Genomic DNA, 288,358 nt, shown 5'->3' with positions numbered 1-288,358 from the left:
CTCCTTGGCGCAATTGGCTAGCGCGATCGGCTGTTAACCGAAAGGTTGGAGGTTCGAGCCCTCCTGGGAGTGGTGTGTTGCTTTTTTCTTTGCGCTGATAGCTTTGAAGATATGTTGTGATGGTGGTGAGAGTGGAGAACGACTGTCTCCGTGGCGCAATTGGCTAGCGCGATGGGCTGTTAATTGAAAGGTTTGAGGTTCGAGCTCTCCCGGGAGTGGTGTGTTGCTTTTTTCTTTGCGCTGATAGCTTTGAAGATATGTTCTGAAGGTGGTGTTAGTGGAGCACGACTGTCTCCGTGGCGCAATTGGCTAGCGCGATCGGCTGTTAACCGAAAGGTTGGAGGTTCGAGCCCTCCCGGGAGTGGTGTGTTGCTTTTTTTCTTTGAGCTTATAGCTTTGAAGATATGTTCTGATGGTGGTGAGAGTGGAGCACGACTGTCTCCGTGGCGCAATTGGCTAGCGCGATCGGCTGTTAACCAAAAGGTTGGAGGTTCGAGCACACCCGGGAGTGGTGTGTTGCTTTTTTTTCTTTGCGCTTATAGCTTTGAAGATATGTTCTGATGGTGGTGAGAGTGGAGCACGACTGTCTCCGTGGCGCAATTGGCTAGCGCGATCGGCTGGTAACCGAGAGGTTGGAAGTTCGAGCCCACGCGGTGGGGGTGCGGTGCTTATTTTTCTTTGGGCTGATAGCTTTGAAGATATGTTGTGATGGTGGTGTGATTGGAGCACGACTCTCTCCGTGGCGCAATTGGCTAGCGCGATCGGCTGTTAACTGAAAGGTTGGAGGTTCGAGCCCACCCGGTGGTGGTGCGGCGCTTTTTTTTCTTTGGGCTGATAGCTCTGAAAAAATGTTCTGACGGTGGTGAGAGTGGAGCACGACTGTCTCCGTGGCACAATTGGCTAGCGCGATTGGCTGTTAACCGAAAGGTTGGAGGTTCGAGCCCACCCGATGGTGGTGCAGCGCTTTTTTTCTTTTGGCTGATATCTCTGGAGAAATGTTCTGACGGTGGTGAGAGTGGAGCATGACTGTCTCCTTGGCGCAATCGGCTAGCACGTTCCGCTGTTAACCGAAAGGTTGGAAGTTCGAGCCCACGCGGTGGTGGTGTGGTGCTTTTTTTCCTTTGGGCTGATAGCTTTGAAGATATGTTGTGTTGGTGGTGAGAGTGGAGCACGACTGTCTCCGTGGCGCAATTGGCTAGCGCGATGGGCTGTTAACTGAAAGGTTGGAGGTTCGAGCTCTCCCGGGAGTGGTGTGTTGCTTTTTTCTTTGCGCTGATAGCTTTGAAGATATGTTCCGATGGTGGTGAGAGTGGAGCACGACTGTCTCCGTGGCGCAATTGGCTAGCGCGATGGGCTTTTAACCGAAAGGTTGGAGGTTCGAGCCCTCCCGGGAGTGGTGTGTTGCTTTTTTTCTTTGCGCTTATAGCTTTGAAGATATGTTCTGATGGTGGTGGGAGTGGAGCACGACTGTCTCCGTGGCGCAATAGGCTAGCGCGATCGGCTGTTAACCAAAAGGTTGGAGGTTCGAGCACTCCCGGGAGTGGTGTGTTGCTTTTTTTTCTTTGCGCTTATAGCTTTGAAGATATGTTCTGATGGTGGTGAGAGTGGAGCACGACTATCTCCGTGGCGTGATTGGCTAGCGCGATGGGGTATTAACCGAAAGGTTGGAGGTTTGAGCCCACCCGGTGGTGGTGCGGTGCTTTTTTTTCTTTGGGCTGATAGCTCTGAAGAAATGTTCTGACGGTGGTGAGAGTGGAGCATGACTGTCTCCTTGGCGCAATTGGCTAGCGCATTCGGCTGTTAACCGAAAGGTTGGAGGTTCGAGCCCTCCCGGGAGTGGTGTGTTGCTTTTTTCTTTGCGCTGATAGCTTTGAAGATATGTTCTGATGGTGGTGAGAGTGGAGCAGGACTGTCTCCGTGGCGCAATTGGCTAGCGCGATCAGGTGGTAACCGAAAGGTTGGACGCTCGAGCCCACCCGGTGGTGGTGCGGCGCTTTTTTCTTTTGGGCTGATAGCTCTGAAGAAATGTTCTGACGGTGGTGGGAGTGGAGCACGACTGTCTCCGTGGCGCAATTGGCTAGCGCGATCGGCTGTTAACTGAAAGGTTGGAGGTTCGAGCCCTCCCGGGAGTGGTGTGTTGCTTTTTTTTCTTTGGGCTGATAGCTTTGAAGATATGTTCTGATGGTGGTGAGAGTGGAGCAGGACTGTCTCCGTGGCGCAATTGGCTAGCGCGATCGGGTGGTAACCGAGAGGTTGGAAGTTCGAGCCCACGCGGTGGGGGTGCGGTGCTTTTTTTTCTTTGGGCTGATAGCTTTGAAGATATGTAGTGATGGTGGTGTGATTGGAGCCCGACTCTCTCCGTGGCGCAATTGGCTAGCGCGATGGGCTGTTAACCGAAAGGTTCGAGGTTCGAGCCCACCCGATGATGGTGCAGCGCTTTTTTTCTTTTGGCTGATATCTCTGAAGAAATGTTCTGACGGTTGTGAGAGTGGAGCATGAGTGTCTCCTTGGCGCAATCGGCTAGCACGTTCCGCTGTTAACCGAAAAATTGGAAGTTCGAGCCCTCCCGGGAGTGGTGTGTTGCTTTTTCTCTTTGCGCTTATAGCTTTGAAGATATGTTCTGATGGTGGTGAGAGTTGAGCATGACTGTCTCCGTGGCGTAATTGGCTAGCGCGATGGGTTATTAACCGAAAGGTTGGACGCTCGAGCCCACCCGGTGGTGGTGCGGCGCTTTTTTCCTTTGGGCTGATAGCTCTGAAGAAATGTTCTGATGGTGGTGAGAGTGGAGCGGGACTGTCTTCTTGGCGCAATGGGCTAGCGAGATCGGCTGTTAACCGAAAGGTTGGAGGTTCGACCTCTCGCGGGAGTGGTGTGTTGCTTTTTTCTTTGCGCTGATAGCTTTGAAGATATGTTTTGATGGTGGTGGGAGAGGAGCACGACTGTCTCCGTGGCGCAATTGGCTAGCGCGATCGGCTGTTAACCGAAAGGTTGGAGGTTCGAGCCCTCCCGGGAGTGGTGTGTTATTTTTTTCTTTGCGCTTATAGCTTTGAAGATATGTTCTGATGGTGGTGGGAGTGGAGCACTACTGTCTCCGCGGCGCAATAGGCTAGCGCGATCGGCTGTTAACCAAAAGGTTGGAGGTTCGAGCACTCCCGGGAGTGGTGTGTTGCTTTTTTTTCTTTGCGCTTATAGCTTTGAAGATATGTTCTGATGGTGGTGAGAGTGGAGCACGACTGTCTCCGTGGGGTAATTGGCTAGCGCGATGGGGTATTAACCGAAAGGTTGGAGGTTCGAGCCCACTAGGTGGTGGTGCGGTGCTTTTTTTCCTTTGGGCTGATAGCTTTGAAGATATGTTGTGTTGGTGGTAAGAGTGGAGCACGACTGTCTCCGTGGCGCAATTGGCTAGCGCGATGGGCTGGTAACTGAAAGGTTGGAGGTTAGAGCTCTCCCGGGAGTGGTGTGTTGCTTTTTTCTTTGCGCTGATAGCTTTGAAGATATGTTCTGATGGTGGTGGGAGTGGAGCACGACTGTCTCCGTGGCGCAATTGGCTAGCGCGATGGGCTGTTAACCGAAAGGTTGGATGTTCGAGCCCACCCGATGGTGGTGCAGCGCTTTTTTTTCTTTGGGCTGATAGCTCTGAAGAAATGTTCTGACGGTGGTGAGAGTGGAGCATGACTGTCTCCTTGGCGCAATTGGCTAGCGCGATCGGCTGTTAACCGAAAGGTTGGAGGTTCGAGCCCACGCGGTGGGGGTGCGGTGCTTTTTTTTCTTTGGGCTGATAGCTTTGAAGATATGTAGTGATGGTGGTGTGATTGGAGCCCGACTCTCTCCGTGGCGCAATTGGCTAGCGCGATGGGCTGTTAACTGAAAGGTTGGAGGTTCGAGCCCACCCAGGAATGGTGTGTTGCTTTTTTTTCTTTGGGCTTATAGCTTTGAAGATATGTTCTGATGGTGGTGAGAGTGGAGCAGGACTGTCTCCATGGCGCTATTGGCTAGCACGATCGGCTGTTATCCGAAAGGTTGGAGGTTCGAGCCCACCTGGTGGTGGTTCGGTGCTTTTTTTTTCTTTGGGCTGATAGCTCTGAAGAAATGTTCTGACGGTGGTGAGAGTGGAGCACGACTGTCTCCGTGGCACAATTGGCTAGCGCGATTGGCTGTTAACCGAAAGGTTCGAGGTTCGAGCCCACCCGATGATGGTGCAGCGCTTTTTTTCTTTTGGCTGATATCTCTGAAGAAATGTTCTGACGGTGGTGAGAGTGGAGCATGAGTGTCTCCTTGGCGCAATCGGCTAGCACGTTCCGCTGTTAACCGAAAGGTTGGAAGTTCGAGCCCACGCGGTGGTGGTGCGGTGCTTTTTTCCTTTGGGCTGATAGCTTTGAAGATATGTTGTGTTAGTGGTGAGAGTGGAGCACGACTGTCTCCGTGGCGCAATTGGCTAGCGCGACGGGCTTTTAACCGAAAGGTTGGAGGTTCGAGCTCTCCCGGGAGTGGTGTGTTGCTTTTTTCTTTGCGCTGATAGCTTTGAAGATATGTTCTGATGGTGGTGGGAGTGGCGCACGACTGTCTCCGTGGCGCAATTGGCTAGCGCGATCGGCTGTTAACCAAATGGTTGGAGGTTCGAGCACTCCCGGGAGTGGTGTGTTGCTTTTTTTTCTTTGCGCTTATAGCTTTGAAGATATGTTCTGATGGTGGTGAGAGTGGAGCACGACTGTCTTCGTGGCGTAATTGGCTAGCGCGATGGGGTATTAACCGAAAGTTTGGACGCTCGAGCCCACCCGGTGGTGGTGCGGCGCTTTTTTCCTTTGGGCTGATAGCTCTGAAGAAATGTTCTGATGGTGGTGAGAGTGGAGCAGGACTGTCTTCTTGGCGCAATGGGCTAGCGAGATCGGCTGTTAACCGAAAGGTTGGAGGTTCGACCTCTCGCGGGAGTGGTGTGTTGCTTTTTTCTTTGCGCTGATAGCTTTGAAGATATGTTTTGATGGTGGTGGGAGAGGAGCACGACTGTCTCCGTGGCGCAATTGGCTAGCGCGATCGGCTGTTAACCGAAAGGTTGGAGGTTCGAGCCCTCCCGAGAGTGGTGTGTTGCTTTTTTTCTTTGCGCTTATAGCTTTGAAGATATGTTCTGATGGTGGTGGGAGTGGAGCACTACTGTCTCCGCGGCGCAATAGGCTAGCGTGATCGGCTGTTAACCAAAAGGTTGGAGGTTCGAGCACTCCCGGAAGTGGTGTGTTGCTTTTTTTTCTTTGCGCTTATAGCTTTGAAGATATGTTCTGATGGTGGTGAGAGTGGAGCACGACTGTCTCCGTGGCGTAATTGGCTAGCGCGATGGGGTATTAACCGAAAGGTTGGAGGTTCGAGCCCACTAGGTGGTGGTGCGGTGCTTTTTTTCCTTTGGGCTGATAGCTCTGAAGATATGTTGTGTTGGTGGTAAGAGGGGAGCACGACTGTCTCCGTGGCGCAATCGGCTAGCGCGATGGGCTGGTAACTGAAAGGTTGGAGGTTCGAGCTCTCCCGGGAGTGGTGTGTTGCTTTTTTCTTTGCGCTGATAGCTTTGAAGATATGTTCTGATGGTGGTGGAAGTGGAGCACGACTGTCTCCGTGGCGCAATTGGCTAGCGCGATGGGCTGTTAACCGAAAGGTTGGAGGTTCGAGCCCTCCCGGGAGTGGTGTGTTGCTTTTTTTCTTTGCGCCTATAGCTTTGAAGATATGTTCTGATGGTGGTGGGAGTGGAGCATGACTGTCTCCGTGGCGCAATTGGCTAGCGCGATCGGCTGTTAACCAAAAGGTTGGAGGTTCGAGCCCTCCCGGGAGTGGTGTGTTGCTTTTTTCTTTGCACTGATAGCTTTGAAGATATGTCCTGATGGTGGTGGGAGTGGAGCACGATTGTCTCCGTGGCGCAATTGGCTAGCGCGATCGGCTGTTAACTGAAAAGTTGAAGGTTAGAGCCCTTCCGGGAGTGGTGTGTTGTTTTTTCTTTCTTTGGGCTGATAGCTTTGAAGATATGTTCTGATGGTGGTGAGAAAGGAGCAGGACTGTATCCGTGGCGCAATTGGCTAGCGCGATCGGCTGGTAATCGAGAGGTTGGAGGTTCGAGCCCACGCGGTGGCGGTGCGGTGCTTTTTTTTCTTTGGGCTGATAGCTTTGAAGATATGTTGTGATGGTGGTGTGACTGGAGCACGACTCTCTCCGTTGCGCAATTGGCTAGCGCGATGGGCTGTTAACTGAAAGGTTGGAGGTTCGAGCCCACCCAGGAATGGTGTGTTGCTTTTTTTTCTTTGGGCTGATAGCTTTGAAGATATGTTCTGATGGTGGTGAGAGTGGAGCAGGACTGTCTCCATGGCGCTATTGGCTAGCGCGATCGAACTAGAGAATTCGCAACTAGAAACTCCAAAACTAAAGACTCTGCAACTAGAAACTCCGCAGCTAGAAATTCCACAACTACAAACTCCACAATTAGAAACTCTACAACTAGAAACTCCACAAGTACAAACTCCACAAATACAGACTCGGCAACTAGAAATTCCATAACTTGAAACTCCACAACTAAAAACTGCAAAACTAGAGACTTCTCAACTAGAAACTCCACAACTAAAAACTCCACAACTGAAAACTCCACAACTTGAGACTCCGCAACTTGAAACTTCACATCTAGAAACTCCGCCAATAAAAACTCCGCAACTAGAAACTCCGCAACTAGAAACTCCACAACTTAAAACTCCACAACTAGATACTCCACAACTGGAAACTTTACAACTAGATACTTCACAACTGGAAACTCCACCACTAGATACTCCACAACTGGAAACTCCACAACTCGAATCTCAACAACTAGAGACTCCACAACTCGAATCTCAACAACTAGAAACTCCAGTACTAGAAACTCCGCAACCAGAGACTCCACAACTCCACAACTAGAAACTCCACAACATGAAACTCCAACTAGATACTCCACAACTAGAAACTCCACAACTGGAGACTCCACAAGTGGAAACTCCAAAACTAGAGACTCTGCAAATAGAAACTCCGCAGCTAGAAACTTCACAGCTACAAACTCCACATTTAGAATTTCCACAACTAGAAACTCCACAACTAGAGATTCCGCAACTAGAGACTCCACCACTAGAAACTCCACAACTAGAAACTCCACAACTAGAAACTCCACAACTTGAAACCTCACAACCTTAAGTTACGCAACTAGAAAATCCACAGCTAGAGATTCCGCAACTAGAAACTCCACAACTAGAAACTCCACAACTCAAAACTCCACAACTAGAAACTCCAAAACTCGAAACTCCACAACTCGAAACTCCACAACTGGAAACTCCACAACTAGACACTCCACAACTAAAAACTCTTCAACTAGAAACTCCAAAACTAGAGACTCCACAAGTAGAGAGTCTACAACTAGAGACTTCAAACTAGAAACTTCAAAATTCGATACTCTACTAGAAACTACACATCTGGAAACTCCACAACTAGACACTCCACAACTAGAAACTCCACAACTAGAGACTCTGCAACTATGGAACTCCGCAACTAGAAACTCCGCAACAAGAAATTCCAGAGCTAGAAACATCACAACTAGACACTCCGCAACTAGAAACTCCACAACTTGAGACGCCGCAACTAGAAACTCCACAACTTGAAACTTCACAACGAGAAACTCCACAACTAGAAACTCTACAACTAGAGACTCCTCAACTAGAGAATTCGCAACTAGAAACTCCAAAACTAGAGACTCTGCAACTAGAAACTCAGCAGCTAGAGACTCCACAACTACAAACTCCACAATTAGAAACTCTACAACTAGAAACTCCACAACTACAAACTCCACAAATACACACTCGGCAACTAGAAATTCCATATCTAGAAACTCCACAACTAAAAACTGCAAAACTAGAGACTTCTCAACTAGAAACTCCACAACTAAAAACTCCACAACTGAAAACTCTACAACTTGAGACTCCGCAACTTGAAACTTCACATCTAGAAACTCCGCTATTAAAAACTCCGCAACTAGAAACTCCACAACTTAAAACTCCACAACTAGATACTCCACAACTGGAAACTTTAGAACTAGATACTTCACAACTGGAAACTCCACAACTAGATACTCCACAACTGGAAACTCCAATACTCGAATCTCAACAACTAGAGACTCCACAACTCGAATCTCAACAACTAGAAACTCCAGTACTAGAAACTCCGCAACCAGAGACTCCCCAACTCCACAACTAGAAACTCCACAACAGGAAACTCCAACTAGATACTCCACAACTAAAAACTCCACAACTGGAGACTCCACAAGTGGAAACTCCACAACTAGAGACTCTGCAACTAGAAACTTCACAACTAGAGACTCCGCAAATCCACAACTAGAAACTACACAACTGAAAAATCCACAACTAGATACTCCACAACTAGAAAATCCACAACTAGAAACTCCACAACTATAGACTCCACAGTTTGAAACTCCACACGTTTAAACTCCACAATTTAAGACTTTACAACTAGAAACTCCACAACTAGAAACTTCCCAACTAGAAACTCCGCAACTAGAAACTCCGCAACAGGAGACTCTACAACTAGAAACTCCACAACTAGAAACTCCAAAACTAGAAACTCCACAACTAGAAACTTCACAACTAGAAACTCCGCAACTAGAGACTCCACAACTGGAAACTCCACAACTTCAAACTCCAAAACTAGAAACTCCACAACCAGAAACTTCACAACTAGAAACTCCACAACTCGAAACTCCGCCACTAGAGACTCCACAACTAGAAACTCCACAACTACAAACTCCACAACTACAAACTCCACAAATACAGACTCGGCAACTAGAAATTCCATATCAAGAAACTCCACAACTAGAAACTGCAAAACTAGAGACTTCACAACTAGAAACTCAACAACTAGAAACTCAACAACTAAAAACTCCACAACTGGAAACTCCACAACTTGAGACTCCGCAACTTGAAACTTCACAACTGGAAACTCTACAACTGGAAACTCCACAACTTGATACTCCACAACTAGACTCCACAATTTGAAACTCCACAACTAGAGACTCCGCAACTGGAAACTTCACAACTAGATACTCCGCAACTAGAAACTCCACAACTAGAGACTCCACAACTTGAAACTCCACAACTTTAAACTCCACAACTTGAGACTCCACAACTAGAAACTCCACAACTCAAAACTCCACAACTGGAAACTTCACAATTAGAAACTCCACAACCAGAAACTCCACAGCTAGAAACTCCACAACTAAAAACTCCACAACTGGAAACTCCACAACTAGAAACTTCACAACTAGAAACTCCACAACTAGAGACTCCACAACTAGAAACTCCACAACCAGAGACTCTGCAACTAGAAACTCCGCAACTAGAAACTCCGCAGCTAGAAACTACACAACTAGAGACTCCACAACTAGAAACTCCACAACTAGAAACTCCACAACTAGAAACACCACAACTTGAAACCTCACAACCTTAAGTTACGCAACTAGAAAATCCACAGCTAGAGATTCCGCAACTAGAAACTCCACAACTAGAAACTCCACAACTCAAAACTCCACAACTAGAAACTCCAAAACTCGAAACTCCACAACTCGAAACTCCACAACTGGAAACTCCACAACTAGACACTCCACAACTAAAAACTCTTCAACTAGAAACTCCAAAACTAGAGACTCCACAACTAGAGAATCTACAACTAGAGACTTCAAACTAGAAACTCAACAACTAGAAACTTCAAAATTCAAAACTCTACTAGAAACTACACAACTGGAAACTCCACAACTAGACACTCCACAACTAGAAACTCCACAACTAGAGACTCTGCAACTATGGAACTCCGCACCTAGAAACTCCGCAACAAGAAATTCCAGAGCTAGAAACACCACAACTAGACACTCCGCAACTAGAAACTCCACAACTTGAGACGCCACAACTAGAAACTCCACAACTTGAAACTTCACAACGAGAAACTTCACAACTAGAAACTCTACAACTAGAGACTCCTCAACTAGAGAATTCGCAACTAGAAACTCCAAAACTAGAGACTCTGCAACTAGAAACTCCACAGCTAGAAACTCCACAACTAGAAACTCCACAATTAGAAACTCCACAACTAGAACCTCCACAACTAGAGATTCCGCAACTAGAGACTCCACCACTAGAAACTCCACAACTAGAAATTCTACAACCAGAAACTCCACAACTAGAAACTCCGCAACTGGAAACTCCGCAACTAGAGACTCACCAACTAGAAACTCCACAACTAGAAACTCCACAACTACAAACTCCACAAATACAGACTCGGCAACTAGAAATTCCATATCTAGAAACTCCACAACTAAAAACTGCAAAACTAGAGACTTCTCAACTAGAAACTCAACAACTAGAAACTCCACAACTAAAAACTCCACAACTGAAAACTCCACAACTTGAGACTCCGCAACTTGAAACTTCACAACTAGAAACTCCGCTATTAAAAACTCCGCAACTAGAAACTCCGCAACTAGAAACTCCACACCTTAAAACTCCACAACTAGATACTCCACAACTGGAAACTTTACAGCTAGATACTTCACAACTGGAAACTCCACAACTAGATACTCCACAGCTGGAAACTCCACAACTAGAAACTCCACAACTAGAGACTCCACAACTCGAATCTCCACAACTAGAAACTCCAGTACTAGAAACTCCACAACCAGAGACTCCCCAACTCCACAACTAGAAACTTCACAACATGAAACTCCAACTAGATACTCCACAACAAGAAACTCCACAAATAGAGACACCACTACTGTAAACTCCACAACTAGAGACTCTGCAACTAGAAACTTCACAACTAGAGACTCCGCAACTCCACAACTAGAAACTCCACAACTGAAAAATCCACAACTAGATACTCCACAACTAGAAAATCCACAACTAGAAACTCCACAACTATAGACTCAACAACTTGAAACTCCACAAGTTTAAACTCCACAACTTAAGACTCCACAACTAGAAACTCCACAACTGGAAACTCCACAACTAGAAACTCCGCAACTAGAAACTCCGCAACAGGAGACTCTACAACTAGAAACTCCACAACTAGAAACTCCAAAACTAGAAACTCTACAACTAGAAACTTCACAACTAGAAACTCCGCCACTAGAGACTCCACCACTAGAAACTCCACAACTAGAAACTCCACAACCAGAAACTCCACAACTAGAAACTCCACAACTAGAAACTCCGCAACTAGAGACTCACCAACTAGAAACTCCACAACTACAAACTCCACAAATACAGACTCGGCCACTAGAAATTCCATATCTAGAAACTCCACAACTAAAACTGCAAAACTAGAGACTTCTCAACTAGAAACTCAACAACTAGAAACTCCACAACTAGATACTCCACAACTTTAAACTCCACAACTTGAGACTTCACAACTAGAAACTCCACAACTAGAAACTCTGCAACTAGAGACTCCACAACTAGAAACTCCACAACTAGAAACTCCACAACTACAAACTCCACAAATAGAGACTCGGCTACAAGAAATTTCATGTCTAGAAAGTCCACAACTAAAAACTTCACAACTGGAAACACCAAAACTAGAAACTCCACAACTAGAAACTCCACAACTAGAAACTCCACAACTATAAACTCCACAACTAGAGACTCAGCAACTAGAAACTCCACAACTAGAAACTCCACAACTGGAAACTCCACAACTAGATACTCCGCAACTAGAAACTCCACAACTAGAGACTCCACAACTTGAAACTCCACAACTTTAAACTCCACAACTTGAGACTCCACAACTCAAAACTCCACAACTGGAAACTCCACAATTAGAAACTCCAAAACCAAACACTCCACAACTAGAAACTCCACAACTAAAAACTCCACAACTGGAAACTCCACAACTAGAAACTCCACAACTAGAGACTCCGCAACTAGAAACTCCACAACCAGAGACTCTGCAACTAGAAACTCCGCAACTAGAAACTCCGCAGCTAGAAACTACACAACTAGAGACTCCACAACTAGAAACTCCACAACTAGAAACTCCACAACTAGAAACTCCACAACTAAAAACTCCACAACTGGAAACTCCACAACTAGAAACTCCACAACTAGAGACTCCACAACTAGAAACTCCGCAACTAGAAACTCCACAAGTAGAAACTCCACAACTCAAAACTCCACAACTAGAAACTCCAAAACTCGAAACTCCACAACTCGAAACTCCATAACTGGAAACTCCACAACTAGACACTCCACAACTAAAAACTCTTCAACTAGAAACTCCAAAACTAGAGACTCCACAACTAGACAATCTACAACTAGAGACTTCAAACTAGAAATTCAACAACTAGAAACTTCAAAATTCAAAACTCTACTAGAAACTACACAACTGGAAACTCCACAACTAGACACTCCACAACTAGAAACTCCACAACTAGAGACTCTGCAACTATGGAACTCCGCACCTAGAAACTCCGCAACAAGAAATTCCAGAGCTAGAAACACCACAACTAGACACTCCGCAACTAGAAACTCCACAACTTGAGACGCCACAACTAGAAACTCCACAACTTGTAACTTCACAACGAGAAACTTCACAACTAGAAACTCTACAACTAGAGACTCCTCAACTAGAGAATTCGCAACATGAAACTCCAAAACTAGAGACTCTGCAACTAGAAACTCCACAGCTAGAAACTCCACAACTAGAAACTCCACAATTAGAAACTCCACAACTAGAACCTCCACAACTAGAGATTCCGCAACTAGAGACTCCACCACTAGAAACTCCACAACTAGAAATTCTACAACCAGAAACTCCACAACTAGAAACTCCGCAACTAGAAACTCCGCAACTAGAGACTCACCAACTAGAAACTCCACAACTAGAAACTCCACAACTACAAACTCCACAAATACAGACTCGGCAACTAGAAATTCCATATCTAGAAACTCCACAACTAAAAACTGCAAAACTAGAGACTTCTCAACTAGAAACTCAACAACTAGAAACTCCACAACTAAAAACTCCACAACTGAAAACTCCACAACTTGAGACTCCGCAACTTGAAACTTCACAACTAGAAACTCCGCTATTAAAAACTCCGCAACTAGAAACTCCGCAACTAGAAACTCCACAACCTAAAACTCCACAACTAGATACTCCACAACTGGAAACTTTACAACTAGATACTTCACAACTGGAAACTCCACAACTAGATACTCCACAGCTGGAAACTCCACAACTAGAAACTCCACAACTACAGACTCCACAACTCGAATCTCCACAACTAGAAACTCCAGTACTAGAAACTCCACAACCAGAGACTCCCCAACTCTACAACTAGAAACTTCACAACATGAAACTCCAACTAGATACTCCACAACTAGAAACTCCACAAATAGAGACTCCACTACTGGAAACTCCACAACTAGAGACTCTGCAACTAGAAACTCCACAACTTAAGACTCCACAACTAGAAACTCCACAACTGGAAACTCCACAACTAGAAACTCCGCAACTAGAAACTCCGCAACAGGAGACTCTACAACTAGGAACTCCACAACTAGAAACTTCACAACTAGAAACTCCGCCACTAGAGACTCCACCACTAGAAACTCCACAACTAGAAACTCCACAACCAGAAACTCCACAACTAGAAACTCCACAACTAGAAACTCCGAAACTAGAGACTCACCAACTAGAAACTCCACAACTACAAACTCCACAACTACAAACTCCACAAATACAGACTCGGCAACTAGAAACTCCATATCTAGAAACTCCACAACTAAAACTGCAAAACTAGAGACTTCTCAACTAGAAACTCAACAACTAGAAACTCCACAACTAAAAACTCGACAACTGAAAACTCCACAACTTGAGACTCCGCAACTTGAAACTTCACAACTAGAAACTCCGCTATTAAAAACTCCGCAACTAGAAACTCCACAACTAGAAACTCCACAACTTAAAACTCCACAACTAGATACTCCACAACTTTAAACTCCACAACTTGAGACTCCACAACTAGAAACTCCACAAATAGAAACTCTGCAACTAGAGACTCCACAACTAGAAATTCCACAACTAGAAACTCCACAACTACAAACTCCACAAATAGAGACTCGGCTACAAGAAATTTCATGTCTAGAAAGTCCACAACTAAAAACTTCACAACTGGAAACTCCAAAACTAGAAACTCCACAACTAGAGACTCCGCAACTAGACTCCACAACTTGAAACTCCACAACTAGAGACTCCGCAACTAGAAACTCCACAACTAGAAACTCCACAACTGGAAACTCCACAACTAGATACTCCGCAACTAGAAACTCCACAACTAGAGACTCCACAACTTGAAACTCCACAACTTTAAACTCCACAACTTGAGACTCCACAACTAGAAACTTCACAACTCAAAACTCCACAACTGGAAACTCCACAATTAGAAACTCCAAAACCAGAAACTCCACAACTAGAAACTCCACAACTAAAAACTCCACAACTGGAAACTCCACAACTCGAAACTCCACATTTAGAGACTCCGCAACTAGAAACTCCACAACTAGAAACTCCACAACTAGAAACTCCACAACTAAAAACTCCACAACTGGAAACTCCACAACTAGAAACTCCACAACAAGAAACTCCACAACTAGAGACTCCGCAACTAGAAACTCCACAACCAGAGACTGCAACTAGAAACTCCGCAACTAGAAACTCCGCAACTAGAAACTACACAACTAGAGACTCCACAACTAGAAACTCCGCAACTAGAAACTCCACAACTAGAAACTCCACAACTCAAAACTCCACAACTAGAAACTCCAAAACTCGAAACTCCACAACTGGAAACTCCACAACTAGACACTCCACAACTAAAAACTCTTCAACTAGAAACTCCAAAACTAGAGACTCCACAACTAGAGAATCTACAACTAGAGACTTCAAACTAAAAACTCAACAACTACAATCTTCAAAATTCGAAACTCTACTAGAAACTACACAACTGGAAACTCCACAACTAGACACTACACAACTAGAAACTCCACAACTAGAGACTCTGCAACTATGGAACTCCGCAACTAGAAGCTCCGCAACAAGAGATTCCAGAGCTAGAAACATCACAACTAGACACTCCGCTACTACAAACTCCACAACTTGAGACGCCGCAACTAGAAACTCCACAACTTGAAACTTCACAACGAGAAACTCCACAACTAGAAACTCTACAACTAGAGACTCCTCAACTAGAGAATTCGCAACTAGAAACTCCAAAACTAGAGACTCTGCAACTAGAAACTCCGCAGCTAGAAACTCCACAACTAGAAACTCCACAATTAGAAACTCCACAACTAGAACCTCCACAACTAGAGATTCCGCAACTAGAGACTCCACCACTAGAAACTCCACAACTAGAAATTCCACAACCAGAAACTCCACAACTAGAAACTCCGCAACTAGAAACTCCGCAACAGGAGACTCTACAACTAGGAACTCCACAACTAGAAACTTCACAACTAGAAACTCCGCCACTAGAGACTCCACCACTAGAAACTCCACAACTAGAAACTCCACAACCAGAAACTCCACAACTAGAAACTCCACAACTAGAAACTCCGAAACTAGAGACTCACCAACTAGAAACTCCACAACTACAAACTCCACAACTACAAACTCCACAAATACAGACTCGGCAACTAGAAACTCCATATCTAGAAACTCCACAACTAAAACTGCAAAACTAGAGACTTCTCAACTAGAAACTCAACAACTAGAAACTCCACAACTAAAAACTCGACAACTGAAAACTCCACAACTTGAGACTCCGCAACTTGAAACTTCACAACTAGAAACTCCGCTATTAAAAACTCCGCAACTAGAAACTCCACAACTAGAAACTCCACAACTTAAAACTCCACAACTAGATACTCCACAACTTTAAACTCCACAACTTGAGACTCCACAACTAGAAACTCCACAAATAGAAACTCTGCAACTAGAGACTCCACAACTAGAAATTCCACAACTAGAAACTCCACAACTACAAACTCCACAAATAGAGACTCGGCTACAAGAAATTTCATGTCTAGAAAGTCCACAACTAAAAACTTCACAACTGGAAACTCCAAAACTAGAAACTCCACAACTAGAGACTCCGCAACTAGACTCCACAACTTGAAACTCCACAACTAGAGACTCCGCAACTAGAAACTCCACAACTAGAAACTCCACAACTGGAAACTCCACAACTAGATACTCCGCAACTAGAAACTCCACAACTAGAGACTCCACAACTTGAAACTCCACAACTTTAAACTCCACAACTTGAGACTCCACAACTAGAAACTTCACAACTCAAAACTCCACAACTGGAAACTCCACAATTAGAAACTCCAAAACCAGAAACTCCACAACTAGAAACTCCACAACTAAAAACTCCACAACTGGAAACTCCACAACTCGAAACTCCACATTTAGAGACTCCGCAACTAGAAACTCCACAACTAGAAACTCCACAACTAGAAACTCCACAACTAAAAACTCCACAACTGGAAACTCCACAACTAGAAACTCCACAACAAGAAACTCCACAACTAGAGACTCCGCAACTAGAAACTCCACAACCAGAGACTGCAACTAGAAACTCCGCAACTAGAAACTCCGCAACTAGAAACTACACAACTAGAGACTCCACAACTAGAAACTCCGCAACTAGAAACTCCACAACTAGAAACTCCACAACTCAAAACTCCACAACTAGAAACTCCAAAACTCGAAACTCCACAACTGGAAACTCCACAACTAGACACTCCACAACTAAAAACTCTTCAACTAGAAACTCCAAAACTAGAGACTCCACAACTAGAGAATCTACAACTAGAGACTTCAAACTAAAAACTCAACAACTACAATCTTCAAAATTCGAAACTCTACTAGAAACTACACAACTGGAAACTCCACAACTAGACACTACACAACTAGAAACTCCACAACTAGAGACTCTGCAACTATGGAACTCCGCAACTAGAAGCTCCGCAACAAGAGATTCCAGAGCTAGAAACATCACAACTAGACACTCCGCTACTACAAACTCCACAACTTGAGACGCCGCAACTAGAAACTCCACAACTTGAAACTTCACAACGAGAAACTCCACAACTAGAAACTCTACAACTAGAGACTCCTCAACTAGAGAATTCGCAACTAGAAACTCCAAAACTAGAGACTCTGCAACTAGAAACTCCGCAGCTAGAAACTCCACAACTAGAAACTCCACAATTAGAAACTCCACAACTAGAACCTCCACAACTAGAGATTCCGCAACTAGAGACTCCACCACTAGAAACTCCACAACTAGAAATTCCACAACCAGAAACTCCACAACTAGAAACTCCGCAACTAGAAACTCCGCAACTAGAGACTCACCAACTAGAAACTCCACAACTAGAAACTCCACAACTACAAACTCCACAAATACAGACTCGGCAACTAGAAATTCCATATCTAGAAACTCCACAACTAAAAACTGCAAAACTAGAGACTTCTCAACTAGAAACTCAACAACTAGAAACTCCACAACTAAAAACTCCACAACTATAGACTCAACAACTTAAAACTCCACAAGTTTAAACTCCACAACTTAAGACTCCACAACTGGAAACTCCAAAACTAGAAACTCCACAACCAGAGACTCCGCAACTAGAAACTCCGCAACAGAAGACTATACAACTAGAAACTCCACAACTAGAAACTCCAAAAATAGAAACTCCACAACTAGAAACTCCACAACTAGAAACTTCACAACTAGAGACTTCGCAACAAGAGACTCCACAACTATAAACTCAACAACTAGAAACTCCACAACCAGAGACTCTGCAATTCCACAACTAGAAACTCCACAACTGCAAACTCCACAACTAGATACTCCGCAACTAGAAACTCCGCAACTATAAACTCCACAACCAGAGACTCTGCAACTAGAAACTCCGCAACTAGAAACTCCGCAGCTAGAAACTACACAACTAGAGACTCCACAACTAGAAACTCCGCAACTAAAAATTCCACAACTAGAAACTCCACAACTCAAAACTCCACAACTACAAACTCCACAAAAACAGACTCGGCAACTAGAAATTCCATATCTAGAAACTCCACAACTAAAAACTGCAAAACTAGAGACTTATCATTTAGAAACTCAACAACTAGAAACTCCACAACTAAAAACTCCACAGCTGAAAACTCCACAACTTGAGACTCCGCAACTTGAAACTTCACAACTAGAAACTCTGCTATTAAAAACTCCGCAACTAGAAACTCCGCAACTAGAAACTCCACAACTAGATACTCCACAACTGGAAACTTTACAACTAGATACTTCACAACTGGAAACTCCACAACTAGATACTCCACAACTGGAAACTCCACAACTAGAAACTCCACAACTAGAGACTCCACAACTCAAATCTCCACAACTAGAAACTCAAGTACTAGAAACTCCACAACTAGAAACTCGGCAGCTAGAAACTACACAACTAGAGACTCCACAACTAGAAACTCCACAACTAGAAACTCCACAACTAGAAACTCCACAACTGAAAACTCCACAACTAGAAACTCCACAACTGAAAACTCCACAACTGGAAACTCCACAACTAGAGACTCCGCAACTAGAAACTCCACAACCAGAAACTCCACAACTAGAGACTCCGTAACTAGAAACTCCACAACTAGAAATTCCACAACTAGAAACTCCACAACTAGAAACTCTGCAACTAGAGACTCCACAACTAGAACCTCCACAACTACAAACTCCACAAATAGAGACTCGGCTACAAGACATTTCATGTCTAGAAAGTCCACAACTAAAAACTTCACAACTGGAAACTCCAAAACTAGAAACTCCACAACTAGAGTCTCCGCAACTAGACTCCACAACTTGAAGCTCCACAACTAGAGACTCCGCAAGTAGAAACTCCACAACTAGAAACTCCACAACTGGAAACTCCACAACTAGATACTCCGCAACTAGAAACTCCACAACTAGAGACTCCACAACTTGAAACTCCACAACTTTAAACTCCACAACTCAAAACTCCACAACTGGAAACTCCACAACTGGAAACTCCACAACTAGAAACTCCGCAACTAGAAACTCCGCAACAGGAGACTCTACAACTAGAAACTCCACAACTAGAAACTCCAAAACTAGAAACTCCACAACTAGAAACTTCACAACTAGAAACTCCGCCACTAGAGACTCCACCACTAGAAACTCCACAACTAGAAACTCCACAACCAGAAACTCCACAACTAGAAACTCCACAACTAGAAACTCCACAACTAGAGACTCACCAACTAGAAACTCCACAACTAGAAACTCCACAATTACAAACTCCACAAATACAGACTCGGCAACCAGAAATTTCATATCTAGAAACTCCACAACTAAAACTGCTAAACTAGAGACTTCTCAACTAGAAACTCAACAACTAGAATCTCCACAGCTAAAAACTCGACAACTGAAAACTCCACAACTTGAGACTCCGCAACTTGAAACTTCACAACTAGAAACTCCGCTATTAAAAACTCCGCAACTAGAAACTCCACAACTAGAAACTCCACAAGTTAAAACTCCACAACTAGATACTCCACAACTTTAAACTCCACAACTTGAGACTCCACAACTAGAAACTCCACAACTAGAAACTCTGCAACTAGAGACTCCACAACTAGAAACTCCACAACTACAAACTCCACAAATAGAGACTCGGCTACAAGACATTTCATGTCTTGAAAGTCCACAACTAAAAACTTCACAACTGGAAACTCCAAAACTAGAAACTCCACAACTAGAGTCTCCGCAACTAGACTCCACAACTTGAAGCTCCACAACTAGAGACTCCGCAAGTAGAAACTCCACAACTAGAAACTCCACAACTGGAAACTCCACAACTAGATACTCCGCAACTAGAAACTCCACAACTAGAGACTCCACAACTTGAAACTCCACAACTTTAAACTCCACAACTCAAAACTCCACAACTGGAAACTCCACAACTAGAAACTCCACAACTAGAGACTCCACAACTAGAAACTCCGCAACTAGAAACTCCACAACTAGAAACTCCACAACTCAAAACTCCACAACTAGAAACTCCAAAACTCGAAACTCCACAACTCGAAACTCCATAACTGGAAACTCCACAACTAGACACTCCACAACTAAAAACTCTTCAACTAGAAACTCCAAAACTCGAAACTCCACAACTGGAAACTCCATAACTAGACACTCCACAACTAAAGAATCTACAACTAGAGACTTCAAACTAAAACCTCAACAACTAGAAACTTCAAAATTCGAAAATCTACTAGAAACTACACAACTGGAAACTCCACAACTAGACACTCCACAACTAGAAACTCCACAACTAGAGACTCTGCAACTATGGAACTCCGCAACTAGAAGCTCCGCAACAAGAAATTCCAGAGCTAGAAACATCACAACTAGACACTCCGCTACTAGAAACTCCACAACTTGAGACGCCGCAACTAGAAACTCCACAACTTGAAACTTCACAACGAGAAACTCCACAACTAGAAACTCTACAACTAGAGACTCCTCAACTAGAGAATTCGCAACTAGAAACTCCAAAACTAGAGACTCTGCAACTAGAAACTCCGCAGCTAGAAACTCCACAACTAGAAACTCCACAACTAGAAACTCCACAACTAGAACCTCCACAACTAGAGATTCCGCAACTAGAGACTCCACCACTAGAAACTCCACAACTAGAAATTCCACAACCAGAAACTCCACAACTAGAAACTCCGCAACTAGAAACTCCGCAACTAGAGACTCACCAACAAGAAACTCCACAACTAGAAACTCCACAACTACAAACTCCACAAATACAGACTCGGCAACTAGAAATTCCATATCTAGAAACTCCACAACTAAAAACTGCAAAGCTAGAGACTTCTCAACTAGAAACTCAACAACTAGAAACTCCACAACTAAAAACTCCACAACTGAAAACTCCACAACTTGAGACTCCGCAACTTGAAACTTCACAACTAGAAACTCCGCTATTAAAAACTCCGCAACTAGAAACTCCGCAACTAGAAATTCCACAACTTAAAACTCCACAACTAGATACTCCACAACTGGAAACTTTACAACTAGATACTTCACAACTGGAAACTCCACAACTAGATACTCCACAACTGGAAACTCCACAACTAGAAACTCCACAACTAGAAACTCCAGTGCTAGAAACTCCACAACCAGAGACTCCCCAACTCCACAACTAGAAACTTCAAAACATGAAACTCAACTAGATACTCCACAACTACAAACTCCACAAATAGAGACTCCACAACTGGAAACTCCACAACTAGAGACTCTGCAACTAGAAACTTCACAACTAGAGACTCCGCAACTCCACAACTAGAAACTCCACAACTGAAAAATCCACAACTAGATACTCCACAACTATAAAATCCACAACTAGAAACTCCACAACTATAGACTCAACAACTTGAAACTCCACAAGTTTAAACTCCACAACTTAAGACTCCACAACTAGAAACTCCACAACTGGAAACTCCACAACTAGAAACTCCGCAACTAGAAACTCCGCAACAGGAGACTCTACAACTAGAAACTCCACAACTAGAAACTCCAAAACTAGAAACTCCACAACTAGAAACTTCACAACTAGAAACTCCGCCACTAGAGACTCCACCACTAGAAACTCCACAACTAGAAACTCCACAACCAGAAACTCCACAACTAGAAACTCCGCAACTAGAGACTCACCAACTAGAAACTCCACAACTACAAACTCCACAACTACAAACTCCACAAATACAGACTCGGCAACTGGAAATTCCATATCTAGAAACTCCACAACTAAAACTGCAAAACTAGAGACTTCTCAACTAGAAACTCAACAACTAGAAACTCCACAACTAAAAACTCGACAACTGAAAACTCCACAACTTGAGACTCCGCAACTTGAAACTTCACAACTAGAAACTCCGCTATTAAAAACTCCGCAACTAGAAACTCCGCAACTAGAAACTCCACAACTTAAAACTCCACAACTAGATACTCCACAACTGGAAACTTTACAACTAGATACTTCACAACTGGAAACTGCACAACTAGATACTCCACAACTGGAAACTCCACAACTAGAAACTCCACAACTAGAAACTCCACAACTAGAGACTCCACAACTCGAATCTCCACAACTAGAAACTCCAGTACTAGAAACTCCACAACCAGAGACTCCCCAACTCCACAACTAGAAACTTCAAAACATGAAACTCCAACTAGATACTCCACAACTAGAAACTCCACAAATTGAGACTCCACAACTGGAAACTCCACAACTAGAGACTCTGCAACTAGAAACTTCACAACTAGAGACTCCGCAACTCCACAACTAGAAACTCCACAACTGAAAAATCCACAACTAGATACTCCACAACTAGAAACTCCACAACTATAGACTCAACAACTTGAAACTCCACAAGTTTAAATTCCACAACTTAAGACTCCACAACTAGAAACTCCACAACTGGAAACTCCACAACTAGAAACTCCGCAACTAGAAACTCCGCAACAGGAGACTCTACAACTAGAAACTCCACAACTAGAAACTCCAAAACTAGAAACTCCACAACTAGAAACTCCGCAACTAGAAACTCCACCACTAGAGACTCCACCACTAGAAACTCCATAACTAGAAACTCCACAACCAGAAACTCCACAACTAGAAACTCCACAACTAGAAACTCCGCAACTAGAGACTCACCAACTAGAAACTCCACAACTAGAAACTCCACAACTACAAACTCCACAAATACAGACTCGGCAACTAGAAATTCCATATCTAGAAACTCCACAACTAAAACTGCAAAACTAGAGACTTCTCAACTAGAAACTCAACAACTAGAAACTCCACAACTAAAAACTCTACAACTGAAAACTCCACAACTTGAGACTCCGCAACTTGAAACTTCACAACTAGAAACTCCGCTATTAAAAACTCCGCAACTAGAAACTCCACAACTAGAAACTCCACAACTTAAAACTCCACAACTAGATACTCCACAACTGTAAACTCCACAACTTAAGACTCCACAACTAGAATCTCCACAACTAGAAACTCTGCAACTAGACACTCCACAACTAGAAACTCCACAACTAGAAACTCCACAACTACAAACTCCACAAATAGAGACTCGGCTACAAGAAATTTCATGTCTAGAAAGTCCACAACTAAAAACTTCACAACTGGAAACTCCAAAACTAGAAACTCCACAACTAGAGACTCCGCAACTAGAATCCACAACTTGAAGCTCCACAACTAGAGACTCCGCAAGTAGAAACTCCACAACTAGAAACTCCACAACTGGAAACTCCACAACTAGATACTCTGCAACTAGAAACTCCACAACTCGAATCTCCACAACTAGAAACTCCAGTACTAGAAACTCCACAACCAGAGACTCCACAACTAGAAACTCCACAACTAAAAACTCCACAACTGGAAACTCGACAATTAGAAACTCCACAACCAGAAACTCCACAACTAGAAACTCCACAACTAAAAACTCCCCAACTGGAAACTCCACAACTAGAAACTCCACAACTAGAAACTCCACAACTAGAGACTCCGCAACTAGAAACTCCACAACCAGAGACTCTGCAACTAGAAACTCCGCAACTAGAAACTCGGCAGCTAGAAACTACACAACTAGAGACTCCACAACTAGAAACTCCACAACTAGAAACTCCACAACTAAAAACTCCACAACTGGAAACTCCACAACTAGACACTCCGCAACTTGAGACGCCACAACTACAAACTCCACAAATACAGACTCGGCAACTAGAAATTCCATATCTAGAAACTCCACAACTAAAAACTGCAAAACTAGAGACTTCTCAACTAGAAACTCAACAACTAGAAACTCCACAACTAAAAACTCCACAACTGAAAACTCCACAACTTGAGACTCCGCAACTTGAAACTTCACAACTAGAAACTCTGCTATTAAAAAATCCGCAACTAGAAACTCCGCAACTAGAAACTCCACAACTTAAAACTCCACAACTAGATACTCCACAACTGGAAACTTTACAATTAGATACTTCACAACTAGAAACTCCACAACTAGATACTTCACAACTGGAAACTCCACAACTAGAAACTCCACAACTAGAGACTCCACAACTCGAATCTCAACAACTAGAAACTCCAGTACTAGAAACTCCACAACCACAGACGCCCCAACTCCACAACTAGAAACTCCACAACATTAAACTCCAACAAGATAGTCCACAACTAGAAACTCCACAACTGGAGACTCCACAAGTGGAAACTCCACAACTAGAGACTCTGCAACTAGAAACTTCACAACTAGAGACTCCGCAACTCCACAACTAGAAACTCCACAACTAAAAAATCCAAAACTAGATACTCCACAACTTAAAAATCCACAACTAGAAACTCCACAACTCTAGGCTCAACAACTTGAAACTCCACAAGTTTAAAGTCCACATTTTAAGGCTCCACAACTAGAAACTCCACAACTGGAAACTCCACAACTAGAAACTCCGCAACTAGAAACTCCGCAACAGAAGACTATACAACTAGAAACGCCACAACTAGAAAATCCGCAACTAGAAACTCCGCAGCTAGAAACTACACAACTAGAGACTCCACAACTAGAAACTCCGCTACTAGAAACTCCACAACTAGAAACTCCACAACTCAAAACTCCACAACTAGAAACTCCAAAACTCGAAACTCCACAACTGGAAACTCCACAACTAGACACTCCACAACTAAAAACTCTTCAAGTAGAAACTCCAAAACTAGAGACTCCACAACTAGAGAATCTACAACTAGAGACTTCAAACTAGAAACTCAACAACTAGAAACTTAAAAATTCGAAACTCTACTAGAAACTACACAACTGGAAACTCCACAACTAGACACTCCACAACGAGAAACTCCACAACTAGAGACTCTGCAACTATGGAACTCCGCAACTAGAAACTCCGCAACAAGAAATTCCAGAGCTAGAAACACCACAACTAGACACTCCGCAACTAGAAACTCCACAACTTGAGACGCCACAACTAGAAACTCCACAACTTGAAACTCCGCAACTAGAAACTCCGCAACTAGAGACTCACCAACTAGAAACTCCACAACTAGAAACTCCACAACTACAAACTCCACAAATACAGACTCGGCAACTAGAAATTCCATATCTAGAAACTCCACAACTAAAAACCACAAAACTAGAGACTTCTCAACTAGAAACTCAACAACTAGAAACTCCACAACTAAAAACTCCACAACTGAAAACTCCACAACTTGAGACTCCGCAACTTGAAACTTCACAACTAGAAACTCCGCTATTAAAAACTCCGCAACTAGAAACTCCGCAACTAGAAACTCCACAACTTAAAACTCCACAACTAGATACTCCACAACTGGAAACTTTACAACTAGATACTTCACAACTGGAAACTCCACAACTAGATACTCCACAGCTGGAAACTCCACAACTAGAAACTCCACAACTAGAGACTCCACAACTCGAATCTCCACAACTAGAAACTCCAGTACTAGAAACTCCACAACCAGAGACTCCCCAACTCCACAACTAGAAACTTCACAACATGAAACTCCAACTAGATACTCCACAACTAGAAACTCCACAAATAGAGACTCCACAACTGGAAACTCCACAACTAGAGACTCTGCAACTAGAAACTTCACAACTAGAGACTCCGCAACTCCACAACTAGAAACTCCACAACTGAAAAATCCACAACTAGATACTCCACAACTATAAAATCCACAACTAGAAACTCCACAACTATAGACTCAACAACTTGAAACTCCACAAGTTTAAACTCCACAACTTAAGACTCCACAACTAGAAACTCCCCAACTGGAAACTCCACAACTAGAAACTCCGCAACTAGAAACTCCGCAACAGGAGACTATACAACTAGAAACGCCACAACTAGAAAATCCGCAACTAGAAACTCCGCAGCTAGAAACTACACAACTAGAGACTCCACAACTAGAAACTCCGCCACTAGAAACTCCACAACTAGAAACTCCACAACTCAAAACTCCACAACTAGAAACTCCACAACTAGAAACTCCACAACTAGAGACTCACCAACTAGAAACTCCACAACTAGAAACTCCACAACTACAAACTCCACAAATACAGACTCGGCAACTGGAAATTCCATATCTAGAAACTCCACAACTAAAACTGGAAAACTAGAGACTTCTCAACTAGAAACTCAACAACTAGAAACTCCACAACTAAAAACTCGAGAACTGAAAAATCCACAACTTGAGACTCCGCAACTTGAAACTTCACAACTAGAAACTCCGCTATTAAAAACTCCGCAACTAGAAACTCCGCAACTAGAAACTCCACAACTTAAAACTCCACAACTAGATACTCCACAACTGGAAACTTTACAACTAGATACTTCACAACTGGAAACTCCACAACTAGATACTCCACAACTGGAAACTCCACAACTAGAAACTCCACAACTAGAAACTCCACAACTAGAGACTCCACAACTCGAATCTCCACAACTAGAAACTCCAGTACTAGAAACTCCACAACCAGAGACTCCCCAACTCCACAACTAGAAACTTCAAAACATGAAACTCCAACTAGATACTCCACAACTAGAAACTCCACAAATAGAGACTCCACAACTGGAAACTCCACAACTAGAGACTCTGCAACTAGAAACTTCACAACTAGAGACTCCGCAACTCCACAGCTAGAAACTCCACAACTGAAAAATCCACAACTAGATACTCCACAACTAGAAACTCCACAACTATAGACTCAACAACTTGAAACTCCACAAGTTTAAATTCCACAACTTAAGACTCCACAACTAGAAACTCCACAACTGGAAACTCCACAACTAGAAACTAGGCAACTAGAAACTCCGCAACAGGAGACTCTACAACTAGAAACTCCACAACTAGAAACTCCAAAACTAGAAACTCCACAACTAGAAACTCCGCAACTAGAAACTCCACCACTAGAGACTCCACCACTAGAAACTCCATAACTAGAAACTCCACAACCAGAAACTCCACAACAAGAAACTCCACAACTAGAAACTCCGCAACTAGAGACTCACCAACTAGAAACTCCACAACTAGAAACTCCACAACTACAAACTCCACAAATACAGACTCGGCAACTAGAAATTCCATATTTAGAAACTCCACAACTAAAACTGCAAAACTAGAGACTTCTCAACTAGAAACTCAACAACTAGAAACTCCACAACTAAAAACTCTACAACTGAAAACTCCACAACTTGAGACTCCGCAACTTGAAACTTCACAACTAGAAACTCTGCTATTAAAAACTCCGCAACTAGAAACTCCACAACTAGAAACTCCACAACTTAAAACTCCACAACTAGATACTCCACAACTGTAAACTCCACAACTTAAGACTCCACAACTAGAATCTCCACAACTAGAAACTCTGCAACTAGAGACTCCACAACTAGAAACTCCACAACTAGAGACTCCACAACTTCAAACTCCACAAATAGAGACTCGGCTACAAGAAATTTCATGTCTAGAAAGTCCACAACTAAAAACTTCACAACTGGAAACTCCAAAACTAGATACTCTGCAACTAGAAACTCCACAACTCGAATCTCCACAACTAGAAACTCCAGTACTAGAAACTCCACAACCAGAGACTCCACAACTTGAAACTCCACAACTAAAAACTCCACAACTGGAAACTCGACAATTAGAAACTCCACAACCAGAAACTCCACAACTAGAAACTCCACAACTAAAAACTCCCCAACTGGAAACTCCACAACTAGAAACTCCACAACTAGAAACTCCACAACTAGAGACTCCGCAACTAGAAACTCCACAACCAGAGACTCTGCAACTAGAAACTCCGCAACTAGAAACTCGGCAGCTAGAAACTACACAACTAGAGACTCCACAACTAGAAACTCCACAACTAGAAACTCCACAACTAGAAACTCCACAACTAGAAACTCCACAACTGGAAACTCCACAACTAGACACTCCGCAACTAGAAACTCCGCAACTTGAGACGCCACAACTACAAACTCCACAAATACAGACTCGCCAACTAGAAATTCCATATCTAGAAACTCCACAACTAAAAACTGCAAAACTAGAGACTTCTCAACTAGAAACTCAACAACTAGAAACTCCACAACTGAAAACTCCACAACTTGAGACTCCGCAACTTGAAACTTCACAACTAGAAACTCTGCTATTAAAAAATCCGCAACTAGAAACTCCGCAACTAGAAACTCCACAACTTAAAACTCCACAACTAGATACTCCACAACTGGAAACTTTACAATTAGATACTTCACAACTAGAAACTCCACAACTAGATACTTCACAACTGGAAACTCCACAACTAGAAACTCCACAACTAGAGACTCCACAACTCGAATCTCAACAACTAGAAACTCCAGTACTAGAAACTCCACAACCACAGACGCCCCAACTCCACAACTAGAAACTCCACAACATTAAACTCCAACAAGATAGTCCACAACTAGAAACTCCACAACTGGAGACTCCACAAGTGGAAACTCCACAACTAGAGACTCTGCAACTAGACACTTCACAACTAGAGACTCCGCAACTCCACAACTAGAAACTCCACAACTAAAAAATCCAACACTAGATACTCCACAACTTAAAAATCCACAACTAGAAACTCCGCAACTAGAAACTCCGCAACAGAAGACTATACAACTAGAAACGCCACAACCAGAAACTCCACAACTAGAAACTCCACAACTAGAAACTCCACAACTAGAAACTTCACAACTAGAGACTCCGCAACTAGAGACTCCACAACTATACACTCCACAACTAGAAACTCCACAACTGCAAACTCCACAACTAGATACTCCGCAACTAGAAACTCCGCAACTAGAAACTCCACAACCAGAGTTTCTGCAACTAGAAAATCCGCAACTAGAAACTCCGCAGCTAGAAACTACACAACTAGAGACTCCACAACTAGAAACTCCGCAACTAGAAACTCCACAACTAGAAACTCCACAACTCAAAACTCCACAACTAGAAACTCCAAAACTCGAAACTCCACAACTGGAAACTCCACAACTAGACACTCCACAACTAAAAACTCTTCAAGTAGAAACTCCAAAACTAGAGACTCCACAACTAGAGAATCTACAACTAGAGACTTCAAACTAGAAACTCAACAACTAGAAACTTAAAAATTCGAAACTCTACTAGAAACTACACAACTGGAAACTCCACAACTAGACACTCCACAACGAGAAACTCCACAACTAGAGACTCTGCAACTATGGAACTCCGCAACTAGAAACTCCGCAACAAGAAATTCCAGAGCTAGAAACACCACAACTAGACACTCCGCAACTAGAAACTCCACAACTTGAGACGCCACAACTAGAAACTCCACAACTTGAAACTCCGCAACTAGAAACTCCGCAACTAGAGACTCACCAACTAGAAACTCCACAACTAGAAACTCCACAACTACAAACTCCACAAATACAGACTCGGCAACTAGAAATTCCATATCTAGAAACTCCACAACTAAAAACCACAAAACTAGAGACTTCTCAACTAGAAACTCAACAACTAGAAACTCCACAACTAAAAACTCCACAACTGAAAACTCCACAACTTGAGACTCCGCAACTTGAAACTTCACAACTAGAAACTCCGCTATTAAAAACTCCGCAACTAGAAACTCCGCAACTAGAAACTCCACAACTTAAAACTCCACAACTAGATACTCCACAACTGGAAACTTTACAACTAGATACTTCACAACTGGAAACTCCACAACTAGATACTCCACAGCTGGAAACTCCACAACTAGAAACTCCACAACTAGAGACTCCACAACTCGAATCTCCACAACTAGAAACTCCAGTACTAGAAACTCCACAACCAGAGACTCCCCAACTCCACAACTAGAAACTTCACAACATGAAACTCCAACTAGATACTCCACAACTAGAAACTCCACAAATAGAGACTCCACAACTGGAAACTCCACAACTAGAGACTCTGCAACTAGAAACTTCACAACTAGAGACTCCGCAACTCCACAACTAGAAACTCCACAACTGAAAAATCCACAACTAGATACTCCACAACTATAAAATCCACAACTAGAAACTCCACAACTATAGACTCAACAACTTGAAACTCCACAAGTTTAAACTCCACAACTTAAGACTCCACAACTAGAAACTCCCCAACTGGAAACTCCACAACTAGAAACTCCGCAACTAGAAACTCCGCAACAGGAGACTATACAACTAGAAACGCCACAACTAGAAAATCCGCAACTAGAAACTCCGCAGCTAGAAACTACACAACTAGAGACTCCACAACTAGAAACTCCGCTACTAGAAACTCCACAACTAGAAACTCCACAACTCAAAACTCCACAACTAGAAACTCCAAAACTCGAAACTCCACAACTGGAAACTCCACAACTAGACACTCCACAACTAAAAACTCTTCAAGTAGAAACTCCAAAACTAGAGACTCCACAACTAGAGAATCTACAACTAGAGACTTCAAACTAGAAACTCAACAACTAGAAACTTAAAAATTCGAAACTCTACTAGAAACTACACAACTGGAAACTCCACAACTAGACACTCCACAACGAGAAACTCCACAACTAGAGACTCTGCAACTATGGAACTCCGCAACTAGAAACTCCGCAACAAGAAATTCCAGAGCTAGAAACACCACAACTAGACACTCCGCAACTAGAAACTCCACAACTTGAGACGCCACAACTAGAAACTCCACAACTTGAAACTCCGCAACTAGAAACTCCGCAACTAGAGACTCACCAACTAGAAACTCCACAACTAGAAACTCCACAACTACAAACTCCACAAATACAGACTCGGCAACTAGAAATTCCATATCTAGAAACTCCACAACTAAAAACCACAAAACTAGAGACTTCTCAACTAGAAACTCAACAACTAGAAACTCCACAACTAAAAACTCCACAACTGAAAACTCCACAACTTGAGACTCCGCAACTTGAAACTTCACAACTAGAAACTCCGCTATTAAAAACTCCGCAACTAGAAACTCCGCAACTAGAAACTCCACAACTTAAAACTCCACAACTAGATACTCCACAACTGGAAACTTTACAACTAGATACTTCACAACTGGAAACTCCACAACTAGATACTCCACAGCTGGAAACTCCACAACTAGAAACTCCACAACTAGAGACTCCACAACTCGAATCTCCACAACTAGAAACTCCAGTACTAGAAACTCCACAACCAGAGACTCCCCAACTCCACAACTAGAAACTTCACAACATGAAACTCCAACTAGATACTCCACAACTAGAAACTCCACAAATAGAGACTCCACAACTGGAAACTCCACAACTAGAGACTCTGCAACTAGAAACTTCACAACTAGAGACTCCGCAACTCCACAACTAGAAACTCCACAACTGAAAAATCCACAACTAGATACTCCACAACTATAAAATCCACAACTAGAAACTCCACAACTATAGACTCAACAACTTGAAACTCCACAAGTTTAAACTCCACAACTTAAGACTCCACAACTAGAAACTCCCCAACTGGAAACTCCACAACTAGAAACTCCGCAACTAGAAACTCCGCAACAGGAGACTATACAACTAGAAACGCCACAACTAGAAAATCCGCAACTAGAAACTCCGCAGCTAGAAACTACACAACTAGAGACTCCACAACTAGAAACTCCGCCACTAGAAACTCCACAACTAGAAACTCCACAACTCAAAACTCCACAACTAGAAACTCCACAACTAGAAACTCCACAACTAGAGACTCACCAACTAGAAACTCCACAACTAGAAACTCCACAACTACAAACTCCACAAATACAGACTCGGCAACTGGAAATTCCATATCTAGAAACTCCACAACTAAAACTGGAAAACTAGAGACTTCTCAACTAGAAACTCAACAACTAGAAACTCCAGAACTAAAAACTCGAGAACTGAAAAATCCACAACTTGAGACTCCGCAACTTGAAACTTCACAACTAGAAACTCCGCTATTAAAAACTCCGCAACTAGAAACTCCGCAACTAGAAACTCCACAACTTAAAACTCCACAACTAGATACTCCACAACTGGAAACTTTACAACTAGATACTTCACAACTGGAAACTCCACAACTAGATACTCCACAACTGGAAACTCCACAACTAGAAACTCCACAACTAGAAACTCCACAACTAGAGACTCCACAACTCGAATCTCCACAACTAGAAACTCCAGTACTAGAAACTCCACAACCAGAGACTCCCCAACTCCACAACTAGAAACTTCAAAACATGAAACTCCAACTAGATACTCCACAACTAGAAACTCCACAAATAGAGACTCCACAACTGGAAACTCCACAACTAGAGACTCTGCAACTAGAAACTTCACAACTAGAGACTCCGCAACTCCACAGCTAGAAACTCCACAACTGAAAAATCCACAACTAGATACTCCACAACTAGAAACTCCACAACTATAGACTCAACAACTTGAAACTCCACAAGTTTAAATTCCACAACTTAAGACTCCACAACTAGAAACTCCACAACTGGAAACTCCACAACTAGAAACTCCGCAACTAGAAACTCCGCAACAGGAGACTCTACAACTAGAAACTCCACAACTAGAAACTCCAAAACTAGAAACTCCACAACTAGAAACTCCGCAACTAGAAACTCCACCACTAGAGACTCCACCACTAGAAACTCCATAACTAGAAACTCCACAACCAGAAACTCCACAACAAGAAACTCCACAACTAGAAACTCCGCAACTAGAGACTCACCAACTAGAAACTCCACAACTAGAAACTCCACAACTACAAACTCCACAAATACAGACTCGGCAACTAGAAATTCCATATTTAGAAACTCCACAACTAAAACTGCAAAACTAGAGACTTCTCAACTAGAAACTCAACAACTAGAAACTCCACAACTAAAAACTCTACAACTGAAAACTCCACAACTTGAGACTCCGCAACTTGAAACTTCACAACTAGAAACTCTGCTATTAAAAACTCCGCAACTAGAAACTCCACAACTAGAAACTCCACAACTTAAAACTCCACAACTAGATACTCCACAACTGTAAACTCCACAACTTAAGACTCCACAACTAGAATCTCCACAACTAGAAACTCTGCAACTAGAGACTCCACAACTAGAAACTCCACAACTAGAAACTCCACAACTTCAAACTCCACAAATAGAGACTCGGCTACAAGAAATTTCATGTCTAGAAAGTCCACAACTAAAAACTTCACAACTGGAAACTCCAAAACTAGATACTCTGCAACTAGAAACTCCACAACTCGAATCTCCACAACTAGAAACTCCAGTACTAGAAACTCCACAACCAGAGACTCCACAACTTGAAACTCCACAACTAAAAACTCCACAACTGGAAACTCGACAATTAGAAACTCCACAACCAGAAACTCCACAACTAGAAACTCCACAACTAAAAACTCCCCAACTGGAAACTCCACAACTAGAAACTCCACAACTAGAAACTCCACAACTAGAGACTCCGCAACTAGAAACTCCACAACCAGAGACTCTGCAACTAGAAACTCCGCAACTAGAAACTCGGCAGCTAGAAACTACACAACTAGAGACTCCACAACTAGAAACTCCACAACTAGAAACTCCACAACTAGAAACTCCACAACTAGAAACTCCACAACTAGAAACTCCACAACTGGAAACTCCACAACTAGACACTCCGCAACTAGAAACTCCGCAACTTGAGACGCCACAACTACAAACTCCACAAATACAGACTCGCCAACTAGAAATTCCATATCTAGAAACTCCACAACTAAAAACTGCAAAACTAGAGACTTCTCAACTAGAAACTCAACAACTAGAAACTCCACAACTGAAAACTCCACAACTTGAGACTCCGCAACTTGAAACTTCACAACTAGAAACTCTGCTATTAAAAAATCCGCAACTAGAAACTCCGCAACTAGAAACTCCACAACTTAAAACTCCACAACTAGATACTCCACAACTGGAAACTTTACAATTAGATACTTCACAACTAGAAACTCCACAACTAGATACTTCACAACTGGAAACTCCACAACTAGAAACTCCACAACTAGAGACTCCACAACTCGAATCTCAACAACTAGAAACTCCAGTACTAGAAACTCCACAACCACAGACGCCCCAACTCCACAACTAGAAACTCCACAACATTAAACTCCAACAAGATAGTCCACAACTAGAAACTCCACAACTGGAGACTCCACAAGTGGAAACTCCAACACTAGAGACTCTGCAACTAGACACTTCACAACTAGAGACTCCGCAACTCCACAACTAGAAACTCCACAACTAAAAAATCCAACACTAGATACTCCACAACTTAAAAATCCACAACTAGAAACTCCGCAACTAGAAACTCCGCAACAGAAGACTATACAACTAGAAACGCCACAACCAGAAACTCCACAACTAGAAACTCCACAACTAGAAACTCCACAACTAGAAACTTCACAACTAGAGACTCCGCAACTAGAGACTCCACAACTATACACTCCACAACTAGAAACTCCACAACTGCAAACTCCACAACTAGATACTCCGCAACTAGAAACTCCGCAACTAGAAACTCCACAACCAGAGTTTCTGCAACTAGAAAATCCGCAACTAGAAACTCCGCAGCTAGAAACTACACAACTAGAGACTCCACAACTAGAAACTCCGCAACTAGAAACTCCACAACTAGAAACTCCACAACTCAAAACTCCACAACTAGAAACTCCAAAACTCGAAACTCCACAACTGGAAACTCCACAACTAGACACTCCACAACTAGACACTCCACAACTAAAAACTCTTCAAGTAGAAACTCCAAAACTAGAGACTCCACAACTAGAGAATCTACAACTAGAGACTTCAAACTAGAAACTCAACAACTAGAAACTTAAAAATTCGAAACTCTACTAGAAACTACACAACTGGAAACTCCACAACTAGACACTCCACAACTAGAAACTCCACAACTAGAGACTCTGCAACTATGGAACTCCGCAACTAGAAACTCCGCAACAAGAAATTCCAGAGCTAGACACACCACAACTAGACACTCCGCAACTAGAAACTCCACAACTTGAGACGCCACAACTAGAAACTCCACAACTTGAAACTTCACAACGAGAAACTCCACAACTAGAAACTCTACAACTAGAGACTCCTCAACTAGAGAATTCGCAACTAGAAACTCCAAAACTAGAGACTCTGCAACTAAAAACTCCGCAGCTAGAAACTCCACAACTAGAAACTCCACAATTAGAAACTCCACAACTAGAACCTCCACAACTAGAGATTCCGCAACTAGAGACTCCACCACTAGAAACTCCACAACTAGAAATTCTACAACCAGAAACTCCACAACTAGAAACTCCGCAACTAGAAACTCCGCAACTAGAGACTCACCAACTAGAAACTCCACAACTAGAAATTCCACAACTACAAACTCCACAAATACAGACTCGGCAACTAGAAATTCCATATCTAGAAACTCCACAACTAAAAACCACAAAACTAGAGACTTCTCAACTAGAAACTCAACAACTAGAAACTCCACAACTAAAAACTCCACAACTGAAAACTCCACAACTTGAGACTCCGCAACTTGAAACTTCACAACTAGAAACTCCGCTATTAAAAACTCCGCAACTAGAAACTCTGCAACTAGAAACTCCACAACTTAAAACTCCACAACTAGATACTCCACAACTGGAAACTTTACAACTAGATACTTCACAACTGGAAACTCCACAACTAGATACTCCACAGCTGGAAACTCCACAACTAGAAACTCCACAACTAGAGACTCCACAACTCGAATCTCCACAACTAGAAATTCCAGTACTAGAAACTCCACAACCAGAGACTCCCCAACTCCACAACTAGAAACTTCACAACATGAAACTCCAACTAGATACTCCACAACTAGAGACTCCACAACTGGAAACTCCACAACTAGAGACTCTGCAACTAGAAACTTCACAACTAGAGACTCCGCAACTCCACAACTAGAAACTCCACAACTGAAAAATCCACAACTAGATACTCCACAACTAGAAAATCCACAACTAGAAACTCCACAACTTGAGACGCCACAACTAGAAACTCCACAACTTGAAACTTCACAACGAGAAACTCCACAACTAGAAACTCTACAACTAGAGACTCCTCAACTAGAGAATTCGCAACTAGAAACTCCAAAACTAGAGACTCTGCAACTAGAAACTCCGCAGCTAGAAACTCCACAACTAGAAACTCCACAATTAGAAACTCCACAACTAGAACCTCCACAACTAGAGATTCCGCAATAGAGACTCCACCACTAGAAACTCCACAACTAGAAATTCTACAACCAGAAACTCCACAACTAGAAACTCCACAACTAGAAACTCCGCAACTAGAGACTCACCAACTAGAAACTCCACAACTAGAAACTCCACAACTACAAACTCCACAAATACAGACTCGGCAACTGGAAATTCCATATCTAGAAACTCCACAACTAAAACTGCAAAACTAGAGACTTCTCAACTAGAAACTCAACAACTAGAAACTCCACAACTAAAAACTCGACAACTGAAAACTCCACAACTTGAGACTCCGCAACTTGAAACTTCACTACTAGAAACTCCGCTATTAAAAACTCCGCAACTAGAAACTCCGCAACTAGAAACTCCACAACTTAAAACTCTACAACTAGATACTCCACAACTGGAAACTTTACAACTAGATACTTCACAACTGGAAACTCCACAACTAGATACTCCACAACTGGAAACTCCACAACTAGAAACTCCACAACTAGAAACTCCACAACTAGAGACTCCACAACTCGAATCTCCACAACTAGAAACTCCAGTACTAGAAACTCCACAACCAGAGACTCCCCAACTCCACAACTAGAAACTTCAAAACATGAAACTCCAACTAGATACTCCACAACTAGAAACTCCACAAATAGAGACTCCACAACTGGAAACTCCACAACTAGAGACTCTGCAACTAGAAACTTCACAACTAGAGACTCCGCAACTCCACAACTAGAAACTCCACAACTGAAAAATCCACAACTAGATACTCCACAACTAGAAACTCCACAACTATAGACTCAACAACTTGAAACTCCACAAGTTTAAATTCCACAACTTAAGACTCCACAACTAGAAACTCCACAACTGGAAACTCCACAACTAGAAACTCCGCAACTAGAAACTCCGCAACAGGAGACTCTACAACTAGAAACTCCACAACTAGAAACTCCAAAACTAGAAACTCCACAACTAGAAACTCCGCAACTAGAAACTCCACCACTAGAGACTCCACCACTAGAAACTCCATAACTAGAAACTCCACAACCAGAAACTCCACAACTAGAAACTCCACAACTAGAAACTCCGCAACTAGAGACTCACCAACTAGAAACTCCACAACTAGAAACTCCACAACTACAAACTCCACAAATACAGACTCGGCTACAAGAAATTTCATGTCTAGAAAGTCCACAACTAAAAACTTCACAACTGGAAACTCCAAAACTAGAAACTACACAACTAGAGACTCCGCAAGTAGAAACTCCACACCTAGAAACTCCACAACTGGAAACTCCACAACTAGATACTCTGCAACTAGAAACTCCACAACTCGAATCTCCACAACTAGAAACTCCAGTACTAGAAACTCCACAACCAGAGACTCCACAACTAGAAACTCCACAACTAAAAACTCCACAACAGGAAACTCGACAATTAGAAACTCCAAAACCAGAAACTCCACAACTAGAAACTCCACAACTAAAAACTCCCCAACTGGAAACTCCACAACTAGAAACTCCACAACTAGAAACTCCACAACTAGAGACTCCGCATCTAGAAACTCCACAACCAGAGACTCTGCAACTAGAAACTCCGCAACTAGAAACTCGGCAGCTAGAAACTACACAACTAGAGACTCCACAACTAGAAACTCCACAACTAGAAACTCCACAACTAGAAACTCCACAACTAAAAACTCCACAACTGGAAACTCCACAACTAGACACTCCGCAACTAGAAACTCCGCAACTTGAGACGCCACAACTACAAACTCCACAAATACAGACTCGGCAACTAGAAATTCCATATCTAGAAACTCCACAACTAAAAACTGCAAAACTAGAGACTTCTCAACTAGAAACTCAACAACTAGAAACTCCACAACTGAGAACTCCACAACTGAAAACTCCACAACTTGAGACTCCGCAACTTGAAACTTCACAACTAGAAACTTTACAATTAGATACTTCACAACTAGAAACTCCACAACTAGATACTTCACAACTGGAAACTCCACAACTAGAAACTCCAGAACTAGAGACTCCACAACTCGAATCTCAACAACTAGAAACTCCAGTACTAGAAACTCCACAACCACAGACGCCCCAACTCCACAACTAGAAACTTCACAACATGAAACTCCAACTAGATACTCCACAACTAGAGACTCCACAACTGGAAACTCCACAACTAGAGACTCTGCAACTAGAAACTTCACAACTAGAGACTCCGCAACTCCACAACTAGAAACTCCACAACTGAAAAATCCACAACTAGATACTCCACAACTAGAAAATCCACAACTAGAAACTCCACAACTATAGACTCAACAACTTGAAACTCCACAAGTTTAAACTCCACCACTTAAGACTCCACAACTAGAAACTCCACAACTGGAAACTCCACAACTAGAAACTCCGCAACTAGAAACTCCGCCACTAAAGACTCCACCACTAGAAACTCCACAACTAGAAACTCCACAACCAGAAACTCCACAACTAGAAACTCCACAACTAGAAACTCCGCAACTAGAGACTCACCAACTAGAAACTCCACAACTACAAACTCCACAACTACAAACTCCACAACTAGAAACTCCACAACTAGAAACTCCACAACTAGAGACTCCGCAACTAGAAACTCCACAACCAGAGACTCTGCAACTAGAAACTCCGCAACTAGAAACTCCGCAGCTAGAAACTACACAACTAGAGACTCCACAACTAGAAACTCCGCAACTAGAAACTCCACAACTAGAAACTCCACAACTCAAAACTCCACAACTAGATACTCCACAACTTTAAACTCCACAACTTGAGACTCCACAACTAGAAACTCCACAACTAGAAACTCTGCAACTAGAGACTCCACAACTAGAAACTCCACAACTAGAAACTCCACAACTACAAACTCCACAAATAGAGACTCGGCTACAAGAAATTTCATGTCTAGAAAGTCCACAACTAAAAACTTCACAACTGGAAACTCCAAAACTAGAAACTCCACAACTAGAGACTCCGCAACTTGACTCCACAACTTGAAACTCCACAACTAGAGACTCCGCAACTAGAAACTCCACAACTAGAAACTCCACAACTGGAAACTCCGCAACTAGATACTCCGCAACTAGAAACTCCACAACTAGAGACTCGACAACTTGAAACTCCACAACTTTAAGCTCCACAACTTGAGACTCCACAACTAGAAACTCCATAACTCAAAACTCCACAACTGGAAACTCCACAATTAGAAACTCCAAAAACTGAAACTCCACAACTAGAAACTCCACAACTAAAAACTCCACAACTGGAAACTCCACAACTAGAAACTCCACAACTAGAGACTCCGCAACTAGAAACTCCACAACCAGAGACTCTGCAACTAGAAACTCCGCAACTAGAAACTCGGCAGCTAGAAACTACACAACTAGAGACTCCACAACTAGAAACTCCACAACTAGAAACTCCACAACTAAAAACTCCACAACTAAAAACTCCACAACTGGAAACTCCACAACTAGACACTCCGCAACTAGAAACTCCGCAACTTCAGACGCCACAACTACAAACTCCACAAATACAGACTCGGCAACAAGAAATTCCATATCTAGAAACTCCACAACTAAAAACTGCAAAACTAGAGACTTCTCAACTAGAAACTCAACAACTAGAAACTCCACAACTAAAAACTCCACAACTGAAAACTCCACAACTAGAAACTCCAAAACTCGAAACTCCACAACTCGAAACTCCACAACTGGAAACTCCACAACTAGACACTCCACAACTAAAAACTCTTCAACTAAAAACTCCAAAACTAGAGACTCCACAACTAGAGAATCTACCACTAGAGACTTCAAACTAAAAACTCAACAACTAGAAACTTCAAATTTCGAAACTCTACTAGAAACTACACAACTGGAAACTCCACAACTAGACACTCCACAACTAGAAACTCCACAACTAGATACTCCACAACTGGAAACTTTACAACTAGATACTTCACAACTGGAAACTCCACAACTAGATACTTCACAACTGGAAACTCCACAACTAGAAACTCCACAACTAGAGACTCCACAACTCGAATCTCAACAACTAGAAACTCCAGTACTAGAAACTCCACAACCAAAGACGCCCCAACTCCACAACTAGAAACTCCACAACATTAAACTCCAACAAGATACTCCACAACTAGGAACTCCACAACTGGAGACTCCACAAGTGGAAACTCCACAACTAGAGACTCTGCAACTAGAAACTTCACAAATAGAGACACCGCAACTCCACAACTAGAAACTCCACAACTGAAAAATCCACAACTAGATACTCCACAACTAGAAAATCCACAACTAGAAACTCCACAACTATAGACTCAACAACTTAAAACTCCACAAGTTTAAACTCCACAACTTAAGACTCCACAACTGGAAACTCCAAAACTAGAAACTCCACAACCAGAGACTCCGCAACTAGAAACTCCGCAACAGAAGACTATACAGCTAGAAACTCCACAACTAGAAACTCCAAAACTAGAAACTCCACAACTAGAAACTCCACAACTAGAAACTTCACAACTAGAGACTTCGCAACAAGAGACTCCACAACTATAAACTCAACAACTAGAAACTCCACAACCAGAGACTCTGCAATTCCACAACTAGAAACTCCACAACTGCAAACTCCACAACTAGATACTCCGCAACTAGAAACTCCGCAACTAGAAACTCCACAACCAGAGACTCTGCAACTAGAAACTCCGCACCTAGAAACTCCGCAGCTAGAAACTACACAACTAGAGACTCCACAACTAGAAACTCCGCAACTAGAAACTCCACAACTAGAAACTCCACAACTCAAAACTCCACAACTAGAAACTCCAAAACTCGAAACTCCACAACTCGAAACTCCACAACTGGAAACTCCACAACTAGACACTCCACAACTAAAAACTCTTCAACTAGAAACTCCAAAACTAGAGACTCCACAACTAGATATTCTACTACTAGAGACTTCAAACTAGAAACTCAACAACTAGAAACTTCAAAATTCGAAACTCTACTAGAAACTACACAACTGGAAACTCCACAACTAGACACTCCACAACTAGAAACTCCACAACTAGAGACTCTGCAACTATAGAACTCCGCAACTAGAAACTCCGCAACAAGGAATTCCAGAGCTAGAAACACCACAACTAGACACTCCGCAACTAGAAACTCCACAACTTGAGACGCCACAACTAGAAACTCCACAACTCGAAACTTCACAACGAGAAACTCCACAACTAGAAACTCTACAACTAGAGACTCCTCAACTAGAGAATTCGCAACTAGAAACTCCAAAACTAGAGACTCTGCAACTAGAAACTCCACAGCTAGAAACTCCACAACTAGAAACTCCACAATTAGAAACTCCACAACTAGAACCTCCACAACTAGAGATTCCGCAACTAGAGACTCCACCACTAGAAACTCCACAACTACAAATTCCACAACCAGAAACTCCACAACTAGAAACTCCGCAACTAGAAACTCCGCAACTAGAGACTCACCAACTAGAAACTCAAGAACTAGAAACTCCACAACTACAAACTCCACAAATACAGACTCGGCAACTAGAAATTCCATATCTAGAAACTCCACAACTAAAACTGCAAAACTAGAGACTTCTCAACTAGAAACTCAACAACTAGAAACTCCACAACTAAAAACTCTACAACTGAAAACTCCACAACTTGAGACTCCGCAACTTGAAACTTCACAACTAGAAACTCCGCTATTAAAAACTCCGCAACTAGAAACTCCACAACTAGAAACTCCACAACTTAAAACTCCACAACTAGATACTCCACAACTGTAAACTCCAACACTTAAGACTCCACAACTAGAATCTCCACAACTAGAAACTCTGCAACTAGAGACTCCACAACTAGAAACTCCACAACTAGAAACTCCACAACTACAAACTCCACAAATAGAGACTCGGCTACAAGAAATTTCATGTCTAGAAAGTCCACAACTAAAAACTTCACAACTGGAAACTCCAAAACTAGAAACTACACAACTAGAGACTCCGCAACTAGACTCCACAACTTGAAGCTCCACAACTAGAGACTCCGCAAGTAGAAACTCCACAACTAGAAACTCCACAACTGGAAACTCCACAACTAGATACTCTGCAACTAGAAACTCCACAACTCGAATCTCCACAACTAGAAACTCCAGTACTAGAAACTCCACAACCAGAGACTCCACAACTAGAAACTCCACAACTAAAAACTCCACAACTGGAAACTCGACAATTAGAAACTCCACAACTAGAAACTCCACAACTAAAAACTCCCCAACTGGAAACTCCACAACTAGAAACTCCACAACTAGAAACTCCACAACTAGAGACTCCGCAACTAGAAACTCCACAACCAGAGACTCTGCAACTAGAAACTCCGCAACTAGAAACTCGGCAGCTAGAAACTACACAACTAGAGACTCCACAACTAGAAACTCCACAACTAGAAACTCCACAACTAGAAACTCCACAACTAAAAACTCCACAACTGGAAACTCCACAACTAGACACTCCGCAACTAGAAACTCCGCAACTTGAGACGCCACAACTACAAACTCCACAAATACAGACTCGGCAACTAGAAATTCCATATCTAGAAACTCCACAACTAAAAACTGCAAAACTAGATACTTCTCAACTAGAAACTCAACAACTAGAAACTCCACAACTGAAAACTCCACAACTGAAAACTCCACAACTTGAGACTCCGCAACTTGAAACTTCACAACTAGAAACTCTGCTATTAAAAAATCCGCAACTAGAAACTCCGCAACTAGAAACTCCACAACTTAAAACTCCACAACTAGATACTCCACAACTGGAAACTTTACAATTAGATACTTCACAACTAGAAACTCCACAACTAGATACTTCACAACTGGAAACTCCACAACTAGAAACTCCACAACTAGAGACTCCACAACTCGAATCTCAACAACTAGAAACTCCAGTACTAGAAACTCCACAACCACAGACGCCCCAACTCCACAACTAGAAACTCCACAACATTAAACTCCAACAAGATAGTCCACATCTAGAAACTCCACAACTGGAGACTCCACAAGTGGAAACTCCACAACTAGAGACTCTGCAACTAGAAACTTCACAACTAGAGACTCCGCAACTCCACAACTAGAAACTCCACAACTAAAAAATCCAACACTAGATACTCCACAACTTAAAAATCCACAACTAGAAACTCCACAACTCTAGGCTCAACAACTTGAAACTCCACAAGTTTAAACTCCACATTTTAAGACTCCACAACTAGAAACTCCACAACTGGAAACTCCACAACTAGAAACTCCGCAACTAGAAACTCCGCAACAGAAGACTATACAACTTGAAACGCCACAACTAGAAACTCCACAACTAGAAACTCCACAACTAGAAACTCCACAACTAGAAACTTCACAACTAGAGACTCCGCAACTAGAGACTCCACAACTATACACTCCACAACTAGAAACTCCACAACTGCAAACTCCACAACTAGATACTCCGCAACTAGAAACTCCGCAACTAGAAACTCCACAACCAGAGTTTCTGCAACTAGAAAATCCGCAACTAGAAACTCCGCAGCTAGAAACTACACAACTAGAGACTCCACAACTAGAAACTCCGCAACTAGAAACTCCACAACTAGAAACTCCACAACTCAAAACTCCACAACTAGAAACTCCAAAACTCGAAACTCCACAACTGGAAACTCCACAACTAGACACTCCACAACTAGACACTCCACAACTAAAAACTCTTCAAGTAGAAACTCCAAAACTAGAGACTCCACAACTAGAGAATCTACAACTAGAGACTTCAAACTAGAAACTCAACAACTAGAAACTTAAAAATTCGAAACTCTACTAGAAACTACACAACTGGAAACTCCACAACTAGACACTCCACAACTAGAAACTCCACAACTAGAGACTCTGCAACTATGGAACTCCGCAACTAGAAACTCCGCAACAAGAAATTCCAGAGCTAGACACACCACAACTAGACACTCCGCAACTAGAAACTCCACAACTTGAGACGCCACAACTAGAAACTCCACAACTTGAAACTTCACAACGAGAAACTCCACAACTAGAAACTTTACAACTAGAGACTCCTCAACTAGAGAATTCGCAACTAGAAACTCCAAAACTAGAGACTCTGCAACTAGAAACTCCGCAGCTAGAAACTCCACAACTAGAAACTCCACAATTAGAAACTCCACAACTAGAACCTCCACAACTAGAGATTCCGCAACTAGAGACTCCACCACTAGAAACTCCACAACTAGAAATTCTACAACCAGAAACTCCACAACTAGAAACTCCGCAACTAGAAACTCCGCAACTAGAGACTCACCAACTAGAAACTCCACAACTAGAAATTCCACAACTACAAACTCCACAAATACAGACTCGGCAACTAGAAATTCCATATCTAGAAACTCCACAACTAAAAACCACAAAACTAGAGACTTCTCAACTAGAAACTCAACAACTAGAAACTCCACAACTAAAAACTCCACAACTGAAAACTCCACAACTTGAGACTCCGCAACTTGAAACTTCACAACTAGAAACTCCGCTATTAAAAACTCCGCAACTAGAAACTCCGCAACTAGAAACTCCACAACTTAAAACTCCACAACTAGATACTCCACAACTGGAAACTTTACAACTAGATACTTCACAACTGGAAACTCCACAACTAGATACTCCACAGCTGGAAACTCCACAACTAGAAACTCCACAACTAGAGACTCCACAACTCGAATCTCCACAACTAGAAACTCCAGTACTAGAAACTCCACAACCAGAGACTCCCCAACTCCACAACTAGAAACTTCACAACATGAAACTCCAACTAGATACTCCACAACTAGAGACTCCACAACTGGAAACTCCACAACTAGAGACTCTGCAACTAGAAACTTCACGACTAGAGACTCCGCAACTCCACAACTAGAAACTCCACAACTGAAAAATCCACAACTAGATACTCCACAACTAGAAAATCCACAACTAGAAACTCCACAACTATAGACTCAACAACTTGAAACTCCACAAGTTTAAACTCCACCCCTTAAGACTCCACAACTAGAAACTCCACAACTGGAAACTCCACAACTAGAAACTCCGCAACTAGAAACTCCGCCACTAGAGACTCCACCACTAGAAACTCCACTACTAGAAACTCCACAACCAGAAACTCCACAACTAGAAACTCCACAACTAGAAACTCCGCAACTAGAGACTCACCAACTAGAAACTCCACAACTACAAACTCCACAACTACAAACTCCACAACTAGAAACTCCACAACTAGAAACTCCACAACTAGAGACTCCGCAACTAGAAACTCCACAACCAGAGGCTCTGCAACTAGAAACTCCGCAACTAGAAACTCCGCAGCTAGAAACTACACAACTAGAGACTCCACAACTAGAAACTCCGCAACTAGAAACTCCACAACTAGAAACTCCACAACTCAAAACTCCACAACTAGATACTCCACAACTTTAAACTCCACAACTAGAAACTCCACAACTAGAAACTCTGCAACTAGAGACTCCACAACTAGAAACTCCACAACTAGAAACTCCACAACTACAAACTCCACAAATAGAGACTCGGCTACAAGAAATTTCATGTCTAGAAAGTCCACAACTAAAAACTTCACAACTGGAAACTCCAAAACTAGAAACTCCACAACTAGAGACTCCGCAACTAGACTCCACAACTTGAAACTCCACAACTAGAGACTCCGCAACTAGAAACTCCACAACTAGAAACTCCACAACTGGAAACTCCGCAACTAGATACTCCGCAACTAGAAACTCCACAACTAGAGACTCCACAACTTGAAACTCCACAATTTTAAGCTCCACAACTTGAGACTCCACAACTAGAAACTCCATAACTCAAAACTCCACAACTGGAAACTCCACAATTAGAAACTCCAAAAACTGAAACTCCACAACTAGAAACTCCACAACTAAAAACTCCACAACTGGAAACTCCACAACTAGAAACTCCACAACTAGAGACTCCGCAACTAGAAACTCCACAACCAGAGACTCTGCAACTAGAAACTCCGCAACTAGAAACTCGGCAGCTAGAAACTACACAACTAGAGACTCCACAACTAGAAACTCCACAACTGCAAACTCCACAACTAGATACTCCGCAACTAGAAACTCCGCAACTAGAAACTCCACAACCAGAGTTTCTGCAACTAGAAAATCCGCAACTAGAAACTCCGCAGCTAGAAACTACACAACTAGAGACTCCACAACTAGAAACTCCGCAACTAGAAACTCCACAACTAGAAACTCCACAACTCAAAACTCCACAACTAGAAACTCCAAAACTCGAAACTCCACAACTGGAAACTCCACAACTAGACACTCCACAACTAGACACTCCACAACTAAAAACTCTTCAAGTAGAAACTCCAAAACTAGAGACTCCACAACTAGAGAATCTACAACTAGAGACTTCAAACTAGAAACTCAACAACTAGAAACTTAAAAATTCGAAACTCTACTAGAAACTACACAACTGGAAACTCCACAACTAGACACTCCACAACTAGAAACTCCACAACTAGAGACTCTGCAACTATGGAACTCCGCAACTAGAAACTCCGCAACAAGAAATTCCAGAGCTAGACACACCACAACTAGACACTCCGCAACTAGAAACTCCACAACTTGAGACGCCACAACTAGAAACTCCACAACTTGAAACTTCACAACGAGAAACTCCACAACTAGAAACTTTACAACTAGAGACTCCTCAACTAGAGAATTCGCAACTAGAAACTCCAAAACTAGAGACTCTGCAACTAGAAACTCCGCAGCTAGAAACTCCACAACTAGAAACTCCACAATTAGAAACTCCACAACTAGAACCTCCACAACTAGACATTCCGCAACTAGAGACTCCACCACTAGAAACTCCACAACTAGAAATTCTACAACCAGAAACTCCACAACTAGAAATTCCACAACTACAAACTCCACAAATACAGACTCGGCAACTAGAAATTCCATATCTAGAAACTCCACAACTAAAAACCACAAAACTAGAGACTTCTCAACTAGAAACTCAACAACTAGAAACTCCACAACTAAAAACTCCACAACTGAAAACTCCACAACTTGAGACTCCGCAACTTGAAACTTCACAACTAGAAACTCCGCTATTAAAAACTCCGCAACTAGAAACTCCGCAACTAGAAACTCCACAACTTAAAACTCCACAACTAGATACTCCACAACTGGAAACTTTACAACTAGATACTTCACAACTGGAAACTCCACAACTAGATACTCCACAGCTGGAAACTCCACAACTAGAAACTCCACAACTAGAGACTCCACAACTCGAATCTCCACAACTAGAAACTCCAGTACTAGAAACTCCACAACCAGAGACTCCCCAACTCCACAACTAGAAACTTCACAACATGAAACTCCAACTAGATACTCCACAACTAGAGACTCCACAACTGGAAACTCCACAACTAGAGACTCTGCAACTAGAAACTTCACAACTAGAGACTCCGCAACTCCACAACTAGAAACTCCACAACTGAAAAATCCACAACTAGATACTCCACAACTAGAAAATCCACAACTAGAAACTCCACAACTATAGACTCAACAACTTGAAACTCCACAAGTTTAAACTCCACCACTTAAGACTCCACAACTAGAAACTCCACAACTGGAAACTCCACAACTAGAAACTCCGCAACTAGAAACTCCGCCACTAGAGACTCCACCACTAGAAACTCCACAACTAGAAACTCCACAACCAGAAACTCCACAACTAGAAACTCCACAACTAGAAACTCTGCAACTAGAGACTCACCAACTAGAAACTCCACAACTACAAACTCCACAACTACAAACTCCACAACTAGAAACTCCACAACTAGAAACTCCACAACTAGAGACTCCGCAACTAGAAACTCCACAACCAGAGACTCTGCAACTAGAAACTCCGCAACTAGAAACTCCGCAGCTAGAAACTACACAACTAGAGACTCCACAACTAGAAACTCCGCAACTAGAAACTCCACAACTAGAAACTCCACAACTCAAAACTCCACAACTAGATACTCCACAACTTTAAACTCCACAACTAGAAACTCCACAACTAGAAACTCTGCAACTAGAGACTCCACAACTAGAAACTCCACAACTAGAAACTCCACAACTACAAACTCCACAAATAGAGACTCGGCTACAAGAAATTTCATGTCTAGAAAGTCCACAACTAAAAACTTCACAACTGGAAACTCCAAAAGTAGAAACTCCACAACTAGAGACTCCGCAACTAGACTCCACAACTTGAAACTCCACAACTAGACACTCCGCAACTAGAAACTCCACAACTAGAAACTCCACAACTGGAAACTCCGCAACTAGATACTCCGCAACTAGAAACTCCACAACTAGAGACTCCACAACTTGAAACTCCACAACTTTAAGCTCCACAACTTGAGACTCCACAACTAGAAACTCCATAACTCAAAACTCCACAACTGGAAACTCCACAATTAGAAACTCCAAAAACTGAAACTCCACAACTAGAAACTCCACAACTAAAAACTCCACAACTGGAAACTCCACAACTAGAAACTCCACAACTAGAGACTCCGCAACTAGAAACTCCACAACCAGAGACTCTGCAACTAGAAACTCCGCAACTAGAAACTCGGCAGCTAGAAACTACACAACTAGAGACTCCACAACTAGAAACTCCACAACTAGAAACTCCACAACTAGAAACTCCACAACTAAAAACTCCACAACTGGAAACTCCACAACTAGACACTCCGCAACTAGAAACTCCGCAACTTGAGACGCCACAACTACAAACTCCACAAATACAGACTCGGCAACTAGAAATTCCATATCTAGAAACTCCACAACTAAAACTGCAAAACTAGAGACTTCTCAACTAGAAACTCAACAACTAGAAACTCCACAACTAAAAACTCTACAACTGAAAACTCCACAACTTGAGACTCCGCAACTTGAAACTTCACAACTAGAAACTCCGCTATTAAAAACTCCGCAACTAGAAACTCCACAACTAGAAACTCCACAACTTAAAACTCCACAACTAGATACTCCACAACTGTAAACTCCACAACTTAAGACTCCACAACTAGAATCTCCACAACTAGAAACTCTGCAACTAGAGACTCCACAACTAGAAACTCCACAACTACAAACTCCACAAATAGAGACTCGGCTACAAGAAATTTCATGTCTAGAAAGTCCACAACTAAAAACTTCACAACTGGAAACTCCAAAACTAGAAACTACACAACTAGAGACTCCGCAACTAGACTCCACAACTTGAAGCTCCACAACTAGAGACTCCGCAAGTAGAAACTCCACAACTAGAAACTCCACAACTGGAAACTCCACAACTAGATACTCTGCAACTAGAAACTCCACAACTCGAATCTCCACAACTAGAAACTCCAGTACTAGAAACTCCACAACCAGAGACTCCACAACTAGAAACTCCACAACTAAAAACTCCACAACTGGAAACTCGACAATTAGAAACTCCACAACCAGAAACTCCACAACTAGAAACTCCACAACTAAAAACTCCCCAACTGGAAACTCCACAACTAGAAACTCCACAACTAGAAACTCCACAACTAGAGACTCCGCAACTAGAAACTCCACAACCAGAGACTCTGCAACTAGAAACTCCGCAACTAGAAACTCGGCAGCTAGAAACTACACAACTAGAGACTCCACAACTAGAAACTCCACAACTAGAAACTCCACAACTAGAAACTCCACAACTAAAAACTCCACAACTGGAAACTCCACAACTAGACACTCCGCAACTAGAAACTCCGCAACTTGAGACGCCACAACTACAAACTCCACAAATACAGACTCGGCAACTAGAAATTCCATATCTAGAAACTCCACAACTAAAAACTGCAAAACTAGAGACTTCTCAACTAGAAACTCAACAACTAGAAACTCCACAACTGAAAACTCCACAACTGAAAACTCCACAACTTGAGACTCCGCAACTTGAAACTTCACAACTAGAAACTCTGCTATTAAAAAATCCGCAACTAGAAACTCCGCAACTAGAAACTCCACAACTTAAAACTCCACAACTAGATACTCCACAACTGGAAACTTTACAATTAGATACTTCACAACTAGAAACTCCACAACTAGATACTTCACAACTGGAAACTCCACAACTAGAAACTCCACAACTAGAGACTCCACAACTCGAATCTCAACAACTAGAAACTCCAGTACTAGAAACTCCACAACCACAGACGCCCCAACTCCACAACTAGAAACTCCACAACAATAAACTCCAACAAGATAGTCCACATCTAGAAACTCCACAACTGGAGACTCCACAAGTGGAAACTCCACAACTAGAGACTCTGCAACTAGAAACTTCACAACTAGAGACTCCGCAACTTCACAACTAGAAACTCCACAACTAAAAAATCCAACACTAGATACTCCACAACTTAAAAATCCACAACTAGAAACTCCACAACTCTAGGCTCAACAACTTGAAACTCCACAAGTTTAAACTCCACATTTTAAGACTCCACAACTAGAAACTCCACAACTGGAAACTCCACAACTAGAAACTCCGCAACTAGAAACTCCGCAACAGAAGACTATACAACTTGAAACGCCACAACTAGAAACTCCAGTACTAGAAACTCCACAACCACAGACGCCCCAACTCCACAACTAGAAACTCCACAACATTAAACTCCAACAAGATAGTCCACATCTAGAAACTCCACAACTGGAGACTCCACAAGTGGAAACTCCACAACTAGAGACTCTGCAACTAGAAACTTCACAACTAGAGACTCCGCAACTTCACAACTAGAAACTCCACAACTAAAAAATCCAACACTAGATACTCCACAACTTAAAAATCCACAACTAGAAACTCCACAACTCTAGGCTCAACAACTTGAAACTCCACAAGTTTAAACTCCACATTTTAAGACTCCACAACTAGAAACTCCACAACTGGAAACTCCACAACTAGAAACTCCGCAACTAGAAACTCCGCAACAGAAGACTATACAACTTGAAACGCCACAACTAGAAACTCCTCAACTAGAAACTCCACAACTAGAAACTCCACAACTAGAAACTTCACAACTAGAGACTCCGCAACTAGAGACTCCACAACTATACACTCCACAACTAGAAACTCCACAACTGCAAACTCCACAACTAGATACTCCGCAACTAGAAACTCCGCAACTAGAAACTCCACAACCAGAGTTTCTGCAACTAGAAAATCCGCAACTAGAAACTCCGCAGCTAGAAACTACACAACTAGAGACTCCACAACTAGAAACTCCGCAACTAGAACCTCCACAACTAGAAACTCCACAACTCAAAACTCCACAACTAGAAACTCCAAAACTCGAAACTCCACAACTGGAAACTCCACAACTAGACACTCCACAACTAGACACTCCACAACTAAAAACTCTTCAAGTAGAAACTCCAAAACTAGAGACTCCACAACTAGAGAATCTACAACTAGAGACTTCAAACTAGAAACTCAACAACTAGAAACTTAAAAATTCGAAACTCTACTAGAAACTACACAACTGGAAACTCCACAACTAGACACTCCACAACTAGAAACTCCACAACTAGAGACTCTGCAACTATGGAACTCCGCAACTAGAAACTCCGCAACAAGAAATTCCAGAGCTAGACACACCACAACTAGACACTCCGCAACTAGAAACTCCACAACTTGAGACGCCACAACTAGAAACTCCACAACTTGAAACTTCACAACGAGAAACTCCACAACTAGAAACTTTACAACTAGAGACTCCTCAACTAGAGAATTCGCAACTAGAAACTCCAAAACTAGAGACTCTGCAACTAGAAACTCCGCAGCTAGAAACTCCACAACTAGAAACTCCACAATTAGAAACTCCACAACTAGAACCTCCACAACTAGACATTCCGCAACTAGAGACTCCACCACTAGAAACTCCACAACTAGAAATTCTACAACCAGAAACTCCACAACTAGAAATTCCACAACTACAAACTCCACAAATACAGACTCGGCAACTAGAAATTCCATATCTAGAAACTCCACAACTAAAAACCACAAAACTAGAGACTTCTCAACTAGAAACTCAACAACTAGAAACTCCACAACTAAAAACTCCACAACTGAAAACTCCACAACTTGAGACTCCGCAACTTGAAACTTCACAACTAGAAACTCCGCTATTAAAAACTCCGCAACTAGAAACTCCGCAACTAGAAACTCCACAACTTAAAACTCCACAACTAGATACTCCACAACTGGAAACTTTACAACTAGATACTTCACAACTGGAAACTCCACAACTAGATACTCCACAGCTGGAAACTCCACAACTAGAAACTCCACAACTAGAGACTCCACAACTCGAATCTCCACAACTAGAAACTCCAGTACTAGAAACTCCACAACCAGAGACTCCCCAACTCCACAACTAGAAACTTCACAACATGAAACTCCAACTAGATACTCCACAACTAGAGACTCCACAACTGGAAACTCCACAACTAGAGACTCTGCAACTAGAAACTTCACAACTAGAGACTCCGCAACTCCACAACTAGAAACTCCACAACTGAAAAATCCACAACTAGATACTCCACAACTAGAAAATCCACAACTAGAAACTCCACAACTATAGACTCAACAACTTGAAACTCCACAAGTTTAAACTCCACCACTTAAGACTCCACAACTAGAAACTCCACAACTGGAAACTCCACAACTAGAAACTCCGCAACTAGAAACTCCGCCACTAGAGACTCCACCACTAGAAACTCCACAACTAGAAACTCCACAACCAGAAACTCCACAACTAGAAACTCCACAACTAGAAACTCCGCAACTAGAGACTCACCAACTAGAAACTCCACAACTACAAACTCCACAACTACAAACTCCACAACTAGAAACTCCACAACTAGAAACTCCACAACTAGAGACTCCGCAACTAGAAACTCCACAACCAGAGACTCTGCAACTAGAAACTCCGCAACTAGAAACTCCGCAGCTAGAAACTACACAACTAGAGACTCCACAACTAGAAACTCCGCAACTAGAAACTCCACAACTAGAAACTCCACAACTCAAAACTCCACAACTAGATACTCCACAACTTTAAACTCCACAACTAGAAACTCCACAACTAGAAACTCTGCAACTAGAGACTCCACAACTAGAAACTCCACAACTAGAAACTCCACAACTACAAACTCCACAAATAGAGACTCGGCTACAAGAAATTTCATGTCTAGAAAGTCCACAACTAAAAACTTCACAACTGGAAACTCCAAAACTAGAAACTCCACAACTAGAGACTCCGCAACTAGACTCCACAACTTGAAACTCCACAACTAGAGACTCCGCAACTAGAAACTCCACAACTAGAAACTCCACAACTGGAAACTCCGCAACTAGATACTCCGCAACTAGAAACTCCACAACTAGAGACTCCACAACTTGAAACTCCACAACTTTAAGCTCCACAACTTGAGACTCCACAACTAGAAACTCCATAACTCAAAACTCCACAACTGGAAACTCCACAATTAGAAACTCCAAAAACTGAAACTCCACAACTAGAAACTCCACAACTAAAAACTCCACAACTGGAAACTCCACAACTAGAAACTCCACAACTAGAGACTCCGCAACTAGAAACTCCACAACCAGAGACTCTGCAACTAGAAACTCCGCAACTAGAAACTCGGCAGCTAGAAACTACACAACTAGAGACTCCACAACTAGAAACTCCACAACTAGAAACTCCACAACTAGAAACTCCACAACTAAAAACTCCACAACTGGAAACTCCACAACTAGACACTCCGCAACTAGAAACTCCGCAACTTGAGACGCCACAACTACAAACTCCACAAATACAGACTCGGCAACTAGAAATTCCATATCTAGAAACTTCACAACTAAAAACTGCAAAACTAGAGACTTCTCAACTAGAAACTCAACAACTAGAAACTCCACAACTAAAAACTCCACAACTGAAAACTCCACAACTAGAAACTCCAAAACTCGAAACTCCACAACTCGAAACTCCACAACTGGAAACTCCACAACTAGACACTCCACAACTAAAAACTCTTCAACTAGAAACTCCAAAACTAGAGACTTTACAACTAGATACTTCACAACTGGAAACTCCACAACTAGATACTTCACAACTGGAAGCTCCACAACTAGAAACTCCACAACTAGAGACTCCACAACTCGAATCTCAACAACTAGAAACTCCAGTACTAGAAACTCCACAACCACAGACGCCCCAACTCCACAACATTAAACTCCAACAAGATACTCCACAACTAGGAACTCCACAACTGGAGACTCCACAAGTGGAAACTCCACAACTAGAGACTCTGCAACTAGAAACTTCACAACTAGAGACACCGCAACTCCACAACTAGAAACTCCACAACTGAAAAATCCACAACTAGATACTCCACAACTAGAAAATCCACAACTAGAAACTCCACAACTATAGACTCAACAACTTAAAACTCCACAAGTTTAAACTCCACAACTTAAGACTCCACAACTGGAAACTCCAAAACTAGAAACTCCACAACCAGAGACTCCGCAACTAGAAACTCCGCAACTAGAAACTCCGCAGCTAGAAACTACACAACTAGAAACTCCGCAACTAGAAACTCCACAACTAGAAACTCCACAACTCAAAACTCCACAACTAGAAACTCCAAAACTCGAAACTCCACAACTCGAAACTCCACAACTGGAAACTCCACAACTAGACACTCCACAACTAAAAACTCTTCAACTAGAAACTCCAAAACTAGAGACTCCACAACTAGGTATTCTACTACTAGAGACTTCAAACTAGAAACTCAACAACTAGAAACTTCAAAATTCAAAACTCTACTAGAAACTACACAACTGGAAACTCCACAACTAGACACTCCACAACTAGAGACTCTGCAACTATAGAACTCCACAACTAGAAACTCCGCAACAAGGAATTCCAGAGCTAGAAACACCACAACTAGACACTCCGCAACTAGAAACTCCACAACTTGAGACGCCACAACTAGAAATTCCACAACTCGAAACTTCACAACGAGAAACTCCACAACTAGAAACTCTACAACTAGAGACTCCTCAACTAGAGAATTCGCAACTAGAAACTCCAAGACTAGAGACTCTGCAACTAGAAACTCCGCAGCTAGAAACTCCACAACTAGAAACTCCACAATTAGAAACTCCACAACTAGAACCTCCACAACTAGAGATTCCGCAACTAGAGACTCCACCACTAGAAACTCCACAACTACAAATTCCACAACCAGAAACTCCACAACTAGAAACTCCGCAACTAGAAACTCCGCAACTAGAGACTCACCAACTAGAAACTCAAGAACTAGAAACTCCACAACCACAAACTCCACAAATACAGACTCGGCAACTAGAAATTCCATATCTAGAAACTCCACAACTAAAAACTGCAAAACTAGAGACTTATCATTTAGAAACTCAACAACTAGAAACTCCACAACTAAAAACTCCACAACTGAAAACTCCACAACTTGAGACTCCGCAACTTGAAACTTCACAACTAGAAACTCTGCTATTAAAAACTCCGCAACTAGAAACTCCGCAACTAGAAACTCCACAACTAGATACTCCACAACTGGAAACTTTACAACTAGATACTTCACAACTGGAAACTCCACAACTAGATACTCCACAACTGGAAACTCCACAACTAGAAACTCCACAACTAGAGACTCCACAACTCAAATCTCCACAACTAGAAACTCCAGTACTAGAAACTCCACAACTAGAAACTCGGCAGCTAGAAACTCCACAACTAGAAACTCCACAACTGAAAACTCCACAACTAGAAACTCCACAACTGAAAACTCCACAACTGGAAACTCCACAACTAGAGACTCTGCAACTAGAAACTCCACAACCAGAAACTCCACAACTAGAGACTCCGTAACTAGAAACTCCACAACTAGAAATTCCACAACTAGAAACTCCACAACTAGAAACTCTGCAACTAGAGACTCCACAACTAGAAACTCCACAACTACAAACTCCACAAATAGAGACTCGGCTACAAGACATTTCATGTCTAGAAAGTCCACAACTAAAAACTTCACAACTGGAAACTCCAAAACTAGAAACTCCACAACTAGAGTCTCCGCAACTAGACTCCACAACTTGAAGCTCCACAACTAGAGACTCCGCAAGTAGAAACTCCACAACTAGAAACTCCACAACTGGAAACTCCACAACTAGATACTCCGCAACTAGAAACTCCACAACTAGAGACTCCACAACTTGAAACTCCACAACTTTAAACTCCACAACTCAAAACTCCACAACTGGAAACTTCACAATTAGAAACTCCACAACCAGAAACTCCACAACTAGAAACTCCACAATTAAAAACTCCCCAACTGGAAACTCCACAACTAGAAACTCCACAACTAGAAACTCCGCAACTAGAAACTCCACAACTAGAAACTCCATAACTCAAAACTCCACAACTAGAAACTCCAAAACTCGAAACTCCACAACTCGAAACTCCACAACTGGAAACTCCACAACTAGACACTCCACAACTAAAAACTCTTCAACTAGAAACTCCAAAACTAGAGACTCCACAACTAGATATTCTACAACTAGAGACTTCAAACTAGAAACTCAACAACTAGAAACTTCAAAATTCGAAACTCTACTAGAAACTACACAACTGGAAACTCCACAACTAGACACTCCACAACTAGAAACTCCACAACTAGAGACTCTGCAACTATAGAACTCCGCAACTAGAAACTCCGCAACAAGGAATTCCAGAGCTAGAAACACCACAACTAGACACTCCGCAACTAGAAACTCCACAACTTGAGACGCCACAACTAGAAACTCCACAACTCGAAACTTCACAACGAGAAACTCCACAACTAGAAACTCTACAACTAGAGACTCCTCAACTAGAGAATTCGCAACTAGAAACTCCAAAACTAGAGACTCTGCAACTAGAAACTCCGCAGCTAGAAACTCCACAACTAGAAACTCCACAATTAGAAACTCCACAACTAGAACCTCCACAACTAGAGATTCCGCAACTAGAGACTCCACCACTAGAAACTCCACAACTACAAATTCCACAACCAGAAACTCCACAACTAGAAACTCCGCAACTAGAAACTCCGCAACTAGAGACTCCGTAACTAGAAACTCCACAACTAGAAATTCCACAACTAGAAACTCCACAACTAGAAACTCTGCAACTAGAGACTCCACAACTAGAAACTCCACAACTACAAACTCCACAAATAGAGACTCGGCTACAAGACATTTCATGTCTAGAAACTCCACAACTACAAACTCCCCAAATAGAGACTCGGCTACAAGACATTTCATGTCTAGAAAGTCCACAACTAAAAACTTCACAACTGGAAACTCCAAAACTAGAAACTCCACAACTAGAGTCTCCGCAACTAGACTCCACAAATTGAAGCTCCACAACTAGAGACTCCGCAAGTAGAAACTCCACAACTAGAAACTCCACAACTGGAAACTCCACAACTAGATACTCCGCAACTAGAAACTCCACAACTAGAGACTCCACAACTTGAAACTCCACAACTTTAAACTCCACAACTCAAAACTCCACAACTGGAAACTCCACAACTAGAAACTCCACAACTAGAAACTCCACAACTAGAGACTCACCAACTAGAAACTCCACAACTAGAAACTCCACAACTACAAACTCCACAAATACAGACTCGGCAACCAGAAATTTCATATCTAGAAACTCCACAACTAAAACTGCAAAACTAGAGACTTCTCAACTAGAAACTCAACAACTAGAATCTCCACAGCTAAAAACTCGACAACTGAAAACTCCACAACTTGAGACTCCGCAACTTGAAACTTCACAACTAGAAACTCCGCTATTAAAAACTCCGCAACTAGAAACTCCACAACTAGAAACTCCACAAGTTAAAACTCCACAACTAGATACTCCACAACTTTAAACTCCACAACTTGAGACTCCACAACTAGAAACTCCACAACTAGAAACTCTGCAACTAGAGACTCCACAACTAGAAACTCCACAACTACAAACTCCACAAATAGAGACTCGGCTACAAGACATTTCATGTCTAGAAAGTCCACAACTAAAAACTTCACAACTGGAAACTCCAAAACTAGAAACTCCACAACTAGAGTCTCCACAACTAGACTCCACCACTTGAAGCTCCACAACTAGAGACTCCGCAAGTAGAAACTCCACAACTAGAAACTCCACAACTGGAAACTCCACAACTAGATACTCCGCAACTAGAAACTCCACAACTAGAGACTCCACAACTTGAAACTCCACAACTTTAAACTCCACAACTCAAAACTCCACAACTGGAAACTTCACAATTAGATACTCCACAACCAGAAACTCCACAACTAGAAACTCCACAACTAAAAACTCCCCAACTGGAAACTCCACAACTAGAAACTCCACAACTAGAAACTCCGCAACTAGAAACTCCACAACTAGAAACTCCACAACTCAAAACTCCACAACTAGAAACTCCAAAACTCGAAACTCCACAACTCGAAACTCCACAACTGGAAACTCCACAACTAGACACTCCACAACTAAAAACTCTTCAACTAGAAACTCCAAAACTAGAGACTCCACAACTAGATATTCTACAACTAGAGACTTCAAACTAGAAACTCAACAACTAGAAACTTCAAAATTCGAAACTCTACTAGAAACTACACAACTGGAAACTCCACAACTAGACACTCCACAACTAGAAACTCCACAACTAGAGACTCTGCAACTATAGAACTCCGCAACTAGAAACTCCGCAACAAGGAATTCCAGAGCTAGAAACACCACAACTAGACACTCCGCAACTAGAAACTCCACAACTTGAGACGCCTCAACTAGAAACTCCACAACTCGAAACTTCACAACGAGAAACTCCACAAGTAGAAACTCCACAACTAGAGACTCCTCAACTAGAGACTCCACAACTAGAAACTCCACAACTACAAACTCCACAAATAGAGACTCGGCTACAAGACATTTCATGTCTAGAAAGTCCACAACTAAAAACTTCACAACTGGAAACTCCAAAACTAGAAACTCCACAACTAGAGTCTCCGCAACTAGACTCCACAAATTGAAGTTCCACAACTAGAGACTCCGCAAGTAGAAACTCCACAACTAGAAACTCCACAACTGGAAACTCCACAACTAGATACTCCGCAACTAGAAACTCCACAACTAGAGACTCCACAACTTGAAACTCCACAACTCTAAACTCCACAACTCAAAACTCCACAACTGGGAACTCCACAACTGGAAACTCCACAACTAGAAACTCCGCAACTAGAAACTCCGCAACAGGAGACTCTACAACTAGAAACTCCACAACTAGAAACTCCAAAACTAGAAACTCCACAACTAGAAACTTCACAACTAGAAACTCCGCCACTAGAGACTCCACCACTAGAAACTCCACAACTAGAAACTCCACAACCAGAAACTCCACAACTAGAAACTCCACAACTAGAAACTCCACAACTAGAGACTCACCAACTAAAAACTCCACAACTAGAAACTCCACAAATACAGACTCGGCAACCAGAAATTTCATATCTAGAAACTCCACAACTAAAACTGCAAAACTAGAGACTTCTCAACTAGAAACTCAACAACTAGAATCTCCACAGCTAAAAACTCGATAACTGAAAACTCCACAACTTGAGACTCCGCAACTTGAAACTTCACAACTAGAAACTCCGCCATTAAAAACTCCGCAACTAGAAACTCCACAACTAGAAACTCCACAAGTTAAAACTCCACAACTAGATACTCCACAACTTTAAACTCCACAACTTGAGACTCCACAACTAGAAACTCCACAACTAGAAAATCTGCAACTAGAGACTCCACAACTGGAAACTCCACAACTACAAACTCCACAAATAGAGACTCGGCTACAAGACATTTCATGTCTAGAAAGTCCACAACTAAAAACTTCACAACTGGAAACTCCAAAACTAGAAACTCCACAACTAGAGTCTCCGCAACTAGACTCCACAACTTGAAGCTCCACAACTAGAGACTCCGCAAGTAGAAACTCCACAACTAGAAACTCCACAACTGGAAACTCCACAACTAGATACTCCGCAACTAGAAACTCCACAACTAGAGACTCCACAACTTGAAACTCCACAACTTTGAACTCCACAACTCAGAACTCCACAACTGGAAACTTCACAATTAGAAACTCCACAACCAGAAACTCCACAACTAGAAACTCCACAACTAAAAACTCCCCAACTGGAAACTCCACAACTAGAAACTCCACAACTAGAAACTCCGCAACTAGAAACTCCACAACTAGAAACTCCACAACTCAAAACTCCACAACTAGAAACTCCAAAACTCGAAACTCCACAACTCGAAACTCCACAACTGGAAACTCCACAACTAGACACTCCACAACTAAAAACTCTTCAACTAGAAACTCCAAAACTAGAGACTCCACAACTAGATATTCTACAACTAGAGACTTCAAACTAGAAACTCAACAACTAGAAACTTCAAAATTCGAAACTCTACTAGAAACTACACAACTGGAAACTCCACAACTAGACACTCCACAACTAGAAACTCCACAACTAGAGACTCTGCAACTATAGAACTCCGCAACTAGAAACTCCGCAACAAGGAATTCCAGAGCTAGAAACACCACAACTAGACACTCCGCAACTAGAAACTCCACAACTTGAGACGCCACAACTAGAAACTCCACAACTCGAAACTTCACAACGAGAAACTCCACAACTAGAAACTCTACAACTAGAGATTCCGCAACTAGAGACTCCACCACTAGAAACTCCACAACTACAAATTCCACAACCAGAAACTCCACAACTAGAAACTCCGCAACTAGAAACTCCGCAACTAGAGACTCCGTAACTAGAAACTCCACAACTAGAAATTCCACAACTAGAAACTCCACAACTAGAAACTCTGCAACTAGAGACTCCACAACTAGAAACTCCACAACTACAAACTCCACAAATAGAGACTCGGCTACAAGACATTTCATGTCTAGAAACTCCACAACTACAAACTCCCCAAATAGAAACTCGGCTACAAGACATTTCATGTCTAGAAAGTCCACAACTAAAAACTTCACAACTGGAAACTCCAAAACTAGAAACTCCACAACTAGAGTCTCCGCAACTAGACTCCACAAATTGAAGCTCCACAACTAGAGACTCCGCAAGTAGAAACTCCACAACTAGAAACTCCACAACTGGAAACTCCGCAACTAGATACTCCGCAACTAGACATTCCACAACTAGAGACTCCACAACTTGAAACTCCACAACTTTAAACTCCACAACTTAAAACTCCACAACTGGAAACTCCACAACTAGAAACTCCGCAACTAGAAACTCCGCAACAGGAGACTCTACAACTAGAAACTCCACAACTAGAAACTCCAAAACTAGAAACTCCACAACTAGAAACTTCACAACTAGAAACACCGCCACTAGAGACTCCACCACTAGAAACTCCACAACTAGAAACTCCACAACCAGAAACTCCACAACTAGAAACTCCACAACTAGAAACTCCACAACTAGAGACTCACCAACTAGAAACTCCACAACTAGAAACTCCACAACTACAAACTCCACAAATACAGACTCGGCAACCAGAAATTTCATATCTAGAAACTCCACAACTAAAACTGCAAAACTAGAGACTTCTCAACTAGAAACTCAACAACTAGAATCTCCACAGCTAAAAACTCGACAACTGAAAACTCCACAACTTGAGACTCCGCAACTTGAAACTTCACAACTAGAAACTCCGCTATTAAAAACTCCGCAACTAGAAACTCCACAACTAGAAACTCCACAAGTTAAAACTCCACAACTAGACACTCCACAACTTTAAACTCCACAACTTGAGACTCCACAACTAGAAACTCCACAACTAGAAACTCTGCAACTAGAGACTCCACAACTAGAAACTCCACAACTACAAACTCCACAAATAGAGACTCGGCTACAAGACATTTCATGTCTAGAAAGTCCACAACTAAAAACTTCACAACTGGAAACTCCAAAACTAGAAACTCCACAACTAGAGTCTCCGCAACTAGACTCCACAACTTGAAGCTCCACAACTAGAGACTCCGCAAGTAGAAACTCCACAACTAGAAACTCCACAACTGGAAACTCCACAACTAGATACTCCGCAACTAGAAACTCCACAACTAGAGACTCCACAACTTGAAACTCCACAACTTTAAACTCCACAACTCAAAACTCCACAACTGGAAACTTCACAATTAGATACTCCACAACCAGAAACTCCACAACTAGAAACTCCACAACTAAAAACTCCCCAACTGGAAACTCCACAACTAGAAACTCCACAACTAGAAACTCCGCAACTAGAAACTCCACAACTAGAAACTCCACAACTCAAAACTCCACAACTAGAAACTCCAAAACTCGAAACTCCACAACTCGAAACTCCACAACTGGAAACTCCACAACTAGACACTCCACAACTAAAAACTCTTCAACTAGAAACTCCAAAACTAGAGACTCCACAACTAGATATTCTACAACTAGAGACTTCAAACTAGAAACTCAACAACTAGAAACTTCAAAATTCGAAACTCTACTAGAAAGTACACAACTGGAAACTCCACAACTAGACACTCCACAACTAGAAACTCCACAACTAGAGACTCTGCAACTATAGAACTCCGCAACTAGAAACTCCGCAACAAGGAATTCCAGAGCTAGAAACACCACAACTAGACACTCCGCAACTAGAAACTCCACAACTTGAGACGCCACAACTAGAAACTCCACAACTCGAAACTTCACAACGAGAAACTCCACAACTAGAAACTCTACAACTAGAGACTCCTCAACTAGAGAATTCGCAACTAGAAACTCCAAAACTAGAGACTCTGCAACTAGAAACTCCGCAGCTAGAAACTCCACAACTAGAAACTCCACAATTATAAACTCCACAACTAGAACCTCCACAACTAGAGATTCCGCAACTAGAGACTCCACCACTAGAAACTCCACAACTACAAATTCCACAACCAGAAACTCCACAACTAGAAACTCCGCAACTAGAAACTCCGCAACTAGAGACTCACCAACTAGAAACTCCACAACTAGAAACTCCACAACTACAAACTCCACAAATACAGACTCGGCAACTAGAAATTCTATATCTAGAAACTCCACAACTAAAAACTGCAAAACTAGAGACTTATCATTTAGAAACTCAACAACTAGAAACTCCACAACTAAAAACTCCACAACTGAAAACTCCACAACTTGAGACTCCGCAACTTGAAACTTCACAACTAGAAACTCTGCTATTAAAAACTCCACAACTAGATACTCCACAACTGGAAACTCCACAACTAGAAACTCCACAACTAGAGACTCCACAACTCAAATCTCCACAACTAGAAACTCCAGTACTAGAAACTCCACAACTAGAAACTCGGCAGCTAGAAACTACACAACTAGAGACTCCACAACTAGAAACTCCACAACTAGAAACTCCACAACTAGAAACTCCACAACTGAAAACTCCACAACTAGAAACTCCACAACTGAAAACTCCACAACTGGAAACTCCACAATTAGAGACTCCGCAACTAGAAACTCCACAACCAGAAACTCCACAACTAGAGACTCCATAACTAGAAACTCCACAACTAGAAATTCCACAACTAGAAACTCCACAACTAGAAACTCTGCAACTAGAGACTTCACAACTAGAAACTCCACAACTACAAACTCCACAAATAGAGACTCGGCTACAAGACATTTCATGTCTAGAAAGTCCACAACTAAAAACTTCACAACTGGAAACTCCAAAACTAGAAACTCCACAACTAGAGTCTCCGCAACTAGACTCCACAACTTGAAGCTCCACAACTAGAGACTCCGCAAGTAGAAACTCCACAACTAGAAACTCCACAACTGGAAACTCCACAACTAGATACTCTGCAACTAGAAACTCCACAACTAGAGACTCCACAACTTGAAACTCCACAACTTTAAACTCCACAACTCAAAACTCGACAACTGGAAACTCCACAACTGGAAACTCCACAACTAGAAACTCCGCAACTAGAAACTCCGCAACAGGAGACTCTACTACTAGAAACTCCACAACTAGAAACTCCAAAACTAGAAACTCCACAACTAGAAACTTCACAACTAGAAACTCCTCCACTAGAGACTCCACCACTAGAAACTCCACAACTAGAAACTCCACAACCAGAAACTCCACAACTAGAAACTCCACAACTAGAAACTCCACAACTAGAGACTCACCAACTAGAAACTCCACAACTAGAAACTCCACAAATACAGACTCGGCAACCAGAAATTTCATATCTAGAAACTCCACAACTAAAACTGCAAAACTAGAGACTTCTCAACTAGAAACTCAACAACTAGAATCTCCACAGCTAAAAACTCGACAACTGAGAACTCCACAACTTGAGACTCCGCAACTTGAAACTTCACAACTAGAAACTCCGCTATTAAAAACTCCGTAACTAGAAACTCCACAACTAGAAACTCCACAAGTTAAAACTCCACAACTAGATACTCCACAACTTTAAACTCCACAACTTGAGACTCCACAACTAGAAACTCCACAACTAGAAACTCTGCAACTAGAGACTCAACAACTAGAAACTCCACAACTACAAACTCCACAAATAGAGACTCGGCTACAAGACATTTCATGTCTAGAAAGTCCACAACAAAAAACTTCACAACTGGAAACTCCAAAACTAGAAACTCCACAACTAGAGTCTCCGCAACTAGACTCCACAACTTGAAGCTCCACAACTAGAGACTCCGCAAGTAGAAACTCCACAACTAGAAACTCCACAACTGGAAACTCCACAACTAGATACTCCGCAACTAGAAACTCCACAACTAGAGACTCCACAACTTGAAACTCCGCAACTTTAAACTCCACAACTCAAAACTCCACAACTGGAAACTTCGCAATTAGAAACTCCACAACCAGAAACTCCACAACTAGAAACTCCACAACTAAAAACTCCCCAACTGGAAACTCCACAACTAGAAACTCCACAACTAGAAACTCCGCAAATAGAAACTCCACAACTAGAAACTCCACAACTCAAAACTCCACAACTAGAAACTCCAAAACTCGAAACTCCGCAACTAGAAACTCCGCAACAGGAGACTCTACAACTAGAAACTCCACAACTAGAAACTCCAAAACCAGAAACTCCAAAACTAGAGACTCCACAACTAGATATTCTACAACTAGAGACTTCAAACTAGAAACTCAACAACTAGAAACTTCAAAATTCGAAACTCTACTAGAAACTACACAACTGGAAACTCCACAACTAGACACTCCACAACTAGAAACTCCACAACTAGAGACTCTGCAACTATAGAACTCCGCAACTAGAAACTCCGCAACAAGGAATTCCAGAGCTAGAAACACCACAACTAGACACTCCGCAACTAGAAACTCCACAACTTGAGACGCCACAACTAGAAACTCCACAACTCGAAACTTCACAACGAGAAACTCCACAACTAGAAAGTCTACAACTAGAGACTCCTCAACTAGAGAATTCGCAACTAGAAACTCCAAAACTAGAGACTCTGCAACTAGAAACTCCGCAGCTTGAAACTCCACAACTAGAAACTCCACAATTAGAAACTCCAAACTAGAACCTCCACAACTAGAGATTCCGCAACTAGAGACTCCACCACTAGAAACTCCACAACTACAAATTCCACAACCAGAAACTCCACAACTAGAAACTCCGCAACTAGAAACTCCGCAACTAGAGACTCACCAACTAGAAACTCCGCAACTAGAAACTCCACAACTACAAACTCCACAAATACAGACTCGGCAACTAGAAATTCCATATCTAGAAACTCCACAACTAAAAACTGCAAAACTAGAGACTTATCATTTAGAAACTCAACAACTAGAAACTCCACAACTAAAAACTCCACAACTGAAAACTCCACAACTTGAGACTCCGCAACTTGAAACTTCACAACTTGAAACTTCACAACTAGAAACTCTGCTATTAAAAACTCCGCAACTAGAAACTCCACAACTAGATACTCCACAACTGGAAACTTTACAACTAGATACTTCACAACTGGAAACTCCACAACTAGATACTCCACAACTGGAAACTCCACAACTAGAAACTCCACAACTAGAGACTCCACAACTCAAATCTCCACAACTAGAAACTCCACAACTGAAAACTCCACAACTGGAAACTCCACAACTAGAGACTCCGCAACTAGAAACTCCACAACCAGAAACTCCACAACTAGAGACTCCGTAACTAGAAACTCCACAACTAGAAATTCCACAACTAGAAACTCCACAACTAGAAACTCTGCAACTAGAGACTCCACAACTAGAAACTCCACAACTACAAACTCCACAAATAGAGACTCGGCTACAAGACATTTCATGTCTAGAAAGCCCACAACTAAAAACTTCACAACTGGAAACTCCAAAACTAGATACTCCACAACTAGAGTCTCCGCAACTAGACTCCACAACTTGAAGCTGCACAACTAGAGACTCCGCAAGTAGAAACTCCACAACTAGAAACTCCACAACTGGAAACTCCACAACTAGATACTCCGCAACTAGAAACTCCACAACTAGCGACTCCACAGCTTGAAACTCCACAACTTTAAACTCCACAACTCAAAACTCCACAACTGGAAACTCCACAACTGGAAACTCCACAACTAGAAACTCCGCAACTAGAAACTCCGCAACAGGAGACTCTACAACTAGAAACTCCACAACTAGAAACTCCAAAACTAGAAACTCCACAACTAGAAACTTCACAACTAGAAACTCCGCAACTAGAGACTTCACCACTAGAAACTCCACAACTAGAAACTCCACAACCAGAAACTCCACAACTAGAAACTCCACAACTAGAAACTCCACAACTAGAAACTCCACAAATACAGACTCGGCAACCAGAAATTTCATATCTAGAAACTCCACAACTAAAACTGCAAAACTAGAGACTTCTCAACTAGAAACTCCACAACTAAAAACTCCACAACTGAAAACTCTACAACTTGAGACTCCGCAACTTGAAACTTCACATCTAGAAACTCCGCTATTAAAAACTCCGCAACTAGAAACTCCGCAACTACAAACTCCACAACTTAAAACTCCACAACTAGATACTCCACAACTGGAAACTTTAGAACTAGATACTTCACAACTGGAAACTCCACAACTAGATACTCCACAACTGGAAACTCCAATACTCGAATCTCAACAACTAGAGACTCCACAACTCGAATCTCAACAACTAGAAACTCCAGTACTAGAAACTCCGCAACCAGAGACTCCCCAACTCCACAACTAGAAACTCCACAACAGTAAACTCCAACTAGATACTCCACAACTAGAAACTCCACAACTGGAGACTCCACAAGTGGAAACTCCACAACTAGAGACTCTGCAACTAGAAACTTCACAACTTGAGACTCCGCAACTCCACAACTAGAAACTCCACAACTGAAAAATCCACAACTAGATACTCCACAACTAGAAAATCCACAACTAGAAACTCCACAACTATAGACTCAACAACTTGAAACTCCACAAGTTTAAACTCCACAACTTAAGACTCCACATCTAGAAACTCCACAACTGGAAACTCCACAACTAGAAACTCCACAACTAGAAACTCCGCAACAGAAGACTATACAACTAGAAACTCCACAACTAGAAACTCCAAAACTAGAAACTCCACAACTAGAAACTCCACACTAGAAACTTCACAACTAGAGACTCTGCAACTAGAGACTCCACAACTAGAAACTCCACAACTAGAAACTCCACAACTGCAAACTCCACAACTAGATACTCCGCAACTAGAAACTCCGCAACTAAAAACTCCACAACCAGACACTCTGCAACTAGAAACTCCGCAACTAGAAACTCCTCAGCCAGAAACTACACAACTAGAGACTCCACAACTAGAATTTTCACGACTAGAAACTCCACAACTAGACACTCCACAACTAAAAACTCTTCAACTAGAAACTCCTAAACTAGAGGCTCCACAACTAGAGAATCTACAACTAGAAACTTCACAACTAGAAACTCCGCAACTAGAGACTCCACAACTGGAAACTCGACAACTAGAAACTCCACATCTAGAGACTCCACAACTTGAAACTCCACAACTAAAGACTCTGCAACTAGAAACTCCACAACTAGAGACTCCGCAACTCCACAACTATAAACTCCACAACTGAAAAATCCACAACTAGATACTCCACAACTAGAAAATCCACAACTAGAAACTCCACAACTATAGACTCCACAGTTTGAAACTCCACACGTTTAAACTCCACAATTTAAGACTTTACAACTAGAAACTCCACAACTAGAAACTTCCCAACTAGAAACTCCGCAACTAGAAACTCCGCAACAGGAGACTCTACAACTAGAAACTCCACAACTAGAAACTCCAAAACTAGAAACTCCACAACTAGAAACTTCACAACTAGAAACTCCGCAACTAGAGACTCCACAACTGGAAACTCCACAACTTCAAACTCCACAACTAGAAACTCCACAACCAGAAACTTCACAACTAGAAACTCCACAACTCGAAACTCCGCCACTAGAGACTCCACAACTAGAAACTCCACAACTACAAACTCCACAACTACAAACTCCACAAATACAGACTCGGCAACTAGAAATTCCATATCAAGAAACTCCACAACTAGAAACTGCAGAACTAGAGACTGCACAACTAGAAACTCAACAACTAGAAACTCCACAACTAGAAACTCCACAACTCAAAACTCCACAACTAGAAACTCCAAAACTCGAAACTCCACGACTCGAAACTCCACAACTGGAAACTCCACAACTAGACACTACACAACTAAAAACTCTTCCACTAGAAAATCCAAAACTAGAGACTACACAACTAGAGAATCTACAACTAGAGACTTCAAACTAGAAACTCACCAACTAGAAGCTTCAAAATTCGAAACTCTACTAGAAACTACACAACTGGAAACTCCACAATTAGACACTCCACAACTAGAAACTCCACAACTAGAGACTCTGGAACTATGGAACTCCGCAACTAGAAACTCCGCAACAAGAAATTCCAGAGCTAGAAACACCACAACTAGACACGCCGCAACTAGAAACTCCACAACTTGAGACGCCGCAACTAGAAACTCCACAACTTGAAACTTCACAACGAGAAACTCCACAATTAGAAACTTTACAACTAGAGACTCCTCAACTAGAGAATTCGCAACCAGAAACTCCACAACTAGAAACTCCGCAACTAGAAACTCCGCAACTAGAGACTCACCAACTAGAAACTCCACAACTAGAAACTCCAAAACTAGAAACTCCACAACTAGACACTCCACAACTAGAAACTTCACAACTAGAGACTCTGCATCTAGAGACTTCGCAACTATAAACTCCACAACTAGAAACTCCACAACCAGAGAATCTGCAATTCCACAACTAGAAACTCCACAACTGCAAACTCCACAACTAGATACTCCGCAACTAGAAACTCCGCAGCTAGAAACTACACAACTAGAGACTCCACAACTAGAATTTTCACGACTAGAAACTCCACAACTAGACACTCCACAACTAAAAACTCTTCAACTAGAAACTCCTAAACTAGAGGCTCCACAACTAGAGAATCTACAACTAGAAACTTCACAACTAGAAACTCCGCAACTAGAGACTCCACAACTGGAAACTCGACAACTAGAAACTCCACATCTAGAGACTCCACAACTTGAAACTCCACAACTAGAGACTCTGCAACTAGAAACTCCACAACTAGAGACTCCGCAACTCCACAACTATAAACTCCACAACTGAAAAATACACAACTAGATACTCCACAACTAGAAAATTCACAACTAGAAACTCCACAACTATAGACTCCACAGCTTGAAACTCCACACGTTTAAACTCCACAATTTAAGACTCCACAACTAGAAACTCCACAACTAGAAACTCCCCAACTAGAAACTCCGCAACTAGAAACTCCGCAACAGGAGACTCTACAACTAGAAACTCCACAACTAGAAACTCCAAAACTAGAAACTCCACAACTAGAAACTTCACAACTAGAAACTCCGCAACTAGAGACTCCACAACTGGAAACTCCACAACTTCAAACTCCACAACTAGAAACTCCACAACCAGAAACTTCACAACTAGAAACTCCACAACTAGAAACTCCGCAACTAGAGACTCCACAACTAGAAACTCCACAACTAGAAACCCCACAACTTGAAACCTCACAACCTTAAGTTACGCAACTAGAAAATCCACAGCTAGAGATTCCGCAACTAGACACTCCACAACTACAAACTCCACAAATACAGACTCGGCAACTAGAAATTCCATATCTAGAGACTCCACAACTAGAAACTGCAAAACTAGAGACTTCACAACTAGAAACTCAACAACTAGAAACTCCACAACTAAAAACTCCACAACTGGAAACTCCACAACTTGAGACTCCGCAATTTGAAACTTCACAACTGGAAACTCCACAACTAGATACTCCACAACTGGAAACTCCACAACTTGAAACTCCACAACTAGACTCCACAACTTGAAACTACACAACTAGAGACTCCACAACTAGAAACTCCACAACTAGAAACTCCACAACTGGAAACTCCACAACTAGATACTCCGCAACTAGAAACTCCACAACTAGAGACTCCACAACTTGAAACTCCACAACTTTAAACTCCACGACTTGAGACTCCACAACTAGAAACTCCACAACTTAAAACTCCACAACTGGAAACTCCACAATTAGAAACTCCACAACCAGAAACTCCGCAACTAGAGACTTCGCAACTAGAAACTCCACAACCAGAGACTCTGCAACTAGAAACTCCGCAACTAGAAACTCCGCAGATAGAAACTACACAACCAGAGACTCCACAACTAGAAACTCCACAACTAGAAACTCCACAACTAGAAACTTTACAACTAAAAACTCCACAACTGGAAACTCCACAACTAGAAACTCCACAACTAGAGACTCCGCAACTAGAAACTCCACAACCAGAGACTCTGCAACTAGAAACTCCGCAACTAGAAACTCCGCAGCTAGAAACTACACAACTAGAGACTCCACAACTAGAAACTCCACAACTAAAAACTCCACAACTAGAAACTCCACAACTAAAAACTCCACAACTGGAAACTCCACAAATAGAAACTCCACTAGAAACTCCACAACTAGAGACTCCGCAACAAGAAACCCCACAACCAGAGACTCTGCAACTAGAAACTCTGCAACTAGAAATTCTGCAGCTAGAAACTACACAACTAGAGACTCCACAACTAGAAACTCCGCAACTAGAAACTCCACAACTAGAAACTCCACAACTCAAAACTCCACAACTAGAAACTCCAAAACTCGAAACTCCACAACTCGAAACTCCACAACTGGAAACTCCACAACTAGACACTCCACAACTAAAAACTCTTCAACTAGAAACTCCGAAACTAGAGACTCCACAACTAGAGAATCTACAACTAGAGACTTCAAACTAGAAACTCAACAACTAGAAAATTCAAAATTCAAAACTCTACTAGAAACTACACAACTGGAAACTCCACAACTAGACACTCCACAACTAGAAACTCCACAACTAGAGACTCTGCAACTATGGAACTCCGCACCTAGAAACTCCGCAACAAGAAATTCCAGAGCTAGAAACACCACAACTAGACACTCCGCAACTAGAAACTCCACAACTTGAGACGCCACAACTAGAAACTCCACAACTAGAGACTCTGCATCTAGAGACTTCGCAACTATAAACTCCACAACTAGAAACTCCACAACCAGAGAATCTGCAATTCCACAACTAGAAACTCCACAACTGCAAACTCCACAACTAGATACTCCGCAACTAGAAACTCCGCAGCTAGAAACTACACAACTAGAGACTCCACAACTAGAATTTTCACGACTAGAAACTCCACAACTAGACACTCCACAACTAAAAACTCTTCAACTAGAAACTCCTAAACTAGAGGCTCCACAACTAGAGAATCTACAACTAGAAACTTCACAACTAGAAACTCCGCAACTAGAGACTCCACAACTGGAAACTCGACAACTAGAAACTCCACATCTAGAGACTCCACAACTTGAAACTCCACAACTAGAGACTCCGCAACTCCACAACTATAAACTCCACAACTGAAAAATACACAACTAGATACTCCACAACTAGAAAATTCACAACTAGAAACTCCACAACTATAGACTCCACAGCTTGAAACTCCACACGTTTAAACTCCACAATTTAAGACTCCACAACTAGAAACTCCACAACTAGAAACTCCCCAACTAGAAACTCCGCAACTAGAATCTCCGCAACAGGAGACTCTACAACTAGAAACTCCACAACTAGAAACTCCAAAACTAGAAACTCCACAACTAGAAACTTCACAACTAGAAACTCCGCAACTAGAGACTCCACAACTGGAAACTCCACAACTTCAAACTCCACAACTAGAAACTCCACAACCAGAAACTTCACAACTAGAAACTCCACAACTAGAAACTCCGCAACTAGAGACTCCACAACTAGAAACTCCACAACTAGAAACCCCACAACTTGAAACCTCACAACCTTAAGTTACGCAACTAGAAAATCCACAGCTAGAGATTCCGCAACTAGACACTCCACAACTACAAACTCCACAAATACAGACTCGGCAACTAGAAATTCCATATCTAGAGACTCCACAACTAGAAACTGCAAAACTAGAGACTTCACAACTAGAAACTCAACAACTAGAAACTCCACAACTAAAAACTCCACAACTGGAAACTCCACAACTTGAGACTCCGCAATTTGAAACTTCACAACTGGAAACTCCACAACTAGATACTCCACAACTGGAAACTCCACAACTTGAAACTCCACAACTAGACTCCACAACTTGAAACTACACAACTAGAGACTCCACAACTAGAAACTCCACAACTAGAAACTCCACAACTGGAAACTCCACAACTAGATACTCCGCAACTAGAAACTCCACAACTAGAGACTCCACAACTTGAAACTCCACAACTTTAAACTCCACGACTTGAGACTCCACAACTAGAAACTCCACAACTTAAAACTCCACAACTGGAAACTCCACAATTAGAAACTCCACAACCAGAAACTCCGCAACTAGAGACTTCGCAACTAGAAACTCCACAACCAGAGACTCTGCAACTAGAAACTCCGCAACTAGAAACTCCGCAGATAGAAACTACACAACCAGAGACTCCACAACTAGAAACTCCACAACTAGAAACTCCACAACTAGAAACTCCACAACTAAAAACTCCACAACTGGAAACTCCACAACTAGAAACTCCACAACTAGAGACTCCGCAACTAGAAACTCTACAACCAGAGACTCTGCAACTAGAAACTCCGCAACTAGAAACTCCGCAGCTAGAAACTACACAACTAGAGACTCCACAACTAGAAACTCCACAACTAAAAACTCCACAACTAGAAACTCCACAACTAAAAACTCCACAACTGGAAACTCCACAAATAGAAACTCCACTAGAAACTCCACAACTAGAGACTCCGCAACAAGAAACCCCACAACCAGAGACTCTGCAACTAGAAACTCTGCAACTAGAAATTCTGCAGCTAGAAACTACACAACTAGAGACTCCACAACTAGAAACTCCGCAACTAGAAACTCCACAACTAGAAACTCCACAACTCAAAACTCCACAACTAGAAACTCCAAAACTCGAAACTCCACAACTCGAAACTCCACAACTGGAAACTCCACAACTAGACACTCCACAACTAAAAACTCTTCAACTAGAAACTCCGAAACTAGAGACTCCACAACTAGAGAATCTACAACTAGAGACTTCAAACTAGAAACTCAACAACTAGAAAATTCAAAATTCAAAACTCTACTAGAAACTACACAACTGGAAACTCCACAACTAGACACTCCACAACTAGAAACTCCACAACTAGAGACTCTGCAACTATGGAACTCCGCACCTAGAAACTCCGCAACAAGAAATTCCAGAGCTAGAAACACCACAACTAGACACTCCGCAACTAGAAACTCCACAACTTGAGACGCCACAACTAGAAACTCCACAACTTGAAACTTCACAACGAGAAACTTCACAACTAGAAACTCTACAACTAGAGACTCCTCAACTAGAGAATTCGCCACTAGAAACTCCAAAACTAGAGACTCTGCAACTAGAAACTCCACAGCTAGAAACTCCACAACTAGAAACTCCACAATTAGAAACTCCACAACTAGAACCTCCACAACTAGAGATTCCGCAACTAGAGACTCTACCACTAGAAACTCCACAACTAGAAATTCTACAACCAGAAACTCCACAACTAGAAACTCCGCAACAAGAAATTCCAGAGCTAGAAACACCACAACTAGACACGCCGCAACTAGAAACTCCACAACTTGAGACGCCGCAACTAGAAACTCCACAACTTGAAACTTCACAACGAGAAACTCCACAATTAGAAACTTTACAACTAGAGACTCCTCAACTAGAGAATTCGCAACTAGAAACTCCAAAACTAGAGACTCTGCAACTAGAAACTGCGCAGCTAGAAACTCCACAACTAGAAACTCCACAATTAGAAACTCCTCAACTAGAACCTCCACAACTAGAGATTCCGCAACTAGAGACTCCACCACTAGAAACTCCACAACTAGAAATTCCATGACCAGAAACTCCACAACTAGAAACTCCGCAACTAGAAACTCCGCAACTAGAGACTCACCAACTAGAAACTCCACAACTAGAAACTCCAAAACTAGAAACTCCACAACTAGACACTCCACAACTAGAAACTTCACAACTAGAGACTCTGCATCTAGAGACTCCGCAACTATAAACTCCACAACTAGAAACTCCACAACCAGAGACTCTGCAATTCCACAACTAGAAACTCCACAACTGCAAACTCCACAACTAGATACTCCGCAACTAGAAACTCCGCAGCTAGAAACTACACAACTAGAGACTCCACAACTAGAATTTTCACGACTAGAAACTCCACAACTAGACACTCCACAACTAAAAACTCTTCAACTAGAAACTCCTAAACTAGAGGCTCCACAACTAGAGAATCTACAACTAGAAACTTCACAACTAGAAACTCCGCAACTAGAGACTCCACAACTGGAAACTCGACAACTAGAAACTCCACATCTAGAGACTCCACAACTTGAAACTCCACAACTAGAGACTCTGCAACTAGAAACTCCACAACTAGAGACTCCGCAACTCCACAACTATAAACTCCACAACTGAAAAATACACAACTAGATACTCCACAACTAGAAAATTCACAACTAGAAACTCCACAACTATAGACTCCACAGCTTGAAACTCCACACGTTTAAACTCCACAATTTAAGACTCCACAACTAGAAACTCCACAACTAGAAACTCCCCAACTAGAAACTCCGCAACTAGAAACTCCGCAACAGGAGACTCTACAACTAGAAACTCCACAACTAGAAACTCCAAAACTAGAAACTCCACAACTAGAAACTTCACAACTAGAAACTCCGCAACTAGAGACTCCACAACTGGAAACTCCACAACTTCAAACTCCACAACTAGAAACTCCACAACCAGAAACTTCACAACTAGAAACTCCACAACTAGAAACTCCGCAACTAGAGACTCCACAACTAGAAACTCCACAACTAGAAACCCCACAACTTGAAACCTCACAACCTTAAGTTACGCAACTAGAAAATCCACAGCTAGAGATTCCGCAACTAGACACTCCACAACTACAAACTCCACAAATACAGACTCGGCAACTAGAAATTCCATATCTAGAGACTCCACAACTAGAAACTGCAAAACTAGAGACTTCACAACTAGAAACTCAACAACTAGAAACTCCACAACTAAAAACTCCACAACTGGAAACTCCACAACTTGAGACTCCGCAATTTGAAACTTCACAACTGGAAACTCCACAACTAGATACTCCACAACTAGATACTCCACAACTGGAAACTCCACAACTTGAAACTCCACAACTAGACTCCACAACTTGAAACTACACAACTAGAGACTCCACAACTAGAAACTCCACAACTAGAAACTCCGCAACTAGAAACTCCACAACTAGAAACTCCACAACTCAAAACTCCACAACTAGAAACTCCAAAACTCGAAACTCCACAACTCGAAACTCCACAACTGGAAACTCCACAACTAGACACTCCACAACTAAAAACTCTTCAACTAGAAACTCCAAAACTAGAGACTCCACAACTAGATATTCTACAACTAGAGACTTCAAACTAGAAACTCAACAACTAGAAACTTCAAAATTCGAAACTCTACTAGAAACTACACAACTGGAAACTCCACAACTAGACACTCCACAACTAGAAACTCCACAACTAGAGACTCTGCAACTATAGAACTCCGCAACTAGAAACTCCGCAACAAGGAATTCCAGAGCTAGAAACACCACAACTAGACACTCCGCAACTAGAAACTCCACAACTTGAGACGCCTCAACTAGAAACTCCACAACTCGAAACTTCACAACGAGAAACTCCACAAGTAGAAACTCCACAACTAGAGACTCCTCAACTAGAGACTCCACAACTAGAAACTCCACAACTACAAACTCCACAAATAGAGACTCGGCTACAAGACATTTCATGTCTAGAAAGTCCACAACTAAAAACTTCACAACTGGAAACTCCAAAACTAGAAACTCCACAACTAGAGTCTCCGCAACTAGACTCCACAAATTGAAGTTCCACAACTAGAGACTCCGCAAGTAGAAACTCCACAACTAGAAACTCCACAACTGGAAACTCCACAACTAGATACTCCGCAACTAGAAACTCCACAACTAGAGACTCCACAACTTGAAACTCCACAACTCTAAACTCCACAACTCAAAACTCCACAACTGGGAACTCCACAACTGGAAACTCCACAACTAGAAACTCCGCAACTAGAAACTCCGCAACAGGAGACTCTACAACTAGAAACTCCACAACTAGAAACTCCAAAACTAGAAACTCCACAACTAGAAACTTCACAACTAGAAACTCCGCCACTAGAGACTCCACCACTAGAAACTCCACAACTAGAAACTCCACAACCAGAAACTCCACAACTAGAAACTCCACAACTAGAAACTCCACAACTAGAGACTCACCAACTAAAAACTCCACAACTAGAAACTCCACAAATACAGACTCGGCAACCAGAAATTTCATATCTAGAAACTCCACAACTAAAACTGCAAAACTAGAGACTTCTCAACTAGAAACTCAACAACTAGAATCTCCACAGCTAAAAACTCGATAACTGAAAACTCCACAACTTGAGACTCCGCAACTTGAAACTTCACAACTAGAAACTCCGCCATTAAAAACTCCGCAACTAGAAACTCCACAACTAGAAACTCCACAAGTTAAAACTCCACAACTAGATACTCCACAACTTTAAACTCCACAACTTGAGACTCCACAACTAGAAACTCCACAACTAGAAACTCTGCAACTAGAGACTCCACAACTGGAAACTCCACAACTACAAACTCCACAAATAGAGACTCGGCTACAAGACATTTCATGTCTAGAAAGTCCACAACTAAAAACTTCACAACTGGAAACTCCAAAACTAGAAACTCCACAACTAGAGTCTCCGCAACTAGACTCCACAACTTGAAGCTCCACAACTAGAGACTCCGCAAGTAGAAACTCCACAACTAGAAACTCCACAACTGGAAACTCCACAACTAGATACTCCGCAACTAGAAACTCCACAACTAGAGACTCCACAACTTGAAACTCCACAACTTTGAACTCCACAACTCAGAACTCCACAACTGGAAACTTCACAATTAGAAACTCCACAACCAGAAACTCCACAACTAGAAACTCCACAACTAAAAACTCCCCAACTGGAAACTCCACAACTAGAAACTCCACAACTAGAAACTCCGCAACTAGAAACTCCACAACTAGAAACTCCACAACTCAAAACTCCACAACTAGAAACTCCAAAACTCGAAACTCCACAACTCGAAACTCCACAACTGGAAACTCCACAACTAGACACTCCACAACTAAAAACTCTTCAACTAGAAACTCCAAAACTAGAGACTCCACAACTAGATATTCTACAACTAGAGACTTCAAACTAGAAACTCAACAACTAGAAACTTCAAAATTCGAAACTCTACTAGAAACTACACAACTGGAAACTCCACAACTAGACACTCCACAACTAGAAACTCCACAACTAGAGACTCTGCAACTATAGAACTCCGCAACTAGAAACTCCGCAACAAGGAATTCCAGAGCTAGAAACACCACAACTAGACACTCCGCAACTAGAAACTCCACAACTTGAGACGCCACAACTAGAAACTCCACAACTCGAAACTTCACAACGAGAAACTCCACAACTAGAAACTCTACAACTAGAGATTCCGCAACTAGAGACTCCACCACTAGAAACTCCACAACTACAAATTCCACAACCAGAAACTCCACAACTAGAAACTCCGCAACTAGAAACTCCGCAACTAGAGACTCCGTAACTAGAAACTCCACAACTAGAAATTCCACAACTAGAAACTCCACAACTAGAAACTCTGCAACTAGAGACTCCACAACTAGAAACTCCACAACTACAAACTCCACAAATAGAGACTCGGCTACAAGACATTTCATGTCTAGAAACTCCACAACTACAAACTCCCCAAATAGAAACTCGGCTACAAGACATTTCATGTCTAGAAAGTCCACAACTAAAAACTTCACAACTGGAAACTCCAAAACTAGAAACTCCACAACTAGAGTCTCCGCAACTAGACTCCACAAATTGAAGCTCCACAACTAGAGACTCCGCAAGTAGAAACTCCACAACTAGAAACTCCACAACTGGAAACTCCGCAACTAGATACTCCGCAACTAGACATTCCACAACTAGAGACTCCACAACTTGAAACTCCACAACTTTAAACTCAACAACTTAAAACTCCACAACTGGAAACTCCACAACTAGAAACTCCGCAACTAGAAACTCCGCAACAGGAGACTCTACAACTAGAAACTCCACAACTAGAAACTCCAAAACTAGAAACTCCACAACTAGAAACTTCACAACTAGAAACACCGCCACTAGAGACTCCACCACTAGAAACTCCACAACTAGAAACTCCACAACCAGAAACTCCACAACTAGAAACTCCACAACTAGAAACTCCACAACTAGAGACTCACCAACTAGAAACTCCACAACTAGAAACTCCACAACTACAAACTCCACAAATACAGACTCGGCAACCAGAAATTTCATATCTAGAAACTCCACAACTAAAACTGCAAAACTAGAGACTTCTCAACTAGAAACTCAACAACTAGAATCTCCACAGCTAAAAACTCGACAACTGAAAACTCCACAACTTGAGACTTCGCAACTTGAAACTTCACAACTAGAAACTCCGCTATTAAAAACTCCGCAACTAGAAACTCCACAAGTTAAAACTCCACAACTAGACACTCCACAACTTTAAACTCCACAACTTGAGACTCCACAACTAGAAACTCCACAACTAGAAACTCTGCAACTAGAGACTCCACAACTAGAAACTCCACAACTACAAACTCCACAAATAGAGACTCGGCTACAAGACATTTCATGTCTAGAAAGTCCACAACTAAAAACTTCACAACTGGAAACTCCAAAACTAGAAACTCCACAACTAGAGTCTCCGCAACTAGACTCCACAACTTGAAGCTCCACAACTAGAGACTCCGCAAGTAGAAACTCCACAACTAGAAACTCCACAACTGGAAACTCCACAACTAGATACTCCGCAACTAGAAACTCCACAACTAGAGACTCCACAACTTGAAACTCCACAACTTTAAACTCCACAACTCAAAACTCCACAACTGGAAACTTCACAATTAGATACTCCACAACCAGAAACTCCACAACTAGAAACTCCACAACTAAAAACTCCCCAACTGGAAACTCCACAACTAGAAACTCCACAACTAGAAACTCCGCAACTAGAAACTCCACAACTAGAAACTCCACAACTCAAAACTCCACAACTAGAAACTCCAAAACTCGAAACTCCACAACTCGAAACTCCACAACTGGAAACTCCACAACTAGACACTCCACAACTAAAAACTCTTCAACTAGAAACTCCAAAACTAGAGACTCCACAACTAGATATTCTACAACTAGAGACTTCAAACTAGAAACTCAACAACTAGAAACTTCAAAATTCGAAACTCTACTAGAAAGTACACAACTGGAAACTCCACAACTAGACACTCCACAACTAGAAACTCCACAACTAGAGACTCTGCAACTATAGAACTCCGCAACTAGAAACTCCGCAACAAGGAATTCCAGAGCTAGAAACACCACAACTAGACACTCCGCAACTAGAAACTCCACAACTTGAGACGCCACAACTAGAAACTCCACAACTCGAAACTTCACAACGAGAAACTCCACAACTAGAAACTCTACAACTAGAGACTCCTCAACTAGAGAATTCGCAACTAGAAACTCCAAAACTAGAGACTCTGCAACTAGAAACTCCGCAGCTAGAAACTCCACAACTAGAAACTCCACAATTATAAACTCCACAACTAGAACCTCCACAACTAGAGATTCCGCAACTAGAGACTCCACCACTAGAAACTCCACAACTACAAATTCCACAACCAGAAACTCCACAACTAGAAACTCCGCAACTAGAAACTCCGCAACTAGAGACTCACCAACTAGAAACTCCACAACTAGAAACTCCACAACTACAAACTCCACAAATACAGACTCGGCAACTAGAAATTCTATATCTAGAAACTCCACAACTAAAAACTGCAAAACTAGAGACTTATCATTTAGAAACTCAACAACTAGAAACTCCACAACTAAAAACTCCACAACTGAAAACTCCACAACTTGAGACTCCGCAACTTGAAACTTCACAACTAGAAACTCTGCTATTAAAAACTCCGCAACTAGAAACTCCGCAACTAGAAACTCCACAACTAGATACTCCACAACTGGAAACTTTACAACTAGATACTTCACAACTGGAAACTCTACAACTAGATACTCCACAACTGGAAACTCCACAACTAGAAACTCCACAACTAGAGACTCCACAACTCAAATCTCCACAACTAGAAACTCCAGTACTAGAAACTCCACAACTAGAAACTCGGCAGCTAGAAACTACACAACTAGAGACTCCACAACTAGAAACTCCACAACTAGAAACTCCACAACTAGAAACTCCACAACTGAAAACTCCACAACTAGAAACTCCACAACTGAAAACTCCACAACTGGAAACTCCACAACTAGAGACTCCGCAACTAGAAACTCCACAACCAGAAACTCCACAACTAGAGACTCCATAACTAGAAACTCCACAACTAGAAATTCCACAACTAGAAACTCCACAACTAGAAACTCTGCAACTAGAGACTTCACAACTAGAAACTCCACAACTACAAACTCCACAAATAGAGACTCGGCTACAAGACATTTCATGTCTAGAAAGTCCACAACTAAAAACTTCACAACTGGAAACTCCAAAACTAGAAACTCCACAACTAGAGTCTCCGCAACTAGACTCCACAACTTGAAGCTCCACAACTAGAGACTCCGCAAGTAGAAACTCCACAACTAGAAACTCCACAACTGGAAACTCCACAACTAGATACTCTGCAACTAGAAACTCCACAACTAGAGACTCCACAACTTGAAACTCCACAACTTTAAACTCCACAACTCAAAACTCGACAACTGGAAACTCCACAACTGGAAACTCCACAACTAGAAACTCCGCAACTAGAAACTCCGCAACAGGAGACTCTACTACTAGAAACTCCACAACTAGAAACTCCAAAACTAGAAACTCCACAACTAGAAACTTCACAACTAGAAACTCCTCCACTAGAGACTCCACCACTAGAAACTCCACAACTAGAAACTCCACAACCAGAAACTCCACAACTAGAAACTCCACAACTAGAAACTCCACAACTAGAGACTCACCAACTAGAAACTCCACAACTAGAAACTCCACAAATACAGACTCGGCAACCAGAAATTTCATATCTAGAAACTCCACAACTAAAACTGCAAAACTAGAGACTTCTCAACTAGAAACTCAACAACTAGAATCTCCACAGCTAAAAACTCGACAACTGAGAACTCCACAACTTGAGACTCCGCAACTTGAAACTTCACAACTAGAAACTCCGCTATTAAAAACTCCGTAACTAGAAACTCCGCAACTAGAAACTCCACAACTAGAAACTCCACAACTCAAAACTCCACAACTAGAAACTCCAAAACTCGAAACTCCACAACTCGAAACTCCACAACTGGAAACTCCACAACTAGACACTCCACAACTAAAAACTCTTCAACTAGAAACTCCGAAACTAGAGACTCCACAACTAGAGAATCTACAACTAGAGACTTCAAACTAGAAACTCAACAACTAGAAAATTCAAAATTCAAAACTCTACTAGAAACTACACAACTGGAAACTCCACAACTAGACACTCCACAACTAGAAACTCCACAACTAGAGACTCTGCAACTATGGAACTCCGCACCTAGAAACTCCGCAACAAGAAATTCCAGAGCTAGAAACACCACAACTAGACACTCCGCAACTAGAAACTCCACAACTTGAGACGCCACAACTAGAAACTCCACAACTTGAAACTTCACAACGAGAAACTTCACAACTAGAAACTCTACAACTAGAGACTCCTCAACTAGAGAATTCGCCACTAGAAACTCCAAAACTAGAGACTCTGCAACTAGAAACTCCACAGCTAGAAACTCCACAACTAGAAACTCCACAATTAGAAACTCCACAACTAGAACCTCCACAACTAGAGATTCCGCAACTAGAGACTCTACCACTAGAAACTCCACAACTAGAAATTCTACAACCAGAAACTCCACAACTAGAAACTCCGCAACAAGAAATTCCAGAGCTAGAAACACCACAACTAGACACGCCGCAACTAGAAACTCCACAACTTGAGACGCCGCAACTAGAAACTCCACAACTTGAAACTTCACAACGAGAAACTCCACAATTAGAAACTTTACAACTAGAGACTCCTCAACTAGAGAATTCGCAACTAGAAACTCCAAAACTAGAGACTCTGCAACTAGAAACTGCGCAGCTAGAAACTCCACAACTAGAAACTCCACAATTAGAAACTCCTCAACTAGAACCTCCACAACTAGAGATTCCGCAACTAGAGACTCCACCACTAGAAACTCCACAACTAGAAATTCCATGACCAGAAACTCCACAACTAGAAACTCCGCAACTAGAAACTCCGCAACTAGAGACTCACCAACTAGAAACTCCACAACTAGAAACTCCAAAACTAGAAACTCCACAACTAGACACTCCACAACTAGAAACTTCACAACTAGAGACTCTGCATCTAGAGACTCCGCAACTATAAACTCCACAACTAGAAACTCCACAACCAGAGACTCTGCAATTCCACAACTAGAAACTCCACAACTGCAAACTCCACAACTAGATACTCCGCAACTAGAAACTCCGCAGCTAGAAACTACACAACTAGAGACTCCACAACTAGAATTTTCACGACTAGAAACTCCACAACTAGACACTCCACAACTAAAAACTCTTCAACTAGAAACTCCTAAACTAGAGGCTCCACAACTAGAGAATCTACAACTAGAAACTTCACAACTAGAAACTCCGCAACTAGAGACTCCACAACTGGAAACTCGACAACTAGAAACTCCACATCTAGAGACTCCACAACTTGAAACTCCACAACTAGAGACTCTGCAACTAGAAACTCCACAACTAGAGACTCCGCAACTCCACAACTATAAACTCCACAACTGAAAAATACACAACTAGATACTCCACAACTAGAAAATTCACAACTAGAAACTCCACAACTATAGACTCCACAGCTTGAAACTCCACACGTTTAAACTCCACAATTTAAGACTCCACAACTAGAAACTCCACAACTAGAAACTCCCCAACTAGAAACTCCGCAACTAGAAACTCCGCAACAGGAGACTCTACAACTAGAAACTCCACAACTAGAAACTCCAAAACTAGAAACTCCACAACTAGAAACTTCACAACTAGAAACTCCGCAACTAGAGACTCCACAACTGGAAACTCCACAACTTCAAACTCCACAACTAGAAACTCCACAACCAGAAACTTCACAACTAGAAACTCCACAACTAGAAACTCCGCAACTAGAGACTCCACAACTAGAAACTCCACAACTAGAAACCCCACAACTTGAAACCTCACAACCTTAAGTTACGCAACTAGAAAATCCACAGCTAGAGATTCCGCAACTAGACACTCCACAACTACAAACTCCACAAATACAGACTCGGCAACTAGAAATTCCATATCTAGAGACTCCACAACTAGAAACTGCAAAACTAGAGACTTCACAACTAGAAACTCAACAACTAGAAACTCCACAACTAAAAACTCCACAACTGGAAACTCCACAACTTGAGACTCCGCAATTTGAAACTTCACAACTGGAAACTCCACAACTAGATACTCCACAACTAGATACTCCACAACTGGAAACTCCACAACTTGAAACTCCACAACTAGACTCCACAACTTGAAACTACACAACTAGAGACTCCACAACTAGAAACTCCACAACTAGAAACTCCGCAACTAGAAACTCCACAACTAGAAACTCCACAACTCAAAACTCCACAACTAGAAACTCCAAAACTCGAAACTCCACAACTCGAAACTCCACAACTGGAAACTCCACAACTAGACACTCCACAACTAAAAACTCTTCAACTAGAAACTCCAAAACTAGAGACTCCACAACTAGATATTCTACAACTAGAGACTTCAAACTAGAAACTCAACAACTAGAAACTTCAAAATTCGAAACTCTACTAGAAACTACACAACTGGAAACTCCACAACTAGACACTCCACAACTAGAAACTCCACAACTAGAGACTCTGCAACTATAGAACTCCGCAACTAGAAACTCCGCAACAAGGAATTCCAGAGCTAGAAACACCACAACTAGACACTCCGCAACTAGAAACTCCACAACTTGAGACGCCTCAACTAGAAACTCCACAACTCGAAACTTCACAACGAGAAACTCCACAAGTAGAAACTCCACAACTAGAGACTCCTCAACTAGAGACTCCACAACTAGAAACTCCACAACTACAAACTCCACAAATAGAGACTCGGCTACAAGACATTTCATGTCTAGAAAGTCCACAACTAAAAACTTCACAACTGGAAACTCCAAAACTAGAAACTCCACAACTAGAGTCTCCGCAACTAGACTCCACAAATTGAAGTTCCACAACTAGAGACTCCGCAAGTAGAAACTCCACAACTAGAAACTCCACAACTGGAAACTCCACAACTAGATACTCCGCAACTAGAAACTCCACAACTAGAGACTCCACAACTTGAAACTCCACAACTCTAAACTCCACAACTCAAAACTCCACAACTGGGAACTCCACAACTGGAAACTCCACAACTAGAAACTCCGCAACTAGAAACTCCGCAACAGGAGACTCTACAACTAGAAACTCCACAACTAGAAACTCCAAAACTAGAAACTCCACAACTAGAAACTTCACAACTAGAAACTCCGCCACTAGAGACTCCACCACTAGAAACTCCACAACTAGAAACTCCACAACCAGAAACTCCACAACTAGAAACTCCACAACTAGAAACTCCACAACTAGAGACTCACCAACTAAAAACTCCACAACTAGAAACTCCACAAATACAGACTCGGCAACCAGAAATTTCATATCTAGAAACTCCACAACTAAAACTGCAAAACTAGAGACTTCTCAACTAGAAACTCAACAACTAGAATCTCCACAGCTAAAAACTCGATAACTGAAAACTCCACAACTTGAGACTCCGCAACTTGAAACTTCACAACTAGAAACTCCGCCATTAAAAACTCCGCAACTAGAAACTCCACAACTAGAAACTCCACAAGTTAAAACTCCACAACTAGATACTCCACAACTTTAAACTCCACAACTTGAGACTCCACAACTAGAAACTCCACAACTAGAAACTCTGCAACTAGAGACTCCACAACTGGAAACTCCACAACTACAAACTCCACAAATAGAGACTCGGCTACAAGACATTTCATGTCTAGAAAGTCCACAACTAAAAACTTCACAACTGGAAACTCCAAAACTAGAAACTCCACAACTAGAGTCTCCGCAACTAGACTCCACAACTTGAAGCTCCACAACTAGAGACTCCGCAAGTAGAAACTCCACAACTAGAAACTCCACAACTGGAAACTCCACAACTAGATACTCCGCAACTAGAAACTCCACAACTAGAGACTCCACAACTTGAAACTCCACAACTTTGAACTCCACAACTCAGAACTCCACAACTGGAAACTTCACAATTAGAAACTCCACAACCAGAAACTCCACAACTAGAAACTCCACAACTAAAAACTCCCCAACTGGAAACTCCACAACTAGAAACTCCACAACTAGAAACTCCGCAACTAGAAACTCCACAACTAGAAACTCCACAACTCAAAACTCCACAACTAGAAACTCCAAAACTCGAAACTCCACAACTCGAAACTCCACAACTGGAAACTCCACAACTAGACACTCCACAACTAAAAACTCTTCAACTAGAAACTCCAAAACTAGAGACTCCACAACTAGATATTCTACAACTAGAGACTTCAAACTAGAAACTCAACAACTAGAAACTTCAAAATTCGAAACTCTACTAGAAACTACACAACTGGAAACTCCACAACTAGACACTCCACAACTAGAAACTCCACAACTAGAGACTCTGCAACTATAGAACTCCGCAACTAGAAACTCCGCAACAAGGAATTCCAGAGCTAGAAACACCACAACTAGACACTCCGCAACTAGAAACTCCACAACTTGAGACGCCACAACTAGAAACTCCACAACTCGAAACTTCACAACGAGAAACTCCACAACTAGAAACTCTACAACTAGAGATTCCGCAACTAGAGACTCCACCACTAGAAACTCCACAACTACAAATTCCACAACCAGAAACTCCACAACTAGAAACTCCGCAACTAGAAACTCCGCAACTAGAGACTCCGTAACTAGAAACTCCACAACTAGAAATTCCACAACTAGAAACTCCACAACTAGAAACTCTGCAACTAGAGACTCCACAACTAGAAACTCCACAACTACAAACTCCACAAATAGAGACTCGGCTACAAGACATTTCATGTCTAGAAACTCCACAACTACAAACTCCCCAAATAGAAACTCGGCTACAAGACATTTCATGTCTAGAAAGTCCACAACTAAAAACTTCACAACTGGAAACTCCAAAACTAGAAACTCCACAACTAGAGTCTCCGCAACTAGACTCCACAAATTGAAGCTCCACAACTAGAGACTCCGCAAGTAGAAACTCCACAACTAGAAACTCCACAACTGGAAACTCCGCAACTAGATACTCCGCAACTAGACATTCCACAACTAGAGACTCCACAACTTGAAACTCCACAACTTTAAACTCAACAACTTAAAACTCCACAACTGGAAACTCCACAACTAGAAACTCCGCAACTAGAAACTCCGCAACAGGAGACTCTACAACTAGAAACTCCACAACTAGAAACTCCAAAACTAGAAACTCCACAACTAGAAACTTCACAACTAGAAACACCGCCACTAGAGACTCCACCACTAGAAACTCCACAACTAGAAACTCCACAACCAGAAACTCCACAACTAGAAACTCCACAACTAGAAACTCCACAACTAGAGACTCACCAACTAGAAACTCCACAACTAGAAACTCCACAACTACAAACTCCACAAATACAGACTCGGCAACCAGAAATTTCATATCTAGAAACTCCACAACTAAAACTGCAAAACTAGAGACTTCTCAACTAGAAACTCAACAACTAGAATCTCCACAGCTAAAAACTCGACAACTGAAAACTCCACAACTTGAGACTTCGCAACTTGAAACTTCACAACTAGAAACTCCGCTATTAAAAACTCCGCAACTAGAAACTCCACAAGTTAAAACTCCACAACTAGACACTCCACAACTTTAAACTCCACAACTTGAGACTCCACAACTAGAAACTCCACAACTAGAAACTCTGCAACTAGAGACTCCACAACTAGAAACTCCACAACTACAAACTCCACAAATAGAGACTCGGCTACAAGACATTTCATGTCTAGAAAGTCCACAACTAAAAACTTCACAACTGGAAACTCCAAAACTAGAAACTCCACAACTAGAGTCTCCGCAACTAGACTCCACAACTTGAAGCTCCACAACTAGAGACTCCGCAAGTAGAAACTCCACAACTAGAAACTCCACAACTGGAAACTCCACAACTAGATACTCCGCAACTAGAAACTCCACAACTAGAGACTCCACAACTTGAAACTCCACAACTTTAAACTCCACAACTCAAAACTCCACAACTGGAAACTTCACAATTAGATACTCCACAACCAGAAACTCCACAACTAGAAACTCCACAACTAAAAACTCCCCAACTGGAAACTCCACAACTAGAAACTCCACAACTAGAAACTCCGCAACTAGAAACTCCACAACTAGAAACTCCACAACTCAAAACTCCACAACTAGAAACTCCAAAACTCGAAACTCCACAACTCGAAACTCCACAACTGGAAACTCCACAACTAGACACTCCACAACTAAAAACTCTTCAACTAGAAACTCCAAAACTAGAGACTCCACAACTAGATATTCTACAACTAGAGACTTCAAACTAGAAACTCAACAACTAGAAACTTCAAAATTCGAAACTCTACTAGAAAGTACACAACTGGAAACTCCACAACTAGACACTCCACAACTAGAAACTCCACAACTAGAGACTCTGCAACTATAGAACTCCGCAACTAGAAACTCCGCAACAAGGAATTCCAGAGCTAGAAACACCACAACTAGACACTCCGCAACTAGAAACTCCACAACTTGAGACGCCACAACTAGAAACTCCACAACTCGAAACTTCACAACGAGAAACTCCACAACTAGAAACTCTACAACTAGAGACTCCTCAACTAGAGAATTCGCAACTAGAAACTCCAAAACTAGAGACTCTGCAACTAGAAACTCCGCAGCTAGAAACTCCACAACTAGAAACTCCACAATTATAAACTCCACAACTAGAACCTCCACAACTAGAGATTCCGCAACTAGAGACTCCACCACTAGAAACTCCACAACTACAAATTCCACAACCAGAAACTCCACAACTAGAAACTCCGCAACTAGAAACTCCGCAACTAGAGACTCACCAACTAGAAACTCCACAACTAGAAACTCCACAACTACAAACTCCACAAATACAGACTCGGCAACTAGAAATTCTATATCTAGAAACTCCACAACTAAAAACTGCAAAACTAGAGACTTATCATTTAGAAACTCAACAACTAGAAACTCCACAACTAAAAACTCCACAACTGAAAACTCCACAACTTGAGACTCCGCAACTTGAAACTTCACAACTAGAAACTCTGCTATTAAAAACTCCGCAACTAGAAACTCCGCAACTAGAAACTCCACAACTAGATACTCCACAACTGGAAACTTTACAACTAGATACTTCACAACTGGAAACTCTACAACTAGATACTCCACAACTGGAAACTCCACAACTAGAAACTCCACAACTAGAGACTCCACAACTCAAATCTCCACAACTAGAAACTCCAGTACTAGAAACTCCACAACTAGAAACTCGGCAGCTAGAAACTACACAACTAGAGACTCCACAACTAGAAACTCCACAACTAGAAACTCCACAACTAGAAACTCCACAACTGAAAACTCCACAACTAGAAACTCCACAACTGAAAACTCCACAACTGGAAACTCCACAACTAGAGACTCCGCAACTAGAAACTCCACAACCAGAAACTCCACAACTAGAGACTCCATAACTAGAAACTCCACAACTAGAAATTCCACAACTAGAAACTCCACAACTAGAAACTCTGCAACTAGAGACTTCACAACTAGAAACTCCACAACTACAAACTCCACAAATAGAGACTCGGCTACAAGACATTTCATGTCTAGAAAGTCCACAACTAAAAACTTCACAACTGGAAACTCCAAAACTAGAAACTCCACAACTAGAGTCTCCGCAACTAGACTCCACAACTTGAAGCTCCACAACTAGAGACTCCGCAAGTAGAAACTCCACAACTAGAAACTCCACAACTGGAAACTCCACAACTAGATACTCTGCAACTAGAAACTCCACAACTAGAGACTCCACAACTTGAAACTCCACAACTTTAAACTCCACAACTCAAAACTCGACAACTGGAAACTCCACAACTGGAAACTCCACAACTAGAAACTCCGCAACTAGAAACTCCGCAACAGGAGACTCTACTACTAGAAACTCCACAACTAGAAACTCCAAAACTAGAAACTCCACAACTAGAAACTTCACAACTAGAAACTCCTCCACTAGAGACTCCACCACTAGAAACTCCACAACTAGAAACTCCACAACCAGAAACTCCACAACTAGAAACTCCACAACTAGAAACTCCACAACTAGAGACTCACCAACTAGAAACTCCACAACTAGAAACTCCACAAATACAGACTCGGCAACCAGAAATTTCATATCTAGAAACTCCACAACTAAAACTGCAAAACTAGAGACTTCTCAACTAGAAACTCAACAACTAGAATCTCCACAGCTAAAAACTCGACAACTGAGAACTCCACAACTTGAGACTCCGCAACTTGAAACTTCACAACTAGAAACTCCGCTATTAAAAACTCCGTAACTAGAAACTCCACAACTAGAAACTCCACAAGTTAAAACTCCACAACTAGATACTCCACAACTTTAAACTCCACAACTTGAGACTCCACAACTAGAAACTCCACAACTAGAAACTCTGCAACTAGAGACTCAACAACTAGAAACTCCACAACTAGAAACTCCAGTACTAGAAACTCCACAACTAGAAACTCGGCAGCTAGAAACTACACAACTAGAGACTCCACAACTAGAAACTCCACAACTAGAAACTCCACAACTAGAAACTCCACAACTGAAAACTCCACAACTAGAAACTCCACAACTGAAAACTCCACAACTGGAAACTCCACAACTAGAGACTCCGCAACTAGAAACTCCACAACCAGAAACTCCACAACTAGAGACTCCGTAACTAGAAACTCCACAACTAGAAATTCCACAACTAGAAACTCCACAACTAGAAACTCTGCAACTAGAGACTCCACAACTAGAAACTCCACAACTACAAACTCCACAAATAGAGACTCGGCTACAAGACATTTCATGTCTAGAAAGCCCACAACTAAAAACTTCACAACTGGAAACTCCAAAACTAGAAACTCCACAACTAGAGTCTCCGCAACTAGACTCCACAACTTGAAGCTCCACAACTAGAGACTCCGCAAGTAGAAACTCCACAACTAGAAACTCCACAACTGGAAACTCCACAACTAGATACTCCGCAACTAGAAACTCCACAACTAGCGACTCCACAACTTGAAACTCCACAACTTTAAACTCCACAACTCAAAACTCCACAACTGGAAACTCCACAACTGGAAACTCCACAACTAGAAACTCCGCAACTAGAAACTCCACAACTAAAAACTCCCCAACTGGAAACTCCACAACTAGAAACTCCACAACTAGAAACTCCGCAAATAGAAACTCCACAACTAGAAACTCCACAACTCAAAACTCCACAACTAGAAACTCCAAAACTCGAAACTCCGCAACTAGAAACTCCGCAACAGGAGACTCTACAACTAGAAACTCCACAACTAGAAACTCCAAAACCAGAAACTCCAAAACTAGAGACTCCACAACTAGATATTCTACAACTAGAGACTTCAAACTAGAAACTCAACAACTAGAAACTTCAAAATTCGAAACTCTACTAGAAACTACACAACTGGAAACTCCACAACTAGACACTCCACAACTAGAAACTCCACAACTAGAGACTCTGCAACTATAGAACTCCGCAACTAGAAACTCCGCAACAAGGAATTCCAGAGCTAGAAACACCACAACTAGACACTCCGCAACTAGAAACTCCACAACTTGAGACGCCACAACTAGAAACTCCACAACTCGAAACTTCACAACGAGAAACTCCACAACTAGAAAGTCTACAACTAGAGACTCCTCAACTAGAGAATTCGCAACTAGAAACTCCAAAACTAGAGACTCTGCAACTAGAAACTCCGCAGCTTGAAACTCCACAACTAGAAACTCCACAATTAGAAACTCCAAACTAGAACCTCCACAACTAGAGATTCCGCAACTAGAGACTCCACCACTAGAAACTCCACAACTACAAATTCCACAACCAGAAACTCCACAACTAGAAACTCCGCAACTAGAAACTCCGCAACTAGAGACTCACCAACTAGAAACTCCGCAACTAGAAACTCCACAACTACAAACTCCACAAATACAGACTCGGCAACTAGAAATTTCATATCTAGAAACTCCACAACTAAAACTGCAAAACTAGAGACTTCTCAACTAGAAACTCCACAACTAAAAACTCCACAACTGAAAACTCTACAACTTGAGACTCCGCAACTTGAAACTTCACATCTAGAAACTCCGCTATTAAAAACTCCGCAACTAGAAACTCCGCAACTACAAACTCCACAACTTAAAACTCCACAACTAGATACTCCACAACTGGAAACTTTAGAACTAGATACTTCACAACTGGAAACTCCACAACTAGATACTCCACAACTGGAAACTCCAATACTCGAATCTCAACAACTAGAGACTCCACAACTCGAATCTCAACAACTAGAAACTCCAGTACTAGAAACTCCGCAACCAGAGACTCCCCAACTCCACAACTAGAAACTCCACAACAGTAAACTCCAACTAGATACTCCACAACTAGAAACTCCACAACTGGAGACTCCACAAGTGGAAACTCCACAACTAGAGACTCTGCAACTAGAAACTTCACAACTTGAGACTCCGCAACTCCACAACTAGAAACTCCACAACTGAAAAATCCACAACTAGATACTCCACAACTAGAAAATCCACAACTAGAAACTCCACAACTATAGACTCAACAACTTGAAACTCCACAAGTTTAAACTCCACAACTTAAGACTCCACATCTAGAAACTCCACAACTGGAAACTCCACAACTAGAAACTCCACAACTAGAAACTCCGCAACAGAAGACTATACAACTAGAAACTCCACAACTAGAAACTCCAAAACTAGAAACTCCACAACTAGAAACTCCACACTAGAAACTTCACAACTAGAGACTCTGCAACTAGAGACTCCACAACTAGAAACTCCACAACTAGAAACTCCACAACTGCAAACTCCACAACTAGATACTCCGCAACTAGAAACTCCGCAACTAAAAACTCCACAACCAGACACTCTGCAACTAGAAACTCCGCAACTAGAAACTCCTCAGCCAGAAACTACACAACTAGAGACTCCACAACTAGAATTTTCACGACTAGAAACTCCACAACTAGACACTCCACAACTAAAAACTCTTCAACTAGAAACTCCTAAACTAGAGGCTCCACAACTAGAGAATCTACAACTAGAAACTTCACAACTAGAAACTCCGCAACTAGAGACTCCACAACTGGAAACTCGACAACTAGAAACTCCACATCTAGAGACTCCACAACTTGAAACTCCACAACTAAAGACTCTGCAACTAGAAACTCCACAACTAGAGACTCCGCAACTCCACAACTATAAACTCCACAACTGAAAAATCCACAACTAGATACTCCACAACTAGAAAATCCACAACTAGAAACTCCACAACTATAGACTCCACAGTTTGAAACTCCACACGTTTAAACTCCACAATTTAAGACTTTACAACTAGAAACTCCACAACTAGAAACTTCCCAACTAGAAACTCCGCAACTAGAAACTCCGCAACAGGAGACTCTACAACTAGAAACTCCACAACTAGAAACTCCAAAACTAGAAACTCCACAACTAGAAACTTCACAACTAGAAACTCCGCAACTAGAGACTCCACAACTGGAAACTCCACAACTTCAAACTCCACAACTAGAAACTCCACAACCAGAAACTTCACAACTAGAAACTCCACAACTCGAAACTCCGCCACTAGAGACTCCACAACTAGAAACTCCACAACTACAAACTCCACAACTACAAACTCCACAAATACAGACTCGGCAACTAGAAATTCCATATCAAGAAACTCCACAACTAGAAACTGCAGAACTAGAGACTGCACAACTAGAAACTCAACAACTAGAAACTCCACAACTAGAAACTCCACAACTCAAAACTCCACAACTAGAAACTCCAAAACTCGAAACTCCACGACTCGAAACTCCACAACTGGAAACTCCACAACTAGACACTACACAACTAAAAACTCTTCCACTAGAAAATCCAAAACTAGAGACTACACAACTAGAGAATCTACAACTAGAGACTTCAAACTAGAAACTCACCAACTAGAAGCTTCAAAATTCGAAACTCTACTAGAAACTACACAACTGGAAACTCCACAATTAGACACTCCACAACTAGAAACTCCACAACTAGAGACTCTGGAACTATGGAACTCCGCAACTAGAAACTCCGCAACAAGAAATTCCAGAGCTAGAAACACCACAACTAGACACGCCGCAACTAGAAACTCCACAACTTGAGACGCCGCAACTAGAAACTCCACAACTTGAAACTTCACAACGAGAAACTCCACAATTAGAAACTTTACAACTAGAGACTCCTCAACTAGAGAATTCGCAACTAGAAACTCCAAAACTAGAGACTCTGCAACTAGAAACTGCGCAGCTAGAAACTCCACAACTAGAAACTCCACAATTAGAAACTCCTCAACTAGAACCTCCACAACTAGAGATTCCGCAACTAGAGACTCCACCACTAGAAACTCCACAACTAGAAATTCCATAACCAGAAACTCCACAACTAGAAACTCCGCAACTAGAAACTCCGCAACTAGAGACTCACCAACTAGAAACTCCACAACTAGAAACTCCAAAACTAGAAACTCCACAACTAGACACTCCACAACTAGAAACTTCACAACTAGAGACTCTGCATCTAGAGACTTCGCAACTATAAACTCCACAACTAGAAACTCCACAACCAGAGAATCTGCAATTCCACAACTAGAAACTCCACAACTGCAAACTCCACAACTAGATACTCCGCAACTAGAAACTCCGCAGCTAGAAACTACACAACTAGAGACTCCACAACTAGAATTTTCACGACTAGAAACTCCACAACTAGACACTCCACAACTAAAAACTCTTCAACTAGAAACTCCTAAACTAGAGGCTCCACAACTAGAGAATCTACAACTAGAAACTTCACAACTAGAAACTCCGCAACTAGAGACTCCACAACTGGAAACTCGACAACTAGAAACTCCACATCTAGAGACTCCACAACTTGAAACTCCACAACTAGAGACTCTGCAACTAGAAACTCCACAACTAGAGACTCCGCAACTCCACAACTATAAACTCCACAACTGAAAAATACACAACTAGATACTCCACAACTAGAAAATTCACAACTAGAAACTCCACAACTATAGACTCCACAGCTTGAAACTCCACACGTTTAAACTCCACAATTTAAGACTCCACAACTAGAAACTCCACAACTAGAAACTCCCCAACTAGAAACTCCGCAACTAGAAACTCCGCAACAGGAGACTCTACAACTAGAAACTCCACAACTAGAAACTCCAAAACTAGAAACTCCACAACTAGAAACTTCACAACTAGAAACTCCGCAACTAGAGACTCCACAACTGGAAACTCCACAACTTCAAACTCCACAACTAGAAACTCCACAACCAGAAACTTCACAACTAGAAACTCCACAACTAGAAACTCCGCAACTAGAGACTCCACAACTAGAAACTCCACAACTAGAAACCCCACAACTTGAAACCTCACAACCTTAAGTTACGCAACTAGAAAATCCACAGCTAGAGATTCCGCAACTAGACACTCCACAACTACAAACTCCACAAATACAGACTCGGCAACTAGAAATTCCATATCTAGAGACTCCACAACTAGAAACTGCAAAACTAGAGACTTCACAACTAGAAACTCAACAACTAGAAACTCCACAACTAAAAACTCCACAACTGGAAACTCCACAACTTGAGACTCCGCAATTTGAAACTTCACAACTGGAAACTCCACAACTAGATACTCCACAACTGGAAACTCCACAACTTGAAACTCCACAACTAGACTCCACAACTTGAAACTACACAACTAGAGACTCCACAACTAGAAACTCCACAACTAGAAACTCCACAACTGGAAACTCCACAACTAGATACTCCGCAACTAGAAACTCCACAACTAGAGACTCCACAACTTGAAACTCCACAACTTTAAACTCCACGACTTGAGACTCCACAACTAGAAACTCCACAACTTAAAACTCCACAACTGGAAACTCCACAATTAGAAACTCCACAACCAGAAACTCCGCAACTAGAGACTTCGCAACTAGAAACTCCACAACCAGAGACTCTGCAACTAGAAACTCCGCAACTAGAAACTCCGCAGATAGAAACTACACAACCAGAGACTCCACAACTAGAAACTCCACAACTAGAAACTCCACAACTAGAAACTCCACAACTAAAAACTCCACAACTGGAAACTCCACAACTAGAAACTCCACAACTAGAGACTCCGCAACTAGAAACTCCACAACCAGAGACTCTGCAACTAGAAACTCCGCAACTAGAAACTCCGCAGCTAGAAACTACACAACTAGAGACTCCACAACTAGAAACTCCACAACTAAAAACTCCACAACTAGAAACTCCACAACTAAAAACTCCACAACTGGAAACTCCACAAATAGAAACTCCACTAGAAACTCCACAACTAGAGACTCCGCAACAAGAAACCCCACAACCAGAGACTCTGCAACTAGAAACTCTGCAACTAGAAATTCTGCAGCTAGAAACTACACAACTAGAGACTCCACAACTAGAAACTCCGCAACTAGAAACTCCACAACTAGAAACTCCACAACTCAAAACTCCACAACTAGAAACTCCAAAACTCGAAACTCCACAACTCGAAACTCCACAACTGGAAACTCCACAACTAGACACTCCACAACTAAAAACTCTTCAACTAGAAACTCCGAAACTAGAGACTCCACAACTAGAGAATCTACAACTAGAGACTTCAAACTAGAAACTCAACAACTAGAAAATTCAAAATTCAAAACTCTACTAGAAACTACACAACTGGAAACTCCACAACTAGACACTCCACAACTAGAAACTCCACAACTAGAGACTCTGCAACTATGGAACTCCGCACCTAGAAACTCCGCAACAAGAAATTCCAGAGCTAGAAACACCACAACTAGACACTCCGCAACTAGAAACTCCACAACTTGAGACGCCACAACTAGAAACTCCACAACTAGAGACTCTGCATCTAGAGACTTCGCAACTATAAACTCCACAACTAGAAACTCCACAACCAGAGAATCTGCAATTCCACAACTAGAAACTCCACAACTGCAAACTCCACAACTAGATACTCCGCAACTAGAAACTCCGCAGCTAGAAACTACACAACTAGAGACTCCACAACTAGAATTTTCACGACTAGAAACTCCACAACTAGACACTCCACAACTAAAAACTCTTCAACTAGAAACTCCTAAACTAGAGGCTCCACAACTAGAGAATCTACAACTAGAAACTTCACAACTAGAAACTCCGCAACTAGAGACTCCACAACTGGAAACTCGACAACTAGAAACTCCACATCTAGAGACTCCACAACTTGAAACTCCACAACTAGAGACTCTGCAACTAGAAACTCCACAACTAGAGACTCCGCAACTCCACAACTATAAACTCCACAACTGAAAAATACACAACTAGATACTCCACAACTAGAAAATTCACAACTAGAAACTCCACAACTATAGACTCCACAGCTTGAAACTCCACACGTTTAAACTCCACAATTTAAGACTCCACAACTAGAAACTCCACAACTAGAAACTCCCCAACTAGAAACTCCGCAACTAGAAACTCCGCAACAGGAGACTCTACAACTAGAAACTCCACAACTAGAAACTCCAAAACTAGAAACTCCACAACTAGAAACTTCACAACTAGAAACTCCGCAACTAGAGACTCCACAACTGGAAACTCCACAACTTCAAACTCCACAACTAGAAACTCCACAACCAGAAACTTCACAACTAGAAACTCCACAACTAGAAACTCCGCAACTAGAGACTCCACAACTAGAAACTCCACAACTAGAAACCCCACAACTTGAAACCTCACAACCTTAAGTTACGCAACTAGAAAATCCACAGCTAGAGATTCCGCAACTAGACACTCCACAACTACAAACTCCACAAATACAGACTCGGCAACTAGAAATTCCATATCTAGAGACTCCACAACTAGAAACTGCAAAACTAGAGACTTCACAACTAGAAACTCAACAACTAGAAACTCCACAACTAAAAACTCCACAACTGGAAACTCCACAACTTGAGACTCCGCAATTTGAAACTTCACAACTGGAAACTCCACAACTAGATACTCCACAACTGGAAACTCCACAACTTGAAACTCCACAACTAGACTCCACAACTTGAAACTACACAACTAGAGACTCCACAACTAGAAACTCCACAACTAGAAACTCCACAACTGGAAACTCCACAACTAGATACTCCGCAACTAGAAACTCCACAACTAGAGACTCCACAACTTGAAACTCCACAACTTTAAACTCCACGACTTGAGACTCCACAACTAGAAACTCCACAACTTAAAACTCCACAACTGGAAACTCCACAATTAGAAACTCCACAACCAGAAACTCCGCAACTAGAGACTTCGCAACTAGAAACTCCACAACCAGAGACTCTGCAACTAGAAACTCCGCAACTAGAAACTCCGCAGATAGAAACTACACAACCAGAGACTCCACAACTAGAAACTCCACAACTAGAAACTCCACAACTAGAAACTCCACAACTAAAAACTCCACAACTGGAAACTCCACAACTAGAAACTCCACAACTAGAGACTCCGCAACTAGAAACTCCACAACCAGAGACTCTGCAACTAGAAACTCCGCAACTAGAAACTCCGCAGCTAGAAACTACACAACTAGAGACTCCACAACTAGAAACTCCACAACTAAAAACTCCACAACTAGAAACTCCACAACTAAAAACTCCACAACTGGAAACTCCACAAATAGAAACTCCACTAGAAACTCCACAACTAGAGACTCCGCAACAAGAAACCCCACAACCAGAGACTCTGCAACTAGAAACTCTGCAACTAGAAATTCTGCAGCTAGAAACTACACAACTAGAGACTCCACAACTAGAAACTCCGCAACTAGAAACTCCACAACTAGAAACTCCACAACTCAAAACTCCACAACTAGAAACTCCAAAACTCGAAACTCCACAACTCGAAACTCCACAACTGGAAACTCCACAACTAGACACTCCACAACTAAAAACTCTTCAACTAGAAACTCCGAAACTAGAGACTCCACAACTAGAGAATCTACAACTAGAGACTTCAAACTAGAAACTCAACAACTAGAAAATTCAAAATTCAAAACTCTACTAGAAACTACACAACTGGAAACTCCACAACTAGACACTCCACAACTAGAAACTCCACAACTAGAGACTCTGCAACTATGGAACTCCGCACCTAGAAACTCCGCAACAAGAAATTCCAGAGCTAGAAACACCACAACTAGACACTCCGCAACTAGAAACTCCACAACTTGAGACGCCACAACTAGAAACTCCACAACTTGAAACTTCACAACGAGAAACTTCACAACTAGAAACTCTACAACTAGAGACTCCTCAACTAGAGAATTCGCCACTAGAAACTCCAAAACTAGAGACTCTGCAACTAGAAACTCCACAGCTAGAAACTCCACAACTAGAAACTCCACAATTAGAAACTCCACAACTAGAACCTCCACAACTAGAGATTCCGCAACTAGAGACTCTACCACTAGAAACTCCACAACTAGAAATTCTACAACCAGAAACTCCACAACTAGAAACTCCGCAACAAGAAATTCCAGAGCTAGAAACACCACAACTAGACACGCCGCAACTAGAAACTCCACAACTTGAGACGCCGCAACTAGAAACTCCACAACTTGAAACTTCACAACGAGAAACTCCACAATTAGAAACTTTACAACTAGAGACTCCTCAACTAGAGAATTCGCAACTAGAAACTCCAAAACTAGAGACTCTGCAACTAGAAACTGCGCAGCTAGAAACTCCACAACTAGAAACTCCACAATTAGAAACTCCTCAACTAGAACCTCCACAACTAGAGATTCCGCAACTAGAGACTCCACCACTAGAAACTCCACAACTAGAAATTCCATGACCAGAAACTCCACAACTAGAAACTCCGCAACTAGAAACTCCGCAACTAGAGACTCACCAACTAGAAACTCCACAACTAGAAACTCCAAAACTAGAAACTCCACAACTAGACACTCCACAACTAGAAACTTCACAACTAGAGACTCTGCATCTAGAGACTCCGCAACTATAAACTCCACAACTAGAAACTCCACAACCAGAGACTCTGCAATTCCACAACTAGAAACTCCACAACTGCAAACTCCACAACTAGATACTCCGCAACTAGAAACTCCGCAGCTAGAAACTACACAACTAGAGACTCCACAACTAGAATTTTCACGACTAGAAACTCCACAACTAGACACTCCACAACTAAAAACTCTTCAACTAGAAACTCCTAAACTAGAGGCTCCACAACTAGAGAATCTACAACTAGAAACTTCACAACTAGAAACTCCGCAACTAGAGACTCCACAACTGGAAACTCGACAACTAGAAACTCCACATCTAGAGACTCCACAACTTGAAACTCCACAACTAGAGACTCTGCAACTAGAAACTCCACAACTAGAGACTCCGCAACTCCACAACTATAAACTCCACAACTGAAAAATACACAACTAGATACTCCACAACTAGAAAATTCACAACTAGAAACTCCACAACTATAGACTCCACAGCTTGAAACTCCACACGTTTAAACTCCACAATTTAAGACTCCACAACTAGAAACTCCACAACTAGAAACTCCCCAACTAGAAACTCCGCAACTAGAAACTCCGCAACAGGAGACTCTACAACTAGAAACTCCACAACTAGAAACTCCAAAACTAGAAACTCCACAACTAGAAACTTCACAACTAGAAACTCCGCAACTAGAGACTCCACAACTGGAAACTCCACAACTTCAAACTCCACAACTAGAAACTCCACAACCAGAAACTTCACAACTAGAAACTCCACAACTAGAAACTCCGCAACTAGAGACTCCACAACTAGAAACTCCACAACTAGAAACCCCACAACTTGAAACCTCACAACCTTAAGTTACGCAACTAGAAAATCCACAGCTAGAGATTCCGCAACTAGACACTCCACAACTACAAACTCCACAAATACAGACTCGGCAACTAGAAATTCCATATCTAGAGACTCCACAACTAGAAACTGCAAAACTAGAGACTTCACAACTAGAAACTCAACAACTAGAAACTCCACAACTAAAAACTCCACAACTGGAAACTCCACAACTTGAGACTCCGCAATTTGAAACTTCACAACTGGAAACTCCACAACTAGATACTCCACAACTAGATACTCCACAACTGGAAACTCCACAACTTGAAACTCCACAACTAGACTCCACAACTTGAAACTACACAACTAGAGACTCCACAACTAGAAACTCCACAACTAGAAACTCCACAACTGGAAACTCCACAACTAGATACTCCGCAACTAGAAACTCCACAACTAGAGACTCCACAACTTGAAACTCCACAACTTTAAACTCCACGACTTGAGACTCCACAACTAGAAACTCCACAACTTAAAACTCCACAACTGGAAACTCCACAATTAGAAACTCCACAACCAGAAACTCCGCAACTAGAGACTTCGCAACTAGAAACTCCACAACCAGAGACTCTGCAACTAGAAACTCCGCAACTAGAAACTCCGCAGCTAGAAACTACACAACCAGAGACTCCACAACTAGAAACTCCACAACTAGAAACTCCACAACTAGAAACTCCACAACTAAAAACTCCACAACTGGAAACTCCACAACTAGAAACTCCACAACTAGAGACTCCGCAACTAGAAACTCCACAACCAGAGACTCTGCAACTAGAAACTCCGCAACTAGAAACTCCGCAGCTAGAAACTACACAACTAGAGACTCCACAACTAGAAACTCCACAACTAAAAACTCCACAACTAGAAACTCCACAACTAAAAACTCCACAACTGGAAACTCCACAAATAGAAACTCCACTAGAAACTCCACAACTAGAGACTCCGCAACAAGAAACCCCACAACCAGAGACTCTGCAACTAGAAACTCTGCAACTAGAAACTCTGCAGCTAGAAACTACACAACTAGAGACTCCACAACTAGAAACTCCGCAACTAGAAACTCCACAACTAGAAACTCCACAACTCAAAACTCCACAACTAGAAACTCCAAAACTCGAAACTCCACAACTCGAAACTCCACAACTGGAAACTCCACAACTAGACACTCCACAACTAAAAACTCTTCAACTAGAAACTCCGAAACTAGAGACTCCACAACTAGAGAATCTACAACTAGAGACTTCAAACTAGAAACTCAACAACTAGAAAATTCAAAATTCAAAACTCTACTAGAAACTACACAACTGGAAACTCCACAACTAGACACTCCACAACTAGAAACTCCACAACTAGAGACTCTGCAACTATGGAACTCCGCACCTAGAAACTCCGCAACAAGAAATTCCAGAGCTAGAAACACCACAACTAGACACTCCGCAACTAGAAACTCCACAACTTGAGACGCCACAACTAGAAACTCCACAACTTGAAACTTCACAACGAGAAACTTCACAACTAGAAACTCTACAACTAGAGACTCCTCAACTAGAGAATTCGCAACTAGAAACTCCAAAACTAGAGACTCTGCAACTAGAAACTCCACAGCTAGAAACTCCACAACTAGAAACTCCACAATTAGAAACTCCACAACTAGAACCTCCACAACTAGAGATTCCGCAACTAGAGACTCTACCACTAGAAACTCCACAACTAGAAATTCTACAACCAGAAACTCCACAACTAGAAACTCCGCAACTAGAAACTTCGCAACTAGAGACTCACCAACTAGAAACTCCACAACTAGAAACTCCACAACTACAAACTCCACAAATACAGACTCGGCAACTAGAAATTCCATATCTAGAAACTCCACAACTAAAAACTGCAAAACTAGAGACTTCTCAACTAGAAACTCAACAACTAGAAACTCCACAACTAAAAACTCCACAACTGAAAACTCCACAACTTGAGACTCCGCAACTTGAAACTTCACAACTAGAAACTCCGCTATTAAAAACTCCGCAACTAGAAACTCCGCAACTAGAAACTCCACACCTTAAAACTCCACAACTAGATACTCCACAACTGGAAACTTTACAGCTAGATACTTCACAACTGGAAACTCCACAACTAGATACTCCACAGCTGGAAACTCCACAACTAGAAACTCCACAACTAGAGACTCCACAACTCGAATCTCCACAACTAGAAAGTCCAGTACTAGAAACTCCACAACCAGAGACTCCCCAACTCCACAACTAGAAACTTCACAACATGAAACTCCAACTAGATACTCCACAACAAGAAACTCCACAAATAGAGACTCCACTACTGTAAACTCCACAACTAGAGACTCTGCAACTAGAAACTTCACAACTAGAGACTCCGCAACTCCACAACTAGAAACTGCACAACTGAAAAATCCACAACTAGATACTCCACAACTAGAAAATCCACAACTACAAACTCCACAACTATAGACTCAACAACTTGAAACTCCACAAGTTTAAACTCCACAACTTAAGACTCCACAACTAGAAACTCCACAACTGGAAACTCCACAACTAGAAACTCCGCAACTAGAAACTCCGCAACAGGAGACTCTACAACTAGAAACTCCACAACTAGAAACTCCAAAACTAGAAACTCTACAACTAGAAACTTCACAACTAGAAATTCCGCCACTAGAGACTCCACCACTAGAAACTCCACAACTAGAAACTCCACAACCAGAAACTCCACAACTAGAAACTCCACAACTAGAAACTCCGCAACTAGAGACTCACCAACTAGAAACTCCACAACTACAAACTCCACAAATACAGACTCGGCCACTAGAAATTCCATATCTAGAAACTCCACAACTAAAACTGCAAAACTAGAGACTTCTCAACTAGAAACTCAACAACTAGAAACTCCACAACTAGATACTCCACAACTTTAAACTCCACAACTTGAGACTTCACAACTAGAAACTCCACAACTAGAAACTCTGCAACTAGAGACTCCACAACTAGAAACTCCACAACTAGAAACTCCACAACTACAAACTCCACAAATAGAGACTCGGCTACAAGAAATTTCATGTCTAGAAAGTCCACAACTAAAAACTTCACAACTGGAAACACCAAAACTAGAAACTCCACAACTAGAGACTCCGCAACTAGACTCCACAACTTGAAACTCCACAACTAGAGACTCCGCAACTAGAAACTCCACAACTAGAAACTCCACAAATGGAAACTCCACAACTAGATACTCCGCAACTAGAAACTCCACAACTAGAGACTCCACAACTTGAAACTCCACAACTTTAAACTCCACAACTTGAGACTCCACAACTCAAAACTCCACAACTGGTAACTCCACAATTAGAAACTCCAAAACCAAACACTCCACAACTAGAAACTCCACAACTAAAAACTCCACAACTGGAAACTCCACAACTAGAAACTCCACAACTAGAGACTCCGCAACTAGAAACTCCACAACCAGAGACTCTGCAACTAGAAACTCCGCAACTAGAAACTCCGCAGCTAGAAACTACACAACTAGAGACTCCACAACTAGAAACTCCACAACTAGAAACTCCACAACTAGAAACTCCACAACTAAAAACTCCACAACTGGAAACTCCACAACTAGAAACTCCACAACTAGAGACTCCACAACTAGAAACTCCGCAACTAGAAACTCCACAACTAGAAACTCCACAACTCAAAACTCCACAACTAGAAACTCCAAAACTCGAAACTCCACAACTCGAAACTCCACAACTGAAAACTCCACAACTAGACACTCCACAACTAAAAACTCTTCAACTAGAAACTCCAAAACTAGAGACTCCACAACTAGAGAATCTACAACTAGAGACTTTAAACTAGAAATTCAACAACTAGAAACTTCAAAATTCAAAACTCTACTAGAAACTACACAACTGGAAACTCCACAACTAGACACTCCACAACTAGAAACTCCACAACTAGAGACTCAGCAACTATGGAACTCCGCACCTAGAAACTCCGCAACAAGAAATTCCAGAGCTAGAAACACCACAACTAGACACTCCGCAACTAGAAACTCCACAACTTGAGACGCCACAACTAGAAACTCCACAACTTGAAACTTCACAACGAGAAACTTCACAACTAGAAACTCTACAACTAGAGACTCCTCAACTAGAGAATTCGCAACATGAAACTCCAAAACTAGAGACTCTGCAACTAGAAACTCCACAGCTACAAACTCCACAACTAGAAACTCCACAATTAGAAACTCCGCAACTAGAACCTCCACAACTAGAGATTCCGCAACTAGAGACTCCACCACTAGAAACTCCACAACTAGAAATTCTACAACCAGAAACTCCACAACTAGAAACTCCGCAACTAGAAACTCCGCAACTAGAGACTCACCAACTAGAAACTCCACAACTAGAAACTCCACAACTACAAACTCCACAAATACAGACTCGGCAACTAGAAATTCCATATCTAGAAACTCCACAACTAAAAACTGCAAAACTAGAGACTTCTCAACTAGAAACTCAACAACTAGAAACTCCACAACTAAAAACTCCACAACTGAAAACTCCACAACTTGAGACTCCGCAACTTGAAACTTCACAACTAGAAACTCCGCTATTAAAAACTCCGCAACTAGAAACTCCGCAACTAGAAACTCCACAACTTAAAACTCCACAACTAGATACTCCACAACTGGAAACTCCACAACTAGATACTCCACAGCTGGAAACTCCACAACTAGAAACTCCACAACAGGAGACTCCACAACTCGAATCTCCACAACTAGAAACTCCAGTACTAGAAACTCCACAACCAGAGACTCCCCAACTCCACAACTAGAAACTTCACAACATGAAACTCCAACTAGATACTCCACAACTAGAAACTCCACAAATAGAGACTCCACTACTGGAAACTCCACAACTAGAGACTCTGCAACTAGAAACTTCACAACTCGAGACTCCGCAACTCCACAACTAGAAACTCCAGAACTGAAAAATCCACAACTAGATACTCCACAACTAGAAAATCCACAACTAGAAACTCCACAACTATAGACTCAACAACTTGAAACTCCACAACTGGAAACTCCACAACTAGATACTCCGCAACTAGAAACTCCACAACTAGAGACTCCACAACTTGAAACTCCACAACTTTAAACTCCACAACTTGAGACTCCACAACTAGAAACTCCACAACTCAAAACTCCACAACAGGAAACTCCACAATTAGAAACTCCAAAACCAGAAACTCCACAACTAGAAACTCCACAACTAAAAACTCCACAACTGGAAACTCCACAACTAGAAACTCCACAACTAGAGACTCCGCAACTAGAAACTCCACAACCAGAGACTCTGCAACTAGAAACTCCGCAACTAGAAACTCCGCAGCTAGAAACTACACAACTAGAGACTCCACAACTAGAAACTCCACAACTAGAAACTCCACAACTAGAAACTCCACAACTAAAAACTCCACAACTGGAAACTCCACAACTAGAAACTCCACAACTAGAAACTACACAACTAGAGACTCCGCAACTAGAAACTCCACAACCAGAGACTCTGCAACTAGAAACGCCGCAACTAGAAACTCCGCAACTAGAAACTACACAACTAGAGACTCCACAACTAGAAACTCCGCAACTAGAAACTCCACAACTAGAAACTCCACAACTCAAAACTCCACAACTAGAAACTCCAAAACTCGAAACTCCACAACTGGAAACTCCACAACTAGACACTCCACAACTAAAAACTCTTCAACTAGAAACTCCAAAACTAGAGACTCCACAACTAGAGAATCTACAACTAGAGACTTCAAACTAAAAACTCAACAACTACAAACTTCAAAATTCGAAACTCTACTAGAAACTACACAACTGGAAACTCCACAACTAGACACTCCACAACTAGAAACTCCACAAGTAGAGACTCTGCAACTATGGAACTCCGCAACTAGAAGCTCCGCAACAAGAAATTCCAGAGCTAGAAACATCACAACTAGACACTCCGCTACTACAAACTCCACAACTTGAGACGCCGCAACTAGAAACTCCACAACTTGAAACTTCACAACGAGAAACTCCACAACTAGAAACTCTACAACTAGAGACTCCTCAACTAGAGAATTCGCAACTAGAAACTCCAAAACTAGAGACTCTGCAACTAGAAACTCCGCAGCTAGAAACTCCACAACTAGAAACTGCACAATTAGAAACTCCACAACTAGAACCTCCACAACTAGAGATTCCGCAACTAGAGACCACCACTAGAAACTCCACAACTAGAAATTCCACAACCAGAAACTCCACAACTAGAAACTCCGCAACTAGAAACTCCGCAACTAGAGACTCACCAACTAGAAACTCCACAACTAGAAACTCCACAACTACAAACTCCACAAATACAGACTCGGCAACTAGAAATTCCATATCTAGAAACTCCACAACTAAAAACTGCAAAACTAGAGACTTCTCAACTAGAAACTCAACAACTAGAAACTCCACAACTAAAAACTCCACAACTGAAAACTCCACAACTTAAGACTCCGCAACTTGAAACTTTCACAACTAGAAACTCCGCTATTAAAAACTCCGCAACTAGAAACTCCGCAACTAGAAACTCCACAACTTAAAACTCCACAACTAGATACTCCACAACTGGAAACTTTACAACTAGATACTTCACAACTGGAAACTCCACAACTAGATACTCCACAACTGGAAACTCCACAACTAGAAACTCCACAACTAGAGACTCCACAACTCGAATCTCCACAACTAGAAACTCCAGTGCTAGAAACTCCACAACCAGAGACTCCCCAACTCCACAACTAGAAACTTCAAAACATGAAACTCCAACTAGATACTCCACAACTAGAAACTCCACAAATAGAGACTCCACAACTGGAAACTCCACAACTAGAGACTCTGCAACTAGAAACTTCACAACTAGAGACTCCGCAACTCCACAACTAGAAACTCCACAACTGAAAAATCCACAACTAGATACTCCACAACTAGAAAATCCACAACTAGAAACTCCACAACTATAGACTCAACAACTTGAAACTCCACAAGTTTAAACTCCACAACTTAAGACTCCACAACTAGAAACTCCACAACTGGAAACTCCACAACTAGAAACTCCGCAACTAGAAACTCCGCAACAGGAGACTCTACAACTAGAAACTCCACAACTAGAAACTCCAAAACTAGAAACTCCACAACTAGAGACTCCACAACTTGAAACTCCACAACTTTAAACTCCACAACTTGAGACTCCACAACTAGAAACTCCACAACTCAAAACTCCACAACTGGAAACTCCACAATTAGAAACTCCACAACCAGAAACTCCACAACTAGAAATTCCACAACTAAAAACTCCACAACTGGAAACTCCAAAACTAGAAACTCCACAACTAGAAACTCCACAACTAGAGACTCCGAAACTAGAAACTCCACAACCAGAGACTGCAACTAGAAACTCCGCAACTAGAAACTCCGCAGCTAGAAACTCCGCAACTAGAAACTCCACAACTAGAAACTCCACAACTCAAAACTCCACAACTAGAAACTCCAAAACTCGAAACTCCACAACTGGAAACTCCACAACTAGACACTCCACAACTAAAAACTCTTCAACTAGAAACTCCAAAACTAGAGACTCCACAACTAGAGAATCTACAACTAGAGACTTCAAACTAAAAACTCAACAACTACAAACTTCAAAATTCGAAACTCTACTAGAAACTACACAACTGGAAACTCCACAACTAGACACTGCACAACTAGAAACTCCACAAGTAGAGACTCTGCAACTATGGAACTCCGCAACTAGAAGCTCCGCAAAAAGAAATTCCAGAGCTAGAAACATCACAACTAGACACTCCGCTACTACAAACTCCACAACTTGAGACGCCGCAACTAGAAACTCCACAACTTGAAACTTCACAACGAGAAACTCCACAACTAGAAACTCTACAACTAGAGACTCCTCAACTAGAGAATTCGCAACTAGAAACTCCAAAACTAGAGACTCTGCAACTAGAAACTCCGCAGCTAGAAACTCCACAACTAGAAACTCCACAATTAGAAACTCCACAACTAGAACCTCCACAACTAGAGATTCCGCAACTAGAGACCACCACTAGAAACTCCACAACTAGAAATTCCACAACCAGAAACTCCACAACTAGAAACTCCGCAACTAGAAACTCCGCAACTAGAGACTCACCAACTAGAAACTCCACAACTAGAAACTCCACAACTACAAACTCCACAAATACAGACTCGGCAACTAGAAATTCCATATCTAGAAACTCCACAACTAAAAACTGCAAAACTAGAGACTTCTCAACTAGAAACTCAACAACTAGAAACTCCACAACTAAAAACTCCACAACTGAAAACTCCACAACTTAAGACTCCGCAACTTGAAACTTTCACAACTAGAAACTCCGCTATTAAAAACTCCGCAACTAGAAACTCCACAACTAGAAACTCCACAACTTAAAACTCCACAACTAGATACTCCACAACTGGAAACTTTACAACTAGATACTTCACAACTGGAAACTCCACAACTAGATACTCCACAACTGGAAACTCCACAACTAGAAACTCCACAACTAGAGACTCCACAACTCGAATCTCCACAACTAGAAACTCCAGTGCTAGAAACTCCACAACCAGAGACTCCCCAACTCCACAACTAGAAACTTCAAAACATGAAACTCCAACTAGATACTCCACAACTAGAAACTCCACAAATAGAGACTCCACAACTGGAAACTCCACAACTAGAGACTCTGCAACTAGAAACTTCACAACTAGAGACTCCGCAACTCCACAACTAGAAACTCCACAACTGAAAAATCCACAACTAGATACTCCACAACTAGAAAATCCACAACTAGAAACTCCACAACTATAGACTCAACAACTTGAAACTCCACAAGTTTAAACTCCACAACTTAAGACTCCACAACTAGAAACTCCACAACTGGAAACTCCACAACTAGAAACTCCGCAACTAGAAACTCCGCAACAGGAGACTCTACAACTAGAAACTCCACAACTAGAAACTCCAAAACTAGAAACTCCACAACTAGAGACTCCACAACTTGAAACTCCACAACTTTAAACTCCACAACTTGAGACTCCACAACTAGAAACTCCACAACTCAAAACTCCACAACTGGAAACTCCACAATTAAAAACTCCACAACCAGAAACTCCACAACTAGAAATTCCACAACTAAAAACTCCACAACTGGAAACTCCACAACTAGAAACTCCACAACTAGAGACTCCGAAACTAGAAACTCCACAACCAGAGACTGCAACTAGAAACTCCGCAACTAGAAACTCCGCAGCTAGAAACTACACAACTAGAGACTCCACAACTAGAAATTCCACAACTAGAAACTCCACAACTAGAAACTCCACAACTTGAAACCTCACAACCTTAAGTTACGCAACTAGAAAATCCACAGCTAGAGATTCCGCAACTAGAAACTCCACAACTAGAAACTCCACAACTCGAAACTCCACAACTGGAAACTCCACAACTAGACACTCCACAACTAAAAACTCTTCAACTAGAAACTCCAAAACTAGAGACTCCACAACTAGAAAATCTACAACTAGAGACTTCAAACAAGAAACTCAACAACTAAAAACTTCAAAATTCGAAACTCTGCTAGAAACTACACAACTGGAAACTCCACAACTAGACACTCCACAACTAGAAACTCCACAACTAGAGACTCTGCAACTATGGAACTCCGCCATTAGAAACTCCGCAACAAGAAATTCCAGAGCTGGAAACATCACAACTAGACACTCCGCAACTAGAAACTCCACAACTTGAGACGCCGCAACTAGAAACTCCACAACTTGAAACTTCACAACGAGAAACTCCACAACTAGAAACTCTACAACTAGAGACTCCTCAACTAGAGAATTCGCAACTAGAAACTCCAAAACTAGAGACTCTGCAACTAGAAACTCCGCAGCTAGAAACTCCACAACTACAAACCCCACAATTAGAAACTCTACAACTAGAAACTCCACAACTACAAACTCCACAACTGAAAACTCCACAACTTGAGACTCCGCAACTTGAAACTTCACATCTAGAAACTCCGCTATTAAAAACTCCGCAAATAGAAACTCCGCAACTAGAAACTCCACAACTTAAAACTGCACAACTAGATACTCCACAACTGGAAACTTTACAACTAGATACTTCACAAATGGAAACTCCACAACTAGATACTCCACAGCTGGAAACTCCACAACTCGAATCTCAACAACTAGAGACTCCACAACTCGAATCTCAACAACTAGAAACTCCAGTACTAGAAACTCCGCCACCAGAGACTCCCCAACTCCACAACTAGAAACTCCACAACATGAAACTCCAACTAGATACTCCACAACTAGAAACTCCACAACTGGAGACTCCACAAGTGGAAACTCCACAACTAGAGAATCTGCAACTAGAAACTTCACAACTAGAGACTCCGCAACTCCACAACTAGAAACTCCACAACTGAAAAATCCACAACTAGAAACTCCACAACTATAGACTCAACAACTTGAAACTCCACAAGTTTAAACTCCACAACTTAAGACTCCACATCTAGAAACTCCACAACTAGAAACTTCAGAACTAGAGACTCCGCAACTAGAGACTCCACAACTATAAACTCCACAACTAGATACTCCGCAACTAGAAACTCCGCAACTAGAAACTCCACAACCAGAGTTTCTGCAACTAGAAAATCCGCAACTAGAAACTCCGCAGCTAGAAACTACACAACTAGAGACTCCACAACTAGAAACTCCGCAACTAGAAACTCCACAACTAGAAACTCCACAACTCAAAACTCCACAACTAGAAACTCCGAAACTCGAAACTCCACAGCTGGAAACTCCACAACTAGACACTCCACAACTAGACACTCCACAACTAAAAACTCTTCAACTAGAAACTCCACAACTAGAAACTCTGCAACTAGAGACTCCCCAACTAGAAACTCCACAACTAGAAACTCCACAACTAGAAACTCCACAACTACAAACTCCACAAATAGAGACTCGGCTACAAGAAATTTCATGTCTAGAAAGGTCACAACTAAAAACTTCACAACTGGAAACTCCAAAACTAGAAACTCCATAACTAGAGACTCCGCAACTAGACTCCACAACTTGAAACTCCACAACTAGAGACTCCGCAACTAGAAACTCCACAACTAGAAACTCCACAACTGGAAACTCCACAACTAGATACTCCGCAACTAGAAACTCCACAACTATAGACTCCACAACTTGAAACTCCACAACTTTAAACTCCACAACTTGAGACTCCACAACTAGAAACTCCACAACTCAAAACTCCACAACTGGAAACTCCACAATTAAAAACTCCACAACCAGAAACTCCACAACTAGAAACTCCACAACTAAAAACTCCACAACTGGAAACTCCACAACTAGAAACTCCACAACTAGAGACTCTGCAACTAGAAACTCCACAACCAGAGACTCTGCAACTAGAAACTCCGCAACTAGAAACTCCACAACTAGAAACTCCACAAATAAAAACTCCACAACTGGAAACTCCACAACTAGAAACTCCACAACTAGAGACTCCGCAACTAGAAACTCCACAACCAGAGACTCTGCAACTAGAAACTTTGCAACTAGAAACTCCGCAGCTAGAAACTACACAACTAGAGACTCCACAACTAGAAACTCCGCAACTAGAAACTCTACAACTAGAGACTCCTCAACTAGAGAATTCGCAACTAGAAACTCCAAAACTAGAGACTCTGCAACTAGAAACTCCGCAGCTAGAAACTCCACAACTACAAACCCCACAATTAGAAACTCTACAACTAGAAACTCCACAACTACAAACTCCACAACTGAAAACTCCACAACTTGAGACTCCGCAACTTGAAACTTCACATCTAGAAACTCCGCTATTAAAAACTCCGCAACTAGAATCTCCGCAACTAGAAACTCCACAACTTAAAACTGCACAACTAGATACTCCACAACTGGAAACTTTACAACTAGATACTTCACAACTGGAAACTCCACAACTAGATACTCCACAGCTGGAAACTCCACAACTCGAATCTCAACAACTAGAGACTCCACAACTCGAATCTCCACAACTAGAAACTCCAGTACTAGAAACTCCACAACCAGAGACTCCCCAACTCCACAACTAGAAACTTCACAACATGAAACTCCAACTAGATACTCCACAACTAGAAACTCCACAAATAGAGACTCCACTACTGGAAACTCCACAACTAGAGACTCTGCAACTAGAAACTTCACAACTCGAGACTCTGCAACTCCACAACTAGAAACTCCAGAACTGAAAAATCCACAACTAGATACTCCACAACAAGAAAATCCACAACTAGAAACTCCACAACTATAGACTCAACAACTTGAAACTCCACAAGTTTAAACTCCACAACTTAAGACTCCACAACTAGAAACTCCACAACTGGAAACTCCACAACTAGAAACTCCGCAACTAGAAACTCCGCAACAGGAGACTCTACAACTAGGAACTCCACAACTAGAAACTTCACAACTAGAAACTCCGCCACTAGAGACTCCCCCACTAGAAACTCCACAACCAGAAACTCCACAACTAGAAACTCCACAACTAGAAACTCCGAAACTAGAGACTCACCAACTAGAAACTCCACAACTACAAACTCCACAACTACAAACTCCACAACTACAAACTCCACAAATACAGACTCGGCAACTAGAAACTCCATATCTGGAAACTCCACAACTAAAACTGCAAAACTAGAGACTTCTCAACTAGAAACTCAACAACTAGAAACTCCACAACTAAAAACTCGACAACTGAAAACTCCACAACTTGAGACTCCGCAACTTGAAACTTCACAACTAGAAACTCCGCTATTAAAAACTCCGCAACTAGAAACTCCACAACTAGAAACTCCACAACTTAAAACTCCACAACTAGATACTCCACAACTTTAAACTCCACAACTTGAGACTCCACAACTAGAAACTCCACAAATAGAAACTCTGCAAGTAGAGACTCCACAACTAGAAACTCCACAACTAGAAACTCCACAACTACAAACTCCACAAATAGAGACTCGGCTACAAGAAATTTCATGTGTAGAAAGTCCACAACTAAAAACTTCACAACTGGAAACTCCAAAACTAGAAACTCCACAACTAGAGACTCCGCAACTAGACTCCACAACTTCAAACTCCACAACTAGAGACTCCGCAACTAGAAACTCCACAACTAGAAACTCCACAACTGGAAACTCCACAACTAGATACTCCGCAACTAGAAACTCCACAACTAGAGACTCCACAACTTGAAACTCCACAACTTTAAACTCCACAACTTGAGACTCCACAACTAGAAACTCCACAACTCAAAACTCCACAACTGGAAACTCCACAATTAGAAACTCCAAAACCAGAAACTCCACAACTAGAAACTCCACAACTAAAAACTCCACAACTGGAAACTCCACAACTAGAAACTCCACAACTAGAGACTCCGCAACTAGAAACTCCACAACCAGAGACTCTGCAACTAGAAACTCCGCAACTAGAAACTCCGCAGCTAGAAACTACACAACTAGAGATTCCACAACTAGAAACTCCACAACTAGAAACTCCACAACTAGAAACTCCACAACTAAAAACTCCACAACTGGAAACTCCACAACTAGAAACTCCACAACTAGAAACTCCACAACTAGAGACTCCGCAACTAGAAACTCCACAACCAGAGACTCTGCAACTAGAAACTCCGCAACTAGAAACTCCGCAACTAGAAACTACACAACTAGAGACTCCACAACTAGAAACTCCGCAACTAGAAACTCCACAACTAGAAACTCCACAACTCAAAACTCCACAAATAGAAACTCCACAACTGGAAACTCCACAACTAGACACTCCACAACTAAAAACTCTTGAACTAGAAACTCCAAAACTAGAGACTCCACAACTAGAGAATCTACAACTAGAGACTTCAAACTAAAAACTCAACAACTACAAACTTCAAAATTCGAAACTCTACTAGAAACTACACAACTGGAAACTCCACAACTAGACACTCCACAACTAGAAACTCCACAAGTAGAGACTCTGCAACTATGGAACTCCGCAACTAGAAGCTCCGCAACAAGAAATTCCAGAGCTAGAAACATCACAACTAGACACTCCACTACTACAAACTCCACAACTTGAGACGCCGCAACTAGAAACTCCACAACTTGAAACTTCACAACGAGAAACTCCACAACTAGAAACTCTACAACTAGAGACTCCTCAACTAGAGAATTCGCAACTAGAAACTCCAAAACTAGAGACTCTGCAACTAGAAACTCCGCAGCTAGAAACTCCACAACTAGAAACTCCACAATTAGAAACTCCACAACTAGAACCTCCACAACTAGAGATTCCGCAACTAGAGACCACCACTAGAAACTCCACAACTAGAAATTCCACAACCAGAAACTCCACAACTAGAAACTCCGCAACTAGAAACTCCGCAACTAGAGACTCACCAACTACAAATTCCACAACTAGAAACTCCACAACTACAAACTCCACAAATACAGACTCGGCAACTAGAAATTCCATATCTAGAAACTCCACAACTAAAAACTGCAAAACTAGAGACTTCTCAACTAGAAACTCAACAACTAGAAACTCCACAACTAAAAACTCCACAACTGAAAACTCCACAACTTAAGACTCCGCAACTTGAAACTTTCACAACTAGAAACTCCGCTATTAAAAACTCCGCAACTAGAAACTCCGCAACTAGAAACTCCACAACTTAAAACTCCACAACTAGATACTCCACAACTGGAAACTTTACAACTAGATACTTCACAACTGGAAACTCCACAACTAGATACTCCACAACTGGAAACTCCACAACTAGAAACTCCACAACTAGAGACTCCACAACTCGAATCTCCACAACTAGAAACTCCAGTGCTAGAAACTCCACAACCAGAGACTCCCCAACTCCACAACTAGAAACTTCAAAACATGAAACTCCAACTAGATACTCCACAACTAGAAACTCCACAAATAGAGACTCCACAACTGGAAACTCCACAACTAGAGACTCTGCAACTAGAAACTTCACAACTAGAGACTCCGCAACTCCACAACTAGAAACTCCACAACTGAAAAATCCACAACTAGATACTCCACAACTAGAAAATCCACAACTAGAAACTCCACAACTATAGACTCAACAACTTGAAACTCCACAAGTTTAAACTCCACAACTTAAGACTCCACAACTAGAAACTCCACAACTGGAAACTCCACAACTAGAAACTCCGCAACTAGAAATTCCGCAACAGGAGACTCTACAACTAGAAACTCCACAACTAGAAACTCCAAAACTAGAAACTCCACAACTAGAGACTCCACAACTTGAAACTCCACAACTTTAAACTCCACAACTTGATACTCCACAACTAGAAACTCCACAACTCAAAACTCCACAACTGGAAACTCCACAATTAGAAACTCCACAACCAGAAACTCCACAACTAGAAATTCCACAACTAAAAACTCCACAACTGGAAACTCCACAACTAAAAACTCCACAACTAGAAACTCCACAACTAGAGACTCCGAAACTAGAAACTCCACAACCAGAGACTGCAACTAGAAACTCCGCAACTAGAAACTCCGCAGCTAGAAACTACACAACTAGAGACTCCACAACTAGAAACTCCACAACTAGAAACTCCACAACTAGAAACTCCACAACTTGAAACCTCACAACCTTAAGTTACGCAACTAGAAAATCCACAGCTAGAGATTCCGCAACTAGAAACTCCACAACTAGAAACTCCACAACTCGAAACTCCACAACTGGAAACTCCACAACTAGACACTCCACAACTAAAAACTCTTCAACTAGAAACTCCAAAACTAGAGACTCCACAACTAGAGAATCTACAACTAGAGACTTCAAACTAGAAACTCAACAACTAGAAACTTCAAAATTCGAAACTCTGCTAGAAACTACACAACTGGAAACTCCACAACTAGACACTCCACAACTAGAAACTCCACAACTAGAGACTCTGCAACTATGGAACTCCGCCATTAGAAACTCCGCAACAAGAAATTCCAGAGCTAGAAACATCACAACTAGACACTCCGCAACTAGAAACTCCACAACTTGAGACGCCGCAACTAGAAACTCCACAACTTGAAACTTCACAACGAGAAACTCCACAACTAGAAACTCTACAACTAGAGACTCCTCAACTAGAGAATTCGCAACTAGAAACTCCAAAACTAGAGACTCTGCAACTAGAAACTCCGCAGCTAGAAACTCCACAACTACAAACCCCACAATTAGAAACTCTACAACTAGAAACTCCACAACTACAAACTCCACAACTGAAAACTCCACAACTTGAGACTCCGCAACTTGAAACTTCACATCTAGAAACTCCGCTATTAAAAACTCCGCAACTAGAAACTCCGCAACTAGAAACTCCACAACTTAAAACTGCACAACTAGATACTCCACAACTGGAAACTTTACAACTAGATACTTCACAAATGGAAACTCCACAACTAGATACTCCACAGCTGGAAACTCTACAACTCGAATCTCAACAACTAGAGACTCCACAACTCGAATCTCAACAACTAGAAACTCCAGTACTAGAAACTCCGCCACCAGAGACTCCCCAACTCCACAACTAGAAACTCCACAACATGAAACTCCAACTAGATACTCCACAACTAGAAACTCCACAACTGGAGACTCCACAAGTGGAAACTCCACAACTAGAAAATCTGCAACTAGAAACTTCACAACTAGAGACTCCGCAACTCCACAACTAGAAACTCCACAACTGAAAAATCCACAACTAGAAACTCCACAACTATAGACTCAACAACTTGAAACTCCACAAGTTTAAACTCCACAACTTAAGACTCCACATCTAGAAACTCCACAACTGGAAACTCCACAACTAGAAACTCCACAACTAAAAACTTCACAACTGGAAACTCCAAAACTAAAAACTCCATAACTAGAGACTCCGCAACTAGACTCCACAACTTGAAACTCCACAACTAGAGACTCCGCAACTAGAAACTCCACAACTAGAAACTCCACAACTGGAAACTCCACAACTAGATACTCCGCAACTAGAAACTCCACAACTAGAGACTCCACAACTTGAAACTCCACAACTTTAAACTCCACAACTTGAGACTCCACAACTAGAAACTCCACAACTCAAAACTCCACAACTGGAAACTCCACAATTAAAAACTCCACAACCAGAAACTCCACAACTAGAAACTCCACAACTAGAAACTCCGAAACTCGAAACTCCACGGCTGAAAACTCCACAACTAGACACTCCACAACTAGACACTCCACAACTAAAAACTCTTCAACTAGAAACTCCACAACTAGAAACTCTGCAACTAGAGACTCCCCAACTAGAAACTCCACAACTAGAAACTCCACAACTAGAAACTCCACAACTACAAACTCCACAAATAGAGACTCGGCTACAAGAAATTTCATGTCTAGAAAGGTCACAACTAAAAACTTCACAACTGGAAACTCCAAAACTAGAAACTCCATAACTAGAGACTCCGCAACTAGACTCCACAACTTGAAACTCCACAACTAGAGACTCCGCAACTAGAAACTCCACAACTAGAAACTCCACAACTGGAAACTCCACAACTAGATACTCCGCAACTAGAAACTCCACAACTAGAGACTCCACAACTTGAAACTCCACAACTTTAAACTCCACAACTTGAGACTCCACAACTAGAAACTCCACAACTCAAAACTCCACAACTGGAAACTCCACAATTAAAAACTCCACAACCAGAAACTCCACAACTAGAAACTCCACAACTAAAAACTCCACAACTGGAAACTCCACAACTAGAAACTCCACAACTAGAGACTCTGCAACTAGAAACTCCACAACCAGAGACTCTGCAACTAGAAACTCCGCAACTAGAAACTCCACAACTAGAAACTCCACAAATAAAAACTCCACAACTGGAAACTCCACAACTAGAAACTCCACAACTAGAAACTCCACAACTAGAGACTCCGCAACTAGAAACTCCACAACCAGAGACTCTGCAACTAGAAACTTTGCAACTAGAAACTCCGCAGCTAGAAACTACACAACTAGAGACTCCACAACTAGAAACTCCGCAACTAGAAACTCTACAACTAGAGACTCCTCAACTAGAGAATTCGGAACTAGAAACTCCAAAACTAGAGACTCTGCAACTAGAAACTCCGCAGCTAGAAACTCCACAACTACATACCCCACAATTAGAAACTCTACAACTAGAAACTCCACAACTACAAACTCCACAACTGAAAACTCCACAACTTGAGACTCCGCAACTTGAAACTTCACATCTAGAAACTCCACAACTAGACACTCCACAACTAAAAACTCTTCAACTAGAAACTCCAAAACTAGACTCCACAACTAGAGAATCTACAACTAGAGACTTCAAACTAAAAACTCAACAACTAGAAACTTCAAATTTCGAAAGTCTACTAGAAACTACACAACTGGAAACTCCGCAACTAGAAACTCCGCAACTAGAAACTCCACAACTTAAAACTGCACAACTAGATACTCCACAACTGGAAACTTTACAACTAGATACTTCACAACTGGAAACTCCACAACTAGATACTCCACAGCTGGAAACTCCACAACTCGAATCTCAACAACTAGAGACTCCACAACTCGAATCTCAACAACTAGAAACTCCAGTACTAGAAACTCCGCCACCAGAGACTCCCCAACTCCACAACTAGAAACTCCACAACATGAAACTCCAACTAGATACTCCACAACTAGAAACTCCACAACTGGAGACTCCACAAGTGGAAACTCCACAACTAGAGAATCTGCAACTAGAAACTTCACAACTAGAGACTCCGCAACTCCACAACTAGAAACTCCACAACTGAAAAATCCACAACTAGAAACTCCACAACTATAAACTCAACAACTTGAAACTCCACAAGTTTAAACTCCACAACTTAAGACTCCACATCTAGAAACTCCACAACTGGAAACTCCACAACTAGAAACTCCACAACTAGAAACTTCGCAACAGAAGACTATACAACTAGAAACTCCACAACTAGAAACTCCAAAACTAGAAACTCCACAACTAGAAACTCCACAACTAGAAACTTCAGAACTAGAGACTCCGCAACTAGAGACTCCACAACTATAAACTCCACAACTAGATACTCCGCAACTAGAAACTCCGCAACTAGAAACTCCACAACCAGAGTTTCAGCAACTAGAAAATCCGCAACTAGACACTCCGCAGCTAGAAACTACACAACTAGAGACTCCACAACTAGAAACTCCGCAACTAGAAACTCCACAACTAGAAACTCCACAACTCAAAACTCCACAACTAGAAACTCCGAAACTCGAAACTCCACAGCTGGAAACTCCACAACTAGACACTCCACAACTAGACACTCCACAACTAAAAACTCTTCAACTAGAAACTCCACAACTAGAAACTCTGCAACTAGAGACTCCCCAACTAGAAACTCCACAACTAGAAACTCCACAACTACAAACTCCACAAATAGAGACTCGGCTACAAGAAATTTCATGTCTAGAAAGGTCACAACTAAAAACTTCACAACTGGAAACTCCAAAACTAGAAACTCCATAACTAGAGACTCCGCAACTAGACTCCACAACTTGAAACTCCACAACTAGAGACTCCGCAACTAGAAACTCCACAACTAGAAACTCCACAACTGGAAACTCCACAACTAGATACTCCGCAACTAGAAACTCCACAACTAGAGACTCCACAACTTGAAACTCCACAACTTTAAACTCCACAACTTGAGACTCCACAACTAGAAACTCCACAACTCAAAACTCCACAACTGGAAACTCCACAATTAAAAACTCCACAACCAGAAACTCCACAACTAGAAACTCCACAACTAAAAACTCCACAACTGGAAACTCCACAACTAGAAACTCCACAACTAGAGACTCTGCAACTAGAAACTCCACAACCAGAGACTCTGCAACTAGAAACTCGGCAACTAGAAACTCCACAACTAGAAACTCCACAAATAAAAACTCCACAACTGGAAACTCCACAACTAGAAACTCCACAACTAGAAACTCCACAACTAGACACTCCGCAACTAGAAACTCCACAACCAGAGACTCTGCAACTAGAAACTTTGCAACTAGAAACTCCGCAGCTAGAAACTACACAACTAGAGACTCCACAACTAGAAACTCCGCAACTAGAAACTCCACAACTAGAAACTCCACAACTCAAAACTCCACAACTAGAAACTCCAAAACTCGAAACTCCACAACTCGAAACTCCACAACTGGAAACTCCACAACTAGACACTCCACAACTAAAAACTCTTCAACTAGAAACTCCAAAACTAGACTCCACAACTAGAGAATCTACAACTAGAGACTTCAAACTAAAAACTCAACAACTAGAAACTTCAAATTTCGAAACTCTACTAGAAACTACACAACTGGAAACTCCACAACTAGACACTCCACAACTAGAAACTCCACAACTAGATACTCCACAACTGGAAACTTTACAACTAGATACTTCACAACTGGAAACTCCACAACTAGATACTTCACAACTGGAAACTCCACAACTAGAAACTCCACAACTAGAGACTCCACAACTCGAATCTCAACAACTAGAAACTCCTGTACTAGAAACTCCACAACCACAGACGCCCCAACTCCACAACTAGAAACTCCACAACATTAAACTCCAACAAGATATTCCACAACTAGGAACTCCACAACTGGAGACTCCACAAGTGGAAACTCCACAACTAGAGACTCTGCAACTAGAAACTTCACAACTAGAGACTCCGCAACTCCACAACTAGAAACTCCACAACTAGAAACTCCACAACTATAGACTCAACAACTTAAAACTCCACAAGCTTAAACTCCACAACTTAAGACTCCACAACTGGAAACTCCAAAACTAGAAACTCCACAACCAGAGACTCCGCAACTAGAAACTCCGCAACAGAAGACTATACAACTAGAAACTCCACAACTAGAAACTCCAAAACTAGAAACTCCACAACTAGAAACTCCACAACCAGAAACTTCACAACTAGAGACTTCGCAACAAGAGACTCCACAACTATAAACTCAACAACTAGAAACTCCACAACCAGAGACTCTGCAATTCCACAACTAGAAACTCCACAACTGCAAACTCCACAACTAGATACTCCGCAAATAGAAACTCCGCAACTAGAAACTCCACAACCAGAGACTCTGCAACTAGAAACTCCGCAACTAGAAACTCCGCAGCTAGAAACTACACAACTAGAGACTCCACAACTAGAAACTCCGCAACTAAAAACTCCACAACTAGAAACTCCACAACTCAAAACTCCACAACTAGAAACTCCAAAACTCGAAACTTCACAACTCGAAACTCCACAACTGGAAACTCCACAACTAGACACTCCACAACTAAAAACTCTTCAACTAGAAACTCCAAAACTAGAGACTCCACAACTAGATATTCTACAACTAGAGACTTCAAACTAGAAACTCAACAACTAGAAACTTCAAAATTCGAAACTCTACTAGAAACTACACAACTGGAAACTCCACAACTAGACACTCCACAACTAGAAACTCCACAGCTAGAGATTCCGCAACTAGAGACTCCACCACTAGAAACTCCACAACTACAAATTCCACAACCAGAAACTCCACAACTAGAAACTCCACAACTAGAAACTCCGCAACTAGAGACTCACCAACTAGAAACTCCACAACTAGAAACTCCACAACTACAAACTCCACAAATACAGACTCGGCAACTAGAAATTCCATATCTAGAAACTCCACAACTAAAAACTGCAAAACTAGAGACTTATCATTTAGAAACTCAACAACTAGAAACTCCACAACTAAAAACTCCACAACTGAAAACTCCACAACTTGAGACTCCGCAACTTGAAACTTCACAACTAGGAACTCTGCTATTAAAAACTCCGCAACTAGAAACTCCGCAACTAGAAACTCCACAACTAGATACTCCACAACTGGAAACTTTACAACTAGATACTTCACAACTGGAAACTCCACAACTAGATACTCCACAACTGGAAACTCCACAACTAGAAACTCCACAACTAGAGACTCCACAACTCAAATCTCCACAACTAGAAACTCCAGTACTACAAACTCCACAACTAGAAACTCGGCAGCTAGAAACTACACAACTAGAGACTCCACAACTAGAAACTCCACAACTAGAAACTCCACAACTGAAAACTCCACAACTAGAAACTCCACAACTGAAAACTCCACAACTGGAAACTCCACAACTAGAGACTCCGCAACTAGAAACTCCACAACCAGAAACTCCACAACTAGAGACTCCGTAACTAGAAACTCCACAACTAGAAATTCCACAACTAGAAACTCCACAACTAGAAACTCTGCAACTAGAGACTCCACAACTAGAAACTCCACAACTACAAACTCCACAAATAGAGACTCGGCTACAAGACATTTCATGTCTAGAAAGTCCACAAATAAAAACTTCACAACTGGAAACTCCAAAACTAGAAACTCCACAATTACAAACTCCACAAATACAGACTCGGCAACCAGAAATTTCATATCTAGAAACTCCACAACTAAAACTGCAAAACTAGAGACTTCTCAACTAGAAACTCAACAACTAAAATCTCCACAGCTAAAAACTCGACAACTGAAAACTCCACAACTTGAGACTCCGCAACTTGAAACTTCACAACTAGAAACTCCGCTATTAAAAACTCCGCAACTAGAAACTCCACAACTAGAAACTCCACAAGTTAAAACTCCACAACTAGATACTCCACAACTTTAAACTCCACAACTTGAGACTCCACAACTAGAAACTCCACAACTAGAAACTCTGCAACTAGAGACTCCACAACTAGAAACTCCACAACTACAAACTCAACAAATAGAGACTCGGCTACAAGACATTTCATGTCTAGAAAGTCCACAACTAAAAACTTCACAACTGGAAACTCCAAAACTAGAAACTCCACAACTAGAGACTCCGCAAATAGAAACTCCACAACTAGAAACTCCACAACTGGAAACTCCACAACTAGATACTCCGCAACTAGAAACTCCACAACTAGAGACTCCACAACTTGAAACTCCACAACTCTAAACTCCACAACTCAAAACTCCACAACTGGAAACTCCACAACTAGAAACTCCACAACTAGAGAGTCCGCAACTACAAACTCCACAACCAGAGACTCTGCAACTAGAAACTCCGCAACTAGAAACTCCGAAGCTAGAAACTACACAACTAGAGACTCCACAACTAGAAACTCCGCAACTAGAAACTCCACAACTAGAAACTCCACAACTCAAAACTCCACAACTAGAAACTCCAAAACTCGAAACTCCACAACTGGAAACTCCATACCTAGACACTCCACAACTAGAGAATCTACAACTAGAGACTTCAAACTAAAACCTCAACAACTAGAAACTTCAAAATTCGAAACTCTACTAGAAACTACACAACTGGAAACTCCACAACTAGACACTCCACAACTAGAAACTCCACAACTAGAGACTCTGCAACTATGGAACTCCGCAACTAGAAGCTCCGCAACAAGAAATTCCAGAGCTAGAAACATCACAACTAGACACTCCGCTACTAGAAACTCCACAACTTGAGACGCCGCAACTAGAAACTCCACAACTTGAAACTTCACAACGAGAAACTCCACAACTAGAAACTCTACAACTAGAGACTCCTCAACTAGAGAATTCGCAACTAGAAACTCCAAAACTAGAGACTCTGCAACTAGAAACTCCGCAGCTAGAAACTCCACAACTAGAAACTCCACAACTAGAAACTCCACAACTAGAACCTCCACAACTAGAGATTCCGCAACTAGAGACTCCACCACTAGAAACTCCACAACTAGAAATTCCACAACCAGAAACTCCACAACTAGAAACTCCGCAACTAGAAACTCCGCAACTAGAGACTCACCAACAAGAAACTCCACAACTAGAAACTCCACAACTACAAACTCCACAAATACAGACTCGGCAACTAGAAACTCAACAACTAGAAACTCCACAACTAAAAACTCCTTAACTGAAAACTCCACAACTTGAGACTCCGCAACTTGAAACTTCACAACTAGAAACTCCGCTATTAAAAACTCCGCAACTAGAAACTCCGCAACTAGAAACTCCACAACTTTAAACTCCACAACTAGATACTCCACAACTGGAAACTTTACAACTAGATACTCCACAACTAGAAACTCCACAACTAAAAACTCCACAACTGGAAACTCCACAACTAGAAACTCCACAACTAGAGACTCTGCAACTAGAAACTCCACAACCAGAGACTCTGCAACTAGAAACTCCGCAACTAGAAACTCCACAACTAGAAACTCCACAAATAAAAACTCCACAACTGGAAACTCCACAACTAGAAACTCCACAACTAGAAACTCCACAACTAGAGACTCCGCAACTAGAAACTCCACAACCAGAGACTCTGCAACTAGAAACTTTGCAACTAGAAACTCCGCAGCTAGAAACTACACAACTAGAGACTCCACAACTAGAAACTCCGCAACTAGAAACTCTACAACTAGAGACTCCTCAACTAGAGAATTCGGAACTAGAAACTCCAAAACTAGAGACTCTGCAACTAGAAACTCCGCAGCTAGAAACTCCACAACTACATACCCCACAATTAGAAACTCTACAACTAGAAACTCCACAACTACAAACTCCACAACTGAAAACTCCACAACTTGAGACTCCGCAACTTGAAACTTCACATCTAGAAACTCCACAACTAGACACTCCACAACTAAAAACTCTTCAACTAGAAACTCCAAAACTAGACTCCACAACTAGAGAATCTACAACTAGAGACTTCAAACTAAAAACTCAACAACTAGAAACTTCAAATTTCGAAAGTCTACTAGAAACTACACAACTGGAAACTCCGCAACTAGAAACTCCGCAACTAGAAACTCCACAACTTAAAACTGCACAACTAGATACTCCACAACTGGAAACTTTACAACTAGATACTTCACAACTGGAAACTCCACAACTAGATACTCCACAGCTGGAAACTCCACAACTCGAATCTCAACAACTAGAGACTCCACAACTCGAATCTCAACAACTAGAAACTCCAGTACTAGAAACTCCGCCACCAGAGACTCCCCAACTCCACAACTAGAAACTCCACAACATGAAACTCCAACTAGATACTCCACAACTAGAAACTCCACAACTGGAGACTCCACAAGTGGAAACTCCACAACTAGAGAATCTGCAACTAGAAACTTCACAACTAGAGACTCCGCAACTCCACAACTAGAAACTCCACAACTGAAAAATCCACAACTAGAAACTCCACAACTATAAACTCAACAACTTGAAACTCCACAAGTTTAAACTCCACAACTTAAGACTCCACATCTAGAAACTCCACAACTGGAAACTCCACAACTAGAAACTCCACAACTAGAAACTTCGCAACAGAAGACTATACAACTAGAAACTCCACAACTAGAAACTCCAAAACTAGAAACTCCACAACTAGAAACTCCACAACTAGAAACTTCAGAACTAGAGACTCCGCAACTAGAGACTCCACAACTATAAACTCCACAACTAGATACTCCGCAACTAGAAACTCCGCAACTAGAAACTCCACAACCAGAGTTTCAGCAACTAGAAAATCCGCAACTAGACACTCCGCAGCTAGAAACTACACAACTAGAGACTCCACAACTAGAAACTCCGCAACTAGAAACTCCACAACTAGAAACTCCACAACTCAAAACTCCACAACTAGAAACTCCGAAACTCGAAACTCCACAGCTGGAAACTCCACAACTAGACACTCCACAACTAGACACTCCACAACTAAAAACTCTTCAACTAGAAACTCCACAACTAGAAACTCTGCAACTAGAGACTCCCCAACTAGAAACTCCACAACTAGAAACTCCACAACTACAAACTCCACAAATAGAGACTCGGCTACAAGAAATTTCATGTCTAGAAAGGTCACAACTAAAAACTTCACAACTGGAAACTCCAAAACTAGAAACTCCATAACTAGAGACTCCGCAACTAGACTCCACAACTTGAAACTCCACAACTAGAGACTCCGCAACTAGAAACTCCACAACTAGAAACTCCACAACTGGAAACTCCACAACTAGATACTCCGCAACTAGAAACTCCACAACTAGAGACTCCACAACTTGAAACTCCACAACTTTAAACTCCACAACTTGAGACTCCACAACTAGAAACTCCACAACTCAAAACTCCACAACTGGAAACTCCACAATTAAAAACTCCACAACCAGAAACTCCACAACTAGAAACTCCACAACTAAAAACTCCACAACTGGAAACTCCACAACTAGAAACTCCACAACTAGAGACTCTGCAACTAGAAACTCCACAACCAGAGACTCTGCAACTAGAAACTCGGCAACTAGAAACTCCACAACTAGAAACTCCACAAATAAAAACTCCACAACTGGAAACTCCACAACTAGAAACTCCACAACTAGAAACTCCACAACTAGACACTCCGCAACTAGAAACTCCACAACCAGAGACTCTGCAACTAGAAACTTTGCAACTAGAAACTCCGCAGCTAGAAACTACACAACTAGAGACTCCACAACTAGAAACTCCGCAACTAGAAACTCCACAACTAGAAACTCCACAACTCAAAACTCCACAACTAGAAACTCCAAAACTCGAAACTCCACAACTCGAAACTCCACAACTGGAAACTCCACAACTAGACACTCCACAACTAAAAACTCTTCAACTAGAAACTCCAAAACTAGACTCCACAACTAGAGAATCTACAACTAGAGACTTCAAACTAAAAACTCAACAACTAGAAACTTCAAATTTCGAAACTCTACTAGAAACTACACAACTGGAAACTCCACAACTAGACACTCCACAACTAGAAACTCCACAACTAGATACTCCACAACTGGAAACTTTACAACTAGATACTTCACAACTGGAAACTCCACAACTAGATACTTCACAACTGGAAACTCCACAACTAGAAACTCCACAACTAGAGACTCCACAACTCGAATCTCAACAACTAGAAACTCCTGTACTAGAAACTCCACAACCACAGACGCCCCAACTCCACAACTAGAAACTCCACAACATTAAACTCCAACAAGATATTCCACAACTAGGAACTCCACAACTGGAGACTCCACAAGTGGAAACTCCACAACTAGAGACTCTGCAACTAGAAACTTCACAACTAGAGACTCCGCAACTCCACAACTAGAAACTCCACAACTATAGACTCAACAACTTAAAACTCCACAAGCTTAAACTCCACAACTTAAGACTCCACAACTGGAAACTCCAAAACTAGAAACTCCACAACCAGAGACTCCGCAACTAGAAACTCCGCAACAGAAGACTATACAACTAGAAACTCCACAACTAGAAACTCCAAAACTAGAAACTCCACAACTAGAAACTCCACAACCAGAAACTTCACAACTAGAGACTTCGCAACAAGAGACTCCACAACTATAAACTCAACAACTAGAAACTCCACAACCAGAGACTCTGCAATTCCACAACTAGAAACTCCACAACTGCAAACTCCACAACTAGATACTCCGCAAATAGAAACTCCGCAACTAGAAACTCCACAACCAGAGACTCTGCAACTAGAAACTCCGCAACTAGAAACTCCGCAGCTAGAAACTACACAACTAGAGACTCCACAACTAGAAACTCCGCAACTAAAAACTCCACAACTAGAAACTCCACAACTCAAAACTCCACAACTAGAAACTCCAAAACTCGAAACTTCACAACTCGAAACTCCACAACTGGAAACTCCACAACTAGACACTCCACAACTAAAAACTCTTCAACTAGAAACTCCAAAACTAGAGACTCCACAACTAGATATTCTACAACTAGAGACTTCAAACTAGAAACTCAACAACTAGAAACTTCAAAATTCGAAACTCTACTAGAAACTACACAACTGGAAACTCCACAACTAGACACTCCACAACTAGAAACTCCACAGCTAGAGATTCCGCAACTAGAGACTCCACCACTAGAAACTCCACAACTACAAATTCCACAACCAGAAACTCCACAACTAGAAACTCCACAACTAGAAACTCCGCAACTAGAGACTCACCAACTAGAAACTCCACAACTAGAAACTCCACAACTACAAACTCCACAAATACAGACTCGGCAACTAGAAATTCCATATCTAGAAACTCCACAACTAAAAACTGCAAAACTAGAGACTTATCATTTAGAAACTCAACAACTAGAAACTCCACAACTAAAAACTCCACAACTGAAAACTCCACAACTTGAGACTCCGCAACTTGAAACTTCACAACTAGGAACTCTGCTATTAAAAACTCCGCAACTAGAAACTCCGCAACTAGAAACTCCACAACTAGATACTCCACAACTGGAAACTTTACAACTAGATACTTCACAACTGGAAACTCCACAACTAGATACTCCACAACTGGAAACTCCACAACTAGAAACTCCACAACTAGAGACTCCACAACTCAAATCTCCACAACTAGAAACTCCAGTACTACAAACTCCACAACTAGAAACTCGGCAGCTAGAAACTACACAACTAGAGACTCCACAACTAGAAACTCCACAACTAGAAACTCCACAACTGAAAACTCCACAACTAGAAACTCCACAACTGAAAACTCCACAACTGGAAACTCCACAACTAGAGACTCCGCAACTAGAAACTCCACAACCAGAAACTCCACAACTAGAGACTCCGTAACTAGAAACTCCACAACTAGAAATTCCACAACTAGAAACTCCACAACTAGAAACTCTGCAACTAGAGACTCCACAACTAGAAACTCCACAACTACAAACTCCACAAATAGAGACTCGGCTACAAGACATTTCATGTCTAGAAAGTCCACAAATAAAAACTTCACAACTGGAAACTCCAAAACTAGAAACTCCACAATTACAAACTCCACAAATACAGACTCGGCAACCAGAAATTTCATATCTAGAAACTCCACAACTAAAACTGCAAAACTAGAGACTTCTCAACTAGAAACTCAACAACTAAAATCTCCACAGCTAAAAACTCGACAACTGAAAACTCCACAACTTGAGACTCCGCAACTTGAAACTTCACAACTAGAAACTCCGCTATTAAAAACTCCGCAACTAGAAACTCCACAACTAGAAACTCCACAAGTTAAAACTCCACAACTAGATACTCCACAACTTTAAACTCCACAACTTGAGACTCCACAACTAGAAACTCCACAACTAGAAACTCTGCAACTAGAGACTCCACAACTAGAAACTCCACAACTACAAACTCAACAAATAGAGACTCGGCTACAAGACATTTCATGTCTAGAAAGTCCACAACTAAAAACTTCACAACTGGAAACTCCAAAACTAGAAACTCCACAACTAGAGACTCCGCAAATAGAAACTCCACAACTAGAAACTCCACAACTGGAAACTCCACAACTAGATACTCCGCAACTAGAAACTCCACAACTAGAGACTCCACAACTTGAAACTCCACAACTCTAAACTCCACAACTCAAAACTCCACAACTGGAAACTCCACAACTAGAAACTCCACAACTAGAGAGTCCGCAACTACAAACTCCACAACCAGAGACTCTGCAACTAGAAACTCCGCAACTAGAAACTCCGAAGCTAGAAACTACACAACTAGAGACTCCACAACTAGAAACTCCGCAACTAGAAACTCCACAACTAGAAACTCCACAACTCAAAACTCCACAACTAGAAACTCCAAAACTCGAAACTCCACAACTGGAAACTCCATACCTAGACACTCCACAACTAGAGAATCTACAACTAGAGACTTCAAACTAAAACCTCAACAACTAGAAACTTCAAAATTCGAAACTCTACTAGAAACTACACAACTGGAAACTCCACAACTAGACACTCCACAACTAGAAACTCCACAACTAGAGACTCTGCAACTATGGAACTCCGCAACTAGAAGCTCCGCAACAAGAAATTCCAGAGCTAGAAACATCACAACTAGACACTCCGCTACTAGAAACTCCACAACTTGAGACGCCGCAACTAGAAACTCCACAACTTGAAACTTCACAACGAGAAACTCCACAACTAGAAACTCTACAACTAGAGACTCCTCAACTAGAGAATTCGCAACTAGAAACTCCAAAACTAGAGACTCTGCAACTAGAAACTCCGCAGCTAGAAACTCCACAACTAGAAACTCCACAACTAGAAACTCCACAACTAGAACCTCCACAACTAGAGATTCCGCAACTAGAGACTCCACCACTAGAAACTCCACAACTAGAAATTCCACAACCAGAAACTCCACAACTAGAAACTCCGCAACTAGAAACTCCGCAACTAGAGACTCACCAACAAGAAACTCCACAACTAGAAACTCCACAACTACAAACTCCACAAATACAGACTCGGCAACTAGAAACTCAACAACTAGAAACTCCACAACTAAAAACTCCTTAACTGAAAACTCCACAACTTGAGACTCCGCAACTTGAAACTTCACAACTAGAAACTCCGCTATTAAAAACTCCGCAACTAGAAACTCCGCAACTAGAAACTCCACAACTTTAAACTCCACAACTAGATACTCCACAACTGGAAACTTTACAACTAGATACTTCACAACTGGAAACTCCACAACTAGATACTCCACAACTGGAAACTCCACAAATAGAAACTCCACAACTAGAAACTCCAGTGCTAGAAACTCCACAACCAGAGACTCCCCAACTCCACAACTAGAAACTTCAAAACATGAAACTCCAACTAGATACTCCACAACTAGAAACTCCACAAATAGAGACTCCACAACTGGAAACTCCACAACTAGAGACTCTGCAACTAGAAACTTCACAACTAGAGACTCTGCAACTCCACAACTAGAAACTCCACAACTGAAAAATCCACAACTAGATACTCCACAACTATAAAATCCACAACTAGAAACTCCACAACTATAGACTCAACAACTTGACACTCAACAAGTTTAAACTCCACAACTTAAGACTCCACAACTAGAAACTCCACAACTGGAAACTCCACAACTAGAAACTCCGCAACTAGAAACTCCGCAACAGGAGACTCCACAACTAGAAACTCCAAAACTAGAAACTCCACAACTAGAAACTTCACAACTAGAAACTCCGCCACTAGAGACTCCACCACTAGAAACTCCACAACTAGAAACTCCACAACCAGAAACTCCACAACTAGAAACTCCACAACTAGAAACTCCGCAACTAGAGACTCACCAACTAGAAACTCCACAACTAGAAACTCCACAACTACAAACTCCACAAATACAGACTCGGCAACTGGAAATTCCATATCTAGAAACTCCACAACTAAAACTGCAAAACTAGAGACTTCTCAACTAGAAACTCAACAACTAGAAACTCCACAACTAAAAAGTCGACAACTGAAAACTCCACAACTTGAGACTCCGCAACTTGAAACTTCACAACTAGAAACTCCGCTATTAAAAACTCCGCAACTAGAAACTCCGCAACTAGAAACTCCACAACTTAAAACTCCACAACTAGATACTCCACAACTGGAAACTTTACAACTAGATACTTCACAACTGGAAACTCCACAACTAGATACTCCACAACTGGAAACTCCACAACTAGAAACTCCACAACTAGAAACTCCACACCTAGAGACTCCACAACTCGAATCTCCACAACTAGAAACTCCAGTACTAGAAACTCCACAATCAGAGACTCCCCAACTCCACAACTAGAAACTTCAAAACATGAAACTCCAACTAGATACTCCACAACTAGAAACTCCACAAATAGAGACTCCACAACTGGAAACTCCACAACTAGAGACTCTGCAACTAGAAACTTCACAACTAGAGACTCCGCAACTCCACAATTAGAAACTCCACAACTGAAAAATCCACAACTAGATACTCCACAACTAGAAACTCCACAACTATAGACTCAACAACTTGAAACTCCACAAGTTTAAATTCCACAACTTAAGACTCCACAACTAGAAACTCCACAACTGGAAACTCTACAACTAGAAACTCCGCAACTAGAAACTCCGCAACAGGAGACTCTACAACAAGAAACTCCACAACTAGAAACTCCACAACTAGAAACTCCGCAACTAGAAACTCCACCACTAAAGACTCCACCACTAGAAACTCCATAACTAGAAACTCCACAACCAGAAACTCCACAACTAGAAACTCCACAACTAGAAACTCCGCAACTAGAGACTCACCAACTAGAAACTCCACAACTAGAAACTCCACAACTAAAAACTCTTCAACTAGAAACTCCAAAACTAGAGACTCCACAACTAGATATTCTACAACTAGAGACTTCAAACTAGAAACTCAACAACTAGAAACTTCAAAATTCGAAACTCTACTAGAAACTACACAACTGGAAACTCCACAACTAGACACTCCACAACTAGAAACTCCACAGCTAGAGATTCCGCAACTAGAGACTCCACCACTAGAAACTCCACAACTACAAATTCCACAACCAGAAACTCCACAACTAGAAACTCCACAACTAGAAACTCCGCAACTAGAGACTCACCAACTAGAAACTCCACAACTAGAAACTCCACAACTACAAACTCCACAAATACAGACTCGGCAACTAGAAATTCCATATCTAGAAACTCCACAACTAAAAACTGCAAAACTAGAGACTTATCATTTAGAAACTCAACAACTAGAAACTCCACAACTAAAAACTCCACAACTGAAAACTCCACAACTTGAGACTCCGCAACTTGAAACTTCACAACTAGGAACTCTGCTATTAAAAACTCCGCAACTAGAAACTCCGCAACTAGAAACTCCACAACTAGATACTCCACAACTGGAAACTTTACAACTAGATACTTCACAACTGGAAACTCCACAACTAGATACTCCACAACTGGAAACTCCACAACTAGAAACTCCACAACTAGAGACTCCACAACTCAAATCTCCACAACTAGAAACTCCAGTACTACAAACTCCACAACTAGAAACTCGGCAGCTAGAAACTACACAACTAGAGACTCCACAACTAGAAACTCCACAACTAGAAACTCCACAACTGAAAACTCCACAACTAGAAACTCCACAACTGAAAACTCCACAACTGGAAACTCCACAACTAGAGACTCCGCAACTAGAAACTCCACAACCAGAAACTCCACAACTAGAGACTCCGTAACTAGAAACTCCACAACTAGAAATTCCACAACTAGAAACTCCACAACTAGAAACTCTGCAACTAGAGACTCCACAACTAGAAACTCCACAACTACAAACTCCACAAATAGAGACTCGGCTACAAGACATTTCATGTCTAGAAAGTCCACAAATAAAAACTTCACAACTGGAAACTCCAAAACTAGAAACTCCACAATTACAAACTCCACAAATACAGACTCGGCAACCAGAAATTTCATATCTAGAAACTCCACAACTAAAACTGCAAAACTAGAGACTTCTCAACTAGAAACTCAACAACTAAAATCTCCACAGCTAAAAACTCGACAACTGAAAACTCCACAACTTGAGACTCCGCAACTTGAAACTTCACAACTAGAAACTCCGCTATTAAAAACTCCGCAACTAGAAACTCCACAACTAGAAACTCCACAAGTTAAAACTCCACAACTAGATACTCCACAACTTTAAACTCCACAACTTGAGACTCCACAACTAGAAACTCCACAACTAGAAACTCTGCAACTAGAGACTCCACAACTAGAAACTCCACAACTACAAACTCAACAAATAGAGACTCGGCTACAAGACATTTCATGTCTAGAAAGTCCACAACTAAAAACTTCACAACTGGAAACTCCAAAACTAGAAACTCCACAACTAGAGACTCCGCAAATAGAAACTCCACAACTAGAAACTCCACAACTGGAAACTCCACAACTAGATACTCCGCAACTAGAAACTCCACAACTAGAGACTCCACAACTTGAAACTCCACAACTCTAAACTCCACAACTCAAAACTCCACAACTGGAAACTCCACAACTAGAAACTCCACAACTAGAGAGTCCGCAACTACAAACTCCACAACCAGAGACTCTGCAACTAGAAACTCCGCAACTAGAAACTCCGAAGCTAGAAACTACACAACTAGAGACTCCACAACTAGAAACTCCGCAACTAGAAACTCCACAACTAGAAACTCCACAACTCAAAACTCCACAACTAGAAACTCCAAAACTCGAAACTCCACAACTGGAAACTCCATACCTAGACACTCCACAACTAGAGAATCTACAACTAGAGACTTCAAACTAAAACCTCAACAACTAGAAACTTCAAAATTCGAAACTCTACTAGAAACTACACAACTGGAAACTCCACAACTAGACACTCCACAACTAGAAACTCCACAACTAGAGACTCTGCAACTATGGAACTCCGCAACTAGAAGCTCCGCAACAAGAAATTCCAGAGCTAGAAACATCACAACTAGACACTCCGCTACTAGAAACTCCACAACTTGAGACGCCGCAACTAGAAACTCCACAACTTGAAACTTCACAACGAGAAACTCCACAACTAGAAACTCTACAACTAGAGACTCCTCAACTAGAGAATTCGCAACTAGAAACTCCAAAACTAGAGACTCTGCAACTAGAAACTCCGCAGCTAGAAACTCCACAACTAGAAACTCCACAACTAGAAACTCCACAACTAGAACCTCCACAACTAGAGATTCCGCAACTAGAGACTCCACCACTAGAAACTCCACAACTAGAAATTCCACAACCAGAAACTCCACAACTAGAAACTCCGCAACTAGAAACTCCGCAACTAGAGACTCACCAACAAGAAACTCCACAACTAGAAACTCCACAACTACAAACTCCACAAATACAGACTCGGCAACTAGAAACTCAACAACTAGAAACTCCACAACTAAAAACTCCTTAACTGAAAACTCCACAACTTGAGACTCCGCAACTTGAAACTTCACAACTAGAAACTCCGCTATTAAAAACTCCGCAACTAGAAACTCCGCAACTAGAAACTCCACAACTTTAAACTCCACAACTAGATACTCCACAACTGGAAACTTTACAACTAGATACTTCACAACTGGAAACTCCACAACTAGATACTCCACAACTGGAAACTCCACAAATAGAAACTCCACAACTAGAAACTCCAGTGCTAGAAACTCCACAACCAGAGACTCCCCAACTCCACAACTAGAAACTTCAAAACATGAAACTCCAACTAGATACTCCACAACTAGAAACTCCACAAATAGAGACTCCACAACTGGAAACTCCACAACTAGAGACTCTGCAACTAGAAACTTCACAACTAGAGACTCTGCAACTCCACAACTAGAAACTCCACAACTGAAAAATCCACAACTAGATACTCCACAACTATAAAATCCACAACTAGAAACTCCACAACTATAGACTCAACAACTTGACACTCAACAAGTTTAAACTCCACAACTTAAGACTCCACAACTAGAAACTCCACAACTGGAAACTCCACAACTAGAAACTCCGCAACTAGAAACTCCGCAACAGGAGACTCCACAACTAGAAACTCCAAAACTAGAAACTCCACAACTAGAAACTTCACAACTAGAAACTCCGCCACTAGAGACTCCACCACTAGAAACTCCACAACTAGAAACTCCACAACCAGAAACTCCACAACTAGAAACTCCACAACTAGAAACTCCGCAACTAGAGACTCACCAACTAGAAACTCCACAACTAGAAACTCCACAACTACAAACTCCACAAATACAGACTCGGCAACTGGAAATTCCATATCTAGAAACTCCACAACTAAAACTGCAAAACTAGAGACTTCTCAACTAGAAACTCAACAACTAGAAACTCCACAACTAAAAAGTCGACAACTGAAAACTCCACAACTTGAGACTCCGCAACTTGAAACTTCACAACTAGAAACTCCGCTATTAAAAACTCCGCAACTAGAAACTCCGCAACTAGAAACTCCACAACTTAAAACTCCACAACTAGATACTCCACAACTGGAAACTTTACAACTAGATACTTCACAACTGGAAACTCCACAACTAGATACTCCACAACTGGAAACTCCACAACTAGAAACTCCACAACTAGAAACTCCACACCTAGAGACTCCACAACTCGAATCTCCACAACTAGAAACTCCAGTACTAGAAACTCCACAATCAGAGACTCCCCAACTCCACAACTAGAAACTTCAAAACATGAAACTCCAACTAGATACTCCACAACTAGAAACTCCACAAATAGAGACTCCACAACTGGAAACTCCACAACTAGAGACTCTGCAACTAGAAACTTCACAACTAGAGACTCCGCAACTCCACAATTAGAAACTCCACAACTGAAAAATCCACAACTAGATACTCCACAACTAGAAACTCCACAACTATAGACTCAACAACTTGAAACTCCACAAGTTTAAATTCCACAACTTAAGACTCCACAACTAGAAACTCCACAACTGGAAACTCTACAACTAGAAACTCCGCAACTAGAAACTCCGCAACAGGAGACTCTACAACAAGAAACTCCACAACTAGAAACTCCACAACTAGAAACTCCGCAACTAGAAACTCCACCACTAAAGACTCCACCACTAGAAACTCCATAACTAGAAACTCCACAACCAGAAACTCCACAACTAGAAACTCCACAACTAGAAACTCCGCAACTAGAGACTCACCAACTAGAAACTCCACAACTAGAAACTCCACAACTACAAACTCCACAAATACAGACTCGGCAACTAGAAATTCCATATCTAGAAACTCCACAACTAAAACTGCAAAACTAGAGACTTCTCAACTAGAAACTCAACAACTAGAAACTTCACAACTAAAAACTCTACAACTGAAAACTCCACAACTTGAGACTCCGCAACTTGAAACTTCACAACTAGAAACTCCGCTATTAAAAACTCCGCAACTAGAAACTCCACAACTAGAAACTCCACAACTTAAAACTCCACAACTAGATACTCCACAACTGTAAACTCCACAACTTAAGACTCCACAACTAGAATCTCCACAACTAGAAACTCTGCAACTAGAGACTCCACAACTAGAAACTCCACAACTAGAAACTCCACAACTACAAACTCCACAAATAGAGACTCGGCTACAAGAAATTTCATGTCTAGAAAGTCCACAACTAAAAACTTCACAACTGGAAACTCCAAAACTAGAAATTCCACAACTAGAGACTCCGCAACTAGACTCCACAACTTGAAGCTCCACAACTAGAGACTCCGCAAGTAGAAACTCCACAACTAGAAACTCCACAACTGGAAACTCCACAACTAGATACTCTGCAACTAGAAACTCCACAACTCGAATCTCCACAACTAGAAACTCCAGTACTAGAAACTCCACAACCAGAGACTCCACAACTAGAAACTCCACAACTAAAAACTCCACAACTGGAAACTCGACAATTAGAAACTCCACAACCAGAAACTCCACAACTAGAAACTCCACAACTAAAAACTCCCCAACTGGAAACTCCACAACTAGAAACTCCACAACTAGAAACTCCACAACTAGAGACTCCGCAACTAGAGACTCCGCAACTAGAAACTCCACAACCAGAGACTCTGCAACTAGAAACTCCGCAACTAGAAACTCGGCAGCTAGAAACTACACAACTAGAGACTCCACAACTAGAAACTCCACAACTAGAAACTCCACAACTCAAAACTCCACAACTGGAAACTCCACAATTAAAAACTCCACAACCAGAAACTCCACAACTAGAAACTCCACAACTAAAAACTCCACAACTGGAAACTCCACAACTAGAAACTCCACAACTAGAGACTCTGCAACTAGAAACTCCACAACCAGAGACTCTGCAACTAGAAACTCCGCAACTAGAAACTCCACAACTAGAAACTCCACAAATAAAAACTCCACAACTGGAAACTCCACAACTAGAAACTCCACAACTAGAAACTCCACAACTAGAGACTCCGCAACTGGAAACTCCACAACCAGAGACTCTGCAACTAGAAACTTTGCAACTAGAAACTCCGCAGCTAGAAACTACACAACTAGAGACTCCACAACTAGAAACTCCGCCACTAGAAACTCCACAACTAGAAACTCCACAACTCAAAACTCCACAACTGGAAACTCCACAACTAGACACTCCACAACTAAAAACTCTTCAACTAGAAACTCCAAAACTAGACTCCACAACTAGAGAATCTACAACTAGAGACTTCAAACTAAAAACTCAACAACTAGAAACTTCAAATTTCGAAACTCTATTAGAAACTACACAACTGGAAACTCCACAACTAGACACTCCACAACTAGAAACTCCACAACTAGATACTCCACAACTGGAAACTTTACAACTAGATACTTCACAACTGGAAACTCCACAACTAGATACTTCACAACTGGAAACTCCACAACTAGAAACTCCACAACTAGAGACTCCACAACTCGAATCTCAACAACTAGAAACTCCAGTACTAGAAACTCCACAACCACAGACGCCCCAACTCCACAACTAGAAACTCCACAACATTAAACTCCAACAAGATATTCCACAACTAGGAACTCCACAACTGGAGACTCCACAAGTGGAAACTCCACAACTAGAGACTCTGCAACTAGAAACTTCACAACTAGAGACTCCGCAACTCCACAACTAGAAACTCCACAACTAGAAACTCCACAACTATAGACTCAACAACTTAAAACTCCACAAGTTTAAACTCCACAACTTAAGACTCCACAACTGGAAACTCCAAAACTAGAAACTCCACAACCAGAGACTCCGCAACTAGAAACTCCGCAACAGAAGACTATACAACTAGAAACTCCACAACTAGAAACTCCAAAACTAGAAACTCCACAACTAGAAACTCCACAACTAGAAACTTCACAACTAGAGACTTCGCAACAAGAGACTCCACAACTATAAACTCAACAACTAGAAACTCCACAACCAGAGACTCTGCAATTCCACAACTAGAAACTCCACAACTGCAAACTCCACAACTAGATACTCCGCAACTAGAAACTCCGCAACTAGAAACTCCACAACCAGAGACTCTGCAACTAGAAACTCCGCAACTAGAATCTCCACAACTAGAAACTCCAGTACTAGAAACTCCACAACCAGAGACTCCACAACTAGAAACTCCACAACTAAAAACTCCACAACTGGAAACTCGACAATTAGAAACTCCACAACCAGAAACTCCACAACTAGAAACTCCACAACTAAAAACTCCCCAACTGGAAACTCCACAACTAGAAACTCCACAACTAGAAACTCCACAACTAGAGACTCCGCAACTAGAGACTCCGCAACTAGAAACTCCACAACCAGAGACTCTGCAACTAGAAACTCCGCAACTAGAAACTCGGCAGCTAGAAACTACACAACTAGAGACTCCACAACTAGAAACTCCACAACTAGAAACTCCACAACTCAAAACTCCACAACTGGAAACTCCACAATTAAAAACTCCACAACCAGAAACTCCACAACTAGAAACTCCACAACTAAAAACTCCACAACTGGAAACTCCACAACTAGAAACTCCACAACTAGAGACTCTGCAACTAGAAACTCCACAACCAGAGACTCTGCAACTAGAAACTCCGCAACTAGAAACTCCACAACTAGAAACTCCACAAATAAAAACTCCACAACTGGAAACTCCACAACTAGAAACTCCACAACTAGAAACTCCACAACTAGAGACTCCGCAACTAGAAACTCCACAACCAGAGACTCTGCAACTAGAAACTTTGCAACTAGAAACTCCGCAGCTAGAAACTACACAACTAGAGACTCCACAAATAGAAACTCCGCAACTAGAAACTCCACAACTAGAAACTCCACAACTCAAAACTCCACAACTAGAAACTCCAAAACTCGAAACTCCACTACTCGAAACTCCACAACTGGAAACTCCACAACTAGACACTCCACAAGTAAAAACTCTTCAACTAGAAACTCCAAAACTAGACTCCACAACTAGAGAATCTACAACTAGAGACTTCAAACTAAAAACTCAACAACTAGAAACTTCAAATTTCGAAACTCTACTAGAAACTACACAACTGGAAACTCCACAACTAGACACTCCACTACTAGAAACTCCACAACTAGATACTCCACAACTGGAAACTTTACAACTAGATACTTCACAACTGGAAACTCCACAACTAGATACTTCACAACTGGAAACTCCACAACTAGAAACTCCACAACCACAGACGCCCCAACTCCACAACTAGAAACTCCACAACATTAAACTCCAACAAGATATTCCACAGCTAGGAACTCCACAACTGGAGACTCCACAAGTGGAAACTCCACAACTAGAGACTCTGCAACTAGAAACTTCACAACTAGAGACTCCGCAACTCCACAACTAGAAACTCCACAACTAGAAACTCCACAACTATAGACTCAACAACTTAAAACTCCACAAGTTTAAACTCCACAACTTAAGACTCCACAACTGGAAACTTCAAAACTAGAAACTCCACAACCAGAGACTCCGCAACTAGAAACTCCGCAACAGAAGACTATACAACTAGAAACTCCACAACTAGAAACTCCAAAACTAGAAACTCCACAACTAGAAACTCCACAACTAGAAACTTCACAACTAGAGACTTCGCAACAAGAGACTCCACAACTATAAACTCAACAACTAGAAACTCCACAACCAGAGACTCTGCAATTCCACAACTAGAAACTCCACAACTGCAAACTCCACAACTAGATACTCCGCAACTAGAAACTCCGCAACTAGAAACTCCACAACCAGAGACTCTGCAACTAGAAACTCCGCAACTAGAAACTCCGCAGCTAGAAACTACACAACTAGAGACTCCACAAATAGAAACTCCGCAACTAGAAACTCCACAACTAGAAACTCCACAACTCAAAACTCCACAACTAGAAACTCCAAAACTCGAAACTCCACTACTCGAAACTCCACAACTGGAAACTCCACAACTAGACACTCCACAAGTAAAAACTCTTCAACTAGAAACTCCAAAACTAGACTCCACAACTAGAGAATCTACAACTAGAGACTTCAAACTAAAAACTCAACAACTAGAAACTTCAAATTTCGAAACTCTACTAGAAACTACACAACTGGAAACTCCACAACTAGACACTCCACTACTAGAAACTCCACAACTAGATACTCCACAACTGGAAACTTTACAACTAGATACTTCACAACTGGAAACTCCACAACTAGATACTTCACAACTGGAAACTCCACAACTAGAAACTCCACAACCACAGACGCCCCAACTCCACAACTAGAAACTCCACAACATTAAACTCCAACAAGATATTCCACAGCTAGGAACTCCACAACTGGAGACTCCACAAGTGGAAACTCCACAACTAGAGACTCTGCAACTAGAAACTTCACAACTAGAGACTCCGCAACTCCACAACTAGAAACTCCACAACTAGAAACTCCACAACTATAGACTCAACAACTTAAAACTCCACAAGTTTAAACTCCACAACTTAAGACTCCACAACTGGAAACTTCAAAACTAGAAACTCCACAACCAGAGACTCCGCAACTAGAAACTCCGCAACAGAAGACTATACAACTAGAAACTCCACAACTAGAAACTCCAAAACTAGAAACTCCACAACTAGAAACTCCACAACTAGAAACTTCACAACTAGAGACTTCGCAACAAGAGACTCCACAACTATAAACTCAACAACTAGAAACTCCACAACCAGAGACTCTGCAATTCCACAACTAGAAACTCCACAACTGCAAACTCCACAACTAGATACTCCGCAACTAGAAACTCCGCAACTAGAAACTCCACAACCAGAGACTCTGCAACTAGAAACTCCGCAACTAGAAACTCCGCAGCTAGAAACTACACAACTAGAGACTCCACAACTAGAAACTCCGCAACTAAAAACTCCACAACTAGAAACTCCACAACTCAAAACTCCACAACTAGAAACTCCAAAACTCGAAACTCCACAACTCGAAACTCCACAACTGGAAACTCCACAACTAGACACTCCACAACTAAAAACTCTTCAACTAGAAACTCCAAAACTAGAGACTCCACAACTAGATATTCTACAACTAGAGACTTCAAACTAGAAACTCAACAACTAGAAACTTCAAAATTCGAAACTCTACTAGAAACTACACAACTGGAAACTCCACAACTAGACACTCCACAACTAGAAACTCCACAGCTAGAGATTCCGCAACTAGAGACTCCACCACTAGAAACTCCACAACTACAAATTCCACAACCAGAAACTCCACAACTAGAAACTCCGCAACTAGAAACTCCGCAACTAGAGACTCACCAACTAGAAACTCCACAACTAGAAACTCCACAACTACAAACTCCACAAATACAGACTCGGCAACTAGAAATTCCATATCTAGAAACTCCACAACTAAAAACTGCAAAACTAGAGACTTATCATTTAGAAACTCAACAACTAGAAACTCCACAACTAAAAACTCCACAACTGAAAACTCCACAACTTGAGACTCCGCAACTTGAAACTTCACAACTAGGAACTCTGCTATTAAAAACTCCGCAACTAGAAACTCCGCAACTAGAAACTCCACAACTAGATACTCCGCAACTAGAAACTCCACAACTAGAGACTCCACAACTTGAAACTCCACAACTCTAAACTCCACAACTCAAAACTCCACAACTGGAAACTCCACAACTAGAAACTCCACAACTAGAGAGTCCGCAACTACAAACTCCACAACCAGAGACTCTGCAACTAGAAACTCCGCAACTAGAAACTCCGAAGCTAGAAACTACACAACTAGAGACTCCACAACTAGAAACTCCGCAACTAGAAACTCCACAACTAGAAACTCCACAACTCAAAACTCCACAACTAGAAACTCCAAAACTCGAAACTCCACAACTGGAAACTCCATACCTAGACACTCCACAACTAGAGAATCTACAACTAGAGACTTCAAACTAAAACCTCAACAACTAGAAACTTCAAAATTCGAAACTCTACTAGAAACTACACAACTGGAAACTCCACAACTAGACACTCCACAACTAGAAACTCCACAACTAGAGACTCTGCAACTATGGAACTCCGCAACTAGAAGCTCCGCAACAAGAAATTCCAGAGCTAGAAACATCACAACTAGACACTCCGCTACTAGAAACTCCACAACTTGAGACGCCGCAACTAGAAACTCCACAACTTGAAACTTCACAACGAGAAACTCCACAACTAGAAACTCTACAACTAGAGACTCCTCAACTAGAGAATTCGCAACTAGAAACTCCAAAACTAGAGACTCTGCAACTAGAAACTCCGCAGCTAGAAACTCCACAACTAGAAACTCCACAACTAGAAACTCCACAACTAGAACCTCCACAACTAGAGATTCCGCAACTAGAGACTCCACCACTAGAAACTCCACAACTAGAAATTCCACAACCAGAAACTCCACAACTAGAAACTCCGCAACTAGAAACTCCGCAACTAGAGACTCACCAACAAGAAACTCCACAACTAGAAACTCCACAACTACAAACTCCACAAATACAGACTCGGCAACTAGAAACTCAACAACTAGAAACTCCACAACTAAAAACTCCTTAACTGAAAACTCCACAACTTGAGACTCCGCAACTTGAAACTTCACAACTAGAAACTCCGCTATTAAAAACTCCGCAACTAGAAACTCCGCAACTAGAAACTCCACAACTTTAAACTCCACAACTAGATACTCCACAACTGGAAACTTTACAACTAGATACTTCACAACTGGAAACTCCACAACTAGATACTCCACAACTGGAAACTCCACAAATAGAAACTCCACAACTAGAAACTCCAGTGCTAGAAACTCCACAACCAGAGACTCCCCAACTCCACAACTAGAAACTTCAAAACATGAAACTCCAACTAGATACTCCACAACTAGAAACTCCACAAATAGAGACTCCACAACTGGAAACTCCACAACTAGAGACTCTGCAACTAGAAACTTCACAACTAGAGACTCTGCAACTCCACAACTAGAAACTCCACAACTGAAAAATCCACAACTAGATACTCCACAACTATAAAATCCACAACTAGAAACTCCACAACTATAGACTCAACAACTTGACACTCAACAAGTTTAAACTCCACAACTTAAGACTCCACAACTAGAAACTCCACAACTGGAAACTCCACAACTAGAAACTCCGCAACTAGAAACTCCGCAACAGGAGACTCCACAACTAGAAACTCCAAAACTAGAAACTCCACAACTAGAAACTTCACAACTAGAAACTCCGCCACTAGAGACTCCACCACTAGAAACTCCACAACTAGAAACTCCACAACCAGAAACTCCACAACTAGAAACTCCACAACTAGAAACTCCGCAACTAGAGACTCACCAACTAGAAACTCCACAACTAGAAACTCCACAACTACAAACTCCACAAATACAGATTCGGCAACTGGAAATTCCATATCTAGAAACTCCACAACTAAAACTGCAAAACTAGAGACTTCTCAACTAGAAACTCAACAACTAGAAACTCCACAACTAAAAAGTCGACAACTGAAAACTCCACAACTTGAGACTCCGCAACTTGAAACTTCACAACTAGAAACTCCGCTATTAAAAACTCCGCAACTAGAAACTCCGCAACTAGAAACTCCACAACTTAAAACTCCACAACTAGATACTCCACAACTGGAAACTTTACAACTAGATACTTCACAACTGGAAACTCCACAACTAGATACTCCACAACTGGAAACTCCACAACTAGAAACTCCACAACTAGAAACTCCACACCTAGAGACTCCACAACTCGAATCTCCACAACTAGAAACTCCAGTACTAGAAACTCCACAATCAGAGACTCCCCAACTCCACAACTAGAAACTTCAAAACATGAAACTCCAACTAGATACTCCACAACTAGAAACTCCACAAATAGAGACTCCACAACTGGAAACTCCGCAACTAGAGACTCTGCAACTAGAAACTTCACAACTAGAGACTCCGCAACTCCACAATTAGAAACTCCACAACTGAAAAATCCACAACTAGATACTCCACAACTAGAAACTCCACAACTATAGACTCAACAACTTGAAACTCCACAAGTTTAAATTCCACAACTTAAGACTCCACAACTAGAAACTCCACAACTGGAAACTCTACAACTAGAAACTCCGCAACTAGAAACTCCGCAACAGGAGACTCTACAACAAGAAACTCCACAACTAGAAACTCCACAACTAGAAACTCCGCAACTAGAAACTCCACCACTAAAGACTCCACCACTAGAAACTCCATAACTAGAAACTCCACAACCAGAAACTCCACAACTAGAAACTCCACAACTAGAAACTCCGCAACTAGAGACTCACCAACTAGAAACTCCACAACTACAAACTCCACAACTACAAACTCCACAAATACAGACTCGGCAACTAGAAATTCCATATCTAGAAACTCCACAACTAAAACTGCAAAACTAGAGACTTCTCAACTAGAAACTCAACAACTAGAAACTTCACAACTAAAAACTCTACAACTGAAAACTCCACAACTTGAGACTCCGCAACTTGAAACTTCACAACTAGAAACTCCGCTATTAAAAACTCCGCAACTAGAAACTCCACAACTAGAAACTCCACAACTTAAAACTCCACAACTAGATACTCCACAACTGTAAACTCCACAACTTAAGACTCCACAACTAGAATCTCCACAACTAGAAACTCTGCAACTAGAGACTCCACAACTAGAAACTCCACAACTAGAAACTCCACAACTACAAACTCCACAAATAGAGACTCGGCTACAAGAAATTTCATGTCTAGAAAGTCCACAACTAAAAACTTCACAACTGGAAACTCCAAAACTAGAAATTCCACAACTAGAGACTCCGCAACTAGACTCCACAACTTGAAGCTCCACAACTAGAGACTCCGCAAGTAGAAACTCCACAACTAGAAACTCCACAACTGGAAACTCCACAACTAGATACTCTGCAACTAGAAACTCCACAACTCGAATCTCCACAACTAGAAACTCCAGTACTAGAAACTCCACAACCAGAGACTCCACAACTAGAAACTCCACAACTAAAAACTCCACAACTGGAAACTCGACAATTAGAAACTCCACAACCAGAAACTCCACAACTAGAAACTCCACAACTAAAAACTCCCCAACTGGAAACTCCACAACTAGAAACTCCACAACTAGAAACTCCACAACTAGAGACTCCGCAACTAGAGACTCCGCAACTAGAAACTCCACAACCAGAGACTCTGCAACTAGAAACTCCGCAACTAGAAACTCGGCAGCTAGAAACTACACAACTAGAGACTCCACAACTAGAAACTCCACAACTAGAAACTCCACAACTCAAAACTCCACAACTGGAAACTCCACAATTAAAAACTCCACAACCAGAAACTCCACAACTAGAAACTCCACAACTAAAAACTCCACAACTGGAAACTCCACAACTAGAAACTCCACAACTAGAGACTCTGCAACTAGAAACTCCACAACCAGAGACTCTGCAACTAGAAACTCCGCAACTAGAAACTCCACAACTAGAAACTCCACAAATAAAAACTCCACAACTGGAAACTCCACAACTAGAAACTCCACAACTAGAAACTCCACAACTAGAGACTCCGCAACTGGAAACTCCACAACCAGAGACTCTGCAACTAGAAACTTTGCAACTAGAAACTCCGCAGCTAGAAACTACACAACTAGAGACTCCACAACTAGAAACTCCGCCACTAGAAACTCCACAACTAGAAACTCCACAACTCAAAACTCCACAACTGGAAACTCCACAACTAGACACTCCACAACTAAAAACTCTTCAACTAGAAACTCCAAAACTAGACTCCACAACTAGAGAATCTACAACTAGAGACTTCAAACTAAAAACTCAACAACTAGAAACTTCAAATTTCGAAACTCTATTAGAAACTACACAACTGGAAACTCCACAACTAGACACTCCACAACTAGAAACTCCACAACTAGATACTCCACAACTGGAAACTTTACAACTAGATACTTCACAACTGGAAACTCCACAACTAGATACTTCACAACTGGAAACTCCACAACTAGAAACTCCACAACTAGAGACTCCACAACTCGAATCTCAACAACTAGAAACTCCAGTACTAGAAACTCCACAACCACAGACGCCCCAACTCCACAACTAGAAACTCCACAACATTAAACTCCAACAAGATATTCCACAACTAGGAACTCCACAACTGGAGACTCCACAAGTGGAAACTCCACAACTAGAGACTCTGCAACTAGAAACTTCACAACTAGAGACTCCGCAACTCCACAACTAGAAACTCCACAACTAGAAACTCCACAACTATAGACTCAACAACTTAAAACTCCACAAGTTTAAACTCCACAACTTAAGACTCCACAACTGGAAACTCCAAAACTAGAAACTCCACAACCAGAGACTCCGCAACTAGAAACTCCGCAACAGAAGACTATACAACTAGAAACTCCACAACTAGAAACTCCAAAACTAGAAACTCCACAACTAGAAACTCCACAACTAGAAACTTCACAACTAGAGACTTCGCAACAAGAGACTCCACAACTATAAACTCAACAACTAGAAACTCCACAACCAGAGACTCTGCAATTCCACAACTAGAAACTCCACAACTGCAAACTCCACAACTAGATACTCCGCAACTAGAAACTCCGCAACTAGAAACTCCACAACCAGAGACTCTGCAACTAGAAACTCCGCAACTAGAATCTCCACAACTAGAAACTCCAGTACTAGAAACTCCACAACCAGAGACTCCACAACTAGAAACTCCACAACTAAAAACTCCACAACTGGAAACTCGACAATTAGAAACTCCACAACCAGAAACTCCACAACTAGAAACTCCACAACTAAAAACTCCCCAACTGGAAACTCCACAACTAGAAACTCCACAACTAGAAACTCCACAACTAGAGACTCCGCAACTAGAGACTCCGCAACTAGAAACTCCACAACCAGAGACTCTGCAACTAGAAACTCCGCAACTAGAAACTCGGCAGCTAGAAACTACACAACTAGAGACTCCACAACTAGAAACTCCACAACTAGAAACTCCACAACTCAAAACTCCACAACTGGAAACTCCACAATTAAAAACTCCACAACCAGAAACTCCACAACTAGAAACTCCACAACTAAAAACTCCACAACTGGAAACTCCACAACTAGAAACTCCACAACTAGAGACTCTGCAACTAGAAACTCCACAACCAGAGACTCTGCAACTAGAAACTCCGCAACTAGAAACTCCACAACTAGAAACTCCACAAATAAAAACTCCACAACTGGAAACTCCACAACTAGAAACTCCACAACTAGAAACTCCACAACTAGAGACTCCGCAACTAGAAACTCCACAACCAGAGACTCTGCAACTAGAAACTTTGCAACTAGAAACTCCGCAGCTAGAAACTACACAACTAGAGACTCCACAAATAGAAACTCCGCAACTAGAAACTCCACAACTAGAAACTCCACAACTCAAAACTCCACAACTAGAAACTCCAAAACTCGAAACTCCACTACTCGAAACTCCACAACTGGAAACTCCACAACTAGACACTCCACAAGTAAAAACTCTTCAACTAGAAACTCCAAAACTAGACTCCACAACTAGAGAATCTACAACTAGAGACTTCAAACTAAAAACTCAACAACTAGAAACTTCAAATTTCGAAACTCTACTAGAAACTACACAACTGGAAACTCCACAACTAGACACTCCACTACTAGAAACTCCACAACTAGATACTCCACAACTGGAAACTTTACAACTAGATACTTCACAACTGGAAACTCCACAACTAGATACTTCACAACTGGAAACTCCACAACTAGAAACTCCACAACCACAGACGCCCCAACTCCACAACTAGAAACTCCACAACATTAAACTCCAACAAGATATTCCACAGCTAGGAACTCCACAACTGGAGACTCCACAAGTGGAAACTCCACAACTAGAGACTCTGCAACTAGAAACTTCACAACTAGAGACTCCGCAACTCCACAACTAGAAACTCCACAACTAGAAACTCCACAACTATAGACTCAACAACTTAAAACTCCACAAGTTTAAACTCCACAACTTAAGACTCCACAACTGGAAACTTCAAAACTAGAAACTCCACAACCAGAGACTCCGCAACTAGAAACTCCGCAACAGAAGACTATACAACTAGAAACTCCACAACTAGAAACTCCAAAACTAGAAACTCCACAACTAGAAACTCCACAACTAGAAACTTCACAACTAGAGACTTCGCAACAAGAGACTCCACAACTATAAACTCAACAACTAGAAACTCCACAACCAGAGACTCTGCAATTCCACAACTAGAAACTCCACAACTGCAAACTCCACAACTAGATACTCCGCAACTAGAAACTCCGCAACTAGAAACTCCACAACCAGAGACTCTGCAACTAGAAACTCCGCAACTAGAAACTCCGCAGCTAGAAACTACACAACTAGAGACTCCACAACTAGAAACTCCGCAACTAAAAACTCCACAACTAGAAACTCCACAACTCAAAACTCCACAACTAGAAACTCCAAAACTCGAAACTCCACAACTCGAAACTCCACAACTGGAAACTCCACAACTAGACACTCCACAACTAAAAACTCTTCAACTAGAAACTCCAAAACTAGAGACTCCACAACTAGATATTCTACAACTAGAGACTTCAAACTAGAAACTCAACAACTAGAAACTTCAAAATTCGAAACTCTACTAGAAACTACACAACTGGAAACTCCACAACTAGACACTCCACAACTAGAAACTCCACAGCTAGAGATTCCGCAACTAGAGACTCCACCACTAGAAACTCCACAACTACAAATTCCACAACCAGAAACTCCACAACTAGAAACTCCGCAACTAGAAACTCCGCAACTAGAGACTCACCAACTAGAAACTCCACAACTAGAAACTCCACAACTACAAACTCCACAAATACAGACTCGGCAACTAGAAATTCCATATCTAGAAACTCCACAACTAAAAACTGCAAAACTAGAGACTTATCATTTAGAAACTCAACAACTAGAAACTCCACAACTAAAAACTCCACAACTGAAAACTCCACAACTTGAGACTCCGCAACTTGAAACTTCACAACTAGGAACTCTGCTATTAAAAACTCCGCAACTAGAAACTCCGCAACTAGAAACTCCACAACTTAAAACTCCACAACTAGATACTCCACAACTGGAAACTTTACAACTAGATACTTCACAACTGGAAACTCCACAACTAGATACTCCACAACTGGAAACTCCACAACTAGAAACTCCACAACTAGAAACTCCAGTGCTAGAAACTCCACAACCAGAGACTCCCCAACTCCACAACTAGAAACTTCAAAACATGAAACTCCAACTAGATACTCCACAACCAGAAACTCCACAAATAGAGACTCCACAACTGGAAACTCCACAACTAGAGACTCTGCAACTAGAAACTTCACAACTAGAGACTCTGCAACTCCACAACTAGAAACTCCACAACTGAAAAATCCACAACTAGATACTCCACAACTATAAAATCCACAACTAGAAACTCCACAACTATAGACTCAACAACTTGACACTCCACAAGTTTAAACTCCACAACTTAAGACTCCACAACTAGAAACTCCACAACTGGAAACTCCACAACTAGAAACTCCGCAACTAGAAACTCCGCAACAGGAGACTCCACAACTAGAAACTCCAAAACTAGAAACTCCACAACTAGAAACTTCACAACTAGAAACTCCGCCACTAGAGACTCCACCACTAGAAACTCCACAACTAGAAACTCCACAACCAGAAACTCCACAACTAGAAACTCCACAACTAGAAACTCCGCAACTAGAGACTCACCAACTAGAAACTCCACAACTAGAAACTCCACAACTACAAACTCCACAAATACAGACTCGGCAACTGGAAATTCCATATCTAGAAACTCCACAACTAAAACTGCAAAACTAGAGACTTCTCAACTAGAAACTCAACAACTAGAAACTCCACAACTAAAAACTCGACAACTGAAAACTCCACAACTTGAGACTCCGCAACTTGAAACTTCACAACTAGAAACTCCGCTATTAAAAACTCCGCAACTAGAAACTCCGCAACTAGAAACTCCACAACTTAAAACTCCACAACTAGATACTCCACAACTGGAAACTTTACAACTAGATACTTCACAACTGGAAACTCCACAACTAGATACTCCACAACTGGAAACTCCACAACTAGAAACTCCACAACTAGAAACTCCACACCTAGAGACTCCACAACTCGAATCTCCACAACTAGAAACTCCAGTACTAGAAACTCCACAACCAGAGACTCCCCAACTCCACAACTAGAAACTTCAAAACATGAAACTCCAACTAGATACTCCACAACTAGAAACTCCACAAATAGAGACTCCACAACTGGAAACTCCACAACTAGAGACTCTGCAACTAGAAACTTCACAACTAGAGACTCCGCAACTCCACAATTAGAAACTCAACAACTGAAAAATCCACAACTAGATACTCCACAACTAGAAACTCCACAACTATAGACTCAACAACTTGAAACTCCACAAGTTTAAATTCCACAACTTAAGACTCCACAACTAGAAACTCCACAACTGGAAACTCTACAACTAGAAACTCCGCAACTAGAAACTCCGCAACAGGAGACTCTACAACAAGAAACTCCACAACTAGAAACTCCAAAACTAGAAACTCCACAACTAGAAACTCCGCAACTAGAAACTCCACCACTAAAGACTCCACCACTAGAAACTCCATAACTAGAAACTCCACAACCAGAAACTCCACAACTAGAAACTCCACAACTAGAAACTCCGCAACTAGAGACTCACCAACTAGAAACTCCACAACTAGAAACTCCACAACTACAAACTCCACAAATACAGACTCGGCAACTAGAAATTCCATATCTAGAAACTCCACAACTAAAACTGCAAAACTAGAGACTTCTCAACTAGAAACTCAACAACTAGAAACTTCACAACTAAAAACTCTACAACTGAAAACTCCACAACTTGAGACTCCGCAACTTGAAACTTCACAACTAGAAACTCCGCTATTAAAAACTCCGCAACTAGAAACTCCACAACTAGAAACTCCACAACTTAAAACTCCACAACTAGATACTCCACAACTGTAAACTCCACAACTTAAGACTCCACAACTAGAATCTCCACAACTAGAAACTCTGCAACTAGAGACTCCACAACTAGAAACTCCACAACTAGAAACTCCACAACTACAAACTCCACAAATAGAGACTCGGCTACAAGAAATTTCATGTCTAGAAAGTCCACAACTAAAAACTTCACAACTGGAAACTCCAAAACTAGAAATTCCACAACTAGAGACTCCGCAACTAGACTCCACAACTTGAAGCTCCACAACTAGAGACTCCGCAAGTAGAAACTCCACAACTAGAAACTCCACAACTGGAAACTCCACAACTAGATACTCTGCAACTAGAAACTCCACAACTCGAATCTCCACAACTAGAAACTCCAGTACTAGAAACTCCACAACCAGAGACTCCACAACTAGAAACTCCACAACTAAAAACTCCACAACTGGAAACTCGACAATTAGAAACTCCACAACCAGAAACTCCACAACTAGAAACTCCACAACTAAAAACTCCCCAACTGGAAACTCCACAACTAGAAACTCCACAACTAGAAACTCCACAACTAGAGACTCCGCAACTAGAGACTCCGCAACTAGAAACTCCACAACCAGAGACTCTGCAACTAGAAACTCCGCAACTAGAAACTCGGCAGCTAGAAACTACACAACTAGAGACTCCACAACTAGAAACTCCACAACTAGAAACTCCACAACTCAAAACTCCACAACTGGAAACTCCACAATTAAAAACTCCACAACCAGAAACTCCACAACTAGAAACTCCACAACTAAAAACTCCACAACTGGAAACTCCACAACTAGAAACTCCACAACTAGAGACTCTGCAACTAGAAACTCCACAACCAGAGACTCTGCAACTAGAAACTCCGCAACTAGAAACTCCACAACTAGAAACTCCACAAATAAAAACTCCACAACTGGAAACTCCACAACTAGAAACTCCACAACTAGAAACTCCACAACTAGAGACTCCGCAACTAGAAACTCCACAACCAGAGACTCTGCAACTAGAAACTTTGCAACTAGAAACTCCGCAGCTAGAAACTACACAACTAGAGACTCCACAACTAGAAACTCCGCAACTAGAAACTCCACAACTAGAAACTCCACAACTCAAAACTCCACAACTAGAAACTCCAAAACTCGAAACTCCACAACTCGAAACTCCACAACTGGAAACTCCACAACTAGACACTCCACAACTAAAAACTCTTCAACTAGAAACTCCAAAACTAGACTCCACAACTAGAGAATCTACAACTAGAGACTTCAAACTAAAAACTCAACAACTAGAAACTTCAAATTTCGAAACTCTACTAGAAACTACACAACTGGAAACTCCACAACTAGACACTCCACAACTAGAAACTCCACAACTAGATACTCCACAACTGGAAACTTTACAACTAGATACTTCACAACTGGAAACTCCACAACTAGATACTTCACAACTGGAAACTCCACAACTAGAAACTCCACAACTAGAGACTCCACAACTCGAATCTCAACAACTAGAAACTCCAGTACTAGAAACTCCACAACCACAGACGCCCCAACTCCACAACTAGAAACTCCACAACATTAAACTCCAACAAGATATTCCACAACTAGGAACTCCACAACTGGAGACTCCACAAGTGGAAACTCCACAACTAGAGACTCTGCAACTAGAAACTTCACAACTAGAGACTCCGCAACTCCACAACTAGAAACTCCACAACTAGAAACTCCACAACTATAGACTCAACAACTTAAAACTCCACAAGTTTAAACTCCACAACTTAAGACTCCACAACTGGAAACTCCAAAACTAGAAACTCCACAACCAGAGACTCCGCAACTAGAAACTCCGCAACAGAAGACTATACAACTAGAAACTCCACAACTAGAAACTCCAAAACTAGAAACTCCACAACTAGAAACTCCACAACTAGAAACTTCACAACTAGAGACTTCGCAACAAGAGACTCCACAACTATAAACTCAACAACTAGAAACTCCACAACCAGAGACTCTGCAATTCCACAACTAGAAACTCCACAACTGCAAACTCCACAACTAGATACTCCGCAACTAGAAACTCCGCAACTAGAAACTCCACAACCAGAGACTCTGCAACTAGAAACTCCGCAACTAGAAACTCCGCAGCTAGAAACTACACAACTAGAGACTCCACAACTAGAAACTCCGCAACTAAAAACTCCACAACTAGAAACTCCACAACTCAAAACTCCACAACTAGAAACTCCAAAACTCGAAACTCCACAACTCGAAACTCCACAACTGGAAACTCCACAACTAGACACTCCACAACTAAAAACTCTTCAACTAGAAACTCCAAAACTAGAGACTCCACAACTAGATATTCTACAACTAGAGACTTCAAACTAGAAACTCAACAACTAGAAACTTCAAAATTCGAAACTCTACTAGAAACTACACAACTGGAAACTCCACAACTAGACACTCCACAACTAGAAACTCCACAGCTAGAGATTCCGCAACTAGAGACTCCACCACTAGAAACTCCACAACTACAAATTCCACAACCAGAAACTCCACAACTAGAAACTCCGCAACTAGAAACTCCGCAACTAGAGACTCACCAACTAGAAACTCCACAACTACAAACTCCACAAATACAGACTCGGCAACTAGAAATTCCATATCTAGAAACTCCACAACTAAAAACTGCAAAACTAGAGACTTATCATTTAGAAACTCAACAACTAGAAACTCCACAACTGAAAACTCCACAACTTGAGACTCCGCAACTTGAAACTTCACAACTAGGAACTCTGCTATTAAAAACTCCGCAACTAGAAACTCCGCAACTAGAAACTCCACAACTAGATACTCCACAACTGGAAACTTTACAACTAGATACTTCACAACTGGAAACTCCACAACTAGATACTCCACAACTGGAAACTCCACAACTAGAAACTCCACAACTAAAGACTCCACAACTCAAATCTCCACAACTAGAAACTCCAGTACTAGAAACTCCACAACTAGAAACTCGGCAGCTAGAAACTACACAACTAGAGACTCCACAACTAGAAACTCCACAACTAGAAACTCCACAACTGAAAACTCCACAACTAGAAACTCCACAACTGAAAACTCCACAACTGGAAACTCCACAACTAGAGACTTCTCAACTAGAAACTCAACAACTAGAAACTTCACAACTAAAAACTCTACAACTGAAAACTCCACAACTTGAGACTCCGCAACTTGAAACTTCACAACTAGAAACTCCGCTATTAAAAACTCCGCAACTAGAAACTCCACAACTAGAAACTCCACAACTTAAAACTCCACAACTAGATACTCCACAACTGTAAACTCCACAACTTAAGACTCCACAACTAGAATCTCCACAACTAGAAACTCTGCAACTAGAGACTCCACAACTAGAAACTCCACAACTAGAAACTCCACAACTACAAACTCCACAAATAGAGACTCGGCTACAAGAAATTTCATGTCTAGAAAGTCCACAACTAAAAACTTCACAACTGGAAACTCCAAAACTAGAAATTCCACAACTAGAGACTCCGCAACTAGACTCCACAACTTGAAGCTCCACAACTAGAGACTCCGCAAGTAGAAACTCCACAACTAGAAACTCCACAACTGGAAACTCCACAACTAGATACTCTGCAACTAGAAACTCCACAACTCGAATCTCCACAACTAGAAACTCCAGTACTAGAAACTCCACAACCAGAGACTCCACAACTAGAAACTCCACAACTAAAAACTCCACAACTGGAAACTCGACAATTAGAAACTCCACAACCAGAAACTCCACAACTAGAAACTCCACAACTAAAAACTCCCCAACTGGAAACTCCACAACTAGAAACTCCACAACTAGAAACTCCACAACTAGAGACTCCGCAACTAGAGACTCCGCAACTAGAAACTCCACAACCAGAGACTCTGCAACTAGAAACTCCGCAACTAGAAACTCGGCAGCTAGAAACTACACAACTAGAGACTCCACAACTAGAAACTCCACAACTAGAAACTCCACAACTAAAAACTCCACAACTGGAAACTCCACAACTAGACACTCCGCAAATTGAGACGCCACAACTACAAACTCCACAACTACAAACTCCACAACTAGAAACTCCACAACTAGAGACTCCGCAACTAGAAACTCCACAACCAGAGACTCTGCAACTAGAAACTCCGCAACTAGAAACTCCGCAGCTAGAAACTACACAACTAGAGACTCCACAACTAGAAACTCCGCAACTAGAAACTCCACAACTAGAAACTCCACAACTCAAAACTCCACAACTAGATACTCCACAACTTTAAACTCCACAACTTGAGACTCCACAACTAGAAACTCCACAACTAGAAACTCTGCAACTAGAGACTCCACAACTAGAAACTCCACAACTAGAAACTCCACAACTACAAAATCCACAAATAGAGACTCGGCTACAAGAAATTTCATGTCTAGAAAGTCCACAACTAAAAACTTCACAACTGGAAACTCCAAAACTAGAAACTCCACAACTAGAGACTCCGCAACTAGACTCCACAACTTGAAACTCCACAACTAGAGACTCCGCAACTAGAAACTCCACAACTAGAGACTCCACAACTAGATATTCTACTACTAGAGACTTCAAACTAGAAACTCAACAACTAGAAACTTCAAAATTCGAAAATTCTACTAGAAACTACACAACTGGAAACTCCACAACTAGACACTCCACAACTAGAAACTCCACAACTAGAGACTCTGCAACTATGGAACTCCGCAACTAGAAGCTCCGCAACAAGAAATTCCAGAGCTAGAAACATCACAACTAGACACTCCGCTACTAGAAACTCCACAACTTGAGACGCCGCAACTAGAAACTCCACAACTTGAAACTTCACAACGAGAAACTCCACAACTAGAAACTCTACAACAAGAGACTCCTCAACTAGAGAATTCGCAACTAGAAACTCCAAAACTAGAGACTCTGCAACTGGAAACTCCGCAGCTAGAAACTCCACAACTAGAAACTCCACAACTAGAAACTCCACAACAAGAACCTCCACAACTAGAGATTCCGCAACTAGAGACTCCACCACTAGAAACTCCACAACTAGAAATTCCACAACCAGAAACTCCACAACTAGAAACTCTGCAACTAGAAACTCCGCAACTAGAGACTCACCAACAAGAAACTCCACAACTAGAAACTCCACAACTACAAACTCCACAAATACAGACTCGGCAACTAGAAATTCCATATCTAGAAACTCCACAACTAAAAACTGCAAAGCTAGAGACTTCTCAACTAGAAACTCAACAACTAGAAACTCCACAACTAAAAACTCCACAACTGAAAACTCCACAACTTGAGACTCCGCAACTTGAAACTTCACAACTAGAAACTCCGCTATTAAAAACTCCGCAACTAGAAACTCCGCAACTAGAAACTCCACAACTTAAAAACCACAACTAGATACTCCACAACTGGAAACTTTACAACTAGATACTTCACAACTGGAAACTCCACAACTAGATACTCCACAACTGGAAACTCCACAACTAGAAACTCCACAACTAGAAACTCCAGTGCTAGAAACTCCACAACCAGAGACTCCCCAACTCCACAACTAGAAACTTCAAAACATGAAACTCCAACTAGATACTCCACAACTAGAAACTCCACAAATAGAGACTCCACAACTGGAAACTCCACAACTAGAGACTCTGCAACTAGAAACTTCACAACTAGAGACTCCGCAACTCCACAACTAGAAACTCCACAACTGAAAAATCCACAACTAGATACTCCACAACTATAAAATCCACAACTAGAAACTCCACAACTATAGACTCAACAACTTGAAACTCCACAAGTTTAAACTCCACAACTTAAGACTCCACAACTAGAAACTCCACAACTGGAAACTCCACAACTAGAAACTCCGCAACTAGAAACTCCGCAACAGGAGACTCTACAACTAGAAACTCCACAACTAGAAACTCCAAAACTAGAAACTCCACAACTAGAAACTTCACAACTAGAAACTCCGCCACTAGAGACTCCACCACTAGAAACTCCACAACTAGAAACTCCACAACCAGAAACTCCACAACTAGAAACTCCACAACTAGAAACTCCGCAACTAGAGACTCACCAACTAGAAACTCCACAACTACAAACTCCACAAATACAGACTCGGCAACTGGAAATTCCATATCTAGAAACTCCACAACTAAAACTGCAAAACTAGAGACTTCTCAACTAGAAACTCAACAACTAGAAACTCCACAACTAAAAACTCGACAACTGAAAACTCCACAACTTGAGACTTCGCAACTTGAAACTTCACAACTAGAAACTCCGCTATTAAAAACTCCGCAACTAGAAACTCCGCAACTAGAAACTCCACAACTTAAAACTCCACAACTAGATACTCCACAACTGGAAACTTTACAACTAGATACTTCACAACTGGAAACTCCACAACTAGATACTCCACAACTGGAAACTCCACAACTAGAAACTCCACAACTAGAAACTCCACAACTAGAGACTCCACAACTCGAATCTCCACAACTAGAAACTCCAGTACTAGAAACTCCACAACCAGAGACTCCCCAACTCCACAACTAGAAACTTCAAAACATGAAACTCCAACTAGATACTCCACAACTAGAAACTCCACAAATAGAGACTCCACAACTGGAAACTCCACAACTAGAGACTCTGCAACTAGAAACTTCACAACTAGAGACTCCGCAACTCCACAACTAGAAACTCCACAACTGAAAAATCCACAACTAGATACTCCACAACTAGAAACTCCACAACTATAGACTCAACAACTTGAAACTCCACAAGTTTAAATTCCACAACTTAAGACTCCACAACTAGAAACTCCACAACTGGAAACTCTACAACTAGAAACTCCGCAACTAGAAACTCCGCAACAGGAGACTCTACAACTAGAAACTCCACAACTAGAAACTCCAAAACTAGAAACTCCACAACTAGAAACTCCGCAACTAGAAACTCCACCACTAGAGACTCCACCACTAGAAACTCCATAACTAGAAACTCCACAACCAGAAACTCCACAACTAGAAACTCCACAACTAGAAACTCCGCAACTAGAGACTCACCAACTAGAAACTCCACAACTAGAAACTCCACAACTACAAACTCCACAAATACAGACTCGGCAACTAGAAATTCCATATCTAGAAACTCCACAACTAAAACTGCAAAACTAGAGACTTCTCAACTAGAAACTCAACAACTAGAAACTCCACAACTAAAAACTCTACAACTGAAAACTCCACAACTTGAGACTCCGCAACTTGAAACTTCACAACTAGAAACTCCGCTATTAAAAACTCCGCAACTAGAAACTCCACAACTAGAAACTCCACAACTTAAAACTCCACAACTAGATACTCCACAACTGTAAACTCCACAACTTAAGACTCCACAACTAGAATCTCCACAACTAGAAACTCCACAACCAGAGACTCCACAACTAGAAACTCCACAACTAAAAACTCCACAACTGGAAACTCGACAATTAGAAACTCCACAACCAGAAACTCCACAACTAGAAACTCCACAACTAAAAACTCCCCAACTGGAAACTCCACAACTAGAAACTCCACAACTAGAAACTCCACAACTAGAGACTCCGCAACCAGAGACTCTGCAACTAGAAACTCCGCAACTAGAAACTCCACAACTAGAAACTCCACAAATAAAAACTCCACAACTGGAAACTCCACAACTAGAAACTCCACAACTAGAAACTCCACAACTAGAGACTCCGCAACTAGAAACTCGGCAGCTAGAAACTACACAACTAGAGACTCCACAACTAGAAACTCCACAACTAGAAACTCCACAACTCAAAACTCCACAACTGGAAACTCCACAATTAAAAACTCCACAACCAGAAACTCCACAACTAGAAACTCCACAACTAAAAACTCCACAACTGGAAACTCCACAACTAGAAACTCCACAACTAGAGACTCTGCAACTAGAAACTCCACAACCAGAGACTCTGCAACTAGAAACTCCGCAACTAGAAACTCCACAACTAGAAACTCCACAAATAAAAACTCCACAACTGGAAACTCCACAACTAGAAACTCCACAACTAGAAACTCCACAACTAGAGACTCCGCAACTAGAAACTCCACAACCAGAGACTCTGCAACTAGAAACTTTGCAACTAGAAACTCCGCAGCTAGAAACTACACAACTAGAGACTCCACAACTAGAAACTCCGCAACTAGAAACTCCACAACTAGAAACTCCACAACTCAAAACTCCACAACTAGAAACTCCAAAACTCGAAACTCCACAACTCGAAACTCCACAACTGGAAACTCCACAACTAGACACTCCACAACTAAAAACTCTTCAACTAGAAACTCCAAAACTAGACTCCACAACTAGAGAATCTACAACTAGAGACTTCAAACTAAAAACTCAACAACTAGAAACTTCAAATTTCGAAACTCTACTAGAAACTACACAACTGGAAACTCCACAACTAGACACTCCACAACTAGAAACTCCACAACTAGATACTCCACAACTGGAAACTTTACAACTAGATACTTCACAACTGGAAACTCCACAACTAGATACTTCACAACTGGAAACTCCACAACTAGAAACTCCACAACTAGAGACTCCACAACTCGAATCTCAACAACTAGAAACTCCAGTACTAGAAACTCCACAACCACAGACGCCCCAACTCCACAACTAGAAACTCCACAACATTAAACTCCAACAAGATATTCCACAACTAGGAACTCCACAACTGGAGACTCCACAAGTGGAAACTCCACAACTAGAGACTCTGCAACTAGAAACTTCACAACTAGAGACTCCGCAACTCCACAACTAGAAACTCCACAACTAGAAACTCCACAACTATAGACTCAACAACTTAAAACTCCACAAGTTTAAACTCCACAACTTAAGACTCCACAACTGGAAACTCCAAAACTAGAAACTCCACAACCAGAGACTCCGCAACTAGAAACTCCGCAACAGAAGACTATACAACTAGAAACTCCACAACTAGAAACTCCAAAACTAGAAACTCCACAACTAGAAACTCCACAACTAGAAACTTCACAACTAGAGACTTCGCAACAAGAGACTCCACAACTATAAACTCAACAACTAGAAACTCCACAACCAGAGACTCTGCAATTCCACAACTAGAAACTCCACAACTGCAAACTCCACAACTAGATACTCCGCAACTAGAAACTCCGCAACTAGAAACTCCACAACCAGAGACTCTGCAACTAGAAACTCCGCAACTAGAAACTCCGCAGCTAGAAACTACACAACTAGAGACTCCACAACTAGAAACTCCGCAACTAAAAACTCCACAACTAGAAACTCCACAACTCAAAACTCCACAACTAGAAACTCCAAAACTCGAAACTCCACAACTCGAAACTCCACAACTGGAAACTCCACAACTAGACACTCCACAACTAAAAACTCTTCAACTAGAAACTCCAAAACTAGAGACTCCACAACTAGATATTCTACAACTAGAGACTTCAAACTAGAAACTCAACAACTAGAAACTTCAAAATTCGAAACTCTACTAGAAACTACACAACTGGAAACTCCACAACTAGACACTCCACAACTAGAAACTCCACAGCTAGAGATTCCGCAACTAGAGACTCCACCACTAGAAACTCCACAACTACAAATTCCACAACCAGAAACTCCACAACTAGAAACTCCGCAACTAGAAACTCCGCAACTAGAGACTCACCAACTAGAAACTCCACAACTACAAACTCCACAAATACAGACTCGGCAACTAGAAATTCCATATCTAGAAACTCCACAACTAAAAACTGCAAAACTAGAGACTTATCATTTAGAAACTCAACAACTAGAAACTCCACAACTGAAAACTCCACAACTTGAGACTCCGCAACTTGAAACTTCACAACTAGGAACTCTGCTATTAAAAACTCCGCAACTAGAAACTCCGCAACTAGAAACTCCACAACTAGATACTCCACAACTGGAAACTTTACAACTAGATACTTCACAACTGGAAACTCCACAACTAGATACTCCACAACTGGAAACTCCACAACTAGAAACTCCACAACTAAAGACTCCACAACTCAAATCTCCACAACTAGAAACTCCAGTACTAGAAACTCCACAACTAGAAACTCGGCAGCTAGAAACTACACAACTAGAGACTCCACAACTAGAAACTCCACAACTAGAAACTCCACAACTGAAAACTCCACAACTAGAAACTCCACAACTGAAAACTCCACAACTGGAAACTCCACAACTAGAGACTTCTCAACTAGAAACTCAACAACTAGAAACTTCACAACTAAAAACTCTACAACTGAAAACTCCACAACTTGAGACTCCGCAACTTGAAACTTCACAACTAGAAACTCCGCTATTAAAAACTCCGCAACTAGAAACTCCACAACTAGAAACTCCACAACTTAAAACTCCACAACTAGATACTCCACAACTGTAAACTCCACAACTTAAGACTCCACAACTAGAATCTCCACAACTAGAAACTCTGCAACTAGAGACTCCACAACTAGAAACTCCACAACTAGAAACTCCACAACTACAAACTCCACAAATAGAGACTCGGCTACAAGAAATTTCATGTCTAGAAAGTCCACAACTAAAAACTTCACAACTGGAAACTCCAAAACTAGAAATTCCACAACTAGAGACTCCGCAACCAGACTCCACAACTTGAAGCTCCACAACTAGAGACTCCGCAAGTAGAAACTCCACAACTAGAAACTCCACAACTGGAAACTCCACAACTAGATACTCTGCAACTAGAAACTCCACAACTCGAATCTCCACAACTAGAAACTCCAGTACTAGAAACTCCACAACCAGAGACTCCACAACTAGAAACTCCACAACTAAAAACTCCACAACTGGAAACTCGACAATTAGAAACTCCACAACCAGAAACTCCACAACTAGAAACTCCACAACTAAAAACTCCCCAACTGGAAACTCCACAACTAGAAACTCCACAACTAGAAACTCCACAACTAGAGACTCCGCAACTAGAGACTCCGCAACTAGAAACTCCACAACCAGAGACTCTGCAACTAGAAACTCCGCAACTAGAAACTCGGCAGCTAGAAACTACACAACTAGAGACTCCACAACTAGAAACTCCACAACTAGAAACTCCACAACTAAAAACTCCACAACTGGAAACTCCACAACTAGACACTCCGCAAATTGAGACGCCACAACTACAAACTCCACAACTACAAACTCCACAACTAGAAACTCCACAACTAGAGACTCCGCAACTAGAAACTCCACAACCAGAGACTCTGCAACTAGAAACTCCGCAACTAGAAACTCCGCAGCTAGAAACTACACAACTAGAGACTCCACAACTAGAAACTCCGCAACTAGAAACTCCACAACTAGAAACTCCACAACTCAAAACTCCACAACTAGATACTCCACAACTTTAAACTCCACAACTTGAGACTCCACAACTAGAAACTCCACAACTAGAAACTCTGCAACTAGAGACTCCACAACTAGAAACTCCACAACTAGAAACTCCACAACTACAAAATCCACAAATAGAGACTCGGCTACAAGAAATTTCATGTCTAGAAAGTCCACAACTAAAAACTTCACAACTGGAAACTCCAAAACTAGAAACTCCACAACTAGAGACTCCGCAACTAGACTCCACAACTTGAAACTCCACAACTAGAGACTCCGCAACTAGAAACTCCACAACTAGAGACTCCACAACTAGATATTCTACTACTAGAGACTTCAAACTAGAAACTCAACAACTAGAAACTTCAAAATTCGAAAATTCTACTAGAAACTACACAACTGGAAACTCCACAACTAGACACTCCACAACTAGAAACTCCACAACTAGAGACTCTGCAACTATGGAACTCCGCAACTAGAAGCTCCGCAACAAGAAATTCCAGAGCTAGAAACATCACAACTAGACACTCCGCTACTAGAAACTCCACAACTTGAGACGCCGCAACTAGAAACTCCACAACTTGAAACTTCACAACGAGAAACTCCACAACTAGAAACTCTACAACAAGAGACTCCTCAACTAGAGAATTCGCAACTAGAAACTCCAAAACTAGAGACTCTGCAACTGGAAACTCCGCAGCTAGAAACTCCACAACTAGAAACTCCACAACTAGAAACTCCACAACAAGAACCTCCACAACTAGAGATTCCGCAACTAGAGACTCCACCACTAGAAACTCCACAACTAGAAATTCCACAACCAGAAACTCCACAACTAGAAACTCTGCAACTAGAAACTCCGCAACTAGAGACTCACCAACAAGAAACTCCACAACTAGAAACTCCACAACTACAAACTCCACAAATACAGACTCGGCAACTAGAAATTCCATATCTAGAAACTCCACAACTAAAAACTGCAAAGCTAGAGACTTCTCAACTAGAAACTCAACAACTAGAAACTCCACAACTAAAAACTCCACAACTGAAAACTCCACAACTTGAGACTCCGCAACTTGAAACTTCACAACTAGAAACTCCGCTATTAAAAACTCCGCAACTAGAAACTCCGCAACTAGAAACTCCACAACTTAAAAACCACAACTAGATACTCCACAACTGGAAACTTTACAACTAGATACTTCACAACTGGAAACTCCACAACTAGATACTCCACAACTGGAAACTCCACAACTAGAAACTCCACAACTAGAAACTCCAGTGCTAGAAACTCCACAACCAGAGACTCCCCAACTCCACAACTAGAAACTTCAAAACATGAAACTCCAACTAGATACTCCACAACTAGAAACTCCACAAATAGAGACTCCACAACTGGAAACTCCACAACTAGAGACTCTGCAACTAGAAACTTCACAACTAGAGACTCCGCAACTCCACAACTAGAAACTCCACAACTGAAAAATCCACAACTAGATACTCCACAACTATAAAATCCACAACTAGAAACTCCACAACTATAGACTCAACAACTTGAAACTCCACAAGTTTAAACTCCACAACTTAAGACTCCACAACTAGAAACTCCACAACTGGAAACTCCACAACTAGAAACTCCGCAACTAGAAACTCCGCAACAGGAGACTCTACAACTAGAAACTCCACAACTAGAAACTCCAAAACTAGAAACTCCACAACTAGAAACTTCACAACTAGAAACTCCGCCACTAGAGACTCCACCACTAGAAACTCCACAACTAGAAACTCCACAACCAGAAACTCCACAACTAGAAACTCCACAACTAGAAACTCCGCAACTAGAGACTCACCAACTAGAAACTCCACAACTACAAACTCCACAAATACAGACTCGGCAACTGGAAATTCCATATCTAGAAACTCCACAACTAAAACTGCAAAACTAGAGACTTCTCAACTAGAAACTCAACAACTAGAAACTCCACAACTAAAAACTCGACAACTGAAAACTCCACAACTTGAGACTTCGCAACTTGAAACTTCACAACTAGAAACTCCGCTATTAAAAACTCCGCAACTAGAAACTCCGCAACTAGAAACTCCACAACTTAAAACTCCACAACTAGATACTCCACAACTGGAAACTTTACAACTAGATACTTCACAACTGGAAACTCCACAACTAGATACTCCACAACTGGAAACTCCACAACTAGAAACTCCACAACTAGAAACTCCACAACTAGAGACTCCACAACTCGAATCTCCACAACTAGAAACTCCAGTACTAGAAACTCCACAACCAGAGACTCCCCAACTCCACAACTAGAAACTTCAAAACATGAAACTCCAACTAGATACTCCACAACTAGAAACTCCACAAATAGAGACTCCACAACTGGAAACTCCACAACTAGAGACTCTGCAACTAGAAGCTTCACAACTAGAGACTCCGCAACTCCACAACTAGAAACTCCACAACTGAAAAGTCCACAACTAGATACTCCACAACTAGAAACTCCACAACTATAGACTCAACAACTTGAAACTCCACAAGTTTAAATTCCACAACTTAAGACTCCACAACTAGAAACTCCACAACTGGAAACTCTACAACTAGAAAGTCCGCAACTAGAAACTCCGCAACAGGAGACTCTACAACTAGAAACTCCACAACTAGAAACTCCAAAACTAGAAACTCCACAACTAGAAACTCCGCAACTAGAAACTCCACCACTAGAGACTCCACCACTAGAAACTCCATAACTAGAAACTCCACAACCAGAAACTCCACAACTAGAAACTCCACAACTAGAAACTCCGCAACTAGAGACTCACCAACTAGAAACTCCACAACTAGAAACTCCACAACTACAAACTCCACAAATACAGACTCGGCAACTAGAAATTCCATATCTAGAAACTCCACAACTAAAACTGCAAAACTAGAGACTTCTCAACTAGAAACTCAACAACTAGAAACTCCACAACTAAAAACTCTACAACTGAAAACTCCACAACTTGAGACTCCGCAACTTGAAACTTCACAACTAGAAACTCCGCTATTAAAAACTCCGCAACTAGAAACTCCACAACTAGAAACTCCACAACTTAAAACTCCACAACTAGATACTCCACAACTGTAAACTCCACAACTTAAGACTCAACAACTAGAATCTCCACAACTAGAAACTCTGCAACTAGAGACTCCACAACTAGAAACTCCACAACTAGAAACTCCACAACTACAAACTCCACAAATAGAGACTCGGCTACAAGAAATTTCATGTCTAGAAAGTCCACAACTAAAAACTTCACAACTGGAAACTCCAAAACTAGAAACTCCACAACTAGAGACTCCGCAACTAGACTCCACAACTTGAAGCTCCACAACTAGAGACTCCGCAAGTAGAAACTCCACAACTAGAAACTCCACAACTGGAAACTCCACAACTAGATACTCTGCAACTAGAAACTCCACAACTCGAATCTCCACAACTAGAAACTCCAGTACTAGAAACTCCACAACCAGAGACTCCACAACTAGAAACTCCACAACTAAAAACTCCACAACTGGAAACTCGACAATTAGAAACTCCACAACCAGAAACTCCACAACTAGAAACTCCACAACTAAAAACTCCCCAACTGGAAACTCCACAACTAGAAACTCCACAACTAGAAACTCCACAACTAGAGACTCCGCAACTACAAACTCCACAACCAGAGACTCTGCAACTAGAAACTCCGCAACTAGAAACTCGGCAGCTAGAAACTACACAACTAGAGACTCCACAACTAGAAACTCCACAACTAGAAACTCCACAACTAGAAACTACACAACTAAAAACTCCACAACTGGAAACTCCACAACTAGACACTCCGCAACTTGAGACGCCACAACTACAAACTCCACAAATACAGACTCGGCAACTAGAAATTCCATATCTAGAAACTCCACAACTAAAAACTGCAAAACTAGAGACTTCTCAACTAGAAACTCAACAACTAGAAACTCCACAACTAAAAACTCCACAACTGAAAACTCCACAACTTGAGACTCCGCAACTTGAAACTTCACAACTAGAAACTCTGCTATTAAAAAATCCGCAACTAGAAACTCCGCAACTAGAAACTCCACAACTTAAAACTCCACAACTAGATACTCCACAACTGGAAACTTTACAATTAGATACTTCACAACTAGAAACTCCACAACTAGATACTTCACAACTGGAAACTCCACAACTAGAAACTCCACAACTAGAGACTCCACAACTCGAATCTCAACAACTAGAAACTCCAGTACTTGAAACTCCACAACCACAGACGCCCCAACTCCACAACTAGAAACTCCACAACATTAAACTCCAACAAGATAGTCCACAACTAGAAACTCCACAACTGGAGACTCCACAAGTGGAAACTCTACAACTAGAGACTCTGCAACTAGAAACTTCACAACTAGAGACTCCGCAACTCCACAACTAGAAACTCCGCAACTAAAAAATCCACAACTAGATACTCCACAACTATAAAATCCACAACTAGAAACTCCACAACTATAGACTCAACAACTTGAAACTCCACAAGTTTAAACTCCACAACTTAAGACTCCACAACTAGAAACTCCACAACTGGAAACTCCACAACTAGAAACTCCGCAACTAGAAACTCCGCAACAGGAGACTCTACAACTAGAAACTCCACAACTAGAAACTCCGCAACTAGAAACTCCACAACTTAAAACTCCACAACTAGATACTCCACAACTGGAAACTTTACAACTAGATACTTCACAACTGGAAACTCCACAACTAGATACTCCACAACTTGAAACTCCACAACTAGAAACTCCACAACTAGAAACTCCACAACTAGAGACTCCACAACTCGAATCTCCACAACTAGAAACTCCAGTACTAGAAACTCCACAACCAGAGACTCCCCAACTCCACAACTAGAAACTTCAAAACATGAAACTCCAACTAGATACTCCACAACTAGAAACTCCACAAATAGAGACTCCACAACTGGAAACTCCACGACTAGAGACTCTGCAACTAGAAACTTCACAACTAGAGACTCCGCAACTCCACAACTAGAAACTCCACAACTGAAAAATCCACAACTAGATACTCCACAACCCTAAACTCCACAACTATAGACTCAACAACTTGAAACTCCACAAGTTTAAATTCCACAACTTAAGACTCCACAACTAGAAACTCCACAATTGGAAACTCTACAACTAGAAACTCCGCAACAAGAAACTCCGCAACAGGAGACTCTACAACTAGAAACTCCACAACTAGAAACTCCAAAACTAGAAACTCCACAACTAGAAACTCCGCAACTAGAAACTCCACCACTAGAGACTCCACCACTAGAAACTCCATAACTAGAAACTCCACAACCAGAAACTCCACAACTAGAAACTCCACAACTAGAAACTTCGCAACTAGAGACTCACCAACTAGAAACTCCACAACTAGAAACTCCACAACTACAAACTCCACAAATACAGACTCGGCAACTAGAAATTCCATATCTAGAAACTCCACAACTAAAACTGCAAAACTAGAGACTTCTCAACTAAAAACTCAACAAACTAGACACTCCACAACTAAAAACTCTACAACTGAAAACTCCACAACTTGAGACTCCGCAACTTGAAACTTCACAACTAGAAACTCCGCTTTAAAAACTCCGCAACTAGAAACTCCACAACTAGAAACTCCACAACCTAAAACTCCACAACTAGATACTCCACAACTGTAAACTCCACAACTTAAGACTCCACAACTAGAATCTCCACAACTAGAAACTCCACAACTACAAACTCCACAAATAGAGACTCGGCTACAAGAACTTTCATGTCTAGAAAGTCCACAACTAAAAACTTCACAACTGGAAACTCCAAAACTAGAAACTCCACAACTAGAGACTCCGTAACTAGACTCCACAACTTGAAGCTCCACAACTAGAGACTCCGCAAGTAGAAACTCCACAACTAGAAACTCCACAACTGGAAACTCCACAACTAGATACTCTGCAACTAGAAACTCCACAACTCGAATCTCCACAACTAGAAACTCCAGTACTAGAAACTCCACAACCAGAGACTCCACAACTAGAAACTCCACAACTAAAAACTCCACAACTGGAAACTCGACAATTAGAAACTCCACAACCAGAAACTCCACAACTAGAAACTCCACAACTAAAAACTCCCCAACTGGAAACTCCACAACTAGAAACTCCACAACTAGAAACTCCACAACTAGAGACTCCGCAACTAGAAACTCCACAACCAGAGACTCTGCAACTAGAAACTCCGCAACTAGAAACTCGCAAGCTAGAAACTACACAACTAGAGACTCCACAACTAGAAACTCCACAACTAGAAACTCCACAACTAGAAACTACACAACTAAAAACTCCACAACTGGAAACTCCACAACTAGACACTCCGCAACTTGAGACGCCACAACTACAAACTCCACAAATACAGACTCGGCAACTAGAAATTCCATATCTAGAAACTCCACAACTAAAAACTGCAAAACTAGAGACTTCTCAACTAGAAACTCAACAACTAGAAACTCCACAACTAAAAACTCCACAACTGAAAACTCCACAACTTGAGACTCCGCAACTTGAAACTTCACAACTAGAAACTCTGCTATTAAAAAATCCGCAACTAGAAACTCCGCAACTAGAAACTCCACAACTTAAAACTCCACAACTAGATACTCCACAACTGGAAACTTTACAATTAGATACTTCACAACTAGAAACTCCACAACTAGATACTTCACAACTGGAAACTCCACAACTAGAAACTCCACAACTAGAGACTCCACAACTCGAATCTCAACAACTAGAAACTCCAGTACTAGAAACTCCACAACCACAGACGCCCCAACTCCACAACTAGAAACTCCACAACATTAAACTCCAACAAGATAGTCCACAACTAGAAACTCCACAACTGGAGACTCCACAAGTGGAAACTCCACAACTAGAGACTCTGCAACTAGAAACTTCCCAACTAGAGACTCCGCAACTCCACAACTAGAAACTCCACAACTAAAAAATCCAACACTAGATACTCCACAACTTAAAAATCCACAACTAGAAACTCCACAACTCTAGGCTCAACAACTTGAAACTCCACAAGTTTAAACTCCACATTTTAAGACTCCACAACTAGAAACTCCACAACTGGAAACTCCACAACTAGAAACTCCGCAACTAGAAACTCCGCAACAGAAAACTATACAACTAGAAACGCCACAACTAGAAAATCCGCAACTAGAAACTCCGCAGCTAGAAACTACACAACTAGAGACTCCACAACTAGAAACTCCGCAACTAGAAACTCCACAACTAGAAACTGCACAACTCAAAACTCCACAACTAGAAACTCCAAAACTCGAAACTCCACAACTGGAAACTCCACAACTAGACACTCCACAACTAAAAACTCTTCAAGTAGAAACTCCAAAACTAGAGACTCCACAACTAGAGAATCTACAACTAGAGACTTCAAACTAGAAACGCAACAACTAGAAACTTAAAAATTTGAAACTCTACTAGAAACTACACAACTGGAAACTCCACAACTAGACACTCCACAACTAAAAACTCCACAACTAGAGACTCTGCAACTATGGAACTCCGCAACTAGAAACTCCACAACAAGAAATTCCAGAGCTAGAAACACCACAACTAGAAACTCCACAATTAGAAACTCCACAACTAGAACCTCCACAACTAGAGATTCAGCAACTAGAGACTCCACCACTAGAAACTCCACAACTAGAAATTCTACAACCAGAAACTCCACAACTAGAAACTCCGCAACTAGAAACTGCGCAACTAGAGACTCACCAACTAGAAACTCCACAACTAGAAACTCCGCAACTAGAAACTCCACAACTTAAAACTCCACAACTAGATACTCCACAACTGGAAACTTTACAACTAGATACTTCACAACTGGAAACTCCACAACTAGATACTCCACAACTTGAAACTCCACAACTAGAAACTCCACAACTAGAAACTCCACAACTAGAGACTCCACAACTCGAATCTCCACAACTAGAAACTCCAGTACTAGAAACTCCACAACCAGAGACTCCCCAACTCCACAACTAGAAACTTCAAAACATGAAACTCCAACTAGATACTCCACAACTAGAAACTCCACAAATAGAGACTCCACAACTGGAAACTCCACGACTAGAGACTCTGCAACTAGAAACTTCACAACTAGAGACTCCGCAACTCCACAACTAGAAACTCCACAACTGAAAAATCCACAACTAGATACTCCACAACCCTAAACTCCACAACTATAGACTCAACAACTTGAAACTCCACAAGTTTAAATTCCACAACTTAAGACTCCACAACTAGAAACTCCACAACTGGAAACTCCACAACTCGAATCTCCACAACTAGAAACTCCAGTACTAGAAACTCCACAACCAGAGACTCCACAACTAGAAACTCCACAACTAAAAACTCCACAACTGGAAACTCGACAATTAGAAACTCCACAACCAGAAACTCCACAACTAGAAACTCCACAACTAAAAACTCCCCAACTGGAAACTCCACAACTAGAAACTCCACAACTAGAAACTCCACAACTAGAGACTCCGCAACTACAAACTCCACAACCAGAGACTCTGCAACTAGAAACTCCGCAACTAGAAACTCGGCAGCTAGAAACTACACAACTAGAGACTCCACAACTAGAAACTCCACAACTAGAAACTCCACAACTAGAAACTACACAACTAAAAACTCCACAACTGGAAACTCCACAACTAGACACTCCGCAACTTGAGACGCCACAACTACAAACTCCACAAATACAGACTCGGCAACTAGAAATTCCATATCTAGAAACTCCACAACTAAAAACTGCAAAACTAGAGACTTCTCAACTAGAAACTCAACAACTAGAAACTCCACAACTAAAAACTCCACAACTGAAAACTCCACAACTTGAGACTCCGCAACTTGAAACTTCACAACTAGAAACTCTGCTATTAAAAAATCCGCAACTAGAAACTCCGCAACTAGAAACTCCACAACTTAAAACTCCACAACTAGATACTCCACAACTGGAAACTTTACAATTAGATACTTCACAACTAGAAACTCCACAACTAGATACTTCACAACTGGAAACTCCACAACTAGAAACTCCACAACTAGAGACTCCACAACTCGAATCTCAACAACTAGAAACTCCAGTACTTGAAACTCCACAACCACAGACGCCCCAACTCCACAACTAGAAACTCCACAACATTAAACTCCAACAAGATAGTCCACAACTAGAAACTCCACAACTGGAGACTCCACAAGTGGAAACTCTACAACTAGAGACTCTGCAACTAGAAACTTCACAACTAGAGACTCCGCAACTCCACAACTAGAAACTCCACAACTAAAAAATCCACAACTAGATACTCCACAACTATAAAATCCACAACTAGAAACTCCACAACTATAGACTCAACAACTTGAAACTCCACAAGTTTAAACTCCACAACTTAAGACTCCACAACTAGAAACTCCACAACTGGAAACTCCACAACTAGAAACTCCGCAACTAGAAACTCCGCAACAGGAGACTCTACAACTAGAAACTCCACAACTAGAAACTCCGCAACTAGAAACTCCACAACTTAAAACTCCACAACTAGATACTCCACAACTGGAAACTTTACAACTAGATACTTCACAACTGGAAACTCCACAACTAGATACTCCACAACTTGAAACTCCACAACTAGAAACTCCACAACTAGAAACTCCACAACTAGAGACTCCACAACTCGAATCTCCACAACTAGAAACTCCAGTACTAGAAACTCCACAACCAGAGACTCCCCAACTCCACAACTAGAAACTTCAAAACATGAAACTCCAACTAGATACTCCACAACTAGAAACTCCACAAATAGAGACTCCACAACTGGAAACTCCACGACTAGAGACTCTGCAACTAGAAACTTCACAACTAGAGACTCCGCAACTCCACAACTAGAAACTCCACAACTGAAAAATCCACAACTAGATACTCCACAACCCTAAACTCCACAACTATAGACTCAACAACTTGAAACTCCACAAGTTTAAATTCCACAACTTAAGACTCCACAACTAGAAACTCCACAACTGGAAACTCTACAACTAGAAACTCCGCAACAAGAAACTCCGCAACAGGAGACTCTACAACTAGAAACTCCACAACTAGAAACTCCAAAACTAGAAACTCCACAACTAGAAACTCCGCAACTAGAAACTCCACCACTAGAGACTCCACCACTAGAAACTCCATAACTAGAAACTCCACAACCAGAAACTCCACAACTAGAAACTCCACAACTAGAAACTCCGCAACTAGAGACTCACCAACTAGAAACTCCACAACTAGAAACTCCACAACTACAAACTCCACAAATACAGACTCGGCAACTAGAAATTCCATATCTAGAAACTCCACAACTAAAACTGCAAAACTAGAGACTTCTCAACTAAAAACTCAACAAACTAGACACTCCACAACTAAAAACTCTACAACTGAAAACTCCACAACTTGAGACTCCGCAACTTGAAACTTCACAACTAGAAACTCCGCTTTAAAAACTCCGCAACTAGAAACTCCACAACTAGAAACTCCACAACCTAAAACTCCACAACTAGATACTCCACAACTGTAAACTCCACAACTTAAGACTCCACAACTAGAATCTCCACAACTAGAAACTCCACAACTACAAACTCCACAAATAGAGACTCGGCTACAAGAACTTTCATGTCTAGAAAGTCCACAACTAAAAACTTCACAACTGGAAACTCCAAAACTAGAAACTCCACAACTAGAGACTCCGTAACTAGACTCCACAACTTGAAGCTCCACAACTAGAGACTCCGCAAGTAGAAACTCCACAACTAGAAACTCCACAACTGGAAACTCCACAACTAGATACTCTGCAACTAGAAACTCCACAACTCGAATCTCCACAACTAGAAACTCCAGTACTAGAAACTCCACAACCAGAGACTCCACAACTAGAAACTCCACAACTAAAAACTCCACAACTGGAAACTCGACAATTAGAAACTCCACAACCAGAAACTCCACAACTAGAAACTCCACAACTAAAAACTCCCCAACTGGAAACTCCACAACTAGAAACTCCACAACTAGAAACTCCACAACTAGAGACTCCGCAACTAGAAACTCCACAACCAGAGACTCTGCAACTAGAAACTCCGCAACTAGAAACTCGCAAGCTAGAAACTACACAACTAGAGACTCCACAACTAGAAACTCCACAACTAGAAACTCCACAACTAGAAACTACACAACTAAAAACTCCACAACTGGAAACTCCACAACTAGACACTCCGCAACTTGAGACGCCACAACTACAAACTCCACAAATACAGACTCGGCAACTAGAAATTCCATATCTAGAAACTCCACAACTAAAAACTGCAAAACTAGAGACTTCTCAACTAGAAACTCAACAACTAGAAACTCCACAACTAAAAACTCCACAACTGAAAACTCCACAACTTGAGACTCCGCAACTTGAAACTTCACAACTAGAAACTCTGCTATTAAAAAATCCGCAACTAGAAACTCCGCAACTAGAAACTCCACAACTTAAAACTCCACAACTAGATACTCCACAACTGGAAACTTTACAATTAGATACTTCACAACTAGAAACTCCACAACTAGATACTTCACAACTGGAAACTCCACAACTAGAAACTCCACAACTAGAGACTCCACAACTCGAATCTCAACAACTAGAAACTCCAGTACTAGAAACTCCACAACCACAGACGCCCCAACTCCACAACTAGAAACTCCACAACATTAAACTCCAACAAGATAGTCCACAACTAGAAACTCCACAACTGGAGACTCCACAAGTGGAAACTCCACAACTAGAGACTCTGCAACTAGAAACTTCCCAACTAGAGACTCCGCAACTCCACAACTAGAAACTCCACAACTAAAAAATCCAACACTAGATACTCCACAACTTAAAAATCCACAACTAGAAACTCCACAACTCTAGGCTCAACAACTTGAAACTCCACAAGTTTAAACTCCACATTTTAAGACTCCACAACTAGAAACTCCACAACTGGAAACTCCACAACTAGAAACTCCGCAACTAGAAACTCCGCAACAGAAAACTATACAACTAGAAACGCCACAACTAGAAAATCCGCAACTAGAAACTCCGCAGCTAGAAACTACACAACTAGAGACTCCACAACTAGAAACTCCGCAACTAGAAACTCCACAACTAGAAACTGCACAACTCAAAACTCCACAACTAGAAACTCCAAAACTCGAAACTCCACAACTGGAAACTCCACAACTAGACACTCCACAACTAAAAACTCTTCAAGTAGAAACTCCAAAACTAGAGACTCCACAACTAGAGAATCTACAACTAGAGACTTCAAACTAGAAACGCAACAACTAGAAACTTAAAAATTTGAAACTCTACTAGAAACTACACAACTGGAAACTCCACAACTAGACACTCCACAACTAAAAACTCCACAACTAGAGACTCTGCAACTATGGAACTCCGCAACTAGAACCTCCACAACAAGAAATTCCAGAGCTAGAAACACCACAACTAGAAACTCCACAATTAGAAACTCCACAACTAGAACCTCCACAACTAGAGATTCAGCAACTAGAGACTCCACCACTAGAAACTCCACAACTAGAAATTCTACAACCAGAAACTCCACAACTAGAAACTCCGCAACTAGAAACTCCGCAACTAGAAACTCCACAACTTAAAACTCCACAACTAGATACTCCACAACTGGAAACTTTACAACTAGATACTTCACAACTGGAAACTCCACAACTAGATACTCCACAACTTGAAACTCCACAACTAGAAACTCCACAACTAGAAACTCCACAACTAGAGACTCCACAACTCGAATCTCCACAACTAGAAACTCCAGTACTAGAAACTCCACAACCAGAGACTCCCCAACTCCACAACTAGAAACTTCAAAACATGAAACTCCAACTAGATACTCCACAACTAGAAACTCCACAAATAGAGACTCCACAACTGGAAACTCCACGACTAGAGACTCTGCAACTAGAAACTTCACAACTAGAGACTCCGCAACTCCACAACTAGAAACTCCACAACTGAAAAATCCACAACTAGATACTCCACAACCCTAAACTCCACAACTATAGACTCAACAACTTGAAACTCCACAAGTTTAAATTCCACAACTTAAGACTCCACAACTAGAAACTCCACAACTGGAAACTCTACAACTAGAAACTCCGCAACAAGAAACTCCGCAACAGGAGACTCTACAACTAGAAACTCCACAACTAGAAACTCCAAAACTAGAAACTCCACAACTAGAAACTCCGCAACTAGAAACTCCACCACTAGAGACTCCACCACTAGAAACTCCATAACTAGAAACTCCACAACCAGAAACTCCACAACTAGAAACTCCACAACTAGAAACTCCGCAACTAGAGACTCACCAACTAGAAACTCCACAACTAGAAACTCCACAACTACAAACTCCACAAATACAGACTCGGCAACTAGAAATTCCATATCTAGAAACTCCACAACTAAAACTGCAAAACTAGAGACTTCTCAACTAAAAACTCAACAAACTAGACACTCCACAACTAAAAACTCTACAACTGAAAACTCCACAACTTGAGACTCCGCAACTTGAAACTTCACAACTAGAAACTCCGCTTTAAAAACTCCGCAACTAGAAACTCCACAACTAGAAACTCCACAACCTAAAACTCCACAACTAGATACTCCACAACTGTAAACTCCACAACTTAAGACTCCACAACTAGAATCTCCACAACTAGAAACTCCACAACTACAAACTCCACAAATAGAGACTCGGCTACAAGAACTTTCATGTCTAGAAAGTCCACAACTAAAAACTTCACAACTGGAAACTCCAAAACTAGAAACTCCACAACTAGAGACTCCGTAACTAGACTCCACAACTTGAAGCTCCACAACTAGAGACTCCGCAAGTAGAAACTCCACAACTAGAAACTCCACAACTGGAAACTCCACAACTAGATACTCTGCAACTAGAAACTCCACAACTCGAATCTCCACAACTAGAAACTCCAGTACTAGAAACTCCACAACCAGAGACTCCACAACTAGAAACTCCACAACTAAAAACTCCACAACTGGAAACTCGACAATTAGAAACTCCACAACCAGAAACTCCACAACTAGAAACTCCACAACTAAAAACTCCCCAACTGGAAACTCCACAACTAGAAACTCCACAACTAGAAACTCCACAACTAGAGACTCCGCAACTAGAAACTCCACAACCAGAGACTCTGCAACTAGAAACTCCGCAACTAGAAACTCGCAAGCTAGAAACTACACAACTAGAGACTCCACAACTAGAAACTCCACAACTAGAAACTCCACAACTAGAAACTACACAACTAAAAACTCCACAACTGGAAACTCCACAACTAGACACTCCGCAACTTGAGACGCCACAACTACAAACTCCACAAATACAGACTCGGCAACTAGAAATTCCATATCTAGAAACTCCACAACTAAAAACTGCAAAACTAGAGACTTCTCAACTAGAAACTCAACAACTAGAAACTCCACAACTAAAAACTCCACAACTGAAAACTCCACAACTTGAGACTCCGCAACTTGAAACTTCACAACTAGAAACTCTGCTATTAAAAAATCCGCAACTAGAAACTCCGCAACTAGAAACTCCACAACTTAAAACTCCACAACTAGATACTCCACAACTGGAAACTTTACAATTAGATACTTCACAACTAGAAACTCCACAACTAGATACTTCACAACTGGAAACTCCACAACTAGAAACTCCACAACTAGAGACTCCACAACTCGAATCTCAACAACTAGAAACTCCAGTACTAGAAACTCCACAACCACAGACGCCCCAACTCCACAACTAGAAACTCCACAACATTAAACTCCAACAAGATAGTCCACAACTAGAAACTCCACAACTGGAGACTCCACAAGTGGAAACTCCACAACTAGAGACTCTGCAACTAGAAACTTCCCAACTAGAGACTCCGCAACTCCACAACTAGAAACTCCACAACTAAAAAATCCAACACTAGATACTCCACAACTTAAAAATCCACAACTAACAACTCCACAACTCTAGGCTCAACAACTTGAAACTCCACAAGTTTAAACTCCACATTTTAAGACTCCACAACTAGAAACTCCACAACTGGAAACTCCACAACTAGAAACTCCGCAACTAGAAACTCCGCAACAGAAAACTATACAACTAGAAACGCCACAACTAGAAAATCCGCAACTAGAAACTCCGCAGCTAGAAACTACACAACTAGAGACTCCACAACTAGAAACTCCGCAACTAGAAACTCCACAACTAGAAACTGCACAACTCAAAACTCCACAACTAGAAACTCCAAAACTCGAAACTCCACAACTGGAAACTCCACAACTAGACACTCCACAACTAAAAACTCTTCAAGTAGAAACTCCAAAACTAGAGACTCCACAACTAGAGAATCTACAACTAGAGACTTCAAACTAGAAACGCAACAACTAGAAACTTAAAAATTTGAAACTCTACTAGAAACTACACAACTGGAAACTCCACAACTAGACACTCCACAACTAAAAACTCCACAACTAGAGACTCTGCAACTATGGAACTCCGCAACTAGAAACTCCACAACAAGAAATTCCAGAGCTAGAAACACCACAACTAGAAACTCCACAATTAGAAACTCCACAACTAGAACCTCCACAACTAGAGATTCAGCAACTAGAGACTCCACCACTAGAAACTCCACAACTAGAAATTCTACAACCAGAAACTCCACAACTAGAAACTCCGCAACTAGAAACTGCGCAACTAGAGACTCACCAACTAGAAACTCCACAACTAGAAACTCCACAACTACAAACTCCACAAATACAGACTCGGCAACTAGAAATTCCATATCTAGAAACTCCACAACTAAAAACCACAAAACTAGAGACTTCTCAACTAGAAACTCAACAACTAGAAACTCCACAACTAAAAACTCCACAACTGAAAACTCCACAACTTGAGACTCCGCAACTTGAAACTTCACAACTAGAAACTCCGCTATTAAAAACTCCGCAACTAGAAACTCCACAACTAGATACTCCACAACTGGAAACTTTACAACTAGATACTTCACAACTGGAAACTCCACAACTAGATACTCCACAGCTGGAAACTCCATAACTAGAAACTCCACAACTAGAGACTCCACAACTCGAATCTCCACAACTAGAAACTCCAGTACTAGAAACTCCACAACCAGAGACTCCGCAACTCCACAACTAGAAACTTCACAACATGAAACTCCAACTAGATACTCCACAACTAGAGACTCCACAACTGGAAACTCCACAACTAGAGACTCTGCAACTAGAAACTTCACAACTAGAGACTCCGCAACTCCACAACTAGAAACTCCACAACTGAAAAATCCACAACTAGATACTCCACAACTAGAAAATCCACAACTAGAAACTCCACAACTATAGACTCAACAACTTGAAACTCCACAAGTTTAAACTCCACCACTTAAGACTCCACAACTAGAAACTCCACAACTGGAAACTCCACAACTAGAAACTCCGCAACTAGAAACTCCGCCACTAGAGACTCCACCACTAGAAACTCCACAACTAGAAACTCCACAACCAGAAACTCCACAACTAGAAACTCCACAACTAGAAACTCCGCAACTAGAGACTCACCAACTAGAAACTCCACAACTACAAACTCCACAACTACAAACTCCACAACTAGAAACTCCACAACTAGAAACTCCACAACTAGAGACTCCGCAACTAGAAACTCCACAACCAGAGACTCTGCAACTAGAAACTCCGCAACTAGAAACTCCGCAGCTAGAAACTACACAACTAGAGACTCCACAACTAGAAACTCCGCAACTAGAAACTCCACAACTAGAAACTCCACAACTCAAAACTCCACAACTAGATACTCCACAACTTTAAACTCCACAACTTGAGACTCCACAACTAGAAACTCCACAACTAGAAACTCTGCAACTAGAGACTCCACAACTAGAAACTCCACAACTAGAAACTCCACAACTACAAAATCCACAAATAGAGACTCGGCTACAAGAAATTTCATGTCTAGAAAGTCCACAACTAAAAACTTCACAACTGGAAACTCCAAAACTAGAAACTCCACAACTAGAGACTCCGCAACTAGACTCCACAACTTGAAACTCCACAACTAGAGACTCCGCAACTAGAAACTCCACAACTAGAGACTCCACAACTAGATATTCTACTACTAGAGACTTCAAACTAGAAACTCAACAACTAGAAACTTCAAAATTCGAAACTCTACTAGAAACTACACAACTGGAAACTCCACAACTAGACACTCCACAACTAGAAACTCCACAACTAGAGACTCTGCAACTATAGAACTCCGCAACTAGAAACTCCGCAACAAGGAATTCCAGAGCTAGAAACACCACAACTAGACACTCCGCAACTAGAAACTCCACAACTTGAGACGCCACAACTAGAAACTCCACAACTCGAAACTTCACAACGAGAAACTCCACAACTAGAAACTCTACAACTAGAGACTCCTCAACTAGAGAATTCGCAACTAGAAACTCCAAAACTAGAGACTCTGCAACTAGAAACTCCGCAGCTAGAAACTCCACAACTAGAAACTCCACAATTAGAAACTCCACAACTAGAACCTCCACAACTAGAGATTCCGCAACTAGAGACTCCACCACTAGAAACTCCACAACTACAAATTCCACAACCAGAAACTCCACAACTAGAAACTCCGCAACTAGAAACTCCGCAACTAGAGACTCACCAACTAGAAACTCCAGAACTAGAAACTCCACAACTACAAACTCCACAAATACAGACTCGGCAACTAGAAATTCCATATCTAGAAACTCCACAACTAAAAACTGCAAAACTAGAGACTTATCATTTAGAAACTCAACAACTAGAAACTCCACAACTAAAAACTTCACAACTGAAAACTCCAGAACTTGAGACTCCGCAACTTGAAACTTCACAACTAGAAACTCTGCTATTAAAAACTCCGCAACTAGAAACTCCGCAACTAGAAACTCCACAACTAGATACTCCACAACTGGAAACTTTACAACTAGATACTTCACAACTGGAAACTCCACAACTAGATACTCCACAACTGGAAACTCCGCAACTAGAAACTCCACAACTAGAAACTCCACAACTCAAAACTCCACAACTAGAAACTCCAAAACTCGAAACTCCACAACTGGAAACTCCACAACTAGACACTCCACAACTAAAAACTCTTCAAGTAGAAACTCCAAAACTAGAGACTCCACAACTAGAGAATCTACAACTAGAGACTTCAAACTAGAAACTCAACAACTAGAAACTTAAAAATTTGAAACTCTACTAGAAACTACACAACTGGAAACTCCACAACTAGACACTCCACAACTAGAAACTCCACAACTAGAGACTCTGCAACTATGGAACTCCGCAACTAGAAACTCCGCAACAAGAAATTCCAGAGCTAGAAACACCACAACTAGACACTCCGCAACTAGAAACTCCACAACTTGAGACGCCACAACTAGAAACTCCACAACTTGAAACTTCACAACGAGAAACTCCACAACTAGAAACTCTACAACTAGAGACTCCTCAACTAGAGAATTCGCAACTAGAAACTCCAAAACTAGAGACTCTGCAACTAGAAACTCCGCAGCTAGAAACTCCACAACTAGAAACTCCACAATTAGAAACTCCACAACTAGAACCTCCACAACTAGAGATTCCGCAACTAGAGACTCCACCACTAGAAACTCCACAACTAGAAATTCTACAACCAGAAACTCCACAACTAGAAACTCCGCAACTAGAAACTCCGCAACTAGAGACTCACCAACTAGAAACTCCACAACTAGAAACTCCACAACTACAAACTCCACAAATACAGACTCGGCAACTAGAAATTCCATATCTAGAAACTCCACAACTAAAAACCACAAAACTAGAGACTTCTCAACTAGAAACTCAACAACTAGAAACTCCACAACTAAAAACTCCACAACTGAAAACTCCACAACTTGAGACTCCGCAACTTGAAACTTCACAACTAGAAACTCCGCTATTAAAAACTCCGCAACTAGAAACTCCGCAACTAGAAACTCCACAACTTAAAACTCCACAACTAGATACTCCACAACTGGAAACTTTACAACTAGATACTTCACAACTGGAAACTCCACAACTAGATACTCCACAGCTGGAAACTCCACAACTAGAAACTCCACAACTAGAGACTCCACAACTCGAATCTCCACAACTAGAAACTCCAGTACTAGAAACTCCACAACCAGAGACTCCCCAACTCCACAACTAGAAACTTCACAACATGAAACTCCAACTAGATACTCCACAACTAGAGACTCCACAACTGGAAAGTCCACAACTAGAGACTCTGCAACTAGAAACTTCACAACTAGAGACTCCGCAACTCCACAACTAGAAACTCCACAACTGAAAAATCCACAACTAGATACTCCACAACTAGAAAATCCACAACTAGAAACTCCACAACTATAGACTCAACAACTTGAAACTCCACAAGTTTAAACTCCACCACTTAAGACTCCACAACTAGAAACTCCACAACTGGAAACTCCACAACTAGAAACTCCGCAACTAGAAACTCCGCCACTAGAGACTCCACCACTAGAAACTCAACAACTAGAAACTCCACAACCAGAAACTCCACAACTAGAAACTCCACAACTAGAAACTCCGCAACTAGAGACTCATCAACAAGAAACTCCACAACTACAAACTCCACAACTACAAACTCCACAACTAGAAACTCCTCAACTAGAAACTCCACAACTAGAGACTCCGCAACTAGAAACTCCACAACCAGAGACTCTGCAACTAGAAACTCCGCAACTAGAAACTCCGCAGCTAGAAACTACACAACTAGAGACTCCACAACTAGAAACTCCGCAACTAGAAACTCCACAACTAGAAACTCCACAACTCAAAACTCCACAACTAGATACTCCACAACTTTAAACTCCACAACTTGAGACTCCACAACTAGAAACTCCACAACTAGAAACTCTGCAACTAGAGACTCCACAACTAGAAACTCCACAACTAGAAACTCCACAACTACAAAATCCACAAATAGAGACTCGGCTACAAGAAATTTCATGTCTAGAAAGTCCACAACTAAAAACTTCACAACTGGAAACTCCAAAACTAGAAACTCCACAACTAGAGACTCCGCAACTAGACTCCACAACTTGAAACTCCACAACGAGAGACTCCGCAACTAGAAACTCCACAACTAGAGACTCCACAACTAGATATTCTACTACTAGAGACTTCAAACTAGAAACTCAACAACTAGAAACTTCAAAATTCGAAACTCTACTAGAAACTACACAACTGGAAACTCCACAACTAGACACTCCACAACTAGAAACTCCACAACTAGAGACTCTGCAACTATAGAACTCCGCAACTAGAAACTCCGCAACAAGGAATTCCAGAGCTAGAAACACCACAACTAGACACTCCGCAACTAGAAACTCCACAACTTGAGACGCCACAACTAGAAACTCCACAACTTTAAACTTCACAACGAGAAACTCCACAACTAGAAACTCTACAACTAGAGACTCCTCAACTAGAGAATTCGCAACTAGAAACTCCAAAACTAGAGACTCTGCAACTAGAAACTCCGCAGCTAGAAACTCCACAACTAGAAACTCCACAATTAGAAACTCCACAACTAGAACCTCCACAACTAGAGATTCCGCAACTAGAGACTCCACCACTAGAAACTCCACAACTAGAAATTCTACAACCAGAAACTCCACAACTAGAAACTCCGCAACTAGAAACTCCGCAACTAGAGACTCACCAACTAGAAACTCCACAACTAGAAACTCCACAACTACAAACTCCACAAATACAGACTCGGCAACTAGAAATTCCATATCTAGAAACTCCACAACTAAAAACCACAAAACTAGAGACTTCTCAACTAGAAACTCAACAACTAGAAACTCCACAACTAAAAACTCCACAACTGAAAACTCCACAACTTGAGACTCCGCAACTTGAAACTTCACAACTAGAAACTCCGCTATTAAAAACTCCGCAACTAGAAACTCCGCAACTAGAAACTCCACAACTTAAAACTCCACAACTAGATACTCCACAACTGGAAACTTTACAACTAGATACTTCACAACTGGAAACTCCACAACTAGATACTCCACAGCTGGAAACTCCACAACTAGAAACTCCACAACTAGAAACTCCACAACTCGAATCTCCACAACTAGAAACTCCAGTACTAGAAACTCCACAACCAGATACTCCCCAACTCCACAACTAGAAACTTCACAACATGAAACTCCAACTAGATACTCCACAACTAGAGACTCCACAACTGGAAACTCCACAACTAGAGACTCTGCAACTAGAAACTTCACAACTAGAGACTCCGCAACTCAACAACTAGAAACTCCACAACTGAAAAATCCACAACTAGATACTCCACAACTAGAAAATCCACAACTAGAAACTCCACAACTATAGACTCAACAACTTGAAACTCCACAAGTTTAAACTCCACCACTTAAGACTCCACAACTAGAAACTCCACAACTGGAAACTCCACAACTAGAAACTCCGCAACTAGAAACTCCGCCACTAGAGACTCCACCACTAGAAACTCCACAACTAGAAACTCCACAACCAGAAACTCCACAACTAGAAACTTCACAACTAGAAACTCCGCAACTAGAGACTCACCAACAAGAAACTCCACAACTACAAACTCCACAACTACAAACTCCACAACTAGAAACTCCTCAACTAGAAACTCCACAACTAGAGACTCCGCAACTAGAAACTCCACAACCAGAGACTCTGCAACTAGAAACTCCGCAACTAGAAACTCCGCAGCTAGAAACTACACAACTAGAGACTCCACAACTAGAAACTCCGCAACTAGAAACTCCACAACTAGAAACTCCACAACTCAAAACTCCACAACTAGATACTCCACAACTTTAAACTCCACAACTTGAGACTCCACAACTAGAAACTCCACAACTAGAAACTCTGCAACTAGAGACTCCACAACTAGAAACTCCACAACTAGAAACTCCACAACTACAAAATCCACAAATAGAGACTCGGCTACAAGAAATTTCATGTCTAGAAAGTCCACAACTAAAAACTTCACAACTGGAAACTCCAAAACTAGAAACTCCACAACTAGAGACTCCGCAACTAGACTCCACAACTTGAAACTCCACAACGAGAGACTCCGCAACTAGAAACTCCACAACTAGAGACTCCACAACTAGATATTCTACTACTAGAGACTTCAAACTAGAAACTCAACAACTAGAAACTTCAAAATTCGAAACTCTACTAGAAACTACACAACTGGAAACTCCACAACTAGACACTCCACAACTAGAAACTCCACAACTAGAGACTCTGCAACTATAGAACTCCGCAACTAGAAACTCCGCAACAAGGAATTCCAGAGCTAGAAACACCACAACTAGACACTCCGCAACTAGAAACTCCACAACTTGAGACGCCACAACTAGAAACTCCACAACTCGAAACTTCACAACGAGAAACTCCACAACTAGAAACTCTACAACTAGAGACTCCTCAACTAGAGAATTCGCAACTAGAAACTCCAAAACTAGAGACTCTGCAACTAGAAACTCCGCAGCTAGAAACTCCACAACTAGAAACTCCACAATTAGAAACTCCACAACTAGAACCTCCACAACTAGAGATTCCGCAACTAGAGACTCCACCACTAGAAACTCCACAACTACAAATTCCACAACCAGAAACTCCACAACTAGAAACTCCGCAACTAGAAACTCCGCAACTAGAGACTCACCAACTAGAAACTCCAGAACTAGAAACTCCACAACTACAAACTCCACAAATACAGACTCGGCAACTAGAAATTCCATATCTAGAAACTCCACAACTAAAAACTGCAAAACTAGAGACTTATCATTTAGAAACTCAACAACTAGAAACTCCACAACTAAAAACTTCACAACTGAAAACTCCACAACTTGAGACTCCGCAACTTGAAACTTCACAACTAGAAACTCTGCTATTAAAAACTCCGCAACTAGAAACTCCGCAACTAGAAACTCCACAACTAGATACTCCACAACTGGAAACTTTACAACTAGATACTTCACAACTGGAAACTCCACAACTAGATACTCCACAACTGGAAACTCCGCAACTAGAAACTCCACAACTAGAAACTCCACAACTCAAAACTCCACAACTAGAAACTCCAAAACTCGAAACTCCACAACTGGAAACTCCACAACTAGACACTCCACAACTAAAAACTCTTCAAGTAGAAACTCCAAAACTAGAGACTCCACAACTAGAGAATCTACAACTAGAGACTTCAAAGTAGAAACTCAACAACTAGAAACTTAAAAATTTGAAACTCTACTAGAAACTACACAACTGGAAACTCCACAACTAGACACTCCACAACTAGAAACTCCACAACTAGAGACTCTGCAACTATGGAACTCCGCAACTAGAAACTCCGCAACAAGAAATTCCAGAGCTAGAAACACCACAACTAGACACTCCGCAACTAGAAACTCCACAACTTGAGACGCCACAACTAGAAACTCCACAACTTTAAACTTCACAACGAGAAACTCCACAACTAGAAACTCTACAACTAGAGACTCCTCAACTAGAGAATTCGCAACTAGAAACTCCAAAACTAGAGACTCTGCAACTAGAAACTCCGCAGCTAGAAACTCCACAACTAGAAACTCCACAATTAGAAACTCCACAACTAGAACCTCCACAACTAGAGATTCCGCAACTAGAGACTCCACCACTAGAAACTCCACAACTAGAAATTCTACAACCAGAAACTCCACAACTAGAAACTCCGCAACTAGAAACTCCGCAACTAGAGACTCACCAACTAGAAACTCCACAACTAGAAACTCCACAACTACAAACTCCACAAATACAGACTCGGCAACTAGAAATTCCATATCTAGAAACTCCACAACTAAAAACCACAAAACTAGAGACTTCTCAACTAGAAACTCAACAACTAGAAACTCCACAACTAAAAACTCCACAACTGAAAACTCCACAACTTGAGACTCCGCAACTTGAAACTTCACAACTAGAAACTCCGCTATTAAAAACTCCGCAACTAGAAACTCCGCAACTAGAAACTCCACAACTTAAAACTCCACAACTAGATACTCCACAACTGGAAACTTTACAACTAGATACTTCACAACTGGAAACTCCACAACTAGATACTCCACAGCTGGAAACTCCACAACTAGAAACTCCACAAGTAGAAACTCCACAACTCGAATCTCCACAACTAGAAACTCCAGTACTAGAAACTCCACAACCAGATACTCCCCAACTCCACAACTAGAAACTTCACAACATGAAACTCCAACTAGATACTCCACAACTAGAGACTCCACAACTGGAAACTCCACAACTAGAGACTCTGCAACTAGAAACTTCACAACTAGAGACTCCGCAACTCCACAACTAGAAACTCCACAACTGAAAAATCCACAACTAGATACTCCACAACTAGAAAATCCACAACTAGAAACTCCACAACTATAGACTCAACAACTTGAAACTCCACAAGTTTAAACTCCACCACTTAAGACTCCACAACTAGAAACTCCACAACTGGAAACTCCACAACTAGAAACTCCGCAACTAGAAACTCCGCCACTAGAGACTCCACCACTAGAAACTCCACAACTAGAAACTCCACAACCAGAAACTCCACAACTAGAAACTCCACAACTAGAAACTCCGCAACTAGAGACTCACCAACAAGAAACTCCACAACTACAAACTCCACAACTACAAACTCCACAACTAGAAACTCCTCAACTAGAAACTCCACAACTAGAGACTCCGCAACTAGAAACTCCACAACTAGAAACTCCGCAACTAGAGACTCACCAACAAGAAACTCCACAACTACAAACTCCACAACTACAAACTCCACAACTAGAAACTCCTCAACTAGAAACTCCACAACTAGAGACTCCGCAACTAGAAACTCCACAACCAGAGACTCTGCAACTAGAAACTCCGCAACTAGAAACTCCGCAGCTAGAAACTACACAACTAGAGACTCCACAACTAGAAACTCCGCAACTAGAAACTCCACAACTAGAAACTCCACAACTCAAAACTCCACAACTAGATACTCCACAACTTTAAACTCCACAACTTGAGACTCCACAACTAGAAACTCCACAACTAGAAACTCTGCAACTAGAGACTCCACAACTAGAAACTCCACAACTAGAAACTCCACAACTACAAAATCCACAAATAGAGACTCGGCTACAAGAAATTTCATGTCTAGAAAGTCCACAACTAAAAACTTCACAACTGGAAACTCCAAAACTAGAAACTCCACAACTAGAGACTCCGCAACTAGACTCCACAACTTGAAACTCCACAACGAGAGACTCCGCAACTAGAAACTCCACAACTAGAGACTCCACAACTAGATATTCTACTACTAGAGACTTCAAACTAGAAACTCAACAACTAGAAACTTCAAAATTCGAAACTCTACTAGAAACTACACAACTGGAAACTCCACAACTAGACACTCCACAACTAGAAACTCCACAACAAGAGACTCTGCAACTATAGAACTCCGCAACTAGAAACTCCGCAACAAGGAATTCCAGAGCTAGAAACACCACAACTAGACACTCCGCAACTAGAAACTCCACAACTTGAGACGCCACAACTAGAAACTCCACAACTGGAAACTTCACAACGAGAAACTCCACAACTAGAAACTCTACAACTAGAGACTCCTCAACTAGAGAATTCGCAACTAGAAACTCCAAAACTAGAGACTCTGCAACTAGAAACTCCGCAGCTAGAAACTCCACAACTAGAAACTCCACAATTAGAAACTCCACAACTAGAACCTCCACAACTAGAGATTCCGCAACTAGAGACTCCACCACTAGAAACTCCACAACTACAAATTCCACAACCAGAAACTCCACAACTAGAAACTCCGCAACTAGAAACTCCGCAACTAGAGACTCACCAACTAGAAACTCCAGAACTAGAAACTCCACAACTACAAACTCCACAAATACAGACTCGGCAACTAGAAATTCCATATCTAGAAACTCCACAACTAAAAACTGCAAAACTAGAGACTTATCATTTAGAAACTCAACAACTAGAAACTCCACAACTAAAAACTTCACAACTGAAAACTCCACAACTTGAGACTCCGCAACTTGAAACTTCACAACTAGAAACTCTGCTATTAAAAACTCCGCAACTAGAAACTCCGCAACTAGAAACTCCACAACTAGATACTCCACAACTGGAAACTTTACAACTAGATACTTCACAACTGGAAACTCCACAACTAGATACTCCACAACTGGAAACTCCACAACTAGAAACTCCACAACTAGAGACTCCACAACTCAAATCTCCACAACTAGAAACTCCAGTACTAGAAACTCCACAACTAGAAACTCGGCAGCTAGAAACTACACAACTAGAGACTCCACAACTAGAAACTCCACAACTAGAAACTCCACAACTAGAAACTCCACAACTGAAAACTCCACAACTAGAAACTCCACAACTGAAAACTCCACAACTGGAAACTCCACAACTAGAGACTCTGCAACTAGAAACTCCACAACTGGAAACTCCACAACTGGAAACTCCACAACTAGAAACTCCGCAACTAGAAACTCCACAACTAGAGACTCACCAACTAGAAACTCCACAACTAGAAACTCCACAACTACAAACTCCACAAATACAGACTCGGCAACCAGAAATTTCATATCTAGAAACTCCACAACTAAAACTGCAAAACTAGAGACTTCTCAACTAGAAACTCAACAACTAGAATCTCCACAGCTAAAAACTCGACAACTGAAAACTCCACAACTTGAGACTCCGCAACTTGAAACTTCACAACTAGAAACTCCGCTATTAAAAACTCCGCAACTAGAAACTCCACAACTAGAAACTCCACAAGTTAAAACTCCACAACTAGATACTCCACAACTTTAAACTCCACAACTTGAGACTCCACAACTAGAAACTCCACAACTAGAAACTCTGCAACTAGAGACTCCACAACTAGAAACTCCACAACTACAAACTCCACAAATAGAGACTCGGCTACAAGACATTTCATGTCTAGAAACTCCACAACTAAAAACTTCACAACTGGAAACTCCAAAACTAGAAACTCCACAACTAGAGTCTCCGCAACTAGACTCCACAACTTGAAGCTCCACAACTAGAGACTCCGCAAGTAGAAACTCCACAACTAGAAACTCCACAACTGGAAACTCCACAACTAGATACTCCGCAACTAGAAACTCCACAACTAGAGCCTCCACAACTTGAAACTCCACAACTTTAAACTCCACAACTCAAAACTCCACAACTGGAAACTTCACAATTAGAAACTCCACAACCAGAAACTCCAAACTAGAAACTCCACAACTAAAAACTCCCCAACTGGAAACTCCACAACTAGAAACTCCACAACTAGAAACTCCGCAACTAGAAACTCCACAACTAGAAACTCCACAACTCAAAACTCCACAACTAGTAACTCCAAAACTCGAAACTCCACAACTCGAAACTCCACAACTGGAAACTCCACAACTAGACACTCCACAACTAAAAACTCTTCAACTAGAAACTCCAAAACTAGAGACTCCGCAACTAGATATTCTACAACTAGAGACTTCAAGCTAGAAACTCAACAACTAGAAACTTCAAAATTCGAAACTCTACTAGAAACTACACAACTGGAAACTCCACAACTAGACACTCCACAACTAGAAACTCCACAACTAGAAACTCCAAAACTAGAAACTCCACAACTAGAAACTTCACAACTAGAAACTCCGCTACTAGAGACTCCACCACTAGAAACTCCACAACTAGAAACTCCACAACCAGAAACTCCACAACTAGAAACTCCACAACTAGAAACTCCACAACTAGAGACTCACCAACTAGAAACTCCACAACTAGAAACTCCACAAATACAGACTCGGCAACCAGAAATTTCATATCTAGAAACTCCACAACTAAAACTGCAAAACTAGAGACTTCTCAACTAGAAACTCAACAACTAGAATCTCCACAGCTAAAAACTCGACAACTGAAAACTCCACAACTTGAGACTCCGCAACTTGAAACTTCACAACTAGAAACTCCGCTATTAAAAACTCCGCAACTAGAAACTCCACAACTAGAAACTCCACAAGTTAAAACTCCACAACTAGATACTCCACAACTTTAAACTCCACAACTTGAGACTCCACAACTAGAAACTCCACAACTAGAAACTCTGCAACTTGAGACTCAACAACTAGAAACTCCACAACTACAAACTCCACAAATAGAGACTCGGCTACAAGACATTTCATGTCTAGAAAGTCCACAACTAAAAACTTCACAACTGGAAACTCCAGAACTAGAAACTCCACAACTAGAGTCTCCGCAACTAGACTCCACAACTTGAAGCTCCACAACTAGAGACTCCGCAAGTAGAAACTCCACAACTAGAAACTCCACAACTGGAAACTCCACAACTAGATACTCCGCAACTAGAAACTCCACAACTAGAGACTCCACAACTTGAAACTCCACAACTTTAAACTCCACAACTCAAAACTCCACAACTGGAAACTTCACAATTAGAAACTCCACAACCAGAAACTCCACAACTAGAAACTCCACAACTAAAAACTCCCCAACTGGAAACTCCACAACTAGAAACTCCACAACTAGAAACTCCGCAACTAGAAACTCCACAACTAGAAACTCCACAACTCAAAACTCCACAACTAAAAACTCCAAAACTCGAAACTCCACAACTCGAAACTCCACAACTGGAAACTCCACAACTAGACACTCCACAACTAAAAACTCTTCAACTAGAAACTCCAAAACTAGAGACTCCACAAATAGATATTCTACAACTAGAGACTTCAAACTAGAAACTCAACAACTAGAAACTTCAAAATTCGAAACTCTACTAGAAACTACACAACTGGAAACTCCACAACTAGACACTCCACCACTAGAAACTCCACAACTAGAGACTCTGCAACTATAGAACTCCGCAACTAGAAACTCCGCAACAAGGAATTCCAGAGCTAGAAACACCACAACTAGACACTCCGCAACTAGAAACTCCACAACTTGAGACGCCACAACTAGAAACTCCACAACTCGAAACTTCACAACGAGAAACTCTACAACTAGAAACTCTACAACTAGAGACTCCTCAACTAGAGAATTCGCAACTAGAAACTCCAAAACTAGAGACTCTGCAACTAGAAACTCCGCAGCTAGAAACTCCACAACTAGAAACTCCACAATTAGAAACTCCACAACTAGAACCTCCACAACTAGAGATTCCGCAACTAGAGACTCCACCACTAGAAACTCCACAACTACAAATTCCACAGCCAGAAACTCCACAACTAGAAACTCCGCAACTAGAAACTCCGCAACTAGAGACTCACCAACTAGAAACTCCACAACTAGAAACTCCACAACTACAAACTCCACAAATACAGACTCGGCAACTAGAAATTCCATATCTAGAAACTCCACAACTAAAAACTGCAAAACTAGAGACTTATCATTTAGAAACTCAACAACTAGAAACTCCACAACTAAAAACTCCACAACTGAAAACTCCACAACTTGAGACTCCGCAACTTGAAACTTCACAACTTGAAACTTCACAACTAGAAACTCTGCTATTAAAAACTCCGCAACTAGAAACTCCACAACTAGATACTCCACAACTGGAAACTTTACAACTAGATACTTCACAACTGGAAACTCCACAACTAGATACTCCACAACTGGAAACTCCACAACTAGAAACTCCACAACTAGAGACTCCACAACTCAAATCTCCACAACTAGAAACTCCAGTACTAGAAACTCCACAACTAGAAACTCGGCAGCTAGAAACTACACAACTAGAGACTCCACAACTAGAAACTCCACAACTAGAAACTCCACAACTAGAAACTCCACAACTGAAAACTCCACAACTAGAAACTCCACAACTGAAAACTTCACAACTGGAAACTCCACAACTAGAGACTCCGCAACTAGAAACTCCACAACCAGAAACTCCACAACTAGAGACTCCGTAACTAGAAACTCCACAACTAGAAATTCCACAACTAGAAACTCCACAACTAGAAACTCTGCAACTAGAGACTCCACAACTAGAAACTCCACAACTACAAACTCCACAAATAGAGACTCGGCTACAAGACATTTCATGTCTAGAAAGCCCACAACTAAAAACTTCACAACTGGAAACTCCAAAAATAGAAACTCCACAACTAGAGTCTCCGCAACTAGACTCCACAACTTGAAGCTCCACAACTAGAGACTCCGCAAGTAGAAACTCCACAACTAGAAACTCCACAACTGGAAACTCCACAACTAGATACTCCGCAACTAGAAACTCCACAACTAGCGACTCCACAACTTGAAACTCCACAACTTTAAACTCCACAACTCAAAACTCCACAACTGGAAACTCCACAACTGGAAACTCCACAACTGGAAACTCCGCAACTAGAAACTCCGCAACAGGAGACTCTACAACTAGAAACTCCACAACTAGAAACTCCACAACTAGAAACTCCGCAACTAGAAACTCCACAACTAGAAACTCCACAACTCAAAACTCCACAACTAGAAACTCCAAAACTCGAAACTCCACAACTCGAAACTCCACAACTGGAAACTCCACAACTAGACACTCCACAACTAAAAACTCTTCAACTAGAAACTCCAAAACTAGAGACTCCACAACTAGATATTCTACAACTAGAGACTTCAAACTAAAAACTCAACAACTAGAAACTTCAAAATTCGAAACTCTACTAGAAACTACACAACTGGAAACTCCACAACTAGACACTCCACAACTAGAAACTCCACAACTAGAGACTCTGCAACTATAGAACTCCGCAACTAGAAACTCCGCAACAAGGAATTCCAGAGCTAGAAACACCACAACTAGACACTCCGCAACTAGAAACTCCACAACTTGAGACGCCACAACTAGAAACTCCACAACTCGAAACTTCACAACGAGAAACTCCACAACTAGAAACTCTACAACTAGAGACTCCTCAACTAGAGAATTCGCAACTAGAAACTCCAAAACTAGAGACTCTGCAACTAGAAACTCCGCAGCTAGAAACTCCACAACTAGAAACTCCACAATTAGAAACTCCACAACTAGAACCTCCACAACTAGAGATTCCGCAACTAGAGACTCCACCACTAGAAACTCCACAACTACAAATTCCACAACCAGAAACTCCACAACTAGAAACTCCGCAACTAGAAACTCCGCAACTAGAGACTCACCAACTAGAAACTCCACAACTAGAAACTCCACAACTAAAAACTCCACAACTGAAAACTCCACAACTTGAGACTCCGCAACTTGAAACTTCACAACTAGAAACTCTGCTATTAAAAACTCCGCAACTAGAAACTCCGCAACTAGAAACTCCACAACTAGATACTCCACAACTGGAAACTTTACAACTAGATACTTCACAACTGGAAACTCCACAACTGGAAACTCCACAACTAGAAACTCCGCAACTAGAAACTCCGCCACTAGAGACTCCACCACTAGAAACTCCACAACTAGAAACTCCACAACCAGAAACTCCACAACTAGAAACTCCACAACTAGAAACTCCGCAACTAGAGACTCACCAACTAGAAACTCCACAACTACGAACTCCACAGCTACAAACTCCGCAACTAGAAACTCCACAACTAGAAACTCCACAACTAGAGACTCCGCAACTAGAAACTCCACAACCAGAGACTCTGCAACTAGAAACTCCGCAACTAGAAACTCCGCAGCTAGAAACTACACAACTAGAAACTCCACAACTAGAAACTCCACAACTACAAACTCCACAAATAGAGACTCGGCTACAAGAAATTTCATGTCTAGAAAGTCCACAACTAAAAACTTCAGAACTGGAAACTCCAAAACTAGAAACTCCACAACTAGAGACTCCGCAACTAGACTCCACAACTTGAAACTCCACAACTAGAGACTCCGCAAGTAGAAACTCCACAACTAGAAACTCCACAACTGGAAACTCCACAACTGGAAACTCCACAACTAGAAACTCCACAACTAGCGACTCCACAACTTGAAACTCCACAACTTTAAACTCCACAACTCAAAACTCCACAACTGGAAACTCCACAACTGGAAACTCCACAACTAGAAACTCCGCAACTAGAAACTCCGCAACAGGAGACTCTACAACTAGAAACTCCACAACTAGAAACTCCAAAACTAGAAACTCCACAACTAGAAACTTCACAACTAGAAACTCCACAACCAGAAACTCCACAACTAGAAACTCCACAACTAGAAACTCCACAACTAGAGACTCACCAACTAGAAACTCCACAACTAGAAACTCCACAAATACAGACTCGGCAACCAGAAATTTCATATCTAGAAACTCCACAACTAAAACTGCAAAACTAGAGACTTCTCAACTAGAAACTCAACAACTAGAATCTCCACAGCTAAAAACTCGACAACTGAAAACTCCACAACTTGAGACTCCGCAACTTGAAACTTCACAACTAGAAACTCCGCTATTAAAAACTCCGCAACTAGAAACTCCACAACTGGAAACTCCACAAGTTAAAACTCCACAACTAGATACTCCACAACTTTAAACTCCACAACTTGAGACTCCACAACTAGAAACTCCACAACTAGAAACTCTGCAACTAGAGACTCCACAACTAGAAACTCCACAACTACAAACTCCACAAATAGAGACTCGGCTACAAGACATTTCATGTCTAGAAAGTCCACAACTAAAAACTTCACAACTGGAAACTCCAAAACTAGAAACTCCACAACTAGAGTCTCCGCAACTAGACTCCTCAACTTGAAGCTCCACAACTAGAGACTCCGCAAGTAGAAACTCCACAACTAGAAACTCCACAACTGGAAACTCCACAACTAGATACTCCGCAACTAGAAACTCCACAACTAGAGACTCCACAACTTTAAACTCCACAACTCAAAACTCCACAACTGGAAACTTCACAATTAGAAACTCCACAACCAGAAACTCCACAACTAGAAACTCCACAACTAAAAACTCCCCAACTGGAAACTCCACAACTAGAAACTCCACAACTAGAAACTCCGCAACTAGAAACTCCACAACTAGAAACTCCACAACTCAAAACTCCACAACTAGAAACTCCAAAACTCGAAACTCCACAACTCGAAACTCCACAACTGGAAACTCCACAACTAGACACTCCACAACTAAAAACTCTTCAACTAGAAACTCCAAAACTAGAGACTCCACAACTAGATATTCTACAACTAGAGACTTCAAACTAGAAACTCAACAACTAGAAACTTCAAAATTCGAAACTCTACTAGAAACTACACAACTGGAAACTCCACAACTAGACACTCCAAAACAAGAAACTCCACAACTAGAGACTCTGCAACTATAGAACTCCGCAACTAGAAACTCCGCAACAAGGAATTCCAGAGCTAGAAACACCTCAACTAGACACTCCGCAACTAGAAACTCCACAACTTGAGACGCCACAACTAGAAACTCCACAACTCGAAACTTCACAACGAGAAACTCCACAACTAGAAACTCTACAACTAGAGACTCCTCAACTAGAGAATTCGCAACTAGAAACTCCAAAACTAGAGACTCTGCAACTAGAAACTCCGCAGCTAGAAACTCCACAACTAGAAACTCCACAATTAGAAACTCCACAACTAGAACCTCCACAACTAGAGATTCCGCAACTAGAGACTCCACCACTAGAAACTCCACAACTACAAATTCCACAACCAGAAACTCCACAACTAGAAACTCCGCAACTAGAAACTCCGCAACTAGAGACTCACCAACTAGAAACTCCACAACTAGAAACTCCACAACTAAAAACTCCACAACTAAAAACTCTTCAACTAGAAACTCCAAAACTAGAGACTCCACAACTAGATATTCTACAACTAGAGACTTCAAACTAGAAACTCAACAACTAGAAACTTCAAAATTCGAAACTCTACTAGAAACTACACAACTGGAAACTCCACAACTAGACACTCCAAAACTAGAAACTCCACAACTAGAGACTCTGCAACTATAGAACTCCGCAACTAGAAACTCCGCAACAAGGAATTCCAGAGCTAGAAACACCTCAACTAGACACTCCGCAACTAGAAACTCCACAACTTGAGACGCCACAACTAGAAACTCCACAACTCGAAACTTCACAACGAGAAACTCCACAACTAGAAACTCTACAACTAGAGACTCCTCAACTAGAGAATTCGCAACTAGAAACTCCAAAACTAGAGACTCTGCAACTAGAAACTCCGCAGCTAGAAACTCCACAACTAGAAACTCCACAATTAGAAACTCCACAACTAGAACCTCCACAACTAGAGATTCCGCAACTAGAGACTCCACCACTAGAAACTCCACAACTACAAATTCCACAACCAGAAACTCCACAACTAGAAACTCCACAACTAGAAACTCTGCAACTAGAGACTCCACAACTAGAAACTCCACAACTACAAACTCCACAAATAGAGACTCGGCTACAAGACATTTCATGTCTAGAAAGTCCACAACTAAAAACTTCACAACTGGAAACTCCAAAACTAGAAACTCCACAACTAGAGTATCCGCAACTAGACTCCTCAACTTGAAGCTCCACAACTAGAGACTCCGCAAGTAGAAACTCCACAACTAGAAACTCCACAACTGGAAACTCCACAACTAGATACTCCGCAACTAGAAACTCCACAACTAGAGACTCCACAACTTTAAACTCCACAACTCAAAACTCCACAACTGGAAACTTCACAATTAGAAACTCCACAACCAGAAACTCCACAACTAGAAACTCCACAACTAAAAACTCCCCAACTGGAAACTCCACAACTAGAAACTCCACAACTAGAAACTCCGCAACTAGAAACTCCACAACTAGAAACTCCACAACTCAAAACTCCACAACTAGAAACTCCAAAACTCGAAACTCCACAACTCGAAACTCCACAACTGGAAACTCCACAACTAGACACTCCACAACTAAAAACTCTTCAACTAGAAACTCCAAAACTAGAGACTCCACAACTAGATATTCTACAACTAGAGACTTCAAACTAGAAACTCAACAACTAGAAACTTCAAAATTCGAAACTCTACTAGAAACTACACAACTGGAAACTCCACAACTAGACACTCCAAAACTAGAAACTCCACAACTAGAGACTCTGCAACTATAGAACTCCGCAACTAGAAACTCCGCAACAAGGAATTCCAGAGCTAGAAACACCTCAACTAGACACTCCGCAACTAGAAACTCCACAACTTGAGACGCCACAACTAGAAACTCCACAACTCGAAACTTCACAACGAGAAACTCCACAACTAGAAACTCTACAACTAGAGACTCCTCAACTAGAGAATTCGCAACTAGAAACTCCAAAACTAGAGACTCTGCAACTAGAAACTCCGCAGCTAGAAACTCCACAACTAGAAACTCCACAATTAGAAACTCCACAACTAGAACCTCCACAACTAGAGATTCCGCAACTAGAGACTCCACCACTAGAAACTCCACAACTACAAATTCCACAACCAGAAACTCCACAACTAGAAACTCCGCAACTAGAAACTCCGCAACTAGAGACTCACCAACTAGAAACTCCACAACTAGAAACTCCACAACTAAAAACTCCACAACTGAAAACTCCACAACTTGAGACTCCGCAACTTGAAACTTCACAACTAGAAACTCTGCTATTAAAAACTCCGCAACTAGAAACTCCGCAACTAGAAACTCCACAACTAGATACTCCACAACTGGAAACTCCACAACTGGAAACTCCACAACTAGAAACTCCGCAACTAGAAACTCCGCCACTAGAGACTCCACCACTAGAAACTCCACAACTAGAAACTCCACAACCAGAAACTCCACAACTAGAAACTCCACAACTAGATACTCCGCAACTAGAAACTCCACAACTAGAGACTCCACAACTTGAAACTCCACAACTTTAAACTCCACAACTTGAGACTCCACAACTAGAAACTCCATAACTCAAAACTCCACAACTGGAAACTCCACAATTAGAAACTCCAAAAACTGAAACTCCACAACTAGAAACTCCACAACTAAAAACTCCACAACCAGAGACTCTGCAACTAGAAACTCCGCAACTAGAAACTCGGCAGCTAGAAACTACACAACTAGAGACTCCACAACTAGAAACTCCACAACTAGAAACTCCACAACTGGAAACTCCACAACTAGACACTCCGCAACTAGAAACTCCGCAACTTGAGACGCCACAACTACAAACTCCACAAATACAGACTCGGCAACTAGAAATTCCATATCTCGAAACTCCACAACTAAAAACTGCAAAACTAGAGACTTCTCAACTAGAAACTCAACAACTAGAAACTCCTCAACTAAAAACTCCACAACTGAAAACTCCACAACCAGAAACTCCAAAACTCGAAACTCCACAACTCGAAACTCCACAACTGGAAACTCCACAACTAGACACTCCACAACTAAAAACTCTTCAACTAGAAACTCCAAAACTAGAGACTCCACAACTAGAGAATCTACAACTAGAGACTTCAAACTAAAAACTCAACAACTAGAAACTTCAAATTTCGAAACTCTACTAGAAACTACACAACTGGAAACTCCACAACTAGACACTCCACAACTAGAAACTCCAAAACTAGATACTCCACAACTGGAAACTTTACAACTAGATACTTCACAACTGGAAACTCCACAACTAGATACTTCACAACTGGAAACTCCACAACTAGAAACTCCACAACTAGAGACTCGACAACTCGAATCTCAACAACTAGAAACTCCAGTACTAGAAACTCCACAACCACAGACGCCCCAACTCCACAATAGAAACTCCACAACATTAAACTCCAACAAGATACTCCACAACTAGGAACTCCACAATTGGAGACTCCACAAGTGGAAACTCCACAACTAGAGACTCTGCAACTAGAAACTTCACAACTAGAGACTCCGCAACTCCACAACTAGAAACTCCACAACTGAAAAATCCACAACTAGAAAATCCACAACTAGAAACTCCACAACTATAGACTCAACAACTTAAAACTCCACAAGTTTAAACTCCACAACTTAAGACTCCACAACTGGAAACTCCAAAACTAGAAACTCCACAACCAGAGACTCCGCAACTAGAAACTCCGCAACAGAAGACTATACAACTAGAAACTCCACAACTAGAAACTCCAAAACTAGAAACTCCACAACTAGAAACTCCACAACTAGAAACTCCACAAGTTAAAACTCCACAACTAGATACTCCACAACTTTAAACTCCACAACTTGAGACTCCACAACTAGAAACTCCACAACTAGAAACTCTGCAACTAGAGACTCCACAACTAGAAACTCCACAACTACAAACTCCACAAATTGAGACTCGGCTACAAGACATTTCATGTCTAGAAAGTCCACAACTAAAAACTTCACAACTGGAAACTCCAAAACTAGAAACTCCACAACTAGAGTCTCCGCAACTAGACTCCTCAACTTGAAGCTCCACAACTAGAGACTCCGCAAGTAGAAACTCCACAACTAGAAACTCCACAACTGGAAACTCCACAACTAGATACTCCGCAACTAGAAACTCCACAACTAGAGACTCCACAACTTTAAACTCCACAACTCAAAACTCCACAACTGGAAACTTCACAATTAGAAACTCCACAACCAGAAACTCCACAACTAGAAACTCCACAACTAAAAACTCCCCAACTGGAAACTCCACAACTAGAAACTCCACAACTAGAAACTCCGCAACTAGAAACTCCACAACTAGAAACTCCACAACTCAAAACTCCACAACTAGAAACTCCAAAACTCGAAACTCCACAACTCGAAACTCCACAACTGGAAACTCCACAACTAGACACTCCACAACTAAAAACTCTTCAACTAGAAACTCCAAAACTAGAGACTCCACAACTAGATATTCTACAACTAGATACTCCGCAACTAGAAACTCCACAACTAGAGACTCCGCAACAAGGAATTCCAGAGCTAGAAACACCACAACTAGACACTCCGCAACTAGAAACTCCACAACTTGAGACGCCACAACTAGAAACTCCACAACTCGAAACTTCACAACGAGAAACTCCACAACTAGAAACTCTACAACTAGAGACTCCTCAACTAGGGAATTCGCAACTAGAAACTCCAAAACTAGAGACTCTGCAACTAGAAACTCCGCAGCTAGAAACTCCACAACTAGAAACTCCACAATTAGAAACTCCACAACTAGAACCTCCACAACTAGAGATTCCGCAACTAGAGACTCCACCACTAGAAACTCCACAACTAGAAACTCCACAACTAGAAACTCTGCAACTAGAGACTCCACAACTAGAAACTCCACAACTACAAACTCCACAAATAGAGACTCGGCTACAAGACATTTCATGTCTAGAAACTCCAAACTACAAACTCCACAAATAGAGACTCGGCTACAAGACATTTCATGTCTAGAAAGTCCACAACTAAAAACTTCACAACTGGAAACTCCAAAACTAGAAACTCCACAACTAGAGTCTCCGCAACTAGACTCCACAAATTGAAGCTCCACAACTAGAGACTCCGCAAGTAGAAACTCCACAACTAGAAACTCCACAACTGGAAACTCCACAACTAGATACTCCGCAACTAGAAACTCCACAACTAGAGACTCCACAACTTGAAACTCCACAACTTTAAACTCCACAACTCAAAACTCCACAACTGGAAACTCCACAACTGGAAACTCCACAACTAGAAACTCCGCAACTAGAAACTCCGCAACAGGAGACTCTACAACTAGAAACTCCACAACTAGAAACTCCAAAACTAGAAACTCCACAACTAGAAACTCCACAACTAGAAACTCCACAACTAGAAACTCCACAACTGAAAACTCCACAACTAGAAACTCCACAACTCAAAACTCCACAACTAGAGACTCTGCAACTAGAAACTCCACAACCAGAAACTCCACAACTAGAGACTCCGTAACTAGAAACTCCACAACTAGAAACTCCGCAGCTAGAAACTACACAACTAGAAACTCCACAACTAGAAACTCAACAACTACAAACTCCACAAATAGAGACTCGGCTACAAGAAATTTCATGTCTAGAAAGTCCACAACTAAAAACTTCAGAACTGGAAACTCCAAAACTAGAAACTCCACAACTAGAGACTCCGCAACTAGACTCCACAACTTGAAACTCCACAACTAGAGACTCCGCAAGTAGAAACTCCACAACTAGAAACTCCACAACTGGAAACTCCACAACTGGAAACTCCACAACTAGAAACTCCACAACTAGCGACTCCACAACTTGAAACTCCACAACTTTAAACTCCACAACTCAAAACTCCACAACTGGAAACTCCACAACTGGAAACTCCACAACTAGAAACTCCGCAACTAGAAACTCCGCAACAGGAGACTCTACAACTAGAAACTCCACAACTAGAAACTCCAAAACTAGAAACTCCACAACTAGAAACTTCACAACTAGAAACTCCACAACCAGAAACTCCACAACTAGAAACTCCACAACTAGAAACTCCACAACTAGAGACTCACCAACTAGAAACTCCACAACTAGAAACTCCACAAATACAGACTCGGCAACCAGAAATTTCATATCTAGAAACTCCACAACTAAAACTGCAAAACTAGAGACTTCTCAACTAGAAACTCAACAACTAGAATCTCCACAGCTAAAAACTCGACAACTGAAAACTCCACAACTTGAGACTCCGCAACTTGAAACTTCACAACTAGAAACTCCGCTATTAAAAACTCCGCAACTAGAAACTCCACAACTAGAAACTCCACAAGTTAAAACTCCACAACTAGATACTCCACAACTTTAAACTCCACAACTTGAGACTCCACAACTAGAAACTCCACAACTAGAAACTCTGCAACTAGAGACTCCACAACTAGAAACTCCACAACTACAAACTCCACAAATAGAGACTCGGCTACAAGACATTTCATGTCTAGAAAGTCCACAACTGAAAACTTCACAACTGGAAACTCCAAAACTAGAAACTCCACAACTAGAGTCTCCGCAACTAGACTCCTCAACTTGAAGCTCCACAACTAGAGACTCCGCAAGTAGAAACTCCACAACTAGAAACTCCACAACTGGAAACTCCACAACTAGATACTCCGCAACTAGAAACTCCACAACTAGAGACTCCACAACTTTAAACTCCACAACTCAAAACTCCACAACTGGAAACTTCACAATTAGAAACTCCACAACCAGAAACTCCACAACTAGAAACTCCACAACTAAAAACTCCCCAACTGGAAACTCCACAACTAGAAACTCCACAACTAGAAACTCCGCAACTAGAAACTCCACAACTAGAAACTCCACAACTCAAAACTCCACAACTAGAAACTCCAAAACTCGAAACTCCACAACTCGAAACTCCACAACTGGAAACTCCACAACTAGACACTCCACAACTAAAAACTCTTCAACTAGAAACTCCAAAACTAGAGACTCCACAACTAGATATTCTACAACTAGAGACTTCAAACTAGAAACTCAACAACTAGAAACTTCAAAATTCGAAACTCTACTAGAAACTACACAACTGGAAACTCCACAACTAGACACTCCAAAACTAGAAACTCCACAACTAGAGACTCTGCAACTATAGAACTCCGCAACTAGAAACTCCGCAACAAGGAATTCCAGAGCTAGAAACACCACAACTAGACACTCCGCAACTAGAAACTCCACAACTTGAGACGCCACAACTAGAAACTCCACAACTCGAAACTTCACAACGAGAAACTCCACAACTAGAAACTCTACAACTAGAGACTCCTCAACTAGAGAATTCGCAACTAGAAACTCCAAAACTAGAGACTCTGCAACTAGAAACTCCGCAGCTAGAAACTCCACAACTAGAAACTCCACAATTAGAAACTCCACAACTAGAACCTCCACAACTAGAGATTCCGCAACTAGAGACTCCACCACTAGAAACTCCACAACTACAAATTCCACAACCAGAAACTCCACAACTAGAAACTCCGCAACTAGAAACTCCGCAACTAGAGACTCACCAACTAGAAACTCCACAACTAGAAACTCCACAACTAAAAACTCCACAACTGAAAACTCCACAACTTGAGACTCCGCAACTTGAAACTTCACAACTAGAAACTCTGCTATTAAAAACTCCGCAACTAGAAACTCCGCAACTAGAAACTCCACAACTAGATACTCCACAACTGGAAACTCCACAACTGGAAACTCCACAACTAGAAACTCCGCAACTAGAAACTCCGCCACTAGAGACTCCACCACTAGAAACTCCACAACTAGAAACTCCACAACCAGAAACTCCACAACTAGAAACTCCACAACTAGATACTCCGCAACTAGAAACTCCACAACTAGAGACTCCACAACTTGAAACTCCACAACTTTAAACTCCACAACTTGAGACTCCACAACTAGAAACTCCATAACTCAAAACTCCACAACTGGAAACTCCACAATTAGAAACTCCAAAAACTGAAACTCCACAACTAGAAACTCCACAACTAAAAACTCCACAACCAGAGACTCTGCAACTAGAAACTCCGAAACTAGAAACTCGGCAGCTAGAAACTACACAACTAGAGACTCCACAACTAGAAACTCCACAACTAGAAACTCCACAACTGGAAACTCCACAACTAGACACTCCGCAACTAGAAACTCCGCAACTTGAGACGCCACAACTACAAACTCCACAAATACAGACTCGGCAACTAGAAATTCCATATCTCGAAACTCCACAACTAAAAACTGCAAAACTAGAGACTTCTCAACTAGAAACTCAACAACTAGAAACTCCTCAACTAAAAACTCCACAACTGAAAACTCCACAACCAGAAACTCCAAAACTCGAAACTCCACAACTCGAAACTCCACAACTGGAAACTCCACAACTAGACACTCCACAACTAAAAACTCTTCAACTAGAAACTCCAAAACTAGAGACTCCACAACTAGAGAATCTACAACTAGAGACTTCAAACTAAAAACTCAACAACTAGAAACTTCAAATTTCGAAACTCTACTAGAAACTACACAACTGGAAACTCCACAACTAGACACTCCACAACTAGAATCTCCAAAACTAGATACTCCACAACTGGAAACTTTACAACTAGATACTTCACAACTGGAAACTCCACAACTAGATACTTCACAACTGGAAACTCCACAACTAGAAACTCCACAACTAGAGACTCGACAACTCGAATCTCAACAACTAGAAACTCCAGTACTAGAAACTCCACAACCACAGACGCCCCAACTCCACAATAGAAACTCCACAACATTAAACTCCAACAAGATACTCCACAACTAGGAACTCCACAATTGGAGACTCCACAAGTGGAAACTCCACAACTAGAGACTCTGCAACTAGAAACTTCACAACTAGAGACTCCGCAACTCCACAACTAGAAACTCCACAACTGAAAAATCCACAACTAGAAAATCCACAACTAGAAACTCCACAACTATAGACTCAACAACTTAAAACTCCACAAGTTTAAACTCCACAACTTAAGACTCCACAACTGGAAACTCCAAAACTAGAAACTCCACAACCAGAGACTCCGCAACTAGAAACTCCGCAACAGAAGACTATACAACTAGAAACTCCACAACTAGAAACTCCAAAACTAGAAACTCCACAACTAGAAACTCCACAAGTTAAAACTCCACAACTAGATACTCCACAACTTTAAACTCCACAACTTGAGACTCCACAACTAGAAACTCCACAACTAGAAACTCTGCAACTAGAGACTCCACAACTAGAAACTCCACAACTACAAACTCCACAAATTGAGACTCGGCTACAAGACATTTCATGTCTAGAAAGTCCACAACTAAAAACTTCACAACTGGAAACTCCAAAACTAGAAACTCCACAACTAGAGTCTCCGCAACTAGACTCCTCAACTTGAAGCTCCACAACTAGAGACTCCGCAAGTAGAAACTCCACAACTAGAAACTCCACAACTGGAAACTCCACAACTAGATACTCCGCAACTAGAAACTCCACAACTAGAGACTCCACAACTTTAAACTCCACAACTCAAAACTCCACAACTGGAAACTTCACAATTAGAAACTCCACAACCAGAAACTCCACAACTAGAAACTCCACAACTAAAAACTCCCCAACTGGAAACTCCACAACTAGAAACTCCACAACTAAAAACTCCGCAACTAGAAACTCCACAACTAGAAACTCCACAACTCAAAACTCCACAACTAGAAACTCCAAAACTCGAAACTCCACAACTCGAAACTCCACAACTGGAAACTCCACAACTAGACACTCCACAACTAAAAACTCTTCAACTAGAAACTCCAAAACTAGAGACTCCACAACTAGATATTCTACAACTAGATACTCCGCAACTAGAAACTCCACAACTAGAGACTCCACAACTTTAAACTCCACAACTCAAAACTCCACAACTGGAAACTTCACAATTAGAAACTCCACAACCAGAAACTCCACAACTAGAAACTCCACAACTAAAAACTCCCCAACTGGAAACTCCACAACTAGACACTCCACAACTAGAAACTCCACAACTAGAGACTCTGCAACTATAGAACTCCGCAACTAGAAACTCCGCAACAAGGAATTCCAGAGCTAGAAACACCACAACTAGACACTCCGCAACTAGAAACTCCACAACTTGAGACGCCACAACTAGAAACTCCACAACTCGAAACTTCACAACGAGAAACTCCACAACTAGAAACTCTACAACTAGAGACTCCTCAACTAGGGAATTCGCAACATGAAACTCCAAAACTAGAGACTCTGCAACTAGAAACTGCGCAGCTAGAAACTCCACAACTAGAAACTCCACAATTAGAAACTCCACAACTAGAACCTCCACAACTAGAGATTCCGCAACTAGAGACTCCACCACTAGAAACTCCACAACTAGAAACTCCACAACTAGAAACTCTGCAACTAGATTCTCCACAACTAGAAACTCCACAACTACAAACTCCACAAATAGAGACTCGGCTACAAGAAATTTCATGTCTAGAAAGTCCACAACTAAAAACTTCACAACTGGAAACTCCAAAACTAGAAACTCCACAACTAGAGTCTCCGCAACTAGACTCCACAAATTGAAGCTCCACAACTAGAGACTCCGCAAGTAGAAACTCCACAACTAGAAACTCCACAACTGGAAACTCCACAACTAGATACTCCGCAACTAGAAACTCCACAACTAGAGACTCCACAACTTGAAACTCCACAACTTTAAACTCCACAACTCAAAACTCCACAACTGGAAACTCCACAACTGGAAACTCCACAACTAGAAACTCCGCAACTAGAAACTCCGCAACAGGAGACTCTACAACTAGAAACTCCACAACTAGAAACTCCAAAACTAGAAACTCCACAACTAGAAACTTCACAACTAGAAACTCCGCCACTAGAGACTCCACCACTAGAAACTCCACAACTAGAAACTCCACAACCAGAAACTCCACAACTAGAAACTCCACAACTAGAAACTCCACAACTAGAGACTCACCAACTAGAAACTCCACAACTACAAACTCCACAAATACAGACTCGGCAACCAGAAATTTCATATCTAGAAACTCCACAACTAAAACTGCAAAACTAGAGACTTCTCAACTAGAAACTCAACAACTAGAATCTCCACAGCTAAAAACTCGACAACTGAAAACTCCACAACTTGAGACTCCGCAACTTGAAACTTCACAACTAGAAACTCCGCTATTAAAAACTCCGCAACTAGAAACTCCACAACTAGAAACTCCAGAAGTTACAACTCCACAACTAGATACTCCACAACTTTAAACTCCACAACTTGAGACTCCACAACTAGAAACTCCACAACTAGAAACTCTGCAACTAGAGACTCCACAACTAGAAACTCCACAACTACAAACTCCACAAATAGAGACTCGGCTACAAGACATTTCATGTCTAGAAAGTCCACAACTAAAAACTTCACAACTGGAAACTCCAAAACTAGAAACTCCACAACTAGAGTCTCCGCAACTAGACTCCACAACTTGAAGCTCCACAACTAGAGACTCCGCAAGTAGAAACTCCACAACTAGAAACTCCACAACTGGAAACTCCACAACTAGATACTCCGCAACTAGAAACTCCACAACTAGAGACTCCACAACTTGAAACTCCACAACTTTAAACTCCACAACTCAAAACTCCACAACTGTAAACTTCACAATTAGAAACTCCACAACCAGAAACTCCACAACTAGAAACTCCACAACTAAAAACTCCCCAACTGGAAACTCCACAACTAGAAACTCCACAACTAGAAACTCCGCAACTAGAAACTCCACAACTAGAAACTCCACAACTCAAAACTCCACAACTAGAAACTCCAAAACTCGAAACTCCACAACTCGAAACTCCACAACTGGAAACTCCACAACTAGACACTCCACAACTAAAAACTCTTCAACTAGAAACTCCAAAACTAGAGACTCCACAACTAGATATTCTACAACTAGAGACTTCAAACTAGAAACTCAACAACTAGAAACTTCAAATATCGAAACTCTACTAGAAACTACACAACTGGAAACTCCACAACTAGACACTCCACAACTAGAAACTCCACAACTAGAGACTCTGCAACTATAGAACTCCGCAACTAGAAACTCCGCAACAAGGAATTCCAGAGCTAGAAACACCACAACTAGACACTCCGCAACTAGAAACTCCACAACTTGAGACGCCACAACTAGAAACTCCACAACTCGAAACTTCACAACGAGAAACTCCACAACTAGAAACTCTACAACTAGAGACTCCTCAACTTGAGAATTCGCAACTAGAAACTCCAAAACTAGAGAATCTGCAACTAGAAACTCCGCAGCTAGAAACTCCACAACTAGAAACTCCACAATTAGAAACTCCTCAACTAGAACCTCCACAACTAGAGATTCCGCAACTAGAGACTCCACCACTAGAAACTCCACAACTACAAATTCCACAACCAGAAACTCCACAACTAGAAACTCCGCAACTAGAAACTCCGCAACTAGAGACTCACCAACTAGAAACTCCACAACTAGAAACTCCACAACTACAAACTCCACAAATACAGACTCGGCAACTAGAAATTCCATATCTAGAAACTCCACAACTAAAAACTGCAAAACTAGAGACTTATCATTTAGAAACTCAACAACTAGAAACTCCACAACTAAAAACTCCACAACTGAAAACTCCACAACTTGAGACTCCGCAACTTGAAACTTCACAACTAGAAACTCTGCTATTAAAAACTCCGCAACTAGAAACTCCGCAACTAGAAACTCCACAACTAGATACTCCACAACTGGAAACTTTACAACTAGATACTTCACAACTGGAAACTCCACAACTAGATACTCCACAACTGGAAACTCCACAACTAGAAACTCCACAACTAGAGACTCCACAACTAAAATCTCCACAACTAGAAACTCCAGTACTAGAAACTCCACAACTAGAAACTCGGCAGCTAGAAACTACATAACTAGAGACTCCACAACTAGAAACTCCACAACTAGAAACTCCACAACTAGAAACTGCACAACTGAAAACTCCACAACTAGAAGCTCCACAACTGAAAACTCCACAACTGGAAACTCCACAACTAGAGACTCCGCAACTAGAAACTCCACAACCAGAAACTCCACAACTAGAGACCCCATAACTAGAAACTCCACAACTAGAAATTCCACAACTAGAAACTCCACAACTAGAAACTCTGCAACTAGAGACTCCACAACTAGAAACTCCACAACTACAAACTCCACAAATAGAGACTCGGCTACAAGACATTTCATGTCTAGAAAGTCCACAACTAAAAACTTCACAACTGGAAACTCCAAAACTAGAAACTCCACAACTAGAGTCTCCGCAACTAGACTCCACAACTTGAAGCTCCACAACTAGAGACTCCGCAAGTAGAAACTCCACAACTAGAAACTCCACAACTGGAAACTCCACAACTAGACACTCCGCAACTAGAAACTCCACAACTAGAGACTCCACAACTTGAAACTCCACAACTTTAAACTCCACAACTCAAAACTCCACAACTGGAAACTCCACAACTGGAAACTCCACAACTAGAAACTCCGCAACTAGAAACTCCGCAACAGGAGACTCTACAACTAGAAACTCCACAACTAGAAACTCCAAAACTAGAAACTCCACAACTAGAAACTTCACAACTAGAAACTCCGCTACTAGAGACTCCACCACTAGAAACTCCACAACTAGAAACTCCACAACCAGAAACTCCACAACTAGAAACTCCACAACTAGAAACTCCACAACTAGAGACTCACCAACTAGAAACTCCACAACTAGAAACTCCACAAATACAGACTCGGCAACCAGAAATTTCATATCTAGAAACTCCACAACTAAAACTGCAAAACTAGAGACTTCTCAACTAGAAACTCAACAACTAGAATCTCCACAGCTAAAAACTCGACAACTGAAAACTCCACAACTTGAGACTCCGCAACTTGAAACTTCACAACTAGAAACTCCGCTATTAAAAACTCCGCAACTAGAAACTCCACAACTAGAAACTCCACAAGTTAAAACTCCACAACTAGATACTCCACAACTTTAAACTCCACAACTTGAGACTCCACAACTAGAAACTCCACAACTAGAAACTCTGCAACTTGAGACTCAACAACTAGAAACTCCACAACTACAAACTCCACAAATAGAGACTCGGCTACAAGACATTTCATGTCTAGAAAGTCCACAACTAAAAACTTCACAACTGGAAACTCCAGAACTAGAAACTCCACAACTAGAGTCTCCGCAACTAGACTCCACAACTTGAAGCTCCACAACTAGAGACTCCGCAAGTAGAAACTCCACAACTAGAAACTCCACAACTGGAAACTCCACAACTAGATACTCCGCAACTAGAAACTCCACAACTAGAGACTCCACAACTTGAAACTCCACAACTTTAAACTCCACAACTCAAAACTCCACAACTGGAAACTTCACAATTAGAAACTCCACAACCAGAAACTCCACAACTAGAAACTCCACAACTAAAAACTCCCCTACTGGAAACTCCACAACTAGAAACTCCACAACTAGAAACTCCGCAACTAGAAACTCCACAACTAGAAACTCCACAACTCAAAACTCCACAACTAAAAACTCCAAAACTCGAAACTCCACAACTCGAAACTCCACAACTGGAAACTCCACAACTAGACACTCCACAACTAAAAACTCTTCAACTAGAAACTCCAAAACTAGAGACTCCACAAATAGATATTCTACAACTAGAGACTTCAAACTAGAAACTCAACAACTAGAAACTTCAAAATTCGAAACTCTACTAGAAACTACACAACTGGAAACTCCACAACTAGACACTCCACCACTAGAAACTCCACAACTAGAGACTCTGCAACTATAGAACTCCGCAACTAGAAACTCCGCAACAAGGAATTCCAGAGCTAGAAACACCAAAACTAGACACTCCGCAACTAGAAACTCCACAACTTGAGACGCCACAACTAGAAACTCCACAACTCGAAACTTCACAACGAGAAACTCTACAACTAGAAACTCTACAACTAGAGACTCCTCAACTAGAGAATTCGCAACTAGAAACTCCAAAACTAGAGACTCTGCAACTAGAAACTCCGCAGCTAGAAACTCCACAACTAGAAACTCCACAATTAGAAACTCCACAACTAGAACCTCCACAACTAGAGATTCCGCAACTAGAGACTCCACCACTAGAAACTCCACAACTACAAATTCCACAGCCAGAAACTCCACAACTAGAAACTCCGCAACTAGAAACTCCGCAACTAGAGACTCACAAACTAGAAACTCCACAACTAGAAACTCCACAACTACAAACTCCACAAATACAGACTCGGCAACTAGAAATTCCATATCTAGAAACTCCACAACTAAAAACTGCAAAACTAGAGACTTATCATTTAGAAACTCAACAACTAGAAACTCCACAACTAAAAACTCCACAACTGAAAACTCCACAACTTGAGACTCCGCAACTTGAAACTTCACAACTTGAAACTTCACAACTAGAAACTCTGCTATTAAAAACTCCGCAACTAGAAACTCCACAACTAGATACTCCACAACTGGAAACTTTACAACTAGATACTTCACAACTGGAAACTCCACAACTAGATACTCCACAACTGGAAACTCCACAACTAGAAACTCCACAACTAGAGACTCCACAACTCAAATCTCCACAACTAGAAACTCCAGTACTAGAAACTCCACAACTAGAAACTCGGCAGCTAGAAACTACACAACTAGAGACTCCACAACTAGAAACTCCACAACTAGAAACTCCACAACTAGAAACTCCACAACTGAAAACTCCACAACTAGAAACTCCACAACTGAAAACTTCACAACTGGAAACTCCACAACTAGAGACTCCGCAACTAGAAACTCCACAACCAGAAACTCCACAACTAGAGACTCCGTAACTAGAAACTCCACAACTAGAAATTCCACAACTAGAAACTCCACAACTAGAAACTCTGCAACTAGAGACTCCACAACTAGAAACTCCACAACTACAAACTCCACAAATAGAGACTCGGCTACAAGACATTTCATGTCTAGAAAGCCCACAACTAAAAACTTCACAACTGGAAACTCCAAAACTAGAAACTCCACAACTAGAGTCTCCGCAACTAGACTCCACAACTTGAAGCTCCACAACTAGAGACTCCGCAAGTAGAAACTCCACAACTAGAAACTCCACAACTGGAAACTCCACAACTAGATACTCCGCAACTAGAAACTCCACAACTAGCGACTCCACAACTTGAAACTCCACAACTTTAAACTCCACAACTCAAAACTCCACAACTGGAAACTCCACAACTGGAAACTCCACAACTGGAAACTCCGCAACTAGAAACTCCGCAACAGGAGACTCTACAACTAGAAACTCCACAACTAGAAACTCCACAACTAGAAACTCCGCAACTAGAAACTCCACAACTAGAAACTCCACAACTCAAAACTCCACAACTAGAAACTCCAAAACTCGAAACTCCACAACTCGAAACTCCACAACTGGAAACTCCACAACTAGACACTCCACAACTAAAAACTCTTCAACTAGAAACTCCAAAACTAGAGACTCCACAACTAGATATTCTACAACTAGAGACTTCAAACTAAAAACTCAACAACTAGAAACTTCAAAATTCGAAACTCTACTAGAAACTACACAACTGGAAACTCCACAACTAGACACTCCACAACTAGAAACTCCACAACTAGAGACTCTGCAACTATAGAACTCCGCAACTAGAAACTCCGCAACAAGGAATTCCAGAGCTAGAAACACCACAACTAGACACTCCGCAACTAGAAACTCCACAACTTGAGACGCCACAACTAGAAACTCCACAACTCGAAACTTCACAACGAGAAACTCCACAACTAGAAACTCTACAACTAGAGACTCCTCAACTAGAGAATTCGCAACTAGAAACTCCAAAACTAGAGACTCTGCAACTAGAAACTCCGCAGCTAGAAACTCCACAACTAGAAACTCCACAATTAGAAACTCCACAACTAGAACCTCCACAACTAGAGATTCCGCAACTAGAGACTCCACCACTAGAAACTCCACAACTACAAATTCCACAACCAGAAACTCCACAACTAGAAACTCCGCAACTAGAAACTTCGCAACTAGAGACTCACCAACTAGAAACTCCACAACTAGAAACTCCACAACTAAAAACTCCACAACTGAAAACTCCACAACTTGAGACTCCGCAACTTGAAACTTCACAACTAGAAACTCTGCTATTAAAAACTCCGCAACTAGAAACTCCGCAACTAGAAACTCCACAACTAGATACTCCACAACTGGAAACTTTACAACTAGATACTTCACAACTGGAAACTCCACAACTGGAAACTCCACAACTAGAAACTCCGCAACTAGAAACTCCGCCACTAGAGACTCCACCACTAGAAACTCCACAACTAGAAACTCCACAACCAGAAACTCCACAACTAGAAACTCCACAACTAGAAACTCCGCAACTAGAGACTCACCAACTAGAAACTCCACAACTACGAACTCCACAGCTACAAACTCCGCAACTAGAAACTCCACAACTAGAAACTCCACAACTAGAGACTCCGCAACTAGAAACTCCACAACCAGAGACTCTGCAACTAGAAACTCCGCAACTAGAAACTCCGCAGCTAGAAACTACACAACTAGAAACTCCACAACTAGAAACTCCACAACTACAAACTCCACAAATAGAGACTCGGCTACAAGAAATTTCATGTCTAGAAAGTCCACAACTAAAAACTTCAGAACTGGAAACTCCAAAACTAGAAACTCCACAACTAGAGACTCCGCAACTAGACTCCACAACTTGAAACTCCACAACTAGAGACTCCGCAAGTAGAAACTCCACAACTAGAAACTCCACAACTGGAAACTCCACAACTGGAAACTCCACAACTAGAAACTCCACAACTAGCGACTCCACAACTTGAAACTCCACAACTTTAAACTCCACAACTCAAAACTCCACAACTGGAAACTCCACAACTGGAAACTCCACAACTAGAAACTCCGCAACTAGAAACTCCGCAACAGGAGACTCTACAACTAGAAACTCCACAACTAGAAACTCCAAAACTAGAAACTCCACAACTAGAAACTTCACAACTAGAAACTCCACAACCAGAAACTCCACAACTAGAAACTCCACAACTAGAAACTCCACAACTAGAGACTCACCAACTAGAAACTCCACAACTAGAAACTCCACAAATACAGACTCGGCAACCAGAAATTTCATATCTAGAAACTCCACAACTAAAACTGCAAAACTAGAGACTTCTCAACTAGAAACTCAACAACTAGAATCTCCACAGCTAAAAACTCGACAACTGAAAACTCCACAACTTGAGACTCCGCAACTTGAAACTTCACAACTAGAAACTCCGCTATTAAAAACTCCGCAACTAGAAACTCCACAACTAGAAACTCCACAAGTTAAAACTCCACAACTAGATACTCCACAACTTTAAACTCCACAACTTGAGACTCCACAACTAGAAACTCCACAACTAGAAACTCTGCAACTAGAGACTCCACAACTAGAAACTCCACAACTACAAACTCCACAAATAGAGACTCGGCTACAAGACATTTCATGTCTAGAAAGTCCACAACTAAAAACTTCACAACTGGAAACTCCAAAACTAGAAACTCCACAACTAGAGTCTCCGCAACTAGACTCCTCAACTTGAAGCTCCACAACTAGAGACTCCGCAAGTAGAAACTCCACAACTAGAAACTCCACAACTGGAAACTCCACAACTAGATACTCCGCAACTAGAAACTCCACAACTAGAGACTCCACAACTTTAAACTCCACAACTCAAAACTCCACAACTGGAAACTTCACAATTAGAAACTCCACAACCAGAAACTCCACAACTAGAAACTCCACAACTAAAAACTCCCCAACTGGAAACTCCACAACTAGAAACTCCACAACTAGAAACTCCGCAACTAGAAACTCCACAACTAGAAACTCCACAACTCAAAACTCCACAACTAGAAACTCCAAAACTCGAAACTCCACAACTCGAAACTCCACAACTGGAAACTCCACAACTAGACACTCCATAACTAAAAACTCTTCAACTAGAAACTCCAAAACTAGAGACTCCACAACTAGATATTCTACAACTAGAGACTTCAAACTAGAAACTCAACAACTAGAAACTTCAAAATTCGAAACTCTACTAGAAACTACACAACTGGAAACTCCACAACTAGACACTCCAAAACAAGAAACTCCACAACTAGAGACTCTGCAACTATAGAACTCCGCAACTAGAAACTCCGCAACAAGGAATTCCAGAGCTAGAAACACCTCAACTAGACACTCCGCAACTAGAAACTCCACAACTTGAGACGCCACAACTAGAAACTCCACAACTCGAAACTTCACAACGAGAAACTCCACAACTAGAAACTCTACAACTAGAGACTCCTCAACTAGAGAATTCGCAACTAGAAACTCCAAAACTAGAGACTCTGCAACTAGAAACTCCGCAGCTAGAAACTCCACAACTAGAAACTCCACAATTAGAAACTCCACAACTAGAACCTCCACAACTAGAGATTCCGCAACTAGAGACTCCACCACTAGAAACTCCACAACTACAAATTCCACAACCAGAAACTCCACAACTAGAAACTCCGCAACTAGAAACTCCGCAACTAGAGACTCACCAACTAGAAACTCCACAACTAGAAACTCCACAACTAAAAACTCCACAACTAAAAACTCTTCAACTAGAAACTCCAAAACTAGAGACTCCACAACTAGATATTCTACAACTAGAGACTTCAAACTAGAAACTCAACAACTAGAAACTTCAAAATTCGAAACTCTACTAGAAACTACACAACTGGAAACTCCACAACTAGACACTCCAAAACTAGAAACTCCACAACTAGAGACTCTGCAACTATAGAACTCCGCAACTAGAAACTCCTCAACAAGGAATTCCAGAGCTAGAAACACCTCAACTAGACACTCCGCAACTAGAAACTCCACAACTTGAGACGCCACAACTAGAAACTCCACAACTCGAAACTTCACAACGAGAAACTCCACAACTAGAAACTCTACAACTAGAGACTCCTCAACTAGAGAATTCGCAACTAGAAACTCCAAAACTAGAGACTCTGCAACTAGAAACTCCGCAGCTAGAAACTCCACAACTAGAAACTCCACAATTAGAAACTCCACAACTAGAACCTCCACAACTAGAGATTCCGCAACTAGAGACTCCACCACTAGAAACTCCACAACTACAAATTCCACAACCAGAAACTCCACAACTAGAAACTCCACAACTAGAAACTCTGCAACTAGAGACTCCACAACTAGAAACTCCACAACTACAAACTCCACAAATAGAGACTCGGCTACAAGACATTTCATGTCTAGAAAGTCCACAACTAAAAACTTCACAACTGGAAACTCCAAAACTAGAAACTCCACAACTAGAGTCTCCGCAACTAGACTCCTCAACTTGAAGCTCCACAACTAGAGACTCCGCAAGTAGAAACTCCACAACTAGAAACTCCACAACTGGAAACTCCACAACTAGATACTCCGCAACTAGAAACTCCACAACTAGAGACTCCACAACTTTAAACTCCACAACTCAAAACTCCACAACTGGAAACTTCACAATTAGAAACTCCACAACCAGAAACTCCACAACTAGAAACTCCACAACTAAAAACTCCCCAACTGGAAACTCCACAACTAGAAACTCCACAACTAGAAACTCCGCAACTAGAAACTCCACAACTAGAAACTCCACAACTCAAAACTCCACAACTAGAAACTCCAAAACTCGAAACTCCACAACTCGAAACTCCACAACTGGAAACTCCACAACTAGACACTCCACAACTAAAAACTCTTCAACTAGAAACTCCAAAACTAGAGACTCCACAACTAGATATTCTACAACTAGAGACTTCAAACTAGAAACTCAACAACTAGAAACTTCAAAATTCGAAACTCTACTAGAAACTACACAACTGGAAACTCCACAACTAGACACTCCAAAACTAGAAACTCCACAACTAGAGACTCTGCAACTATAGAACTCCGCAACTAGAAACTCCGCAACAAGGAATTCCAGAGCTAGAAACACCTCAACTAGACACTCCGCAACTAGAAACTCCACAACTTGAGACGCCACAACTAGAAACTCCACAACTCGAAACTTCACAACGAGAAACTCCACAACTAGAAACTCTACAACTAGAGACTCCTCAACTAGAGAATTCGCAACTAGAAACTCCAAAACTAGAGACTCTGCAACTAGAAACTCCGCAGCTAGAAACTCCACAACTAGAAACTCCACAATTAGAAACTCCACAACTAGAACCTCCACAACTAGAGATTCCGCAACTAGAGACTCCACCACTAGAAACTCCACAACTACAAATTCCACAACCAGAAACTCCACAACTAGAAACTCCGCAACTAGAAACTCCGCAACTAGAGACTCACCAACTAGAAACTCCACAATTAGAAACATCACAACTAAAAACTCCACAACTGAAAACTCCACAACTTGAGACTCCGCAACTTGAAACTTCACAACTAGAAACTCTGCTATTAAAAACTCCGCAACTAGAAACTCCGCAACTAGAAACTCCACAACTAGATACTCCACAACTGGAAACTCCACAACTGGAAACTCCACAACTAGAAACTCCGCAACTAGAAACTCCGCCACTAGAGACTCCACCACTAGAAACTCCACAACTAGAAACTCCACAACCAGAAACTCCACAACTAGAAACTCCACAACTAGATACTCCGCAACTAGAAACTCCACAACTAGAGACTCCACAACTTGAAACTCCACAACTTTAAACTCCACAACTTGAGACTCCACAACTAGAAACTCCATAACTCAAAACTCCACAACTGGAAACTCCACAATTAGAAACTCCAAAAACTGAAACTCCACAACTAGAAACTCCACAACTAAAAACTCCACAACCAGAGACTCTGCAACTAGAAACTCCGCAACTAGAAACTCGGCAGCTAGAAACTACACAACTAGAGACTCCACAACTAGAAACTCCACAACTAGAAACTCCACAACTGGAAACTCCACAACTAGACACTCCGCAACTAGAAACTCCGCAACTTGAGACGCCACAACTACAAACTCCACAAATACAGACTCGGCAACTAGAAATTCCATATCTCGAAACTCCACAACTAAAAACTGCAAAACTAGAGACTTCTCAACTAGAAACTCAACAACTAGAAACTCCTCAACTAAAAACTCCACAACTGAAAACTCCACAACCAGAAACTCCAAAACTCGAAACTCCACAACTCGAAACTCCACAACTGGAAACTCCACAACTAGACACTCCACAACTAAAAACTCTTCAACTAGAAACTCCAAAACTAGAGACTCCACAACTAGAGAATCTACAACTAGAGACTTCAAACTAAAAACTCAACAACTAGAAACTTCAAATTTCGAAACTCTACTAGAAACTACACAACTGGAAACTCCACAACTAGACACTCCACAACTAGAAACTCCAAAACTAGATACTCCACAACTGGAAACTTTACAACTAGATACTTCAGAACTGGAAACTCCACAACTAGATACTTCACAACTGGAAACTCCACAACTAGAAACTCCACAACTAGAGACTCGACAACTCGAATCTCAACAACTAGAAACTCCAGTACTAGAAACTCCACAACCACAGACGCCCCAACTCCACAATAGAAACTCCACAACATTAAACTCCAACAAGATACTCCACAACTAGGAACTCCACAATTGGAGACTCCACAAGTGGAAACTCCACAACTAGAGACTCTGCAACTAGAAACTTCACAACTAGAGACTCCGCAACTCCACAACTAGAAACTCCACAACTGAAAAATCCACAACTAGAAAATCCACAACTAGAAACTCCACAACTATAGACTCAACAACTTAAAACTCCACAAGTTTAAACTCCACAACTTAAGACTCCACAACTGGAAACTCCAAAACTAGAAACTCCACAACCAGAGACTCCGCAACTAGAAACTCCGCAACAGAAGACTATACAACTAGAAACTCCACAACTAGAAACTCCAAAACTAGAAACTCCACAACTAGAAACTCCACAACTAGAAACTCCACAAGTTAAAACTCCACAACTAGATACTCCACAACTTTAAACTCCACAACTTGAGACTCCACAACTAGAAACTCCACAACTAGAAACTCTGCAACTAGAGACTCCACAACTAGAAACTCCACAACTACAAACTCCACAAATTGAGACTCGGCTACAAGACATTTCATGTCTAGAAAGTCCACAACTAAAAACTTCACAACTGGAAACTCCAAAACTAGAAACTCCACAACTAGAGTCTCCGCAACTAGACTCCTCAACTTGAAGCTCCACAACTAGAGACTCCGCAAGTAGAAACTCCACAACTAGAAACTCCACAACTGGAAACTCCACAACTAGATACTCCGCAACTAGAAACTCCACAACTAGAGACTCCACAACTTTAAACTCCACAACTCAAAACTCCACAACTGGAAACTTCACAATTAGAAACTCCACAACCAGAAACTCCACAACTAGAAACTCCACAACTAAAAACTCCCCAACTGGAAACTCCACAACTAGAAACTCCACAACTAGAAACTCCGCAACTAGAAACTCCACAACTAGAAACTCCACAACTCAAAACTCCACAACTAGAAACTCCAAAACTCGAAACTCCACAACTCGAAACTCCACAACTGGAAACTCCACAACTAGACACTCCACAACTAAAAACTCTTCAACTAGAAACTCCAAAACTAGAGACTCCACAACTAGATATTCTACAACTAGATACTCCGCAACTAGAAACTCCACAACTAGAGACTCCGCAACAAGGAATTCCAGAGCTAGAAACACCACAACTAGACACTCCGCAACTAGAAACTCCACAACTTGAGACGCCACAACTAGAAACTCCACAACTCGAAACTTCACAACGAGAAACTCCACAACTAGAAACTCTACAACTAGAGACTCCTCAACTAGGGAATTCGCAACTAGAAACTCCAAAACTAGAGACTCTGCAACTAGAAACTCCGCAGCTAGAAACTCCACAACTAGAAACTCCACAATTAGAAACTCCACAACTAGAACCTCCACAACTAGAGATTCCGCAACTAGAGACTCCACCACTAGAAACTCCACAACTAGAAACTCCACAACTAGAAACTCTGCAACTAGAGACTCCACAACTAGAAACTCCACAACTACAAACTCCACAAATAGAGACTCGGCTACAAGACATTTCATGTCTAGAAACTCCAAACTACAAACTCCACAAATAGAGACTCGGCTACAAGACATTTCATGTCTAGAAAGTCCACAACTAAAAACTTCACAACTGGAAACTCCAAAACTAGAAACTCCACAACTAGAGTCTCCGCAACTAGACTCCACAAATTGAAGCTCCACAACTAGAGACTCCGCAAGTAGAAACTCCACAACTAGAAACTCCACAACTGGAAACTCCACAACTAGATACTCCGCAACTAGAAACTCCACAACTAGAGACTCCACAACTTGAAACTCCACAACTTTAAACTCCACAACTCAAAACTCCACAACTGGAAACTCCACAACTGGAAACTCCACAACTAGAAACTCCGCAACTAGAAACTCCGCAACAGGAGACTCTACAACTAGAAACTCCACAACTAGAAACTCCAAAACTAGAAACTCCACAACTAGAAACTCCACAACTAGAAACTCCACAACTGAAAACTCCACAACTAGAAACTCCACAACTCAAAACTCCACAACTAGAGACTCTGCAACTAGAAACTCCACAACCAGAAACTCCACAACTAGAGACTCCGTAACTAGAAACTCCACAACTAGAAACTCCGCAGCTAGAAACTACACAACTAGAAACTCCACAACTAGAAACTCAACAACTACAAACTCCACAAATAGAGACTCGGCTACAAGAAATTTCATGTCTAGAAAGTCCACAACTAAAAACTTCAGAACTGGAAACTCCAAAACTAGAAACTCCACAACTAGAGACTCCGCAACTAGACTCCACAACTTGAAACTCCACAACTAGAGACTCCGCAAGTAGAAACTCCACAACTAGAAACTCCACAACTGGAAACTCCACAACTGGAAACTCCACAACTAGAAACTCCACAACTAGCGACTCCACAACTTGAAACTCCACAACTTTAAACTCCACAACTCAAAACTCCACAACTGGAAACTCCACAACTGGAAACTCCACAACTAGAAACTCCGCAACTAGAAACTCCGCAACAGGAGACTCTACAACTAGAAACTCCACAACTAGAAACTCCAAAACTAGAAACTCCACAACTAGAAACTTCACAACTAGAAACTCCACAACCAGAAACTCCACAACTAGAAACTCCACAACTAGAAACTCCACAACTAGAGACTCACCAACTAGAAACTCCACAACTAGAAACTCCACAAATACAGACTCGGCAACCAGAAATTTCATATCTAGAAACTCCACAACTAAAACTGCAAAACTAGAGACTTCTCAACTAGAAACTCAACAACTAGAATCTCCACAGCTAAAAACTCGACAACTGAAAACTCCACAACTTGAGACTCCGCAACTTGAAACTTCACAACTAGAAACTCCGCTATTAAAAACTCCGCAACTAGAAACTCCACAACTAGAAACTCCACAAGTTAAAACTCCACAACTAGATACTCCACAACTTTAAACTCCACAACTTGAGACTCCACAACTAGAAACTCCACAACTAGAAACTCTGCAACTAGAGACTCCACAACTAGAAACTCCACAACTACAAACTCCACAAATAGAGACTCGGCTACAAGACATTTCATGTCTAGAAAGTCCACAACTGAAAACTTCACAACTGGAAACTCCAAAACTAGAAACTCCACAACTAGAGTCTCCGCAACTAGACTCCTCAACTTGAAGCTCCACAACTAGAGACTCCGCAAGTAGAAACTCCACAACTAGAAACTCCACAACTGGAAACTCCACAACTAGATACTCCGCAACTAGAAACTCCACAACTCAAAACTCCACAACTGGAAACTTCACAATTAGAAACTCCACAACCAGAAACTCCACAACTAGAAACTCCACAACTAAAAACTCCCCAACTGGAAACTCCACAACTAGAAACTCCACAACTAGAAACTCCGCAACTAGAAACTCCACAACTAGAAACTCCACAACTCAAAACTCCACAACTAGAAACTCCAAAACTCGAAACTCCACAACTCGAAACTCCACAACTGGAAACTCCACAACTAGACACTCCACAACTAAAAACTCTTCAACTAGAAACTCCAAAACTAGAGACTCCACAACTAGATATTCTACAACTAGAGACTTCAAACTAGAAACTCAACAACTAGAAACTTCAAAATTCGAAACTCTACTAGAAACTACACAACTGGAAACTCCACAACTAGACACTCCAAAACTAGAAACTCCACAACTAGAGACTCTGCAACTATAGAACTCCGCAACTAGAAACTCCGCAACAAGGAATTCCAGAGCTAGAAACACCACAACTAGACACTCCGCAACTAGAAACTCCACAACTTGAGACGCCACAACTAGAAACTCCACAACTCGAAACTTCACAACGAGAAACTCCACAACTAGAAACTCTACAACTAGAGACTCCTCAACTAGAGAATTCGCAACTAGAAACTCCAAAACTAGAGACTCTGCAACTAGAAACTCCGCAGCTAGAAACTCCACAACTAGAAACTCCACAATTAGAAACTCCACAACTAGAACCTCCACAACTAGAGATTCCGCAACTAGAGACTCCACCACTAGAAACTCCACAACTACAAATTCCACAACCAGAAACTCCACAACTAGAAACTCCGCAACTAGAAACTCCGCAACTAGAGACTCACCAACTAGAAACTCCACAACTAGAAACTCCACAACTAAAAACTCCACAACTGAAAACTCCACAACTTGAGACTCCGCAACTTGAAACTTCACAACTAGAAACTCTGCTATTAAAAACTCCGCAACTAGAAACTCCGCAACTAGAAACTCCACAACTAGATACTCCACAACTTTAAACTCCACAACTTGAGACTCCACAACTAGAAACTCCATAACTCAAAACTCCACAACTGGAAACTCCACAATTAGAAACTCCAAAAACTGAAACTCCACAACTAGAAACTCCACAACTAAAAACTCCACAACCAGAGACTCTGCAACTAGAAACTCCGCAACTAGAAACTCGGCAGCTAGAAACTACACAACTAGAGACTCCACAACTAGAAACTCCACAACTAGAAACTCCACAACTGGAAACTCCACAACTAGACACTCCGCAACTAGAAACTCCGCAACTTGAGACGCCACAACTACAAACTCCACAAATACAGACTCGGCAACTAGAAATTCCATATCTCGAAACTCCACAACTAAAAACTGCAAAACTAGAGACTTCTCAACTAGAAACTCAACAACTAGAAACTCCTCAACTAAAAACTCCACAACTGAAAACTCCACAACCAGAAACTCCACAACTGGAAACTCCACCTCTAGACACTCCACAACTAAAAACTCTTCAACTAGAAACTCCAAAACTAGAGACTCCACAACTAGAGAATCTACAACTAGAGACTTCAAACTAAAAACTCAACAACTAGAAACTTCAAATTTCGAAACTCTACTAGAAACTACACAACTGGAAACTCCACAACTAGACACTCCACAACTAGAATCTCCAAAACTAGATACTCCACAACTGGAAACTTTACAACTAGATACTTCACAACTGGAAACTCCACAACTAGATACTTCACAACTGGAAACTCCACAACTAGAAACTCCACAACTAGAGACTCGACAACTCGAATCTCAACAACTAGAAACTCCAGTACTAGAAACTCCACAACCACAGACGCCCCAACTCCACAATAGAAACTCCACAACATTAAACTCCAACAAGATACTCCACAACTAGGAACTCCACAATTGGAGACTCCACAAGTGGAAACTCCACAACTAGAGACTCTGCAACTAGAAACTTCACAACTAGAGACTCCGCAACTCCACAACTAGAAACTCCACAACTGAAAAATCCACAACTAGAAAATCCACAACTAGAAACTCCACAACTATAGACTCAACAACTTAAAACTCCACAAGTTTAAACTCCACAACTTAAGACTCCACAACTGGAAACTCCAAAACTAGAAACTCCACAACCAGAGACTCCGCAACTAGAAACTCCGCAACAGAAGACTATACAACTAGAAACTCCACAACTAGAAACTCCAAAACTAGAAACTCCACAACTAGAAACTCCACAAGTTAAAACTCCACAACTAGATACTCCACAACTTTAAACTCCACAACTTGAGACTCCACAACTAGAAACTCCACAACTAGAAACTCTGCAACTAGAGACTCCACAACTAGAAACTCCACAACTACAAACTCCACAAATTGAGACTCGGCTACAAGACATTTCATGTCTAGAAAGTCCACAACTAAAAACTTCACAACTGGAAACTCCAAAACTAGAAACTCCACAACTAGAGTCTCCGCAACTAGACTCCTCAACTTGAAGCTCCACAACTAGAGACTCCGCAAGTAGAAACTCCACAACTAGAAACTCCACAACTGGAAACTCCACAACTAGATACTCCGCAACTAGAAACTCCACAACTAGAGACTCCACAACTTTAAACTCCACAACTCAAAACTCCACAACTGGAAACTTCACAATTAGAAACTCCACAACCAGAAACTCCACAACTAGAAACTCCACAACTAAAAACTCCCCAACTGGAAACTCCACAACTAGAAACTCCACAACTAGAAACTCCGCAACTAGAAACTCCACAACTAGAAACTCCACAACTCAAAACTCCACAACTAGAAACTCCAAAACTCGAAACTCCACAACTCGAAACTCCACAACTGGAAACTCCACAACTAGACACTCCACAACTAAAAACTCTTCAACTAGAAACTCCAAAACTAGAGACTCCACAACTAGATATTCTACAACTAGATACTCCGCAACTAGAAACTCCACAACTAGAGACTCCACAACTTTAAACTCCACAACTCAAAACTCCACAACTGGAAACTTCACAATTAGAAACTCCACAACCAGAAACTCCACAACTAGAAACTCCACAACTAAAAACTCCCCAACTGGAAACTCCACAACTAGACACTCCACAACTAGAAACTCCACAACTAGAGACTCTGCAACTATAGAACTCCGCAACTAGAAACTCCGCAACAAGGAATTCCAGAGCTAGAAACACCACAACTAGACACTCCGCAACTAGAAACTCCACAACTTGAGACGCCACAACTAGAAACTCCACAACTCGAAACTTCACAACGAGAAACTCCACAACTAGAAACTCTACAACTAGAGACTCCTCAACTAGGGAATTCGCAACATGAAACTCCAAAACTAGAGACTCTGCAACTAGAAACTGCGCAGCTAGAAACTCCACAACTAGAAACTCCACAATTAGAAACTCCACAACTAGAACCTCCACAACTAGAGATTCCGCAACTAGAGACTCCACCACTAGAAACTCCACAACTAGAAACTCCACAACTAGAAACTCTGCAACTAGATTCTCCACAACTAGAAACTCCACAACTACAAACTCCACAAATAGAGACTCGGCTACAAGAAATTTCATGTCTAGAAAGTCCACAACTAAAAACTTCACAACTGGAAACTCCAAAACTAGAAACTCCACAACTAGAGTCTCCGCAACTAGACTCCACAAATTGAAGCTCCACAACTAGAGACTCCGCAAGTAGAAACTCCACAACTAGAAACTCCACAACTGGAAACTCCACAACTAGATACTCCGCAACTAGAAACTCCACAACTAGAGACTCCACAACTTGAAACTCCACAACTTTAAACTCCACAACTCAAAACTCCACAACTGGAAACTCCACAACTGGAAACTCCACAACTAGAAACTCCGCAACTAGAAACTCCGCAACAGGAGACTCTACAACTAGAAACTCCACAACTAGAAACTCCAAAACTAGAAACTCCACAACTAGAAACTTCACAACTAGAAACTCCGCCACCAGAGACTCCACCACTAGAAACTCCACAACTAGAAACTCCACAACCAGAAACTCCACAACTAGAAACTCCACAACTAGAAACTCCACAACTAGAGACTCACCAACTAGAAACTCCACAACTACAAACTCCACAAATACAGACTCGGCAACCAGAAATTTCATATCTAGAAACTCCACAACTAAAACTGCAAAACTAGAGACTTCTCAACTAGAAACTCAACAACTAGAATCTCCACAGCTAAAAACTCGACAACTGAAAACTCCACAACTTGAGACTCCGCAACTTGAAACTTCACAACTAGAAACTCCGCTATTAAAAACTCCGCAACTAGAAACTCCACAACTAGAAACTCCAGAAGTTACAACTCCACAACTAGATACTCCACAACTTTAAACTCCACAACTTGAGACTCCACAACTAGAAACTCCACAACTAGAAACTCTGCAACTAGAGACTCCACAACTAGAAACTCCACAACTACAAACTCCACAAATAGAGACTCGGCTACAAGACATTTCATGTCTAGAAAGTCCACAACTAAAAACTTCACAACTGGAAACTCCAAAACTAGAAACTCCACAACTAGAGTCTCCGCAACTAGACTCCACAACTTGAAGCTCCACAACTAGAGACTCCGCAAGTAGAAACTCCACAACTAGAAACTCCACAACTGGAAACTCCACAACTAGATACTCCGCAACTAGAAACTCCACAACTAGAGACTCCACAACTTGAAACTCCACAACTTTAAACTCCACAACTCAAAACTCCACAACTGTAAACTTCACAATTAGAAACTCCACAACCAGAAACTCCACAACTAGAAACTCCACAACTAAAAACTCCCCAACTGGAAACTCCACAACTAGAAACTCCACAACTAGAAACTCCGCAACTAGAAACTCCACAACTAGAAACTCCACAACTCAAAACTCCACAACTAGAAACTCCAAAACTCGAAACTCCACAACTCGAAACTCCACAACTGGAAACTCCACAACTAGACACTCCACAACTAAAAACTCTTCAACTAGAAACTCCAAAACTAGAGACTCCACAACTAGATATTCTACAACTAGAGACTTCAAACTAGAAACTCAACAACTAGAAACTTCAAATATCGAAACTCTACTAGAAACTACACAACTGGAAACTCCACAACTAGACACTCCACAACTAGAAACTCCACAACTAGAGACTCTGCAACTATAGAACTCCGCAACTAGAAACTCCGCAACAAGGAATTCCAGAGCTAGAAACACCACAACTAGACACTCCGCAACTAGAAACTCCACAACTTGAGACGCCACAACTAGAAACTCCACAACTCGAAACTTCACAACGAGAAACTCCACAACTAGAAACTCTACAACTAGAGACTCCTCAACTAGAGAATTCGCAACTAGAAACTCCAAAACTAGAGAATCTGCAACTAGAAACTCCGCAGCTAGAAACTCCACAACTAGAAACTCCACAATTAGAAACTCCACAACTAGAACCTCCACAACTAGAGATTCCGCAACTAGAGACTCCACCACTAGAAACTCCACAACTACAAATTCCACAACCAGAAACTCCACAACTAGAAACTCCGCAACTAGAAACTCCGCAACTAGAGACTCACCAACTAGAAACTCCACAACTAGAAACTCCACAACTACAAACTCCACAAATACAGACTCGGCAACTAGAAATTCCATATCTAGAAACTCCACAACTAAAAACTGCAAAACTAGAGACTTATCATTTAGAAACTCAACAACTAGAAACTCCACAACTAAAAACTCCACAACTGAAAACTCCACAACTTGAGACTCCGCAACTTGAAACTTCACAACTAGAAACTCTGCTATTAAAAACTCCGCAACTAGAAACTCCGCAACTAGAAACTCCACAACTAGATACTCCACAACTGGAAACTTTACAACTAGATACTTCACAACTGGAAACTCCACAACTAGATACTCCACAACTGGAAACTCCACAACTAGAAACTCCACAACTAGAGACTCCACAACTCAAATCTCCACAACTAGAAACTCCAGTACTAGAAACTCCACAACTAGAAACTCGGCAGCTAGAAACTACATAACTAGAGACTCCACAACTAGAAACTCCACAACTAGAAACTCCACAACTAGAAACTGCACAACTGAAAACTCCACAACTAGAAGCTCCACAACTGAAAACTCCACAACTGGAAACTCCACAACTAGAGACTCCGCAACTAGAAACTCCACAACCAGAAACTCCACAACTAGAGACCCCATAACTAGAAACTCCACAACTAGAAATTCCACAACTAGAAACTCCACAACTAGAAACTCTGCAACTAGAGACTCCACAACTAGAAACTCCACAACTACAAACTCCACAAATAGAGACTCGGCTACAAGACATTTCATGTCTAGAAAGTCCACAACTAAAAACTTCACAACTGGAAACTCCAAAACTAGAAACTCCACAACTAGAGTCTCCGCAACTAGACTCCACAACTTGAAGCTCCACAACTAGAGACTCCGCAAGTAGAAACTCCACAACTAGAAACTCCACAACTGGAAACTCCACAACTAGACACTCCGCAACTAGAAACTCCACAACTAGAGACTCCACAACTTGAAACTCCACAACTTTAAACTCCACAACTCAAAACTCCACAACTGGAAACTCCACAACTGGAAACTCCACAACTAGAAACTCCGCAACTAGAAACTCCGCAACAGGAGACTCTACAACTAGAAACTCCACAACTAGAAACTCCAAAACTAGAAACTCCACAACTAGAAACTTCACAACTAGAAACTCCGTCACTAGAGACTCCACCACTAGAAACTCCACAACTAGAAACTCCACAACCAGAAACTCCAAAACTAGAAACTCCACAACTAGAAACTCCACAACTAGAGACTCACCAACTAGAAACTCCACAACTAGAAACTCCACAAATACAGACCCGGCAACCACAAATTTCATATCTAGAAACTCCACAACTAAAACTGCAAAACTAGAGACTTCTCAACTAGAAACTCAACAACTAGAATCTCCACAGCTAAAAACTCGACAACTGAAAACTCCAAAAAACTCCACAACTTGAGACTCCGCAACTTGAAACTTCACAACTAGAAACTCCGCTATTAAAAACTCCGCAACTAGAAACTCCACAACTAGAAACTCCACAAGTTAAAACTCCACAACTAGATACTCCACAACTTTAAACTCCACAACTTGAGACTCCACAACTAGAAACTCCACAACTAGAAACTCTGCAACTAGAGACTCCACAACTAGAAACTCCACAACTACAAACTCCACAAATAGAGACTCGGCTACAAGACATTTTATGTCTAGAAAGTCCACAACTAAAAACTTCACAACTGGAAACTCCAAAACTAGAAACTCCACAACTAGAGTCTCCGCAACTAGACTCCACAACTTGAAGCTCCACAACTAGAGACTCCGCCAGTAGAAACTCCACAACTAGAAACTCCACAACTGGAAACTCCACAACTCTTTATATTAATGATGTCCCGCGATCCCTACAAAGGTCAAGGGCACTGATGTACGCGGACGACACTGTTTTAGTTTTCACAGGACACTCCTTAGCAGATTTACAAAATGACGCGATGACCGATTTATCGAACATTTCGGAATGGTTTGCCAGGAATCAGCTGACTGTTAACTGTACTAAAACAAAGTATATGGTGTTTCACTCTCGTAGGAAACATATTGACGCTGAATCTCTTAACCTAACAATAAACAACACTCCTATTCAACAAGTTCCTTGTTTTAAATATTTAGGCGTCACTTTTGATGAACACTTACACTGGCATGAGCAAGTACAAAGTGTGTGCGCAAAGCTAGCCTATGGCTGCTATTCTCTAATAAAAGCTCGCCAATATTTTCCACAAGCTATTCTCCGCACACTCTACTTTTCATTGTGTCATTGTCACATAGGTTACTGTCTGGAATCGTGGGGTGTGACGTACAACAGTTATCTAAAAACTCTTGAGCGACTTCAAAAGCGTACACTGAAAATCATAAGCCAAGGTGAATCAGTAAGTAATATTTTCCAATCACAACGCATTCTCTCAGTTCCGATGTTGCGTGACTACAAAATTGCTGTTTCAGTAAATAACATAATTAATAGAAATTCACCTTTGCCTGCTGATCTTTTTTCAATTCCTAAACGCAATACGCGACATGCTTCGAATGGTAATTTCAATCTGCCCAAATGTTTTAATGTTTACGGAGAAAGACTGATACAGTTTAGTGGAACAAAAATATGGAACACGGTCCCCCTAGAGATTAAAACGGCACGTAATTTCAGCATGGCATGTAAATCATTTTTTCTGTGGAGTCAAGACATGTAAGCATGTGTGTGTGATTCGATTTTCATTGTATTTTTTTAATAAGTGCCTATGTATAGAAACTAGCTGCAAGCTAATAAGTATGCATATCTGCAAGAAAAAATGTATTACTGTGTTATCTGTATCACATGATTGTTTTTTTTATGTTGTTACCTCAGAGCTGACCTGTACACTTTTTTAGGTTGCACATTGTATTGGACCGTCCACTAGCCACTTTAGGCTATCGGTCCAAATAATCCCTGTAATTGCATATATCTATTTATGAAAATAAAGCTTCATTGATTGATTGATTGATTGAAAACTAGATACTCCGCAACTAGAAACTCCACAACTAGAGACTCCACAACTTGAAACTCCACAACTTTAAACTCCACAACTCAAAACTCCACAACTGGAAACTTCACAATTAGAAACTCCACAACCAGAAACTCCACAACTAGAAACTCCACAACTAAAAACTCCCCAACTGGAAACTCCACAACTAGAAACTCCACAACTAGAAACTCCGCAACTAGAAACTCCACAACTAGAAACTCCACAACTCAAAACTCCACAACTAGAAACTCCAAAACTCGAAACTCCACAACTCGAAACTCCACAACTGGAAACTCCACAACTAGACACTCCACAACTAAAAACTCTTCAACTAGAAACTCCACAACTAGATATTCTACAACTAGAGACTTCAAACTAGAAACTCAACAACTAGAAACTTCAAAATTCGAAACTCTACTAGAAACTACACAACTGGAAACTCCACAACTAGACACTCCACAACTAGAAACTCCACAACTAGAGACTCTGCAACTATAGAACTCCGCAACTAGAAACTCCGCAACAAGGAATTCCAGAGCTAGAAACACCACAACTAGACACTCCGCAACTAGAAACTCCACAACTTGAGACGCCACAACTAGAAACTCCAAAACGCGAAACTTCACAACGAGAAACTCCACAACTAGAAACTCTACAACTAGAGACTCCTCAACTAGAGAATTCGCAACTAGAAACTCCAAAACTAGAGACTCTGCAACTAGAAACTCCGCAGCTAGAAACTCCACAACTAGAAACTCCACAATTAGAAACTCCACAACTAGAACCTCCACAACTAGAGATTCCGCAACTAGAGACTCCACCACTAGAAACTCCACAACTACAAATTCCACAACCAGAAACTCCACAACTAGAAACTCCGCAACTAGAAACTCCGCAACTGGAGACTCCGTAACTAGAAACTCCACAACTAGAAATTCCACAACTAGAAACTCCACAACTAGAAACTCTGCAACTAGAGACTCCACAACTAGAAACTCCACAAATAGAGACTCCACAAATAGAGACTCGGCTACAAGACATTTCATGTCTAGAAACTCCACAACTACAAACTCCACAAATAGAGACTCGGCTACAAGACATTTCATGTCTAGAAAGTCCACAACTAAAAACTTCACAACTGGAAACTCCAAAACTAGAAACTCCACAACTAGAGTCTCCGCAACTAGACTCCACAAATTGAAGCTCCACAACTAGAGACTCCGCAAGTAGAAACTCCACAACTAGAAACTCCACAACTGGAAACTCCACAACTAGATACTCCGCAACTAGAAACTCCACAACTAGAGACTCCACAACTTGAAACTCCACAACTTTAAACTCCACAACTCAAAACTCCACAACTGGAAACTCCACAACTGGAAACTCCACAACTAGAAACTCCGCAACTAGAAACTCCGCAACAGGAGACTCTACAACTAGAAACTCCACAACTAGAAACTCCAAAACTAGAAACTCCACAACTAGAAACTTCACAACTAGAAACTCCGCCACTAGAGACTCCACCACTAGAAACTCCACAACTAGAAACTCCACAACCAGAAACTCCACAACTAGAAACTCCACAACTAGAAACTCCACAACTAGAGACTCACCAACTATAAACTCCACAACTAGAAACTCCACAACTACAAACTCCACAAATACAGACTCGGCAACCAGAAATTTCATATCTAGAAACTCCACAGCTAAAAACTCGACAACTAAAAACTCCACAACTTGAGACTCCGCAACTTGAAACTTCACAACTAGAAACTCCGCTATTAAAAACTCCACAACTTGAGACTCCACAACTAGAAACTCCACAACTAGAAACTCTGCAACTAGAGACTCCAAAACTAGAAACTCCACAACTACAAACTCCACAAATAGAGACTCGGCTACAAGACATTTCTTGTCTAGAAAGTCCACAACTAAAAACTTCACAACTGGAAACTCCAAACTAGAAACTCCACAACTAGAGTCTCCGCAACTAGACTCCACAACTTGAAGCTCCACAACTAGAGACTCTGCAAGTAGAAACTCCACAACTAGAAACTCCACAACTGGAAACTCCACAACTAGATACTCCGCAACTAGAAACTCCACAACTAAAGACTCCACAACTTGAAACTCCACAACTTTAAACTCCACAACTCAAAACTCCACAACTGGAAACTTCACAATTAGAAACTCCACAACCAGAAACTCCACAACTAGAAACTCCACAACTAAAAACTCCCCAACTGGAAACTCCACAACTAGAAACTCCACAGCTAGAAACTCCGCAACTAGAAACTCCACAACAAGAAACTCCACAACTCAAAACTCCACAACTAGAAACTCCAAAACTCGAAACTCCACAACTCGAAACTCCACAACTGGAAACTCCACAACTAGACACTCCAACAACTAAAAACTCTTCAACTAGAAACTCCAAAACTAGAGACTCCACAACTAGATATTCTACAACTAGAGACTCCACAACTCGAATCTCAACAACTAGAAACTCCAGTACTAGAAACTCCACAACCACAGACGCCCCAACTCCACAACTAGAAACTCCACAACATTAAACTCCAACAAGATACTCCACAACTAGTAACTCCACAACTGGAGACTCCACAAGTGGAAACTCCACAACTAGAGACTCTGCAACTAGAAACTTCACAACTAGAGACTCCGCAACTCCACAACTAGAAACTCCACAACTGAAAAATCCACAACTAGAAAATCCACAACTAGAAACTCCACAACTATAGACTCAACAACTTAAAACTCCACAAGTTTAAACTCCACAACTTAAGACTCCACAACTGGAAACTCCAAAACTAGAAACTCCACAACCAGAGACTCCGCAACTAGAAACTCCGCAACAGAAGACTATACAACTAGAAACTCCACAACTAGAAACTCCAAAACTAGAAACTCCACAACTAAAAACTGCACAACTAGAAACTCCACAAGTTAAAACTCCACAACTAGATACTCCACAACTTTAAACTCCACAACTTGAGACTCCACAACTAGAAACTCCACAACTAGAAACTCTGCAACTAGAGACTCCACAACTAGAAACTCCACAACTACAAACTCCACAAATAGAGACTCGGCTACAAGACATTTTATGTCTAGAAAGTCCACAACTAAAAACTTCACAACTGGAAACTCCAAAACTAGAAACTCCACAACTAGAGTCTCCGCAACTAGACTCCACAACTTGAAGCTCCACAACTAGAGACTCCGCAAGTAGAAACTCCACAACTAGAAACTCCACAACTGGAAACTCCACAACTAGATACTCCGCAACTAGAAACTCCACAACTAGAGACTCCACAACTTGAAACTCCACAACTTTAAACTCCACAACTCAAAACTCCACAACTGGAAACTTCACAATTAGAAACTCCACAACCAGAAACTCCACAACTAGAAACTCCACAACTAAAAACTCCCCAACTGGAAACTCCACAACTAGAAACTCCACAACTAGAAACTCCGCAACTAGAAACTCCACAACTAGAAACTCCACAACTCAAAACTCCACAACTAGAAACTCCAAAACTCGAAACTCCACAACTCGAAACTCCACAACTGGAAACTCCACAACTAGACACTCCAACAACTAAAAACTCTTCAACTAGAAACTCCAAAACTAGAGACTCCACAACTAGATATTCTACAACTAGAGACTCCACAACTCGAATCTCAACAACTAGAAACTCCAGTACTAGAAACTCCACAACCACAGACGCCCCAACTCCACAACTAGAAACTCCACAACATTAAACTCCAACAAGATACTCCACAACTAGTAACTCCACAACTGGAGACTCCACAAGTGGAAACTCCACAACTAGAGACTCTGCAACTAGAAACTTCACAACTAGAGACTCCGCAACTCCACAACTAGAAACTCCACAACTGAAAAATCCACAACTAGAAAATCCACAACTAGAAACTCCACAACTATAGACTCAACAACTTAAAACTCCACAAGTTTAAACTCCACAACTTAAGACTCCACAACTGGAAACTCCAAAACTAGAAACTCCACAACCAGAGACTCCGCAACTAGAAACTCCGCAACAGAAGACTATACAACTAGAAACTCCACAACTAGAAACTCCAAAACTAGAAACTCCACAACTAAAAACTCCACAACTAGAAACTCCACAAGTTAAAACTCCACAACTAGATACTCCACAACTTTAAACTCCACAACTTGAGACTCCACAACTAGAAACTCCACAACTAGAAACTCTGCAACTAGAGACTCCACAACTAGAAACTCCACAACTACAAACTCCACAAATAGAGACTCGGCTACAAGACATTTTATGTCTAGAAAGTCCACAACTAAAAACTTCACAACTGGAAACTCCAAAACTAGAAACTCCACAACTAGAGTCTCCGCAACTAGACTCCACAACTTGAAGCTCCACAACTAGAGACTCCGCAAGTAGAAACTCCACAACTAGAAACTCCACAACTGGAAACTCCACAACTAGATACTCCGCAACTAGAAACTCCACAACTAGAGACTCCACAACTTGAAACTCCACAACTTTAAACTCCACAACTCAAAACTCCACAACTGGAAACTTCACAATTAGAAACTCCACAACCAGAAACTCCACAACTAGAAACTCCACAACTAAAAACTCCCCAACTGGAAACTCCACAACTAGAAACTCCACAACTAGAAACTCCGCAACTAGAAACTCCACAACTAGAAACTCCACAACTCAAAACTCCACAACTAGAAACTCCAAAACTCGAAACTCCACAACTCGAAACTCCACAACTGGAAACTCCACAACTAGACACTCCACAACTAAAAACTCTTCAACTAGAAACTCCAAAACTAGAGACTCCACAACTAGATATTCTACAACTAGAGACTTCAAACTAGAAACTCAACAACTAGAAACTTCAAAATTCGAAACTCTACTAGAAACTACACAACTGGAAACTCCACAACTAGACACTCCACAACTAGAAACTCCACAACTAGAGACTCTGCAACTATAGAACTCCGCAACTAGAAACTCCGCAACAAGGAATTCCAGAGCTAGAAACACCACAACTAGACACTCCGCAACTAGAAACTCCACAACTTGAGACGCCACAACTAGAAACTCCAAAACGCGAAACTTCACAACGAGAAACTCCACAACTAGAAACTCTACAACTAGAGACTCCTCAACTAGAGAATTCGCAACTAGAAACTCCAAAACTAGAGACTCTGCAACTAGAAACTCCGCAGCTAGAAACTCCACAACTAGAAACTCCACAATTAGAAACTCCACAACTAGAACCTCCACAACTAGAAACTCCGCAACTGGAGACTCCGTAACTAGAAACTCCACAACTAGAAATTCCACAACTAGAAACTCCACAACTAGAAACTCTGCAACTAGAGACTCCACAACTAGAAACTCCACAAATAGAGACTCGGCTACAAGACATTTCATGTCTAGAAACTCCACAACTACAAACTCCACAAATAGAGACTCGGCTACAAGACATTTCATGTCTAGAAAGTCCACAACTAAAAACTTCACAACTGGAAACTCCAAAACTAGAAACTCCACAACTAGAGTCTCCGCAACTAGACTCCACAAATTGAAGCTCCACAACTAGAGACTCCGCAAGTAGAAACTCCACAACTAGAAACTCCACAACTGGAAACTCCACAACTAGATACTCCGCAACTAGAAACTCCACAACTAGAGACTCCACAACTTGAAACTCCACAACTTTAAACTCCACAACTCAAAACTCCACAACTGGAAACTCCACAACTGGAAACTCCACAACTAGAAACTCCGCAACTAGAAACTCCGCAACAGGAGACTCTACAACTAGAAACTCCACAACTAGAAACTCCAAAACTAGAAACTCCACAACTAGAAACTTCACAACTAGAAACTCCGCCACTAGAGACTCCACCACTAGAAACTCCACAACTAGAAACTCCACAACCAGAAACTCCACAACTAGAAACTCCACAACTAGAAACTCCACAACTAGAGACTCACCAACTAGAAACTCCACAACTAGAAACTCCACAACTACAAACTCCACAAATACAGACTCGGCAACCAGAAATTTCATATCTAGAAACTCCACAGCTAAAAACTCGACAACTAAAAACTCCACAACTTGAGACTCCGCAACTTGAAACTTCACAACTAGAAACTCCGCTATTAAAAACTCCACAACTTGAGACTCCACAACTAGAAACTCCACAACTAGAAACTCTGCAACTAGAGACTCCACAACTAGAAACTCCACAACTACAAACTCCACAAATAGAGACTCGGCTACAAGACATTTCATGTCTAGAAAGTCCACAACTAAAAACTTCACAACTGGAAACTCCAAAACTAGAAACTCCACAACTAGAGTCTCCGCAACTAGACTCCACAACTTGAAGCTCCACAACTAGAGACACCGCAAGTAGAAACTCCACAACTAGAAACTCCACAACTGGAAACTCCACAACTAGATACTCCGCAACTAGAAACTCCACAACTAGAGACTCCACAACTTGAAACTCCACAACTTTAAACTCCACAACTCAAAATTCCACAACTGGAAACTTCACAATTAGAAACTCCACAACCAGAAACTCCACAACTAGAAACTCCACAACTAAAAACTCCCCAACTGGAAACTCCACAACTAGAAACTCCACAACTAGAAACTCCGCAACTAGAAACTCCACAACTAGAAACTCCACAACTCAAAACTCCACAACTAGAAACTCCAAAACTCGAAACTCCACAACTCGAAACTCCACAACTGGAAACTCCACAACTAGACACTCCATCAACTAAAAACTCTTCAACTAGAAACTCCAAAACTAGAGACTCCACAACTAGATATTCTACAACTAGAGACTCCAAAACTCGAATCTCAACAACTAGAAACTCCAGTACTAGAAACTCCACAACCACAGACGCCCCAACTCCACAACTAGAAACTCCACAACATTAAACTCCAACAAGATACTCCACAACTATGAACTCCACAACTGGAGACTCCACAAGTGGAAACTCCACAACTAGAGACTCTGCAACTAGAAACTTCACAACTAGAGACTCCGCAACTCCACAACTAGAAACTCAACAACTGAAAAATCCACAACTAGAAAATCCACAACTAGAAACTCCACAACTATAGACTCAACAACTTAAAACTCCACAAGTTTAAACTCCACAACTTAAGACTCCACAACTGGAAACTCCAAAACTAGAAACTCCACAACCAGAGACTCCGCAACTAGAAACTCCGCAACATAAGACTATACAACTAGAAACTCCACAACTAGAAACTCAAAAACTAGAAACTCCACAACTAGAAACTCCACAACTAGAAACTCCACAAGTTAAAACTCCACAACTAGATACTCCACAACTTTAAACTCCACAACTTGAGACTCCACAACTAGAAACTCCACAACTAGAAACTCTGCAACTAGAGACTCCACAACTAGAAACTCCACAACTACAAACTCCACAAATTGAGACTCGGCTACAAGACATTTCATGTCTAGAAAGTCCACAACTAAAAACTTCACAACTGGAAACTCCAAAACTAGAAACTCCACAACTAGAGTCTCCGCAACTAGACTCCTCAACTTGAAGCTCCACAACTAGAGACTCCGCAAGTAGAAACTCCACAACTAGAAACTCCACAACTGGAAACTCCACAACTAGATACTCCGCAACTAGAAACTCCACAACTAGAGACTCCACAACTTTAAACTCCACAACTCAAAACTCCACAACTGGAAACTTCACAATTAGAAACTCCACAACCAGAAACTCCACAACTAGAAACTCCACAACTAAAAACTCCCCAACTGGAAACTCCACAACTAGAAACTCCACAACTAGAAACTCCGCAACTAGAAACTCCACAACTAGAAACTCCACAACTCAAAACTCCACAACTAGAAACTCCAAAACTCGAAACTCCACAACTCGAAACTCCACAACTGGAAACTCCACAACTAGACACTCCACAACTAAAAACTCTTCAACTAGAAACTCCAAAACTAGAGACTCCACAACTAGATATTCTACAACTTGAGACTTCAAACTAGAAACTCAACAACTAGAAACTTCAAAATTCGAAACTCTACTAGAAACTACACAACTGGAAACTCCACAACTAGACACTCCACAACTAGAAACTCCACAACTAGAGACTCTGCAACTATAGAACTCCGCAACTAGAAACTCCGCAACAAGGAATTCCAGAGCTAGAAACACCACAACTAGACACTCCGCAACTAGAAACTCCACAACTTGAGACGCCACAACTAGAAACTCCACAACTCGAAACTTCACAACGAGAAACTCCACAACTAGAAACTCTACAACTAGAGACTCCTCAACTAGAGAATTCGCAACTAGAAACTCCAAAACTAGAGACTCTGCAACTAGAAACTCCGCAGCTAGAAACTCCACAACTAGAAACTCCACAATTAGAAACTCCACAACTAGAACCTCCACAACTAGAGATTCCGCAACTAGAGACTCCACCACTAGAAACTCCACAACTACAAATTCCACAACCAGAAACTCCACAACTAGAAACTCCGCAACTAGAAACTCCGCAACTAGAAACTCCACAACTCAAAACTCCACAACTAGAAACTCCAAAACTCGAAACTCCACAACTCGAAACTCCACAACTGGAAACTCCACAACTAGACACTCCAACAACTAAAAACTCTTCAACTAGAAACTCCAAAACTAGAGACTCCACAACTAGATATTCTACAACTAGAGACTCCACAACTCGAATCTCAACAACTAGAAACTCCAGTACTAGAAACTCCACAACCACAGACGCCCCAACTCCACAACTAGAAACTCCACAACATTAAACTCCAACAAGATACTCCACAACTAGTAACTCCACAACTGGAGACTCCACAAGTGGAAACTCCACAACTAGAGACTCTGCAACTAGAAACTTCACAACTAGAGACTCCGCAACTCCACAACTAGAAACTCCACAACTGAAAAATCCACAACTAGAAAATCCACAACTAGAAACTCCACAACTATAGACTCAACAACTTAAAACTCCACAAGTTTAAACTCCACAACTTAAGACTCCACAACTGGAAACTCCAAAACTAGAAACTCCACAACCAGAGACTCCGCAACTAGAAACTCCGCAACAGAAGACTATACAACTAGAAACTCCACAACTAGAAACTCCAAAACTAGAAACTCCACAACTAAAAACTCCACAACTAGAAACTCCACAAGTTAAAACTCCACAACTAGATACTCCACAACTTTAAACTCCACAACTTGAGACTCCACAACTAGAAACTCCACAACTAGAAACTCTGCAACTAGAGACTCCACAACTAGAAACTCCACAACTACAAACTCCACAAATAGAGACTCGGCTACAAGACATTTTATGTCTAGAAAGTCCACAACTAAAAACTTCACAACTGGAAACTCCAAAACTAGAAACTCCACAACTAGAGTCTCCGCAACTAGACTCCACAACTTGAAGCTCCACAACTAGAGACTCCGCAAGTAGAAACTCCACAACTAGAAACTCCACAACTGGAAACTCCACAACTAGATACTCCGCAACTAGAAACTCCACAACTAGAGACTCCACAACTTGAAACTCCACAACTTTAAACTCCACAACTCAAAACTCCACAACTGGAAACTTCACAATTAGAAACTCCACAACCAGAAACTCCACAACTAGAAACTCCACAACTAAAAACTCCCCAACTGGAAACTCCACAACTAGAAACTCCACAACTAGAAACTCCGCAACTAGAAACTCCACAACTAGAAACTCCACAACTCAAAACTCCACAACTAGAAACTCCAAAACTCGAAACTCCACAACTCGAAACTCCACAACTGGAAACTCCACAACTAGACACTCCACAACTAAAAACTCTTCAACTAGAAACTCCAAAACTAGAGACTCCACAACTAGATATTTTACAACTAGAGACTTCAAACTAGAAACTCAACAACTAGAAACTTCAAAATTCGAAACTCTACTAGAAACTACACAACTGGAAACTCCACAACTAGACACTCCACAACTAGAAACTCCACAACTAGAGACTCTGCAACTATAGAACTCCGCAACTAGAAACTCCGCAACAAGGAATTCCAGAGCTAGAAACACCACAACTAGATACTCCGCAACTAGAAACTCCACAACTTGAGACGCCACAACTTGAAACTCCAAAACGCGAAACTTCACAACGAGAAACTCCACAACTAGAAACTCTACAACTAGAGACTCCTCAACTAGAGAATTCGCAACTAGAAACTCCAAAACTAGAGACTCTGCAACTAGAAACTCCGCAGCTAGAAACTCCACAACTAGAAACTCCACAATTAGAAACTCCACAACTAGAACCTCCACAACTAGAAACTCCGCAACTGGAGACTCCGTAACTAGAAACTCCACAACTAGAAATTCCACAACTAGAAACTCCACAACTAGAAACTCTGCAACTAGAGACTCCACAACTAGAAACTCCACAAATAGAGACTCGGCTACAAGACATTTCATGTCTAGAAACTCCACAACTACAAACTCCACAAATAGAGACTCGGCTACAAGACATTTCATGTCTAGAAAGTCCACAACTAAAAACTTCACAACTGGAAACTCCAAAACTAGAAACTCCACAACTAGAGTCTCCGCAACTAGACTCCACAAATTGAAGCTCCACAACTAGAGACTCCGCAAGTAGAAACTCCACAACTAGAAACTCCACAACTGGAAACTCCACAACTAGATACTCCGCAACTAGAAACTCCACAACTAGAGACTCCACAACTTGAAACTCCACAACTTTAAACTCCACAACTCAAAACTCCACAACTGGAAACTCCACAACTGGAAACTCCACAACTAGAAACTCCGCAACTAGAAACTCCGCAACAGGAGACTCTACAACTAGAAACTCCACAACTAGAAACTCCAAAACTAGAAACTCCACAACTAGAAACTTCACAACTAGAAACTCCGCCACTAGAGACTCCACCACTAGAAACTCCACAACTAGAAACTCCACAACCAGAAACTCCACAACTAGAAACTCCACAACTAGAAACTCCACAACTAGAGACTCACCAACTAGAAACTCCACAACTAGAAACTCCACAACTACAAACTCCACAAATACAGACTCGGCAACCAGAAATTTCATATCTAGAAACTCCACAGCTAAAAACTCGACAACTAAAAACTCCACAACTTGAGACTCCGCAACTTGAAACTTCACAACTAGAAACTCCGCTATTAAAAACTCCACAACTTGAGACTCCACAACTAGAAACTCCACAACTAGAAACTCTGCAACTAGAGACTCCACAACTAGAAACTCCACAACTACAAACTCCACAAATAGAGACTCGGCTACAAGACATTTCATGTCTAGAAAGTCCACAACTAAAAACTTCACAACTGGAAACTCCAAAACTAGAAACTCCACAACTAGAGTCTCCGCAACTAGACTCCACAACTTGAAGCTCCACAACTAGAGACACCGCAAGTAGAAACTCCACAACTAGAAACTCCACAACTGGAAACTCCACAACTAGATACTCCGCAACTAGAAACTCCACAACTAGAGACTCCACAACTTGAAACTCCACAACTTTAAACTCCACAACTCAAAATTCCACAACTGGAAACTTCACAATTAGAAACTCCACAACCAGAAACTCCACAACTAGAAACTCCACAACTAAAAACTCCCCAACTGGAAACTCCACAACTAGAAACTCCACAACTAGAAACTCCGCAACTAGAAACTCCACAACTAGAAACTCCACAACTCAAAACTCCACAACTAGAAACTCCAAAACTCGAAACTCCACAACTCGAAACTCCACAACTGGAAACTCCACAACTAGACACTCCATCAACTAAAAACTCTTCAACTAGAAACTCCAAAACTAGAGACTCCACAACTAGATATTCTACAAATAGAGACTCCAAAACTCGAATCTCAACAACTAGAAACTCCAGTACTAGAAACTCCACAACCACAGACGCCCCAACTCCACAACTAGAAACTCCACAACATTAAACTCCAACAAGATACTCCACAACTATGAACTCCACAACTGGAGACTCCACAAGTGGAAACTCCACAACTAGAGACTCTGCAACTAGAAACTTCACAACTAGAGACTCCGCAACTCCACAACTAGAAACTCCACAACTGAAAAATCCACAACTAGAAAATCCACAACTAGAAACTCCACAACTATAGACTCAACAACTTAAAACTCCACAAGTTTAAACTCCACAACTTAAGACTCCACAACTGGAAACTCCAAAACTAGAAACTCCACAACCAGAGACTCCGCAACTAGAAACTCCGCAACATAAGACTATACAACTAGAAACTCCACAACTAGAAACTCAAAAACTAGAAACTCCACAACTAGAAACTCCACAACTAGAAACTCCACAAGTTAAAACTCCACAACTAGATACTCCACAACTTTAAACTCCACAACTTGAGACTCCACAACTAGAAACTCCACAACTAGAAACTCTGCAACTAGAGACTCCACAACTAGAAACTCCACAACTACAAACTCCACAAATTGAGACTCGGCTACAAGACATTTCATGTCTAGAAAGTCCACAACTAAAAACTTCACAACTGGAAACTCCAAAACTAGAAACTCCACAACTAGAGTCTCCGCAACTAGACTCCTCAACTTGAAGCTCCACAACTAGAGACTCCGCAAGTAGAAACTCCACAACTAGAAACTCCACAACTGGAAACTCCACAACTAGATACTCCGCAACTAGAAACTCCACAACTAGAGACTCCACAACTTTAAACTCCACAACTCAAAACTCCACAACTGGAAACTTCACAATTAGAAACTCCACAACCAGAAACTCCACAACTAGAAACTCCACAACTAAAAACTCCCCAACTGGAAACTCCACAACTAGAAACTCCACAACTAGAAACTCCGCAACTAGAAACTCCACAACTAGAAACTCCACAACTCAAAACTCCACAACTAGAAACTCCAAAACTCGAAACTCCACAACTCGAAACTCCACAACTGGAAACTCCACAACTAGACACTCCACAACTAAAAACTCTTCAACTAGAAACTCCAAAACTAGAGACTCCACAACTAGATATTCTACAACTTGAGACTTCAAACTAGAAACTCAACAACTAGAAACTTCAAAATTCGAAACTCTACTAGAAACTACACAACTGGAAACTCCACAACTAGACACTCCACAACTAGAAACTCCACAACTAGAGACTCTGCAACTATAGAACTCCGCAACTAGAAACTCCGCAACAAGGAATTCCAGAGCTAGAAACACCACAACTAGACACTCCGCAACTAGAAACTCCACAACTTGAGACGCCACAACTAGAAACTCCACAACTCGAAACTTCACAACGAGAAACTCCACAACTAGAAACTCTACAACTAGAGACTCCTCAACTAGAGAATTCGCAACTAGAAACTCCAAAACTAGAGACTCTGAAACTAGAAACTCCGCAGCTAGAAACTCCACAACTAGAAACTCCACAATTAGAAACTCCACAACTAGAACCTCCACAACTAGAGATTCCGCAACTAGAGACTCCACCACTAGAAACTCCACAACTACAAATTCCACAACCAGAAACTCCACAACTAGAAACTCCGCAACTAGAAACTCCGCAACTGGAGACTCCGTAACTAGAAACTCCACAACTAGAAATTCCACAACTAGAAACTCCACAACTAGAAACTCTGCAACTAGAGACTCCACAACTAGAAACTCCACAACTACAAACTCCACAAATAGAGACTCGGCTACAAGACATTTCATGTCTAGAAACTCCACAACTACAAACTCCACAAATAGAGACTCGGCTACAAGACATTTCATGTCTAGAAAGTCCACAACTAAAAACTTCACAACTGGAAACTCCAAAACTAGAAACTCCACAACTAGAGTCTCCGCAACTAGACTCCACAAATTGAAGCTCCACAACTAGAGACTCCGCAAGTAGAAACTCCACAACTAGAAACTCCACAACTGGAAACTCCACAACTAGATACTCCGCAACTAGAAACTCCACAACTAGAGACTCCACAACTTGAAACTCCACAACTTTAAACTCCACAACTCAAAACTCCACAACTGGAAACTCCACAACTGGAAACTCCACAACTAGAAACTCCGCAACTAGAAACTCCGCAACAGGAGACTCTACAACTAGAAACTCCACAACTAGAAACTCCAAAACTAGAAACTCCACAACTAGAAACTTCACAACTAGAAACTCCGCCACTAGAGACTCCACCACTAGAAACTCCACAACTAGAAACTCCACAACCAGAAACTCCACAACTAGAAACTCCACAACTAGAAACTCCACAACTAGAGACTCACCAACTAGAAACTCCACAACTAGAAACTCCACAACTACAAACTGCACAAATACAGACTCGGCAACCAGAAATTTCATATCTAGAAACTCCACAACTAAAACTGCAAAACTAGAGACTTCTCAACTAGAAACTCAACAACTAGAATCTCCACAGCTAAAAACTCGACAACTGAAAACTCCACAACTTGAGACTCCGCAACTTGAAACTTCACAACTAGAAACTCCGCTATTAAAAACTCCGCAACTAGAAACTCCACAACTAGAAACTCCAGAAGTTACAACTCCACAACTAGATACTCCACAACTTTAAACTCCACAACTTGAGACTCCACAACTAGAAACTCCACAACTAGAAACTCTGCAACTAGAGACTCCACAACTAGAAACTCCACAACTACAAACTCCACAAATAGAGACTCGGCTACAAGACATTTCATGTCTAGAAAGTCCACAACTAAAAACTTCACAACTGGAAACTCCAAAACTAGAAACTCCACAACTAGAGTCTCCGCAACTAGACTCCACAACTTGAAGCTCCACAACTAGAGACTCCGCAAGTAGAAACTCCACAACTAGAAACTCCACAACTGGAAACTCCACAACTAGATACTCCGCAACTAGAAACTCCACAACTAGAGACTCCACAACTTGAAACTCCACAACTTTAAACTCCACAACTCAAAACTCCACAACTGTAAACTTCACAATTAGAAACTCCACAACCAGAAACTCCACAACTAGAAACTCCACAACTAAAAACTCCCCAACTGGAAACTCCACAACTAGAAACTCCACAACTAGAAACTCCGCAACTAGAAACTCCACAACTAGAAACTCCACAACTCAAAACTCCACAACTAGAAACTCCAAAACTCGAAACTCCACAACTCGAAACTCCACAACTGGAAACTCCACAACTAGACACTCCACAACTAAAAACTCTTCAACTAGAAACTCCAAAACTAGAGACTCCACAACTAGATATTCTACAACTAGAGACTTCCAACTAGAAACTCAATAACTAGAAACTTCAAAATTCGAAACTCTACTAGAAACTACACAACTGGAAACTCCACAACTAGACACTCCGCAACTAGAAACTCCACAACTCGAAACTTCACAACGAGAAACTCCACAACTAGAAACTCTACAACTAGAGACTCCTCAACTAGAGAATTCGCAACTAGAAACTCCAAAACTAGAGACTCTGCAACTAGAAACTCCGCAGCTAGAAACTCCACAACTAGAAACTCCACAATTAGAAACTCCACAACTAGAACCTCCACAACTAGAGATTCCGCAACTAGAGACTCCACCACTAGAAACTCCACAACTACAAATTCCACAACCAGAAACTCCACAACTAGAAACTCCGCAACTAGAAACTCCGCAACTAGAGATTCACCAACTAGAAACTCCACAACTAGAAACTCCACAACTACAAACTCCACAAATACAGACTCGGCAACTAGAAATTCCATATCTAGAAACTCCACAACTAAAAACTGCAAAACTAGAGACTTATCATTTAGAAACTCAACAACTAGAAACTCCACAACTAAAAACTCCACAACTGAAAACTCCACAACTTGAGACTCCGCAACTTGAAACTTCACAACTAGAAACTCTGCTATTAAAAACTCCGCAACTAGAAACTCCGCAACTAGAAACTCCACAACCAGAGACTCTGCAATTCCACAACTAGAAACTCCACAACTGCAAACTCCACAACTAGATACTCCGGAACTAGAAACTCCGCAACTAGAAACTCCACAACCAGAGTTTCTGCAACTAGAAACTCCGCAACTAGAAACTCCGCAGCTAGAAACTACACAACTAGAAACTCCACAACTCAAAACTCCACAACTAGAAACTCCAAAACTCGAAACTCCACAACTCGAAACTCCACAACTGGAAACTCCACAACTAGACACTCCACAACTAAAAACTCTTACTCTAGAAACTCGAAAACTAGGGACTCCACAACTAGAGAATCTACAACTAGAGACTTCAAACTAGAAACTCAACAACTAGAAACTTAAAAATTCGAAACTCTACTAGAAACTACACAACTGGAAACTCCACAACTAGACACTCCACAACTAGAAACTCCACAACTAGAGACTCTGCAATTATGGAACTCCGCAACTAGAAACTCCGCAACAAGAAATTCCAGAGCTAGAAACACCACAACTAGACACTCCGCAACTAGAAACTCCACAACTTGAGACGCCACAACGAGAAACTCCACAACTAGAAACTCTACAACTAGAGACTCCTCAACTAGATAATTCGCAACTAGAAACTCCAAAACTAGAGACTCTGCAACTAGAAACTCCGCAGCTAGAAACTCCACAACTAGAAACTCCACAATTAGAAACTCCACAACTAGAACCTCCACAACTAGAGATTCCGCAACTAGAGACTCCACCACTAGAAACTCCACAACTAGAAATTCTACAACCAGAAACTCCACAACTAGAAACTCCGCAACTAGAAACTCCGCAACTAGAGACTCACCAACTAGAAACTCCACAACTAGGAACTCCACAACTACAAACTCCACAATTACAGACTCGGCAACTAGAAATTCCATATCTAGAAACTCCACAACTAAAAACTGCAAAACTAGAGACGTCTCAACTAGAAACTCAACAACTAGAAACTCCACAACTAAAAACTCCACAACTGAAAACTCCACAACTTGAGACTCCGCAACTTGAAACTTCACAACTAGAAACTCCGCTATCAAAAACTCCGCAACTAGAAACTTCCCAACTAGAAACTTCACAACTTAAAACTCCACAACTAGATACTCCACAACTGGAAACTTTACAACTAGATACTTCACAACTGGAAACTCCACAACTAGATACTCCACAACTGGAAACTCCACAACTAGAAACTCCGCAACTAGAGACTCCACAACTAGAGACTCCGCAACTCCACAACTAGAAACTCCACAACTGAAAAATCCACAACTAGATACTCCACAACTAGAAAACCCACAACTAGAAACTCCACAACTATAGACTCAACAACTTGAAACTCCACAAGTTTAAACTCCACAACTTAGGACTCCATAACTAGAAACTCCACAACTGGAAACTCCACAAATAGAAACTCCCCAACTAGAAACTCCGCAACAGATGACTCTACAACTAGAAACTCCACATAGAAACTCCAAAACTAGAAACTCCACAACTAGAAACTTCACAACTAGAAACTCCGCCACTAGAGACTCCACCACTAGAAACTCCACAACTAGAAACTCCACAACCAGAAACTCCACAACTAGAAACTCCACAACTAGAAACTCCGCAACTAGAGACTCACCAACTAGAAACTCCACAACTAGAAACTCCACAACTACAAACTCCACAAATACAGACTCGGCAACCAGAAATTTTATATCTAGAAACTCCACAACTAAAACTGCAAAACTAGAGTCTTCTCAACTAGAAACTCAACAACTAGAATCTCCACAGCTAAAAACTCGACAACTGAAAACTCCACAACTTGAGACTCCGCAACTTGAAACTTCACAACTTGAGACTCCGCAACTTGAAACTTCACAACTAGAAACTCCGCTATTAAAAACTCCGCAACTAGAAACTCGACAACTGAAAACTCCACAACTTGAGACTCCGCAACTTGAAACTTCACAACTAGAAACTCCGCTATTAAAAACTCCGCAAGTAGAAACTCCACAACTAGAAACTCCACAACTGGAAACTCCACAACTAGACCCTCCGCAACTAGAAACTCCACAACTAGAGACTCCACAACTTGAAACTCCACAACTTTAAACTCCACAACTCAAAACTCCACAACTGGAAACTTCACAATTAGAAACTCCACAACCAGAAACTCCACAACTAGAAACTCCACAACTAAAAACTCCCCAACTGGAAACTCCACAACCAGAAACTCCACAACTAGAAACTCTGCAACTAGAGACTCCACAACTAGAAACTCCACAACTAGAAACTCCACAACTAGAGACTCCGAAACTAGAAACTCCACAACCAGAGACTCTGCAACTAGAAACTCCGCAACTAGAAACTCGGCAGCTAGAAACTACACAACTAGAGACTCCACAACTAGAAACTCCACAACTAGAAACTCCACAACTAGAAACTCCACAACTGAAATGTCCACAACTAGAAACTCCACAACTGAAAACTCCACAACTGGAAACTCCACAACTAGAGACTCCGCAACTAGAAACTCCACAACCAGAAACTCCACAACTAGAAACTCCGTAACTAGAAACTCCACAACTAGAAATTCCACAACTAGAGACTCTGCAACTATGGAACTCCGCAACTAGAAACTCCGCAACAAGAAATTCCAGAGCTAGAAACATCACAACTAGACACTCCGCAACTAGAAACTCCACAACTTGAGACGCCGCAACTAGAAACTCCACAACTTGAAACTTCACAACGAGAAACTTCACAACTAGAAACTCTACAACTAGAGACTCCTCAACTAGAGAATTCGCAACTAGAAACTCCACAACCAGAGACTCTGCAATTCCACAACTAGAAACTCCACAACTGCAAACTCCACAACTAGATACTCCGGAACTAGAAACTCCGCAACTAGAAACTCCACAACCAGAGTTTCTGCAACTAGAAACTCCGCAACTAGAAACTCCGCAGCTAGAAACTACACAACTAGAAACTCCACAACTCAAAACTCCACAACTAGAAACTCCAAAACTCGAAACTCCACAACTCGAAACTCCACAACTGGAAACTCCACAACTAGACACTCCACAACTAAAAACTCTTACTCTAGAAACTCGAAAACTAGGGACTCCACAACTAGAGAATCTACAACTAGAGACTTCAAACTAGAAACTCAACAACTAGAAACTTAAAAATTCGAAACTCTACTAGAAACTACACAACTGGAAACTCCACAACTAGACACTCCACAACTAGAAACTCCACAACTAGAGACTCTGCAATTATGGAACTCCGCAACTAGAAACTCCGCAACAAGAAATTCCAGAGCTAGAAACACCACAACTAGACACTCCGCAACTAGAAACTCCACAACTTGAGACGCCACAACGAGAAACTCCACAACTAGAAACTCTACAACTAGAGACTCCTCAACTAGATAATTCGCAACTAGAAACTCCAAAACTAGAGACTCTGCAACTAGAAACTCCGCAGCTAGAAACTCCACAACTAGAAACTCCACAATTAGAAACTCCACAACTAGAACCTCCACAACTAGAGATTCCGCAACTAGAGACTCCACCACTAGAAACTCCACAACTAGAAATTCTACAACCAGAAACTCCACAACTAGAAACTCCGCAACTAGAAACTCCGCAACTAGAGACTCACCAACTAGAAACTCCACAACTAGGAACTCCACAACTACAAACTCCACAATTACAGACTCGGCAACTAGAAATTCCATATCTAGAAACTCCACAACTAAAAACTGCAAAACTAGAGACGTCTCAACTAGAAACTCAACAACTAGAAACTCCACAACTAAAAACTCCACAACTGAAAACTCCACAACTTGAGACTCCGCAACTTGAAACTTCACAACTAGAAACTCCGCTATCAAAAACTCCGCAACTAGAAACTTCCCAACTAGAAACTTCACAACTTAAAACTCCACAACTAGATACTCCACAACTGGAAACTTTACAACTAGATACTTCACAACTGGAAACTCCACAACTAGATACTCCACAACTGGAAACTCCACAACTAGAAACTCCGCAACTAGAGACTCCACAACTCAAATCTCCACAACTAGAAACTCCAGTACTAGAAACTCCACAACCAGAGACTCCCCAACTCCACAACTAGAAACTTCAAAACATGAAACTCCAACTAGATACTCCACAACTAGAAACTCCACAAATAGAGACTCCACAACTGGAAACTCCACAACTAGAGACTCTGCAACTAGAAACTTCACAACTAGAGACTCCGCAACTCCACAACTAGAAACTCCACAACTGAAAAATCCACAACTAGATACTCCACAACTAGAAAACCCACAACTAGAAACTCCACAACTATAGACTCAACAACTTGAAACTCCACAAGTTTAAACTCCACAACTTAGGACTCCATAACTAGAAACTCCACAACTGGAAACTCCACAAATAGAAACTCCCCAACTAGAAACTCCGCAACAGATGACTCTACAACTAGAAACTCCACATAGAAACTCCAAAACTAGAAACTCCACAACTAGAAACTTCACAACTAGAAACTCCGCCACTAGAGACTCCACCACTAGAAACTCCACAACTAGATACTCCACAACTGGAAACTTTACAACTAGATACTTCACAACTGGAAACTCCACAACTAGATACTCCACAACTGGAAACTCCACAACTAGAAACTCCACAACTAGAGACTCCACAACTCAAATCTCCACAACTAGAAACTCCAGTACTAGAAACTCCACAACTAGACACTCGGCAGCTAGAAACTACACAACTAGAGACTCCACAACTAGAAACTCCACAACTAGAAACTCCACAACTAGAAACTCCACAACTGAAAACTCCACAACTAGAAACTCCACAACTGAAAACTCCACAACTGGAAACTCCACAACTAGAGACTCCGCAACTAGAAACTCCACAACCAGAAACTCCACAACTAGAGACTCCGTAACTAGAAACTCCACAACTAGAAATTCCACAACTAGAAACTCCACAACTAGAAACTCTGCAACTAGAGACTCCACAACTAGAAACTCCACAACTACAAACTCCACAAATAGAGACTCGGCTACGAGACATTTCATGTCTAGAAAGTCCACAACTAAAAACTTCACAACTGGAAACTCCAAAACTAGAAACTCCACAACTAGAGTCTCCGCAACTAGACTCCACAACTTGAAGCTCCACAACTAGAGACTCCGCAAGTAGAAACTCCACAACTAGAAACTTCACAAATACAGACTCGGCAACCAGAAATTTCATATCTAGAAACTCCACAACTAAAACTGCAAAACTAGAGACTTCTCAACTAGAAACTCAACAACTAGAAACTCCACAAGTTAAAACTCCACAACTAGATACTCCACAACTTTAAACTCCACAACTTGAGACTCCACAACTAGAAACTCCACAACTAGAAACTCTGCAACTAGAGACTCCACAACTAGAAACTCCACAACTACAAACTCCACAAATAGAGACTCGGCTACAAGACATTTCATGTCTAGAAAGTCCACAACTAAAAACTTCACAACTGGAAACTCCAAAACTAGAAACTCCACAACTAGAGTCTCCGCAACTAGACTCCTCAACTTGAAGCTCCACAACTAGAGACTCCGCAAGTAGAAACTCCACAACTAGAAACTCCACAACTGGAAACTCCACAACTAGATACTCCGCAACTAGAAACTCCACAACTAGAGACTCCACAACTTGAAACTCCACAACTTTAAACTCCACAACTCAAAACTCCACAACTGGAAACTTCACAATTAGAAACTCCACAACCAGAAACTCCACAACTAGAAACTCCACAACTAAAAACTCCCCAACTGGAAACTCCACAACTAGAAACTCCACAACTAGAAACTCCGCAACTAGAAACTCCACAACTAGAAACTCCACAACTCAAAACTCCACAACTAGAAACTCCAAAACTCGAAACTCCACAACTCGAAACTCCACAACTGGAAACTCCACAACTAGACACTCCACAACTAAAAATTCTTCAACTAGAAACTCCAAAACTAGAGACTCCACAACTAGATATTCTACAACTAGAGACTTCAAACTAGAAACTCAACAACTAGAAACTTCAAAATTCGAAACTCTACTAGAAACTACACAACTGGAAACTCCACAACCGGACACTCCACAACTAGAAACTCCACAACTAGAGACTCTGCAACTATAGAACTCCGCAACTAGAAACTCCGCAACAAGGAATTCCAGAGCTAGAAACACCACAACTAGACACTCCGCAACTAGAAACTCCACAACTTGAGACGCCACAACTAGAAACTCCACAACTCGAAACTTCACAACGAGAAACTCCACAACTAGAAACTCTACAACTAGAGACTCCTCAACTAGATAATTCGCAACTAGAAACTCCAAAACTAGAGACTCTGCAACTAGAAACTCCGCAGCTAGAAACTCCACAACTGGAAACTTTACAACTAGATACTTCACAACTGGAAACTCCACAACTAGATACTCCACAACTGGAAACTCCACAACTAGAAACTCCACAACTAGAGACTCCACAACTCAAATCTCCACAACTAGAAACTCCAGTACTAGAAACTCCACAACTAGAAACTCGGCAGCTAGAAACTACACAACTAGAGACTCCACAACTAGAAACTCCACAACTAGAAACTCCACAACTAGAAACTCCACAACTGAAAACTCCACAACTAGAAACTCCACAACTGAAAACTCCACAACTGGAAACTCCACAACTAGAGACTTCGCAACTAGAAACTCCACAACCAGAAACTCCACAACTAGAGACTCCGTAACTAGAAACTCCACAACTAGAAATTCCACAACTAGAAACTCCACAACTAGAAACTCTGCAACTAGAGACTCCACAACTAGAAACTCCACAACTACAAACTCCACAAATAGAGACTCGGCTACAAGACATTTCATGTCTAGAAAGTCCTCAACTAAAAACTTCACAACTGGAAACTCCAAAACTAGAAACTCCACAACTAGAGTCTCCGCAACTAGACTCCACAACTTGAAGCTCCACAACTAGAGACTCCGCAAGTAGAAACTCCACAACTAGAAACTCCACAACTGGAAACTCCACAACTAGATACTCCGCAACTAGAAACTCCACAACTAGAGACTGCACAACTTGAAACTCCACAACTTTAAACTCCACAACTCAAAACTCCGCAACTGGAAACTCCACAACTGGAAACTCCACAACTAGAAACTCCGCAACTAGAAACTTCACAACTAGAAACTCTGCCACTAGAGACTCCACCACTAGAAACTCCACAACTAGAAACTCCACAACCAGAAACTCCACAACTAGAAACTCCACAACTAGAAACTCCACAACTAGAGACTCACCAACTAGAAACTCCACAACTACAAACTCCACAACTACAAACTCCACAAATACAGACTCGGCAACCAGAAATTTTATATCTAGAAACTCCACAACTAAAACTGCAAAACTAGAGACTTCTCAACTAGAAACTCAACAACTAGAATCTCCACAGCTAAAAACTCGACAACTGAAAACTCCACAACTTGAGACTCCGCAACTTGAAACTTCACAACTAGAAACTCCGCTATTAAAAACTCCGCAACTAGAAACTCCACAACTAGAAACTCCACAAGTTAAAACTCCACAACTAGATACTCCACAACTTTAAACTCCACAACTTGAGACTCCACAACTAGAAACTCCACAACTAGAAACTCTGCAACTAGAGACTCCACAACTAGAAACTCCACAACTAGAGACTCCGCAAGTAGAAACTCCACAACTAGAAACTCCACAACTGGAAACTCCACAACTACATACTCCGCAACTAGAAACTCCACAACTAGAGACTCCACAACTTGAAACTCCACAACTTTAAACTCCACAACTCAAAACTCCACAACTGGAAACTTCACAATTAGAAACTCCACAACCAGAAACTCCACAACTAGAAACTCCACAACTAAAAACTCCCCAACTGGAAACTCCACAACTAGAAACTCCACAACTAGAAACTCCACAACTAGAGACTCCGCAACTAGAAACTCCACAACCAGAGACTCTGCAACTAGAAACTCCGCAACTAGAAACTCGGCAGCTAGAAACTACACAACTAGAGACTCCACAACTAGAAACTCCACAACTAGAAACTCCACAACTAGAAACTCCACAACTGAAATGTCCACAACTAGAAACTCCACAACTGAAAACTCCACAACTGGAAACTCCACAACTAGAGACTCCGCAACTAGAAACTCCACAACCAGAAACTCCACAACTAGAAACTCCGTAACTAGAAACTCCACAACTAGAAATTCCACAACTAGAGACTCTGCAACTATGGAACTCCGCAACTAGAAACTCCGCAACAAGAAATTCCAGAGCTAGAAACATCACAACTAGACACTCCGCAACTAGAAACTCCACAACTTGAGACGCCGCAACTAGAAACTCCACAACTTGAAACTTCACAACGAGAAACTTCACAACTAGAAACTCTACAACTAGAGACTCCTCAACTAGAGAATTCGCAACTAGAAACTCCACAACCAGAGACTCTGCAATTCCACAACTAGAAACTCCACAACTGCAAACTCCACAACTAGATACTCCGGAACTAGAAACTCCGCAACAAGAAACTCCACAACCAGAGTTTCTGCAACTAGAAACTCCGCAACTAGAAACTCCGCAGCTAGAAACTACACAACTAGAAACTCCACAACTCAAAACTCCACAACTAGAAACTCCAAAACTCGAAACTCCACAACTCGAAACTCCACAACTGGAAACTCCACAACTAGACACTCCACAACTAAAAACTCTTACTCTAGAAACTCGAAAACTAGGGACTCCACAACTAGAGAATCTACAACTAGAGACTTCAAACTAGAAACTCAACAACTAGAAACTTAAAAATTCGAAACTCTACTAGAAACTACACAACTGGAAACTCCACAACTAGACACTCCACAACTAGAAACTCCACAACTAGAGACTCTGCAATTATGGAACTCCGCAACTAGAAACTCCACAACTTGAGACGCCACAACGAGAAACTCCACAACTAGAAACTCTACAACTAGAGACTCCTCAACTAGATAATTCGCAACTAGAAACTCCAAAACTAGAGACTCTGCAACTAGAAACTCCGCAGCTAGAAACTCCACAACTAGAAACTCCACAATTAGAAACTCCACAACTAGAACCTCCACAACTAGAGATTCCGCAACTAGAGACTCCACCACTAGAAACTCCACAACTAGAAATTCTACAACCAGAAACTCCACAACTAGAAACTCCGCAACTAGAAACTCCGCAACTAGAGACTCACCAACTAGAAACTCCACAACTAGGAACTCCACAACTACAAACTCCACAATTACAGACTCGGCAACTAGAAATTCCATATCTAGAAACTCCACAACTAAAAACTGCAAAACTAGAGACGTCTCAACTAGAAACTCAACAACTAGAAACTCCACAACTAAAAACTCCACAACTGAAAACTCCACAACTTGAGACTCCGCAACTTGAAACTTCACAACTAGAAACTCCGCTATCAAAAACTCCGCAACTAGAAACTTCCCAACTAGAAACTTCACAACTTAAAACTCCACAACTAGATACTCCACAACTGGAAACTTTACAACTAGATACTTCACAACTGGAAACTCCACAACTAGATACTCCACAACTGGAAACTCCACAACTAGAAACTCCGCAACTAGAGACTCCACAACTCAAATCTCCACAACTAGAAACTCCAGTACTAGAAACTCCACAACCAGAGACTCCCCAACTCCACAACTAGAAACTTCAAAACATGAAACTCCAACTAGATACTCCACAACTAGAAACTCCACAAATAGAGACTCCACAACTGGAAACTCCACAACTAGAGACTCTGCAACTAGAAACTTCACAACTAGAGACTCCGCAACTCCACAACTAGAAACTCCACAACTGAAAAATCCACAACTAGATACTCCACAACTAGAAAACCCACAACTAGAAACTCCACAACTATAGACTCAACAACTTGAAACTCCACAAGTTTAAACTCCACAACTTAGGACTCCATAACTAGAAACTCCACAACTGGAAACTCCACAAATAGAAACTCCCCAACTAGAAACTCCGCAACAGATGACTCTACAACTAGAAACTCCACATAGAAACTCCAAAACTAGAAACTCCACAACTAGAAACTTCACAACTAGAAACTCCGCCACTAGAGACTCCACCACTAGAAACTCCACAACTAGAAACTCCACAACCAGAAACTCCACAACTAGAAACTCCACAACTAGAAACTCCGCAACTAGAGACTCACCAACTAGAAACTCCACAACTAGAAACTCCACAACTACAAACTCCACAAATACAGACTCGGCAACCAGAAATTTTATTTCTAGAAACTCCACAACTAAAACTGCAAAACTAGAGTCTTCTCAACTAGAAACTCAACAACTAGAATCTCCACAGCTAAAAACTCGACAACTGAAAACTCCACAACTTGAGACTCCGCAACTTGAAACTTCACAACTTGAGACTCCGCAACTTGAAACTTCACAACTAGAAACTCCGCTATTAAAAACTCCGCAACTAGAAACTCGACAACTGAAAACTCCACAACTTGAGACTCCGCAACTTGAAACTTCACAACTAGAAACTCCGCTATTAAAAACTCCGCAAGTAGAAACTCCACAACTAGAAACTCCACAACTGGAAACTCCACAACTAGACCCTCCGCAACTAGAAACTCCACAACTAGAGACTCCACAACTTGAAACTCCACAACTTTAAACTCCACAACTCAAAACTCCACAACTGGAAACTTCACAATTAGAAACTCCACAACCAGAAACTCCACAACTAGAAACTCCACAACTAAAAACTCCCCAACTGGAAACTCCACAACTAGAAACTCCACAACTAGAAACTCCGCAACTAGAAACTCCACAACTAGAAACTCCACAACTCAAAACTCGACAACTAGAAACTCCAAAACTCGAAACTCCACAACTCGAAACTCCACAACTGGAAACTCCACAACTAGACACTCCACAACTAAAAACTCTTCAACTAGAAACTCCAAAACTAGAGACTCCACAACTAGATATTCTACAACTAGAGACTTCAAACTAGAAACTCAACAATTAGAAACTTCAAAATTCGAAACTCTACTAGAAACTACACAACTGGAAACTCCACAACTAGACACTCCACAACTAGAAACTCCACAATTAGAGACTCTGCAACTATAGAACTCCGCAACTAGAAACTCCGCAACAAGGAATTCCAGAGCTAGAAACACCACAACTAGACACTCCGCAACTAGAAACTCCACAACTTGAGACGCCACAACTAGAAACTCCACAACTCGAAACTTCACAACGAGAAACTCCACAACTAGAAACTCTACAACTAGAGACTCCTCAACTAGAGAATTCGCAACTAGAAACTCCAAAACTAGAGACTCTGCAACTAGAAACTCCGCAGCTAGAAACTCCACAACTAGAAACTCCACAATTAGAAACTCCACAACTAGAACCTCCACAACTAGAGATTCCGCAACTAGAGACTCCACAACTAGAAACTCCACAACTACAAACTCCACAAATACAGACTCGGCAACCAGAAATTTCATATCTAGAAACTCCACAACTAAAACTGCAAAACTAGAGACTTCTCAACTAGAAACTCAACAACTAGAATCTCCACAGCTAAAAACTCGACAACTGAAAACTCCACAACTTGAGACTCCGCAACTTGAAACTTCACAACTAGAAACTCCGCTATTAAAAACTCCGCAACTAGAAACTCCACAACCAGAAACTCCACAAGTTAAAACTCCACAACTAGATACTCCACAACTTTAAACTCCACAACTTGAGACTCCACAACTAGAAACTCCACAACTAGAAACTCTGCAACTAGAGACTCCACAACTAGAAACTCCACAACTAGAAACTCCACAACTAGAGACTCCGCAACTAGAAACTCCACAACCAGAGACTCTGCAACTAGAAACTCCGCAACTAGAAACTCGGCAGCTAGAAACTACACAACTAGAGACTCCACAACTAGAAACTCCACAACTAGAAACTCCACAACTAGAAACTCCACAACTGAAATGTCCACAACTAGAAACTCCACAACTGAAAACTCCACAACTGGAAACTCCACAACTAGAGACTCCGCAACTAGAAACTCCACAACCAGAAACTCCACAACTAGAAACTCCGTAACTAGAAACTCCACAACTAGAAATTCCACAACTAGAGACTCTGCAACTATGGAACTCCGCAACTAGAAACTCCGCAACAAGAAATTCCAGAGCTAGAAACATCACAACTAGACACTCCGCAACTAGAAACTCCACAACTTGAGACGCCGCAACTAGAAACTCCACAACTTGAAACTTCACAACGAGAAACTTCACAACTAGAAACTCTACAACTAGAGACTCCTCAACTAGAGAATTCGCAACTAGAAACTCCACAACCAGAGACTCTGCAATTCCACAACTAGAAACTCCACAACTGCAAACTCCACAACTAGATACTCCGGAACTAGAAACTCCGCAACTAGAAACTCCACAACCAGAGTTTCTGCAACTAGAAACTCCGCAACTAGAAACTCCGCAGCTAGAAACTACACAACTAGAAACTCCACAACTCAAAACTCCACAACTAGAAACTCCAAAACTCGAAACTCCACAACTCGAAACTCCACAACTGGAAACTCCACAACTAGACACTCCACAACTAAAAACTCTTACTCTAGAAACTCGAAAACTAGGGACTCCACAACTAGAGAATCTACAACTAGAGACTTCAAACTAGAAACTCAACAACTAGAAACTTAAAAATTCGAAACTCTACTAGAAACTACACAACTGGAAACTCCACAACTAGACACTCCACAACTAGAAACTCCACAACTAGAGACTCTGCAATTATGGAACTCCGCAACTAGAAACTCCGCAACAAGAAATTCCAGAGCTAGAAACACCACAACTAGACACTCCGCAACTAGAAACTCCACAACTTGAGACGCCACAACGAGAAACTCCACAACTAGAAACTCTACAACTAGAGACTCCTCAACTAGATAATTCGCAACTAGAAACTCCAAAACTAGAGACTCTGCAACTAGAAACTCCGCAGCTAGAAACTCCACAACTAGAAACTCCACAATTAGAAACTCCACAACTAGAACCTCCACAACTAGAAACTCCGCAACTAGAAACTCCGCAACTAGAGACTCACCAACTAGAAACTCCACAACTAGGAACTCCACAACTACAAACTCCACAATTACAGACTCGGCAACTAGAAATTCCATATCTAGAAACTCCACAACTAAAAACTGCAAAACTAGAGACGTCTCAACTAGAAACTCAACAACTAGAAACTCCACAACTAAAAACTCCACAACTGAAAACTCCACAACTTGAGACTCCGCAACTTGAAACTTCACAACTAGAAACTCCGCTATCAAAAACTCCGCAACTAGAAACTTCCCAACTAGAAACTTCACAACTTAAAACTCCACAACTAGATACTCCACAACTGGAAACTTTACAACTAGATACTTCACAACTGGAAACTCCACAACTAGATACTCCACAACTGGAAACTCCACAACTAGAAACTCCGCAACTAGAGACTCCACAACTCAAATCTCCACAACTAGAAACTCCAGTACTAGAAACTCCACAACCAGAGACTCCCCAACTCCACAACTAGAAACTTCAAAACATGAAACTCCAACTAGATACTCCACAACTAGAAACTCCACAAATAGAGACTCCACAACTGGAAACTCCACAACTAGAGACTCTGCAACTAGAAACTTCACAACTAGAGACTCCGCAACTCCACAACTAGAAACTCCACAACTGAAAAATCCACAACTAGATACTCCACAACTAGAAAACCCACAACTAGAAACTCCACAACTATAGACTCAACAACTTGAAACTCCACAAGTTTAAACTCCACAACTTAGGACTCCATAACTAGAAACTCCACAACTGGAAACTCCACAAATAGAAACTCCCCAACTAGAAACTCCGCAACAGATGACTCTACAACTAGAAACTCCACATAGAAACTCCAAAACTAGAAACTCCACAACTAGAAACTTCACAACTAGAAACTCCGCCACTAGAGACTCCACCACTAGAAACTCCACAACTAGAAACTCCACAACCAGAAACTCCACAACTAGAAACTCCACAACTAGAAACTCCGCAACTAGAGACTCACCAACTAGAAACTCCACAACTAGAAACTCCACAACTACAAACTCCACAAATACAGACTCGGCAACCAGAAATTTTATATCTAGAAACTCCACAACTAAAACTGCAAAACTAGAGTCTTCTCAACTAGAAACTCAACAACTAGAATCTCCACAGCTAAAAACTCGACAACTGAAAACTCCACAACTTGAGACTCCGCAACTTGAAACTTCACAACTTGAGACTCCGCAACTTGAAACTTCACAACTAGAAACTCCGCTATTAAAAACTCCGCAACTAGAAACTCGACAACTGAAAACTCCACAACTTGAGACTCCGCAACTTGAAACTTCACAACTAGAAACTCCGCTATTAAAAACTCCGCAAGTAGAAACTCCACAACTAGAAACTCCACAACTGGAAACTCCACAACTAGACCCTCCGCAACTAGAAACTCCACAACTAGAGACTCCACAACTTGAAACTCCACAACTTTAAACTCCACAACTCAAAACTCCACAACTGGAAACTTCACAATTAGAAACTCCACAACCAGAAACTCCACAACTAGAAACTCCACAACTAAAAACTCCCCAACTGGAAACTCCACAACTAGAAACTCCACAACTAGAAACTCCGCAACTAGAAACTCCACAACTAGAAACTCCACAACTCAAAACTCGACAACTAGAAACTCCAAAACTCGAAACTCCACAACTCGAAACTCCACAACTGGAAACTCCACAACTAGACACTCCACAACTAAAAACTCTTCAACTAGAAACTCCAAAACTAGAGACTCCACAACTAGATATTCTACAACTAGAGACTTCAAACTAGAAACTCAACAACTAGAAACTTCAAAATTCGAAACTCTACTAGAAACTACACAACTGGAAACTCCACAACTAGACACTCCACAACTAGAAACTCCACAATTAGAGACTCTGCAACTATAGAACTCCGCAACTAGAAACTCCGCAACAAGGAATTCCAGAGCTAGAAACACCACAACTAGACACTCCGCAACTAGAAACTCCACAACTTGAGACGCCACAACTAGAAACTCCACAACTCGAAACTTCACAACGAGAAACTCCACAACTAGAAACTCTACAACTAGAGACTCCTCAACTAGAGAATTCGCAACTAGAAACTCCAAAACTAGAGACTCTGCAACTAGAAACTCCGCAGCTAGAAACTCCACAACTAGAAACTCCACAATTAGAAACTCCACAACTAGAACCTCCACAACTAGAGATTCCGCAACTAGAGACTCCACAACTAGAAACTCCACAACTACAAACTCCACAAATACAGACTCGGCAACCAGAAATTTCATATCTAGAAACTCCACAACTAAAACTGCAAAACTAGAGACTTCTCAACTAGAAACTCAACAACTAGAATCTCCACAGCTAAAAACTCGACAACTGAAAACTCCACAACTTGAGACTCCGCAACTTGAAACTTCACAACTAGAAACTCCGCTATTAAAAACTCCGCAACTAGAAACTCCACAACTAGAAACTCCACAAGTTAAAACTCCACAACTAGATACTCCACAACTTTAAACTCCACAACTTGAGACTCCACAACTAGAAACTCCACAACTAGAAACTCTGCAACTAGAGACTCCACAACTAGAAACTCCACAACTAGAGACTCCGCAAGTAGAAACTCCACAACTAGAAACTCCACAACTGGAAACTCCACAACTAGATACTCCGCAACTAGAAACTCCACAACTAGAGACTCCACAACTTGAAACTCCACAACTTTAAACTCCACAACTCAAAACTCCACAACTGGAAACTTCACAATTAGAAACTCCACAACCAGAAACTCCACAACTAGAAACTCCGCAACTAGAAACTCGGCAGCTAGAAACTACACAACTAGAGACTCCACAACTAGAAACTCCACAACTAGAAACTCCACAACTAGAAACTCCACAACTGAAAACTCCACAACTAGAAACTCCACAACTGAAAACTCCACAACTGGAAACTCCACAACTAGAGACTCCGCAACTAGAAACTCCACAACCAGAAACTCCACAACTAGAGACTCCGTAACTAGAAACTCCACAATTAGAAATTCCACAACTAGAGACTCTGCAACTATGGAACTCCGCAACTAGAAACTCCGCAACAAGAAATTCCAGAGCTAGAAACATCACAACTAGACACTCTGCAACTAGAAGCTCCACAACTTGAGACGCCGCAACTAGAAACTCCACAACTTGAAACTTCACAACGAGAAACTTCACAACTAGAAACTCTACAACTAGAGACTCCTCAACTAGAGAATTCGCAACTAGAAACTCCACAACCAGAGACTCTGCAATTCCACAACTAGAAACTCCACAACTGCAAACTCCACAACTAGATACTCCGGAACTAGAAACTCCGCAACTAGAAACTCCACAACCAGAGTTTCTTCAACTAGAAACTCCGCAACTAGAAACTCCGCAGCTAGAAACTACTCAACTAGAAACTCCACAACTCAAAACTCCACAACTAGAAACTCCAAAACTCGAAACTCCACAACTCGAAACTCCACAACTGGAAACTCCACAACTAGACACTCCACAACTAAAAACTCTTACTCTAGAAACTCCAAAACTAGGGACTCCACAACTAGAGAATCTACAACTAGAGACTTCAAACTAGAAACTCAACAACTAGAAACTTAAAAATTCGACACTCTACTAGAAACTACACAACTGGAAACTCCACAACTAGACACTCCACAACTAGAAACTCCACAACTAGAGACTCTGCAACTATGGAACTCCGCAACTAGAAACTCCGCAACAAGAAATTCCAGAGCTAGAAACACCACAACTAGACACTCCGCAACTAGAAACTCCACAACTTGAGACGCCACAACTAGAAACTCCACAACTTGAAACTTCACAACGAGAAACTCCACAACTAGAAACTCTACAACTAGAGACTCCTCAACTAGATAATTCGCAACTAGAAACTCCAAAACTAGAGACTCTGCAACTAGAAACTCCGCAGCTAGAAACTCCACAACTAGAAACTCCACAATTGGAAACTCCACAACTAGAACCTCCACAACTAGAGATTCCGCAACTAGAGACTCCACCACTAGAAACTCCACAACTAGAAATTCTACAACCAGAAACTCCACAACTAGAAACTCCGCAATTAGAAACTCCGCAACTAGAGACTCACCAACTAGAAACTCCACAACTAGAAACTCCACAACTACAAACTCCACAAATACAGACTCGGCAACTAGAAATTCCATATCTAGAAACTCCACAACTAAAAACTGCAAAACTAGAGACTTCTCAACTAGAAACTCAACAACTAGAAACTCCACAACTAAAAACTCCACAACTGAAAACTCCACAACTTGAGACTCCGCAACTTGAAACTTCACAACTAGAAACTCCGCTATCAAAAACTCCGCAACTAGAAACTTCCCAACTAGAAACTTCACAACTTAAAACTCCACAACTAGATACTCCACAACTGGAAACTTTACAACTAGATACTTCACAACTGGAAACTCCACAACTAGATACTCCACAACTGGAAACTCCACAACTAGAAACTCCACAACTAGAGACTCCACAACTCAAATCTCCACAACTAGAAACTCCAGTACTAGAAACTCCACAACCAGAGACTCCCCAACTCCACAACTAGAAACTTCAAAACATGAAACTCCAACTAGATACTCCACAACTAGAAACTCCACAAATAGAGACTCCACAACTGGAAACTCCACAACTAGAGACTCTGCAACTAGAAACTTCACAACTAGAGACTCCGCAACTCCACAACTAGAAACTCCACAACTGAAAAATCCACAACTAGATACTCCACAACTAGAAAACCCACAACTAGAAACTCCACAACTATAGACTCAACAACTTGAAACTCCACAAGTTTAAACTCCACAACTTAGGACTCCATAACTAGAAACTCCACAACTGGAAACTCCACAAATAGAAACTCCCCAACTAGAAACTCCGCAACAGGAGACTCTACAACTAGAAACTCCACATAGAAACTCCAAAACTAGAAACTCCATACCTAGAAACTTCACAACTAGAAACTCCGCCACTAGAGACTCCACCACTAGAAACTCCACAACTAGAAACTCCACAACCAGAAACTCCACAACTAGAAACTCCACAACTAGAAACTCCGCAACTAGAGACTCACCAACTAGAAACTCCACAACTAGAAACTCCACAACTACAAACTCCACAAATACAGACTCGGCAACCAGAAATTTCATATCTAGAAACTCCACAACTAAAACTGCAAAACTAGAGACTTCTCAACTAGAAACTCAACAACTAGAATCTCCACAGCTAAAAACTCGACAACTGAAAACTCCACAACTTGAGACTCCGCAACTTGAAACTTCACAACTTGAGACTCCGCAACTTGAAACTTCACAACTAGAAACTCCGCTATTAAAAACTCCGCAACTAGAAACTCGACAACTGAAAACTCCACAACTTGAGACTCCGCAACTTGAAACTTCACAACTAGAAACTCCGCTATTAAAAACTCCGCAACTAGAAACTCGACAACTGAAAACTCCACAACTTGAGACTCCGCAACTTGAAACTTCACAACTAGAAACTCCGCTATTAAAAACTCCGCAACTAGAAACTCCACAACTAAAAACTCCACAACTTAAAACTCCACAACTAGATACTCCACAACTTTAAACTCCACAACTTGAGACTCCACAACTAGAAACTCCACAACTAGAAACTCTGCAACTAGAGACTCCACATCTAGAAACTCCACAACTACAAACTCCACAAATAGAGACTCGGCTACAAGACATTTCATGTCTAGAAAGTCCACAATTAAAAACTTCACAACTGAAAACTCCAAAACTAGAAACTCCACAACTAGAGACTCCGCAACTAGACTCCACAACTTGAAGCTCCACAACTAGAGACTCCGCAAGTAGAAACTCCACAACTAGAAACTCCACAACTGGAAACTCCACAACTAGATACTCCGCAACTAGAAACTCCACAACTAGAGAATCTACAACTAGAGACTTCAAACTAGAAACTCAACAACTAGAAACTTAAAAATTCGAAACTCTACTAGAAACTACACAACTGGAAACTCCACAACTAGACACTCCACAACTAGAAACTCCACAACTAGAGACTCTGCAATTATGGAACTCCGCAACTAGAAACTCCGCAACAAGAAATTCCAGAGCTAGAAACACCACAACTAGACACTCCGCAACTAGAAACTCCACAACTTGAGACGCCACAACGAGAAACTCCACAACTAGAAACTCTACAACTAGAGACTCCTCAACTAGATAATTCGCAACTAGAAACTCCAAAACTAGAGACTCTGCAACTAGAAACTCCGCAGCTAGAAACTCCACAACTAGAAACTCCACAATTAGAAACTCCACAACTAGAACCTCCACAACTAGAGATTCCGCAACTAGAGACTCCACCACTAGAAACTCCACAACTAGAAATTCTACAACCAGAAACACCACAACTAGAAACTCCGCAACTAGAAACTCCGCAACTAGAGACTCACCAACTAGAAACTCCACAACTAGGAACTCCACAACTACAAACTCCACAATTACAGACTCGGCAACTAGAAATTCCATATCTAGAAACTCCACAACTAAAAACTGCAAAACTAGAGACTTCTCAACTAGAAACTCAACAACTAGAAACTCCACAACTAAAAACTCCACAACTGAAAACTCCACAACTTGAGACTCCGCAACTTGAAACTTCACAACTAGAAACTCCGCTATCAAAAACTCCGCAACTAGAAACTTCCCAACTAGAAACTTCACAACTTAAAACTCCACAACTAGATACTCCACAACTGGAAACTTTACAACTAGATACTTCACAACTGGAAACTCCACAACTAGATACTCCACAACTGGAAACTCCACAACTAGAAACTCCGCAACTAGAGACTCCACAACTCAAATCTCCACAACTAGAAACTCCAGTACTAGAAACTCCACAACCAGAGACTCCCCAACTCCACAACTAGAAACTTCAAAACATGAAACTCCAACTAGATACTCCACAACTAGAAACTCCACAAATAGAGACTCCACAACTGGAAACTCCACAACTAGAGACTCTGCAACTAAAAACTTCACAACTAGAGACTCCGCAACTCCACAACTAGAAACTCCACAACTGAAAAATCCACAACTAGATACTCCACAACTAGAAAACCCACAACTAGAAACTCCACAACTATAGACTCAACAACTTGAAACTCCACAAGTTTAAACTCCACAACTTAGGACTCCATAACTAGAAACTCCACAACTGGAAACTCCACAAATAGAAACTCCCCAACTAGAAACTCCGCAACAGATGACTCTACAACTAGAAACTCCACATAGAAACTCCAAAACTAGAAACTCCACAACTAGAAACTTCACAACTAGAAACTCCGCCACTAGAGACTCCACCACTAGAAACTCCACAACTAGAAACTCCACAACCAGAAACTCCACAACTAGAAACTCCACAACTAGAAACTCCGCAACTAGAGACTCACCAACTAGAAACTCCACAACTAGAAACTCCACAACTACAAACTCCACAAATACAGACTCGGCAACCAGAAATTTTATATCTAGAAACTCCACAACTAAAACTGCAAAACTAGAGACTTCTCAACTAGAAACTCAACAACTAGAATCTCCACAGCTAAAAACTCGACAACTGAAAACTCCACAACTTGAGACTCCGCAACTTGAAACTTCACAACTTGAGACTCCGCAACTTGAAACTTCACAACTAGAAACTCCGCTATTAAAAACTCCGCAACTAGAAACTCGACAACTGAAAACTCCACAACTTGAGACTCCGCAACTTGAAACTTCACAACTAGAAACTCCGCTATTAAAAACTCCGCAAGTAGAAACTCCACAACTAGAAACTCCACAACTGGAAACTCCACAACTAGACCCTCCGCAACTAGAAACTCCACAACTAGAGACTCCACAACTTGAAACTCCACAACTTTAAACTCCACAACTCAAAACTCCACAACTGGAAACTTCACAATTAGAAACTCCACAACCAGAAACTCCACAACTAGAAACTCCACAACTAAAAACTCCCCAACTGGAAACTCCACAACTAGAAACTCCACAACTAGAAACTCCGCAACTAGAAACTCCACAACTAGAAACTCCACAACTCAAAACTCCACAACTAGAAACTCCAAAACTCGAAACTCCACAACTCGAAACTCCACAACTGGAAACTCCACAACTAGACACTCCACAACTAAAAACTCTTCAACTAGAAACTCCAAAACTAGAGACTCCACAACTAGATATTCTACAACTAGAGACTTCAAACTAGAAACTCAACAACTAGAAACTTCAAAACTCGAAACTCTACTAGAAACTACACAACTGGAAACTCCACAACTAGACACTCCACAACTAGAAACTCCACAATTAGAGACTCTGCAACTATAGAACTCCGCAACTAGAAACTCCGCAACAAGGAATTCCAGAGCTAGAAACACCACAACTAGACACTCCGCAACTAGAAACTCCACAACTTGAGACGCCACAACTAGAAACTCCACAACTCGAAACTTCACAACGAGAAACTCCACAACTAGAAACTCTACAACTAGAGACTCCTCAACTAGAGAATTCGCAACTAGAAACTCCAAAACTAGAGACTCTGCAACTAGAAACTCCGCAGCTAGAAACTCCACAACTAGAAACTCCACAATTAGAAACTCCACAACTAGAACCTCCACAACTAGAGATTCCGCAACTAGAGACTCCACCACTAGAAACTCCACAACTAGAGACTCCACAACTCAAATCTCCACAACTAGAAACTCCGCAACTAGAAACTCCGCAACTAGAGACTCACCAACTAGAAACTCCACAACTAGGAACTCCACAACTACAAACTCCACAATTACAGACTCGGCAACTAGAAATTCCATATCTAGAAACTCCACAACTAAAAACTGCAAAACTAGAGACGTCTCAACTAGAAACTCAACAACTAGAAACTCCACAACTAAAAACTCCACAACTGAAAACTCCACAACTTGAGACTCCGCAACTTGAAACTTCACAACTAGAAACTCCGCTATCAAAAACTCCGCAACTAGAAACTTCCCAACTAGAAACTTCACAACTTAAAACTCCACAACTAGATACTCCACAACTGGAAACTTTACAACTAGATACTTCACAACTGGAAACTCCACAACTAGATACTCCACAACTGGAAACTCCACAACTAGAAACTCCGCAACTAGAGACTCCACAACTCAAATCTCCACAACTAGAAACTCCAGTACTAGAAACTCCACAACCAGAGACTCCCCAACTCCACAACTAGAAACTTCAAAACATGAAACTCCAACTAGATACTCCACAACTAGAAACTCCACAAATAGAGACTCCACAACTGGAAACTCCACAACTAGAGACTCTGCAACTAGAAACTTCACAACTAGAGACTCCGCAACTCCACAACTAGAAACTCCACAACTGAAAAATCCACAACTAGATACTCCACAACTAGAAAACCCACAACTAGAAACTCCACAACTATAGACTCAACAACTTGAAACTCCACAAGTTTAAACTCCACAACTTAGGACTCCATAACTAGAAACTCCACAACTGGAAACTCCACAAATAGAAACTCCCCAACTAGAAACTCCGCAACAGATGACTCTACAACTAGAAACTCCACATAGAAACTCCAAAACTAGAAACTCCACAACTAGAAACTTCACAACTAGAAACTCCGCCACTAGAGACTCCACCACTAGAAACTCCAAAACTAGAAACTCCACAACCAGAAACTCCACAACTAGAAACTCCACAACTAGAAACTCCGCAACTAGAGACTCACCAACTAGAAACTCCACAACTAGAAACTCCACAACTACAAACTCCACAAATACAGACTCGGCAACCAGAAATTTTATATCTAGAAACTCCACAACTAAAACTGCAAAACTAGAGTCTTCTCAACTAGAAACTCAACAACTAGAATCTCCACAGCTAAAAACTCGACAACTGAAAACTCCACAACTTGAGACTCCGCAACTTGAAACTTCACAACTTGAGACTCCGCAACTTGAAACTTCACAACTAGAAACTCCGCTATTAAAAACTCCGCAACTAGAAACTCGACAACTGAAAACTCCACAACTTGAGACTCCGCAACTTGAAACTTCACAACTAGAAACTCCGCTATTAAAAACTCCGCAAGTAGAAACTCCACAACTAGAAACTCCACAACTGGAAACTCCACAACTAGACCCTCCGCAACTAGAAACTCCACAACTAGAGACTCCACAACTTGAAACTCCACAACTTTAAACTCCACAACTCAAAACTCCACAACTGGAAACTTCACAATTAGAAACTCCACAACCAGAAACTCCACAACTAGAAACTCCACAACTAAAAACTCCCCAACTGGAAACTCCACAACTAGAAACTCCACAACTAGAAACTCCGCAACTAGAAACTCCACAACTAGAAACTCCACAACTCAAAACTCGACAACTAGAAACTCCAAAACTCGAAACTCCACAACTCGAAACTCCACAACTGGAAACTCCACAACTAGACACTCCACAACTAAAAACTCTTCAACTAGAAACTCCAAAACTAGAGACTCCACAACTAGATATTCTACAACTAGAGACTTCAAACTAGAAACTCAACAACTAGAAACTTCAAAATTCGAAACTCTACTAGAAACTACACAACTGGAAACTCCACAACTAGACACTCCACAACTAGAAACTCCACAATTAGAGACTCTGCAACTATAGAACTCCGCAACTAGAAACTCCGCAACAAGGAATTCCAGAGCTAGAAACACCACAACTAGACACTCCGCAACTAGAAACTCCACAACTTGAGACGCCACAACTAGAAACTCCACAACTCGAAACTTCACAACGAGAAACTCCACAACTAGAAACTCTACAACTAGAGACTCCTCAACTAGAGAATTCGCAACTAGAAACTCCAAAACTAGAGACTCTGCAACTAGAAACTCCGCAGCTAGAAACTCCACAACTAGAAACTCCACAATTAGAAACTCCACAACTAGAACCTCCACAACTAGAGATTCCGCAACTAGAGACTCCACAACTAGAAACTCCACAACTACAAACTCCACAAATACAGACTCGGCAACCAGAAATTTCATATCTAGAAACTCCACAACTAAAACTGCAAAACTAGAGACTTCTCAACTAGAAACTCAACAACTAGAATCTCCACAGCTAAAAACTCGACAACTGAAAACTCCACAACTTGAGACTCCGCAACTTGAAACTTCACAACTAGAAACTCCGCTATTAAAAACTCCGCAACTAGAAACTCCACAACTAGAAACTCCACAAGTTAAAACTCCACAACTAGATACTCCACAACTTTAAACTCCACAACTTGAGACTCCACAACTAGAAACTCCACAACTAGAAACTCTGCAACTAGAGACTCCACAACTAGAAACTCCACAACTAGAAACTCCACAACTAGAGACTCCGCAACTAGAAACTCCACAACCAGAGACTCTGCAACTAGAAACTCCGCAACTAGAAACTCGGCAGCTAGAAACTACACAACTAGAGACTCCACAACTAGAAACTCCACAACTAGAAACTCCACAACTAGAAACTCCACAACTGAAATGTCCACAACTAGAAACTCCACAACTGAAAACTCCACAACTGGAAACTCCACAACTAGAGACTCCGCAACTAGAAACTCCACAACCAGAAACTCCACAACTAGAAACTCCGTAACTAGAAACTCCACAACTAGAAATTCCACAACTAGAGACTCTGCAACTATGGAACTCCGCAACTAGAAACTCCGCAACAAGAAATTCCAGAGCTAGAAACATCACAACTAGACACTCCGCAACTAGAAACTCCACAACTTGAGACGCCGCAACTAGAAACTCCACAACTTGAAACTTCACAACGAGAAACTTCACAACTAGAAACTCTACAACTAGAGACTCCTCAACTAGAGAATTCGCAACTAGAAACTCCACAACCAGAGACTCTGCAATTCCACAACTAGAAACTCCACAACTGCAAACTCCACAACTAGATACTCCGGAACTAGAAACTCCGCAACTAGAAACTCCACAACCAGAGTTTCTGCAACTAGAAACTCCGCAACTAGAAACTCCGCAGCTAGAAACTACACAACTAGAAACTCCACAACTCAAAACTCCACAACTAGAAACTCCAAAACTCGAAACTCCACAACTCGAAACTCCACAACTGGAAACTCCACAACTAGACACTCCACAACTAAAAACTCTTACTCTAGAAACTCGAAAACTAGGGACTCCACAACTAGAGAATCTACAACTAGAGACTTCAAACTAGAAACTCAACAACTAGAAACTTAAAAATTCGAAACTCTACTAGAAACTACACAACTGGAAACTCCACAACTAGACACTCCACAACTAGAAACTCCACAACTAGAGACTCTGCAATTATGGAACTCCGCAACTAGAAACTCCGCAACAAGAAATTCCAGAGCTAGAAACACCACAACTAGACACTCCGCAACTAGAAACTCCACAACTTGAGACGCCACAACGAGAAACTCCACAACTAGAAACTCTACAACTAGAGACTCCTCAACTAGATAATTCGCAACTAGAAACTCCAAAACTAGAGACTCTGCAACTGGAAACTCCGCAGCTAGAAACTCCACAACTAGAAACTCCACAATTAGAAACTCCACAACTAGAACCTCCACAACTAGAGATTCCGCAACTAGAGACTCCACCACTAGAAACTCCACAACTAGAAATTCTACAACCAGAAACTCCACAACTAGAAACTCCGCAACTAGAAACTCCGCAACTAGAGACTCACCAACTAGAAACTCCACAACTAGGAACTCCACAACTACAAACTCCACAATTACAGACTCGGCAACTAGAAATTCCATATCTAGAAACTCCACAACTAAAAACTGCAAAACTAGAGACGTCTCAACTAGAAACTCAACAACTAGAAACTCCACAACTAAAAACTCCACAACTGAAAACTCCACAACTTGAGACTCCGCAACTTGAAACTTCACAACTAGAAACTCCGCTATCAAAAACTCCGCAACTAGAAACTTCCCAACTAGAAACTTCACAACTTAAAACTCCACAACTAGATACTCCACAACTGGAAACTTTACAACTAGATACTTCACAACTGGAAACTCCACAACTAGATACTCCACAACTGGAAACTCCACAACTAGAAACTCCGCAACTAGAGACTCCACAACTCAAATCTCCACAACTAGAAACTCCAGTACTAGAAACTCCACAACCAGAGACTCCCCAACTCCACAACTAGAAACTTCAAAACATGAAACTCCAACTAGATACTCCACAACTAGAAACTCCACAAATAGAGACTCCACAACTGGAAACTCCACAACTAGAGACTCTGCAACTAGAAACTTCACAACTAGAGACTCCGCAACTCCACAACTAGAAACTCCACAACTGAAAAATCCACAACTAGATACTCCACAACTAGAAAACCCACAACTAGAAACTCCACAACTATAGACTCAACAACTTGAAACTCCACAAGTTTAAACTCCACAACTTAGGACTCCATAACTAGAAACTCCACAACTGGAAACTCCACAAATAGAAACTCCCCAACTAGAAACTCCGCAACAGATGACTCTACAACTAGAAACTCCACATAGAAACTCCAAAACTAGAAACTCCACAACTAGAAACTTCACAACTAGAAACTCCGCCACTAGAGACTCCACCACTAGAAACTCCACAACTAGAAACTCCACAACCAGAAACTCCACAACTAGAAACTCCACAACTAGAAACTCCGCAACTAGAGACTCACCAACTAGAAACTCCACAACTAGAAACTCCACAACTACAAACTCCACAAATACAGACTCGGCAACCAGAAATTTTATATCTAGAAACTCCACAACTAAAACTGCAAAACTAGAGTCTTCTCAACTAGAAACTCAACAACTAGAATCTCCACAGCTAAAAACTCGACAACTGAAAACTCCACAACTTGAGACTCCGCAACTTGAAACTTCACAACTTGAGACTCCGCAACTTGAAACTTCACAACTAGAAACTCCGCTATTAAAAACTCCGCAACTAGAAACTCGACAACTGAAAACTCCACAACTTGAGACTCCGCAACTTGAAACTTCACAACTAGAAACTCCGCTATTAAAAACTCCGCAAGTAGAAACTCCACAACTAGAAACTCCACAACTGGAAACTCCACAACTAGACCCTCCGCAACTAGAAACTCCACAACTAGAGACTCCACAACTTGAAACTCCACAACTTTAAACTCCACAACTCAAAACTCCACAACTGGAAACTTCACAATTAGAAACTCCACAACCAGAAACTCCACAACTAGAAACTCCACAACTAAAAACTCCCCAACTGGAAACTCCACAACTAGAAACTCCACAACTAGAAACTCCGCAACTAGAAACTCCACAACTAGAAACTCCACAACTCAAAACTCGACAACTAGAAACTCCAAAACTCGAAACTCCACAACTCGAAACTCCACAACTGGAAACTCCACAACTAGACACTCCACAACTAAAAACTCTTCAACTAGAAACTCCAAAACTAGAGACTCCACAACTAGATATTCTACAACTAGAGACTTCAAACTAGAAACTCAACAACTAGAAACTTCAAAATTCGAAACTCTACTAGAAACTACACAACTGGAAACTCCACAACTAGACACTCCACAACTAGAAACTCCACAATTAGAGACTCTGCAACTATAGAACTCCGCAACTAGAAACTCCGCAACAAGGAATTCCAGAGCTAGAAACACCACAACTAGACACTCCGCAACTAGAAACTCCACAACTTGAGACGCCACAACTAGAAACTCCACAACTCGAAACTTCACAACGAGAAACTCCACAACTAGAAACTCTACAACTAGAGACTCCTCAACTAGAGAATTCGCAACTAGAAACTCCAAAACTAGAGACTCTGCAACTAGAAACTCCGCAGCTAGAAACTCCACAACTAGAAACTCCACAATTAGAAACTCCACAACTAGAACCTCCACAACTAGAGATTCCGCAACTAGAGACTCCACAACTAGAAACTCCACAACTACAAACTCCACAAATACAGACTCGGCAACCAGAAATTTCATATCTAGAAACTCCACAACTAAAACTGCAAAACTAGAGACTTCTCAACTAGAAACTCAACAACTAGAATCTCCACAGCTAAAAACTCGACAACTGAAAACTCCACAACTTGAGACTCCGCAACTTGAAACTTCACAACTAGAAACTCCGCTATTAAAAACTCCGCAACTAGAAACTCCACAACTAGAAACTCCACAAGTTAAAACTCCACAACTAGATACTCCACAACTTTAAACTCCACAACTTGAGACTCCACAACTAGAAACTCCACAACTAGAAACTCTGCAACTAGAGACTCCACAACTAGAAACTCCACAACTAGAAACTCCACAACTAGAGACTCCGCAACTAGAAACTCCACAACCAGAGACTCTGCAACTAGAAACTCCGCAACTAGAAACTCGGCAGCTAGAAACTACACAACTAGAGACTCCACAACTAGAAACTCCACAACTAGAAACTCCACAACTAGAAACTCCACAACTGAAATGTCCACAACTAGAAACTCCACAACTGAAAACTCCACAACTGGAAACTCCACAACTAGAGACTCCGCAACTAGAAACTCCACAACCAGAAACTCCACAACTAGAAACTCCGTAACTAGAAACTCCACAACTAGAAATTCCACAACTAGAGACTCTGCAACTATGGAACTCCGCAACTAGAAACTCCGCAACAAGAAATTCCAGAGCTAGAAACATCACAACTAGACACTCCGCAACTAGAAACTCCACAACTTGAGACGCCGCAACTAGAAACTCCACAACTTGAAACTTCACAACGAGAAACTTCACAACTAGAAACTCTACAACTAGAGACTCCTCAACTAGAGAATTCGCAACTAGAAACTCCACAACCAGAGACTCTGCAATTCCACAACTAGAAACTCCACAACTGCAAACTCCACAACTAGATACTCCGGAACTAGAAACTCCGCAACTAGAAACTCCACAACCAGAGTTTCTGCAACTAGAAACTCCGCAACTAGAAACTCCGCAGCTAGAAACTACACAACTAGAAACTCCACAACTCAAAACTCCACAACTAGAAACTCCAAAACTCGAAACTCCACAACTCGAAACTCCACAACTGGAAACTCCACAACTAGACACTCCACAACTAAAAACTCTTACTCTAGAAACTCGAAAACTAGGGACTCCACAACTAGAGAATCTACAACTAGAGACTTCAAACTAGAAACTCAACAACTAGAAACTTAAAAATTCGAAACTCTACTAGAAACTACACAACTGGAAACTCCACAACTAGACACTCCACAACTAGAAACTCCACAACTAGAGACTCTGCAATTATGGAACTCCGCAACTAGAAACTCCGCAACAAGAAATTCCAGAGCTAGAAACACCACAACTAGACACTCCGCAACTAGAAACTCCACAACTTGAGACGCCACAACGAGAAACTCCACAACTAGAAACTCTACAACTAGAGACTCCTCAACTAGATAATTCGCAACTAGAAACTCCAAAACTAGAGACTCTGCAACTAGAAACTCCGCAGCTAGAAACTCCACAACTAGAAACTCCACAATTAGAAACTCCACAACTAGAACCTCCACAACTAGAGATTCCGCAACTAGAGACTCCACCACTAGAAACTCCACAACTAGAAATTCTACAACCAGAAACTCCACAACTAGAAACTCCGCAACTAGAAACTCCGCAACTAGAGACTCACCAACTAGAAACTCCACAACTAGGAACTCCACAACTACAAACTCCACAATTACAGACTCGGCAACTAGAAATTCCATATCTAGAAACTCCACAACTAAAAACTGCAAAACTAGAGACGTCTCAACTAGAAACTCAACAACTAGAAACTCCACAACTAAAAACTCCACAACTGAAAACTCCACAACTTGAGACTCCGCAACTTGAAACTTCACAACTAGAAACTCCGCTATCAAAAACTCCGCAACTAGAAACTTCCCAACTAGAAACTTCACAACTTAAAACTCCACAACTAGATACTCCACAACTGGAAACTTTACAACTAGATACTTCACAACTGGAAACTCCACAACTAGATACTCCACAACTGGAAACTCCACAACTAGAAACTCCGCAACTAGAGACTCCACAACTCAAATCTCCACAACTAGAAACTCCAGTACTAGAAACTCCACAACCAGAGACTCCCCAACTCCACAACTAGAAACTTCAAAACATGAAACTCCAACTAGATACTCCACAACTAGAAACTCCACAAATAGAGACTCCACAACTGGAAACTCCACAACTAGAGACTCTGCAACTAGAAACTTCACAACTAGAGACTCCGCAACTCCACAACTAGAAACTCCACAACTGAAAAATCCACAACTAGATACTCCACAACTAGAAAACCCACAACTAGAAACTCCACAACTATAGACTCAACAACTTGAAACTCCACAAGTTTAAACTCCACAACTTAGGACTCCATAACTAGAAACTCCACAACTGGAAACTCCACAAATAGAAACTCCCCAACTAGAAACTCCGCAACAGATGACTCTACAACTAGAAACTCCACATAGAAACTCCAAAACTAGAAACTCCACAACTAGAAACTTCACAACTAGAAACTCCGCCACTAGAGACTCCACCACTAGAAACTCCACAACTAGAAACTCCACAACCAGAAACTCCACAACTAGAAACTCCACAACTAGAAACTCCGCAACTAGAGACTCACCAACTAGAAACTCCACAACTAGAAACTCCACAACTACAAACTCCACAAATACAGACTCGGCAACCAGAAATTTTATATCTAGAAACTCCACAACTAAAACTGCAAAACTAGAGTCTTCTCAACTAGAAACTCAACAACTAGAATCTCCACAGCTAAAAACTCGACAACTGAAAACTCCACAACTTGAGACTCCGCAACTTGAAACTTCACAACTTGAGACTCCGCAACTTGAAACTTCACAACTAGAAACTCCGCTATTAAAAACTCCGCAACTAGAAACTCGACAACTGAAAACTCCACAACTTGAGACTCCGCAACTTGAAACTTCACAACTAGAAACTCCGCTATTAAAAACTCCGCAAGTAGAAACTCCACAACTAGAAACTCCACAACTGGAAACTCCACAACTAGACCCTCCGCAACTAGAAACTCCACAACTAGAGACTCCACAACTTGAAACTCCACAACTTTAAACTCCACAACTCAAAACTCCACAACTGGAAACTTCACAATTAGAAACTCCACAACCAGAAACTCCACAACTAGAAACTCCACAACTAAAAACTCCCCAACTGGAAACTCCACAACTAGAAACTCCACAACTAGAAACTCCGCAACTAGAAACTCCACAACTAGAAACTCCACAACTCAAAACTCGACAACTAGAAACTCCAAAACTCGAAACTCCACAACTCGAAACTCCACAACTGGAAACTCCACAACTAGACACTCCACAACTAAAAACTCTTCAACTAGAAACTCCAAAACTAGAGACTCCACAACTAGATATTCTACAACTAGAGACTTCAAACTAGAAACTCAACAACTAGAAACTTCAAAATTCGAAACTCTACTAGAAACTACACAACTGGAAACTCCACAACTAGACACTCCACAACTAGAAACTCCACAATTAGAGACTCTGCAACTATAGAACTCCGCAACTAGAAACTCCGCAACAAGGAATTCCAGAGCTAGAAACACCACAACTAGACACTCCGCAACTAGAAACTCCACAACTTGAGACGCCACAACTAGAAACTCCACAACTCGAAACTTCACAACGAGAAACTCCACAACTAGAAACTCTACAACTAGAGACTCCTCAACTAGAGAATTCGCAACTAGAAACTCCAAAACTAGAGACTCTGCAACTAGAAACTCCGCAGCTAGAAACTCCACAACTAGAAACTCCACAATTAGAAACTCCACAACTAGAACCTCCACAACTAGAGATTCCGCAACTAGAGACTCCACAACTAGAAACTCCACAACTACAAACTCCACAAATACAGACTCGGCAACCAGAAATTTCATATCTAGAAACTCCACAACTAAAACTGCAAAACTAGAGACTTCTCAACTAGAAACTCAACAACTAGAATCTCCACAGCTAAAAACTCGACAACTGAAAACTCCACAACTTGAGACTCCGCAACTTGAAACTTCACAACTAGAAACTCCGCTATTAAAAACTCCGCAACTAGAAACTCCACAACTAGAAACTCCACAAGTTAAAACTCCACAACTAGATACTCCACAACTTTAAACTCCACAACTTGAGACTCCACAACTAGAAACTCCACAACTAGAAACTCTGCAACTAGAGACTCCACAACTAGAAACTCCACAACTAGAGACTCCGCAAGTAGAAACTCCACAACTAGAAACTCCACAACTGGAAACTCCACAACTAGATACTCCGCAACTAGAAACTCCACAACTAGAGACTCCACAACTTGAAACTCCACAACTTTAAACTCCACAACTCAAAACTCCACAACTGGAAACTTCACAATTAGAAACTCCACAACCAGAAACTCCACAACTAGAAACTCCGCAACTAGAAACTCGGCAGCTAGAAACTACACAACTAGAGACTCCACAACTAGAAACTCCACAACTAGAAACTCCACAACTAGAAACTCCACAACTGAAAACTCCACAACTAGAAACTCCACAACTGAAAACTCCACAACTGGAAACTCCACAACTAGAGACTCCGCAACTAGAAACTCCACAACCAGAAACTCCACAACTAGAGACTCCGTAACTAGAAACTCCACAATTAGAAATTCCACAACTAGAGACTCTGCAACTATGGAACTCCGCAACTAGAAACTCCGCAACAAGAAATTCCAGAGCTAGAAACATCACAACTAGACACTCTGCAACTAGAAACTCCACAACTTGAGACGCCGCAACTAGAAACTCCACAACTTGAAACTTCACAACGAGAAACTTCACAACTAGAAACTCTACAACTAGAGACTCCTCAACTAGAGAATTCGCAACTAGAAACTCCACAACCAGAGACTCTGCAATTCCACAACTAGAAACTCCACAACTGCAAACTCCACAACTAGATACTCCGGAACTAGAAACTCCGCAACTAGAAACTCCACAACCAGAGTTTCTGCAACTAGAAACTCCGCAACTAGAAACTCCGCAGCTAGAAACTACTCAACTAGAAACTCCACAACTCAAAACTCCACAACTAGAAACTCCAAAACTCGAAACTCCACAACTCGAAACTCCACAACTGGAAACTCCACAACTAGACACTCCACAACTAAAAACTCTTACTCTAGAAACTCCAAAACTAGGGACTCCACAACTAGAGAATCTACAACTAGAGACTTCAAACTAGAAACTCAACAACTAGAAACTTAAAAATTCGAAACTCTACTAGAAACTACACAACTGGAAACTCCACAACTAGACACTCCACAACTAGAAACTCCACAACTAGAGACTCTGCAACTATGGAACTCCGCAACTAGAAACTCCGCAACAAGAAATTCCAGAGCTAGAAACACCACAACTAGACACTCCGCAACTAGAAACTCCACAACTTGAGACGCCACAACTAGAAACTCCACAACTTGAAACTTCACAACGAGAAACTCCACAACTAGAAACTCTACAACTAGAGACTCCTCAACTAGATAATTCGCAACTAGAAACTCCAAAACTAGAGACTCTGCAACTAGAAACTCCGCAGCTAGAAACTCCACAACTAGAAACTCCACAATTGGAAACTCCACAACTAGAACCTCCACAACTAGAGATTCCGCAACTAGAGACTCCACCACTAGAAACTCCACAACTAGAAATTCTACAACCAGAAACTCCACAACTAGAAACTCCGCAACTAGAAACTCCGCAACTAGAGACTCACCAACTAGAAACTCCACAACTAGAAACTCCACAACTACAAACTCCACAAATACAGACTCGGCAACTAGAAATTCCATATCTAGAAACTCCACAACTAAAAACTGCAAAACTAGAGACTTCTCAACTAGAAACTCAACAACTAGAAACTCCACAACTAAAAACTCCACAACTGAAAACTCCACAACTTGAGACTCCGCAACTTGAAACTTCACAACTAGAAACTCCGCTATCAAAAACTCCGCAACTAGAAACTTCCCAACTAGAAACTTCACAACTTAAAACTCCACAACTAGATACTCCACAACTGGAAACTTTACAACTAGATACTTCACAACTGGAAACTCCACAACTAGATACTCCACAACTGGAAACTCCACAACTAGAAACTCCACAACTAGAGACTCCACAACTCAAATCTCCACAACTAGAAACTCCAGTACTAGAAACTCCACAACCAGAGACTCCCCAACTCCACAACTAGAAACTTCAAAACATGAAACTCCAACTAGATACTCCACAACTAGAAACTCCACAAATAGAGACTCCACAACTGGAAACTCCACAACTAGAGACTCTGCAACTAGAAACTTCACAACTAGAGACTCCGCAACTCCACAACTAGAAACTCCACAACTGAAAAATCCACAACTAGATACTCCACAACTAGAAAACCCACAACTAGAAACTCCACAACTATAGACTCAACAACTTGAAACTCCACAAGTTTAAACTCCACAACTTAGGACTCCATAACTAGAAACTCCACAACTGGAAACTCCACAAATAGAAACTCCCCAACTAGAAACTCCGCAACAGGAGACTCTACAACTAGAAACTCCACATAGAAACTCCAAAACTAGAAACTCCACAACTAGAAACTTCACAACTAGAAACTCCGCCACTAGAGACTCCACCACTAGAAACTCCACAACTAGAAACTCCACAACCAGAAACTCCACAACTAGAAACTCCACAACTAGAAACTCCGCAACTAGAGACTCACCAACTAGAAACTCCACAACTAGAAACTCCACAACTACAAACTCCACAAATACAGACTCGGCAACCAGAAATTTCATATCTAGAAACTCCACAACTAAAACTGCAAAACTAGAGACTTCTCAACTAGAAACTCAACAACTAGAATCTCCACAGCTAAAAACTCGACAACTGAAAACTCCACAACTTGAGACTCCGCAACTTGAAACTTCACAACTTGAGACTCCGCAACTTGAAACTTCACAACTAGAAACTCCGCTATTAAAAACTCCGCAACTAGAAACTCGACAACTGAAAACTCCACAACTTGAGACTCCGCAACTTGAAACTTCACAACTAGAAACTCCGCTATTAAAAACTCCGCAACTAGAAACTCGACAACTGAAAACTCCACAACTTGAGACTCCGCAACTTGAAACTTCACAACTAGAAACTCCGCTATTAAAAACTCCGCAACTAGAAACTCCACAACTAAAAACTCCACAACTTAAAACTCCACAACTAGATACTCCACAACTTTAAACTCCACAACTTGAGACTCCACAACTAGAAACTCCACAACTAGAAACTCTGCAACTAGAGACTCCACATCTAGAAACTCCACAACTACAAACTCCACAAATAGAGACTCGGCTACAAGACATTTCATGTCTAGAAAGTCCACAATTAAAAACTTCACAACTGAAAACTCCAAAACTAGAAACTCCACAACTAGAGACTCCGCAACTAGACTCCACAACTTGAAGCTCCACAACTAGAGACTCCGCAAGTAGAAACTCCACAAC

Source organism: Rhipicephalus microplus, unplaced genomic scaffold, assembly GCF_043290135.1.
Source record: "Rhipicephalus microplus isolate Deutch F79 unplaced genomic scaffold, USDA_Rmic scaffold_40, whole genome shotgun sequence".
Lineage (NCBI taxonomy): Eukaryota > Metazoa > Arthropoda > Arachnida > Ixodida > Ixodidae > Rhipicephalus > Rhipicephalus microplus.
Note: the sequence above shows the minus strand (reverse complement) of the source record.